At 42.1% G+C, this 285,720-nt stretch overlaps 18 protein-coding genes and 1 pseudogene across 32 annotated transcripts in view; 11 read left to right on the top strand and 8 right to left on the bottom strand.

Moving 5' to 3' along the window:
* Positions 1-9,758: 9,758 nt before the first annotated feature.
* On the top strand, positions 9,759-24,895 carry LOC124034476 (zinc finger protein 462-like). Of its 3 annotated transcripts, none has more exons than XM_046347728.1 (11): positions 9,759-10,068; positions 14,841-14,889; positions 15,122-20,934; positions 21,034-21,314; positions 21,732-21,850; positions 22,031-22,180; positions 22,463-22,712; positions 22,981-23,117; positions 23,282-23,505; positions 23,718-24,318; positions 24,425-24,895. In XM_046347728.1, the coding sequence occupies exons 2-11, from the start codon at positions 14,880-14,882 to the stop codon at positions 24,550-24,552; spliced, it is 7,713 nt and encodes a 2,570-aa protein (XP_046203684.1). In that variant the 5' UTR covers positions 9,759-10,068; positions 14,841-14,879; the 3' UTR covers positions 24,553-24,895. The 3 variants fall into 3 exon arrangements, with proteins under 3 accessions (XP_046203684.1, XP_046203686.1, XP_046203685.1); XM_046347730.1 differs by having other exon boundaries at positions 21,037-21,314; XM_046347729.1 differs by having other exon boundaries at positions 14,846-14,889.
* Positions 24,896-25,407: 512 nt separating this feature from the next.
* On the top strand, positions 25,408-35,037 carry mfsd10 (major facilitator superfamily domain containing 10). 2 transcript variants are annotated; one of them, XM_046347733.1, is made up of 13 exons: positions 25,408-25,536; positions 29,101-29,268; positions 29,785-29,881; positions 30,142-30,245; positions 30,450-30,608; positions 30,835-31,023; positions 31,246-31,360; positions 32,791-32,902; positions 33,037-33,145; positions 33,266-33,356; positions 33,450-33,497; positions 33,700-33,789; positions 33,926-35,037. In XM_046347733.1, exons 2-13 carry the CDS (start codon positions 29,122-29,124, stop codon positions 34,027-34,029), a joined length of 1,365 nt encoding a protein of 454 aa, XP_046203689.1. In that variant the 5' UTR covers positions 25,408-25,536; positions 29,101-29,121; the 3' UTR covers positions 34,030-35,037. The 2 variants fall into 2 exon arrangements, with proteins under 2 accessions (XP_046203689.1, XP_046203687.1); XM_046347731.1 differs by having other exon boundaries at positions 25,415-25,536; positions 29,097-29,268.
* A 3,904-nt stretch (positions 35,038-38,941) lies between these two features.
* LOC124034478 (selenocysteine insertion sequence-binding protein 2-like) lies at positions 38,942-49,123 on the top strand. Its single transcript, XM_046347734.1, is given in 20 exon segments — positions 38,942-39,323; positions 39,919-40,058; positions 40,287-40,479; positions 40,558-40,633; positions 42,610-42,833; positions 42,927-43,017; positions 43,112-43,236; positions 43,408-43,554; positions 44,771-44,878; positions 44,988-45,086; positions 45,265-45,397; positions 45,765-45,928; positions 46,219-46,372; positions 46,475-46,629; positions 46,631-46,690; positions 46,859-46,953; positions 47,060-47,280; positions 47,545-47,699; positions 47,894-48,068; positions 48,385-49,123. Coding segments are annotated over 20 exon segments (2,646 nt in total). The 5' UTR covers positions 38,942-39,314; the 3' UTR covers positions 48,507-49,123.
* A 1,900-nt stretch (positions 49,124-51,023) lies between these two features.
* prlrb (prolactin receptor b) lies at positions 51,024-80,102 on the bottom strand. Its single transcript, XM_046347735.1, has 9 exons — positions 79,681-80,102; positions 77,744-77,842; positions 69,300-69,432; positions 68,679-68,848; positions 67,450-67,622; positions 67,049-67,190; positions 52,508-52,604; positions 52,332-52,401; positions 51,024-52,155 (listed from the first exon to the last, which is right to left on the bottom strand). The coding sequence occupies exons 2-9, from the start codon at positions 77,805-77,807 to the stop codon at positions 51,331-51,333; spliced, it is 1,674 nt and encodes a 557-aa protein (XP_046203691.1). The 5' UTR covers positions 77,808-77,842; positions 79,681-80,102; the 3' UTR covers positions 51,024-51,330.
* A 1,893-nt stretch (positions 80,103-81,995) lies between these two features.
* Positions 81,996-90,947, top strand: malt1 (MALT paracaspase 1). Of its 3 annotated transcripts, none has more exons than XM_046347738.1 (17): positions 81,996-82,382; positions 82,785-82,951; positions 83,157-83,278; positions 83,775-83,922; positions 84,208-84,392; positions 84,606-84,702; positions 84,861-84,908; positions 85,466-85,489; positions 87,231-87,275; positions 87,431-87,634; positions 87,869-88,046; positions 88,206-88,277; positions 88,396-88,523; positions 88,809-88,958; positions 89,070-89,227; positions 89,627-89,752; positions 90,018-90,947. In XM_046347738.1, the coding sequence occupies exons 1-17, from the start codon at positions 82,366-82,368 to the stop codon at positions 90,462-90,464; spliced, it is 2,316 nt and encodes a 771-aa protein (XP_046203694.1). In that variant the 5' UTR covers positions 81,996-82,365; the 3' UTR covers positions 90,465-90,947. The 3 variants fall into 3 exon arrangements, with proteins under 3 accessions (XP_046203694.1, XP_046203692.1, XP_046203693.1); XM_046347736.1 differs by having other exon boundaries at positions 81,998-82,387; XM_046347737.1 differs by lacking the exon at positions 84,861-84,908 and having other exon boundaries at positions 81,998-82,387.
* LOC124034481 (complexin-4-like) lies at positions 90,812-99,237 on the bottom strand. Its single transcript, XM_046347739.1, has 3 exons — positions 98,977-99,237; positions 93,457-93,544; positions 90,812-91,723 (listed from the first exon to the last, which is right to left on the bottom strand). The coding sequence occupies exons 1-3, from the start codon at positions 99,039-99,041 to the stop codon at positions 91,496-91,498; spliced, it is 381 nt and encodes a 126-aa protein (XP_046203695.1). The 5' UTR covers positions 99,042-99,237; the 3' UTR covers positions 90,812-91,495.
* Positions 99,238-103,548: 4,311 nt separating this feature from the next.
* mrps30 (mitochondrial ribosomal protein S30) lies at positions 103,549-106,897 on the bottom strand. The gene is made up of 5 exons (XM_046347743.1): positions 106,263-106,897; positions 105,940-106,085; positions 105,036-105,141; positions 104,221-104,397; positions 103,549-104,042 (listed from the first exon to the last, which is right to left on the bottom strand). The coding sequence occupies exons 1-5, from the start codon at positions 106,858-106,860 to the stop codon at positions 103,780-103,782; spliced, it is 1,290 nt and encodes a 429-aa protein (XP_046203699.1). The 5' UTR covers positions 106,861-106,897; the 3' UTR covers positions 103,549-103,779.
* A 482-nt stretch (positions 106,898-107,379) lies between these two features.
* hint2 (histidine triad nucleotide binding protein 2) lies at positions 107,380-109,681 on the top strand. Its single transcript, XM_046347744.1, has 5 exons — positions 107,380-107,540; positions 107,845-107,991; positions 108,154-108,258; positions 108,434-108,506; positions 108,621-109,681. Exons 1-5 carry the CDS (start codon positions 107,454-107,456, stop codon positions 108,710-108,712), a joined length of 504 nt encoding a protein of 167 aa, XP_046203700.1. The 5' UTR covers positions 107,380-107,453; the 3' UTR covers positions 108,713-109,681.
* Positions 109,682-110,726: 1,045 nt separating this feature from the next.
* LOC124034482 (long-chain-fatty-acid--CoA ligase ACSBG2-like) lies at positions 110,727-123,539 on the top strand. Of its 2 annotated transcripts, none has more exons than XM_046347741.1 (15): positions 110,727-110,881; positions 112,896-112,970; positions 113,143-113,420; positions 114,010-114,314; positions 114,831-114,919; positions 115,116-115,236; positions 115,491-115,571; positions 115,943-116,092; positions 118,069-118,236; positions 118,419-118,600; positions 118,847-119,080; positions 119,286-119,503; positions 121,914-122,053; positions 122,266-122,509; positions 122,995-123,539. In XM_046347741.1, the coding sequence occupies exons 2-15, from the start codon at positions 112,906-112,908 to the stop codon at positions 123,078-123,080; spliced, it is 2,361 nt and encodes a 786-aa protein (XP_046203697.1). In that variant the 5' UTR covers positions 110,727-110,881; positions 112,896-112,905; the 3' UTR covers positions 123,081-123,539. The 2 variants fall into 2 exon arrangements, with proteins under 2 accessions (XP_046203697.1, XP_046203698.1); XM_046347742.1 differs by having other exon boundaries at positions 110,728-110,881; positions 114,043-114,314.
* Positions 123,540-128,762: 5,223 nt separating this feature from the next.
* Positions 128,763-137,083, bottom strand: LOC124034486 (flavin reductase (NADPH)-like). 2 transcript variants are annotated; one of them, XM_046347748.1, is made up of 6 exons: positions 136,941-137,083; positions 136,854-136,863; positions 133,726-133,881; positions 133,403-133,604; positions 132,974-133,138; positions 128,763-129,039 (listed from the first exon to the last, which is right to left on the bottom strand). In XM_046347748.1, the coding sequence occupies exons 3-6, from the start codon at positions 133,858-133,860 to the stop codon at positions 128,876-128,878; spliced, it is 666 nt and encodes a 221-aa protein (XP_046203704.1). In that variant the 5' UTR covers positions 133,861-133,881; positions 136,854-136,863; positions 136,941-137,083; the 3' UTR covers positions 128,763-128,875. The 2 variants fall into 2 exon arrangements, with proteins under 2 accessions (XP_046203704.1, XP_046203703.1); XM_046347747.1 differs by lacking the exons at positions 136,854-136,863; positions 136,941-137,083 and adding an exon at positions 135,704-135,839.
* On the top strand, positions 136,879-151,804 carry LOC124034485 (N-acylethanolamine-hydrolyzing acid amidase-like). Of its 2 annotated transcripts, none has more exons than XM_046347745.1 (11): positions 136,879-137,148; positions 137,559-137,723; positions 137,907-138,030; positions 138,216-138,306; positions 138,389-138,474; positions 138,596-138,768; positions 143,596-143,658; positions 143,746-143,812; positions 149,237-149,265; positions 149,637-149,706; positions 151,436-151,804. In XM_046347745.1, exons 1-11 carry the CDS (start codon positions 136,982-136,984, stop codon positions 151,454-151,456), a joined length of 1,056 nt encoding a protein of 351 aa, XP_046203701.1. In that variant the 5' UTR covers positions 136,879-136,981; the 3' UTR covers positions 151,457-151,804. The 2 variants fall into 2 exon arrangements, with proteins under 2 accessions (XP_046203701.1, XP_046203702.1); XM_046347746.1 differs by having other exon boundaries at positions 136,946-137,148; positions 149,637-149,694.
* Positions 151,805-153,154: 1,350 nt separating this feature from the next.
* LOC124033031 lies at positions 153,155-165,502 on the bottom strand (annotated as a pseudogene).
* A 4,803-nt stretch (positions 165,503-170,305) lies between these two features.
* ppef2a (protein phosphatase with EF-hand domain 2a) lies at positions 170,306-191,792 on the top strand. 2 transcript variants are annotated; one of them, XM_046345400.1, is made up of 18 exons: positions 170,306-170,557; positions 171,542-171,623; positions 173,849-173,857; positions 174,259-174,386; positions 174,992-175,046; positions 175,153-175,328; positions 175,437-175,551; positions 176,208-176,254; positions 176,400-176,566; positions 176,666-176,702; positions 185,858-186,007; positions 186,240-186,596; positions 187,378-187,563; positions 188,159-188,301; positions 188,404-188,510; positions 189,797-189,963; positions 190,208-190,295; positions 190,710-191,792. In XM_046345400.1, the coding sequence occupies exons 2-18, from the start codon at positions 171,569-171,571 to the stop codon at positions 190,961-190,963; spliced, it is 2,241 nt and encodes a 746-aa protein (XP_046201356.1). In that variant the 5' UTR covers positions 170,306-170,557; positions 171,542-171,568; the 3' UTR covers positions 190,964-191,792. The 2 variants fall into 2 exon arrangements, with proteins under 2 accessions (XP_046201356.1, XP_046201357.1); XM_046345401.1 differs by lacking the exon at positions 173,849-173,857.
* An 11,713-nt stretch (positions 191,793-203,505) lies between these two features.
* scarb2a (scavenger receptor class B, member 2a) lies at positions 203,506-224,660 on the bottom strand. Of its 2 annotated transcripts, none has more exons than XM_046347750.1 (14): positions 224,143-224,660; positions 216,429-216,586; positions 215,756-215,903; positions 215,024-215,218; positions 213,807-213,898; positions 213,354-213,473; positions 212,738-212,916; positions 211,513-211,631; positions 209,674-209,747; positions 209,516-209,567; positions 209,157-209,309; positions 207,982-208,029; positions 204,708-207,666; positions 203,506-204,549 (listed from the first exon to the last, which is right to left on the bottom strand). In XM_046347750.1, exons 1-13 carry the CDS (start codon positions 224,263-224,265, stop codon positions 207,529-207,531), a joined length of 1,599 nt encoding a protein of 532 aa, XP_046203706.1. In that variant the 5' UTR covers positions 224,266-224,660; the 3' UTR covers positions 203,506-204,549; positions 204,708-207,528. The 2 variants fall into 2 exon arrangements, with proteins under 2 accessions (XP_046203706.1, XP_046203707.1); XM_046347751.1 differs by lacking the exon at positions 203,506-204,549 and having other exon boundaries at positions 204,843-207,666; positions 224,143-224,204; positions 224,314-224,660.
* Positions 224,661-225,436: 776 nt separating this feature from the next.
* Positions 225,437-242,583, top strand: zgc:158260 (uncharacterized protein LOC571389 homolog). Of its 3 annotated transcripts, XR_006838573.1 has the most exons (9): positions 234,216-234,779; positions 238,536-238,911; positions 239,265-239,443; positions 239,557-239,719; positions 239,901-240,098; positions 240,257-240,400; positions 240,543-240,620; positions 241,717-241,882; positions 242,154-242,583. XR_006838573.1 is itself a non-coding variant. In XM_046347753.1 (8 exons), the coding sequence occupies exons 1-8, from the start codon at positions 225,575-225,577 to the stop codon at positions 242,250-242,252; spliced, it is 1,242 nt and encodes a 413-aa protein (XP_046203709.1). In that variant the 5' UTR covers positions 225,437-225,574; the 3' UTR covers positions 242,253-242,583. The 3 variants fall into 3 exon arrangements, 2 of the variants coding, with proteins under 2 accessions (XP_046203709.1, XP_046203708.1); XM_046347753.1 differs by lacking the exons at positions 234,216-234,779; positions 241,717-241,882 and adding an exon at positions 225,437-225,579; XM_046347752.1 differs by lacking the exon at positions 241,717-241,882 and having other exon boundaries at positions 234,229-234,779.
* A 13-nt stretch (positions 242,584-242,596) lies between these two features.
* LOC124034490 (coiled-coil domain-containing protein 158-like) lies at positions 242,597-256,160 on the bottom strand. 3 transcript variants are annotated; one of them, XM_046347755.1, is made up of 23 exons: positions 255,672-256,160; positions 253,998-254,052; positions 253,696-253,838; positions 253,347-253,513; positions 253,077-253,186; positions 252,540-252,846; positions 252,362-252,438; positions 252,045-252,155; positions 251,339-251,453; positions 251,075-251,194; positions 250,231-250,683; positions 248,183-248,351; positions 246,212-246,364; positions 245,693-245,805; positions 245,352-245,510; positions 245,160-245,252; positions 244,877-244,984; positions 244,392-244,546; positions 244,088-244,147; positions 243,849-243,919; positions 243,474-243,644; positions 243,173-243,277; positions 242,597-242,740 (listed from the first exon to the last, which is right to left on the bottom strand). In XM_046347755.1, the coding sequence occupies exons 1-23, from the start codon at positions 255,772-255,774 to the stop codon at positions 242,673-242,675; spliced, it is 3,186 nt and encodes a 1,061-aa protein (XP_046203711.1). In that variant the 5' UTR covers positions 255,775-256,160; the 3' UTR covers positions 242,597-242,672. The 3 variants fall into 3 exon arrangements, with proteins under 3 accessions (XP_046203711.1, XP_046203710.1, XP_046203712.1); XM_046347754.1 differs by having other exon boundaries at positions 243,837-243,919; XM_046347756.1 differs by lacking the exons at positions 242,597-242,740; positions 243,173-243,277; positions 243,849-243,919 and having other exon boundaries at positions 243,562-243,644.
* Positions 256,161-256,574: 414 nt separating this feature from the next.
* LOC124034491 (cyclin-G2-like) lies at positions 256,575-263,391 on the top strand. The gene is made up of 9 exons (XM_046347757.1): positions 256,575-256,774; positions 257,543-257,582; positions 258,332-258,421; positions 258,520-258,657; positions 261,018-261,268; positions 261,408-261,486; positions 261,569-261,667; positions 261,900-262,102; positions 262,342-263,391. Exons 2-9 carry the CDS (start codon positions 257,544-257,546, stop codon positions 262,454-262,456), a joined length of 1,014 nt encoding a protein of 337 aa, XP_046203713.1. The 5' UTR covers positions 256,575-256,774; position 257,543; the 3' UTR covers positions 262,457-263,391.
* A 1,105-nt stretch (positions 263,392-264,496) lies between these two features.
* LOC124033378 (sia-alpha-2,3-Gal-beta-1,4-GlcNAc-R:alpha 2,8-sialyltransferase-like) lies at positions 264,497-276,647 on the top strand. The gene is made up of 4 exons (XM_046345402.1): positions 264,497-265,030; positions 266,339-266,461; positions 266,655-267,212; positions 272,638-276,647. The coding sequence occupies exons 1-4, from the start codon at positions 264,867-264,869 to the stop codon at positions 272,918-272,920; spliced, it is 1,128 nt and encodes a 375-aa protein (XP_046201358.1). The 5' UTR covers positions 264,497-264,866; the 3' UTR covers positions 272,921-276,647.
* A 3,434-nt stretch (positions 276,648-280,081) lies between these two features.
* The window catches only part of LOC124034495 (ras-related protein Rab-27B-like), a 9,226-nt gene continuing 3,587 nt past the window's right edge, over positions 280,082-285,720 (bottom strand). The window contains exons 2-6 of the mRNA XM_046347762.1: positions 285,070-285,253; positions 282,552-282,637; positions 282,337-282,440; positions 281,492-281,615; positions 280,082-281,051 (exon numbers count right to left, since the gene is read on the bottom strand). Of these exons, the coding sequence (XP_046203718.1) occupies positions 280,865-281,051; positions 281,492-281,615; positions 282,337-282,440; positions 282,552-282,637; positions 285,070-285,228 (660 nt within the window). The 5' untranslated portion in view covers positions 285,229-285,253 and the 3' untranslated portion in view covers positions 280,082-280,864. The remainder of the gene's footprint in view (positions 281,052-281,491; positions 281,616-282,336; positions 282,441-282,551; positions 282,638-285,069; positions 285,254-285,720) is intronic.

A 285,720-nucleotide genomic window follows, 5' to 3' on the forward strand; every position in this document is an offset into this window, starting at 1 on the left:
GAGCATTGTATGGATTAAAGGTGTGTGGAGTAAAGGTGGTCTAGAACTGTTTTCCCTCTGGTTGCACATTTAACATGCTGATGTATAAAAATAATAAAAAATGGAAATATCACATTTACATAAGTATTCAGACCCTTTGCGCAGTACTTTGTTGAAGCACATTTGGCAGCGACTACAGCCTCGAGTCTTCTTACACACATATATGTATATGTGTGTGTATATATATATATATATATATATATATATATATATATATATATATATATATATATATAAATGTGTATATATGTATAATATTACATATGTATATATATATATATATATTAAATGTGTATATATGTATAATATTACATATGTATATATGTATAATATTACATATGTATATATATGTGTGTGTATATATATATATATATATATATATATGCATACATACCACACACACCCATACATACGTACACCATTTTCCTCATCCCGCTCGGTGCTTCTCTCACCCCATCCCCATCATTGCGTCTCTCAATACATACATTTTAAACAAACTTACAAACAGAAATTAAACAAAAAAGCTCAGTTTAAACCAAGAAGTTAGGTTCCACACATGGAACGTACAGTGTAGTTCTGAAATGCATAGATCCCCGCCATTCTAAGAGAATCCTTGCAGCATAATAGCTGATACCTCAGGTTCTAGGTCATTTAGATAAGGTTCCCATACTTTGTAGAACTGGTCTGTTTTAGAATGCAATGTACATGTCAGATATTCCAGAGGCACCCATTCAAATAGTATCTTATGTCAATCTTTAATAGAAGGAACCTTATCACTAATCCACTGTAAAAGGATGTTTTTCCTCGCTGCGAAGGTAAGGATGTTGTAAAGCCTCCTTTTACCCACAGAAGTAACATGCCTCCTTTTACCCACAGAAGTAACATGACTACTAGGGAGACCTAACAGTAAAGAAACTGGGTCTAATTCTAGATCAACCCCTAGGATCTATTCAATTTCTTGCAGAACACCAGACCAGTATCTTTGTATTTTGGTACATGACCATAAACAATGTGTTAGGGTGCCTTGATCGGTTTTGCATTTAAGACACTGAGGGGAAGAGGAAGTGGGGCTAAAAGCATGTCTGCGATTTGGGGATATATGCAATCTGTGTATTATCCTTAATTGGATTGCTCTAGTACGATTACATATAGATATTGTTTTTGCATATCTCCAAATGTCCTCCCACATATCTTCGTCAATAGTGAAAGACAATTCTTTCTCCCACACTTGTTTCACCCTCTGTGTGATGACGGCAGAAAAGGATCTTAAAGTATCATAAAACAGACTTACAGACCTTTTCCTTTGTGGGAAAAAAAGCATTCTTTCAATGACAGACACATCAGGGTTACCAATTAAGGTGGTGCTCTTCAGAATATAATGTCTTACTTGTAGGAAGCGAAAAAAGTCCTGCTTTGGGAGTCGATATTTCTCAACCATCTGCTCAAATTACAATAAAATCTTATCAGCAAATAAGTAATTTAGCCTGCGTATGCCCTTATTAAGCCAAAAGTTAAAGCCAGCATCCAGCAATCCTGGACTGAAATCTGGGTTGTTCAGAATTGGGGTAAGAGCAGAGGTTAGTTTGGACCTTCCCAGGAAGCGTTGAACTGATCTCCATACTTTGAGTGTGTTAAGTATAACGGGGATTATTGCAGTGATCTTCTACAGACTTGAAACTTCTGAAAAATAAAAGATCCTGTAAGGGGCATTTTGAAGGAGAAGTCTCAATGTCTAACCAAATACATTTACATTTACATTACATTTAAGTCATTTAGCAGACGCTCTTATCCAGAGTGACTTACAAATTGGTGCATTCACCTTATGACATCCAGTGGAACAGTCACTTTACGATAGTGCATCTAAATCTTAAAGGGGGGGGGGGGAGGGAATACTTATCCTATCCTAGGTATTCCTTAAAGAGGTGGGGTTTCAGGTGTCTCCGGAAGGTGGTGATTGACTCCGCTGTCCTGGCGTCGTGAGGGAGTTTGTTCCACCATTGGGGGGGCCAGAGCAGCGAACAGTTTTGACTGGGCTGAGCGGGAGCTGTACTTCCTCAGTGGTAGGGAGGCGAGCAGGCCAGAGGTGGATGAACGCAGTGCCCTTGTTTGGGTGTAGGGCCTGATCAGAGCCTGGAGGTACTGAGGTGCCGTTCCCCTCACAGCTCCGTAGGCAAGCACCATGGTCTTGTAGCGGATGCGAGCTTCAACTGGAAGCCAGTGGAGAGAACGGAGGAGTGGGGTGACGTGAGAGAACTTGGGAAGGTTGAACACCAGACGGGCTGCGGCGTTCTGGATGAGTTGAAGGGGTTTAATGGCACAGGCAGGGAGCCCAGCCAACAGCGAGTTGCAGTAATCCAGACGGGAGATGACAAGTGCCTGGAATAGGACCTGCGCCGCTTCCTGTGTGAGGCAGGGTCGTACTCTGCGGATGTTGTAGAGCATGAACCTACAGGAACGGGCCACCGCCTTGATGTTAGTTGAGAACGACAGGGTGTTGTCCAGGATCACGCCAAGGTTCTTAGCGCTCTGGGAGGAGGACACAATGGAGTTGTCAACCGTGATGGCGAGATCATGGAACGGGCAGTCCTTCCCCGGGAGGAAGAGCAGCTCCGTCTTGCCGAGGTTCAGCTTGTGGTGATCCGTCATCCACACTGATATGTCTGCCAGACATGCAGAGATGCGATTCGCCACCTGGTCATCAGAAGGGGGAAAGGAGAAGATTAGTTGTGTGTCGTCTGCATAGCAATGATAGGAGAGACCATGTGAGGTTATGACAGAGCCAAGTGACTTGGTGTATAGCGAGAATAGGAGAGGGCCTAGAACAGAGCCCTGGGGGACACCAGTGGTGAGGGCGCGTGGTGAGGAGACAGATTCTCGCCACGCCACCTGGTAGGAGCGACCTGTCAGGTAGGACGCAATCCAAGCGTGGGCCGCGCTGGAGATGCCCAACTCGGAGAGGGTGGAGAGGAGGATCTGATGGTTCACAGTATCGAAGGCAGCCGATAGATCTAGAAGGATGAGAGCAGAGGAGAGAGAGTTAGCTTTAGCAGTGCGGAGCGCCTCCGTGATACAGAGGAGAGCAGTCTCAGTTGAATGACTGGTCTTGAAACCTGACTGATTTGGATCAAGAAGGTCATTCAGAGAGATAGCGGGAGAGCTGGCCAAGGACGGCACGTTCAAGAGTTTTGGAGAGAAAAGAAAGAAGGGATACTGGTCTGTAATTGTTGACATTGGAGGGATCGAGTGTAGGTTTTTTCAGAAGGGGTGCAACTCTCGCTCTCTTGAAGACGGAAGGGACGTAGCCAGCGGTCAGTGATGAGTTGATGAGCGAGGTGAGGTAAGGGAGAAGGTCTCCGGAAATGGTCTGGAGAAGAGGGGAGGGGATAGGGTCAAGCGGGCAGGTTGTTGTCACAAGACGCGAGATTTCATCTGGAGAGAGAGGGGAGAAAGAGGTCAGAGCACAGGGTAGGGCAGTGTGAGCAGAACCAGGGGTGTCGTTTGACTTAGCAAACGAGGATCGGATGTCGTCGACCTTCTTTTCAAAATGGTTGACGAAGTCGTCTGCAGAGAGGGAGGAGGGGGGGGAGGAGGATTCAGGAGGGAGGAGAAGGTGGCAAAGAGCTTCCTAGGGTTAGAGGCAGATGCTTGGAATTTAGCGTGGTAGAAAGTGGCTTTAGCAGCAGAGACAGAGGAGGAAAATGTAGAGAGGGAGTGAAAGGATGCCAGGTCCGCAGGGAGGCGAGTTTTCCTCCATTTCCGCTCGGCTGCCCGGAGCCCTGTTCTGTGAGCTCGCAATGAGTCATCGAGCCACGGAGCGGGAGGGGAGGACCGAGCCGGCCTGGAGGATAGGGGACATAGAGAGTCAAAGGATGCAGAGAGGGAGGAGAGGAGGGTTGAGGAGGCAGAATCAGGAGATAGGTTGGAGAATGTTTGCGCGGAGGGAAGAGATGATAGGATGGAAGAGGAGAGAGTAGCGGGGGAGAGAGAGCGAAGGTTGGGACGGCGCGATACCATCTGAGTAGGGGCAGTGTGGGAGGTGTTGGATGAGAGCGAGAGGGAAAAGGATACAAGGTAGTGGTCGGAGACTTGGAGGGGAGTTGCAGTGAGGTTAGTGGAAGAACAGCATCTAGTAAAGATGAGGTCGAGCGTATTGCCTGCCTTGTGAGTAGGGGGGGAAGGTGAGAGGGTGAGGTCAAAAGAGGAGAGGAGTGGAAAGGAGGCAGAGAGGAATGAGTCAAAGGTAGACGTGGGGAGGTTAAAGTCGCCCAGAACTGTGAGAGGTGAGCCGTCCTCAGGAAAGGAGCTTATCAAGGCATCAAGCTCATTGATGAACTCTCCGAGGGAACCTGGAGGGCGATAAATGATAAGGATGTTAAGCTTGAAAGGGCTGGTAACTGTGACAGCATGGAATTCACAGGAGGCGATAGACAGATGGGTAAGGGGAGAAAGAGAGAATGACCACTTGGGAGAGATGAGGATCCCGGTGCCACCACCCCGCTGACCAGAAGCTCTCGGGGTGTGCGATAACACGTGGGCGGACGAAGAGAGAGCAGTAGGAGTAGCAGTGTTGTCTGTGGTGATCCATGTTTCCGTTAGTGCCAAGAAGTCGAGGGACTGGAGGGAGGCATAGGCTGAGATGAACTCTGCCTTGTTGACCGCAGATCGGCAATTCCAGAGGCTACCGGAGACCTGGAACTCCACGTGAGTCGTGCGCGCTGGGACCACCAGATTAGGGTGGCCGCGGCCACGCGGTGTGGAGCGTTTGTATGGTCTGTGCAGAGAGGAGAGAACAGGGATAAACAGACACATAGTTAACAGGCTACAGAAGAGGCTACGCTAATGCAAAGGAGATTGAATGACAAGTGGACTACACGTCTCGAATGTTCAGAAAGTTAAGCTACGTAGCAAGAATCTTATTGACTAAAATGATTAAAATGATACAGTACTGCTGAAGTAGGCTAGCTGGCAGTGGGTGCGTTGTTGACACTACACTAATCAAGTCGTTCCGTTGAGTGTAATAGTTTCTACAGTGCTGCTATTCGGGGGCTAGCTGGCTAGCTAGTAGTGTTGTTTACGTTACGTTGCGTTAAAAGAACGACAATAGCTGGCTAGCTAACCTAGAAAATCGCTCTAGACTACACAATTATCTTTGATACAAAGACGGCTATGTAGCTAGCTATGTAGCTAGCTACGATCAAACAAATCAAACCGTTGTACTGTAAAGAAATGAAAATGTGATACTACCTGTGAATGCAACCGGGTTGTTGAGTTCTATTCAGAAGACGTTGGCTAGCGTTGGCTAGCTAGCAGAGTCTCCTACGTTAAGGACGACAAATAGCTGGCTAGCTAACCTCGGTAAATTAAGATAATCACTCTAAGACTACACACTCTAAACCTAAACAACACAATTATCTTGGAACGAAGATACGAAGACAGCAAAGACAGCTATGTAGCTAGCTAACACTACACTGATCAAGTCGTTCAGTTGAGTGTAATAGTTTTCCCAGTGCAGCTAATCAGTGGACGTTAGCTAGCTGGCTAGTGAAGACTACATTAGGACGGCGAAATACGATAATTACGCAATTATCTTTGATACAAAGATGGCTATGTAGCTAGCTGAGAAGAAATTGCTAAGATTAGACAAATCAAACCGTTGTGCAATAATGAAATATAATGAAATGTAAAAAGTTATACTACCTGCGGGAGCGAAGTGCCGATGCGACCACTCGCACCAAAATAGAGGAGTCATAATTTGTGATCCAGTCAGAAATATAACAAAGGTTTGTCACACCATTGATAGAACCTGATATTGGGCAGGTCCAATAGGTCCATAGGTCCATAGAACTTGGCAGCTGCAATATTGCCATCTAAAGTCTCGGCTTAAGAGCGTCTGCTAAATGACTTAAATGTAATGTAATGTAATGTAAAGGAACTTAGCCATCCATTTACATCCTTTATTACCTTTACCTTATTGGAGAGTAATACTGGGATCATTTGGATTGGGTAAAGTAGTCTAGATAAAATGTTCATTTTCAAGAAGGATATTCTACCCAACCAAGAAATCGGGAGAGAGTTCCAGCACTCCAGATCCTGTCTTATTGTATCAAACAAGGGAACAAAATTGGCTCTGTACATTTGCTGGAATTTAGGAGTTACAAATATACCCAGATACATGAAACCTGAGGGACACCATTTAAAAGGGAAGGGGGGAGAAGTATTAGGTACAGAGTGTAGGCTACCAAGTGGCATAGCCTCTGACTTAGTTAGGTTAATCTTGTAGCCTGAGAATTCGCTGAATAATTCAATAATATTAATAAGAGATGTAATTGAAGTCTCGGGACTAGAGATGAATATTAGGACATCATCAGCATACAAGCTTATTTTATGGTGAACATCACCAATGAGCAGCCCCTGTATAGCAGGCGTTACCCTGATGGCCTCGGCCAGTGGTTCCATAACGAGTGCAAAGAGGAGAGGGGACAAAGGACAGCCCTGTCTGGTACCTCTGTGTATAGAGAAGCTATTTGACCTTAGCCCATTAGTAAGGACAGCACCCTGAGGATCATCATATAAAACTTTCACCCATTTTATAAAGTTGTCCACTAGACCAAATTTATGTAGAGCAAATAATAGGTAAGACCACTCCACACAATCAAATGCTTTCTCAGCATCTAGGGAGAGCACAAGACCATCCATAGCACTTTGTTACGCTTGAATTACATTAAGAAGCCGCCTGACATTGTTGCATGACTTACGGCCCTTGATGAAGCCAGTTTGATCTCCTTTCACAATTAGTGGCAGTGAGTCCTCTAATCTTGTGGCTAGAATTTTAGGAAGCAATTTTCTATCCACATTCAGAAGGGAAATTGGTCTGTACGAGGAACAAGACTCTGGACATTTTCCCTTTTTGAGAATAAGGGAAATGTTGGCTTCTCGACACTTTTGAGGGAGCTGGTAATTTGAAAATGAGTGGTTAAACATATCACGCAATGGCTCAAGGATCAGGCCATGGACCTCTTTATAGAACTCACTACAAAACCCGTCTGGTCCTGGGGCCTTACCATTTTGCAGATTCTTAATTGTGAACATTATTTCTTCCTCTGTAATAGGGGCATTAAGGAGAGACCTCTGAGCTCCCTACTATCTCCGAAGAACAATCTTACAAAAGAAGTTCTCCATTCATTTGGGTGCATCCTTTGGCAGTTCTGAGGCATAAAGGTTTGTATAAAATTTCTTAAATGAGTAATTTATCCATTTATTTTCATATAAATGATTGCCATCAGAATCAGTAATAGTAGCAATTGACTGAGAGTCAGCTCTCTTTTTAGCTAGGTATGCCAAGTACTTTCCTAGCTTATCGCCATGTTCATATAGCTTTTGCTTGACAAATCTAATTTTCTTTTCGGCGTCCTGTGTTAGGAGAGAGTCTAACGTTGATCTAATGACTGATATTTCCTTTTAATAGGGCAGGAGTGGGAGTTTTAATGTAGTCCTTCTCTTTAGTTCCTAATTCACCCTCTAACATTTTTTGCTTTTCACGCTTTTTCCGTCTCTTAGTGGCTGTGTATGACATAATCAGACCCCTGGCATATGCCTTACAGGTCTCCCAAAGAAGCGATTGATTGAGAGTTAATAGAGAGAAATGCTTTAAACTCTGTAATAAAATATGATGTGAATGTATGGTCTTTAAGAATGGTTGTATTCAACCTCTAATGTCTTGACCGATTGAATGCCCCGTTGAGTTTTATGTCCAGGATCACCTCAGCATGATCAGATATGACTGTTTCCTAACCTAGCGGATAAAACAGACTTCAAAGACGTCCTGGGCATAAAAAAGTACTCTATCCTAGTCTGACATCCATGAGGTGCAGAGAAAAAAGTGAATTCTCTGTTGGAGGGATGAAAAGCATCCGCATACCCCAGATCATCACAAATAGCTTTAAGTGACTTAGCTTGAGGAGAGAGTGAAGCTATACTGCTGGGGAACTTATCAATAAGGGGGTTCAACAAGCAGTTAAAATCTCCTCCAACCACTGCAGTGTCCCTCAAGACCTATGTTAAGGGGACATGTAGTAGTTTTACTGCACATCAATGTGTCTTACAGTAGTGGCGATAGGTCTACTGTAGTCTATTTTATAGCTATGTTATCCACGGAGAAGCTAACCTCACGACAGAGGTACTCTGTAAGCACTGAACCAGTCGTACACGGTGTGATCATGGTTCATGACTATTTAGGGGATTCTATTTATTAGAGGCATGTGTGTTAACCATCAGAAGAGTGTTTTGGATATTTGGAGATTCCCTTCCACGTGTTGCAATCTGAGTGACTACTAACTCCTCTGTTGCTGTCATCAGTAGCAATTTGACTTGTGAGGTCTCTTACCTTCTTACTGATTGTGCCTGGACTGACTGTGCTGGCATTGACACTAGTACTCAAGGGGACCAGTTATCCTACTTATTTATTCCGAAATATTATTCTACTGAACACATGATTAGAGCATTTTACTAGTTGCATTGTAGTTGAAACTACACATGGCAAGCAATGTTTATTGTTGTTTTGGAGGTGGAAAGTCCGCTGGACTTCCTTTACGACCAGTGTGGTACACCTCAGTGGTATCTTAGATGTGTTCTAAGGTTATCCCCATCGAGGGGCCTGTCTGCTCCTCTCTCTTCTCGTGGGGAATTTTACAACTAGATTTTTCCTGCTCTGACGGCCTCGTACAGTGTTGCACCTAGTTTCGATGAGGCTCATCCTGGGTCTGGGCTAGTATTTCCCCCCCCACCAGCGGTTGGTGTTGGCAGCAGAGACACAAACGAAAAGGTCAGACCCTTTGTACAAGTTGTCAGCAGCCGCATTGTTATTAGATTGGCTGTAACCTTTCAACCAAATCTCCTGGTGTTTGTGCTTCAAAACACTCAGTGGCTGTCGAGGCCTGTCAGTCACCACAGCATCCTTGTGTGGCAACCTCTCCAGTACCTGCGAACTGAGACAAGGTTATCTGCCTGCGATATCGCACAGCGTTTCACCAGTGGGAGTCATCGGGTCAGTTGCGGGACTGATACCGTTAGTGTCATTGTAAGGGGTTTCAGTCCCCCACAAAGCGGGAAATGTATCATCGGAAGCAGAGCACACTCTGTATGTCAATGCTTTTATTACTGAGACGGCCACAGTGCTTGCGGAAGTGTTCAAAGGACAAGAGAAGTTCATCTCAACAACAGCATTGCACGACTCCGAGAAGGAGGGAAGTTTCTCATTCACAAAGACTGCTGGCTTGAAATCAAGAAACTGCAGCTACGTGAAGGTGACTTCATCAAAAACTGCATGACCTTTGATCAAATGATTTCAGTAAAGTTCATGTGGTTGACATGTCGGAAATGTTTTATAATCATAATGCAACACACTTTGAAAGGCTGTAATGATGGTCAACAACTTGACAAAAGTGATCCACTCCAATGCACCCAATGAGAGAAGTTTCCTTAATTGTTAATTTTCTCAAAATCTAAAGACACAACCTAGATTTGAGCCAATGTTTTAAGTAGTTGAACATATTATTACTCCAAACAAGTGAAAGTGGCAAACTGACACGTTTTTATTTTCGTCAGAAAAACTTTCCTTCGAAGGTGTGTCTTTGATTTTGACGGCATGCACATGCGCAGTTCGGCGTGAGAGACCGTTTTAACGCATGCGCTTAGCTAGGCAACGTCGCCATGACATCGCCTACAAGCGTTATCGGGGATTTCTATTGGAGAAGCAGTTTCTGCCTATCTTCATGATTGTACTGTCTTTGGCTTTATCTTTATCGTTGATTGACAGATTTATTTGCACTGCACGCCACCCCCTGGCACTATCGTGACTGCTAAATTGTTTTATGTGTAGCCCCTCGACGCCGGCGTTGCTGGTTCTCAGACGGAAGAGGACACATGAGGTTGTTGTAGGAGCAGGAAAAAATGGCGACGAACATCGACTACAGAGCTAACACATTGAGGAATCGAAAACTAGTCTGAGTCTCACCGATTCTCTGTGGAAACGTGAGTAAGCTATTCAATCTATTCCATAAACGTCTTTGTAAATGTTCATTGCGGGACAGGTTTTGTAGTTTTTGCTTCGTAACATTTTTCATATTTCTGAACTGGATCAATAGAAAGGCAAAGGGGGTTCCGATTCCACTCCCCTTGCAATTTTAGTTCCTGTTCGACAAGTGACAGAGCTGGGACCGAAATGGTGTAAACTTTATTGTTCACAAGTTTGATTCTAGTAAATGCAGCAAGTGTTATTTGGTAAATATGTGCAGTTATCAGAGGTTGCATTTAAGAGACAATCTAGATATATTATGTCAATGCAGCCAGAGCTCAGCTCAAGCTTTGGCTACCTTGCTAATACTGTTGTGTTTAAGCGAATTACCCATTCTAGTATAAGGCTGCAAATGTCCAAATATTCTAGTTCACAATTTCAGAGGTGTTGTCTCGCATGTAACGGATTGTGTGCTGAAGTGTCTTATCCTTTGATCTATTGCTGGGTTGAGGATTTCAAAGGAAAGATCAACTGACATTTTGTGGTTAATCATTTTGTGGTCCTCTTCGATCTGAGGACGAGGCTTATAAACATGCAATGTCTGAAGACACACTGTGGCCACTTAGGTGTGATTGCAAAGCAATACACAACTCTAGATTTCTTACATACTCATATTATTATTCGATTTATTCTGCTCGCTCAAGCCCTTAATAACGGCTTTAGTTATTAACGCAAAACCAATTTCCAAATGTGCAGACTGACAAAAATATTTTTGATAGCATGAATACTTTTTTAACTACAACAAAATGTAAATGTGTTCCCAATATATTTCAATGGCAATAAATGTGCCATAGATTTACATCGGAACATTTAGGACATTTAGGTGTATCTCCTCCTACACTATTTAAACGATCAACTTTGAAATGTTCAGACTGACCCATTATAGATTGTTTGCATGCAAGAATGTTGATAACATTTGTACTTTCTGAACTACAAACATTACACATATTAATAAACACTCCATAGGCTTGAATGGGAAGTATTTGGATTTGACAAATACACCATTTCAGCTATCAATGCCAAACTAACATTGAGATGTTCAGACTGACCCAACTAAATCCTAAACTTTGATCAACTATAACTATACAAATGTGCATAAATTAGCATAAAATAACCCACCAACAGTAACTTTTCAACTATACAAATGTGGATAAACCAGCTTTCAAATGTAAATTTACATATTAGAACAAATACCAACTCTAACCCTATCAGCTAAAAGCACGAAACCAACTTTCAAATGTGCAGACAGCCCCAACTTAAATTGTTTAAGAAATTATTTTTGATAGCATTCATACTTTTTGTACTAGAACAATATTTAAATGCGCTCCCAATGCATTTCAATGGCAATAAAAGGGCCATAGACTTACATGGGGAACATTTTGGCACGCATCTCCACTTACACGTTTAAGCTATCAACACCAAACCAACATTGAGATGTTCAGACTGACCCAAATTAGATTGCTTGCATTCAGATTCTTTATACTTTTTAACTATAACGGTTTTAAATTTGCTAAAATTAACATCACGTGCGCTGCAAAATACATTTAGAAATGTATGTTATTCAATTATTGCGTCAACGAGCATCTGCATTGCCAGGGGCTAAAATAGAAGTCCTTTCTATATCTGACACGGATCGCGCTGCAAGTTCTGCCTCTCCCATCTCATTGGTTTATAGAAGCAGGTACCCATGTGTCATCTACTCATTAGTTATACCCACGTGGGTGATTGAAAGACGAACTTTGTTGCCGGTCGTCGTGGTAATACTATGAAAGTTTAGATTCCAATCACCATTTAATTTCAAAGATTAAATATGCCTGGAAGGAGGAGATATGACTTGCAACGATTCGGTTGACCATTTTATGTGTGGATTAATTGTCGGAGTAGAGGACCTTGTGCATTTCAGGTAAAATAACAACTCAATGTTTATATCCCAGGACAAATTAGCTAGCAACAGCAAGCTAGCTAAATTGGACAAATTAGCTAGCAAGTGCAAGCTAACTAGCTAAATTGCCATAAATGTTTAATGCTTCTCGACCTGTCCCCAAATTAATGTCTATATTTGGACCTGCGTTTCGTGATCGTGCTTGGTGTAGGGGGACAAAATTAATTTAAGCACGACAGCGCATGCGCGCAGCCGGTTTGGGTTCCGTGTTAGAATCACAGTAATACAGTGGTAGCTATTTAAAATGGTCCTGCTCCAATTAAGCTACAAGACCAACTTTAAAACATTCAGGCTATCCTAACTTCAAATTATTTAAGGTTTTTATTAACTATATACATTTAGCATAAAATAACTTACCAACAGTAACTCTTGAACTGTTCAAGCTAGAGACACCAAACCAACTTTATCATGTTCGTGCTATCCTATCAATCGACCCATCACAAACTAGCATGCACACCATATGGAAATTTTATTTATTTGTAATAATGACAATTACAACAATACTGAATTAACACTTATTTTAACTTAATATAAAACATCAATAAAATCAATTTAGCCTCAAATAAATAATGAAACATGTTCAATTTGGTTTAAATAATGCAAAAACAAAGTTTTGGAGAAGAAAGTAATATGTGCCATGTAAAAAAAAAACCTAACGTTTAAGTTCCTTGCTCAGAACATGAAAACATATGAAAGTTGGTGGTTCCTTTTAACATGAGACTTCAATATTCCAAGGTAAGAGGTTTTAGGTTGTAGTTAAAATAGTATTTATAGGACTATTTCTCTCTATACCATTTGTATTTCATATAACTTTAACTATTGGATGTTCTTATAGGCACTATGGTATTGCCAGTGTAACAGTATAGCTTCCGTCCCTCTCCTCGCCCCTACCTGGGCTCGAACCAGGAACACATCGACAACAGCCACACTCGAAGCATCGTTACCCATCGCTCCACAAAGCCGGGGCCGTTGCAGCGCAGGGGGAATAACTACCCCAAATCTAAAAGCGAGTGACGTTTGAAACAATATTGGCGCACACCCAGCTAACTAGCTAGCTATTTCACATTGGTTACACCAGCCATTAGGCTGATAGGCTTGAAGTCATAAACAGCGATGTGCTTTCGAAGAGCTGCTGGCAAAACGCACAAAAGTGCTGTTATAATGAATGATTACGGGCGTGCTGCTGCTCAGTCAGACTGCTCTATCAAATCATAGACTTAATTATAACACAGCAATACGAGCCTTTGGTCATTAATATGATTGAATCCGGAAACTATCATTTCGAGAAAAAAACAATGTTTATTTCAATTAAATACGGAAACATTCTGTATTTTATCTAACGGGTGGCATCCCTAAGTCTAAATATTCTTGTTACATTGCACAACCTTCAATGTATGTCATAATTACGTAAAATTCTGGCAAATTAGTTCGCAGTGAGCCAGGCAGCCCAAACTGTTGCATATACCCTGAACGCAAGAGAAATTACAATTTCACCTGGCTAATATTGCCTGCTAAACTGGATTAGTAGTTATTATGATTGATTGTTTTTTTATAAGATAAGTTTAATGATAGCTAGCAATTTACCTTGGCTTCTACTGCATTCGCTTAACAGGAAGGCTACTCGTGGAGTGCAAGTTTACTGTGCGGTTGCAAGATTGGAACCCCTGACCTGACATGGTGAAAATCTATTGTTCTGCCCCTAAACAAGGCAGTTAACCCACAGTTCCTAGGCCTTCATTGAAAATAAGAATGTGTTCTTAACTGACTTGCCTAGTTAAATTAAGGTATAACGTTTTTTATTTTTTATAATCAGAAATCGGCGCCCAAAAATACCGATTTCCGATTGTTATGAACTTTAAATTTGCCCTAATTAATCGGCCATTCTGATTAATGTGGTCGACCTCTAGTTTGGGGTTTTAGGCTGGGTTTCTGTACAGCACTTTGAGATATCAGCTGATGTACGAAGGGCTATATAATAAATTCATTTGATTTGATTACTGCTGTCACTCACAACTATTTCACAACCATAAATACTTCAAGACTAGCAAGCACACCACATTTACTTCAGTAATTTTCCTTTTCTAATTTTGTGTTTGTTTATGAATGCATGGAGTCAATTATAGCTGGTTGGATTAATGTATGCCTATGGTAAAATATGGCCTAGGCTATGTAGTGTGTTTTGCCTACATTACACTTGCCTTTCTGGAGTCACCTTATGTCTTGGTTGTTCAGGTCTTAAAGTTGGGCTATTAAAATAGTTATGTGCTTTTCCAAGAGGACATTCAGAGCTCATCTTAAGATGCAGTTGATTATGGTTATAATGACACCATTATTGTGTGTTGATAAGCTAAAAGTCACTACTTTTTCAGTAATGAGAATGTGATATTGTGCACAGAGACAGAACTATAAGAATATCACTAGCAAACCATACGTTTTAAGTCTCGACCTGTGACTGTACTTGTGTAGCAACACTTTTCAGTGTGACTAACTGTGCTTACAATTTATTAAATGTATACATGACAGTGAACTTGTGGTACTTCCTGCAAAAATGTTATATTCAGATCAGCTATAGGTCTAAATCCTATTCAGATAAATTACACCTATTGTCTTATTAAGTCATTTGGATCAGTTATGGAGTCGCCTAGTTGTGGAGAAGTTGGTAAATGTCTCTCCTTTTATCAGTTTTTTTTTTGCATTTTGCATGTTTAGTCTGGTTTTGCTTGTGTTATGTGAGACAATGTCATGAAATTATTATGCTCCCCAATATGTTTCTCTCCCATTTGTCAGTAAAGTTCTGGGATCAAGAAACTCGCAGAGCCAGGGGAGATGGAGGAAGGTATGACTTGTTGTTCTTATTTTTGACTTGTATACTCTGTAAAATAATTCTGCCAACAGCCTACCCCATAATACAAGTTGTTAACTGGAGAATGGTGAACTCTATCACCTGCCTTTTTAGGAGCTTGGTTGGTCTGATAATAGTTAGATACATAGCACATGTAATAATTCATATCTGATAAATGTATTATTCTGCAGTTGTATAGATTAAAAGCTCTTTTATACACCTACAGATTCCGGGCACCTCGACAAGTCTGATCAAATGACCCACGGTCAACCAGCCTCTCAACAATCCATGTCTCCAAGTCAGTCATTCCAGTGTAAACATTGTGTCCTCCTATTCAAATCAAAATATTTCCTCCTGGAACACATGAAGAAGGTGCATGGCGTTGATGTGGATCCTTCACAAAATGATGGGAGTTCTAATCCCTCAGACAGTTCCACACAACCTCACAGTAGCACTCTCTACAACAATTCAGAGGAGAGTTTCTCTTGCCGGCATTGTATGTTTACATCTTCCAGTTGGCCTGTTATTATCAAACATGAAAGAACAAATCACAAGGTTTCGGTAAAGGGTCCTGGTAAGGGCAGGACCCTGAAAACACAGAAACTGTATTTAAGGGGCAAGCTGCATAATGTCAAAGTGCCACTGCCAGGGAATAAGAACCAACACAATGTGTCAAGACTCCAATGCAAACAAGGGGAAGTGGGGAGACTGAATTTCCCCAAATCCAAGTCTACCTCAAAAACCATAAACATTCCTAGCTCTAGTCTATTGCTGGAGAACCTGAAAACTCAAGTGGGATCCTCTGAAAATATTTCCAAATTCAAAATTGCGCATGGGTCATCTTTAAATTCCTCACAACTGAAGTTGCCCAACCTCTCAAGGCCATCACGTGCGCATGATGTGACCCTCGTGTCACATGCGCCTTTCCTTAGCTATGACCACGACGGTGGTAAAGGTGTCTCTAAAGTAACTGAAGAGAGATCTCATACAGAAAGTGAACAGAAGGGCTCTCACTGCTGCTCACTCTGCAACTTTTCTGCAACTTGGCTAGAAGATCTTTACACTCACCAGCGAAGTGAGCACAGTTACCTTTTTTACAGCATGGGGCTAAGTCTGCTGGACGGAACAGCGACAGAACAGCGGGATCCAAAATCTGAAACGTATAATGAAATGCCACTAACAGAGCCATTGGCTAATGCCACCAAGAAGAGGATGCATGATGACACTGCTTTGAGTCCTGCTAAGAAAAAGATCAAAACGAGCCCTGAAAGTACAGTCATCCAAAGCAAGCTGTCAGGGGGCACTGCTTTTACCTTTGAGGTTAGCGAGGATGAAGAGGAGGGGGATGCCTGGAGAACTGAACTAGATGCCTCAGGAACTGAAAAAGATGAGCACGATCAATTGGAAAATAGAGAAAGCAGGGACAAACACAAAATACTTTATCGTTGCAAACATTGTGACTACAATCACAGGTCATCTCGCAGTTTGAGCACCCATTACCAGAGAATGCACCCATACATCAGGTATGACTTTCAGTACATCATTAATCCAGATGATTGGACTGCCACCTTCCGTTGCTTGGAGTGTCCTGTTGAGTTTGCCACCGCTGATGACCTCAAGAAGCACTATAGGGATCATCACCCAGAAGCTCCAGATGTGTTCATGATGCGATCAGATCAGCTTGATTTGGTGTACAAGTGCTTTGCCTGTCCATTCACCATTTCTAATGGCAAATACTTGAAACCCCATTACAAAAACAAACATCCAAAACTGAAAATGAGCAGTCCTTTAATGTACTGCAGTTTTACTGCCAAGCCTTCTAAAGACGAACCCTCTAAATCACATTTAGGGCAAACCTCCAGCCTAAAGAATGCAGAGGTTGTCTCTCCTGAGAGGTCTCTGACCCCATGTAAAGAAACTGTTCATATCAACTCTACACCCCCAAAAGAATGTTCTGCTTCCATGGGGGTGGATGAGGAACTGTACCACTGCAAACATTGTGCCTTCAGCAATAAGTCAGTGGTTGTTGTGCTTGCCCACTTCCAAAAAAGCCATCCGAAGGCAGGATTGACAATTGATGACATAAAACAAGAATCTCTTGCCACTTCCAGGGAAGCTAAGGACGAAACACAGTCGTCTCCTCAAAATATGGTTTTGGAACCATTCAAACTCCCAGAAGTAAAGTCCCCCAACACGTCCCCCTTTAAACCCGATGTTGCACAGGATGATGTAGAGAACGTGTTTTTCTGCCAGCATTGCAACTATGGCAACCTCACAGTGAGGGGGGTGTTGAATCACCAAAGGTCAAGACACAGTGATCTCAATGCTACTGTTGAACAGATCCATTTCCATACTGCGGAGGTTCATTGTCAAAGCAAAGTGTCACAGGGCATAGGAAAAGTCTCACATAGCACTCCCCTCCAAAAAGATTTAGCACAGGAACATGTTATAAAGCCATTCAAACTCCCAGAAGTTAAGTCTCCTAACACATCCCCTCCCATATCCAATGTTTCGCAGGCAGATGAGAGTTTGTATTTCTGCCAGTTTTGTGGCTATTGCAACCCCACAGTGAGAGGCGTTATGAATCATCAGAAGTTGAGACACAGTGCTCGTAAGTCAACTGCTGAACGGATCATTAAACATACTGCTGCGATTCGTAGCAACCACAAATTGAGAGGGGTTTTGAATCATCAGAAGTTAAGACAGAGTCATCTCAAGGTGACTGCTAATAAGGTCATCAAGCACACTGCTGAGGCTCATGTTCAAAGTGAAAAGCTTCAGTCTACTGGATTTGACTCATCAAACTCTTCTCTCAAATCCACTGTTGAGAACGAGATAGCTGACTTGTTTTTTTGCCAGTACTGCAACTATGGCAACCCCAGAGCTATAGGGGTTTTGAATCATCAGAAATTAAGACATCGTTGTCTTCAGACATCAACTAGTCAGATCCTTCAATATACATCTGAGCTTCGTAGTCAGAAAGATAAACCTCAGTCTGCTGGATTTGACTCCTCTCTCCTCACATCTGATATCGGAAATGAGGCAGGTAACTTGTTTTTCTGCCAATTTTGCAACTATGGGCATCCCTCAATGAGAGGAATGTTGAATCATCAAAAGAGAAGACACAGTGAACTCCAAACAACACCTGGCGACATCTTCAGGCATACTGCTGAGGTTGGAGGGCAAACCGAAGAATCCAAAAAGTCTAAGGGAGTCAACTTGACAAAGTCTTCTCACATCTTACCTCATCCTCTTGTGACAGAAGAGGCTGTGTTATTCTGTCAGCTTTGCAACTATAGCAATCGAACCATGAGGGTGGTTGTGGAACATCAAAGGAAAAGACACCCAGATCTTAAAGCAACTGCTAAACAAATCCTTGAATATACCGCTATGATTTTGTCCCAAACTAGCAAATCTCCTAACTCCTCTTTCTTAACATCTGATGTTGTCCAAGAAGAGTTAGATAAGTTCTTCTGCCAATATTGTGACTATAACAATCCCACAGTGAGGGGGATTTTTAATCATCAAAGTAAAATGCATTGTGATCTCGAAACAAACGCTGCGCAGATCTTAAGGCATACTGTTGTCGTCCGAGAGCAAACTAAAAAATCTCAGCCAAAAGCAGTGAACTCGCCTAACTCTCCTCACCTCTTGTCTCATCCTCTTTTGAAGGACGAGGTTGAACACGTGTTTTTCTGTCAGCTTTGCAACTATAGCAATTCAACGGTGATGGGGGTTTTGAATCATAAAAGGAAAAGACACCTTGATATGAAGCCAACTGCTAAGCAAATCCTTGAATATACTGCTACTGTTTTGGGGCAAATGAGCAAATCCCACCTAGTACGAAGAAACTCGCTAAACTCATCCCAAGAAGAAGAGAGAAAGTTGTTTTACTGCCAGCATTGTGACTATGACAATCCGACAGTTAGGGGGGTTTTGAATCATCAAAAATTAAGACATAGTGATCTGAAGGGAACTGCGGATCAGGTTGTCAGATGTACTGCGATTGTTCCCGGCCCAAATAAAAAATCAACAATGCAACAGCCTAACAAGTCCTCCATGAAAGCCTCACAATCTCGCAAGCTGAAAGCTGCACTGCTCAGGTCCTTGAAGTGCCGCAAATGCTCTTATACAACTCCCCATATATATCTTTTGAAAAGACATCTGAGGAATAACCACCAAGAGAAAGCCCCGATCACTACGATTATACATTGGGCTTACCAAGATGGCCATTTACAGGAAGGTTATCACTGTGAGTGGTGTGCTTGTTCACATACTGATGCGAAGGGACTCCTCCGGCACTACCGGCAATGTCATCCAGATAAAAAAACTGGACTTGAATCCATCATCCTGAGGTTGCATGCCGGCCCTAAGACTTCTCGATCTAAAAAGACGAAGCCTAACCCAGAACACAATGAAAAACATGATCAGATTATCCTCAGGTTTGGGGATGTTCCAAAGACCACTTCACCTTTTCAGACCGGAGGAGGTGACACACAAGTCTATCCATGCAGAGCGTGTCCCTTTAAGGCTACTTCCATGGGGGGTATAAGCAGCCACTACCATGCAGTTCATCCATGGTCTGTCAAGGAAGATGGGTCTGTGTTAGATGTCATTAGTAGTAGGCAGACCCAAGAACCGGAGGTCCATGAACAGCTTGATGTTCATGAAACCTTGAGTTCAAGCGAGACATATAGGTGCCCTGTCTGTTCCGGAGAGTTCAACAACCTCCATGGTATGTTAACTCATTGTGGTAAGAAACATCCGGAATATGATACATCAACTTATGAAAGTGAACCTGAAGCGCAACCTAGTACAAGTGAGGGGACATTGGTATTCAAGTGTTCAATCTGTCCGTATGTGAACTCTCACTCTCATGGTGTTCTAACTCACTGCCAGATGAGGCATCCAGCCGTCAAAGCCAGAACTGAGAGACTTGAACAAGAAATTGTGCACTTCACTGACCCAAATGAATGCCTGAAAGTCCGATCGGGTAAGCGGATGGGATTGGCAGGCTTCCGGTGCAATATGTGTCCAGTCATCCATGCAAAATTCAAGAAGTTGAAGGCTCACTATGAGATGGATCACAAACGATCTGCCGCAAATATATTCAAACCAGCTTTGAAACAATCCACTGCCATTAAAAAACAATTGCTCTCCAAATACAGAGGCTCCCAGACCTCAATTGCCCAGGCTGCCATTTTAAAAAATGGGAAATCCATCATAGTCAAGTGCCACCTTTGCAAGTACCTTTGCGCCACTAAAAAGGGCCTTGCCTGTCATCTTCGCATTAACCACAGTACAGTGGCTCCAATTGAGGACAAAGAGTTTTCCTACAAGTGTGCACTGTGCTCGTATACAACTTTGATTTGTAAATACCTTGCAGCCCACTATAGGAGGCAACATGGCAATGCTGCTTTCACCAACCACTTTGTTCCAGCATTCAGACCTCACCGCATTCTTCCAAACTCACCGGACCATAAGGCTTCTTTGAGTCAGGAAACCAAATCACCTGGTGAGAAGATAAGCTGTTCTCGCTGTTTTTTCCAATGTCTTAGTGAAAAAGGCCTGGTCTCCCATTATGCGATTTGCCACCCAGGAGTCTCTCCCAGCAAGCACAAATCTAGCAAACTTAGCCCGAATAACACAGTGCAGTCTCCCCCCAAGCCTAGAAGTCATCCCCAGCAACATAAACCTGTATGCAAATTATTTGATCCACAATGTGAGAAAGGCAAAGCATTGCGTCCAGTTAAATGCAAGAAATGCGTGAAGTTATCTTTCAACTCAAATCTGCTGCTAAGTATCCACTACACCAATTTCCACAATGAAGATTTCACACAAGACTTCACTATACTTTCAAAGAATTCAGAGGATGGCACAGAGTTCTACAGATGTGGATACTGTAACCTCCAAATCCAGGGCAGTGCGGATCTCTGCTCCCATCTCGACCATCATAGTGAGGAGTTTCAGAAGCTGACAAATGGACAGAAGAGGAAACGACGCCTCAGTGACCCACCGCCAAAGACCAAGCCTGTTAAGGTAAGTGGCACATAATGCAATAAAGTGTAACCCTATGCATTTTGCCCTTTATGTAGCCTATGTGATCCTCAACCTTAATCATTTATTTTTGTCTTTCAGCAGGAAAGACTAGAACTGCCCGAGGTTCTGACAGCAGAAGAATCGGACAGTCATTGGATTGTGACACAGGTGGAATCTGTTACAACAGGGATGGGTCCACTGGTGTCTCCTTCCCCTGTCCCATCGACAACAGAACCAGGGGGGGGGTCAGTAGGAGAGGAGTGCAACCACTGCGGGCAAACTTTCATGTCTTTGAAAGGTTTACGCTCACATGAGCGGAGCCATGCAGCTACATCAGCGCTCAAACGGCTGGACAATGTACCTCATCAACAGAAGCAGATGTGAGAGGAAGAGATTTCTATTGTATATTTAAGCAATAAGGTCCAAGGGGGGTGATTTGATATATGGCCAATATATCACAGCTAAGGGCTGTTCTTAAACACAACCCAACGCGGAGTGCATGGATACGGCCCTTAGCTGTGGTATATTGGCCATATACCACAAACCCCTGCGGTGCCTTATTGCTATTGTAAACTATTTACCAATGTAATTAGAGCAGTAAATATGTTTTGTTATTCTCGTGGTATACAGTCTGATATATCAGCATTCAGAGCTTGAACCACTCAGAGGGGAGTATTTATAGTATGTGATCAATCTTGTAATGTTACCTTAGGTTCCACCATACAACATTCTTTCTTGTTTGTATATAAATCAACTGGATAAATCAATTTGTGAAATGTCTGCTATTGTCTCTTCAGGTTTGACCGCCATATTCGACGTCGACCCGGGACCATCAGACCCTTCCACTGTGGGCTCTGTCGTTACAGGACTACCATATTGAGCCTCTTGAAGAATCATCTGCTCAAAGTACATGGCGGTGAGACAACCTTACTGCTACAGCACACTGTCATTGTTACAACTTTTCAAAGGCTTAAGAAAAAATGTATCTCTGTCAATTTGACAGAATCTGATACTGTATGAAATGTTAATCGAAATGACAAAAGCTGTGGAAAACATCTTAAACCTGTTTGCTTTTTAATCTGTCTTGCTGGAGTAGCTCAGGACCCATCCAAGAACCTCCCTTCCTCCGTGACCGGTAGCGAGAACAAGGAACACACCCTGAGGGCCGCTGAAGAGACCCAGAACCTGCTAGAACCTCAAGAAGGCAACCAAATGTCTGATTCTGAGGAATCAGACTTCACTGAAAGCAAGTGTTCCCTTTTACATTCATTGTTTAGGATTTGAATTATTAAACTTCATGATTCGAACACTTCCTCTAAAATATGAAAATTTGTTATGCAGCATACAGACAAGACAATCAGTATAGCTATACAAACTCAACTTTTTAAAAATGCATTATGTCTTGTATATATACTCCTCAAGAGTATTTTGCCATTAACACCTCCCCTACCTTTCTGTAAATCAGAGAAGTCATCTGCTGAGTGTCAATGTAATGTGGTACTAATATCCAGTGTATTTTCCGTTATAGAACCAGTATACTCGGAGCCCCCAGATGTCCAGAGGCAGCTCAACCACTACAGGCAGGTGGCTCAGGCCAAGGCCTCCAGCAGCCTTCCAAGCCCACAGACCACCAGGACCACTCAAGATGGCTTACTCGTCTGTGAGTTTTGTATCTACACCTCAACACACATCAAGAGTATGCGTCGACACTACATAAATCGCCACAATGGGAAAAGGCTTGTGAGGTGCAAGGACTGCTCATTTTTCACAGGCTTCAGGTAATATATTATTTCCAGAAGAATTTGCTCAAATGCCCATGCTTGCCTTTGCTGTGTCATATTTGTTGCTTAGTATACATATTATTGCTATGTCTAAAGAATAGTGATTGAACAAGAAGCACTTGTGACACCTAGTATTGCTACATTAACTGACTCTTTAAATGATGTACAAATGCTTCTTGGTCTCAATTGTTGCCATCTATTAAGCCTCCGTATGATATATTGCCAAATTTGTGGTACCATATTTTTCTCTGAATGCTTACATTAGGAAAAAGTTGGATATGCACATAGAGACGGCACATGCCGGTAGCCCAACAGAAGCTCCTAAGGAGCTACACTGCCCTCTCTGTCTTTACCACACCAAAAACAAAAACTCCATGATCGACCACATTGTCCTCCATCGTGGTAGGTGTTCTTGTGGTATTGTTAAAATAAATCCATGCTTTATTCATCATTACACTCATTAGACACCTTTTATGGCTGTCTACCATTTATTCTGTCTTCTACTTGTCAGTACCACACCCAGACTTTACACTGCTGATCCTGGTTTGTTAATTTTTTTTAAACAGAGCAGCCAGTGGCCCCTATAGAGGTGTGTCGTCCGAAGCTGTCACGATATCTCGAGGGCATCGTGTTCCGCTGCCACAAGTGCACCTTCACCAGTTCCAGTGACAAGAAACTGCTACTGCACATGCTCAAGCACGACGATATCAAGCCATACAAATGCAGACTGTGCTACTTCGACTGCACACAGCTGAGCGAGTTGGAGGCACACCTGTGCGATAAACACCAGGTTAGTGTTCTAGCTACACTCTCCTTACACCCCCTCAATCATGAATCTCATGCTAACTAGACTGTGGCTCTAAACAGAGAACAGCTCCTAAGGCACAGAGGACTGTGCCTTAGGATTTAAGACTTGATGTATCTAGTCTTCTCTGTTGAGTCATTTGTCCTTCTGTAGCTGATGTAAATATGTAATCTTCCTTGTGGTGTTCTCTCCGGGAGGTTGTGAGGAACCATGAGCTGGTGGGACAGGTCCATCTGGAGGAACTGGAAACAAGACTGAGCAGAGTCAACGGGGAGGGAGAACAATTCATGGACTGTGAGGAGACCCAAGGGCAACAAGATGAGGTGAACAAAGATGGCGATAAGGAGGTGGCAGAGAACACAGCCCAAAACAGTGAATTCCAGGATTTTAGTGATAACGAGAACCAAGAGGGACAATATAAGCAATCCCATGAGAAGGTAGAGGAACATTTAATGGACTGTGAGGAGGAGAACCAAGAACCTGGAGAGATGGACATAGAAGAACAAAACATCCAATATCATGAGATGTCAGTGCTTAAAGATGAAGCCTGCAACTATCACAAGATGCCAGTGTTTGAAAATGAAGAGGGCAAAGAGGAAATGCACAGTAATCATGGTGCAACACAGGAAAATGAGGAGGCAGTGAAGACTGACTGTCTAAAACCTGAGTGCGGTAATAAACCGGAGCAAGGGTCTGAACAGGATGAAAAATATGAAGAAAACCCCAAGAGTGGCGAGAAGCAAGATCACGAGGTGGAGGAAAACGACAAGGAAAATGGCAACATATCTTCACCAAAAGGTAAGTCAATTTTGACACGAAACTATTGACATCCAATTAATCAAACTGTTTCTGGTTCCCTGTCAGATGTTTAACTTTGCTTCTTATTCTGTTATCATTCCTGTAGATGCCTCCACTACCCTGAAGATAATTCCAGTGACCAGAAATGAGAAAGCACTTTCCTGCGAGCTCTGTGGTCGGACTCTCATGAACAGCACTGACCTGGAACGGCATGTGATGCGCCATGGCTTGTAACTCTGTGTTGGTGCAACTGATGAGGATGTATTGATACTGAGGGTGTTGCTGCTTAGAAATGGGAGACATGTCATAAGAGGGCTGCTTTTAACAGCAAGCTGATTATGTAAAGTTCAATTGAATAATGTTTTATTGTCACTTGTTGCATACTGTTTCCACCTGTAACTATTCTTGACTGGAGACACTGCAGCTATTGTTGTAAAGGACAGTCTTTTATTATTGTATATTATGTCATGCCAGAATGACTGTTCACATTTCCAACATATTGGCTGTTTTGATGCTTTGTAAATATGTTGATCTTGTTGTCTTTTAACATTTCTGTAATAAATGACTTTATCCTAGAGCTATTCTATTTCATAGCTATTTCATTTGTGAAAACGCTTTTCCTCATTTTAAGGATAAGAACTATTGCTGAACCAATCAAGACAAAACATTTTAAAGGAGGACAAAGCAATGATAAAATCATTGACTAGGGAAAGAAGTGCAATAGTTTTTGTAAATATGTACAATGAATGGTGGATGGTGGCAACCACTCCTGTGAATCTGCGTTGACTTCACAAATTCTTACGTATTATTTTTTTCTCATACAAGTAGCCACAGATTGTTCATAGCTGGGCCCAGTATCCCAAAAGCAGAGGCTAAGTGAATCGTAAGAACCATTGAGATCGATGGTGCTAACGAAATGTATGCCTTTGGGAAACTGGACGCAGGGCGTTTAAACATGCGCGGTTGTAAGCGGCTCATTGGGACGTCCCTATCCAATTAAAGTTTAAATGTAAAATGGTAAGGTATAACGTCGCAAAGATTCCGCATGGATCAGTGGAGGCCTTGCTTCTGTGCGCATACGTCACAATCTTGTCATCGTAAACGATAAATGAAACAAGACACCGCTTCCTGGTCCAGTCAGTTTGCGACTTCGAGAATCAGATGAGTTCACAACCCTAAAGCAAGCTGCTCGCAAATTGATATGCCACTGGATTTAGGGTAAGTAAAATGCATATGAAAAATGTATGGGGAATCTCCATGCATGGCTGATCACATTGTAACAACTCAACTCTATGCTGAAGGAAGTTTCTGATGAACCGTTGGAGTTCATCAGAAACTATTGCACTTTTCCCTAGTCAATGATTTTAGCATTGAGTTTATTCAGCTATAACAAACTTTGATTACAATAACTTAATTAATGTGCTCACTACTTTAGGATGCAATGTATACCCCTGTTTCCATTTGCGCTACATTAACATTTTGAGTACTTTATTAAAACGCATTTTATCCATAGGCTAAGCCTACAAAGTTGGTTAACACCCATCTGTCTAATGTCATGTGTCTGTCACACGTAATAATATCCATATAATTCCAATCTTCAAATGTAGTCCGGTTTTGAGTGTATTCGGTCATGAATGGAATTATATTATTTCCTACTTCCTCGAACATTGTCTTGCCTCACCACCTTGTTTTGTCGTTAACTCATTCTCTGTTAAGAGACTTGCACATCCACCGTCCAGCGAGGACGACTGAATAAGGATGTAAACAAGCATTTCCCTAACCGATTCAAATCAACCACGATTTACCGTGGAGCTGAGCGGCGACTAGTGTGGCCAGACTGGAGCTCCGACGTCATTATCAAAAACTACAATTTCAGCACCCAAAGAATAGCCCGCAATTACACACGACATTGTTGATAACTTCATCTCTGTTTATTTGATATGATAGTGTTTTGCTTTTGTTGTTTTGTTTGCTTTTCATGTATTGTGTATGTGTGTATATATATCTATAGCCCATATACTGAACAAAAAAATCAACGCAACGATTTTACGGAGTTGCAATTCATATAACGAAATCAGTCAATTGAAATAAATAATGCCCTAATCTATGGATTTCACATTCCTGGGCAGGGGTTCAGCCATGGGTGGGCCTTTGATGGCATAGGCTCCACCCACTGGGGAGCCAGGCCCAGCCAATCAGAATGAGTTTCCCCCCCAAAAGGGCTTTATTACAGACAGAAAGAAATACTCCTCAGCACCCCCCCCCCCCCCTCAGGTGTAGAAGCCGGATGTGGAGGTCCTTGGGCTGGTGTGGTTACACATGACTCCAATTGGACACACTGCCAAATTCTCTGCAGTCAGCATGCCAATTGCATGCTCCCTCAACTTGAGACATCAGTGACGTTCTGTTGTGACAAAACTGCACATTTTAGAGTGGCCTTTTATTGTGCCCAGCACAAGATGCACCTGTGTAATGACCATGCTGTTTATTTAGCTTCTTCATGTGCCACACCTCTGGTGGATGGATTATCTTGGCAAAGAAGAAATGCTCACTAACAAGGATGTAAACAAATTTGTGCGTATGGAAAATGTCTGGATTTTTTTTTCAGCTAATGAAACATGGGACCAACACTTTACATGTTGTGTTTACATTTTTGTTCAGTGTAATTGTTTATTGATGTGGTCATGCAGGGCTCATCAGTGAAAGAGACTGGGTCTTAGCATGACTCCCTGCTTAAATAAAAGTTAAATAAATCTAGCCTTAATCGTAGTATACCCTTCAGGGCAGGAGACTGGAAGATTTAGGATGGCATTGACATTGGAGAGCTGCAATTCTTATGACATGTGAAGGCCCACTAAGTTGCTGGCATTTCTTGTCAAGTTGTGTTGGTTTATTGTAGTGAACACCTACCTACCTGCCTTATGCGCTTGTCATCATGTGTGGTTGCATCCTCTCCATACACCATAATGTCAACATATACAGCAACTCCAGGGCAGACAGTCAGGATGGTGGACATGATTTTCTGGAAAAAAGCAATGTGCCAGCGTAACCTGAACAGCATAAGAGTGCACCATATCATCCTCCAAATCCAATTCTTCCTTTGGCCGCCTTTCCTTCCAGTTCTCTGCTGCCAATTACTGGAACGAACTGCAAAAATCACTGAAGCTGAAGACTCGTATCTCCCTCACTAGCTTTAAGCACCAGCTGTCAGAGCTGCTCACAGATCACTACACCTGTACATAGCTCATCTGTAAATAGCCCATCCAACTACCTCATCCCTATACTGTATTTATTTATTTATCTTGCTCCTTTGCACTCCAGCATCTCCAGTTGCACATTCATCTTCTGCACATCTACCATTCCAGTGTTTAATTGCTATATTGTAATAACCCTAACCCTTTGCCACCATGGCCTATTTATTGCCTTGCCTCCCTTATCCTACTTCATTTGCACATACTGAATATAGACCTTTTCAACTGTATTATTGACTGTATGTTTGTTTATCCCATGTGTAACACTGATGTTGTATGTGTTGAACTGCTTTGCTTTATCTTGGCCAGGTCGCAGTTGCAAATGAGAACTTGTTCTCAACTAGCCTGCCTGGTTAAATAAATAACAAATGTGCATCATGAATGCAGTGAGCCAGCAGAAGGTCATGTTAGATTCAGGCACCCATATCGGAATAGCCATGAATCAACGTTCACTTGTAAATGATAAGGAGGTGTTTTTAGAGCCCTATCCTGGAGGTATACCGTGGGGTGTAGAGCTAGGGAGAGGGTGTCAGAGTCGTGGGTTGGATTATCTTCCCTTTCATTGGAGCCCCCGAGTTGCTTTCTTGATCTTCAGAGGCTTGTGACTTGGTGTTGCCATGCCAAGCTGTCTGTTGTCTTTTCTATATCCAGACAAAGGAGATGTAATTATGGTAGGTATATTGGATTCCCAACGTAGTTGAATTGCACAAAAATAGTCTAGAGTACAGGTCATAACAGTACATAAATCTGAAAGCTGTCTCATTTAAAGCATATATACAGGTGTTTAAACAACCATTTAATGGTATTGAGGCAGCCACATTATATTTTGGACGCTATATTGGATTTGGAGTGAAATCTAGGGGGGGTCCCTAATGTAATTGCAAGAGTATGGGCTGAACAAAAAAACAAAAAAGACAGTTTTCAGTGTCTTAGAGCTGAGTTAGATTACAATAGCCACAACATCAAAAGATGTGTAACAATGTATTTTGTATATTAATCAGATGCCAAAAAGTAAAGCTTACATTGATTATAAATATTTATACTTGATATTTCCACCTATTGTATTTCTGTGTTTACAGGTCTATCTTTTCAAAATGAATTAAGATCTAATGCTGTTTGTTGATGTAGTGCAGACAACTGAACTGACTACTTAAATTTCAAATATTTGCAATATCAGAGCTTGTAATATTGGGTTACATGTGGCCCATCCTCCCTCCAGCCAGGCATTATTCTGCACTTTTTTAGTTTAAGGGGTGTCACGATCTATCAATTTAACCACTTTTGCAGTAAACTATTTTTGCACAACCATCCATTTCATAAATGGTAGACATAAGAGACATGGTTGTGTTTTGTTCTACTGCGGTTTGGGGATCTCAAACTATATCCCGTTTTGAGGACTAGCCGGGTAGTAGTTCAGTGCCATTTCGACTTCAAAAAACTTTGTATTAACTTCTCCATTAGGCGCTGACACACATGTATGCATCCCATATAATTATAATTTTTTTAAATCCTGTGTTTTTGTTTAAGGAAGGAGTTTAAGCAGAAAGGAGCAATGTCAAGTGAAACGAGATCTGAAGAGGCCGTTGGCTCCTCAAGAGTCATTAAGAGTGTTTTCTTTGCCCTCCTCTTGGACTTACTGGGATTCACCCTGATCCTACCTCTCCTCCCATCTATACTGGACCACTATGGCCAAACAGAGGTAAGTGCTCATGTTTGTCTGTGCTCAGTGAGCTGTCCTTTTTATTACAGTTTAACATTTCAGCCAACTTTAAAGTTACCCATGATGCATCACGGTCATCACGGTTTTTAATTATCTGGAACATGGCCAATGTCTGTTAATAGTAAATGTGAGCTCCCCTCTTAAAATCTAAATAGTTTTCCTCCCCATCATTATCATCATTAATTAAATACTTTAATTTCATTGTACTATATTGTGAAAGATGAGCATTGTATTTGCAATAATGTTGGGTTATCAATGCAATTTTCCATTTTGGTAATATGCCAACTCCAGAAACTGACATTTGATGTGTTTCTTTGTACACAGAATTTGGGGCCTCACTCTAGGGAGGACAAGGCATGCTTTGTGTGATTAAACCTTTCCATGAGACAGAGTAACAAAATGACACACTTGTCAGCTGATCGAGTGTGGGAAATTTATCAGATTCAGATCTTGCACTCATTTGTAAAAAATATTTTCACATTTTCCCCCTAACAGGACGGTGTCTATCAGTCACTTCAGAGCATTGTGGACTGGTTCAGGGAAGCTGTCGGAGTTCCGATGGAAACTAAATACAACAGTGTCCTCTTTGGAGGTACAGTAACACAACACACTTTATTTAACTACATGTGGTTGTTACAGTTGAGCAAAATATTTTGATGTCTATATTTAGACAAATGGCATTGTTCAAAATAGTAGCTTGTCTTGTGAATGCCAGAAATAGTGTGGTGTCTGTGTATTAAAATGTGTGACTTAAAATTGACCAGATGTTGTGTTACGTCTTAAAATTTGCCAGAACGCTCAACCAGAAAGGACCATAATCACAGATTATGCTCTCTACATTCTATTGTTCAGGTCTGATTGGATCACTCTTCTCTCTGCTGCAGTTCGTGTCGTCCCCTTTAACTGGGGCTGCATCGGATCATTTCGGCAGAAAACCGCTACTCATTCTTACCACAGTTTGTGCAATGTTATAGAAATGCAGTTGATTTAAATAAGTGACTTGCCATTTAAGAATACTTCTATTGCTTTTTCATGGCTATGAAACTGGTTAACATATCAGTACATATCTTGTGCAACTCTCTGTCCATTTCGGTGAGTTATTTGCCCACTTTGCCAGCCTGATTTGATATGGTTTTAATTGGTATTTTTTTGTGTTCCAGTTGGGATTGATGTCTTCCTATGCAGTCTGGGCAGTTTCCCGTAGTTTCAGCATGTTCCTTTTGTCTCGGGTGATTGGGGGTATTTGCAAGGGTAATGTGAGCCTCTGCACTGCCATGATTGCTGACCTTCCTTGCCCGAAGGCACGAAACAAGGGAATGGTAAGCACTGTGCATAAAGCTCATGCTATGATTTTTTTTAAAGACATACAGTAAAGTATATGCCATTCAGGATTGAAAGATCTTGATTGAAAGGAGATTGATAATTTAGGAGTATGATTAACCACGGACCATGCGCTCTGTATTGCACTAATACACTAGTTGGTCTTTCTTTAGGCCTCGTGTATGCATTCTTTTAATTTGGCAATGCATATTTTGTTGTTGTTAGATGATGGTTGGAATTGCCTTCTCGTTGGGATTCACGGTAGGCCCACTGATGGGGGCCTACTTTGCCATTAACTCCAGTAAGGAGGAGGTATTCTACCATGGCCCAGCTGTACTGGCCCTGGTCTTCAGTGCTGCTGACCTACTCTTCATCATTGTTATGCTACCAGAGACACTGCCAAAGCAGAACAAGGTGCGATTTCATTGGTATACCTCTTAGGAGAAACTGAAAATGGCACACTTGAAACTCATCACGGGTTGGGCAGTGTGCTTCATTGCACAGAAAGTAAAAGCCTTGGTCACTCACTTATCTTCTCCCAGTAATGTTTTAATGCAATGATACTATACACAGTGTTTAATCCATATTAGTAAGCGTTTCTGTTTATTATTTCTGACAAGACTGGTATCTGCTCAGACCCAGGTTTCCTCAGTGACCTCTGGGATCCAGGAATCAGGAGATCTTCTCAACCCAGTGGCTCTGTTCCATTTCTCTGCCCTCACAAGGACAGAGGACCCACCCTCTAAAGAGAGTGAGTACATATTGATTTATGTGATATTTGTACAGTATGAAATAATTGTCAAACTATACACGGAACAAAAATAAAAGCAACATACAACTATTTCATAGATTTTAGTGAGTTGCTGTTCATATAAGGAATCTGTCAATTGAAATACATTCATTAGGCCCTAATCTATGGATTTCACCTGATGAAATACAGATATCCATCTGTTGTTTACATACCCCCCAAAAAAGCTAGGGTCGTGGATCAGAAAACCAGTCAGTATCTAGTGTGACTACCATTTGCCTAATGCAACGCAACACATCTCCTTCGCATAGATCAGGCTATTGATTGTGGCCTGTGGAATGTTGTCCCACTCTTCAATGGCTGTGCGAAGCTGCTGGATATTGGCAGGAAATGGAACACACTATCGTACACGTCAATCCAGAGCATCCCAAACATGTTCAATGGGTGACATGTCTGGTGAGTATGCAGGCTGGAAGAACTAGAACATTTTCAGCTTTGAGTAATTGTGTACAGATTCTTGCGACATGGGGTCGTGGATTATCATGCTGAAACATGAGGTGGTAGTGGCGGATGAATGGCACGACAATGAGCCTCCAGGATCTCGTCATGGTATCTCTGTGTATTCAAATCACCATTAATAAAATGCAATTGTGTTTGTTGTCCGTAGCTTATGCCTGTCCCTACCATAACCCTACAGCCACCATGAGGCACTCAGTTCACAACGCTGACGTTGGGCAAACTGTTCAGTTACAACGCCAAACTGCAGTGGTTACAAGTGGTCTGCAGTTATTGAAGCCGGTTGGATGTACTGCCAAATTCTCTAAAACAATGTTGGAGGCGATTTATAGAAGAGAAATTAACATTCAAAACTCTGGCAACAGCTCTGGTGGTCATTCCTGCAGTCAGCATGCCAATTGCATGCTCCCTCAACTTGAGACATCTGTGGCATTGTGTTGTGTGACAACTGCACATTTTTAGAATGGCCTTTTATTGTCCCCAGCACAATGTGCACCTGTGTAATGATCATGCTGTTTAATCATCTGCTTGATATGCCACACCTGTCAGGTGGATGCATTATCTTGGCAAAGGAGCAACTCTCACTAACAGGGATGTAAACAAATTTGTGCTCAACATTTGAGAGAAATAAGATTTTTGTTCATATGTAACATTTCTGGAATCTTTTATTTCAGCTTATGAAACATGGGATCAACACTTTACATGTTGTGTTTATTTTTGTTCAGTATAAAATATCTATGAATATACAGTAATATATAAAGACCCGTTAGTCTGTATAATGTTTATCTTGTCAAGATCTATGCTTAGTAAGATGGACAATAATCTATTGAAAGTACTTCATAATAACCAAAATATTGTGTTGAAATATACAACAAAGCCTTTTTTTATTTGTCCCTGTTTTTTCTCTTGGACAACAGAAATGCAGAATCTGAAAGTGTTGGGCCTCATTTACTTCACATATCTCTTCCTCTTCTCTGGTCTTGAGTTTACATTGAGTTTCCTCACCCATCAACGGTTCCAGTTTACAAGGTATGGGTTTAGGGACAAAGGTCAATCCTCAGTCTATTTAGCTCCCTACACTCCAATTTATTTGAATCTGTTCAACCAAAAAGAGGCTACCTTAACTCCTTCAAATGTGCTACGATACTCTTACATTTTTGCAGCATGCAGCAGGGTAAGATGTTCTTCTTCATGGGTATCACCATGGCACTGATCCAAGGAGGATATGCCCGTAGGATCAAACCAGGGCATCACATCAGGACTGTTCGTCTGGTAAATATCGTACTCATTACTACATGGCTAAGAAATCAGCATCAAGAAATCGTTTAAATAGTCAAGATTAGCTCTGGTATAAAAAATGTTGCCAAAGTCGGTATTCTTAATGTATTTTAGGCAATCATATTACTGATTCCAGCATTTGCTCTCATTGGACTGGCATGGAATTTGAAGATGGTTTACATAGGTTTGATTTTATACTCATTTGGTAAGTTTTCATATCTTCAAAGTTCATTAAACAAATAAACTAAGTATATCCCTGAGGTGATTTTCCTTTACTCAAACATCTTCTTTGTCACAGCTGCTGCCATTGTTGTCCCTTGTTTGACAACGCTGGTTTCAGATCATGGTAAGATTTCTAACTATACTATCATAACCACTATGCACTCGCTCTCTCTTAGACACACACACACACACACACACACACACACACACACACACACACACACACACACACACACACACACACACACACACACACACACACACACACACACACACTCTCAAATCAAATCATTGTGTCATTGTGTAACATGAAACTCCTCTTCTAGGTTCAGCCAATCAGAAGGGCACAGTGATGGGAATCCTACGTAGTTTAGGAGCCCTGGCTCGAGCACTGGGCCCCATAGTGGCATCCTCAGGTGACTTGCTGCATTGAATGTCACATTTTGTAACTGGGCAGAAAAATATTATGTCAGTTGTCAAAGGCTGTGATTTGTGAATAATTTGAATTTCATAACATTTCTGCTGAATGTCTATTTTTTTTTTTTGTTGCAGTTTACTGGATTGCTGGAGCAGAGACCTGCTTCATTATCAGCTCAACTTCTTTCATCATACCTCTGGTTTTACTGAGAAGACTGGGAGGGCTCAAACAAGAGTGAAGAGGGTGCTAACAAGCCTTAACACAGGAGCGTTAAAGGGTTCTACCACGACAGACTGTTTCAGAGATACTCCAGACAGCTTTGATATGGTTTTGTTCATTGTTATTTCATTTGTTTACATTTGCTTGGAATGCAAGCTATGAGACAATAAGTACATATATCATTTACAAATTGTGGTAATATTTTTACATTTTTTTTATTATAAGTAGTTCATGTATTTTCTTCTCTCTAACCACAAAGCCTTGGCAAAAGATACCGTTACGCTTGTCTACACTGAGCTGCACTGAGGTAGAATTGCAATCACCCTTTTCCTTCTCATACTAGCCAGCAGTAGCCACCGCAGCAATTATCGTAAAACTAGCAGTATTTCAATCTTCTCGATGGAGCAGTGTTGATAAAGGTAGGATTTGGAGAACAGTCACATATCCCATCCCTGCATTGAGGTACGTTTTCCGACCACATCTCGCGCTGGCTCCACTGTGTCTTAATGTAACCATGATTGCGTTCCGACCTCAGTGCAGCTCAGTGTAAACAAGCCTTGCCATGTAAAATTGGCTTTGTATTTTGGTTTCTGATGTTATACCGTTGAAGTATGTCATATCCAGATTTTTAAAAAGAAAGAAAATATTCTCTCAACGTGACAGTATCTTGTAGAAATTAAATGACAGCATCCAAAATACATTCAATTACAACATTTAGGACTAGCTCATACATTAAAAGGTAGAGCCTGATTGTATCTGTTGACTTTTGCATATGCTAATGTTTCTGTCAGAGCTCTATAATAGAACTCTATAATCAGACATTATTTGTTATAATACTATGCTTGATATTGTTGAGTAACACTATGGGAGTATATTTGAGGTACTATTTGTTTATTACTTAAGAGTAAATCAATGAGCTGTTACAATTAAAACATAACATTATTTTTAAATCAATTTAATGTAGTATCAGTATTGAGATTATTCAAAATATCATTATCTATATTAAAAAAGCTCTGAGTTTGTGTGATATTGTGTTGCCTTGCCCTTTATGCTATATACTCTTATTTACCACACAATGATCATGCAACATCCTCATTTCCACTGTAAAAATTCATGAAAACAAAAATGTTTGCTCTTAATTGGTGGTTAGATTTAAAATCACATTTTAGAAAGACAAATTGTAGAAATAGGCAGGGTTTATGACTGGCAGTAGTAACTAATGATAAACGTACAGGTGAGGGCGCTGCTGTACCTGTTGGTCAGTCAAATAATGTAAACTTTACATATTGCTCTTAAATACAAGTAAAACTAAATGCATGCATCTTCAACCGATCGCTACCTGCACCTACCCGCCTGTCCAACATCACTACTCTGGACGGCTCTGACTTAGAATACGTGGACAACTACAAATACTTAGGTGTCTGGTTAGACTGTAAACTCTCCTTCCAGACCCATATCAAACATCTCCAATCCAAAGTTAAATCTAGAATTGGCTTCCTATTTCGCAACAAAGCATTCTTCACTCATGCTGCCAAACATACCCTTGTAAAACTGACCATCCTACCAATCCTCGACTTTGGCGATGTCATTTACAAAATAGCCTCCAATACCCTACTCAACAAATTCGATGCAGTCTATCACAGTGCAATCCGTTTTGTCACCAAAGACCCATATACTACCCACCATTGCAACCTGTACGCTCTCGTTGGCTGGCCCTCGCTTCATACTCGTCGCCAAACCCACTGGCTCCATGTCATCTACAAGACCCTGCTAGGTAAAGTCCCCCTTATCTCAGCTCGCTGGTCACCATAGCATCTCCCACCTGTAGCACACTCTCCAGCAGGTATATCTCTTTAGTCACCCCCAAAACAAATTCTTTCTTTGGCCGCCTCTCCTTCCAGTTCTCTGCTGCCAATGACTGGAACGAACTACAAAAATCTCTGAAACTGGAAACACTATCTCCCTCACTAGCTTTAAGCACCAACTGTCAGAGCATCTTACAGATTACTGCACCTGTACATAGCCCACCTATAATTTAGCTCAAACAACTACCTCTTTCCCAACTGTATTTAATTTATTTATTTATTTTGCTCCTTTGCACCCCATTATTTCTATTTTGCACATTCTTCCATTGCAAAACTACCATTCCAGTGTTTTACTTGCTATATTGTATTTACTTTGCCACCATGGCCTTTTTTGCCTTTACCTCCCTTCTCACCTAATTTGCTCACATTGTATATAAACTTGTTTATACTGTATTATTGACTGTATGTTTGTTTTACTCCATGTGTAACTCTGTGTCGTTGTATCTGTCGAACTGCTTTGCTTTATCTTGGCCAGGTCGCAATTGTAAATGAGAACTTGTTCTCAACTTGCCTACCTGGTTAAATAAAGGTGAAATAAATCAATAAAAAATATGAACTAGCTTCTGAGGCAGAGAGTACCACAGTATGAGGTTCAATACCCATAAAACCTAGCGGTCAAACAAGGAAATGCAGTAGTGACAATTGTTTTTCCACCATTTATTTTTTCCATAGGGGATTTTAGAAACACACCTGTAGGCTTACCATGGTGTGGCATTTTGAGAACTGTGTAAATCTCTCGAGGACAAGGTGACATGTCAATATATTTGCCTGTATTTACCCCACAAAAATTAAATGCTAATTAGCTGCGGATGTGACTTATCATAAAGAACTACAAATACCATGATGAACTGGACGAGGCTGCCGAATCGAGACGAAGGTATGAATCTCTGGATTAACTATCTAAAGTTAGCTAAATGTAGTAATTATTAAATAGGCTACATTTCTTTTAAATGGGAAATTCTGAGAACTGTCTTGTGCAGGTTTTAAATTGACACGATACCAGTTAACCAAGGTAGAGATAAAGTGCAGGAGCTTGCAGGGATTTGTAGTTTTGCATGAGTTATTTGGGTATGCGAGACTTGACAGAAGAGTTACAGGGTGTGTTAAGTGGTGGTGTCCCATCCTTTCAGGTTGTTGCCCTGAGGAAGGACTAAATACATTTAAATAGTGGAGTAGAGTGGTATTTTTTAATGATTTTATTTATTTATTTGTATTTTTGAGAGTGTTGTATTACATGGTAGGGTATTTGTTTCATTTTCTTCAAGTAAAGTATAAGGGAGTTGTACTAGTAGGTGGTGGTAATGCAACATTTGATGCCAACCACTGTTAAATCTCATTGAAGAATAATGTGTCTCAGTAAGTTTTTTTTTTAGCGTTCATAGCAATGGTTATGAACTGTACCACAGAAATGGAATGTAAATCACCGAAAATAGATGTTGTGGTGGCAGCTGCAGAGTATTTGGGTGTACGAGATTTTACTGACAAGTGTTACAAGGTGCGTTGAACAATAGTGTCCCGGTCTGGTGTATAGTAAGAGAGTAGTGGAATAGTGGTGAGGTTTTAATTCATGGGTGTAGGGTTGGTTGGTACAATTTTCCTTCCCATTTCTTGTCACAAAGTGTAATGAATCCACACCAGAACAGTAGGTGGAAACACAGGGCTAGATAAAATAAATAAGTAAATAGGGAGGCCGGGCTGACACCAGTACAGTAGGCGGCGGTGTATTCACCTTTCAGTTGGTTGCGATTCGCCAATACAGCGAAGAAGAAGTTTGGGAGAAGCGTGCAATTGCGGCCTGCAATTCGGGGCGTTCTAACTCTTCTTTATACTTCAAGCAAGGATAGGTGGGAGGAGAGGGCGCTCCAATACAGCAGGTGGAGTTAATGCACAATAACGTTGGTGGCCAGCAGCCGATAAACCTTACAGAAGAACAATGCGTGGGCGAATACGGTCGACAGGAGCTGTGTTCAAATAGTCATACTAACCGTACAATTTGTGACGTAATTGAGTATATAGGATCATATTATGTGTATAGTTAGTATGCCAAAAGTTCCCGGATATCGTACTAAATTCCCCAAAATACGAAGTATACAAGCAGTGGACACCAAGACATCAGTAGATTTATAATTGAACACATTAAGATTTTACACTATTGTGGAGAGATGTACTGCTTGGATTCTTTACCTACGATAGAAATAAGCTGAAAGCTCAATTTTATGTAATAATTTCATTATTCTTTTGGCCAAATTTCATATTCACAAATGTACATTTTCTTAACTTACAAACATTTATTGAACTATATTTTAAGACAATTAAATACTCTGCTAACAAAAAAAGCTGCTAGAATTATGTGTATGTATGTCCCTTAAGGTCCTTATGTAATGTGATATTGTACCCCCTAGCCCAATTGTCCTTTGTATATTATGTATATGTACTTGTGTTCCCACACGTACTTCCTGTATTGATTTGTTGTTAATAAAATAAAAATATATAAGCAGTGGACACTTTCCGTGCTTTTATGGACTATAATGCCGTTCACAAAATAGGCGTGGCTTTTCAGATTTTGAAGTAAATGACGGGAAATATGCAGCGGAAGTTCTACGAGGGCGGATACAAGTTCATTGCTTTAACTAATTATGACAAATGATAAAATGTTGAGCAATGTAATAAAGTCACCACTTTTCAAATAAGTTACACGTTATGTATGACAATTTCTTAGCTACGCTATGCTTTGAACCGCATAGAATTACAGCAGTATTTTATATTTTTGTATTATTATTAATTGTTTTTGTTTGCATTACAGCAGTATGTAAAGGTATGTTAGCTACTGTTACAATGTTAGTTGGCTACTAATACATCGAATTTACCAGGCAGTATATTAACTATATGCAATCTAACTACCCAATGTTTATTGATTTGATTATTCACGTCATTCTTATATTAGTATAGTCGCAGTGCGTTCTCAGTGGACATTGTTAATTATGTCTGTCTACTCCGATATCAGAGCACTATTGTCTGAGCGTACCAGAGCGCAGAATAACTGATTAATTTACGAACGTTCAATATGGCCGGTGTCAGTAAACGTCGGCAAAGAAACGTGATTAAATTGTTGTCAGCAGCAGAGTTCAGTCACCATCGCTCTAAATAACATGAAAACAGCCTACTAAGCTCTGCTAGGGCATGTAGAATGGTCAGAGTGAGGAACGCCCAGAATTGCGGGCTGCAGTTGCACACTATTGAAGCTTGGTGCTACATTATGTGCACTCTGGGTGCTCAAATTTTCCACAGCTGACTTGCCTGAGAGTTGTGTTCAACGATGTCATGCTATGTTTGTACAGTAACTGTGTAGTCAGCTAACTGTGTGTATATATACATATATATATATATACACGACAGAAACAAGACCATCTGACTTCAACTGGGAATCACGAAACAGGAGATGGACAAGGTAAGATTAAGGATGCAGTTTGTTATTGAGAAATGCCTATAGCTAGCCAAGCGAAGTAGCTAACTAGCTACATTCGTATGCTGAAACCAGGATGCTAGATAGCAACTGTTGTGTAATACTAAACTGCCATATGCCAGCCAGTTGTCGGTTTGTTTGTTTGATTGGACATGACTATCATGAAATTCGAATTCGACGATTTTTATTTCACGCCGAATGATTAACGTTATGTAGCTAGCTAGCTAAGATTGATAGTCGTTAGTACCGTTACATGTGCACGAGCTAGGCTAACCATAACAAACCAATTGAGCTTGAGTGGATGGGCTAGGTAGGCACTGACGCATTACTGTATCCCTGACTGGCGCCACTAGCAATTGGAAGCCGAGATAGTTTTAACTGACTTTAAACTAACGTGTGTATTCGTGACGTTGCAAACCCAATGTCCTTGGCCATTGCACTTGTGTTGGCTTTGAAATTACTTCCCTTACCTGCTAGTGTTCACGTACACTTGTCGCTAACTTAGACATATCTTTCCTTGTTAGTTACATTTCGATGTACTATTATTGGTTAATATCTTATTTGCTTTGGTATATTGCAGCAGAGCAAATTGTCACCTGCAGTCCAGCCCTTTGTTCCAAAAGTCCAGCAGGAAGGGAGATTGGAGGCCCCTAAACAACTGACAACTTCACTGCCCCTGACACTACCAAACCCTTATCTGTTAGATCAAGGTTCTAGAAGGTAGGACTAATTCATTTATTGTGCCTTTTATTGTTTCCATACATTTTTCTAAAGCAAGTACTTGCCGGAGTTGGTGTAGGGTAGTGTGTTTTTAAATGTTAAACTATTTGGTATATTCTGTCATAGAGCAGAAACATAGCTATTTTGCCATTTGTCTTCAGTTTATTGCAGATTGCGTAGCTAACATGATTGTGGGGTGAACTCGTTCATTTCTAAATCTCCATCCAGGCATCAGGCTGGTAAGTCTACTTCAGGTGACGACTCGAGAAAGAGCCCCAGGCAGAGGCCATCAACCACTGATGGTATGCGAGGAGACTCACAGAGCAAGCATGGCTACATCAGCAGCCGTCGTACCAAAGGGACAACTGAAACCAGTGCATACACAGCTGGAGAACGACTCATACGTGATCAGCAAACAAAGGTCTGTTTAATTATACTGACCACTTTGAAACCAAACTAGAATATAGCTTAATACAAACAAATTGACTTCCCCCCACAGGCATCAAAATCTAGTTCTGAGCTTGGTTCTCAGGACAATAACATGATCAGGACATCCTTGGATGCACCAAGAAGAGGTAATCACACATGTTGCATATAACGCACACATATTCATAATGTTTTGTTAATGGTAGGTATCAATATTCCCTCTAATTGTGCAACTTCCAGCGTGTGTTTACTGTGAACACTGAGGCTGTACCCGCTATAAGTTACAGTTTCAGACAGAGGTCAAGTAAGCTACTGTGCCTTTTGATCATAATTTAGGCCTTCCAGGGTGGCCTACCATCAAAAAGAATGGAGAAAATGTATCCCATAAAATTTTAACATGGAAATAGCTGTTCTATCATCCAGCCTACAGTAGCAACCAATGTGTGGTGTTCAATGTAGTCCTACATTCCATGAGACTTTTGAAAAACACATGTAGGGCTTGACAAGGAGGTGACTGAAAATGTTGTTTGATGCAATAAACCACTTTACAAAATAAAATGCATTATTATTCCTATACTACTATTACAGAGAATAAGACAAATTATGATACCCTCTGCCTATTGACTACTTAGTTTATTCAAGACCGTCTCAAAATACTGCCCCTTTAAGACAAAAAAAAGCTCTTTACCTGACTCTTTTCAAAGATGTCTAGAAATGTACTTGTGTTGTGCTCTTGTAGGACGTAATCACTCCCCCATTGCTGACTACAAATGATCTATAATTGGGCTATAATAACTCTCACTAACTAGCAAAGGATGTGAACAAATGTGCTCACGTGGCTACATGCAGCTCTCGCTTTGATCTCAAAACAACCGCATCTACAAATGAACTCTCAACACAGGCCAGATCAAAGTGAAAGTGTAGTTAAACAGTGTAATTATTCCCTCAAAGGCAATCAAACAAGTGAAATTCAACGGTCCAGACACGATGTATGTGGCAGGGTCTACAGGACTACAAAATAAAAGCTAGCATGTCATGGACGCCCACGTCACGCTTCCAGACAAACTAAACACCTTCTTTGCACGCTTTGAGGATAATACAGTGCCACAGTCGTTGCCCGCTAACAACGACTAACCATCTCTGCAGCACTCTACTAATCAAACCATTATGGTAGAGTGGCCAGACAGAAGCTACTCCTCAGTAAAAGGCACATGATAGTCTGCTTGGAGTTTGCCAAAGGGCAACTAAAGACTCAGTCTATGTGAGACAAGATTTTCTGGTCTGATGAAACCAAGATGTAACTTTTTGGCCTGAATGCCAAGCATCACGTCTGGAGAACCTGGCACCATCCCTACGGTGAAGTACGGTGGTGGCAGCATCATGCTGTGGGATTTAAAAAAAAAAAACATTTAGCGACAGGGACTGGAAGACTAGTCAGGATCGAGGGAAAGATGAGTGAAGCAAAGTACAGAGATCCTTGATGAAAACCTGCTCCAGAGCAGTCAGGATCTCAGACTAGGGTGAAGGTTCACCTTCCAACAGGACAACAACCCTAAGCACACAGCCAAGACAACACAGGAGTGGCTTCGGGGACAAGTCTCGGAATGTCCTTGAATGGCCCAGTCAGAGCCCGGACTTGAACCCGATCGAACATCTCTGGAGAGACCTGAAAATAGCTGTGTAGCGACACTCCCCATACAACCTGACAGAGATTGAGAGGATCTACAGAGAAGAAGGGGAGATACTCCCCAAATACAGGTGTGCCAAGCTTGTAGCGTCATACCCAAGAAGACTCTATGCTCTAATTACTGCCAAAGTTCATTCAACAAATTACTGAGTAGAGTCAGTACTTACATAAATGTTATATTTCCGTTTTTATTACATTTGCAAACATTTCTAAAAACCTGTTTTTGCTTTGTTATGGGGTATTGTGCATTATGGGGTGTATTGTCTGTAGATTGAGGGGGAAAAATATTTAAATCATTTTAGAATAAGGCTGTAACGTAAAAAATTGTGGAAGAAGTGAAAGGGTCTGAATGCTTTCCGAATGCACTTTATATACGCTTCCATTTGCAATAAACTTTTTTTTTTCTTTAGTGTGGTGTTTTATTTGCTTTGTCTGCAGGGGGTTTTAGAGGGACCAGATCTGCCCCAAAGTCATCAGAGAGATCTGAACCTGCCCAGTTGGATCTTGTCACATTTGAGGTGAAAATGGCTGAATTCCCAGAGCTGGGTGGTTTGGCACCCGGCAGTCCTGCACTTCCTGCCCCACAGAAACCTGGAACCTGCTGGGGATCAGCCTCACCATCCCTCACCCCCCATCATCAGAGCTCAGTATGCACTAGTAAGGTAGGTCTACTGAGCTATAGCATGCTGTCATAATTTCATAAATTAGAAATAACGTTTATCTTAAGAAATGCCATTTGATTTTTGGATGTGTAGACTACACCAGTAAGAAAAGGACAAAGACAGGACCCCAGTCGATGCACCGCTTCCAGTGAAAATAGTGATGCATCCTTGACTATCGCACAAGGTACTGGACCTTTTTTAATTTAGCATTCAAAAGTAATGTAATGGTTTTTGCTGTATGCCATTAAGAAAATAATCAATGTACTTGACCCATTCAGCTCAGACTGTGGAGGCAGTTTCACAGAGCAGTGGCCTAGCAGTGACCTCCTGGGCCAATGTGGCCTCCCAGCCTCCAAAGAAAGTAATCCCCAAGAAAACGGTCAATAATGGCACTCCCTCCCAGGTACTGTGTGTGCTTGATGCAAATCCTACTGTACATCTCGATCTAGCTAAAGTGTCCCCTTGCTCTCAAACTGATATGTTTAAGCTTTGACGATTTACTGAGGTAGAAATTAAGTTGACCAGCATTTTCACTTTTGAAGAGAATTTGACCTTTTGTCTTGTCCTTAATTAGAAGGAAACATCTGTGCAGCAAGAAGAACAAGCCTCTGAGAAGAAGAAGAAAGGGAAGAAGAAGAAGAGATCCAAAATGCCGGGTGAAGTTGGAGCGTTAGAGGAGTCTGAGGACCTGGTCATTTATCAGGAGCCACCCAAGTTTGAGGTGCAATAAGTAACAGTGCACATGTACAAATACTAAGTTTATTAGGTACACCCATCTAGTACAGTGTCGGTCCCTCCTTTGCCTCCAGAACGGCCTAAATTCTTCAGAGGCATGGATTCTACAAGGTGTGGCGTTCAAGCGTAGCTCAATTGGTATCAAGGGTCCCAACCTGTGCCAGGAAAAAAATCCCCACACCATTACACCACCGTCATCAGCCTGTACCATTGACACCAGGCAGGATGGGCCCATAAAATTCATGCTGCTTATGCCAAACCATGACTCTGCCATTAGCATGACGCACCGGGAACCAGGATTTGTCGGACCAGGCAATGTTTTTCCACTTCTCCAGTGTTGGTGATCGTGTGCCCACTGGAGCCGCTTCTTTATTTTAGCTGATAAGAGTGGAACCTGTGTGGTCGTCTGCTGCAATAGCCCATCCGTGACAAAGACCGACAAGTTGTGTGTTTCGAGATGCTGTTCTGCACACCGCTGTTGTACTGCACCGTTATTTGCCTGTGTTTGGCCTGCCTGTTAGCTTGCACAATTCTTGCCATTCTCTTCTTGCCATTCTCTTACCTCTCTCATCAACGAGATGTGCTGCTGACTGAATTTTTGTTGTTGTTTGTCACAACATTCTCGGTACACTCTAGAAATTGTTGTTCTGAGAACCGGTGCTCCTGGCACCAATGATCATACCACGCTCAAAGTCGCTTAGGTCAATTGTTTCGCCCATTCTAACATTCAATCGAACAGTAACTGAATGCCTCTGTCTGCTTGCTTTATATAGCTGGCCACGTGACTCACTGTTGGTGCGAACTATTTTTGTGAATGGGGTGGTGTACCTGTTAAACTGGCCACTGAGTTCTATAGTTATGTTTTGATAATATGCTCAAAAGTGCTTTCCATTGTAGAGGGATATTTTAAAACACTTCAGGAGACCTCCCATTTCTTTAACCTACCTAGGGAAGTCAATTGAGAACAAATTATTATTTACAATGATGGCTTACCCCTGCCAAACCCTCCCTTAACCCGGATGACGCTGTGCCAATTGTGCGCTGCCTATTTTTAAGAAATCAAATGTATTTATTAATAGAGCCCCTTTTACAACAGTAGTTGCTACAGTGTTTATACAGAAACTGAGCCTAAAACCCCACACTGATGATATTTAGTATCAAATCAATTGAATTTATTTGTTGACTGTTTATTTTCCTCCTAGGATGAAGAAGAGTTTCCAGACTTGTCTCTGGCCTTCGCTGGTTTAGCCAGAGTGCAAGGCCACAACTCAGTAGTGTTGAGCAACATTGCAAAACTAGTCAACAAGGAGGTAGGGAATTAACATTACTCTTGAAAATACAAACCAGAAGCATTATAAATGAAATTACAACTTAATTTAATCAATAATCAATACACATACATTTTTATTTCTGGTAAAGGAGGGTCACAGAGAAGGAACAGGACTCCAGCCAGGTGACCAAAACAAGGACAAAGCCACAGCAGGAAAAGCTCTCCCTTCAGAGACAAAGAAGGGACAGGTCAGCATTGAACTTTACTCATGATTTATAGGAAAATATTAATCTGATTCAGGCTGGCTTATTCTGTACAGACACTGTTCATGATGTTAGAAGAGCAGATAGCCTGAAAGTCAACGTCCGTTGTTATGTAACTTTGTCCAAATGGTTATTCTTGTAAATGATGAAACCTTCTCATCAGAAAGCTGAGAAGACCAGTGGGAAGAAGAGCAAAGTCCCTGTGCAGCTGGATATTGGGAATATGTTGGCGGTTCTGGAGAAGAAACAGCAAACTCAGAAAGACAAGCAGGACACCAAAGGAGTCATCCTCTCAGGTTATATTACAGCAGAAAAAAAACTTCAGTCATTTGTTTTGTTTTTTTTACTCATGGAACTTTTACATGAAAAGTGCTTGTAAAATAGCACTGATGCTACCCATGTTTTTCATCATGCTATTCTAACATATCTTCAACACTTTTTGGGGCGGCAGGGTAGCCTAGTGGTTAGAGCATTGGACAAGTAACAGGAAGGTTGCGAGTTCAAAACCCCTTAGCTGACAAGGTACAAATCTGTTGTTCTGCCCCTGAACAGGCAGTTAACCCACTGTTCCTAGGCCGTCATTGAAAATAAGAATTTGTTCTTAACTGACTTGCCTGGTTAAATAAAGGTAAAATAAATCAAATAAAACTTGTTACTATGTAGTTGGTGGGTCGCTACCTGTCGGCCATAAGAACGCACTAATCCAGAAGAAACCATGGACACAGGATAAGATAGCCCACAACCCCTTGGACTCGACCAGCCCTCTGGTAAAGAAGGGCAAGCAGAGAGAGGTTCCCAAAGCTAAGAAACCCACACCACTGAAAAGGGTGAGTCTCTCAAACCCCAGCTATCTGGAAATATGTATGGACTGTGTTATCATTCTCTAGCTTGGATTTACTTTGCCTTTCTTTACTCCCACAAACATTTTCTGTGATGATTAAATGTTTTTACCCTATTGAATGCTTTGCTGAATGGTGCACTGCTATTGGACGAGATCATGCTTGATAAGCCTTACTTTAGCATGCATTTTAGACCAATCTGTCTTTAAATACGTTTTTATAGTCCCGTACTCTACTGCCACCCTTTACCAGTATTGTTTTGTCTGTTCAATCTGCAGGTGATTCTCAAGGAGAGGGAAGACAGGAAACAGAACCGTTTGCTGGAGGAGCGGGCACTGCCCCCTTCAAGTGAAGAATCCAAGATGGCCGGCGACATAACAGAGGAGCTGTGTGAGGCCATCGGCATAGACCAGGACCAGTATGACTCTACAGGTCAGACAGAACTTCACTTCATCATTTTTAGAGTAGAAAATGTACTTGGTGTAAGTATTTCTGACTAAGTTTAAGAGGTAATGTGTCTGTGTGATACTTCAGATGTAAGCAGCAGCCCTACTAGCCCCTCTATGCTTGAGGAGCAGTCAGAAGTACATGGGGACACTGAGAAGGACACTGAGAAGGACACTGAGAAGGACACTGAGAAGGACACTGAGAAGGACACTGAGAAGGACACTGGAGGAGACTGGGAATGAGACTGGGAAGGAGACGGAGGAGACTGGGAAGGAGACGGAGGAGACTGGGAAGGAGACGGAGGAGACTGGGAAGGAGACGGAGGAGACTGGGAAGGAGACGGAGGAGACTGGGAAGGAGACGGAGGAGACTGGGAAGGAGACGGAGGAGACTGGGAAGGAGACTGGGGAGGAGACTGGGGAGGAGACTGGGGAGGAGACTGGGAAGGAGACTGGGAAGGAGACTGGGAAGGAGACTGGGAAGGAGACTGAAGACCCAACCAACCAGTCTCAGCTACAGCCCTGCCCTCCCTTTCGACCCAAAATCCACAGCAGGAAATTCAGAGAGTAAGCCATCACGGTTTCCATTTCTTACACTGACAAGATAAGATTTTAAACATATACTCTTAACCATACTGGATGACACACACACCATTTAAATATTGTCTCCCAGTTACTGCAGCCAGGTGCTGAGTAAAGATGTGGACGAGTGTGTGACCAACCTGCTGAAAGAGCTGGTGCGCTTCCAGGACCGGCTGTACCAGAAAGACCCTATGAAGGCCCGCATGAAGAGACGTCTGGTCATGGGCCTCCGGGAGGTCCTCAAACACCTCAAACTCAGGAAGGTCAAGTGTGTTGTCATCTCCCCCAACTGTGAACGGATCCAATCTAAAGGTACAGTATACTCATTAGACTTAACTTCAACAACCTGGGTTTCCTGTGTTGACTGAGATTCCAGGGGCATTATCTCACCATTGGTCTCTTTAGAATTGTTGCTTTTTATTGTTCATATTGTACACGCAAGAGAAAAATGACAATACCCAGTCCTTGTAATGTAAGTAGATTTTAAGTAGGTGAAATGAACTTTTCTCATGTTTTGCCCTTTTTTCAGTGTTTACAGTGCACAATGCTAAGGATCATGTATTCCCTCTTCCACAGGCGGTCTGGATGAAGCTCTCCACACCATCATTGACACCTGTCGGGAGCAGGGCGTTCCCTTTGTGTTTGCCCTCTCCAGGAAGGCCCTGGGCCGGTGTGTCAACAAAGCTGTGCCTGTCAGCCTTGTGGGCATCTTTAACTACGATGGAGCACAGGTATGGGCATTCAATCAAACTGGAGGCTTAGTAAGTGCTGCTGGACATTTTTGTTTAGTCTTAATGATACAATGTTGGAGACTTGAGTCACGTATTGCATGATACAAACCAGAGACTAAGAAGATCATTGTTCTCTTGAAACTGTTAAGTGGTGCGTGCATGGATGTGGTTACGGTTTGTCTTTGATTCTACAGGACCATTACCACAAAATGATTGAACTGTCGTCAGAGGCGAGGAGAGCTTATGAGGTGATGATAGAAAACTTGGAGTTGACATCACAAGGAGAACAAGAGAACCAAGCGGATCAGCTAAGCACTGGGCCACTGCCATCTCCACCAGCCTGCTCAGAAACCGAGGAGCCAGAGTACAGTAAGCGAACAAGTTCCATTCACTGACTGTCAAAACCAATTTACATTACACTAAATACTTGTGTGGAATCTGCCATGACTGGAATCTCCTTCAAACATTTCCCTAGGTTAGTTTCCATTTAGCTACATTCCTTGGCGATGCATGGGTGGCCTGATCTGGGCTTAGAACAGTTAGTGTAAATTGTGTCTTAGCTGATAAGAAAAACAGGTATTTACCAAGCCTGTTTCTCTGCTTAGTTTATGTAAGGTGGGGTACTAACTGAATGAAGGACTGCTCGATGATTTTGTTTATTTTCTCTATATCCCTCTTTCCTCAGTAAAACTGTGGAAGAAAATGCTGGAGAAGGAATGCAATCACAAGTTTTTAAACTTCGAGGAGCAGTTTAGCTCCGTTCCCAGGGCCAGTGACTGTAAAAAACAGATGGATGAGAAGAGTTGATGATGGAGACTGTGCCTAAAAACCCACTTGATGCCAGCGCTGACTGTCAGTCCTGAAGGAAATACTCGATGGCACGATTAACCCCCTGATGTTGCATCCCAAATGGCACATTATTCCTTATATAGTGCTATATTTTCTTTGACCGAGCCCTATGAGTGCTAGGTTAGGGAATATTGTGCCATTTCCGATGCTGACAGATCAAAATTGATCTATTTCCTGGGACCAAACCAATCACTAGAAGTGACCATTCAGCATGTGGCACAATAATGGCACAATACACTGCTCCATGATGACAGGTTTATTTACCTAATGTGCCTATATAAAATAGAATCAAAGTATACTTTATCTGTGAATGTTAGATGAGCGACATGACCTCAAGATGTCCAGTTTTTTTTTCTGAAACAATGGAAATGCCACAAACTGTTTTGTTTTCTTGTGTTCAAATTAGGCATATTATTTCCTTTGTCAATCATGTGTGTACTTACTGTATAAGGTTGAGAGTCAGTGATTGTTTCTTTGGCTACACCAGTCAACAAATGTCTGCTGTCATATACGCCGATATGAACTTTGGTCTTTGACATTATCCAAACAATAAAATTATAATTTTATTCTTAAGAGACAATGTTTTGTCTTTAAATAATTGTCAATACCTAATGAAGGTTATATCATTTTGCCAATTTACTTTGTTACATTCATGTGCAATACTTTAATAGCATTTTTAAAATTGTTAAATGTCTTTTATAACAGATATTAAAATAATTATGGTTCAGTGATCAATAATGATCTGAAGTGATGTACAGTGCCTTGCGAAAGTATTTGGCCCCCTTGAACTTTGCGACCTTTTGCAACATTTCAGGCTTCAAACATAGATATAAAACAATTTTTTTGTGAAGAATCAACAACAAGTGGGACTACATTTATTGGATATTTCAAACTTTTTTTAACAAATCAAAAACTGAAATTGGGCGTGCAAAATTATTCAGCTCCCTTAAGTTAATACTTTGTAGCGCCACCTTTTGCTGTGATTACAGCTGTAAGTCGCTTGGGGTATGTCTCTATCAGTTTTGCACATCGAGAGACTCATTTTTTCCCATTCTTCCTTGCAAAACAGCATGAGCTCAGTGAGGTTGGATGGAGAGCATTTGAACAGCAGTTTTCAGTGCTTTCCACAGATTCTCGATTGGATTCAGGTCTGGACTTTGACTTGGCCATTCTAACACCTGGATATGTTTATTTTTGAACCATTCCATTGTAGATTTTGCTTTATGTTTTGGATCATTGTCTTGTTGGAAGACAAATCCCAGTCTCAGGTCTTTTGCAGACTCCATCAGGTTTTCTTCCAGAATGGTCCTGTATTTGGCTCCATCCATCTTCCCATCAATTTTAACCATCTTCCCTGTCCCTGCTGAAGAAAAGCAGGCCCAAACCATGATGCTGCCACCACCATGTTTGACAGTGGGGATGTGTGTTCAGGGTGATGAGCTGTGTTGCTTTTACGCCAAACATAACGTTTTGCATTGTTGCCAAAAAGTTCAATTTTGGTTTCATCTGACCAGAGCACTTTCTACCACATGTTTGGTGTGTCTCCCAGGTGGCTTGTGGCAAACTTTAAACGACACTTTTTATGGATATCTTTAAGAAATGGCTTTCTTCTTGCCACTCTTCCATAAAGGCCAGATTTGTGCAATATACGACTGATTGTTGTCCTATGGACAGAGTCTCCCACCTCAGCTGTAGATCTCTGCAGTTCATCCAGAGTGATCATGGGCCTCTTGGCTGCATCTCTGATCAGTCTTCTCTTTGTATGAGCTGAAAGTTTAGAGGGACGGCCAGGTCTTGGTAGATTTGCAGTGGTCTGATACTCCTTCCATTTCAATATTAACGCTTGACAGTGCTCCTTGGGATGTTTAAAGCTTGGGAAATCTTTTTGTATCCAAATCCGGCTTTAACCTTCACAACAGTATCTCGGACCTGCCTGGTGTGTTCCTTGTTCTTCATGATGCTCTCTGCGCTTTTAACGGACCTCTGAGACTATCACAGTGCAGGTGCATTTATACGGAGACTTGATTACACACAGGTGGATTGTATTTATCATCATTAGTCATTTAGGTCAACATTGGATCATTCAGAGATCCTCACTGAACTTCTGGAGAGATTTTGCTGCACTGAAAGTAAAGGGGCTGAATAATTTTGCACGCCCAATTTTTCAGTTTTTGATTTGTTAAGAATGTTTGAAATATCCAATAAATGTCGTTCCACTTCATGATTGTGTCCCACTTGTTGATTCTTCACAAAAAAAATACAGTTTTATATCTTTATGTTTGAAGCCTGAAATGTGGCAAAAGGTCGCAAAGTTCAAGAGGGCCGAATACTTTCGCAAGGCACTGTATATTGTATTTTTGATGTATATTGTTTTTACATTCTATTCCTTCAGATGCATCATTTTGAATGTGACTGTAGTGTCAATGCAGTAAAACTGCCCCCAAATCAAAATGATCAAAGCTGTACAACGAATCAGTTATTCTTGTTTTAAGCAATTACAATGAAGAATGTTGAATAAGATTTATCTAATGTCTTAACTCTTGAATATGGATAGTTAAGTGAGTTTGCTTGTTATGCTTTGTGTGTAACCTGTGGTGAGTGTTTTAATCTCAAGAAATATATTAATCAGAAAATACCATATTTATTGGCTCACTATACAGTACATACAAAAACAATATCCTGAGCAACATGATATAGTCAATTCTCTTGTCAGTGAAAATGTCACAATCCTGAGTATTTAATTTTTTTGCTACATTGGAATGTCATTTCAGACAATTACATTTTATAAAGTGTGTGACATAGTGACAGGCTCCACATAACCATTAGATCCTATATGCACTCCCTCTTTTGCGGGCACTGTCATATTAGGTTTACATGGCTTCTGTTGGAGACATTTCTCTGATTGATTGCCTCCTACTTTACAGGAAATGCAATTGAGGGGGACCGTTTCTCTCTTGAGCAGCACTACATTATCATTCTCCACCACACTCACTTTGCTATAGTCCTCCTGCCTCTTATCCATCTTAGGTACAAGCACCTGTAGGCCTATGCTCTTTGTCCACCTCTGAACCTCCACACAACCAATGGCCTTCGAGGGAGTCACAATATTCTGTGATGACAAATGTTTGTCATCACAGTTTGATTGGCTCTTGACCACTGTTTCCCTGTAGTCTAGATGTCTGGCTAAGCTGTCCCAGAGATCTTTATGATGGCTTAAGGATCGATACTTGCTGGAAACAGGCGCTTGCTTTGGCGTTTCAGTAACATTGTTGAATGGCTTCTTCTGAGGATATGGGTGAGATGTAACGTCAGTGGACAGGCTCTTGGTCTTCCTAAAAGTAGATTCAAGCCCCTCAGAATAACCCTGTTCCACCGTCTCTCTGCCTCCAACTTTTACTTCTTTATTATTAGCCTCCATCAAAAGGCTGTGGTCATAGGAACCATGATCCATGGAGTTATTTGTCCATGTTTGTCCATTCTGAAGATCTGGTGTCACCTGTTCACTATCAAACACCAGCAGATAGTCCACCTGCTGGTCCTTAGTGGCTATGGTGGGAGGAAAGCCCTGGTTGATCAGAGAGCTTAAAATGTCCTCGGACCGCCCACTCTGGAAGAGAGTTGCATAAGATGAACAACACTGGAAGAGGGAAATATTAACATGTAGACCTGCATGTCTAAATTCTCTGAATAATTTTTTGTGTGTGTGTTTCTGTGATGTCTGGTGGTTGGGAGAAGAGCAAAAGAAGAATTTAGTATAAGATGGACAAGTATATTGCACTTTACCTTCAGGAGTTGTGAATCTAGTCCTGATATCTTTGGACCAGGAACAGGCGGCAGAAGACGATGTTTCACACTGGGACAAAAAAGAAGATAGTTTTTATTGTACTCACAATTTGAATATATTATGGATCGTTTGAAAATAAAACTTTGAAAATATTCTGTTTAAGGAAAATATATACTATTTTCTCTTCATGGCCAGGGTGAAGGTAACAAGCAGGATTATAAAAGCAGAAAAGACGGTGACCACAATCCAGATCGATCGCTCCTTCAGAAAGTCTACAAACACACACATGGGAGAGAACCGCTTCAGAATTAATTTCAAATGCATACTGTATATCTGGGTTGCGTTCAATTCAGATGTAATGGAGAATGCCTCATGAATTCCAATTCAATTATTGAGTTTTAATTTAAGTAGTAAACAGGATACAGAATGCAATTCAAATTTTAATTAAAGGAAATAGAATTTAATTCAGTGAAATTCAAATGCCTATTCTATTCTATATTAGGTGCAATCTACCCAAATATACATCTTGTACATAAAACATCAAACATGTCATTATATATACAATACCAGTCAAAAGTTTGGTCACACCTACTCATTCAAGGGTTTTTCTTTATTTTGACTAATTTCTACATTGTAGAATAATAGTGAAGACATCAAAACTATTAAATAATACATATGGAATCATGTAGTAACCAACAAAGTGTTAAACAAACATAGCCTGTTTACTTTGTTTAGATATTGAAATCACGTAGCCGACCTCTTGGCATTCTCTCAACCAGCTTCATGAGGTAGTCACCTGGAATGCATTTCAATTAACAGGTGTGCCTTGATAAAAGTTCATTTGTGGAATTTCTTTCCTTATTAATGCGCTGATAAAACTGGCTCTCATGAGGACCACCACAGGAAAGAAAGACTCAGAGTTACCTCTGCTGCAGAGGATAAGTTCATTACACTTACCAGCCTCAGAAATTGCAGCCATAATGAATGCTTCACAGAGTTCAAGTAATAGACATATCTCAACATCAACTGTTCAGAGGAGACTGCATGAATCAGGCCTTCATGGTCGAATTGCTGCAAAGAAACCACTACTAAAGGACACCAATAAGAAGAAGAGACTTGCTTGGGTCAAGAAACACGAACAATGGACATTAGGCTGCTGAAAATCTGTCCTTTGGTCTGATGAGTCCAAATGTGAGATTTTTGGTTCCAACCGCTGTGTCTTTGTGAGCCGCAAAATAGGTGAACAGATGATCTCTGCATGTATGGTTTCCACCGTGAAGCATGGAGGAGGTGTGATGGTGCTTTTCTGGTGACACTGTCAGTGATTTATTTAGAATTTAAGGCACACTTAACCAGCATGGCTACCACAGCATTCGGCAGCGATACGCCATCCCATCTGGTTTGTGCTTAATGGGACTATCATTTGTTTTTCAACAGGACAATGACCCAACATACCTCCAGGCTGTGTAAGGGCTATTTGACCAAGAAGGAGAGTGATGGAGTGCTGCATCAGATGACCTGGTCTCCGCAATCACCCGACCTCAACCCAATTGAGATGGTTTGGGATAAGTTGGACCGCAGAGTGAATGAAAACCAGCCAACAAGTGCTCAGCATCGTGGGAACTCCTTCAAGACTGTTGGAAAAGGATTCCAGGTGAAGCTGGTTGAGAGAATGCCAAGAGTGTGCAAAGCTGTCATCAAGGCAAAGGGTGGCTACTTTGAAGAATATAAAATATATTCTGATTTTTAAACACTTTCTTGATTACTACATGACTCCATATGTGTCATTTCATAGTTTTAATGTCTTCACTATTATTCCAAAATGTAGAGAATATTAAAAATAAAAACCCTTGAATGAGTAGGTGTGTCCAAACGTTTGACTGGTACTGTATATGCATATAAAATATTGTTGAAACATTTGATTTTCAGGACAAACCATTACATTTAATGATTAAGAATAACAAAACCTGTATACAAATATTATATTGAATTAATCACCTAAATCTTGCCAGAATGCATCGCTACAATACATATGCTTTAGCTGTCACCCTGGCCTGATCCTGGCTACACTATCCAGCTACTTCCCTCCTTACTGCGAAAGCGAAGGACGCTGTTGTGTTACCGGCTTGCAGTGCATACTCTGGCCATTGAGCAGTAAACTATATAACGGTGACATCCAGTCTGTTACTAGTACCCAATACCAATACTACAAGTTATTTCTTGTGAAGGCTGTTATCCTTCTCGAAATCAAATTGGCCACTTTAACTAACACCGCCGACATGTGATACAGCTTCCCAGTGGGAAGCTACTCACGTCGGCAAGTACTAGCCTCTTCGTTCACCCGAAGCAAACAGGCTAGCAACACCCTTGCACTGGTCATTCACAACGGCTTGTCCTTATGTTAACTAATTGCCATGTCAAGAGGACATCCAGATGGTGACCAATACTACAATTTATTTCTCCCTCACCCATCCAAATTAACGACTTTCTTTTACAGGTTTTAACTAGGGCAATGCTGCTGCCGTTGTTGCCAGCTAGCCAGATTAAACTATACTGAATAAAAATATGAATGCAACATGTAAAGTGTTGGTCCCATGTTTCATAAGCAGAAATAAAGGATCCCAGAAATGTACCAATATGCACAAAACGCTTATTTCTCTTGTACCATACCAAGAAGCTGATTATACAGCATGATCATTACACAGGTGCACCTTGTGCTGGGGACAATAAAAGGCCACTCTAAAATGTGCATTTTTGTCACAACACAATGCCACAGATGTCTCAAGTTTTGAGGGAGTGTGCAATTGGCATGCTGACTGCAGGAATATCCACCAGAGCAGTTGTTTCCCTAAGCCACCGCCAATGTCGTTTAGAGAATTTGGCAGTACGTCCAACCGGACAAAAAAAAACGCAGCCCACTTGTAAACAAGCCCGCCCAGGACCTCTGCATCTGGCTTCTTCACATGCGGGATCGTCTGAGACCAGCCACCGGGGCAGCTGATGAAACTGAAGAGTATTTCTGTCTGTAATAAAGCCCTTAAGTTGGGAAAAACAAATTCTGATTGGCTGCGCCTGCCTCCCCAGTGGGTGGACCTATGCCATCCAAGGCCCACCCATGTCCGCAACCCTGCCAAGTCATAAGAAATTCATAGAGCGTCATTTATTTATTTAAATTTACTGATTTCCTAATATGAACTGTAACTCAGTAAAATCTTGAAATTGTTGCATGTTGCGTTTATATTGCTGTTCAGTATATCTTGCTGGGAGGGGCTCATCAGGATGACTGTGTCGTGTCTTTGGCTTCATTATATTGAAGACTTATTTTATCAAATCAATTCTCTGTAATTATTATTACGTGATTAAACTAATCATGTAAATGTAATTAACTAGGAAGTCAGGGAACCAAGGAAAATCTTCAGATTAAAGTTATAATTTTCCTAATATAACTCTTCAGATATTTTAATATCTGATCAATTAGTCTTCTAATTAATGAATTATTCTTTACCTCACGTTAGTCTCATTCCAAACGTCATAAATTGTTGGTTATCTGCACGAACCCAGCCTTTACTATGAATCATCAATACACCAATTGTCTTAATCATTTATTTACTAACTAACTAAATAATCACAGAAATGCATAAGCAAACAAACAGTAGATATGGTTACAAGGAAATGATAGGGGAGGTTCCCTAGTGGGCTAAGCCGATATGGCGGCTTGGTGGACAACGGGAAGTGGGTGTGGACTGAGAAGGGCGGGAATTACAAGAGTCACTACACAGTTGATAATTATATTGATTGAAATGCTAATCCTTTGCACATGAACGCTCACTCAGTCGGGAATAATTGCAATCAATACATATTGACACTCAGGGTGTCGTCGTGATCTCTGTTGGAAAGTTCATCCGCCCGTCTCTCTCTGCTCCCATGAAGTCACTCGTGGTTAGAATGTATACTTCAGAGTCCCATTCAGAAATGTTCTTATAGAATAGATGTTTTGGCAGTTGTTGGTCTTCGCATTCCAGGTCGACATAATTCCTAGCTGCAGACTAGTAATTGGTATTAAAGATTTGCTCTTATTCTGTCGGTATCGATAGTCTCAGAGTTGAACCATTTCCACCCGTGTAGCCAATGCCCCACGTGGTTGGTTAGGAATTCAACAACCATTACACCCTTAGCTTATACTGAGGTTTTTGTGGTCTCTACTCAAACCTTCGCCCCCTCTGTGATCGAGGTACACATGGCCTAAAGAGGATTTCTCCAGGTGGGGTTTTTATTCGGAACAGTAGAAAAGGGCTGTCCTATGAGCCAGATCATGTCTGTGCTCACGGGGGCGGGCCAATGACTTTGTTAAACTTTGAAGGGAATACAACTCTCTCACATTAATGGTTCAAAATCACATTACATAATTTCACAAATAGTTTCATCTTTACTCATTAATTTTATACAACAATTAGATGCAAACCTCATAACGGAGGCTCCTGTATAAACAGAGTTATGATAATGTGGCTGTATTGTCTTTCAACGAGGTCACAACATGAAACAAAACTGACCGGTCGTAGCTGGCTTCTCCACCGACCGCTTACACATTCTCCAAAACATGGATATTGTTCAGTTCTCAAGTTCTGTGATGTAGAATAAGTTATTTGTTCTACTGTGAAACTCTCTCTCTATACTGCCTGGCCATGAGGAGAGAGTCTCTTCTAGGAATTTGCGACCTGAGATAACAGAACCTGGGTGTAGGGGGAAGAGAGAGGGGAGTGGTACTCGCTATACCCAAACAGGGCCACGTCATGACAACTGACTGAACCAAATCCATTCGTCTCCACTTGACTCTCAGCTGCGCAACATACAATTTGGGCACCAGGTGTGCAGGTCAGCTGTAACGGATTACATTTACGTTACTTTCTAAACGAGATCCACACCATAAACCTGGGGACCGTGTCAGCGTGCACTGCTCCCGGCCCGTCACAGGAGTCGCTAGTGCGCAATGGGAAAAGGACATCCCTGCCAGGCAAACCCTCCCCGAACCTGGACGACGCTGGGCCATTTGTGCGCCGCCCCATGGGTCTCCCGGTCGCAGCTGGCTGCGACTTGAACACAGAATCTCTAGTGGTACAGCTAGAACTGTAATGCAGTGCTTTAGACCACTGCACCACTCGGGAGGCCCACGCGTACTCAGGCTGACTGGATCTCATTCAGGCAAATTACAAATAAGTGCACTCAGGCTATCCGGAAGGCCAAAGTTTGTTACTTTAAGGAGCACTTCTCTCTGTGGGTCTAACCCCAAGAAATTCTGGAAAACAGTTAAAGACCTGGAGAATAAACCCTCCTCCTCACAGCTGCCCATGTCCCTTAATGTTGATGATGTGGTTGTTACTGACAAGGAGCACATGGCTGAGGTCTTTAAATCACCACTTCATTAAGTCAGGAGTCCTATTTGACTCAGCCATGCCTCATTGCCCGTCCAACATTTCCTCATCTCCCACCCCTTCTAATGCAACTGGCTCTGATGCTCCTCCCTCGCCTTCCCCACTACAAAGTTTCTCCCTGCAGGCAGTCACTGAGTCGAAGGTGATAAAGGACCTCCTTAAACTTGACCCCAAAAAACAATATCTGGGTCAGATGGTTTGGATAGTTTTTTCTTTAAGGTTGCAGGCCGTAACATCACCAAGACTGTATCTCACCTTTTTAACCTTTCTCTCCTCTCTGGGGATGTTCCCATTGCTTGGAAGGCAGCCATGGTGCGTCCTCTATTTAAAAAGGGAAAGATCATGCTGATCCTAACTGTTATAGGCCTATTTCTATTTTGCCCTGTTAATCAAAAGTGTTGGAAAAACTTGTCAATTATCAACTGACTGGCTTTTTTATGTCTATAGTATTCTCTCTGGTATGCAATCTAGTTTCTGCTCAGGTTATGGATGTGTCACTGCAACCTTAAAGGTCCTAAATGATGTCACCATTACCCTTGATTCTAAGCAATGTTGTGCTGATATTTTTATTGACTTGGCCAAAGTTTTTGCTACAGTAAACCTTTCCATTCTTTTGGGCCGGCTAAGGAGTATTGCTGTCTCTGAGGGGTCTTTGGTCTGGTCTGCTAACTACCTCTATCAAAGTCTCAAAGGGAGTACCCAAAGTCTCGGTCCTAGGCCCCCTACGCACTTCTCAATTTGCATCAACAACATAGTACAGGCAGTAGGAAGCACTCTCATCCATTTATATGCAGATGATAAAGTCTTACTCAGCTGGCCCTCCCTGAATTTTGTGTTAAACACTCTACAACAAAGCTTTCTTAGTGTCCAACAAGCTCTCTGCCCTTAACCGTGTTCTGAACACCTCCATAACAAAGGTCATGTGGTTTGGTAAGAAGAATGCCCCTCTCCCCACCAGTGTGATTACTGCCTCTGAGGGTTTAGAGCTTGAGGTAGTCACCTCACAAGTACTTGGGAGTATGGCTAGATGGTACACTGTCCTTCTCCCAGCACATAGCAAAGCTGCAGGCTATGGGCCTCCCATATAGTGCAGCGGTCTAGAGCACTGCATCGCAGTGCTGAAGCATCACTACAGACCCAGGTTCGATTCCAGGCAGCCGGCCACAAACATAAGAGACCCATGAGGCGGCGCACAATTGGCCCAGCGTCGTCCGGTTTAGGGGAGGGTTTGGCCGGCTGGGATGTCCTCGTGCTCTTGTGGTGGGCTGGGTGCATGCACGCCGACTTCGGTTGCCAGTTGTGTTTTCTTCCAACACATTGGTGCAGCTGGCTTCCGGGTTAAGGGAGCAGTGTGTCAAGAAGCAGTGCGGCTTTGCAGGGTCATGTTTCGGAGGACGCATGGCTCCTGATGTTCACCTCTCCAGAGTCCGTACGAGAGTTGCAGCGATGGGAAAAGACTAACTACCAATTGGAATTAACAAAATTGGGGAGAAAAAGGGGTAAAAGTACAACATAAAATATACATAAACATAAAAGCTGCAGGCTAAGGTTAAATCTAGACTTGGTTTCCTCTATCGTAATCTCTCCTCTTTCACCCCAGCTGCCGAACTAACCTTGATTCAGATGACCATCCTACCCATGCTAGATTATGGAGATGTAATTTATAGAATCGGCAGGTAAGGGTGCTCTTGAGCGGCTAGATGTTCTTTACTATTCGTCCATCAGATTTGCCACCAACACTCCTTATAGGACACATCTCTGCACTCTATACTCCTCTGTAAACTGGTCATCTCTGTATACCCGTCGCAAGACCTACTGGTTGATGCTTATTTATAAAACCATCTCAGGCCTCACTCCCCCCTATCTGAAATACCTACTTGAGCCCTCATCCTCCACATACAACACCCGTTCTGTTAAAGTTCCCCAAAGCACACACATCACTGGGTCACTCCTCATTTCAGTTCACTGCAGATAGCAACAAACAAGCTTTTTAAAAAACACACAAAAAACACTCAAACTGGACAGTTTTATCTCCGTCTCTTCAATCAAAGACTCAATCATGGACACTTACTGACAGATGTGGCTTCTTCACGTGATGTATTGTAGTGTCTACCTTCTTGCCTTTGTGCTGTTGTCTGTGCCCAATAATGTTTGTACCATGTTTTGTTCTGCTGCCATGTTGTGCTGCTGCCATGTTGTGTTTCTGCCATGTTGTGTTTCTGCCATATTGGTTGTCATGTGGTTTTACTACCATGCTGGGTTGTCATGTGGTGCTGCGATGTTATGTTATTGTCTTAGGTCTCTCTTTATGTAGTGTTGTGGTGTCTCTCGTCATGATGTGTGTTTTGTCCTATATTTTTAATCCCAGCCTCCGTCCCACAGGAGGCCTTTTTTGGTAGGCCGTCATTGTACTATTGTTTGTACAGATGAACGTGGTACCTTCAGGCATTTGGAAATTGCTCCCAAGGATGAACCAGAATTGTGGAGGTCTACAATTTGTTTTCTGAGGCCTTGGCTGATTTATTTTCATTTTCCCACAATGTCAAGCAAAGAGGCACTGAGTTTGCAGGTAGGCCTTGAATTACATCCACAGGTACACCTCCAATTGACTCAAATTATGTCATTTTACCTATCTAAAGCTTCTAAAGCCATGACATTATTTTCTGGAATTTTCCAAGCCGTTTAAAGGCAGTCAATTTAGTGTATGTAAACTTCTGACCCACTGGAACTGTGATACAGTGAATTATAAGTGAAATAATCTGTCTGTAAAGAATTGTTGGATAAATGACTTGTGTCATGCACAAAGTAGATGTCCTAACCGACTTGCCAAAACTATAGTTTGTTAACAATAAATTTGTGGAATGGTTGAAAACGAGTTTTAATGACTCCAACCGAACTGTATGTAAACTTCCGACATCAACTGTACATGTGCGGCAGCACCCCTTTCATCTCAAATGAGCACAGCCACAGCCACGTTGTATTGCGCTGTATGGTCCTGTATAGTATTAAGTCATCCTAGTTATGTTATAGCCATGTTTATAAGAGATGTGAATTGGAGATTGCATTCTGTCATTCACTATTGTATCTTATTTCTCACTTTACTTACAGGCCAAACAAACACATACACTTTGGTGGAAGCAAGTTGTCAGACCACTAAGTGCCATAGCCCATCTATACTACATACTGTAATGACCTGACTAGATCATAAATTAACAATTGTCCAGACAGAGGCTTGAGTTTGCGAATTGACGGTTTATTAAACCAACTTTACACAGGCTACTGTTTGGGCCGTAGCACACGCCAAATAGATGACAGATAACCCACAAGCCAATCGTGACCTTCTCTTGTGAAGCCCAGACGTAAGAGAGAGAGAGAACAAAGGCTGAACCTGGTCTTAACTTCCAATGCTCCACCCCCCTGCCCAACCCCCCCTCCACGCCACTCCGCCAACCACCAGGATGCCCGGCATCAGAACATTCCAGGCATTCCCGTGATTGGCAGATAGCAGGTTGATTGACATGTCGGACCCCGCGAACACCGGGTACTGGTCAGTACAACACAACCACCTCCTAGCCTAACACATAACACACAGCTGTCTGTGCGGGTCGCTACAATACATTGTGCGGTGCTGTTCCGTGCCTGTTCATCGTCAACGTTATTAAACAACCTCAACTGGAATCCTACCTGTCTGCCATCTGTGCCCTTACCAGCACATGGGAGCGAACACAAAGTAAAACCTTACCTAAAGAATATACAGTTCTCACTTACAGTTACCAGCCCAAAATTGTGAGCAGTAATGTAACTTTTGGATTACACGAACTCAGTAACGTAATCTGATTACTTTTAGATGGCTTTCCCTTTATGCAGCACTTGTCACGCGTGCTCCCTCTCCGGCCTCTAGGTCACCAGGCTGCTCGTTAGGGTGCACACCTGTCACCAGCGTTACATGCATAATGACACACCTGGACTCCATCACCTCCTTTATTACCTGCCATTTATATGTCACTCCCTTTGGTTTCTTCCCCAGTCGTCATTGTTCCTGTTTCATGTCGGATCCGCTGTTTTGTGTTTCTTGTTTTGTTCATTTATTTATTAAAATGTATTCACTCCCTGAACTTGTTCCCAACTTTCAGTGTACATCGTTACAGCACTGAACGAGTGTACTTGCATAATCCCTTAAAAGACCGGCAATAGTACAGTTTGTCCATTTTGAAACGCCGTAGCCAGTATACACCTCCTCAAAGTTGGCAGAATTAATCTAAGCTAATTAAAGAAATCTGTTATTAATTCTGATGTTTTTGCCAAGGAAAACATAGTTGAATAATTTTACATCTTAGTAAAATGTTTGGTGCAGTATTTCTCAATGAAATAATTTGCATGAAAACAAGTCGTCTAGCGTTGAACGACAACAAATACTTTATTGAAGAATCCCTACTGTTGACCAATCACCGACGAAGGGGCGTAGACTTCGGTTTCGAACTTTGGCTTGCCTCCAGAAAAAATGTAACGTGGCCAAAACGAAAAGAAAAAACCCGAAATATTGTCATAATATATGGAAGAACAGTTCCAAAATGTTTCAACTGGGAAGCATGTAAAAGGCACAGGTTATTATCTGGCACAGCCACAGTCATAAAATCTGATTTTAAACCTAACCACACTGCTTACCTTAATGCCTAACCATAACTTTACATTTTTAACAATATAGTCAATATTTTGACTTTGCAGCTGGCCCATCTAGTGGAAATCGCTCAGTTCTGCCTCAAAGACAAGACTCATCCCAATAACATCAACCTACCTGCTAAAGAGGCCTTAGAAGAAGACAAAAAATGTATATTAGCAATTGAACGACATCTATTGTAGGATAAATTCATGTTGAAGTTTACATAGATGGCCATAAATTGATGTTGTATTTTTCTTTATGGGTTGGTTATGTAGGCTTCTTCTCACCCATTGCTTTCTACTACAGATAATGATATGATTTTAACAAGGCTAATCTGAAAACAAGACTACCTAAATTTTACCAGCATATCGATTGCGCAACCAGGGCTGGAAAAACCTTGGATCATTGCTATTCCAACTTCCGCGACGCATATAAGGCCCTGCCCCGCCCTCCTTTCAGAAAAGCTGACCACGACTCCATTTTGTTGATCCCTGCCTACAGACAGAAACTAAAACAAGAAGCTCCCGCGCTGAGGTCTGTTCAATGCGTGGACTGGGATATGTTCTGTATTGCGTCAGACGACAACATTGAGGAATATGCTGAACGCTGATTCGGTGTGCGTTGAAGATGTTGTTCCCATAGCAACGATTAAAACATTCCCAAACCAGAAACCGTGGATTGATGGCAGCATTCGTGTGAAACTGAAAGCGCGAACCACTGCTTTTAATCAGGGCAAGTGTAACGGATGTGAAACGGCTAGCTTAGTTAGCGGTGTGCCTTAAATAGCGTTTCAATTGGTTACGTCACTTGCTCTGAGACCTTGAAGTAGTAGTTCCCCTTGCTCTGCAAGGGCCGTGGCTTTTGTGGAGCGATGGGTAACAATGCTTCGAGGGTGACTGTTGTTGATGTGTGCAAAAGGTCCCTGGTTCGCGCCGCGCCCGGTTATGGGCGAGGGGACGGTTTAAAATTATACTGTTACATTGATGCTGTTGACCCGGATTACTGGTTGCTGCGGAAAAAGGAGGAAGGTCAAAAGGGGGGGTGAGTGTAACGGATGTGAAACGGCTAGCTTAGTTAGCGGTGTGCGCTAAATAGTGTTTAAATTGGTTACGTCACTTGCTCTGAGACCTTGAAGTAGTAGTTCCCCTTGCTCAGCAAGGGCCGCGGCTTTTGTGGAGCGATGGGTAACGATGCTTCGAGGGTGACTGTTGTTGATGTGTGCAGAAGGTCCCTGGTTCGCGCCCGGGTATGGGCGAGGGGACGGTTTAAAATTATACTGTTACACAAGGTGACTGGAAACATGACCGAATACAAACAGTGTAACAATTCCCTCCGCAAGGCAATCAAACAAGCTAAGCGTCAGTATAGAGACAAAGTAGAATCTCAATTCAACGGCTCAGACACAAGAGGTATGTGGCAGGGTCTACAGTCAATCACGGATTACAAAAAGAAAACCAGCCCAGTCACGGACCAGGATGTCTTGCTCCCAGGCAGACTAAATAACTTTTTTGCCCGCTTTGAGGACAATACAGTGCCACTGACACTGCCCGCAACTAAAACATGCGGGCGGACTCTCCTTCACTGCAGCCCAAGGCTGCAGGCCCAGACGGCATCCCCAGCCGCGCCCTCAGAGCATGCGCAGACCAGCTGGCTGGTGAGTTTACGGACATATTTACGGACATATTCAGACCCTGGGTCTCGACCCCGTCCTGTGCAACTGGGTACTGGAATTCCTGATGGGCCGCGCCCAGGTGGTGAGGGTAGGCAACAACATCTCCACCCCGCTGATCCTCAACACTGGGGCCCCACAAGGGTGCGTTCTGAGCCCTCTCCTGTACTCCCTGTTCACCCACGACTGCGTGGCGAAGCACGCCTCCAACTCAATCATCAAGTTTGCGGACGACACAACAGTGGTAGGCTTGATTACCAACAACGACGAGACGGCCTACAGGGAGGAGGTGAGGGCCCACGGAGTGTGGTGTCAGGAAAATAACCTCACACTCAACGTCAACAAAACTAAGGAGATGATTGTGGACTTCAGGAAACAGCAGAGGGAACACCCCCCTATCCACATCGATGGAACAGTAGTGGAGAGGGTAGTAAGTTTTAAGTTCCTCTGCGTACACATCACAGACAAACTGAATTGGTCCACCCACACAGACAGCATCGTGAAGAAGGCGCAGCAGCGCCTCTTCAACCTCAGGAGGCTGAAGAAATCGGCTTGTCACCAAAAGCACTCACAAACTTCTACAGATGCACAATCGAGAGCATCCTGTCGGGCTGTATCACCGCCTGGTACGGCAACTGCTCCGCCCACAACCGTAAGGCTCTCCAGAGGGCAGTGAGGTCTGCACAACGCATCACCGGGGGCAAACTACCTGCCCTCCAGGACACCTACACCACCCGATGTCACAGGAAGGCCATAAAGATCATCAAGGACAGCAACCACCCGAGCCACTGCCTGTTCACCCCGCTATCATCCAGAAGGCGAGATCAGTACAGGTGCATCAAAGCTGAGACCGAGAGATTGAACAGCTTCTATCTCAAGGCCATCAGACTGTTAAACAGCCACCACTAACATTGAGTGGCTGCTGCCAACACACTGACTCAACTCCAGCCACTTTAATAATGGGAATTGATGGGAAATTATGTAAAATATATCACTAGCCACTTTAAACAATGCTACCTAATATAATGTTTACATACCCTACATTATTCATCTCATATGTATATGTATATACTGTACTCTATATCATCTACTGCATCCTTATGTAATACATGTATCACTAGCCACTTTAACTATGCTACTTTGTTTACATACTCATCTCATATGTATATACTGCACTCAATACCATCTACTGTATCTTGCCTATGCCGCTCTGTACCATCACTCATTCATATATCTTTATGTACATATTCTTTATCCCCTTACACTTGTGTCTATAATGTAGTAGTTTTGGAATTGTTAGCTGGATTACTTGTTGGTTATTACTGCATTGTTGGAACTAGAAGCACAAGCATTTCGCTACACTCGCACTAAAATCTGCTAACCATGTGTATGTGACAAATAAAATTAGATTAGATTTGATTTGATTTAAATTATATCTTTATGTCAGATTTCCAGTCATTCCAATTAATGTAATAACCCTTTATCTTCAAGAACAGGACATGGAAATATGGAAGTACAGATAAACCAAATTGTATTACCTGAGCGTAACCCCAAAACTAAGGACTAATTAGCCTACTCTGTTGTTTATGATTTTGTTGTCATCGAGGACTGATTTGGCTCATTGATTAGAGTTGAAAAAGGAATGCTGCTCTAAAAATGGCATGCTTTGAACACTACCGAAAAGTGCCATTTGCATGTGAAAAATGTATGCCATATGCTGCATTTGCTATAGGCCTGTTGTTTACCTTTTTGTTGGTGACACTTTGATATCTCGATAATTTGCAGCTGTTTAAGTCTATCAAAAGTGTACCAGGTTGAGCATGTGTCTGTTAGGCCTATGGACATTTTATTTTTGAATCAGCACAAATTAGATTGAGCAATAAAAGCCCCACTTGTGGTGTTCTTAAATTAAACTTGTTTATGACAGTATGGAGCACAATACCACGGGGCAGTTTAAAAGGGAGGAACTCAAACTTTTATTTGATAGGCTGGGTGGGATCCGCACTATCACTGCAGCTGTTGCAAACAAACATAACAAAACGGAGAGGGACCTACCTGAATTTGTCCAATAGAAAGTCTTGTTTTGCTTAAACGGTAAACGGTTTCCGTAATGAATAAACCCCTAGTCACAAAAACAATGATTGATAGACAGTTTAAACTTCTTCAATTCAACCATTATTGGTTTAAAATACACATATACGTACATTTGGGAACAGCCATCCGTAAAGAACAAATTGACAAATGAGAGCAGCAGTGTGATTCACACCAATGCCCTATGTAGCCTAGATATTAATAAAAGCTATCCATGTCTCTATATGCTACACGACTGCTACACCATTGGAAGACATAGCTTGGACGTTAGCCTATTCCTGCTCTTTTCTGCTCTTTTCTCGCAATCCATCAAACAAATTTGGTGTGTCATCATAGTAGTCTCTGACTTGTGGTCAGACTCGTTCAGACAGAACAAACTTAAACTTGCACCTTTTTTCAATGATGATTTGAATGTCATTGGGAAAATAGAAAGGGGTCCCATATTGTTTTTGCAAACATCCTTTCTGAAATGTAAAGTAATCCTAGAAGTAATCATGTCGTTTTTCAAAAGTATCTGCAATCTAAATACAATATTTTTGCTGGTAACGTAACGGGTTACAGTTCAAATGTGACCCGTAACTCCCCTACCCTGCAGACGTGTCCGTATAGCCTCTCCCAAGAGTCAGTTCCAAAATTCTGAATTGAGCACAACCCTGCTGTATATCAACAGTAAGTATTGTATGTCCAAGTATGTTCACTATGCACTTTCTGCTTATCTGAAATGACCTTACTGGTGGACACTTAACCTTGATCCCATCTGTACATCAACCACCTTGGATGCCACAAAGTGGTACAGTAAAGACCAAGATAGCATAGAACCATTTAGCTCTGCAACTTATTGAGGGAAATAATCATAAAAGATCTTACAATCAGGGACCTCTGTGTGTGTAGTGGTGCTCCACTCGCTCCAGAGGCTATGGTCTAGTTTACAGCGAAGCTGGACCATGTAGACCTCTCCTGGATGCAGACTGTAGATGATCAACTGGGTCTGCTTCCCTGAGGCATACTCCTATAAAGACAAATACAAGGAAACTAAGAAGAGCCTGGACCTGACCAACTGTTTATATATAACATCAACTAAATGGAAACTAAACAGTTAATAAATAAGGCAACGTTTACATTTCTTAAACTCTAACTTCATACACATTCCTACATATTGACCCTCACTGAGTAAACTGCAATGAGAGTCAAATAAATAACAGGGAATTTATCAAATCTCTTTTTGCCTTGACTGTCTACTCTATAGAGTAACCCATCCACACACACACCTCCCACTCGCCCTCGTTCTTATTCTGTCGTTTCACCCGTAGTTGGTAGGTGAGAGTGATCCAGCCAGAGCGTGTGTCGGCCTCGTGAGGGGGCTCCCATTTCACCAGGAGGTGTGGACTCTCCTCAGTCTCCACCACAGACACTGTCACATTCTCTGGGGCATTGGGCTGGACTGCATGAAGCACAGATAGAACACAATTAATTTCTGTAGGGCTCCAATAGGCTTGATCCATATTCATTAAGTTCTATGTTAGGGATGGGCAACTGAAGGCCCACCCTGCCTTTTGTAGACTCGCGGATTGTGGCGACCTCAGTCGAGGTCTCAACTTACTGTTGACAATTGGAAGAGTAGAATACACAAGGTGCAATTTCAAAATGTGGTTGTGCATCAGCAGCTTTTCTCTTGTTATGTCAGTCACTGACAGACACTCAATTAACCCATGTCAGCTAAAATGTTTTAGATTGGTAAATTAGTCTAGTTAGGTATCTAAAATGTAGTAACGATGGCCGAAAATGTTTTGCTCGCAAGGTGAGGGCAATTTCCAAAAGGCTAGGGCCGGCTCTGACTGCATACAGTATGTGGGTATGGATGTGGGTACACAAACCCGCAAGTCCCTGCAGCCCCTCATGATGAGTTCAGATGTTTTGCCCATCCCTGCTCTATATAGACATAAGAATGGATGTCCGCTCAAACATATGCAAATCACATCAGGTTTTATAAATGTAAAATCTAAACATAGTAATATTTTGTTTTCCTGTTTTTCAATGATTTGTTTGTTTTTTGGTCATAATGAAGTAGATCCAGCCACATGTCAATAAAGTATCACATCAATAACCCAATTTGTTTTCTTTACATTTATCCAATGCCAAAACAAACAACAAGTAAGCCAGAGCCTACACAGTCGGGTCGAGAGCATGTAATCACATACTACAAGATATGAAACATGATCCAAGTTATGCACAGGATCCAAACCAGTTCATCCTCATTCTAGTCCAGTAAGTTCAGGTGGTTCCTGTGTCCAAACCAGTCAGTGAGTATTTTTCTATTCCCCCGAGTTGATCTCAGGGATACTGCTTTACAGTAAATTGACATACGGTGACTGATGAATATTCTACTGTAGGTTTGTGCTCTGCAAGCTCTGCTACCTAAAGTGTAAACTATTTAAAAAACAAATGTTAATGCATGAATGATGGGTTGATTATTTCTAACATCAGCAGAGCATCTTACCAATATACATAACATCGACCTGCAGCGGGTCAGAGACAGTGCTGCCCAGAGAGTTGATGGCCACCACTGTGATGTTGTAGTTGACCCATATAGAGGTGTGGCTCTTGTTGAAGAAGCACGAGTTGCTCCCTGCAGCTTGGTAATCTGGACACTCGTACATTCCATAGGAGCTGCACAAAGACAAACAAGATCTTTTCTGACATTCATAGGGGTGAATGCTGGTGATGTGTGCTGGTGCGGGCATCACAGTAAACTTGCATTACATCAATGTAGATAAATACAACACGTGAACACTCAAGGCTGTTTTGCAATGCAGGGCTGATTGGCTGCTCTGGTGATATTGATAAGTCAGAGGTAACTCACCAACAAAGTTGTGTACTCAGTTGATTGATCATGCACATGATAAATATGGAGACTGAGCTAGTACTTTTCTACAGTCAGTGGATTTCAACGGTGTTCAGTGCTGACACAGGACAACTTCAGTACACATATCAATAATGTTGACGCTGGGTAACTAGAACTACCACCATATAATCATAATAAGAGTGGTCTTGACTCTAGACCTACAAATCAACAGTGGACAAAACAAAAATATAAATTATTAAAATGAGTGCTACGAACTCTTCTTTCTGGTAATAGAGGTGATGGGTTGTGGGTAGTCCTCCATCAAAACCAGGGTCCCACCGGCATGTAAAGGTCTCCTTCTCAGGGGATCTACAGTTGATGAGCACAGGTTTCCCTGGGGGAGAGATACCTGGGTGTACACACATGCCACAGCTGGACATTAGCTCATGACAATCTACCTGCACATAACATGTTGTGGAACATCTATATTTATATTCCCGAAAAATGTACAAAGACTCCAGCCACCCGAGACATGGACTGTTCTCCGTGCTCCTGTCCAGCAGGCGGTAGATCAAGGATCAGACCAACAGACTTCTAAACAGCTTCTATCCCCCTGGCCATAAGACTGTTAAATGGTTAACAACTACCACTAAAATGATTTTTGATTAGATGTATTACTACCACTACAATACTGTTAATTGATTATTGATTGTGATTGCCATTAGTTTCAATCTATTTATCCTGCTACTAGTGACTATTACTCCTGTTCACATTTAATATTGCCATTAGTATCTTACCATAAGTATTTATATATTCCTGCTATGAGTCACTTTTTAGCCCTGTTAAAATGTACACTGAGTGTACAAAACATTAAGAACACCGGCTCTTTCCATGAAATAGACTGACCAGTTGAAGGCAATGAGTCCTTATTGATGTCACTGGTTAAATCCACTTCAATCAGTGTAGACGAAGGGGAGGAGATGGCTTAAAAATCCTTCTTTAACCTTTGAGACAATTGAGACATGGATTGTGTATGTGTGCCATTCAGAGGGTGACTGGGCAAAACAAAAGATTTGTGCCTTTGAACGGGGTATGGTAGTAGGTGCAAGAACTGCAACACTGCTGGGGTTTTCACGCTCAACAGTTTCCCATGTGTATCAAGAATGGTCCACCACCCAAAAGACATCAAGACAACTGTGGGAAGCATTGGAAACATGGACCAGCATCCCTGTGGAATGCTTTCGACACCTTGTAGAGTCCATGCCCTGACAAACTGATGCTGTTCTGAGGGCAAAAAGGGTGAAACTCAATATTAGGAAGGTGTTCCTAATGTTTGGTATACTCAGAGTATATTTGCCTATCATGCCTACACTGACACTCTTGGACACACACACACACACACACACACACACACACACACACACACACACACACACACACACACACACACACACACACACACACACACACACACACACACACACACACACACACACACACACACACACACACACACACTACTTATGCTTTTTAATGTTTTCTTAAATGTAACCTTTATTTAACTAGGCAAGTCAGCTAATTAAGAACAAATTCTTATTTACAATGACAGCCTACCCAGGCCAAACCCAGACAATGCTGGACCAATTGTGCACCGCCCTATGGGACTCCCAACCACGGCCGGGTGTGATGGAACCTGTATTCGAACCAGGGACTGCAGTGACGCACTGAGATGCAGTGCTCTTAGCCCACTGCACCACTCGGGCACAATAATGTTTACAATTATTACTTGGAGTGAAAACCTACAGGAGGGTAGCTCTCCAGGAATAGGGTTGGAGAGCCCTGCTCTAAAGATGGTGAATCATCTTTAGAGCAGTGGGAAGAAAGCCTCAATCTGCCAGGTAAAAATGTATTTGAACACGCATTTCACGATCTGACATAATGGCAGCCTTTTGGGCTTTACACATTTTGAACAAAGAGCGATTTGGGAGCCAAATGAGCCGGCTCAAAGACTCGGAATGCCCATCACTACAGAGTAGGCCCAACTGTCGAGAGGAGGGGTAACAGGGAAATCATTCAAAAAATGACATGCCCTCCTAAATCTGGTTCTGTTTGTGATATTAAGATTCTACCAATGACAGTGTGTTTATATAGACTTATTTACTGTATTCATGTTTCAAAATGACAGAGTAATTAAACATTTACATTTGTATTGAGTCATTAGGATGCCCCCTGTCTTTCTAGTGTCAATATACACAATCACAAAGAAGGACAATCATTTTAATTTAGGAAGGTAATAAAAAACATGATAGGCCTACAAGACAATTTATTTCAAAATAACAGCATAGCATGTTTTGAGTTTTATTTACCTGTGCTTAGTAACCAAGGCCATATCAATAATGAAATCAACTTGTTAGTTTAGCAGACATCACAGGCCCTGCCCTACCACAGTCAACACACATATTCCATTGTACACTTACTGTAAAAGATAACAGAAGAATATTAAAGGATATTTTTCCAAAATGACTATTGCTGATTGTCGACAGTAGCCTACATACATGAGGAACATGCATAGAGACAGTAATTCTAGGAAAAAGTAATATATTGAAACAGAGACCATGTGCGCAATTTGTAGAGTTGTTTGGCAAAAATAGGTTCATTAGAAACCTTGGAATCTGCTCTTTCTGATAGGGTATAGCAATTAAAACATCTGGCCTGCATGGACCTCTGTAGTAGGATGATATGGAACAAGTGCTATTTGGTATGCTCTATTCCCTTCTTTGTCAATGCATGCTGGGCATCAGTCTCTTCATTCTCCATTTGACAATTAATAATGTCACCCATCAGACTATTGTCAATTTAATCTTGTCTTTAGGCCACATCTATTATTATTATTATATATGTGTGAAATAAGTTTCAATATAGTTTAGGTGTACTTTGGATGGGCCAACTGGGCAGGCAACTGTCTTACAGTCAGAAAATACACTCAACTTATTTTAGTATTTCCAGTCTTTTTTCTGTCTGATTCCGAGTTACATTTGGTGTCTTGAGGTTTCTTATGAGCATTTTTAACATAATGCATGCATTATTTATGATGGAATATTTACACAATTGAAATATCAAACGTCAGAATGACTCATGGCCATTCAAGTAGTTATGGAATTCCAATGCTCTGAGCTCTAGCTAGCTAGCTGGCTAATTGGTTTGTTAGAATGATGCACCTGGACACCAAACATACAGTAAATTGAAGAGTCGCCTGAAGCTTGAGAGGAATGGGAGATGCAGTAGAGCAAGGATGGGCAAACACCAGTCTCAACGTCAACAGTGAAGAGGCGACTCCGGGATGCTGGCCTTCTAGGCAGAGTTGCAAAGAAAAAGCCATATCTCAGACTGGCCAATAAAAATAAAAGATTGAGATGGGCAAAAGAACACAGACACTGGACAGAGGAACGCTGCCTAGAAGCCCAGCATCATGGAGTCGCCTCTTCAATGTTGACGTTGAGATTGGTGTTTTGCGGGTACCATTTAATGAAGTTGCCAGTTGAGGACTTGTGAGGTGTCTGTTTCTCAAATTAAACACTAGTGTACTTGTCCTCTTGCTCAGTTGTGCACCCGGGACCTCCCACTCTCTATTCTGGTTAGAGACAGTTTGCAATGTTCTGTGAAGGGAGTAGTACACAGCATTGTATGAGATCTTCAGTTTCTTGGCAATTTCTTGCATGGAACAGCCTTCATTATTCAGAACAAGAATAGACTGACGAGTTTCAGAAGAAAGACTCTTTGTTTCTGGCCATTTTGAGCCTGTAATCGACCCCACAAATGCTGATGCTCCAGATACAATACTAGTCTAAAAAAGGCCAGTTTTATTGCTTCTTTAAATCAGGACAACCGTTTTCAGCTGTGCTAACATAATTGCAAAAGGGATTTCTTATGATCAATTAGCCTTTTAAAATTATAAACTTAGATTAGCTAACACAACTTGCCATTGAAACACAGGAGTGATGGTTGCTGATAATGGGCCTCTGTAGATATTCCATTAAAAAAACAGCTGTTTCCAGCTACAAAAGTAATTTACAACATTAACAATGTCTACACTGTATTTCTGATCAATTTGATGTTATTTTATTGGACAAAATAAATTGCTTTTCTTTCAAAAACAAGGACATTTCTAAGTGACCACAAACATTTGAATGGTAGTATATAGACACACCATATACACTGAGTGTACAAAACTTTCCATGATAGAGACTGACCAGGTAAATCCAGGTGAAGCTATGATCCCTTATTGATGTAAAAAAAATCTGCTTCAAATCAGTGTTGATGAAGGGGAGGAGACAGGTTAAATGATGATTTTTAAGACAATGTTTTGACAATTGAGACATGGATTTTGTATATGTGCCATTCAGAAGGTGAATGGGCAAGACAAAATATTTAAGTGCCTTTGAATAGGTTTTGGTATTAGGAACCAGGCGCACCGGTTTGAGTGTGTCAAGAACTGCAATGCTGCTGGGTTTTTCATGCTCAACGGTTTCCCTAGTGTATCAAAAAATGGTCCACCACCCAAAGAACATCTAGCTAAAGGCAGGCCAGCAGGCAGCCCAAAACGGGTCATTGATGAAAGAGGACAAAGGAGACTGACACAAATTGTGAAGAGCAGACAGGCTACAGTTAGTCAATTGACAGTCCAGTATAACATTGGTGCCGAAAGACCCATAAAATAATTTACAAATCATCGTAGCTTGACACAAATGGGGTACGGCTGCCAATAACCTTACAGAGTACCACATCTTTCAGCAAAAAACAAGAAACTGTGGTTGCAGTAGGCAAAGGAATGAAAACATGGGGCACTGGAGAATTGGAAACACATTGCCTGATTTCTGCAATTTCACTCTGATGGGAGGACTAGGGGATGGAGAAAACCACATGAGTACATGCATCCTCATGGCAGCAGTGTATCCATCTGTAAATTCATTTCAGCACGATAATGGTCCATGCCACAAGTGTCTGGTCAAAGTATTTTGTGTTTATCTTCATGTATTGGTTTCAGGCCACGGTGTGGCATGGGTTTTTGTATGTGGTGTGTATATATTGGGATTGTAGCTAGTGGGATGATCTAGCAAAGTCTATGGCTGTCTGGAGTGGTTCTCAATCAGAGGCAGGTGTTTATCGTTGTCTCTGATTGGGAACCATATTGAGGCAGCCATATTCTTTGAGTTTGTCGTGGGTGATTGTCCTTAGTGTCCTTGTTCCTGTCTATGTGTTAGTGTACACAAGTATAGGCTGTTTCGTTTTTCGTTACGTTTATTGTTTTTTGTAGTGTTTGTATTTAGATTTGTGTTACGTTTGTTTATTAAAACATGGATCCCAATCTACACGCTGCATTTTGGTCCAACTCTCACACCAAGAGAACCGTTTCAGAATCACCCACCACAAACGGACCAAGCAGTGTGTCAACAGGCAGGAGCCACAGGAGAGGCAACAGAGGCAGCAGCAGCAGAAGCAGCAGCAGCTGCAGTGGGAGAGGCTGCACTACCTGGAGAAATGGACATGGGAGGATGAACTGAATGGTAAAGGACCCTGGGCTCAGCCTGGAGAATATCGCCGCCCCAAGGAAGAACTGGAGGCGACGAAAGCTGAGAGGCGCAGGTATGAGGAGGCAGCACGGCGTAGCGGATGGAAGCCCGAGAGTCAGCCCCAAAAATTTATTGGGGGGGGGCTCACAGGGTGTAGGGCTACGCTAGGTAGGAGACCTACACTCACTTCCTGTGGTTACCGGGGGGCTAGAGAGACCGGGAAGGCACCGTGTTATGCAGTGGTGCGCACGGTGTCCCCAGTGCGGGTGCATAGCCCGGTGCGGTATATTCCAGCTCCACGTATCGGCCGGGCTAGATTGAGCGTCGAGCCAAATGCCATGAAGCCGGCTCTACGCATCTGGTCCCCAGTGCGTCTCCTTGGGCTGGCTTACATGGCACCAGCCTTGCGCTCGGTGTCTCCGGTTCGCCTGCATAGCCCAGTGCGGGCTATTCCACCTCGCCGCACTGGCAGGGCGACCGAGAGTATTCAACCAGGTAAGGTTGGGCAGGCTCGGTGCTCAAGAGCTCCAGTGCGCCTGCACGGTCCGGTCTATCCAATACCACCTCCACAACCCAGCCCTCCGGTAGCAGCTCCCCGCACCAGGCTTCCTGTGCGTGTCCTCGGTTCAGTACCACCAGTGCCAGCACCACGCATCAGACCTACAGTGCGCCTCTCCTCTCCTGCGCTGTCGGAGTCTCCCGCCTCTCCAGCGCTGTGGGAGCCTTTCTCCTCTCCTGCGCTGCCGGAGTCTCCCATCTGTTCAGCGCAGCCAGAGCTGCCAGCCTGCATGGAGCAGCCAGAGCTGACAGCCTGCATGGAGCAGCCAGAGCTGCCAGTCTGCATGGAGCAGCCAGCGCTGTCAGTCTGCATGGCCAGAGATGTCAGTCTGCATGGAGCAGCCAGAGCTGCCAGTCTGCATGGAGCAGCCAGCGCTGTCAGTCTGCATGGCCAGAGATGTCAGTCTGCATGGCCAGAGATGTCAGTCTGCATGGAGCAGCCAGAGATGTCAGTCTGCATGGAGCAGCCAGAGCTGTCAGTCTGCATGGAGCAGCCAGAGATGTCAGTCTGCATGGAGCAGCCAGAGCTGTCAGTCTGCATGGAGCAGCCAGAGCTGTCAGTCTGCATAAAGCAGCCAGAGATGTCAGTCTGCATGAAGCAGCCAGAGCTGCCAGTCTGCAAGGAGCTGCAGACATGGTCCTTCTGTAGCTCAGTTGGTAGAGCATGGCTGCCAGTCTGCCACCCATACGTAGAATGCTGTCTGTAAGTCGTCTGCAAATGGCAGCTGCTGCCAGTCTGCAAGGAGCTGCCAGTCTGCAAGTCTGTCCGTCTGCAAGGAGCTGGCAGTCTGAAAGGAGGTCAGTCTGCCAGAAGAACTGCTAGTCTGTAAGCCAGAGCTGTCAGCCAGGAGCAGCCAGAGCCGCCAGTCAGCGTGGGGCAGCCAGAGCCGACAGTCAGCGTGGAGCAGCCAGATCTTTCAGTCTGCCAGGATCCGCCAGTCAACCAGACTCTTCCAGATCTGCCAGTCAACCAGACTCTTCCAGATCTGCCAGTCAACCAGACTCTTCCAGATCTGCCAGTCAACCAGACTCTTCCAGATCTGCCAGTCAACCAGACTCTTCCAGATCTGCCAGTCAACCAGACTCTTCCAGATCCGCCAGTCAACCAGACTCTTCCAGATCCGCCAGTCAACCAGACTCTTCCAGATCCGCCAGTCAGCCAGACTCTTCCAGATCCGCCAGTCAGCCAGACTCTTCCAGATCCGCCAGTCAGCCAGACTCTTCCAGATCCGCCAGTCAGCCAGACTCTTCCAGATCCGTCAGTCAACCAGACTCTTCCAGATCCGCCAGTCAACCAGACTCTTCCAGATCCGCCAGTCAGCCGGGATCTGCCAGAACTGCCAGTAGGCCGGGATCTGCCAGTCGGCCAGGATCCGCCAGATCCGCCAGTCGGCCAGGATCCGCCAGATCCGCCAGTCGGCCAGGATCTGCCAGCCAGCCAGGATCTGGTAGATCTCTCACTCCCGAGCTTCCTCTCACTCCCGAGCTTCCTCTCACTCCCGAGCTTCCTCTCACTCCCGAGCTTTCTCTCACTCCCGAGCTTTCCCTCAGTCCCGATCTGCTCCTCAGTCCAGTGGGATTCTGGGTGAGGACTACTAGGCCATGGTCGGCGGCGAGGGTGGACTATCCAGGGACTCGAGGAGAGGGGACTAAGACATTGACTGAGTGGGATCCGCGTCCCGCGCCGGAGCCGCCACCATGGACAGACGCCCACCCGGACCCTCCCTATTGTTTTGAGGTGCGTTTGGGAGTCCGCACCTTAGGGGGGGGTTCTGTCACGCCCTGGTCTAAGTATTTTGTGTTTATCTTCATGTATTGGGTCAGGCCAGGGTGTGGCATGGGTTTTTGTATGTGGTGTGTATATATTGGGATTGTAGCTAGTGGGGTGATCTAGCAAAGTCTATGGCTGTCTGGAGTGGTTCTCAAACAGAGGCAGGTGTTTATCGTTGTCGCTGATTGGGAACCATATTTAGGCAGCCATATTCTTTGGGTTTGTCGTGGGTGATTGTCCTTAGTGTCCTTGTTCCTGTCTATGTGTTAGTGTACAAAAGTATAGGCTGTTTCGGTTTTCGTTACGTTTATTGGTTTTTGTAGTGTTTGTATTTAGATTCGTGTTACGTTTGTTTATTAAAACATGGATCGCAATCTACACGCTGCATTTTGGTCCGACTCTCCTTCACACTAAGAGAACCGTTACAACAAGGCTATGATTGTCCAGTAATGGTTCCACGAACATGACAGTGAATTCAGCTTCCTGCAGTGACCTGCCCAGTCACCAGATCTCAATCCAATTGAGCATCTGTGGGATGAGATGGAGCAAGCAATTCGGAGTAGAGATCCACTACCAGCCAATTTGACACAACCGTGGGGAAGCATTGGAGTCAACATGGGCAAGCATCCCTGTGGAATGCGGAGTTCAAAAGGGGGTTCAAAAGGGGGGAAGATGTTCCTAATGTTTTGTACACTCAGTGTACAATGCCAACTTAGATTAATACAATATGATCCCCCCCCCCCTCCCAACTGAATTCCCAAGACTAATATGTTGTTTGTTTGCGATGCAGCAACAGTTACATCCATGGCTTTATAACTTACCAATGCAGTCCAAGACTTCCGAAAGCAGCAACAACACCAACGCTCCTCCAACTTCTCCCCACATCTTGCCCCTAACCTCACAGACAGTGATGGTGGGCCCTGGAAAGGGATGTGACATTACATGGCTTAAGTTAAAGCTACAAAGGTCTTGTTTTTACTTGATAAAAAAAAACATAAAAGGGTAAACAATGGCAAATGTGCATAAAGATGGCAGAATTCAGATGGGACGTCATTGTTTTAGCACTATCCACTGAGTTTTTAAACTATGCCCCACGATATGGTTTAATGTACGTTTGCCAATAAATCAGCACAGTCTACTTTTTCGGTTTTTCATATTACCAGCATCTTGAAGCTAAAATTGGGATCATGTATCATGCTAATGACCATGTACAATACGGTGAATTTAGCAAATCCATAAATAAATCATAAATATCTCCTTTTAAATACACCATTGGCCCCCAAATTAAATGTAACAGAGGAGAAAATACATGATTAGACATCAAAGGAATTAGACATCTAACTCATTCACAGCAACATCAATGAAATGCCATTAACCACAAAGTTAAGAAATCCCCCAGTCTTGACATTTTACAAGTAAACACAAGAGAGTGGATCAAAGATGGAACATCTGGTAATGGACTTTGAGACGGTTTTCAGTTTAAAGCACTGTGAGCGGTAGGGTCCTGTCACTAGGGCCCTTGTCTAAGTGATTATTTTCAGAAGGAAGATAACAGACACACCGTACTGACCCAGAAGGGGGTGTTGAAAGTAGCATAGCTGGTATAGCTTTCTAAATCCTACACATTTATTTAGTAAACTCTCTCACAATACATACACACACACTATGTTTCTCTGCATGAAATATTAGAGATGCACTTGAGTAAAATTTGTGGTAGTATGTGAAAAGTTGGACACAAACTTTGCAACCATATTCTTCAGGGCTATATTTGTCCTTTATGTGATCTAAGGAATTTCGCTACTAGAGCAAGAGTGTGCAAAGTCAAATGAAAGAGGAGTTTAAAGAGATCACTAATCACAATCAAGGAGGGATAAGATGAGCATTAAGAATGAGGGAGGCTATTCTTGCACAATTTGGGATCATTTGGCCTAATTTCAAAACACACTTCTGGCAGTTATGATTAATAACAGCTTAATTTACTTACTGAAACATATTTAGTGTTTAGTACTTTTACCCTGTGTTACCCTGTTGGTAAGTCCATTTTCCTGAGTCTCTGCCCTGATATAAACAACTGAAAGACGAAAGACTAACAACCCAAAACAGTCGATAGAAAAGAGATGTGCCTAAGAATGTTATTGCTGCACCCGTGACCCGTCACCACAAACAGTGGCTATGACATTGTGGGCCATTCGAAATCAAAATAAATACAGGTAATACGGGTCAATACAGGTCTGACTAACCCAGATCATTTACAAGGTTATGTGATGGTAGTTTCTCAGGGCAACACTTAGGTGGGTTGTGGAGAGCTGGTGTATGACCTCATAGAAAGTTACTGAATTTGCTTTTGGTGTTGTTCAATATAAAATATGGTTGTGAGAAAACATTTGATATTAATAATAAACATTTACATTTAGACATTGTTTTTTCATTTATGTTATCTTAACAAAAATAAAATGACGTATCCAAGTGTAAATGTTTATTAGTAATATCGTGAGTTTGGCATACTAGTTATTTTTATGGCTATTTCAGGCCAAGTTCCCATTGTTCACCAGCCCAAAGACTAACTACTGTAGCCAACATAACCCAAATCGTCATATCACATTACTTTAGTCTATAAAGGTAAGTCAATAAAATGTCATTTACATGAAGTTGTAATACACGCAATATTTTTTAACTTACATAATGTTGTATTTGAAAAAACATGTACATTTGAGTAAAAAAGTCAAATGAGTTACATTGAAAAAAGTACAGTACTCACCTAGGTAAAGCACGAATCCACTGGACTCGTGGTTAAAGTGCTGACACAAGAGGTGGGTTCTTGAATTGCATTAATTTTTCTTATCTCAACAAATATCACATCTTATTTTGTAGCCTACAGTTGTCAAAGCCTCTGCTGCGTTGGAACATTCACATCGTTACCTGTATAGTCAGTCTAGTCAGAGAGGAAGAGGTTTTGCTCCACCCCAAATCTGCCCACAAAAATCAACCCACAAAATAAATATGGAGGTCAATGAGAGTGTAGAATTTGGTCAACATAAAATGTTATTGCAAATTTGCTACATGGAGCTTAAACTTGATTGAATAGAAGTTTCGTAATGGTGAGGTTGTTATGAATGCACGGATATAAGTGGACGCACGTGGCATTTTGCCAACTGAAAAAAAACGACTTTATATCTGGATATCTACTTACATATTTTAGCATGGACATTGCCATTGAGGGCTTACACCATTTTGAAGTAGTCAACTAGTTTGGGATTCCTATTAGTTGGGAGCAATCAGCCAATGACTACTTTAAAATGGAGATAGCCTCAATGGCGCTACCCATGCTCTAGCAGACGCTATAATGGCAGATCCAAATATGAATCCTCTATCTATCTCTATGGCCCGTTTATCACACGCGTATCTGCCCTCATTAGCTAGAATGGTCGCACCTGATCTCGCCTCTTCCCGCCTGCCTTGCATCTTTGAGGACATGTATTTCTATTGTTAGAGCGGTCACTCTATTATCTTGTCAATATAATAGAGAATCTTTAATGGAGGTCAAATAAAATCAAATGTTACTTGTCAAATGCGCCGAATACAACAGATGTAGACCTTGCAGTGAAACGCTTACTTACAACGCTTAACCAACAATGCAGTTCAAGACAAATAATTAGGAAAATATTTACTAAATAAATGTCAAATGGAATAAAATAAAAAGTAAGACAATTAAATAACAATAACGATGCTATATACAGGGGGTACCAAGTCAACGTGTTGGGGTACAGGTTCGTCGAGGTAATTTGTACATGTAGGTAGGGGTAAAGTGACTATGCATAGATAATAAACAGTGAGTAGCAGCAGTGTAAAAACAAAGGGGGGGTCAATGTAAGTAGTCCAGGTGGCCATTTGATTAATTGTTCAGCAGTCTTATGGCTTAGGGGTAGAAGCTGTTAAGCAGCCTTCCGGACCTAGATTCGTTGCTCCGGTACCGCTTGACGTGTTGTGGTAGCAGAGAGAACAGTCTATGACTTGGGTGAATGGAGTCTTTGACAATTTTTGGGGGCCTGGATGGCAGGAAGCTTGGCCCCAGTAATGTACTGGGCTGTACGCACTACCATCTGTAGCACCTTGCGGTCGATGCCGAGCAGTTGCCATATCAGGTGGTGATGCAACCGGTCAGGATGCTCTCGATGGTGCTTTTGAGGAACCATACCAAATCGTTTCAAGGGGAAAAATGTGTTGTCATGCCCTCTTCATGACTGTCTTGGTGTGTTTGGACCATGATATTTTGTTGATGATGTGGACACCAAGGAACCTGAAACTCTTGGCCGCTCCACTACAGCCCGTAGATGTTATTCGACAATGAGCATGTTTAATTTGGTCAACAAAAAATGTAATTGCTAATTTGCTACCTGAGGCTTATTAGATGGAATAGACGTTTTGTAATGGTTTGGTTTGTATTCATACAAAATGGTTCGGTTTTTATGAATGCACTGATATAAGTGGACCACGTGGCTTTTTGGCAACTCTGAAAAATATGACTTTTTATCGGAGTTGTGCCTGTTGTTCACAGGCGTATCTGCCCTCTCATTGGCTAGAATGATCCCACCTGATCTCGCCCCCACCCTCCTGCTCTCCATCTTTGAGGACATGTATTTTCATTGTTAGAGTGGTCACTCGACTATCTTGTCAGTATAATTGAACATATTTGGTATTACTAACCATTGAAAAATGATGATCTATGACTAGAAATAATTAAAGTGGAACCAAACAGATTAATACAAATAATTTATTTCAGATGTGGGAACTCTTTAGGCAGTTTATAAGTCATACTAATACAGTTTTAATTCGGAATTAGTCAACCCAATTAGGGTTTAAATGCGGAAGACACATTTCAATTGAATCCATGCAGTTGTACAACTGACTAGGGTATTTCCTTTTCCATTTCTCTTAATAATGCACCCTTCCTCTGTCATTCGTCCTTACGTTCAGAGAATATCGTGATCAAGGAGGTAAGGAAGGATGCAAGTTTAGAGTATTGGGGCAAAAACGGAAGACCCATAACTAAAACCGAAAGTCCCACCCAGTGGTAGGAGTGTAATATCACTATTTGTAAGCTGTTTCAGGAAGTAACACCAACTCGTCTGAATATTTGTGTCTTTTTGGCCCTCCCAGAATGATCTTCGGAATTCCCCCAAACTTCTGCAGCGACCATGCCCATGTATCTACCTCTTCTGTGTCGAACACCTGATTTCAAACTACGACATATTTTTCATTTCACAAATGTTCTGATTTTTTCAAATTGACTGAACTGAACTACAGTAACTCGCTGAGATGTCGGATTCATCTGACCGGTCTTTAAACTTAAATTTTCTGAAAGAACCTGTCTTGAGGAAACTGTGTGAGGCTCTGGATAAAACCAACAGTAAAGGATGGCGTAAACTCGGGGAGATGGTCGGCAATGACCGGCGTTTTAGGGTGAGGTAAGCCTAATTAAGCAGTCGAACAGCCCGTCTGATGGACGCGCGAAGATCCTTAGAGGGCGTAGTTCTACCTGATGCGGTATTACCTAACGACCTAAAAGGAATAATAGCGCCATCTTGTGGTCGGTTTAGCAAGTCTGAAGGGTTATTCTTTAAACATGTTAGTTTACTTGTTTGATTTTACAGTATAAATGTTATCCCTATCGTCAACATACTGTTATAACACAATAATACATGTTATCAGTATTCCTGTGCATTTTACATTTCCTACGAGTGAACTAACTTGTGAGCTATGTGCCTCCCCTGCTGTTCATATATTTTTTTCTTATTAAATAGTGTCATAGACAGTGTGTGTATTACTGTTTGCATAAATTCTGCCTTTTCCTCCACTGTGCAGTTCAGATGAGATGGAGATGTGCTCTCTGAAGGTGTTGGAGCTGGAGGGCAGCCCCAGCCGCGTGCTGCTCAGGCTCATGGGAGACAGAGGGTGCACACTGGGCCATCTGGTAGACTTACTACAAACCATGGGCCATACAGAGGCCCTACAGTGTGTCAAACCACCAGGTATACAGAGCATCTTTATAAGATGTGTTCGCTGACTATTGACAATTTTTGGTACTTGGAGGGAAGGCTCAGGATTATAAATGGTTTTGGCGCCAAGTTAATCTTGACTCTTGATTTTGGTCCCTGTATGTAAATGTATTGATTATTTATTGTACATATATTTGAATCATTATTGAGAATTTCTTTCCATAATGGTTGTGTTTAGGTATCCAGATCCTCATTCAGCCCCAATCTGTGGCTATAATAGTGGGACACAACCTGCGACTCAGCTGTTATGCTGTGGGGAAGGCTGGTGTTCAATTCCAGTGGTTCAAAACCAAGGAGGAGGTGGGTAGCCTTCTAGGGTGTGTTTTGAAGGTAGACCGTACTGTTTATGCATTGGTTGTAAACATGTCATTAAACATGTTTTCAGATAATGATATTGCTGAAATCTTGACCAGATAACATTGTGACAGCTGTGGCTTCATAATGATATATATATATTTGACCTTTATTTAACCAGGTAGGCTCGTTGAGAACACGTTCTCATTTACAACTGCGACCTGGCCAAGATAAAGCAAAGCAGTGTAACACAAACAACAACACAGAGTTACAGATGGAATAAACAAACATACAGTCAAAAATACAATAGAAAAAGTCTATATACAATGTGTGCAAATGAGATAGGATAAGGGAGGTAAGGCAATAAATGGGCCATAGTGGTGAAATAATTACAATTTAGCAATTAAACACCGGAATGATAGATGTGCAGAAGATGAGTGTGCAAGTAGAGATGTATATTTCATGTATTATGAATTGATTTGACACATTGTGACTTCTCCAGGTACACAATAGTTCTTCTCCAGACCTGGTGATTAGCCCAGTCCAACTGACAGACGCAGGCTTCTACATCTGCAGGGTTAATTGTGGAGACTCCTTTGAGTTCAGCCAGTGGGCTCAGGTGGATGTCCTGAATGTTGCAACATCTTATGGTGAGACACTATCTTTTACCTCTCAATCAGTTCATGGACAACATTGTTATTATGTCTTTCTTTTGCCTGGGATTTTTGGAATTTGATTTCTGTCCGGTTCCATTTGAATAAGGCAAACATTTTCTACACGTTGTCAGTTCCTCCTTTCTGTGAAAGACAGACAAAACAGGGGTGAGTTTCCTGAACGCTTTGTAGCACTAACGTTATCTTTTATCCCTCCAGAGCTTTCGCTAAACTCGCCCCCAGAGCGACTGCACATTGAATAAACGTATGTTTTCCATGCAGGGTTGGGGTCACACTCGTTGGAGGGCAGGCTGAAGGTGGTGATCCAGCCCCAGGGCCAGAGACTGCTGGTGGGGGACTCTCTGCAGCTGGAGTGTGGGGCGGTAGGGAGACCTATCCCCCGCTACCAGTGGCACAGGAACGGGGTGCCCCTTCACTTTCCAGAGGCCTCCAAGAGGAGACTCACGGTAAGGAGGTCAGAGGAGGATGCTAACATCCTTGAGCGCCTATGTAGAAAGTTCCACATTTATACTCTTAAAGTGGCACTCTTACATATTTTTTATTAGTTACAGTACAGGAACTCTACAATACTGTTGAATGTTATACAAGTCAGATGAAAACCGTGAGAGTTAGTTTGAATTTTTTTCAAATAGCTTGATATTGTTTGTTAATTCAAACAGATTCCGTATCTGCTGCTGGAACATCATGGAAAGTATCGCTGTGAGATTTGTATTAACAACGAAAGGACGTGGACGAATGAAGTAGACATTCTAGTGGGTATGTCACTATCCTTTATTTTACAGTACTATAATGATGATATTGATCCTAGCCTCAACAAAAGGTCTGTTTATCAGTATACAATATGAGCAAAAACAACTCGCATTGAATTTGGTGACAGTTCTTGATGATTACTTACTCTTGTTCTTGAATGAAAGGACCAAGGATATCTGTCCAGTTTTCAGGGGCAATGGAGTGTTCTGAAGGTATAGTTGAAGTGCCTGGTTTCTATTAGTTTGGCCATCTGAGATGTACAGTATGTGCATGAATAAAATGGGCCATGTTGGAAACAGTGGGATGGCAAAGTGAATCTGTTTTTATAGAGAAGGAGGGTTTGGTTCCAGGTGTTGCATGCATTCTTTTCATCCTTTGAATTTTTGCCCGTTCATTTGATTGATTTATATTTTTGAGAGCACAACATAATCATAACAATCCCACAGAAAGTATGAAATTGTCTGTAATTTGAAAAATCGTCTTTACCGATGCTCAAAATCGCTACATTTCAATTATATAATCATTCACAGCTTTCAGTGATTCAGCTTAGATGTCCCGTATCAATTTCCAATTAATATTTGCAAATGTTCAAGACAGGACATATTTTCAGTGGGTACTCATTTACTAATGGTTAACATTAGGCATGTTGATCCGTTTGGCTTCTGACTGACCCCCACCTAATCGGTGACACTTTTTACGTTAATTCAGTTGAAATGAAAGCACAGGAAATATACATTCTAGTAATTGTTCTAAAATTGTTTTCCAACAGATGATGTTTTTGCCTTTGGAGCTGGTAAGTGACACGCCTTGACGTATATCTGAGATGATCTATCACTGTTTATTGGACATTGTTTCCGGCAATTCTAAATGTTTCTGCACATTACATGAAGGAGTTTATCTCCTGAGAATGTTTATCAATCCACCATGTGTAATATCTGTATAATACACTGCTCAAAAACATAAAGGGAACACTTAAACAACACAATGTAACTCCAAGTCAATCACACTTCTGTGAAATCAAACTGTCCACTTAGGAAGCAACACTGATTGACAATACATTTCACATGCTGTTGTGCAAATGGAATAGACAACAGGTGGAAATTATAGGCAATTAGCAAGACACCCCAAATAAAGGAGTGGTTCTGCAGGTGGTGACCACATACCACTTCTCAGTTCCTATGCTTCCTGGCTGATGTTTTGGTCACTTTTGAATGCTGGCGGTGCTTTCACTCTAGTGGTAGCATGAGACTGAGTCTACAACCCACACAAGTGGCTCAGGTAGTGCAGCTCATCCAGGATGGCCAATGCGAGCTGTGGCAAGAAGGTTTGCTGTGTCTGTCAGCGTAGTGTCCAGAGCATGGAGGCGCTACCAGGAGATAGGCCAGTACATCAGGAAAGGAGGCCGTAGGAGGGCAACAACCCAGCAGCAGGACCGCTACCTCCGCCTTTGTGGAAGGAGGAGCAGGAGGAGCACTGCCAGAGCCCTGCAAAATGACCTCCAGCAGGCCACAAATGTGGATGTGTCTGCTCAAACGGTCAGAAACAGACTCCATGAGGGTGGTATGAGGGCCCGACGTCCACAGGTGGGGTTGTGCTTACAGCCCAACACCGTGCAGGACGTTTGGCATTTGCCAGAGAACACCAAGATTGGCAAATTCGCCACTGGCGCCCTGTGCTCTTCACAGATGAAAGCAGGATCACACTGAGCACATGTGACAGACGTGACAGTCTGGAGACGCCGTGGAGAACGTTCTGCTGCCTGCAACATCCTCCAGCATGACCGGTTTGGCGGTGGGTCAGTCATGGTGTGGGGTGGCATTTCTTTGGGGGGCCGCACAGCCCTCCATGTGCTCGCCAGAGGTAGCCTGACTGCCGTTAGGTACCGAGATGAGATCCTCAGACCCCTTGTGAGACCCTATGCGGGTGTGGTTGGCCCTGGGTTCCTCCTACTGCAAGACAATGCTAGACCTCATGTGGCTGGAGTGTGTCAGCAGTTCCTGCAAGAGGAAGGCATTGATGCTATGGACTGGCCCGCCTGTTCCCCAGACCTGAATCCAATTGAGCACATCTGGGACATCATGTCTCACTCCATCCACCAACGCCACGTTGCACCACAGACTGTCCAGGAGTTGGCGGATGCTTTAGTTCAGGTCTGGGAGGAGATCCCTCAGGAGACCATCCGCCACCTCATCAGGAGCATGCCTAGGCATTGTAGGGAGGTCATACAGGCACGTGGAGGCCACACACACTACTGAGCCTCATTTTGCCTGGTTTTAATGACATTAAATCAAAGTTGGATCAGCCTGTAGTGTGATTTTCCACTTTAATTTTGAGTGACTCCAAATCCAGACCTCCATGGGTTGATACATTTGATTTCCATTGACAATTTGTGTGATTTTGTTGTCAGCACATTCAACTATGTAAAGAAAAAAGTATTTAATAAGAATATTTCATTCATTCAGATCTAGGATGTGTTATTTTAGTGTTCCCTTTATTTTTTTGAGTAGTGTATAATGATAGCGTTGTGATTGTAGGTGCCAGTGAACTAATCCTGAACAGCAATCAAGAACCACCTTATGGTAAGCAGAACACAAAATGAATCCACCCAGTACTTGGTTACCTTTTATTACTGCTAGAATATCAAATGCCTTTTCTCCATGTTGGTCAATATGTTACATTTTTCCACAACTGATTTAAACTCATAGTCATTGATGGTATTTGTCTCTCATCACAGCGACAGATAAAGTGGCCCTGCTAATCGGGAACCTCTCATACCGGAACCACCCCCAGCTCAAGGCGCCAATGGTTGATGTGTATGATCTCACCAACCTCCTGCGCCAGCTCAACTTCAAGGTAGTATCGCTGCTGGATCTCACAGAGTCAGAGATGCGCAACGCCGTGGACGAGTTTCTGCTCTTACTTCACAAGGGTGTCTATGGTACGCCATTCATTATTATGGCCTATTAGAGTATGAGAGACCGACCTAGAAGAATTCGATCAGTCAAATATGAGTTTATTTGATCTGGTTTTCCCAAAATATAGTGAATCATAAAAAATAAAATACTAGTTTTAAAAAGTGAAGCCTATTTTCAGTTTTATTTCATTCACTGCTCTATTTACTGTCTCGTTTAGTTCACTCCCATAAACTTTAGCTGTACCTTTTTTTTTTTAGGTTTGCTGTACTATGCTGGACATGGTTATGAGAACTATGGCAACAGCTTCATGGTACCGGTGGATGCTCCAAACCCGTATCACTCAGCCAACTGCCTGTGTGTGCAGAGCATCCTCAAACTGATGCAGGAGAAGGAGACAGGCCTCAATGTGTTCCTGTTGGATATGTGCAGGAAGCGGTGGGTAAAGACTAGTATACTGTGCTAACCATGTTTGTTTTATGTTTATTTGTTTTTCACTACTATTCAATGTCGCTTCCCTGTTAGTAACATGGGATATAGACCACTCACCATTTCTTGTTTGTTGTAATACTGTAACTATTACATTTGTATTTTTAGAAATATTCATGATGATACAACCCCAAACATACTATTGAGGGTCACAGCTAACATTGTCTTTGGATATGCAACGTAAGTAATCAGACGATTACTCAAATATATGTCTAAACTTCTATTCGTAACATGTAACTTTGTATGAACAAATGAAGTGATATATTCCCCAATTCTGTTCCATTCTTCTATTGTGCAGCTGCCAAGATGCAGAAGCGTTTGAGCTGAGCTCTAGTGGATTCACTAACGGTGTCTTCGTCAAGTTTCTGAAGAAACGTCTTCTGGAGGATGAGAAGATCACTGTGTTGCTGGACAGAGTGGCTGAGGGTTAGGAGCAATGGACCAATTATGTATTGGTGAACTAATCATTTAGTAAATGTCACCCCATCTATAGTATTTGTGGTCATGGAGCACAAGTCAATGTAGGCATGAAATATACAGTATTGATCTAATGCAGTGCCGTGCAAAATAAGTAACAGGAGTACAGAAACACATCTATCCTACCCTGTATATTTCCATGCATCGATTATCATGGCCATAATACTTTGCCTAACACATTTCTTCTGTGAGAGCCTGAGGTAATGTTGTTATGGTGTTGCTTGTGTTATCCAGACATGGGCCAGTTCGATGCCACTAAGGGGAAGCAGGCTCTGGAGATCCGCAGCAGCCTATCAGAGAGGAGGGCTCTGACTGACCCTGTATTGCCTGGTGACAGCTCTGACATGGCCCTGGCTCACAACCGTCAGTGGGCCAAGGCTCACGGTAAGGACACGATCAACCAATGAAAGTAAATGCAGTACATTTCAATTTGAATTGTTTAGCTGAAGCAACCAATATAATTATTGTGGACATAATGTTGTGTTTTCATTCTAGAACTGCCTGAGAGTATGTCTCTGGACTTTGACTGTGGGGCTCAGATCAAGCTGGGCTTCGCTGCAGAGTTCTCCAACGTGCTGGTCATTTACACCCACATCGTGAAGAAACCAGAGGACATGTTCTTCTGCCAGGCTCACGTCACCAACTTCTCCCCGGTGAGACGCTACAGTCTTTCATCTTGTTCAATTATGCCAACTTGATCCTTCCTAAAAGCTCCTGTCACCAGTTTCTCACAATTTGTTCCCTGTCCCCTAACCCTTGTGTCCACAGATCTGAACAGGTGTAGCTAATCCATCCAAGCTTTTCCGATCAATGAACACCAAAGGGATAGGGAAAGAAATTTTAAATCAATATGTCACTGATGTCATAAGGGTTTTCCTCAGCTCTGTTCAATACCAATGAGAGCGATCTGTCTTTCTTGGGGTTTATTGAAACAACATTAGGAGCATAGTAAAGAGTCTGTCTGCTGAAGATGCTGAGGCTCCAGCACCTGCCTGAAAACTTTGCATATGCAGGTCGTCTTGTCCTAAAATGATTTCCTTTGTTCTGTCCAGGACCTTGACATTGATCCCAAAGAGATGAACAGGGAGACACCAGAGGAGACTGGCATCTACCTGCTCTCCAGCAGTCTTCCCCAGCACTGCCTGTACACACGCCTCAGCTCTCTACAGAAGCTCAGGGTAAGTGTACAAAGGATAATCACCACTTTCCACATTCTCACATTACTACGACATTATTATATTGTCTTTGCCCTTTTAGTTTGATATCTTCAAAAACGTTTTAATCAACCTTCCTGTTCATATGTGTCCCCTCTGTAGGAGTAGCTGGTGTCATGTTAGAGCAGAGCTTACCTTGGACAAAACAGTTTTGATCTCCGTTGGAGCTCTAGTATAAACATATTAGGTTAATAAAATGTTCTTCTACTCCTTGTCTTCTCCTCTGTAGGATCAGCTGGGGTTTACAGTTTGTCTACAGGGCTCTTTCAAGGCCATGGATGAGCTGGTGGACTGGACCACTGACGTCAACATCGGCAAGCCCCTGATTGCCAAACTAGACCTGTACCGCACCATGAGGAGGAACAGCTGCCTGCAGACCTGCCCCATGCCCCACAGCCCCTGCCATAGCCCCAGAGCCGAGCACCTCCACCACCACCCCCAAGGCCTTCTCTCCCCACACTGCTCCAGCCCTTACCTGGATGTGTGCGAGCCTTTACAGGGAGCTGTGGGAGGCTCAGGTTGTGTGAGCTCCACTCTGTATGACAACTGCTTCTCTCGCTATGGCTGTACTAGTAGTGACCCTCCTGGCAGAGCCAGCATTCCCATAGAGACCACGGATGACATAAACGAGCTGCAGACAGTCTTCATTAATAGCCTGCAGTTTCACCACCAGTGATGAGGCCCTCTCTAGGGCATTGGTTGCCTGGTGCCAGATCTGTTTCTGCTGTTTTGCTTTCTCCTATGGCCATCAGATCTGGGATCAGGCTATGGTGGATTTTTATAGGTCTACTCTGTAAATCCTAGTTTATTCCATGGCAAACTCTTTGATACAGTTGCCTGGCTTTAGTGGAGATTACATGTATTTAGTACTTTAGACTAGATTTTTAAATTGAAATAACTGTCAGAGTTGTATAGCTGTACTTAAAAGGTTACATATCCAGCCTGCTGTGAAAAGGTTGTTTATTGCGATTCTTTTTCCGTTTGTTAGATAATGATGATATAATGTGACCTATTAAGCTTTGCTGAAACGATCTTAACCAGCCTCTTTCATATTCTGTAGATGATCTTTAAGAGCAGTTACTAAATGTAATAAAGATGTCATAACTTTATCCACAGGGAGGCATTGTCTCACTATATAAACAAGAGTTCTGGACATGGATTGTTTTTCATGGGCTTCTTATGATTCGTCTCTATTTATTACAAACAAAAATGCCAAATCCAGTTATATACACTGTTTTACAAAGGCCCAAAATTCAGAGGGATGTCTTTAACACGAAGCAATTCAGAGCATTTTTAACCATGATACCATTGTTTTTTCTCTCCTCCCAATTGTACTTTCTTGCAAAGAAAACATGAGGTTTGCTGTATATAAAAAGAACAGAACTCCTTTTTTAATTACAACTAAAATACTCTTACTCCCTCTCAGCCCTGTGATGTTTTTCCCGATCTCTTCCCCACAGCTTTCTGAGAAAGACAGATTAAGAGTCATCTCTTCAACCCTCTATTGACAGATTAGCCAACCTAAGACTGGTTCAATTTAGACTGTGTAGAAGGTCTACTATACATGTTTCGGATCAATCCAAATCCACAGTCTAGATTAGAATACTGGAAAGCTGGAATATTTCAGGGAAGTCCAACCTTGGAAGTTATATCCTTGGTCAAACTTGGTGCTTAGGAACTAATCAACTGAACCAATGTTTTCTCTCATCACATGACACAGCACTTCTCCTCTGCCTTAGATTTCATCTCAACCATAGTTGCCGACGCTTTCTCCTTGATCTGGTCCATGTCCATGTTCTGTAGGTTCTGTATCTGGCCCAGGATAGAATCCTTCTCTTCCTCCTCTGTGGCGTCCTCGTCCACCATTTTGAGTAGTTCTTCTGGCACGTCGATGTCGTCTCCTGCCGACTCCATCAGGTTTGCATCCTGTTCACTCTAAACACAGCAAGAAAGACAGGTCAGACTGGCTGAGTAGGAGTGTATTATACCCACATACTGTCTCAATATCATCCTGTCTAAATTCTATTGTTTTTCTTCCTGGACTATGTTTTAGCATACAGCAGTTCCTGTCTTTACTGAGAGGATTTATGTCCAACAGCGAACACTTCAAACAACAGCTTCATTTAGCATCACATGTGACCCTCTAGGACCCTGCAAGAGAGGGAGAAACCCTGCATAGCCTGTGAGACAGATGGCATACAGACACACGCACAAACACAGGGCATGTTGGGTCTTGGGCTCAAAAGTGAGATATCTGCGATCAGTCTTTTTTTTATGCCTTAATCTTGTAACTGTATTTAGGCATATCTGACTAGCAGGCCTTAGACTCCTGTACATGTACTGAGTCACTCTGACACTGATCGACACAGCCTCCGCATCATGTTACTAATTTATGATAGTGTTCTCATTTACAGAGAAAATATGTAAGATTATCACCTTATGTTATTCATAGAAAAGGGAAAATTATATACAAAAAAATATATATAAAGGCAAGTGTTTGTCCCATGTTTCATGAGCTGAAATAAAAGATCCCAGAAATGTTCTATACACACAAAAAGCTTATTTCTGCCAAATTTTGTGCACACATTTGTTTACATCCCACAACACAAGGCCACAAATGTCTCAAGTTTTGAGGGAGCGTGCAATTGGCATGCAGACTGCAGGAACTTCCACCTGAGCTATTGTCAGAGAATTGAATGTTAATTTATTTACCATAAGCCACCTCCAACGTCATTTTAGAGATTGGCAGTACATCCAACTTGCCTCACAACCGAAGAAATTCTGCACAAACTGTCAGAAAGCATGTCAGGGACGCTCATCTGCATGCTCGGTGTTCTCAACAGGGTATTGACCTGACTGCAGTTCGGAGTGCGGTAACTGACTTCAGTGGGCAAACTCACATTCGATGGCCACTGGCACGCTGTAGAAGTGTGCTCTTCATGGTTGAATCCCGGTTTCAACTGGAGAGTACCCCATGGTGGGGTTATGGTATGGGCAGGCATAAACTACAGACAACGAACACAATTGCATTTTATTGATGGCAATTTGAATGCACAGAGATACTGTGACGAGATCCTGGGGCCCATTGTTGTGCCATTCATCCACCGCTATCATCTCATGTTTCAGCATGATAATCCACGACCCCATGTCGCAAGGATCTGTACAAAATTCTTGGAGGCTGAGAATGTCCCAGTTCTTCCACGGTCTGCATACTCACCAGACATGTCACCCATTGAGCATGTGTGGGATGCTCTGGATTGACGTGTGCGACAGCTTGTTCCAGTTCCCACCAATATCTAGCAACTTCGCACAGCCATTGAAGAGGTGTGGGACAACATTCCACAGGCCACAATCAACAGCCTGATCAACTCTATGCAAAGGAGATGTGTCGCACAAGGTAAATGGTTGTCACACCAGATACAGACTGGTTTTCTGATCCTTTTAAAGGTATCTGGGACCAACATATGCATATCTGTATTTCCAGTCATGTGAAATCCATAAATTAGGGCCTAATGAATTTATTTTTATATAAACTGTAACTCAGTAATATCTTTGAAATTGTTGCATGTTAAGTTTTATAATTTCGTTCAGTATAGTTTTTTATTATTGAGGGCATTTGTAGCTAAATAATTTCTCATCTTGTTCCATATGACATGAGACTGTCTTACCTTTGGTAGTCTGTATTTGTCTCTTAAGCACGTTCTCAATGTAGCCCTCTCAGCCTTCTTTACCAAGAACTCTGAATCTCTCTCCATCCTGTTTTCAGACAAGATCAGAAACCATGTTATCAAAACTTTTAATATATTGTTGAATAGAATATCCAAAGTGGTTAAAATGTATTGTATTTTCACTGTGTGATACTGGTTGTGTAAAGGTTAGCATTATATTTTCAGAGATAAAAATGTGTTTTTCGCCATTTGTGTAATCATAATTCCTAATGGCGTTGCCATCTTCATATTAGTCAATCACACATTACATTTACATTTAAGTCATTTAGTAGACGCTCTTATCCAGAGCGACTTACAAATTGGTGCATTCACCTTATGACATCCAGTGGGACAGTCACTTAACAATAGTGCATCTAAAACTTAGGGGGTGGGGTGAGAGGGATTACTTAACCTATCCTAGGTATTCCTTAAAGAGGTGGGGTTTCAGGTGTCTCCGGAAGGTGGTGATTGACTCCGCTGTCCTGGCGTCGTGAGGGAGTTTGTTCCACCATTGGGGGCCAGGGCAGCGAACAGTTTTGACTGGGCTGAGCGGGAGCTGTACTTCCTCAGTGGTAGGGAGGCGAGCAGGCCAGAGGTGGATGAACGCAGTGCCCTTGTTTGGGTGTAGGGCCTGATCAGAGCCTGGAGGTACTGAGGTGCCGTCCCTCACAGCTCCGTAGGCAAGCACCATGGTCTTGTAGCGGATGCCTTCAACTGGAAGCCAGTGGAGAGAACGGAGGAGCGGGGTGACGTGAGAGAACTTGGGAAGGTTGAACACCAGACGGGCTGCGGCGTTCTGGATGAGTTGAAGGGGTTTAATGGCACAGGCAGGGAGCCCAGCCAACAGCGAGTTGCAGTAATCCAGACGGGAGATGACAAGTGCCTGGATTAGGACCTGCGCCGCTTCCTGTGTGAGGCAGGGTCGTACTCTGCGGATGTTGTAGAGCATGAACCTACAGGAACGGGCCACCGCCTTGATGTTAGTTGAGAACGACAGGGTGTTGTCCAGGATCACGCCAAGGTTCTTGGCGCTCTGGGAGGAGGACACAATGGAGTTGTCAACCGTGATGGCGAGATCATGGAACGGGCAGTCCTTCCCGGGAGGAAGAGCAGCTCCGTCTTGCCGAGGTTCAGCTTGAGGTGGTGATCCGTCATCCACACTGATATGTCTGCCAGACATGCAGAGATGCGATTCGCCACCTGGTCATCAGAAGGGGGAAAGGAGAAGATTAATTGTGTGTCGTCTGCATAGCAATGATAAGAGAGACCATGTGAGGTTATGACAGAGCCAAGTGACTTGGTGTATAGCGAGAATAGGAGAGGGCCAAGAACAGAGCCCTGGGGGACACCAGTGGTGAGAGCGCGTGGTGAGGAGACAAATTCTCGCCACGCCACCTGGTAGGAGCGACCTGTCAGGTAGGACGCAATCCAAGCGTGGGCCGCGCCGGAGATGCCCAACTCGGAGAGGGTGGAGAGGAGGATCTGATGGTTCACAGTATCGAAGGCAGCCGATAGATCTAGAAGGATGAGAGCAGAGGAGAGAGAGTTAGCTTTAGCAGTGCGGAGCGCCTCCGTGATACAGAGGAGAGCAGTCTCAGTTGAATGACTAGTCTTGAAACCTGACTGATTTGGATCAAGAAGGTCATTCAGAGAGAGATAGCGGGAGAGCTGGCCAAGGACGGCACGTTCAAGAGTTTTGGAGAGAAAAGAAAGAAGGGATACTGGTCTGTAATTGTTGACATCGGAGGGATCGAGTGTAGGTTTTTTCAGAAGGGGTGCAACTCTCGCTCTCTTGAAGACGGAAGGGACGTAGCCAACGGTCAGGGATGAGTTGATGAGCGAGGTGAGGTAAGGGAGAAGGTCTCCGGAAATGGTCTGGAGAAGAGAGGAGGGGATAGGGTCAAGCGGGCAGGTTGTTGGGCGGCCGGCCGTCACAAGACGCGAGATTTCATCTGGAGAGAGAGGGGAGAAAGAGGTCAGAGCACAGGGTAGGGCAGTGTGAGCAGAACCAGCGGTGTCGTTTGACTTAGCAAACGAGGATCGGATGTCGTCGACCTTCTTTTCAAAATGGTTGATTTCTCATCTGCAGAGAGGGAGGAGGGGGGGGCGGAGGATTCAGGAGGGAGGAGAAGGTGGCAAAGAGCTTCCTAGGGTTAGAGGCAGAAGCTTGGAATTTAGCGTGGTAGAAAGTGGCTTTAGCAGCAGAGACAGAGGAGGAAAATGTAGAGAGGAGGGAGTGAAAGGATGCCAGGTCCGCAGGGAGGCGAGTTTTCCTCCATTTCCGCTCGGCTGCCCGGAGCCCTGTTCTGTGAGCTCGCAATGAGTCATCGAGCCACGGAGCGGGAGGGGAGGACCGAGCCGGCCTGGAGGATAGGGGACATAGAGAGTCAAGGGATGCAGAGAGGGAGGAGAGGAGGGTTGAGGAGGCAGAATCAGGAGATAGGTGGGAGAAGGTTTGAGCGGAGGGAAGAGATGATAGGATGGAAGAGGAGAGAGTAGCGGGGGAGAGAGAGCGAAGGTTGGGACGGCGCGATACCATCCGAGTAGGGGCAGTGTGGGAGGTGTTGGATGAGAGCGAGAGGGAAAAGGATACAAGGCAGTGGTCGGAGACTTGGAGGGGAGTTGCAATGAGGTTAGTGGAAGAACAGCATCTAGTAAAGATGAGGTCGAGCGTATTGCCTGCCTTGTGAGTAGGGGGAAGGTGAGAGGGTGAGGTCAAAAGAGGAGAGGAGTGGAAAGAAGGAGGCAGAGAGGAAAGAGTCAAAGGTAGACGTGGGGAGGTTAAAGTCGCCCAGAACTGTGAGAGGTGAGCCGTCCTCAGGAAAGGAGCTTATCAAGGCATCAAGCTCATTGATGAACTCTCCGAGGGAACCTGGAGGGCGATAAATGATAAGGATGTTAAGCTTGAAAGGGCTAGTAACTGTGACAGCATGGAATTCAAAGGAGGCGATAGACAGATGGGTAAGGGGAGAAAGAGAGAATGACCACTTGGGAGAGATGAGGATCCCGGTGCCACCACCCCGCTGACCAGACGCTCTCGGGGTGTGCGAGAACACGTGGGCGGACGAAGAGAGAGCAGTAGGAGTAGCAGTGTTGTCTGTGGTGATCCATGTTTCCGTCAGGGCCAAGAAGTCGAGGGACTGGAGGGAGGCATGGGCTGAGATGAACTCTGCCTTGTTGACCGCAGATTGGCAGTTCCAGAGGCTACCGGAGACCTGGAACTCCACGTGGGTCGTGCGCGCTGGGACCACCAGAGTAGGGTGGCCGCGGCCACGCGGTGAGGAGCGTTTGTATGGTCTGTGCAGAGAGGAGAGAACAGGGATAAACCGACACATAGTTGACAGGCTACAGAAGAGGCTACGCTAATGCAAAGGAGATTGGAATGACAAGTGGACTACACGTCTCGAATGTTCAGAAAGTTAAGCTACGTAGCAAGAATCTTATTGACTAAAATGATTAAAATGATACAGTACTGCTGAAGTAGGCCAGCTGGCAGTGGGTGCGTTGTTGACACTACACTAATCAAGTCGTTCCGTTGAGTGTAATAGTTTCTGCAGTGTTGCTATTCGGGGGCTAGCAGGCTAGCTAGCAGTGTTGTTTACGTTACGTTGCGTTAAAAGAACGACAATAGATGGCTAGCGAACCTAGAAAATCGCTCTAGACTACACAATTATCTTTGATACAAAGACGGCTATGTAGCTAGCTAAGTAGCTAGCTACGATCAAACAAATCAAACCGTTGTACTGTAATGAAAATGAAGTGAAAATGTGATACAACCTGTGAATGCGACCGGGTAGTTGAGTTCTATACAGAAGACACGTTACTGGTGTCAGTTCTAAATCAAATACAATATGAAGAATCAGTTTCTAGGGCCGCAGAGTAATAGTTATGTTTGTGTTGATCTCCAGTTTATGACAGCATTTGTCAATCCCACCAATTTTAGCAATTGGAGACAGAAAGTAATCCAGAAATAATCTGGATGTGATGTAATCTAGGACTGCATGGTGTGTCTGCTTTTCAGTTTGACTCTCGTGATATATAATATGTGGTAAAACATTCTTCACAAAAATGTTAAAATATTTTTATTTTACCTTTTTCAGTGTAATACTCTTGAAGGTACATGTACAGGTGTTTTTCTAATTTCCATTGTATCTCCCTTGGCTTTTATACTTTTATTCCTCACATATGGTCTAATTCAAACATTCGCTATTTAAACAAAAGTATGTGAACACCCCTTCAAATTTGTGGATTCGGCTATTTCAGCCACACCGGTTGCTGACAGGTGTATAAAATCGAGCACATAGCCATGCAATCTCCATAGACAAATGTTGGCAGTAGAATGGCCTTTCTGAAGAGCTCAGTGACTTTCAATGTGGCACCGTCATAGGATGCTACCTTTCCAACTAGTCAGTTGGTCAATTTTCTGCCCTGCCAGAGCTGCTTTGGTCAACTGTAAGTGCTGTTATTGTGAAGTGGAAATGTGTAGGAGCACACGGGACTGCCGAGTGCTGAAGCATGTAGCATAAAAATCGTCTGTCCTCTGTAGCAACACTCACTACCGAGTTCCAAACTGCCTCTGGAAGCAACGTCAGCACAAGAACTGTGTCGGGAGCTTCATGAAAAGGGTTTCCATGGCAGAGCAGACTCACACAAGCCCAGGAGAACGCTACCTGCCTGAATGCATAGTGCCAACTGTAAAGTTTGGTGGAGGAGGAATAATGGTCTGGGGCTGTTTTTCATGGCTTGGGCTAGGCCCCTTAGTTCCAGTGAAGGGAAATCTTAATGCTACATCATGCAACGATCATGCTGTGCTTCCAACTTTGTGGCAACAGTTTGGGGAAGGCCCTTTTCTGTTTCAGAATGACAATGTCCCTGTGCACAAAGCGAGGTCAATACAGAAATGGTTTGTAATCAGTGTGGAAGAACTTGACTGGCCTGCACAGAGCCCTGACCTTTGGGATGAATTGGAACGCCGACTGCGAGCCAGGCCTATTCGCCCAACATCAGTGCCCGACCTCACTAATGCTCTTGTGGCTGAATGTAAGCAAGTCCCCTCAGCATTGTTCCAACATCTAGTGGTAAGCCTTCCCAGAAGAGTGGAGGCTGTTATAACAGCAAAGTAGGGACCAACTCAATATTAATGCCATGATTTTCCCACATACTTTTGATCATGCAGTGTAGTTCTAATTTCACAAAAGGCAAAGTTTAAAACTAAAAGCTCTGCTCTTGCTTGCTTTTGAATAAAAACTGGCCATTTTAATCATTCCAAGGAGGTTGGGGTCAGATTTAGGATAATCATTTGTCAACGTATTTTCCATTTAATTTCAATTGTATTTGGCTGAATTGAAATGGAATGGACCCCAACCCTAAGGCATTCCTTTCTAGGGTGGCAAAGCTACCGGTAATTTACCCAAGTTACCAGAATATTCAGTAATTTAGGTAATTAACAGAAAATTGATGGCAACTCTAGTATTGACTTACTTTTCCTCCACCAGCTGTTTCTGGTACTCCTCTGCCTCTTCTCTAGACATCCCCTCGGTGGCCATGGAGACAATGTTTCCTCTGGTAGTCCACTGTAGGAGAGAGCTGGACTGGACAGTGCTCTACTACTGTAGCTCTTCACCAAACTGCTCCACTACTTACCATCAGATTCAACTGTGTGAATATCCTACAAGGGGATTTGCAGGCAACACTTTTGTTTTTTCTGTCCTCAAGTTTTGGTCACTGAGTCCCAGCCTTCGACTGAGGGATGGCGTTGTGAAGGGCACGACTGATCCCTGATGGGCCGGCTTGACTACATAAACCCTTATAATCAGAGTCATTTCTGCCAACGCCATGATCTGGATTAATCCTTTTGGGGACAGATTATTTAAATTAAAACATTTAATAAAAGTAAAGTTCACAGGGACTGCTTTTGAGATGGGTAACATTGTGGTGTAGACTGGTATAGTGGTATATTCCACTACAGACAGGGCAGAGCACTACTCACTAGGCCTAATCCATGTCATGTTGCTTGTGTGAGTTTGACCTTAATCCCCTTATATCACCAACCATATCCTGAGTCCCAATAGATGTCCCAGACTGAGAGTGCAATCTGCATACTATACCACAGAGTAAATCACTAAGTCTGCACTCATTTAATGAAACTATACTGTCTTGCCCAAAGTAAACAACTTGAAACATATACATTTCATTAGGACATCAAAATTGTGAATACATAAGTAATTTCAAACATTGCCAATATTAACACAGGCAATGTTCACGGTATAAATGTGATCTTGCACGTATCATTTTGGGAAGTAATGGACAGACTTTGAACAATGATCTCCAAGATGACAGGCATACCATGTGACCTATAGCTGTCCTACATCACATCTGACATGACTTTTGTATCTATTTACCTCCCCTCCCACCCCAAGTCATTTTTCAACCAAATGTTTGTAGTATAGCGTTTGTCATATGATACTCACTGTACTGTACTTTGTTTGCAACTTCCATTACAGGGTTGCTGTTGCACAATGGTACAGGGCTGTCTGTTCCCTGGGTCTGTGTCTGTATGAATAATAAAGGAACACCAGTAGGCAGAGGAGGCAGTACGATGATGCTGAGGGGAAGAACAAGGAGGGGAGGGAAAGGGGGCCCATAGACAGAGAGTAGCAGGAAACTGATGAGAGAGGGAGAGTAGCAGGAAACTGATGAGAGAGAGAGAGTAGCAGGAAGCTGATGAGAGAGAGAAGCAGGAAGCTGATGAGAGAGAGAGTAGCAGGAAACTGATGAGAGAGAGTAGCAGGAAACTGATAAGAGAGAGAGTAGCAGGAAGCTGATGAGAGAGAGAGAGAGAAGAGCTCTATGCAGCACATTGTAAGGGACTAGGTGACTGACTAAAACAACCACGTTTTCTCACTCGGTCCCTTCCCTTCAACTCATCCTAATCCTGCTTCCTTTCTTCTGGAGAGTTATCTATACAAATAAATAATAATCTGGATTTTATATGTATCAGTTTTTTAGGTCTTTCTGCTTGGACGGTTGTGATGTGACCTTAGCCAGTGGAAACAATGTGGCTGTGTGTGTCTTGGCTGTATCAGTACATCTGCAAAGGTGCATTTGATTTGCACAGTAACTGCATTGATGTGGTGTATTCAAGATGCCTTTAATCCTACACTATTATGTATTACGTTGGACCCAATGACTGAGTCTGTTGTTTGCTTTGATACTGCATCACAGGAGGTAATTTTCCATTACTGAGCCACTTTTTCCCACATGGTAAAATTATGGAAATTGGTTAGCAAAACTTTTTTTTCCTTCTCTGTACTGAATGTAATTGCAACTGTGGTACACCTGTATAGTTACTAATCCAGTAATAAACTTCATGAGAATTTGTGCTGCTGGCAATGGCTTTGAAGTGGGTACTGCAAGCACCATGTGCTTTACATGACTATTACTGTACATGGCCTACCATTTGTAGCAGTTAACTGCTTCAATGTCAGGTGTGGTGGTTAGACTACTGAGCTTTGAAAAACTATGAACATGTGCGGATTGATTCGAATGTGGATTCAGTTAAAATGCTGTTGTCTCCATTATATCAATATAATTTCAACAGCTAGATACTTAATGCTCTGAATATGGACTGCATGTGATCTTTTTTATTTAACTAGGCAAGTCAGTTAAGAACAAATTTATATTTTCAATCACTGCCTAGGAACAGTGGGTGAACTGCCTGTTCAGGGGCAGAACGACACCTTGTACCTTGTCAGCTCGGGGGTTTGAACTTGCAACCTTCCGGTTACTAGTCCAGTTTATTTCTTTCATCACATTCCCAGTGGGTCAGAAGTTTACATACACTCAATTAGTATTTGGTAGCATTGCCTTTAAATTGTTTTACCTGGGTCAAACATTTTGGGTAGCCTTCCATCAGCTTCCCACAATAAGATGGGTGAATGTTGGCCCATTCCTCCTGACAGAGCTGGTGTCACTGAGTCAGGTTTGTAGGCTCCCTTGCTTGCACACACTTTTTCAGTTCTGCCCACACATTTTCTAAGCCCTTTCTTGAGCTCAGGGCTTTGTGATGGCCACTCCAATACCGTGACTTTGTTGTCCTTAATTAAACCATTTTGCCACAACTTTGGAAGTAAGCTTGGGGTCATTGTCCATTTGGAAGACCCATTTGCGACCAAGCTTTAACTTCCTGACTGATGTTGCTCAATATATCCACATCATTTTCCTCCTCCATGATGCCATCTATTTTGTAAAGTCCCTCCTGCAGCATAGCTTTTTTTATGGCGGTTTTGGAGTGGCTTCTTCCTTGCTGAGCGGCCTTTCAGGTTATGTCAATATACTTGTTTTACTGTGGATATAGATACTTTTGTACCCGTTTCCTCCAGCATCTTCACAAGGTCCTTTGCTGTTGTTCTGGGATTGATTTGCACTTTTCACACCAAAGTACATTCATCTCTAGGAGACAGAACGTGTCTCCTTCCTAAACGGTATGACGTCTGTGTGGTCCCATGGTATTTATACTTGCGTACTATTGTTTGTACAGATGAACGTGGTACCTTCAGGTATTTGGAAATTATTTTTCTGAGGTCTTAGCTGATTTCTTTTGATTTTCCCACGATGTCAAGCAAAGAGGCACTGAGTTTGAAGGTAGGCCTTGAAATACATCCACAGGTACACCTCCAATTGACTCAAATTATGTCAATTAACCTATCAGAAGCTTCTAAAGCAATAACATATTCTGGAATTTTCCAAGCTGTTTAAAGGCACAACTTAGTGTATGTAAACTTCTGACCCACTGGAATTGTGATAGTGAATTAGAAGTGAAATAATCTGTCTGTAAAGAATTGTTGGAAAAATGGTTGTTCCATCAGGTTTAGAGACTGTAAACCAGAAATGTCACTGTCAACTTTTTATGCAAATGTATGTACATCTACCATGGTCTATTATAATTGATATTCAGAGTTTGGGAGAAATGTCCAAATTAGGCTTTATGTATTACCGTATGCAAATATGCTTTGGTAATATTTCACTACTGCAGGAATTAAAATGATGCACTTTGCCTGTGCTGTATTGTATCCCAGAATGGTGGGTAACATGACTATCAGCAATCACCTGTTTGTCAGACTGTAACCAATTCTATCCCATTGCCAGAGGCCAGAACCCATACTTTTCCAATATCTAATGATGTGGCTAATTGAAATGTGACAGTGAATGTTTCTTAGACTGACAAAACATCCTTATATTTTAGACATATTTTCCTTAGACATGATTATATTAGCAATGATTATTTATTATTTTACAGGTTCAGCATTAATGGAGATACCATTGGGAATTACTCATGCGTCTTTAGTGGTGCGAAGAGGCAAAAATAGATTTCAATTTGGCAGGTAGTGTGTTGTATGTCATAAGTTGTTGGATATACTGAGCCAGCTTAGTAAAATATGTTCCTTTTTGGATCAACAATTATGTACAAGGACAATACTTTTTCTGCATTTTGACAGAAATTATCCCTATGTTTGTATTTGTCCATGTTTCATTCACCATCATAATACTGGTATCTATGAGGTTTCAAAAATAGCAGTGATATCGGAGCAGTGTTTTTGTTCGGTTGGTGACAGCTTGAGGCCTTCTGTTGCCTAACAGGATGTGTGTGTCCGTGGTTTAACAGAAATACATACGTCTTCCTGTTTGACAAGACTTCTTACTCTTGCACTTTTCTAGCCTAGCCATCTTCAACCTAATTTATCACTTACACAAATTAGTTTGTGTGCAACTCCTTATACTTTTATAAACAGGTCAATTCTCTGCTTTGCTGACAATGAATCCCTTGAAGTCCCCATATGATGCCTGATTATTTTACAATATCTGTAAACGTTAAAGCAGTGTCCCTATAACTCATGTTTTTGTTCCAACTCAGATGTAACTTTCCTGTTGTATGTGGATGGTAAATACAAACCTAATGATAGATCAGCCTCGTCAGTGTGCCTAAAGAATTGTGCCGTTTTCCCACTGACTAAGCACCACGTAGTGACAAACAATCAGTTTGAAAACATTGTGGACTGTGCATTCATTTAATTTCATACACACAGCTGAAAAACAACCCACTGACCTGTATGCAACAGTGTCCATTTAGAAACAATGTTTTTATTCCATTCTACAATACATTCTGCCAGACTATGCCAGCAATGTACTGCATGCATGCGCAGTTGTGTCCTTTAGTTGATATTGGCCAATGTTGAATACAGATGGAAACACTTCCTTCCTCCCACAAACACTAAACTCTCCATGTCAACCTGACCTGTTCAGTAGGAACTGGACAAGGAGCTTGAGGACCCTGTTGTCCAGCCCCACCACAGCTCCATCCTTCACCCCCTCATATAGACGCATGCTGTCTGTCCCCCAGCACACGTTCTTCCTGGGGTTCCCAGCGTCCGTCTCCATGGACAGGCCCAGGGTGTTGAGCTGGTAGCAGAAGAAGGAGAAGTACTGGCCGTCTGTGATCACAGCCTGAGACACAAAAGGCCTGGTCACGTCCTCATGGCTCCAGAAACCTGGTGATGTTTTGTTCAAGATGACAAATGTGGATTAACAAATGGTGTTATTCACAACTATTAAGAATATATTCATTCAAGAGCAGTCAGAGAGAAAACAGTTTAATGGTAAAAAAAAAAATTTAAACTACTGATTATTCTCAGAATAACATCTGATATTCAAGTTATGGCTAGACACCTTGATACATGGCCTGTGCTCCTGTCCATGCAAATAGACTGGCAATGCCATTGGCTCTCAGGTAGACCTCGATCTGGTCAGTCAGATTCCGTTTGGCCATTTTGTCCCTGCGGTACCTGTCAGGGACCAGGTGGAACTGGGTGTGGCCGTAACAGCCTGGATCATGAAGCTTGGCTCCTGGGAAAGTAAAGACGAGAAAATAATTATGTTGAAATATACACCCACACAGAATACTTTGACACTACCACCACTAGTGGATGAATTGCAGTTGGTTGATGCACCACCTATGACTATGACAAAGTAAATGGCTGAGGCTGAAACAGACCGGCAGCCAGGCAGGCGCAAATACTTTGATCAATATTATTAAATTAACAACCAACACCTTGTAACAATTTTACATCCAAAGCCTCCTCCAGGGATCATCAACTACATTCATCTGGGGGCTGATTTTTTTCTTGAGTGGAAGGTCAGGGTGCCAGAACATAATTAAAAATACATTTGTAGACTGCAAATTGACCACAAGAAGCCCAAACAGATATAATATTGGACTAAAACTATTTCAAACCTTGCTTACATTTGTATATGATCATATCTCTCCCCATTATGCGTTTGAATACTTTTGGAATAGATTTCCAAAAGTAAAATCACTGAGTTGATTCGCTGGTGTTTTTACTGTCTTATGTCCAACAATAAAAAAGTAAAAAGCACAAAAACAAATTGCACTGAAAATTTAGTTGGCCAAATAAAAATAACTTGCGGGCCAAATTTATCCCCCGGGCCACCAGTTGGGGAACACTGGTCTACTCCATTATTACCTGTGAAGATATTGTTCTCATACTGTCTCCTGAACATGGGAAGCAGGTCTGGAGCAAACTTTATCTCTGGGACTTCAGCAGACATCACCACCTCAAGGGGGACAAACTGGAAGAGGGTCAGTGGAGATTTATTTGGAAACTACTTGCACTCAAATGTAGGTCTAATTTTTTTTTGTTAATGTTTTTGGCCAAATCCCAACTTCACATCAATATTTCATGTATGATAATAGCCACGTGACCACTGAGTTTTGGATCAGTGTTGCTGTGTATGTCTCTAGCAGCTTTTAACAGGCTAATGTGATGATGCTCCATTAGCCGTGACAGGGTAGGTATTGTTTGGCGTAGCACAAAATTCCCCACCAACCTTAACTTGCAGATACTACCTTTAGTTCTCGATTCAGCCAAACATGCATATATCCTTATGTACATATTCCTTATCCCCTTACACTGTGTATAAGACAGTAGTTTTGGAATTGTTAGTTAGATTACTTGTTGGTTATCACTGCATTGTCGGAACTAGAAGCACAAGCATTTCGCTACACTCGCATTTAACATCTGCTAACCATGTGTATGTGACAAATAAAATTTGATTTGATTTTGATTTCTAAAACGTCAATGTCCAGTTGCAGGTGGTTCGATTGAAATTTAAAAAAATACTCAGTTATTAAATAAATAAAATGTTTTGCGCCATGAAGTAATCCAACAATATGTACTAAATTTAAACGAACCACCTGCAACTGGACAAAGACATTTTAGAAGATACATGTTTGGCCAAATCAATAACAAAGATAGTATTTTCAAATTAAAGTTGTTACTGTTGTGCTTCTCCAAACAGTAACTATCTTAACAGCTAATGGAGCATCATATTAGCCCTTTCCAATCTGCTAGTGACTGTATGTAGTACCTGTGGAAGTTGTTGAGGTATCCTTATCTGACTGTGTGGCTTATCGTCAATCTGGAATCTGATTGGCTCGACGCGGCCACCCCGATGTCCCCTTGGAATGGTCCTCTGCCCTCTCATCCAGTAGAAGTTAACCTGAGGGTCAAGATCTAAACAGAAAGTGATGTAAGAGACAGTCTTTTGCAAAGCAGAGACTGACAAAATCACAACTTCCTCTTACATAGGAGTTAGTGCCACTGATTACTTTTTAATGCTTACATATCATGCCTTGGACTGAGGGTGGAATCAGGAGTGATTATGAATAAATGAACAAATTAATGGTTTACCTAAACTTGACAGCTGGAGTACAGGGTTGTGTTTGGCCATGGTGTGTGTGAGTCCAGATACCAGGTTTCTCAGAAAAGGTGCCACATAATGTTCTTGTTCCCTTTGCAAGAACGGTTGACGTTTCCTCATGTACCAATTCTCTTGTAAAATTGAATGGCAGACATGGGAACGGATGTCAGCAAATGCAGTTTCGTCAATGGTGGATGACGCATTCTGAAAGTCAGGTACCGATTCCTCCTTGGTCTCTTCAACAATGAACTTCTCAGGTAAGCCAGGTAGATATGCAGTCTTTGTGAAGTGCTGATACCATTTATCAGCATTAAGAGCAAAGGTTTGCGGACACAACACATATTTCTTTCGCTGAACTCGTGTGAGGAATGTCAATTTTTCCTGCACATCGGCGGCACGTACTTTGTCAAGATGTTCTGCAATCTGACGTCCTTTTGCAGACTTACTTTTAGCGGTCAGCGAAGGTACAATGGGAGGGTATACAGGCTCCTGAATTGCTGTCTTTGTATGAACGATCCGGTCGCTTCTAAACACATGTCCTTTTTTATGAAGTAATGACTGCAAGGGCAAGCGAGTACGCACCGCCATGTTTGTCGCTGATGACGAGAGTGAGTGCGTCTCGTGCAAACTGGTTAAATTAAGAATATCGCCACCACGTGGAGGACAAAAATAAATACTGCTCGAGCGAAAAATATTTCTGGGCTACTCATTCTCTAGTGTTGTTTTCGGAATGTGTATGCTATTAATGGAATGGTTATTTGAATCGAAAATATTACGTTTACAGCATCTTACACCAACCACAGGAGCCAAACGTTTGAAATTGTAATCGTTTTGAAACACAAGAGAACGTTTCGATTCATGAATACAACTTTTTCATCGGGAGAGTTCACACTAGATAACATAGCCATAAGGTCAAAATTGGTTATATCGTAAAAATGTATGAAAACAAACATTAGCTTTTTAATTTAAGATTATGCATATGGTTAGCAGTATGGTTCATTTTATAGTTAAGGTTAGGCTTATATTTAACATCTAATTTAAAAAAAAGAGAAATTGTAGAAATAGGCGAGGTTTATGACTTTGTGGATGTGTTAACTAATTATGACCCGGGGGCAGCGCAGACATCATATCCGGTAAGATTGCAACTCTCCAAACGGAATTTGCACAGTGCACTCATAGCTATGAATTTTCGCCAACTTTTGCCGACACAATGCTTCAGGAAAAGTGTTTACCATTCACGCATTTTGCGCCCTGCATGCCGACCAGAGGTAGCTATTCTGAAAATAAACTTAATTGTTTTAATCTTAGTAGTTAACAATTTCGTGTTGTTAACTTTCGGGGAGCGTCATGGTCATGGGCAGGTGTGTCCTCCAGCTGGCACAGGAGCAGTGCCCACTCACCAGGGGATTCGGGCTGTTAGAATGGTTCATGGACGTTTAGCAAATGACGGTGTCGCAGTATATGCACTGCAGTGTTTGCAATAACATGCATTATTCTAAAGATCAATACAGAAGTTAATGTTTGACAAATTAGCAGGTTTTTAAATCTCTGTTATTGTTTGTCATGTCACAGAGACACTTATGCATATCAAACACAAAAAATGACGAGGTGCGTCTTGCTGAAGAAGCAAGCAAGAAATATGGATCTCCAGCTCCAACTATCTTTTCCAGAGTGATTGACAAAACTATTCCTGCAGATATAATTTATGAAGATGATAAGGTATACACCGCACACAGACGTATTCACATGCGTCTGTTTATTTTACTGTACTCCACGTAGACAATATATGATCAATATTCAGCCACAGGGTATATTGAACATTATATTGATGTTCAATATTTTGGAATGTTATCATGTTTTTTTTGTTTTCCTTTTCTTCAGTGTTTAGCTTTCAGAGATATCAGTCCACAAGCCCCTGTGCACTTCCTGGTTATTCCAAGGGACCCTATCCCCAAAATCAGTGAAGTTAAAGATGATGATGCTGAGGTAGCCTACTGATTTGTCTCTACTTTCTCTATGTCATTTTCTGATTTTGATCACACAAAAGAATCCTATTACGTTGAATTGCGTTGGTTTCCCCCCCCCCCCTCTGGGTCCTGCTCAAATTTGTCTCAATCCAGATTGTCCTTCCACTTTAAAAACACTTTGCTATTTTATGTAGCTGTTAGGTCACCTCCTAGTGGTTGCAAAAAATGTGGCGAAGAAAGAGGCATTGCACGAAGGTTACAGAATGGGTAAGTATTAAGATGACCATAATAAGTAGTGTCAAACTACATATGAGCTTAACACATTTCACAGAGACATATTTAGTTGTTATAAATATGTAACTGCATTTCTATTTTCCACAGTGATCAACGATGGGAAGCATGGTGCCCAGTCTGTATACCACCTTCACATCCACGTCCTGGGAGGCAGACAGCTGAACTGGCCTCCAGGTTAACAGATGGACTTCCTGTCTTAGAGGGGTTAGTTTCATGTTAACCTTAAAGTACAACGCCCCGAAAAAACAACTTCTCATTTAGAAAACTCAATATTAGTCGGCAACATTATTCTACTGTCAAAATTGACCAAAATGTGTAAATAAGCTCATTGTGTTCATAAAGTCTGTTTCGTCCAAAAATAGTTTTGTGACACTTGTGGTCAGGACTGCATCACAATGTATATTAAGGTAGGGTTTGTTTCAACCCTGCCCAAATTCCCACATCTGGCAGCACCCATGAAGTAATCATCAATTAGGAGCTTAATGCCTATGGTCAATTTGGGTTGACTATGGATATCCTTTGGGGCTAGTTACGGACCATCAGTAAATTACACAATGTACATGGGACAATATGTTACAATTCCAATAGCTCCAAATGTCAATGACTTAACCTCAATCCAACTATAAATTGTAGAAATGCATATATAAATATTGAAAGCATTTAATAAGAACTTAAAGGTGTTCAACATGAAAATATTGTAATTTACATTGTGTAATTTATTGATGGTCGCTAACTATCCCCGGAGATATGTTATCCAAAGTCGAGCTAACTTTGCCACAGTTGCACACCAGCTAGCTTAAGATAATTGGCAAAATAATTTGGCTACCTCTTCCCACCTGCGAACACAAACAAGAGACACCCACATCAAACCACACCCGAAACCATCTCATGTTTGAATTCAGTCATGGCAACTAGCATTTCTTAATGAACCAAATTTAAATTGAGGCCAAATCAGGAAGTGCAGTGGCCCTTTAACCTCATTCACATACAAATATAATGAAGCTCTTGAGTCGATTTGATTTTTTCCAAAGTTAAATATTTTCATCCTATTTAACTATTGTGTAATGTGATATGTTGATTGATGTAATTGTACAGTTTGCCTGTATATACAAATATGGAATAAAACAAAGTTGTGTGAATGATTTCAACAATATTTCTACATTTGTCAAAATGAAAGTAACTTTTGGAGATGTCACAAGCTGGCCCATTTCCATAGGAAGTTTCACACACGTTAGATGTTGTTGTTACTATGTGCTATTTTGATATTGTAGCCCCCTTAATATTTCTGGCAGATCTCTAGAAACATTTTGTAGCAATATAACTGAGGGCAGGTGTGGTGTGACTGTTGGTATGACTAAATGACCTTGGTGCCCAGGATATATTGTAGGTTACTCTGTATCATCTGGAGTGCATGGTTGAACTTTCACCTGCATTTACTAAAACCCCATGTCCATGTTCAGACTATTGTCATTCTCAAATCACACAAACCCCCCTCAATACATGAAATAAGAACGATACTTTGACCTAAGATACAGAATTGAACCCCAAGAGATACATGTAATAACAGGTCAATAGCAATATCTATTAATCTTAGAACATAACTTAGATCACATTCATTTGTAAAAAAATGTTCAATGCAGATGTTTTTCACAGCACAAAAGTTATTGTTGCGCATTGTTTGTTCCACAGATGAAAGATCTGTGTATTGTGGGTCAAAGTATCCTCTTTCCTCATAAACTTTCAGAAGTTATCTTGCTTTATCAATTCATGTTATATCCTGATGATATAAATCAGATAAGGACTGAATCGATAACTTGCTTTGGTCCAGTCTAAATGACCAGTGTCTTAACCGAAAGTGGTTGTTCTACTTCATATTCTTAGAATATACTTTGAATCAGAGATATTTGTCCTCCATGCACAAAAAAGTGAATGAAATTGGTCTTAACTGTGTTTTACATTGACTTAAACAGGCGCAGCAATGTCAACACTAGCTTAACTCTGATCCCTATGCTGTAATGTAGTCTGCTACCCCCAAACAGCCTCCTTGTCAGTTTCCAGCACATATGCCTGCGGAAGGGGACCTTATTTCAAGTCTTGGTGGAACGTTAACTAGCAATTTGACCCATAGTAGGTGTGGGGGAAATTACGTAAGAGTGCAGACGGACCTGAGTGGGACGGTACTGTCACCCGTACAAGAGCTCCACAGGCTTATCAGCTGCTGTCCTGGGTCCCATGTTGTGCACATCACATCGAGGCCCATCCAAGTTTTCCCTGCACTCTCCTGCCAAGTTGATATCATATAGCACCTGACTCTGTCTATCCCTGTCTGAACAAGGTCTCAGAACAAGGTAGGATATCATATCTGTCTTTTCAATAGAATGGTATTCTGCTGAATATTACTACTCTGGAATTAGTTCATCTCTTTTATTGTGTCCTTGGACTCTTTCACAATATGCTTATTTTTTGATGTGGCAGAGCACCACCTCAATCTACAACTCACAGACAGCTCTTGCAACATGTTCCTACAGTCCTTGCTCACATGTCAGAGTGGTGAACAGGGGTCATTTGTCTGTCTGTCTTGGTTTGTGAAATCAATTTGAAACAGTTCTTGCATTATAAACCGTTGTGAATATTTAGTATTAAGACAAATGTGGTAGTCATTATCTACACCAAAGCATTGACTGATGCTGGGATGTGTTCAGTTGCGTATAATTGGATGTATTTGTCTAACCATTAAAACCAAGTGTATCTGTGATTTTGACCTTTAGATTGCCCTCTGGTAACAATACAGTAGCCTTCCCCATTGAATCCCAGTAGCGAAGGCATGTTCAGAGTGAGGAAATTGGACCAGTAGCCTATAATAGCCTCAAGCGTTGGTTGCCTGAGATATACAGTATATACAGAAATGTGTTCAAAGCAAACAAACAAACATGACCTAGCCTACATCTCAGGACATAAATGAAAACCATGTTCGAACTAAACTGAACCAAGCTGGTTCCTCGTGTTTTATTGTTTGGCCAACAGGCTCAAGCTTCTTCTTTATTGTCTCCTGCTACAAGGTCTCTTGTGAAAGCCAAAACAAAACCATGTTAAACTGGGTCACTTTGAGGCTGTTTCTGTTGGAGAGATAAACACAGACTGTGAGCATCTATAAAACTATTTCTAAAATATATTTAAATATTTTAAATGGACATGTAGGAGCATAGCTACCACTGTATATTTTTGTGTCAAGTTGCCACCTTTAATATATCATCTTTTAAGATGTAAGCAAAGAGATTATATCCAACTGATGTAGTACAGTCAATTGTCAGTGAGCAGAAATGTTTGCATAATTGTGTGCAACAGTTTAGCGGCTACTATATTGCCACATAACACAGGCAATCGTTTTGCAATTATGATGAACTTTGCCCTAGAGAAATTTTGGCCCGTAGTTATACGATCTATCTGGTCAGATTCTATTTTAAGTGTTGATAGTGATAGTTATAGGAATGTCCTCATGAACCAGATTCAAATTTCCTATCACTGTTATAAGCTCTATGTCTCAACATTTTAACTGCTTGTTTGGAATTTGAACTGCAACTTTCTCTCCATACATGTTTAAAATCTTATTGGCAATATTGTGTACTCAAGACATGGTTTCATTATGATCTGAATGTCATCGCTAAACTATAGTGGCTCTGCTTGAAAATTGTCTTCACAATTTCATGATAAAAACACTAGATGGCACAATTTCACTGAAATTGTCCATCATAGCCTGAATGACTTCATGCCAGAGATAATGATGAGGTATCGGTATCATGGTTAACTAACCCAACGTTGCAAGCAACCCAGCATGTTACTTCATATGCACTTCAATATATGCTCTGGGCCTATGCTGTATTTGAAGACATGTAATAACCAAAACATGCACTATGTGTGTGTATGAAGGTAACTACTGTACAGAATCCTGACAGATCTATCCAAGATGAGACAAAAACGTTTTTTTCACCATAAATATATGTTCACCCCTTAGCTGTCTCAGACCCTTTTTCAATGTCCCTTTCTTGGTCAACTGTCATGATGTAACCTACTGTATTTATGTTAAAGGTTGGAAAAAGCTCTGCAAATTGTTATGCGTTTTTGGCACAAACCCCTTAATTTCGCCATTCTTTATCAATCTAACCAAGCAGTCATTGGCACACTGCCTCTGACACTGTCATGTTGCAATTCCCACTCATATAAGGATCCAGGAGGAAACACTTGTTTTCCTGAGATTAGTAGAATATCAGGAGCCTTTGCACGACCTAGATAGAGATTTTATTCATTTGATGATCTAGCGGTTTTTGCATATCTAACGTTGATATTTGACCTCTTTTATTTAAGCAATTACAAGATGTCTGACCAACAGGATTCTGTTCTCACCAATGGGGTTCCTGACATAGAAAAGAGTTCTGAGAGGTATGTGGACCTATCGTAACCTTCTATGCTGGAGACTAATTCTGTCGGGATTGTTGAAATTCAATTTTATTATTACTGAATATTTACCTAATAATGGTACCGTATTTAATGACTGAGTGTTTATTAATTGTGTTGTAATGACTGAGTGTTTATTAAATGTGTTTTATTCTAGTTCTAGTGTGATTGGCATTCCTCTTGGAGAAACCAAACCGTTAGTACCAGTTGCCAAACTTCAACAGAAGGAACTCTACCGCAGTCCCCTTGTCAACGGAGGGGTAGTAGACCATCCACAACCAGAGTCAGAGTCAGAGTCTGATGGAGAAGACACAGACAGTCAGGAGTCAGTTTCTGTAGAACCTGCAGTGATAACCCCATCAAGAATATCTGAAGCACCAGCCAAATTACCCAGATCCCCTGGACAAGAGGGACCTCAAGGGGATCCTCTCTCAGGTAATAGCAGCGTATCATGGTAGGGCTACACATTTTTTTATATATAGGATATTGACTCAACCTAACTGAAGCAGATCAGATGTTTTATCACCTGTCAGAGGCACATGATATATGTTTTGTAATTCATAATACAGCAGCTATAAAGACATTTGTTTAAGAGGTTGACAGAACTGTGCCCGAAAGCATAATCATTTAAGGGTTACAGACACTCATAAATAGTCAATTATTATTTGATCTATGACTGATTTTTTGCCTGTAATTCTTTTTGTTTTCGATAAATCAACTCTAACCTTTTTATTTAATCAGAGCCATGTTCAACACTAACATATGATTGGTGGGTAGGCAGGGACATTCCACAACTTTCTCTATTCTCTATAGTAATCTGATACAGGCAGCTTCAAATTCAAATATTTATGCTTCACACTGTGACAGCGAAGGAGGGTGGAGTAGAGCTGGACCAGTCTGATTCTCAGACGTAGCCATACCTCCCTGATTTCTGGTCCTACCTGCGTTCCACTACATTCTTGTGGGAACAGGGAAGGGGAATACTAATCTCTGAGATTACTCCATAAAAAAACAATGATGGCAGGCAACTGCTGCCCCTGCTGTCCCCATACTACAGGTGCCTCGGTGCCCCTGAAGCTGTCGGATGTGTCCCTGGCCACAGCAGATCAGCTCTGGTGCACCTCCAGGGACCAGGCGGTTAAGCTGAGGATGGCTGAGACGGGGCCGGGATCCGAGGCCCCCATGACTATCCACCAGATGTTCTTAAAGACGGTGAAGATCTATGGAGACCTGCCTGCGGTGGCGTCCAAGAAAGAGGGGCAGTGGGTAACCCTGACCTGGAGGGAGTACTACCAGCAGTGCAGAGCGGCGGCCAAGAGCTTCCTCAAGGTCTGTATACTGATGTAGTTGTTGTGTGAGTGTCTGTGCTCTTTAGTTGCTCTATGGTCTATGCTTGCGTGAGATTTAATAGAAAAGGTTTTCTATGCTTAATGTTATGATGTACTTGTACCTGGATTGTTCTCTGCATTTTCAGTGGCTCGAGGCCTAGGGGTGTTTTTGAACTGCGCCAGTGAATTATAATAGAATACGAACTATAATACAGATCGGTTAACATCACTGAATCTTCAAATAGGCTACCGGCTATTTAGAATTTGAACTCCAGAGACAGGATTTGGAACGTTTACACAGCAGAAAGAATGTTCTCCCATTGTCATTTCTGTCTCCTTGTAAGAATGGTGCTGGTGAAAACCAACACTTGGGTGTGTTAGATCCAAAGCTAAAGTTACTTGTCACGGAGTAGTTTACAAAGCATCATATAGGTCAACAGTAAATGAGGCAGTGTGCCACATTCTCATTGATTTTTTTCTATTTTTTTTGGATTCTGTCTCTTCCCCTCTACTGTAGTTGGGTCTGGAGCGTTACCATGGCGTCGGTATTCTGGGCTTTAACTCTCCTGAGTGGTTCATCTCAGACGTCGGCTGTATCCTGGCTGGGTAATAATAAAAACAATTTTTCATATAGCATGCACTGTCTTACCATGCACTACCCTGCACTATTGTTCATACTGCATTCTGTGAGACTTAGACAACTTACTACAGCTAATCCATCCCACACACTCCAAGGGCAGCAATCACAGTCTAAACCACCTCAATAAGAAAGTTGTCTGATCTGACGTGTGTGGTCTGCCAGGGGTTTTTCTGCAGGCATATACACCACCAACTCCCCCGAGGCGTGTCAGTATGTGGCAGACAACTGTGAGGCCAACGTCCTCGTGGTGGAGAACCACAAACAGCTCCTCAAAATCCTCCAGGTGAGACCCCATAACTGAACTATAATGTGGTCCTGGTTCTGTCTGACAAAAGCCATATAACCTATGCACAGAATTATGCAAACATACATCCATAATTCTGAAGAAAAATATATATTGTTAAATTACAATTATCCAATACTGCGCTCTAAATTGTATTTGTAAGTAGATTGAGTGATCATTACCTATTTATATATTTATTGTTTTTGTGCCAAAATTATAAATGATAAATTCCCTACTTTGTTCATACCTTTCAGATTAAGGAACAGCTTCCACACTTGAAAGCTATTGTTCAGTACAAGGATGAACTTCAACAGAAGCTGCCAAACCTGTACACTGTAAGTTTCTATTGAAATGAAGAAGATCTATAAGCAGCATCTTGTTTAACCAGCTGGGGTGAAAAACATTCCTGATTTGCATTACAGATATAGCAATGTTAGTAGCACATAGTATTTCCTTAAATATTGTAGAACACAATATTTCCTGTCACACACTGTAACTGTGAGACTCTTAATCCCTTCACATTACTAAGCAAACTGAGCCAAATCGAGCTGTACCGGGCTGGCTTGGCTACACATCCACAATAGTTGATGAAACCTTTCTGGAAAGGACAATGTGAAAAGAAAATATCCAAGCCAACACAATACGGTTGGGATTGGCCCTATATTGTGAATCAGGTGTTACCGACTCAACCTCTGTCCTCCTACAGTGGGCTGAGTTTATGAAGCTGGGTGAGGAGGTGTCTGATGAACGGCTAGATGCTGTGGTGGACAGTCAGAGGGCTAACCAGTGTTGTACGCTCATCTACACCTCTGGAACCACAGGCAACCCCAAAGGGGTCATGCTAAGCCATGACAATGTGAGTATTGACAATGACATGATGATGTACAGTGCATTCGGTAAATATTCAGACCCCTTCACATTTTCCACATTTTGTTATGTTACAGCCTTATTCTAAAATTGATAAAATTATTTTGTCCCTCATCAACCTATACATAATACCTCATAATGACAAAGCGAAAACAGGTTTTTAGACATTTTTGCAAATGTATTAAAAATACAAAACTGATATTACATTTACATAAGTATTCAGGACTTTACTATGAGACTCAAATTTGAGCTCCGGTGCATCCTGCTTCCATTGATCATCCTTGAGATGTTTCTACAACTTCATTGGAGTCCACCTGTGGGAAATTCAATTGATTGGACATGATTTGTAAAGGCACACAGCTGTCTATATATGGTCCCACAGTTGACAGTGCATGTCAGAGCAGAAACCAAGCCATGAGGTCGAAGGAATTGTCTATAGAGCTCCAAGTCAGGAGTGTGTCAAGGCACAGATCTTAGAAGGGTACAAAAACATTTCTGCAGCATTGAAGGTCCCCAAGAACACAGTGGCCTCCATCATTCTTAAATGGAAGAAGTTTGGAACCACCAAGACTCTTCCTAGAGCTGGCCGCCCAGCCAAACAGAGCCATAGGGGGAGAAGGGCCTTGGTCAGGGAGGTGAGCAAGAACCCGATGGTTGCGCTGACAGTGCTCCAAAGTTCCACTGTGGAGATGGGAGAACCTTCCATAAGGACAACCATCTCTGCAGCACTCCACCAATCAGGCCTTTATGGCAGAGTGGCCAGATGGAAGCATGGTGGTGGCAGCATCGTGCTGTGGGGATGTTTTTCAGCGGCAGGGACATGGAGACTATTCAGGATCGAGGGAAAGATGAACAAAGCAAAGGACAGAGAGATCCTTGATGAAAACCTGCTCCAGAGCGCTCAGGACCTCAGACTGGGATGAAGGTTCATCTTCCAACAGGACAAAAACCCTAAGCACACAGCCAAGACAACGCAGGAGTGGCTTCGGGACAAGTATGGCTCCCGAGTGGCGCAGCAGTCTAAGGCACTGCATCTCAGTGCTAGAGGTGTCACTACAGACCCTGGTTCGATTCCAGGCTGTATCACAGCCGAACGTGATTGGGATTCTCATAGGGCGGCGTCGTCGTCTGGGTTAAGGTTTGGCCGGGGTAGGCCATCATTGTAAATAAGAATATGTTCTTAAGTGACTTGCCGAATTAAATAAATGTTAAATAAAAAGTCTCTGGATGTCCTTGGGTGGCCCAGCCAGAGCCTGGACTTGAACCCGATCGAACATCTCTGGAGAGACCTGAAAATAGCTGTGCAGCAACGCTCCACAGCCACCTAACAGAACTTGAAAGGATCTACAGAGAGGGAGAAAAACCCAAATACAGGTTTGCCAAGCTTGTAGCATCATATCCAGGAAGACTTGAGGCTGTAATCGCTGACGGTGGTTCCACAAAGTACAAAGGGTCTGAATACTTATGTAAATGTGATATTACAGTTTTTTATTTTTAAAACATTTGCAAACATTTAAAAAAAAAAATGTTTTTGCTTTGTCATTATGGGGTATTGTGTATAGAATGATGAGGGGGGAAAAAAACTGTTCAATCATTTTTCGAAGAAGGCTGTAACAAAATCTGAAAAAGTAAAGGGTTCTGAATACTTTCCGAATGCACTGTAAATAGTCTAGTGAGGGTAAAGTTCTATATTTACATGTACATTTACTGTACCGGCAGTATCCAGGTTGCTCCTCCTTCATCCTCACAGAATGTGGTGACGCCCTCAGAAACATTACATGTACTATATAATGGAGCTCTGGGTCCACTGGGCACTCGATTCAGTATGTGAAAGTGTCACAATTTTGTCCATGTATTGTTCACGGCAAGTAAAGGACAAACAAAACTTCTGGCTTATAGTTTTCCTCTGTGGTAAAGGAGGTTGGATTAATATTAGTTGAAAGTCTCATCTGACTCTCTCCTCAGATCACCTGGACTTCAAATGCGGTCGGAGTCATGACAAGTCTGCAACATGGTGTGGAGTGCGTGGTGAGCTACCTGCCCCTGAGCCATGTAGCTGCCCAGATCAACGACATGTGGATCAGCATGAGATTTGCAGGGGCAACGTATTTCGCAGACCCAGACGCCCTGAAGGTCAGAATCCCTGAGTGTTGTACTACAGATAATGATGCTGTGCATTGCTTTCCTTTCGAAATGCTGTTTTACGAAGGCAATAATTGATTGAGGCTTGGTGGTTTGGTTTTGACTGGGTTGTGGAGGGTAGGCCTGGGGTAACTTTATATGACCTGATAACTGCTAACTTTCTGATTTCCTAGGGCTCTTTGGGGACTACTCTGAAAGAGGTGCGCCCCACAAGTTTCCTGGGAGTTCCCCGTGTGTGGGAGAAGATGCAGGAGAAGATGAAAGCCATCGGAGCCAAGTCCTCTGGTATGAAGAAAAGAGTGGCTAACTGGGCCAAATCCATCGGATTGCAAGCCAGCTACAGTGCCATGAATGGGTAAGGATTTATGTCAGGTTTTTGTTGTTCATTAAACCCACACTTCAGAAAGAATGTGTATTTTCAGTGCATCAAATTATTTTTGATTTGTTTCACCCATCGATATGATCTTATCAATAACATTAGAAAAAACATGCATCCTCACTCACGCCCAAATAGTATTTTTACATCTTAAACTAGATTAAATTCCAGCCATAATATTTTTCACAATATGTGATATTCCTCCGTGTTTTCTGTGTATTACAGTGAGAACCTGGTGCCCTGGGGCTTCATGCTGGCAAACAACCTGGTGTTTAAGAAAGTTCGCTGGGCCTTGGGTCTGGACCGCTGCAAGAACTGCTTAACGGGGGCCGCACCCATCACTAAGGAGACTCTGGAGTACTTCATGAGCCTTAGCCTCCCGCTGTATGAGCTGTATGGGATGAGTGAAAGCACCGGCCCTCACACCATCTCCTGGGAGAATAACTTCAAGATCATGAGGTCAGAAAATGGAAAACTAGGGATGTGAACTGCCATTTGTATTGACAGTTACATTAATTAATTTGTAGTTGACAAAGCTATCATTGCATAATAGTAAATAGTTCATTGATACTGATAAGCCATCAGATATGAAGTGACATCTAATAATCCTTCTTGATTTTCGGTCTCACCATATGAATAATTGATATCATAATGTTGTCCTCAGCTGTGGAAGGGTGGTGGTTGGCTGCCAGACCAAGTTGGACAAGCCAGACGAGGATGGGAATGGTGAGATCTGTTTCTGGGGGCGTCATGTGTTCATGGGCTACCTGAATGAGCCAGAGAAGACTGAGGAGGCCCTGGACCAGGAGGGCTGGCTGCACTCTGGAGACCTGGGCAAGCATGACAAGGACAACTTCCTATTCATCACAGGGAGGATAAAGGGTATAGTACTTATTTATAGTTTATTTTGTAGATGTATATACAGTAGCCATTATACAACATGGCTATCAGTGCTGGGTGTCAATGGGAGTAGGATGCAGTTGCTCCTAGACACTGATCAAAGTAAAGTTTTGTGTACCTTCTCTTGATACTAAGTCTGTGCCTTAGGTTAACTTCCCCATAAGAAAAAATACTATAGTATACTATGCTCTACATACTGTAGTATTACTATATTCTTTACTATAGTATTCACTTGAGTGTTTTTGTGGAAGCCCTTTGGGTGGTGGACCATTCTTGATAGTATAACACCTATATTCACTATACTATACTATAGTATTAACTGTAGTGTTTTTGTATACTGTTGTATAATGTAGTAAAGTTTACTATAGTATGAATACTGTATTGTATATGATATCTATAGTAATTACAGTAGTGGTTTTTGCAGATAATACTGTAGTATTTACTATAGTGTTGTTGTTGTTTCATTATCTTTGACATAGAAGTGCGGACAAGACTGTAGTATACGATAGTATTCACTGTAGTGTTTTTGCGGAAGTACACTATAGTATACTGTAGTAAAGTTTACTATAGAATTTACTATAGAATACTATAGTAAAAACTATTGTATATACTATAGCAATTACTGTAGTGTTTTTGCAGATATTACTGTAGTATTTACTAGTCTTTAATGTTTTTTGTTTAATTGTCTTTGACAAAGAAGTGGATGGCTTTCTCCTTGAACAAATTTTCCATAACCTGTTGGTAGGTAGGTAAATAGTACTGGAGTCTGAACGGATAATTTAGAGCCTCTGCTCTTTTCTATAACCTTTAGGGAACACAATATATGGTCTATTCTTTGCATGTAGGTGTTTCATTCATGGGTGGCACAAATAGGGATATGGGGAATGGGTTGAGTATATGCAAATTAAATACTGTAGTATTACTATAGTTAAAACATCTTCAGTGTTTTTTTGTGGAGAATACCATAGTATTTAATATATCTATCCTATATTTATCCTACCCTGTCTTTCTAAGGTCTTCGAATGCCAAGTTAACAAACAGATTACCGTCCATTTCGAATCCCACCATACCTTCTCCGCACCTGCTCGCCCGTCCAGCATCACTACCCTGGACAGCTCTGACTTAGAATACGTGGACTACTACAAATACCTGGGTGTCTGGTCAGACTGTAAACTCTCCTTCAAGACTCACATTAAGCATCTCCAATCCAAAATTAAATCTAGAATTGGCTTCCTATATCGCAACAAAGCATCCTTCACTCATGCTGCCAAACATACCCTCGTAAAACTGACCATCCTACCGATCCTCGACTTCGTTGATGTCATCTATAAAATCGCCTCCAACACTCTACTTAACAAACTGGATGCAGTCAATCACAGTGCCATCCGTTTTGTCACCAAAGCCCCATACACTACCCACCATTGTGATCATGGCCCTCGCTTCATACTCGTCGCCAAACCCACTGGCTACAGGTTATCTACAAGTCTCAACTAGGTAAAGCCCCGCCTTATCTCAGCTAACTGGTCACCATAGCAGCACCCACTCGTAGCACACGCTCCAGCAGGTATATCTCACTGGTCACCCCCAAAGCCAATTCCTCCTTTGGTTGTCTTTCCTTCCAGTTCTCTGCTGCCCATGACTGGAACGAATTGCAAAAATCTCTGAAGCTGGAGACTCACATCTCCCTCACTAGCTTTAAGCACCAGCTTCCAGAGCAGCTTACAGATCACTGCACCTGTACATAGCCCATCTGTAAACAGCCTATCTATCTACCTACCTCATCCCCATACTGGTATTTATTTATTTTGTTCTTTTGCACCCCAGTATCTCTACCTGCACATTCATCTTCTGCCGATCTACCATTCCAGTTTTTAATTGCTATATTGTAATTACTTTGCCACCATGGCCTATTTATTTCCTTAACTTACCTCATTTGCACTCACTGTATATAGACTTTTTGTTTTCTTTTGTTCTACTGTATTATTGACTGTATGTTTTGTTTATTCCATGTGAAACTCTGTGTTGTTGTATGTGTCGAATTGCTACGCTTTATCTTGGCCAGGTCGCAGTTGCAAATGAGAACTTGTTCTCAACTAGCCTACCTGGTTAAATAAAGGTGAAATAAAAATAAACACTGAGTGTACAAAACATTAGGAACACCTTCCCAAAATTGAGCACCACCTTTTGCCCTCAAAACAGCCTGAATTCGTCTGGGGCGTGGACTCTACAAGGTGTCGTTCCATAGGAAGGCTGGCACATGTTGACTCCAATGCTTCTCACAGTTGTGCCAAGTTGGCTGGAAGTCCTTTGGGTGGTGGACCATTCTTGATAGTAGAACACCGTGTAGACCTATGATCTAAATATCCTCAGAAAGAAATCTCTTGTCCTGCAGAGCTGATCATAACAGCAGGAGGAGAGAACATCCCACCTGTACCCATTGAGGATGCAGTGAAAGCAGAGATCGCCATCATCAGCAACGCCATGTTGCTCGGAGACAAGATGAAATTCCTCTCCATGATGCTCACGCTCAAAGTAAGGCCTCCAACATTAGATGTGTCCTGTATGGCCAACTCTTATGGTCATTGGCTTGCTTTAGAATTCTCGCTTTTGAATTAGTAAGCAATTAGAATATAATTATACAGCACGAACAGATCTGGAACCAGGCTATTTGATGTTTGCTCTGTTCAGCAAATACTACAACTCCTGGATCATTGCTAACCTTTGAACCCACTCTCCCTCCGTAGTGTATAGTTGACGACAATGGCGAACCGACGGACGAGCTGACCCCAGAGGCTGTGGCGTTCTGCCATCAGCGTGGCATAACGGCAACCAAGGCCTCTGAGATCATAGCCAGTAAGGAACCAGCTATTTATAAGGCCATCCAGGAGGGCATAGAGCATGTCAATGCTAAGGCCACCTCCAATGCCCAGAGGGTCCAGAAGTGGGTCATTTTGGACAGAGATTTCTCTATATCTGGGGGAGAACTGGGTGAGTCAGTCAGTGTGAGAAATCAGTTGCTGGTTTTTATTGTCTGGTTCTGTCTGTTTGAGCATGTGACAGAAGAGAGCAGTGAATAGTCTTGGATTGCATTTTCTTCCTCATCTTAGAGAGTTGATTTTTTGTGCTTCTTGTTCATTGTGGGATTAAAATGAATATAGTTCCAAACTAAAGCTAGATAACTAAACCAAAGCTAGTCTGTGAGGTTGTAAATAATGAGCTTTTTCATAATTTGATACAAATAACTCTTAGAGAGAAGGAAGTGTTTTTGCCATTAATGTTTATCATGTATAATATCTGACCAGGCAGTCTTGTGACTAGTTTATGCCAAACAACATTCCTGTAGATACCATTGCATAATCTGTCTTCCAAGCTGTTAAGTAGGTCACATGTTGTGATTGAAGAAGCATGGGAAAGAGAGTACAGTCTTTTTGAGAGCACAGTAAGTCTGATTGTTTTGTCTATCTTCTCTCCAGGACCTACCATGAAGCTAAAGAGGGGGGTTGTTGTCAAAAAGTTCCAGGAGAAAATCAACAAGATTTATGGAATGGCACAAGAATAATAGAGGAACTGAACATGGACTAGAGAACACTTGAGGACTGTAGTTATTGGACTATTAAATGCATCTGTAGACATTTGAGTGTGTCTTGTTTTCCAGTAACTAGAGAATTATCCCATTGGTATCTGCTCCATATCAATATTTAAGCTGTTTTAATGTACATAAGATTTCACAGCATTGATATTTGCACTTTTTTTGTAAATAAACCTTATATTCATCATCAATGCTATACTGTACCCATTTCAAGTAAAGGAAAATGCCTCAAAACAAAATCATTAATGAAATGTTTGTTAAGTGATTCTATCATTTTTTTGGATGGTATACTGTAATATTTTCATTTTATTTTAGCCAATTATTTTCCGTGTACATTATAATAAATATTAAAATGTTTATTTTTACGGGTTAAATGAACATGATCAATAAAAGCAAACAAACTGTTCTGGACCCCCCAAAAAAACATCACGTTGGTAGTATCTCACATGCACCTTACTTGTTGTCCAAGGTAGTGTCTTTGTTGGTTTATTTGAACAGCAATTATGAATTTCCTCATCAGAGGACGGTGCCTGTGATGTGACAGCTATTGTATGACGTCATGTATGACGTCATAGAAACCATTTGACAAGAGGTTCTGCTGAGATAGCATTTGGTCCTTCTGTAGCTCAGTTGGTAGAGCATGGCGCTTGTAACGCCAGGGTAGTGGGTTCGATCCCCGGGACCACCCATACGTAGAATGTATGCACACATGACTGTAAGTCGCTTTGGATAAAAGCGTCTGCTAAATGGCATATATTATATATATATATATATTATAGCTCAGTGCCTTGCGAAAGTATTCGGCCCCCTTGAACTTTGCGAACTTTTGCCACATTTCAGGCTTCAAACATAAAGATATAAAACTGTATTTTTTTGTGAAGAATCAACAACAAGTGGGACACAATCATGAAGTGGAAAGACATTTATTGGATATTTCAAACTTTTTTAACAAATCCAAAACTGAAAAATTGGGCGTGCAAAATTATTCAGCCCCTTTACTTTCAGTGCAGTAAACTCTCTCCAGAAGTTCAGTGAGGATCTCTGAATGATCCAATGTTGACCTAAATGACTAATGATGATAAATACAATCCACCTGTGTGTAATCAAGTCTCCGTATAAATGCACCTGCACTGTGATAGTCTCAGAGGTCCGTTAAAAGCGCAGAGAGCATCATGAAGAACAAGGAACACACCAGGCAGGTCCGAGATACTGTTGTGAAGAAGTTTAAAGCTGGATTTGGATACAAAAAGATTTCCCAAGCTTTAAACATACCAAGGAGCACTGTGCAAGCGATAATATTGAAATGGAAGGAGTATCAGACCACTGCAAATCTACCAAGACCTGGCCGTCCCTCTAAACTTTCAGCTCATACAAGGAGAAGACTGATCAGAGATGCAGCCAAGAGGCCCATGATCACTCTGGATGATCTGCAGAGATCTACAGCTGAGGTGGGAGACTCTGTCCATAGGACAACAATCAGTCGTATATTGCCTTTATATGGCCTATATGGCCTTTATGGAAGAGTGGCAAGAAGAAAGCCATTTCTTAAAGATATCCATAAAAAGTGTTGTTTAAAGTTTGCCACAAGCCACCTGGGAGACACACCAAACATGTGGAAGAAGGTGCTCTGGTCAGATGAAACCAAAATTGAACTTTTTGGCAACAATGCAAAACGTTATGTTTGGCGTAAAAGCAACACAGCTCATCACCCTGAACACACCATCCCCACTGTCAAACATGGTGGTGGCAGCATCATGGTTTGGGCCTGCTTTTCTTCAGCAGGGACAGGGAAGATGGTTAAAATTGATGGGAAGATGGATGGAGCCAAATACAGGACCATTCTGGAAGAAAACCTGATGGAGTCTGCAAAAGACCTGAGACTGGGACAGAGATTTGTCTTCCAACAAGACAATGATCCAAAACATACAGCAAAAACTACAATGGAATGGTTCAAAAATAAACATATCCAGGTGTTAGAAAGGCCAAGTCAAAGTCCAGACCTGAATCCAATCGAGAATCTGTGGAAAGAGCTGAAAACTGCTGTTCACAAATGCTCTCCATCCAACCTCACTGAGCTCGAGCAGTTTTGCAGGAGGAATGGGAAAAAATTTCAGTCTCTCGATGTGCAAAACTGATAGAGACATACCCCAAGCGACTTACAGCTGTAATCGCAGCAAAAGGTGGCACTATAAAGTATTAACTTAAGGGGGCTGAATAATTTTGCACGCCCAATTTTTCAGTTTTTGATTTGTTAAAAAAGTTTGAAATATCTAATAAATGTCGTTCCACTTCATGATTGTGTCCCACTTGTTGTTGATTCTTCACAAAAAAATACAGGTTTATATATTTATGTTTGAAGCCTGAAATGTGGCAAAAGGTCGCAAAGTTCAAGGGGGCCGAATACTTTCGCAAGGCACTGTACGTATTGTATGTTCTTAGATTTCCTACGGATGTCTGCTACTTGTCTTTTACAGGTGACCCCTTAATTATTGAAACCTCCATCCTGAGGAAATTAGGCAAGAGCCTATTAGGTTGATGGGGAACTCCCTGGACAGTGGTCTTATAATGCTATGTATTACAAACTGGGATACATACCCCACCATGAGAGGTGTTGTGGAAAAGTGATATATTACGGTGACACTGAGTACCAGTGTGGTTGGTCCTCCTGAAGTACTGTATCAAAACCTACTGATGTCACCAAACTACAGGAACCCACTGTAAAGTTTGTAATATGGTAACTGAAGCCATAAGCGTGGAGATTCCACACAAATAGGTGTCCTTTAAATTGTTATAATACTAGAATTTCCATTGAATTATCCCTAGTTTTGCTACCATGCTGTGTTGTTGTCTTAGGTCTCTCTTTATGTAGTGTTGTGGTGTCTCTTGTTGTGATGTGTGTTTCATCCTACAATTAATTTTTTCAACCCAGCCCCCTTTCCAAGCAGGAGGCCTTTCGCCTTTTGGTAGGCCGTCATTGTAAATAAGAATTTGTTATTAACTGACTTGCCTAGTTAAATAAAGGTTCAATAAAATACAATTTCAAATGACCTCATGCCCCTTTATAATTTCCCCTCAAAGATTTAACAGGATTGACGAGGTGAGTCGAATACAGTAGGTACAGTCTAGCTCCATCTGGTTTCTGGCATACTGTTTACACATATCCGGTCCTTTCAGATCTTCACAGAAGTATCAAGGACTGTCAGTAGTGTGGATGACAGACAGTAGTGGTCAGTTGTGATTGGGAAGAATCTCATCTCAAAGTCTTCCAGGCCATTAGCTTGGTCAACCAGACAGACTGCTGCTCTCACGTTTGGTTTCAGCGCAGTGTCCTTCTAGTTTACAAGGCTTCAAGGCTACTGCAGGACAAAGAGAATTTGGCCAATTGTCAAACAGAATTTCAACAGACAAATTGGTCCATCAACGACAGGTCAAAGTAATTTCACAATTTATTAGTGGGGAAAGGTTGCTGATGGCTGCATACTGATTGCACAAAGTTAAATCCCATAGGGGCTTACAGCAAGATAGGCAACTGACTTTTCTCTGAGGTTGAATATAAGCAAAGTCTCCCCAAAAATGTATGATTTTATATAATGGGTCAATCAAATGATCCTTTGACAGAACAGTGAGCTCCTTACTGACCGACATTCACACCTGCACCAGGAACCTTTGGTTAATTACACACCTACATGCAAAATGCTGACCTACCTGGGAAAACATTTGTTAATTATTTTCAGAATGTGTTAACGTATTACAGTATTCAATTAATCAATAATATCTGACTAGCATTAATGATGAACAACTACAAAATGGAAAATATGCTATTTTACACCATATCAAGTGAGTCCAAAAAGTTGTATACTCACAGTAATGATGACAGTTTATGATACGGTAATGCCCCCATGTGGTAACAATAATAGGGTTAGGGTTAGGTAACAATAATAGTCATAGTGCATATTTACCATGAACATACAGCTCATTCGGGAAAGTATTCCGACCTCAGACAGCTTTATTCTAAAATTGATAAAATACATTTTTCCCCTCATCAATCTACACAGAATCCCCTTGACAAAGCAAAAACTTTTTTTAGAAATGTTAACTAAATTATTAAATATAAAAAACATACGTTTATATAAGTATTTAGACCCTTTGCTATGAGACTCGAACTTGAGCTCAGGTGCATCCTGTTTCCATTGATCATCCTTGAGATGTTTCTAAAGTTGGAGTCCACTTGTTGGAAATTCAATTGATTGGACATGATTTGTAAAGGCATACACCTGTCTATATAAGGAACCCACAGTTGAAAGTGCATGTCAGAGCAAAAACCAAGCCATGAGGTTGAAGGAATTGCCTGTAGAACGCCGGGACATGATTGTGTCGAGGCACAGATCTGGGCAAGGGTACCAAAAAATGTCTGCAGCATTGAAGGTCCCCAAGAACAGTGGCCTCAATTATTCTTAAATGGAAGAAGTCTGCAACTACCAAGACTCTTCCTAGAGCTGGCTGCCTGGCCAAACTGAGCAATCGGGGGAGAAGGGCCTTGGTCAGGGAGGTGAGCAAGAACCCTTAGGTCACTCTGACAGAGCTCCAGAGATCCCCTATGGAGATGGGAGAACTTTCCAGAAGGACAACCATCTCTGCAGCACTACACCAATCAGCACTTTATGGTAGAGTGGATAGACGGAAGCCACTCCTCAGTAAAAGGCACATGACAGCCTGCTTGGAGTTTGCCTAAAGACTCTCAGACCATGAGAAACGAGATTCTCTGGTCTGATGAAACCAAGATTGAACTATTTTGCCTGAATGCCTAGTGTCACGTCTGGAGGAAACCTGGTACGGTGGTGGCAGCATCATGCTGTGGGGATGTTTTTCAGTGGCGGGGACTGGGAGGCTAGTCAGGATCAAGGGTAAGATGAACAGAGCAAAGTACAGACAGGTTCTTGATGAAGACCCGCTCCAGAGTGCTCAGGACCTCAGACTGGGCGAAAATTATCCTTCCAACAGGACAACGACCCAAAGCACACAGCCAAAACAACACAAGATTGGCTTCGGGACAAGTCTCGGAATGTCCTTGAGTGGCCCAGCCAGAGCCCGGACTTGAACCCGATCGAATATCTCTGGAGAGACCTGAAAATAGCTGTGCAGTGACACTCCCCATCCAACCTGACAGAGCTTAAGAGGATCTGCACAGAAGAATGGGAGAAACAGGTGTGTCAAGATTGTAGAGTCACACCCCGGAAGACTCGAGGCTGTAGTTGCTGCCAAAGGTGCCTTAACAAAGTACTTAGTAAAGGGTCTGGATACCTATGTAAATGTGATATTTAAGTACATTTTTTTTATACATTTGCAAAAATGTCTAAAAACCTGTTATTGATTTGTCATTATGGGATATTGTGTGTAGATTGCAGAGGGGATAAACTATATAATCCACTTTAGAATAAGGCTGTAAAGTAACAAAATGTGGAAAAAGTCAAGGGGTCTGAATACTTAAATTATGTAAAATTATGTAATTTCTTTTTTAAAGAGGCTCTAGACCTTCAATTACTTTTTCTACCATTTTAAATGTTTGCTTCATGCCAAGTCACAAAAATATAGCTTATGTCTTTATAGGGTAACAAACTCCACATCATAAATAGAATAAAAAACATTGACACATTTTGCTCAAACCAGCAGAAATACATTTAATAAAATGTTCACAATGAAAATAGCACAAGATGGTAAACAATATTACAATTAAAGGCTGACGCAAACAGAACATTGATAGCATTTCATTCATTTTTGGTTGTGATGGCAACCGCTTTGTTGAACCAGACATTGGTGTTGAGGAGGAAGAGCATGAAACGAGCCACATCACCCCTTCCTACAGCACTTCCTACAGGCACGCCATTGGAGTCAGGAACAAAGTAGCCCTCGTGGGTAAGGAACTCTTTACCTGGTGAAAAGAACAAAGTAAATAGAGATCCATTTGTTCCCATCATCATTTTGATTGGTCCATTTCACTAAGTCTTTTGAGAAAAGTGCAGGGACTTGTGGTAGTAGCAGAACTATGACCCTAAATGAAACCCTTACACTCGTAGGAATTGGCCTATATGGATAGATCAAAATTTCAATGTTTCTTACAGAAGAAATATGGAAAGCTTATACATAACCATGGTAGAAATCAAATGGAAAAGTTTGGAGATTATGGGAAAATCATTAACCTAAAATGAGGACAAAACAGCTAATCTGACACAAGACAGATTAGCTGTCTGACATCGAGTCCAAACATTACGCTTCTGATTTTATGTGCACTTTACATTTACTGTACTTGGTGCCGCATTTGTTGATCAACCAAATCTGAAAATACTCTGGATACATTCAGTAACATAAGAATATTCATGGTAATTTGGGGAAGGTGCAACATAAGACTAAACAATGACAAGGGTTTGAGTGAGAGGTCTAACTGGTGTTTCCAAATGGCCAAACACCTCTTTAAAGTATGCAGAGTTCCTATGTAATTTCAATGTACTTTTATGACTCAAAGAGTCTTCAACTATAAGGTCATATTTTGAACTCCCCTCGCTGTGCTGTTGAGGAACTAGAGCAAGCACACTTGTAATTGTTTTGTTTGGAACAGAGCTCTGCATCCCCGCCATCACACAATTACTCTTGTTGTTTACGCATTCCAGAAACAGTCCATTATAAATCGCAATCTGAGTCAGGTGGGCATCATTTGGCGCTTATAATAATAATAATCATTTATTTTGTAAAGTGCTTTTCATTATATCATTATATGGAATAGTCTCAAAGTGCAAAAAAAATACAAGATAAAAAACAAATAGTAAAAAAATGTAATAATAATGGACATACAGTGCCTTGCGAAAGTATTCGGCCCCCTTGAACTTTGCGACCTTTTGCCACATTTCAGGCTTCAAACATAAAGATATAAAACTGTATTTTTTTGTGAAGAATCAACAACAAGTGGGACACAATCATGAAGTGGAACGACATTTATTGGATATTTCAAACTTTTTTAACAAATCAAAAACTGAAAAATTGTGTGTGCAAAATTATTCAGCCCCCTTAAGTTAATACTTTGTAGCGCCACCTTTTGCTGCGATTACAGCTGTAAATCGCTTGGGGTATGTCTCTATTAGTTTTGCACATCGAGAGACTGACATTTTTTCCTATTCCTCCTTGCAAAACAGCTCGATCTCAGTGAGGTTGGATGGAGAGCCATTGGACTGCCACACGGTGAAGCATGATTCATCACTCCAGAGAAGCTTTACATCACTCCTGCCAATGCTTGGCATTGCACATGGTGATCTTAGGCTTGTGTGTAGCTGCTTGGCTATGGATACCCATTTCATGAAGCTCCCGTCGAACAGTTCTTGTGCTGACGTCGCTTCCAAAGGCAATTTGGAACTCAGTAGTGAGTGTTGCAACCGTATATTATATATATATATATATATATATATAGTTAAAAAAATAAAGGGAACACTAAAAATAACACATCCTAGAACTGAATGAATGAATGAAATACTTTTAAATACTTTTTTCTTTACATAGTTGAATGTGCTGACAACAAAATCACACAAAAATTATCAAAGGAAATCAAATTTATCAACCCATGGAGGTCTGGATTTGGAGTCACACTCAAAATGAAAGTGGAAAACCACTCTACAGGCTGATACAAATTTGATGTAATGTCCTTAAAACAAGTCAAAATGAGACTCAGTAGTGTGTGGCCTCCACGTGCCTGTATGACCTCCCTACAACGCCTGGGCATGCTCCTGATGAGGTGGCGGATGGTCTCTCTCTCACTAGGGCTCCCATTGTCCAATGCCACAGTTTTAGCTCAAATGTGTTCCTCTTGTCTTCTCTTCACCTCATTTTCCTTTCTTTGTTTCTCTTATTTTTTTCTTTCTTTCTCTTATTTTTTTATTTCTTTCTTTCTTCTTTCATTCCTTCCTTCCTGCTTGTTTGTCCATTTCACCCCATTAATTGTTTCCTGATGTCAGCCATTGAGGAGCCTGCTACACAGATACTCCAAAATACCCGTCTGGTGTTCAACCTTCCCAAGTTCTCTCACGCCACCCCGCTCCTCCGCTCTCTCCACTGGCTTCCAGTTGAAGCTCGCATCCGCTACAAGACCATGGTGCTTGCCTACGGAGCTGTGAGGGGAACGGCACCTCAGTACCTCCAGGCTCTGATCAGGCCCTACACCCAAACAAGGGCACTGCGTTCATCCACCTCTGGCCTGCTCGCCTCCCTACCACTGAGGAAGTACAGTTCCCGCTCAGCCCAGTCAAAACTGTTCGCTGCTCTGGCCCCCCAATGGTGGAACAAACTCCCTCACGACGCCAGGACAGCGGAGTCAATCACCACCTTCCGGAGACACCTGAAACCCCACCTCTTTAAGGAATACCTAGGATAGGATAAAGTAATCCTTCTCACCACCCCTCCCCCCTTAAAAGATTTAGATGCACTATTGTAAAGTGGCTGTTCCACTGGATGTCATAAGGTGAATGCACCAATTTGTAAGTCGCTCTGGATAAGAGCGTCTGCTAAATGACTTAAATGTAAATGTCTCCTAAGGGATCTCCTCCCAGACCTGGACTAAAGCATCTGCCAACTCCTGGACAGTCTGTGGTGCAACGTGGCGTTGGTGGATGGAGCGAGACATGATGTCCCAGATGTGCTCAATTGGATTCAGGTCTGGGGAACGGGCGGGCCAGTCCATAGCATCAATGCCTTCCTCTTGCAGGAACTGCTGACACACTCCAGCCACATGAGGTCTAGCATTGTCTTACATTAGGAGGAACCCAGGGCCAGCATATGGTCTCACAAGGGGTCTGAGGATCTCATCTCGGTACCTAATGGCAGTCAGGCTACCTCTAGCGAGCACATGGAGGGCTGTGCGGCCCCCCAAAGAAATGCCACCCCACACCATGACTGACCCACCGCCAAACCGGTCATGCTGGAGGATGTTGCAGGCAGCAGAACGTTCTCCACGGCGTCTCCAGACTCTGTCACGTCTGTCACATGTGCTCAGTGTGAACCTGCTGTCATCTGTGAAGAGCACAGGGCGCCAGTGGTGAATTTGCCAATCTTGGTGTTCTCTGGCAAATGCCAAACGTCCTGCACGGTGTTGGGCTGTAAGCACAACCCCCACCTGTGGACGTCGGGCCCTCATACTACCCTCATGGAGTCTGTTTCTGACCGTTTGAGCAGACATGCACATTTGTGGCCTGCTGGAGGTAATTTTGCAGGGCTCTGGCAGTGCTCCTCCTGCTCCTCCTTGCACAAAGGCGGAGGTAGCGGTCCTGCTTCTGGGTTGTTGCCCTCCTACGGCCTCCTCCACGTCTCCTGATGTACTGGCCTGTCTCCTGGTAGCGCCTCCATGCTCTGGACACTACGCTGACAGACGCAGCAAACCTTCTTGCCACAGCTCGCATTGATGTGCCATCCTGGATGAGTTGCACTACCTGAGCCACTTGTGTGGGTTGTAGACTCTGTCTCATGCTACCACTAGAGTGAAAGCACCGCCAGCATTCAAAAGCGACCAAAACATCAGCAAGGAAGCATAGGAACTGAGAAGTGGTCTGTGGTCACCACCTGCAGAACCACTCCTTTATTGGGGGTGTCTTGCTAATTGCCTATAATTTCCACCTGTTGTCTATTCCATTTGCACAACAGCATGTGAAATTGATTGTCAATCAGTGTTGCTTCCTAAGTGGACAGTTTGATTTCACAGAAGTGTGATTGACTTGGAGTTACATTGTGTTGTTTAAGTGTTCCCTTTATTTTTTTGAGCAGTATATATATATATATATATATATATATATATTAGTGCATCTAAACTAGACCCTATTCATCTGTCTTACCTGTGGCAGGTAAATTCTTGAGACCCGGCGGCCTGACAATTGTCCAGTTAACATCCTGTGTCTTCTTCAGAAAGTGCTCCATCTCAAACATATTGCTAAGGACACTTCGGATCATTGGCAGCAGTAGGAAGCGGATGAGGTAAGATGATTGTGTGCCAGAGTTAGCTATGGGGATGAAAATGAGAAGATAAGGGAATGCTGTTTCACAATGATAAAAACACGCAACTGACTTTGTACATTAAAAAGGCAACATGATCACTAACGAAATACAGTCATGGCATTGTTTATTTAACCCTTATTTTACCAGGTTAGAGAGGCTCTATTCATCCCTTGGTGGATTGAGGCCTAAGTAAGTTACCAGGTAAGTTGACTGAGAACACATTCTCAAGTTGTTCTCAAATGTTCTCAGTCATATTTTACTTTACTTACGGTCAGTGTACCATGAAGTCATGGTGATAATGCGGTTCACTTTGGCCTCTCTCATGGCATTTACTGCGGCCCTCATAGACAAGGTGTATCCAGTGACTCCGGAGAGAAAGGATGCAGGAAACCCCAGGCAGGATATAACTGCATCTTGTCCTTGGAAGTGAGGTTTTAGGCTGGCTTCTGAGAAGATATTGCCCTCAACCACCTGACAGAACAGAGAAAATAGCAGTTTTATGGTATAGGCTCTCTCAGGCCTGGGGTAAGGTTCACACTTCATAAAGCCTCTCTAAAAAAACCATTTCTGCTGCGTACATTACATTATTTACCTTTAATTTCTCATGTTGCACTGTCAATTTCCCTGGGTTCCTGACAATGGCAGTGACAGAGTGTCCCTGCTGAAGAGCTTGGTTCACCAGATATTGTCCCGTCTGTCCAGTGGCTCCAAGCACGGCTATCTTCATCTTGACACTCGGAAATACACTCTAAAATAAAATAAATATAATTTATGAAATATAATAATTCACAGTCAGAGAGTCAATCAAACCATAGCTCTACGATGATAAGTTACAAAAGCATGAACTCACATTTACAACAGTGCAGGTTTAACAAGCAAGGGTGTGCAGTGGGCGTAGCACGACTTATCACGTGAATAGACTGTGTAGCAACACCCACATTTTTCATAACTGCTTGAAACATAACCAACTTAAAATGTATTAGTTCTTATTCTATTACAACAAATGACCATTTGCATTTAAGTAATTTAGCAGACGCTCTTATCCAGAGCGACTTATCAGTAATGAGTGCAGACATTTTCATAGTTTGGTACGTTTAACCCGTAGTAGCCTTTAGGATTTTGATTCATAAAGTGTTAATTGGATGGTTCACTTATAAATGTTTCAGGCACATACTAGAAAGGCCAAAAAAGGACATGACCTGTGTGCATTGAATGGACATTTACAAGAGGTCTATTTACACAGTAGATGGCAGTGTGTACCCCTTCATTATCCCACTAGCAAACCAACCCACCCCAATGTCACCACCTCTTTTCATAATGGGCATAACAAACAGCTTTATAGAGACCCATAACAAAGATGATCATAATGAAATATGATACATTTTCAGTGAGGAAAACCCCAGATTTGTTATCTGAAAAGTGAACTTGGATTTTGATTATGAACTGTTGAAATTCAAAAGGCAATAGTGAGAAAACACGAATTGATTGTTCATTACTTTTATAGACTGCCTCCTGCGTTTGCCTGTAAAGCCCTTCAGTAGACAGAATTAAACCATGATTCATCTAGGGGGAAATTTGACTGTGTGGCACGAGGTCTGATCACAATGTCTGTGTTGTATCCATCTGAAAATGATTATTTCTGCAACTGTGAAATGTTAACGGACAGTAAGCTAACGCAAGGAATATAAAAGGCAGTATTATGAAAATCAAACTAAGAAATTAGAAAATGTCAGAAGATGTATTTTATTTTATCTGATAGGCACCACATGCACTGAAAAGAACCTACAGACTCTGGCTACACTGCATAGGAATAATCCTAAATACAGATGTCATGTTTCATTTCATAACTCATGTTTTGCAGCAATCTTGATTGAATTCCCCATGTCCTATCACTTGGTGATGACCAAATTACACAAGGTTTGTAAACTGTTAGGCTATACCTGCACAATCTACAATACTCCGAATGGTTCATGCATAGCAACATGCGATCAAGCAATCCGTTTGCTCCAACAGTAATGTAAAAGCTTATGCATTAAAGGGCATCATACAACCAAGTTGTGTTGTGTAATTATTTTCCCCAACTCAGTTAAGCCAAAACCACGCCCCGTTATTAAGAGGAGCGTTTTACTTCGCTGAGCGCTCCAAGTCCGGAAGTGAATATCACGTAGCGCGAAATTTCAGTCACTCATTAATAACGTTTGCCCCTGTATTTCAAGATTGAAAAATAAAATAACATAATGTCGTGGACAGAGCTAGCCATTAACGTGCCTTGACGCTCAAAGACAGAGCTAATAAATATTTGAGAGATGTTGAATAATAAGCATATGCTTTTACCTGATAATAGACTACTAATGATAATATACCAAATTAAAACACCGCCTAGTAACGTTAAGTAGCCTAGCTAAACTTATCTGACCTTCAATTGAAGGAATTCAGCAGAGTTCTGAGACATTTTTACAACTCATTGAAACTCTTAAAATAAATACATGTGGAAATGTTACCAAACATGATAATAATAGGCCTGCATTACAGTTGTCAACTAATTGTTAAATTACACTTTCCGTCTTTACCTTGGAAGGCCAATGTCTCTGCGCTGATCGCCTGTGAGTGAGACAACGCTAGCTAGCCAATGGGAGCGTAGTGGTTTTGGCTCAACTGCGTTGGGAAAAAGAAAGACGCTTGCTTGTGACTTAGATGCATTCAAGATCTGCAATGTTTCACATTGATTCGTTTTTGGATTGAGCACATCACGATATAAATAGTGAATGTGACTTTTTCTAATCACACAGATTTATTTCTTATGAAGCATTATTTTGCTTCTAGGCTTAACGAAAAATGCATTTTTTTATGAGAAAATTATAATGAAATTATAATTATAATGAAACTGTTTTGCTCTGAGACCGGATGTGCGTTCAGTTCGCTTGAACGTTTGCTACGTTGAAGAACGGTTTGTACTGAACGACACGTTACCCGCGAACGTTATTGTATGTTCTTTAACAGACTTCGAACTACGGTTTCTCCGGTTTGGTGGGTGTGGCTTTAAGCAATGAGTGACGTTTTTAAAGGGCGTGGTTATTCTAACAGCGTTCCCCAACTGGTTGTGCATTATAGCACCGTTTCCGTTGAATTGAACGTAAAAATGCAGACCAGGCTTGGGATCCGCATATCTGCTGCAGTTGTCAGATGATACTCTACATTGAAGCGGCAATCTGCAGTTTAAACAACAAAGGTTAACCCGCCACAGATTTGGCAGTTTTTTATTTTACTAGGCATTTACATTTAAGAACAAATTCTTATTTTCAATGACGCCTGTGCCTGTTCAGGGGCAGAATGACAGATTTTGTACCTTGTCAGCTCGGGGATTTGAACTTGCAACCTTTCGGTTACTCGTCCAATGCTCTAACCACTAGGCCTGAGGCTGGAGAATTGTAACCACAGAATTCAAAGACAGAGCTATTGATTAAAGAACTGACCATCCATGAGATCATTAAAAGTTTTGAAGCTATACAGAGTTTGTTTACAAAGGAGTAAAACAAGTGTATATTTTGGATTATGATGGGGTTACACAGTTGAACTAAGTCCATGAACAATGTGTAAGATATACTCTACAATAATGAATTGCTATATATCATTAAATTTAAATGTCCGAAAATGTTACAATCGCAGATTGCCCCTTTAACATGCTCACAGGCGCTACCCCAAAGAGTTAACCATGCTCACAGGCGCTACCCCAAAAGAGAAACAGGAAGTTATGGAGAAGTTGCAACGATGTTGCCTGTAAAGTTGCGGCCATTTGAATTGGAACGCACAAGTTCCTAGGCTACTGCCATATCCGCGAAAAGGGCACGATGTTGTCAACATTGCTCCTGCTTGGTCTGGTCGTTTCATGTGAGTCAGACTTCGTTCCAGCTGTGGTCAACGTCAGCTTGGATGATCCCCCAGAAGTGCGATGGGCGCCTCTATTTAAAGTTTTTGATGTCGACTACCTGGTGAAAGCAGGTGCTGAAGTGATTGAGTAAGTGCTTAATACGGCGGAATGCCTATTTATAGAAGTTCTAGTTGCCTCCAAAAGTTGGTTTAATAATATTTGTCTCAAACTGTAAAATATAGATTTTTGCTTTAATGTCACATGATGGACAGGACTTTTGATTATGTAGCCTAAACCTGAATTGCAGAAGTTTTACGTCAACTTCAGTATATGGACATTGATCAGACTTAACCATGTATTTTCACTTACCATTTAATATGTCAAATATGACAAAATATGCCATGATTTGTTATTTGCATAATATCTGTGCTTGCAGTTTAAATATGTATGAATATCTGCAGGCATACAGTATGTTGACGGACACAATGTGAGTAGCCTAAGCTTGCCCATGGTGTTGATTAATATTAACACCTAAAACGTAATATTTTTTGTTGCAGTGCCACTGTTCCAAAATGGGTGCATCATGCGGTAACTCCGGTTGTGGAGGCCTTGGAGAAGTATGTACCTCCTCCATACGCAGGGGAGATCAGAGGAATGGCCTCATATTTTCGAGGGAGCCTTTCCGATGTCATCCTTCTCAACTTTGCCTATGAAATATCAGCGTATGTATGAACTGATCTGCTTTACATGTAGGCCTACTGATACAAATGCCATTCAACCAGTTGAAACAAGAATGTAGTCACAGCTTCTTGTTGTCAGAAGCACAAAGAAGAAGAATGAAAGTATGTGTTGTAAGAACCCCCCCCCCCCCTTCATGACTTAACACGCTCCTATTGCATCTGTAGGTTTTGCACTAGTATTGTAGCTCAGGACACAAGTGGACATTTGTATCATGGCAGGAACCTTGACTACCCACATGATATACTCCGGAATCTCACCATCAATGTTCTCTTTCTCAAAAATGGAACGGTATGTTACACATGGTTACACAGCTCAACCTTTACATCTGCAGTTTCACTTCTGCAAGGCCAAGGTGTCAATCAGCCGATAATGCCAGAGAACTTAGTTTGGGCACTGTGAAGTAAATCTGGAGTGTGATGTTAGGCTGAAAAAGGGTCAAGTAAAATCCCCTCCTAATTACTCAACTTTTCCAGGTGGCTTATCGTGGTACGTCTTTTGCTGGCTATGTCGGGCTGTGGACCGGACAGAGTCCAAATAAATTCACAGTCTCTGGTGACCAGCGTGGTAAGGATTCAATTTATCTAATTGTCCAGGACACATCCATAAAGGTGTGAGTCAGTCATTTAAGGCAGTGTGTTATCGTCAGGTGAAGACCACTGGTGGAATTGGTGGAAGAACTGGGTCTCTGCTTTCCTGCTGAAAAGATCTCCAGTCAGCTGGCTGGTGAGAGAGGTAAGTCAGGAAGTTTAACCATCAACATCCACAAAAATCAACACTTTGCTAACCACAAATTACTATTATGGCTTGTCTATTAACCTACTATTGTGGCTTGTCCTTTCTTGTTTTTCTTCAGACGTTGGCGGAAGCAGCAGACTTTCAGGATGCTGTGATGCGGCTGTCCAAAATCCCAATCATCACAAGTGTGTACTACATCGTTGCCGGAGTAAAGCCTGGGGAAGGAGTGGTGGTTACCAGGGACAGGAAGGGCCCAGCTGATATCTGGCCTCTGGAACCCTTAAATGGAGGGTAGGAAATGAGGGGTCTCTTCCATAACACAAATTGTATTAGTTTGTTTTAAGAGCTGCTGAGATTTATAAAGCTGAGTTATGCTAACTGTTATCATTGAGTCTGACCCATATTTCCAACCTCCCATTTTATCTTAAGTCAATCAATCAATCAAATGTATTTATAAAGCCCTTTTTTACATCAGCCGAAGTCACAAAGTGCTATACAGAAATCCAGCATAAAACCCCAAACAGCAAGCAATGCAGATGTAGAAGCGCGGTAGCTAGGAAAAACTACCAAGAATGGCAGGGGTGGCCAGTCCTCTTCTGGCTGTGCCGGGTGGAGATTATAACATTACATGGCCAAGATGTTGAAACGTTCATAGATAACCAGCAGGGTCTAATAATAATAATAATAATAATCACAGTGGTTGTAGAGGGTGCAACAGGTCAGCACCTCCGGAGTAAATGTCAGTTGGCTTTTCATACCCGATCATTCAGAGTTAGAGACAGCAGGTCCAGGACAAGGTAGCACGTCCGGTGAACAGGTCAGGGTTCCATAGCCGCAGGCAGACCATTTGAAACTGGAGCAGCAACATGACCGGGTGGACTGGGAACAGCAAGGAGTCATCAGGACAGGTAGTCCTGAGGCATGGTCCTAGGGCTCAGGTCCTCTGAGAGCAAGAGAATTAGACGGAGCATACTTAAATTCACACAGGACACCGGATAAGACAGGATAAATACTCCAGATATACAGACTGACCCTAGCCCCCTGACACAAAATATTGCAGCATAAAATACTGGAGACTGAGACAGGAGGGGTCGGGAGACACTGTGGCCCCACCCGACAATACCCCCGGACAGGGCCAACCAGGCAGGATATAACCCCACCCACTTTGCCAAAGCACAGCCCCCACACCACTAGAGGGATATCTTCAAACCACCAACTTACTACCCTGAGACAAGGCCGAGTATAGCCCACAAAGATCTCCCCACGGCGCCAACCTGGACAGGAAGATCACGTCAGTGACTCATCCCACTCAAGTGACGCACCCCTCCTGGGGACAGCATGGAAGCGCACCAGTAAGCCAGTGGCTCAGCCCATATAATAGGGTTAGAGGCAGAGAATCCCAGTGGAGAGAGGGGAGCGGGCCAGGCAGACAGCAAGAGTGATTTGTCGCTCCAGTGTCTTTCTGTTCACCTTCACACCCCTGGGCCAGACTACACTCAATCATAGGACCTACTGAAGAGATGAGTCTTCAATAAAGACTTAAAGGTCGAGACCGAGTCTGCATCTCTCACATGGATAGGCAGACCATTCCATAAAAATGGAGTTCTATAGGCGAAAGCCCTGCCTCCAGCTGTTTGCTTAGAAATTCTAGGGACAAGGAGGCCTGCATCTTGTGACCGCAGTGTACGTATAGGTATGTACGGCAGGACCAAATCGGAAAGATGGGTAGGAGCAAGCCCATGTAATGCTTTGAAGGTTCAGAGTAAAACCTTGAAATCAGCCCAAGCCTTAACAGGAAGCTAGTGTAGAGAGGCTAGCACTGGAGTAATATGATCAAATTTTGGGGTTCTAGTCAAGATTCTAGTAGCCGTGTTTAGCACTAACTGAACTTGATTTAGTGCTTTATCCAGGTAGCCGGAAAGTAGAGCTTTGCAGTAGTCTAATCTAGAGGTGACAAAAGCGTGGATACATTTTTCTGCATCATTTTTGGACAGAAATGTTCTGATTTTTGTAATGTTATGTAGATGGAAAAAAGCTGCCCTTGAAATAGTCTTGATTTGTTCGTCAAAAGAGAGATTAGGGTCCAGAGTAACGCCTAGGTCCTTCACAGTTTAATTTGAGACGACTATACAATCATCAATATTAATTCTCAGATCCAACAGAAGATATATTTGTTTCTTGGGACTTAGAAGTAGCAACTGTTTTGTCTGAGTTTTAAAAAGTCCTGGAGAAGATGTTGGCAACTCAACTTCACTCACACCTCAGCACTAACAAGCTTTATGAGGCACTCCAGACCAGCTTCAGACCAATGCACAGTACTGAATGCTGTTAATGACCTGCTCGTGGCAGCAGATACAGTATCCCCCACCATCTTGATTCTTCTGGACCTCAGTGCTGCTTTTGAAACAGTAGGTCACATCATTCCACTGCAGTGCCTCACAGGAAACACTGCCATCTGTGGGACTGCCCTAAACTGGTTCACCTCTAACCACAAGCAGTGCGTAATCCTCAATGTCCACCATAACCTGCGGTGTCCCACAAGGGTTGATGCTAGGACCCATTTTCTTCCTGCTCTACATGCGCCCACTTGGCCAGATCTTCAGACAGCACAGTGTCCAATTCCACTGCTATGCAGATGACACACAGGTGTACATTAAAACCAAGCCTGACACATCTGCTTTGTCAACCTTGGATGAAGAACAACTTCCTCCAACTCAACAGCACCAAGACCGATGCAATGCTGATAAGCAACCCCCAACAGATCACCAAATCCTGCAGCATCCACTCTGCCATAGAAGGCCACATCATTCCCCCCCTCTCCTCAGTCATAACCAACCTGGATTTGATATTTGACCCTGTTCTCTTCTTTAATGCCCACATTAGACTGTAAAACGCAATTCTTTCACCTGAAGAACATCTCCCTAAGACCCTCTCTCACCACTTCTGACACAGAAAAGCTTATCCATGCATTAGTTTTCTCCAGAATTGATTATGGGAATGCGGTACTTGGGGGGCCTGCCTGCAAACTCGATTAATAAATTACAGCTCATTCAGTGCTGCAAGGTTTCTGACACAAACAAAATAGTCTGGTCACATCACCCCCATCCTTGCTGACCTCCATTGACTACCTGTCTTCTCTTGGTCTACAAAGCCCTTAATGGCATCGGCCCAAAACCCAGAGCATAACCATGGGGGACTGTGCCTTTTCCTCCCACCCACCATGTCTTTGGAACTCCATCCTGACAATCTCAGGGCTGTTCAGACTGTTGGGGCTTTTCAAGCAGGCCTTAAGACTCCTCTTTATCGGCTGGTCTACCCTTCCTCCTAGACTTTGTTGCTTTTATGATATGGTTATATATACAGTGGGGCAAAAAGTATTTAGTCAGCCACCAATTGTGCAAGTTCTCCCACTTAAAAATATGAGAGGCCTGTCATTTTCATCATAGGAACAATTCAACAATGACAGACAAAATGAGAAAAAAAATCCAGCAAATCACATCGTAGGATTTTTAATGAATTTATTTGCAAATTATGGTGGAAAATAAGTATTTGGTCAATAACAAAAGTTTCTCAATACTTTGTTATATACCCTTTGTTGGCAATGACAGAGGTCAAACATTTTCTGTAAGTCTTCACAAGGTTTTCACACAATGTTACTGGTATTTTGGCCCATTCCTCCATGCAGATCTCCTCTAGAGCTGTGATGTTTTGGGGCTGTTGCTGGGCAACACAGACTTTCAACTCCCTCCAAAGATTTTCTATGGGGTTGAGATCTGGAGACTGGCTAGGCCACTCCAGGACCTTGAAATGCTTCTTACGAAGCCACTCCTTCGCTGCCCGGGCTTTTGGGATCATTGTGTTTGGGATCATTGTCATGCTGAAAGACCCAGCCACATTTCATCTTCAATGCCCTTGCTGATGGAAGGAGGTTTTCACTCAAAATCTCACGATCAGTCGTCCTGGTCCCTTTGCAGAAAAACAGCCCCAAAGCATGATGTTTTCACCCCCATGCTTCACAGTAGGTATGGTGTTCTTTGGATGCAACTCAGCATTTTTTGTCCTCCAAACACAACGAGTTGAGTTTTTCCCAAAAAGTTATATTTTGGTTTCATCTGACCATATGACATTCTCCCAATCTTCTTCTGGATCATCAAAATGCTCTCTAGCAAACTTCAGACGGGCCTGGACATGTACTGGCTTAAGCAGGGGGACACGTCTGGCATGGCAGGATTTGAGTCCCTGGAGGCGTAGTGTGTTACTGATGGTAGGCTTTGTTACTTTGGTCCCAGCTCTCTGCAGGTCTTTCACTAGGTCCCACCATGTGGTTCTGGGATTTTTGCTCACCATTCTTGTGATAATTTAGACCCCACGGATTGAGATCTTGCGTGGAGCCCCAGATCGAAGGAGATTATCAGTGGTCTTGTATGTCTTCCATTTCCTAATAATTGCTCCCACAGTTGATTTCTTCAAACCAAGCTGCTTACCTATTGCAGATTCAGTCTTCCCAGCCTGGTGCAGGTCTACAATTTTGTTTCTGGTGTCCTTTTGACAGCTCTTTGGTCTTGGCCATAGTGGAGTTTGGAGTGTGACTGTTTGAGGTTGTGGACCGGTGTCTTTTATACTGATAACAAGTTCAAACAGGTGCCATTAATACAGGTAACGAGTGGAGGACAGAGGAGCCTCTTTAAAGAAGAAGTTACAGGTCTGTGAGAGCCAGAAATCTTGCTTGTTTGTAGGTGACCAAATACTTATTTTCCACCATAATTTGCAAATAAATTCATTAAAAATCCTACAATGTGTTTTTCTGGATTTTTTTCTTCTCATTTTGTCTGTCATAGTTGAAGTGTACCTATGATGAAAATTACAGGCCTCTCATCTTTTTAAGTGGGTGAACTTGCACAATTGGTGGCTGACTAAATACTTCTTTGCCCCACTGTATATATACTTTAACTTTTATTTTATGCACTTTTAGATAATTTGCATTTCATTATACAAGAATAAACAAATGTATTATAATGCTATCAGCAGATATTGGGCTTTTAAAATAAGATGCCAAAACTTATCGGGGTGTTTACTCTTGAATGTGTAAATGAAGTGTAGTGTCCTTTCCTACTATAGGTGGTTCAGAGTAGAGACCAACTTCGATCACTGGCTGCCGCCTCCTGCAAAAGATCATCGCAGGTAAGCATACTGCTCACTTTACATGACTCCATGATTATATTTTCATTGATTTCATGTGAATGGATGGCTTATGTATCTTTCTTCCAGAGATGCAGCCAACAAAGCATTAAATGCAACTGGTCAAGATAATATCAATATGGATACAATGTATAAGGCAAGTAGATGGCTGTATGTTATTGCTGAATATTTGTTTAGATAGTATTACATTTGACAATGTTATACTGTATCATTGACTACTTTTTGACTACAAGTTATCCTAATAGCAAATTCAGAAATACAGTGCATTCGGAAAGTATTCAGACAACTTGACTTCCACATGTTGTGGAATAATAATGGAAAGCCAAAACTGTTTTACATTTTTTTTATGTTTGCAAATGTATTATATATATTTAAAAAATGAAATCACGTTTACATAAGTATTCAGACCCTACTCAGTACTTTGTTGAAGCACCTTTGGCAGCAAATTACAGCCTCGAGTCTTCTTGGGTATGACACTACAAGCTTGGCACACCTGTATTTGGGGAGTTTCTCCCATTCTCTGCAGATCCTCTCAAGCCTTGTCAGGTTGTATGGGGAGCGTCACTGCACAGCTATTTTCAGGTCTCTCCAGAGATGTTAGATTGGGTTCAAGTCCGGGCTCTGGCTGGGCCACTCAGGGACATTCAGAGACTGGTTGGCTGTGTGCTTAGGGTCATTGTCCTGTTGGAAGGTGAACCTTGGCCCCAATCAAGGATCTCTGATTGGTGGAGTGCTGCAGAGATGTTTGTCCTTCTGGAAGGTTCTCCCATCTCCGCAGAGGAACTCTGGAGCTCTGTCAGAGTGACATTCAGGTTCTTGGTTACTTCCCTGACCAAGGCCCTTCTCCCCTGATTGCTCAGGTTGGCTGGGCGGCCAGCTCTAGGAAGTCTTGGTGGTTCCAAACTTCTTCCATTTAAGAATGATGGAGGCCACTGTGTTCTTGGGGACCTTTAATGCTGCAGACATTTTTTGGTACTCTTCCCTAGATCTCTGCCCCGACACAATTCTGTCTCAGAGCTCTACTGACAATTCCTTCGACCTCATAGCTTGTTGTTTTTCCTCTGACGTACTGTCAACTGTGAGACTGTTACGGGAAATGAGTGAAGAGGTGTGGAGTCAGGCGCAGAGAGCAAAAGATGTGGGAAAAACAACACGCTTTAATGTCCCGGAAACATAACATGTACAAAAGTGGAAACACAAATGAACAGAAATATAAACGGACAGCGTGAAACCCAAATGCCAACAAAAATACACTCAAACAACAAAACAACAAAACAGACGAACAAGCCCGCACGAAACAGAAGTGAGCTAAACAGACTATATATAACCCTATCCTAACAACCAAACTAGAAACAGGTGCTACCAATTAGACAAAACTAAACGAACACAGAACAATGGATCGGCGATAGCTAGTAGACCGGCGACGACGACCGCCGAGCGCCACCCGAACAAGAAGGGGAGTCACCCTCGGTAATATTCGTGACAGTACCCCCCTCCTGACGCGCAGCTCCCGCAGCGCGCCGACGCCGGCCTCGGGGACGACCCGGAGGCCGAGGCGCTGGGCGATCCGGATGGAGGCGATGGAATTCACTCAACATGGATGGGTCCAGAATATCCCTCACCGGAACCCAGCACCTCTCCTCCGGACCGTACCCCTCCCAGTCGACGAGTTACTGCAAGCCTCTCACCCGGCGTCTCGAGTCCAGAATAGCTCGTATCTTGTACGCCGGGGACCCCTCGATGTCCAGAGGGGGGAGGTCAGTAAGAAAATCCACCGAAAGATGGGTCCACGGCCGTTGTGGAACGGGAAGAGGTTGTAATTTACCTCTTGGCAGGTGTCTAGGAGCCTTACTCTGGGCGCACACCGAACAGGAGGAGACATAGAATTGCACATCCCTCCTCAAAGTGGGCCACCAGTACTTCCTCTCAAGACCTCTCACTGTCCTATAAATACCTGGGTGACCCGACGAGGGTAGACAATGAGCCCATCGAATCAATTGATCACGAACAGCCAGCGGCACGTACCTACGACCCTCCGGACACTGTGGAGGCGTAGGTTCCCCCCTTAGCGCCCGCTCGATGTCCGCGTCCACATCCCATACTACCGGTGCCACCAGCTTAGCTGCCGGAATGATGGGAGAAGGATCGATGGACCTGTCCTCAGTGTCATAGAGTCTTGACAGCGCGTCAACCTTAGTGTTGAGGGAACCTGGTCTATATGAGATATTGAAACGAAATCTGGTGAAAAACATGGCCCACCTTGCCTGACGAGGATTCAGTCTCCTAGCTGATCGGATATACTCCAGGTTACGATGGTCAGTCCAGATAAGGAAAGGGTGCTTAGCCCCCTCAAGCCAGTGTCTCCACACCTTCAGGGCCTTAACCATAGCCAACAACTCCCTATCCCCCACATCATAATTCCGCTCTGCTGGCCCGAGTTTCTTAGAAAAAAAGGCACAGGGGCGGAGCTTCGGTGGCACACCCGAACGCTGTGAGAGCACCGCTCCAACCCCAGCCTCGGATGCGTCTACCTCTACTATAAAAGCCAAAGAAGGGTACGGATGTGCCAACACCGGCGCCTTAGTAAACATCGCCTTCAACTTATGAAAAGCTCCGTTCGCCTCTGCTGGCCACTGTAAACGCACCGGCCCCCCCTTCAGCAGTGAGGTAATAGGGGCAGCTACCTGACCAAAACCCCGGATAAACCTCCGGTAATAATTGGCAAATCCCAAGAACCGCTGCACCTCCTTTACCGTGTTCGGAGTCGGCCAATTACGCACGGCCTTAACGCGGTCACCCTCCATTACCAAACCAGAGCTGGAAATGCGATAACCCAGGAAGGAAACTGATTGTTTGGAAAACTCACATTTCTCCGCCTTCACATACAGGTCATGCTCCAGCAGTCGTCTAAGAACCTTGCGCACAAGAGATACATGCGCAGAGCGTGTAGCGGAGTAGATCAAAATATCGTCAATATAAACCACTACACCCTGTCCGTGCAGGTCTCTGAGTATTTCATCCACGAAGGATTGAAATATAGCTGGAGCATTCTTTAAACCGTATGGCATGACGAGCTACTCATAATGGCCCGACGTAGTGCTAAATGCAGTTTTCCACTCATCTCCCTCCCGAATACGCACCAAATTATAAGCACTCCTGAGATCCAGTTTAGTGAAGAACTGCGCTCCGTGAAATGATTCCACTACCGTAGCAATGAGATGTAGTGGGTAACTAAAACCCACTGTGATGGAATTTAGACCTCTATAATCAATACACGGACGCAAACCACCATCTTTTTTCTTCACAAAAAAGAAACTCGAAGAGACAGGTGACATGGAGGGCTGAATGTACCCCTGTCCCAGAGCCTCGGTGATATAATTTTCCATAGCCACCTTCTCCTCCTGGGACAAAGGATACACATGACTCCTGGGGAGTGCAGCGTTAACCTGGAGATTTATCACGCAATCCCCCTGCCTATGGGGTGGTAATTGGGTCGCTTTCTTTTTACTGAAAACGATAGCCAAATCATCATACTCAGCTGGAATGCGCACGGTTGGAACCTGGTCTGGACTCTCCACCGTTGTAGCACCGATGGAAACCCCTACACACCTGCCTGAACACTCATCAGACCACCCCTGTAGATTTCCCTGTTTCCACGAAATCGTAGATTTATGAATAGCTAGCCAGGGAATCCCCAGAACAACTGGAAACGCAGGTGAATCGATAAGGAACAAACTAATTCGCTCCTTGTGATTCCCCTGCGTAATCATCTCCAACGAAATAGTGGCTCTCTTCACCAGCCCTGACCCTAATGGTCGACTATTTAAAGAGTGCATGGGAAAAGGGGGGTTTACTTTTACTAACGGAATCCTCAACCTCTGAGCGAGTCCGCGATCTATAAAGTTTCCAGCTGCGCCTGAATCTACCAGTGCCTTATGCTGGAGAGAAGGAGAATAATTTAGGAAACAAATTAATAGGAACATGTGACCAACAGGAAACTTTGGGAGAGTGTGGTGCTTACTCACCTGGGGTGACCGATGAGTGTTCTCATGATTCCCAGATTAATTCCTCCAGCACCGACCAGACGTGTGCCCTCTCCGGCCACAACTGGTACAGGAGGAGCTTCCTCCTCCGATCTCCCTTGACGCGGTACCTCCTAGCTCCATCGGGATAGGGGCAGGAGGATCAGGAGGTAGAACTGACAGGACCCTTTCAGAACGTCCACGAGCAGCTAGCAGATGGTCCAACCGGATTGACAGGTCTATCAGTCCATCCAGGCCAAGTGTAGTATCCCGACAGGCCAGCTCCATACGGACGTCCTCTCTCAGGCTACACCTGTAATGGTCTATCAGGGCCCTGTCGTTCCACCCTGCTCCCGCAGCCAAGGTCCGGAACTCCAGCGCGAAGTCCTGCGCGCTCCTCGTCCCCTGTCTCAGATGGAACAATCTCTCATCCGCCGCACGACCCTCTGGAGGGTGATCAAACACGGCCCTGAAACGGCGGATGAACCCCGGGTAGTTGTCTTTCGCCGAGTCGGGCCCGTTCCAGACCGCATTAGCCCACTCCAGGGCTCTACCGGTCAGGCAGGTGATGAGGACCCCTACTCTCTCCTCCTCCGAGGGGGCCGGTCGAACGGTGGCCAGGTAGAGGTCTAATTGCAGCAGGAATCCCTGGCACCCTGTCGCTGCTCCATCGTAATTCCTCGGAGGCGTCATGTGCAGAGCGCTGGAACCGGATCCAGATGGGGAGATGGTAGAGTTGCTGGTGGGAGGGTCGGTGGGGTAGTAGGAAACCATTCCTCTCCCAACGATCCATCCTCTCCATCATCTGATCCATCGCTGATCCTAGGCGATGGAGGATGGATGTGTGATGATGGACTCTCTCCTCCATAGTGGGAAGAGGAATGGTCGCTGCTCCTGCTGACTCCATATCGTGGTGCGGGCTTCTGTTACGGGAAATGAGTGAAGAGGTGTGGAGTCAGGCGCAGAGAGCAAAAGATGTGGGAAAAAGAACACGCTTTAATGTCCCGGAAACATAACGTGTACAAAAGTGGAAACACAAATGAACAGAAATATAAACGGACAGCGTGAAACCCAAATGCCAACAAAAATACACTCAAACAACAAAACAACAAAACAGACGAACAAGCCCGCACAAAACAGAAGTGGCTAAACAGACTATATATAACCCTATCCTAACAACCAAACTAGAAACAGGTGCTACCAATTAGACAAAACTAAACGAACACAGAACAACGGATCGGCGATAGCTAGTAGACCGGCGACAACGACCGCCGAGCGCCACCCGAACAAGAAGGGGAGTCACCTTCGGTAATATATAGACAGGTGTGTGCCTTTCCAAATCATGTCCATTCAATTTAATTTACCACAGGTGGACTCTTGAGTCTCATAGCAAAGGGTCTGAATAATTATGTAAATAAGGTATTTCTGTTTTTTTTTTTTTTTTTTTTTAAGAAAAGGCGCCTGAATGCACTGTATAACTGTATTTATTTTTTAAATAAATGGTTTAAGCATCTTAAATCAGTAATTTTGTCTCCCAGGTCCTGTCAATGAACCCAGTATGTAACAGGTAAGGAAGAAGAAGTTTGTTTATTATGTCCTCATTTCTCTCTGTGCCATTCCCCAGTGTGAATCACTGTGTGATCAGCAGGAGGCAGGGTTTTTGTGCAACGAACATTGCTTTCACTTCCCCTTGCCTTACTACAGCAATAAAGTTAATAGGCCTCTGTTATGAAACTGTCTGAAAAAATAGCTGTAGTGTATTGTCACTGAAGATCTGAGTAGAATTGTCCCTGTTTTGAAGCTTTTCATGTCACACTGGTATTTAAGTAGGTTTCCATCTTACCCATACATGCACTAACTGTGATTTGTATGTTTCATATAACTTTCTGTGGGTAGATGGGTGTGTCTTATATTTAAAAAATGTTCCTTGTTTCTCAGGATTACTGTTTTCACAACAACAATGAGTGCAGCCAGCCCTGAGAAATACAACACAGAGGTCAGACCAGAGGTAGTGAAACTACTTACATGTCTAATCATTGGCTCTCAGTTGTGTCCCAATTAGGGCTGTCATAGTTCATCAGTTAACTTTTTGTAATGTCAGTGTATCGTGATTAATGGCATTGTCGGAAAGCATTGAAAATCCTCTGAAAACAACCAAAAGACATAATCTATACAGCTAAAACAATGCGATGTTAAAACAAGTTGACGTTGAGTATGGTTACATGCACACAATAATGTGATTAATGTGGATAGTCAGATTAATATAATAATTCAATTAAAACGTTTACATGCTTTGCAAGAAGAAAGATTTCCCTAATTATCCTGTTTGCATGGACACATCTGAAATCAGGCTACCTGATGGCACACTCTTAAAAGCAGAAAATCGGCAATCAAAATAAACATTCTACCACAGCGACCATGTTATTTCTGAGAAGCATATTTGATTCTGAGTACGGACATATAAAGTTTGTATGTGAAAACTACTTTTAAGACTCATACATTCAGTTGTTCCCAACTCACTTCACTGAGCTAAAGAGGGGGGCTCGCTTGGCTGGTGCTAGCACATGTGCAGATCAGATACACCGCTGGAATGCAGATTAAGGTGTTTAGATGTCCTAATAATTAGAAAGTTTTAAAAAAATAATCAGCTTATGCCCACTTCGATTCTGACCTTACACCGATTAAGATGAGCAGAGTAAGGTGTTTACATGACTATTGCATAATCAGTTGTATTAGTGTGCATGTAAACATACTCATCAAGGTTAAAGAAAGTGTGCTTTATAAATTAACCTGATTTTGCTAACCGTTACACTGGACAAAATCAAGATGTCAATATTCTTGTAATGCTATCTGTATAAAAAACTAATCTTAATTTACAGCTCCAATTTGAGCAAATTCTTAATTTGCGGGCTCCTGGGTGGCGCAGTGGTTAAGGGCGCTGTATTGCAGCGCCAGCTGTGCCACCAGAGACCCTAGGCTCGCGCCCAGGCTCTGTCGTAACCTGCCGCGACCGGGAGGTCCGTGGGGCAACGCACAATTGGCCTAGCGTCGTCCGGGTTAGGGAGGGCTTGGCCGGTAGGGATATCCTTGTCTCATCGCACACCAGCGACTCCTGTGGCGGGTCGGGCGCAGTGCACGCTAACCAAGGTTTCCAGGTGCACTGTGTTTCCTCCGACACATTGGTGCGGCTGGCTTCCGGGTTGGATGCGCGCTGTGTTAAGAAGCAGTGCGGCTTGGTTGGGTTGTGTATCGGAGGACGCATGACTTCAACCTTCGTCTCTCCCAAGCCCGTACGGGAGTTGTAGCGATGAGACAAGATAGTAGCTACTAAAAACAATTGGATACCACGAAATTGGGGAGAAAAAGGGGTACAAATAAAAATTCTTAATTTGCGATGAATTGTGATTTATCACAGCAAATTCTGCAATTTACCTCAATTGTTTTAAATTGTTTGACAGCTCTAGTCCCAATACAATACACAATGTTTACTTACAATATAGTTGGTTACTTAGTAATAGTTGATTACTTACAGTATGCTTTATATAATGTAATTATATTAACCCCATTGCCCTACTAACTAAGCATATGTCCATTCTCAATGTTCTATACTATGGTGTAAAGTTCTGTAAATTAGACCTACTGCATTATGTATGGTCATGCGCAGATCAAAACATTTGTTTGACATGCAAAGCATCATTGTGGTTGTTGATTTAACCTTCTGTTTCCTGTGTTTCCAGGGCTGTCATAGCAATGAATAAAGCTGAGTCGTGGACCAAAACCATGATTATGTTGTTGTCCAGAAAGGGCAGAGCAGGGATTTTCTGCATTAAAAGTGCCTTTTTTAAATGTTTTATTCCATTAGTTATTTGTCATGTATTTTTTTAGGTGATAAAATTAATATATTTTTTACCCAAAATGTTATTTGGAAATATGAATTATGATTATGTCCACACACTGAGTCTAGTATTTTAGAGTGGTGAACATGATTATATTTAAATAAAGCTAATTTAATTTTGATGAATTCATGCAACATAAAATGCCTTATGTGAATTTATACAGATCATCCACTGTCAAAATGAATAATAAAACTAGTAATACAAATCCAATGTTTCTACATTGTTGACCTATCAGAAAGCTACTGTTACTGCCACAGAATTAATACATCAGTAATACAAACCTTTTTGAATTTGAGAAATAATACAGAAACAATGTCTCTGGTGCCTGCATGTGAAATATTCATTATTTAGAGAAGAATGTTAAAACAAGTGTTACGTTCCCCAGTGTCTGTGTTGTGGGCTCGTGTATATGTATGTGTGTATTTCAGGAAAATGGCTTCCTGGATTCCCCCAAGCAGCTGATTGGTCGGCCCCATTGCGGATTGGAGCTCTGGTCCCGCCCTCTTGTCAGGAGACACGGCTGTCCGCAATTACCCACTGCTTCTGCAGCTGAATAAAAGCCAGTGTTCCTTTGGTAGGAGAGAGCTTCTTTGTATGTCCTGTTTCGTTATTGGGCTGTATAAGTTTTTGTGAAGGATTTTGTAGCCGGTCTTGCTGAGGTATGTGTAGGCCAAAATGACTGTGTTTGTGATTATTGAAATTGTTCACTTTAAAGTTAGTAGTTATTTAATTTGTTCCCAGTGGGGAAGGGGATGGCACATTGGGAGTGCTTAGGCAAGAGGCCAGCGGGCATACATATACCCGTAGTATGTATTCTGTCTATTCACACTAGGTAAGACCTGGGTGGACCACCCCAGTACTTTGGTTAGCGCACCAAGTGGCGTTAAAGTTAGGTGGGGAGGCAGGTAAGGTAGGAGAGAGGACTCTAACTTTCTTTGCTTTGGTTCCGTCCAGCCCCTTTCCCCCACATTACCGTGTTAAGGAAATAAATTCCCAGTAAATGGTAATTTACCTGCAATCCCATACCTCTTTCACTCCACGGGGAGTTGGTTGTAGCAGGGTGTTGCGTTTCCTCCTTCAAGAGGCGTATGTAACAACATGTCAAAGCCATAAAATATTTTTGTAAGGTACAAAGTATAATATATATTTTTAAATACACCATTTACATCTTTCAGAGCTGATAAGGTACATGAATGATCAAACCTTACACAGGATGAAACAGTTTTTACCAAACGTAATGAAGCTGTTTTGACAACCACAATGATGTGTTGCATGTCAGCCCTAACTATACAATAGGTCTATTCCATGAACAATAATGTGATTATAGTTTGAAAGAAATCCCCAAACTAGATGAGCAACAAGATACATTCAAAGTAACACCTGAAAACCCAATGTTTTGATCTGCAACATCAGTGATGTGAGCATGACCATACATGATGTAAAACATTGATAATGGACATATGTTTAGTTAGTAGGGTGATGGGGTTCATGGGAACATGACCCTGTACAGAATATAAAATGTAGAATCTAAAGTATAAAACAGTTTGAGAATGGACAAGTCTAGTAAGACTGTGATGGGGGTTGATGGTTGGTGTGCAGCTGCAGTCCCGGGTCAGATACACAGAGGAGATGATCAGTGTGTTGAATTCATCCAGGTAGAGCACTGGCACCATGTGTTGGGATGCAGGTTTGCAGCAGGAAACCTAAAAAAGGGAAGGACACTGCACTTAATTTACACATCCAAGAGTGAACACCCTGGTATCTTATTTTAAAAGCCCAATATCTGATGATAATATTCTAATAATAATAAATTACATTTGTAAAGCCATTTTCAACATACAAGAATAACCAAAAAGTGCATAAAATAAAAGTTAAAATAGAAAAATTGGTTTTAAAAAACAATGCAAATGTATATAACCATACCATAAAAGCAACAATCAAAGTCTAGGAAGAAGGGTAGGCCAGCCGATAAAGAGGATTCTTAAAAATAAAAAAAAACAGTCTAAACAGCCCTTAGATGTCTTGGAGTTCCAAAGGTGTGGTGCATGGCAGGAAAAGGCACTGCCCCCGTTTGTTTGGAGCCGGGTCCTGGGTGCATGAACCAGTTTGGCGTGACTTGACCGTAGGGTACGTGGAGTATTGTAAGTGGGGAGTAGATCTGACAGGTAGGCAGGCCCAATGTCATTTAGGGCTTTGTAGACAAGGAAGAGAATTTTAAAGTCAATTATTTGAGGGACAGGTAGCCAATGGAGGTCAGCAAGGATGGGGGTTAAGTGGACAGACTGGTGGAACCCACAGGCCAACGGTGTGGAGCGCACCTTCCCTCACAGGACTCCAATGCATGTGCATGTGCTCCTTGCACCGTGACCACAACTTAAAATAACGTTTAAGCTACCCTATAAAACATTGAAACTACACAAAGATAGATTGCAGGTGCCACACTGCAAACATATTACTAAGCAGTAACATACAGGAACTTAAATCCTTCTGTTCACCTGATTTAGAATTCCTCACAATCAAATGTCGACCGCATTATCTACCAAGAGAATTCTCTTCGATTATAATCACAGCCGTATATATTCCCCCCCAAGCAGACACATCGATGGCTCTGAACGAACTTTATTTGTCTCTTTGCAAACTGGAATCCATACATCCTGAGGCTGCATTCATTGTAGCTGGGGATTTTAACCAGGCTAATCTGAAAACAAGACTCCCTAAATTGTATCAGCATATCGATTGCGCAACCAGGGCTGGAAAAACCTTGGATCATTGTTACTCTAACATCTGCGACGCATATAAGGCCCTGCCCCGCCCTCCTTTTGGAAAAGCTGACCACGACTCCATTTTGTTGATCCCTGCCTACAGACAGAAACTAAAACAAGAAGCTCCCACGCTGAGGTCTGTCCAACGCTGGTCCAACCAAGCTGATTCCACACTCCAAGACTGCTTCCATCACGTGGACTGGGATATGTTTCGTATTGCATCAGATAACAACATTGACGAATACGCTGATTCGGTGTGAGAGTTCATTAGAACGTGCGTTGAAGATGTCGTTCCCATAGCAACGATTAAAACATTCCCTAACCAGAAACCGTGGATTGATGGCAGCATTTGTCTTAGATAATCGTTACAGAAATATAATACTGTCTATAGAAATATAATACTCTCAGAAGAAACTGTTGAATTCAATGTAGACTTTAATGCAAGTTATTAAAGCCGTGCTGGTCCGCGGAAAAGCCGTCGCTTCTTAACACTGGCTTTGCTTTTATACATACATAGTATTGGTGTACATTACATATGTAAATAAAGTCACTCCCCCTTAGTATCTGCTTTTGGTCACAACGATGGCAGAACTCTTTCCATTTTCCAAAAATAATGTATATACTGCATGCCCATGTTTTACGTGTTAGTCATCAGTTATCCTGCCTACATCTTTCTTCCTGTACCCCGCTGACCACAGCATGTTCAGCTGTCATGAATGCACGTATGGGCTTGGTTAATGTATTCCTACAAAAATAGAGTATGGTCTGGGTGTCATATGGCCTGGATATCATCTTCTCTTAATGTGCATGTGCTTGCTACTTCAGCCTCTCAATGGTTCGCTCCAACACATTCGCGTGAAACTGAAAGCGCGAACCACTGCTTTTAATCAGGGCAAGGTGACTGGTAACATGACCGAATACAAACAGTGCAGCTATTCCCTCCGCAAGGCTATCAAACAAGCTAAGCGTCAGTATAGAGACAAAGTAGAATCTCAATTCAACGGCTCAGACACGAGGTATGTGGCAGGGTCTACAGTCAATCACGGATTACAAAAAGAAAACCCCGTCACGGACCAGGATTTCTTGCTCCCAGGCAGACTAAATAACTTTTTTGCCCGCTTTGAGGACAATACAGTGCCACTGACACGGCCTGCAACGAAAACATGCAGACTCTCCTTCAATGCAGCTGAGGTGAGTAAAACATTTAAACGTGTTAACCCTCGCAAGGCTGCAGGCCCAGACGGCATCCCCAGCCTAGCTACTGGTCAAGATAATATCAATATGGATACAATGTATAAAGCAAGTAGATGCCTGTATGTGTTTGGTGAATATTTGTTTAGATAGTATTACAGTTGACAATGTTATACTGTATCATTGACTATATTTGACTACAAGTTATTCTCATAGAAAATCCAGAAATATTACTGTATTTTTATATATCTGTAATTTTGTCTCCCAGGTCCTGTCTCTATGTACACTCACTGTACCCTACTCACTCACTGGGCCCTACACACTCACTGGGCCCTACACACTCACTGTGCCCTACAGACTCACTGGGCCCTACATACTCACTGTGCCCTACACACTCACTGTGCCCTACACACTCACTGGCCCTACATACTCACTGGGCCCTACATACTCACTGGGCCCTACACACTCACTGGGCCCTACACACTCACTGGGCCCAACACACTCACTGGGCCCTACACACTCACTGGGCCCTACACACTCACTGGGCCCTACACACTCACTGGGCCCTACATACTCACTGGGCCCTACATACTCACTGTGCCCTACACACTCACTGTGCCCTACACACTCACTGTGCCCTACACACTCACTGTGCCCTACACACTCACTGTGCCCTACACACTCACTGTGCCCTACATACTCACTGGGCCCTACACACTCACTCACACACATACTCCATCATCTGCTCACACACACATAATATGCACATACATTTATACTGACTCCACAGACACACACGCACACCCACTCACATACAAGCTGCTGCTACTCTGTTTATCTTATATCCTGTTTGTAACGATCTGAGTGTAATGGGTGAGGAGTCAAACGCAGGAAGCAGAGAGTTCAGGTGAGTGCTATTTTAATGCACCGACAAACGGCGAACATAAGCCAACCCTCCCGAACACACAGGGCGTAATGAACACACGAATGCCCCCAAACAGGGGGACTTAAACGGTCTAGGGAAAACCCACAAAATGGGAAAAACACAAAACCCATAGACGTGCACACAAGTACACTAAAACAGATGGTCACAATAATTAATCCCGCACAAGGAACTCTGCGGGCCGGCTGACTAATAAAGCCTACTACCTAATTCAAAACAGGTGCACTCAATCAACACAAGGAGGGGGAGGAAATAATCAGTAGCAGCTAGTAGGCCGGCGACGACGACCGCCGAGCGCCACCCGAACGGGAAGGGGAGTGTCCTTCGGTCGGAGTCGTGACACTGTTGCCTAGTCACCTTACCTCTACACATATCTACCTCCATCAATCCAGTATCGAAATTGTAAATATGGTATTGGAACTGACCCTGTAATAGTATACTTACTTACGTATTGTGTTCTTCATATTTCTTCTTATTTGTCGTGTTTTTTTTTGTATTACATTGTTATTGATTATTGCATTGTTGGGTTTTGAGTTTGCAAGGCATTTCACTGTACTTGTGTATGTGACATTGAATCTTGAAGGTATGTAACAGGTAAGGAAGAAGAAGTTTGTTTATTATGTCCTCATTTCTCTCTGTGCCATTCCCCAGTGTGAATCACTGTGTGATCAGCAGGAGGGAGGGTTTTTGTGCAACGAACATTGCTTTCACTTCCCCTTGCCTTACCACAGCAATAAAGTTAATAGGCCTCTGTTATGAAACTGTCTGAAAAAATAGCTGTAGTGTATTGTCACTGAAGATCTGAGTAGAATTGTCCCTGTTTTGAAGCTTTTCATGTTTTCATGTCACACTGGTATTTAAGTAGGTTTCCATCTTACCCATACATGCACTAACTGTGATTTGTATGTTTCATATAACTTTCTGTGGGTAGATGGGTGTGTCTTATATTAAAACATTGTCCATTGTTTCCCAGAAGTACTGTTTACACAACAACAATGAGTGCAGCCAGCCCTGAGAAATACAACACAGAGGTCAGACCAGATGTAATGGAACTACTAACATGTCTAATCACTGACTCTCAGGTGTGTCTCAGTTGTGTCCCAAAACCCAATGTTTTGATCTGCAACATCAGGAATGTGAGCGTGACCATACAAATAGGTCTTATTTACAGAACTCTACACCATGGTATACCATAGTATAGAACCATTAGAGTAGATATACAGTTGAAGATGGAAGTCTACATACATCTTAGCCAAATAGATTTAAACTCAGTTTTTCACAATTCCTGACATTTAATCCTAGTAAAAATCCCCTGTCGTAGGTCAGTTAGGATCACCACTTTATTTTAAAAACGTGAAATGTCAGAATAATAGTAGAGAGAATTATTTCGTAAATGTTTTATTTCTTTCATCACATTCCCATTGGGTCAGAAGATTACATACACTCAATTAGTATTTGGTAGCATTGCCTTTAAATTCTTTAACTTGGGTCAAATGTTTCGGGTAGCCTTCCACAAGCTTCCCACAATAAATTTGGCGAATCTTGGCCCATTCTTCCTGACAGAGCTGGTTTAACAGAGTCAGGTTTGTAGGCCTCCTTGCTCGCAGACGCTTTTTCAGTTCTGCCCTCAAATTTTCTATGGGATTGAGGTCAGGGCTTTGTGATGGCCACTCCAATACCTTGACTTCATTTTGCCACAACTTTGGAAGTATGCTTGGCGTCATTGTCCATTTGGAAGGCCCATTTTGCAACCACGCTTTAACTTCCTAACTGATGTCTTGACATGTTGCTTCAATATGTCCACATCATTTCCCTTCCTCATGATGCCATCTATTTTGTGAAGGGCACCAGTCCCTCCTGCAGCATAGCACCCCCACAACATGATGCTGCCACCCCCGTGCTTCACGGTTGGGATGTTGTTCTTTGGTTTGCAAGCCTCCCCCTTTTACCTCCAAACATAACGATGGTCATTATGACCAAACAGTTCTATTTTTGTTTCATCAGACCAGAGGACATTTCTCCAAAAAGTACGATCTTTGTCCCCATGTGCAGTTGCAAAGCGTAGTCTGGCTTTTTTTATGGCGGTTTTGGAGCAGTGTCTTCTTCCTTGCCGAGCGGCCTTTCAGGTTATGTCGATATAGGACTCGTTTTACTGTGGATATAGATACTATTGTACCTGTTTCCTCCAGCATCTTCACAGGGTCATTTGCTGTTGTTTCTGGGATTGATTTTCACTTTTCGCACTAAAGTACATTCATCTCTAGGAGACAGAATGCGTCTCCTTCCTGAGCGGTATGACGGCTGTGTGGTCCTATGGTGTTTATACCTGCGTACTATTGTATGTACAGATGAACGTGGTACCTATTTCGCAACAAAGCATCCTTCACTCATGCTGCCAAACATACCCTGGTAAAACTGATTATCATACCAATCCTTGACTTCAGCGATGTCATTTACACAATAGCCTCCAACACTCTACTCAGCAAGTGGGATGCAGACTATCACAGTGCCATACGTTTTGTCACTAAAGCCCCATATACTACCCACCACTGCGACCTGTATGCTCTTGTTGGCTGGCCCTCGCTTCATATTCGGCGCCAGACCCACTGGCTCCAGATCATCTATAAGTCTTTGCTAGGTAAAGCCCCCCTTATCTCAGCTCACTGGTCACCACAGCAGCACCCACCCGTAGCACGCACTCCAGCAGGTATATTTCACTGGTCATCCCCAAAGCCAATTCCTCTTTGGCCACCTTCCAGTTTTCTGCTGCCAATGACTGGAATTAATTGCAAAAATCACTGAAGCTGGAGACACATATCTCCCTCACTAACTTTAAGCATCAGCTGTCAGAGCAGCTTACAGATCATTGCACCTGTACAATGCCCATCTGTAAATAGCCTATCCAACTACCTCATCCCCATATAGTTTTTTTTCTTCTCCTTTGCACCCCAGTATCTCTACTTGCACATTCACCTTCTGCACATCTATCTCTCCAGTGTTTATTACTATATTGTAATTACTTTGCCACTACGGCCTATTTATTGCCTTACCTCCCTAATCTTACCTCATTTGCACACACTGTATATAGATTTCTCTTTTGGGTTATTGATTGTACGTTTGTTTATTCCATGTGTAACTCTGTGTTGTTGTTTGTGTTGCACTGCTTTGCTTTATCTTGACCAGGTTGCAGTTGTAAATGAGAACTTGTTCTCAACTGGCCTACCTGGTTAAATAAAGGTGAAATAATTTTATTTTAATTTTAAATCATGCTTTTGGAAGCATCTTCAGGCATTTGGAAATTGTTCCCAAGGATGAACCAGACTTGTGGAGGTCTACAATAATTTCTCTGAAGTCTTGGCTGTTTCCTTTTGATTTTCCCATGATATAAAGCAAAGAGGCACTGAGTTTGAAGGGAGGCCTTGAAATACATCGACAGGTACAACTCCATTTGACTCAAGTTATGAAAATTTCAGAAGCTTCTAAATCCATGACGTCATTTTCTGGAATTTTCCAAGCTATTTAAAGACACAGTCAACTTAGTGTATGTAAACTTCTAACCCATTGGAATTGTGATACAGTGAATTATAAGTGAAATAATCTATCTGTAAACAATTGTTGGAAAAATGACTTGTGTCATGTACAAAGTAGATGTCCTAATCGACTTGCCAAAACTATAGATTATTAACAAGAAATTTGTACTTCAACTGTATGTTTAGATGGGGTTTATGTGAGTATGGGAACATGGGAACATGACCATGCACAGTATATAAAATGTAGAGTATGGATCTTATTTAGAGAGCTCTACACTATAATATAAAACAGTTGGAGAATGGACAGGTCTATTAAGTATGGCGATGGGGGTTGATGGCTGGTTTGCAGCTGCAGTCCCAGGTCAGATACACAGAGGAGATGATCAGTGTGTTGAATTCATCCAGGTAGAGCACTGGCACCAGGTGTTGGGATGCAGGTTTGCAGCAGGAAACCTAAAAAAGGAAAGGTCACTGTACTGTAAGTAGCCATCAGATAACAGTTTAAAAAGCTACAGTATTTTAATGGTTCTTCTGTAGCTCAGTTGGTAGAGCATGGCGCTTGTAACGCCAGGGTAGTGGGTTCGATCCCCGGGACCACCCATACGTAGAATGTATGCACACATGACTGTAAGTCGCTTTGGATAAAAGCGTCTGCTAAATGGCATATATTATTATATTATTATATTTTAATATAGTTATGTTTCTTAGCAAGGTTGCTTCCTAGAGAGATTGATCATCTGAACTGAAAGACTTCAGAAATACAATTAAGTAATCAGGTATGATCTGTCCAGTGGCAGATTTGTTCAGGGGTCAGAAAGAGGTAAGGGCACATAGTGTCTGAATTTGACCCTTAAATCATTTTTGGCTGTTAAGATGTCTACTCTGTCAGTTTGAGTCTACCATTTCCTGGTTGAACTAGTTTGAGAACCAATCACATCATCCAGGAACTAACCTTTAAACCTGTGACCTTGTACTGAGATCCACAAGACATTCTATTTGATCCCTTGTACAGACAAACCACCAATAGACGCTTCAATGAAAGTGAGATGGAATAACAGCACATGTGCATTGTGTTTGCAAAATGTGTGTTTGACTAAAAACTTGAAAATCACATGCCAATTTTTCTCATTACTTCTTAGTGATGCATTTGCAGTGTGACACCTGTAATATATCTTTGTGTAGTTTCCATGTTTTATAGTGTAGCTTTAATGTTGTTTTAAGTTGTGGTGCACATGCATTACCTCTGGAGGGGAATCCTGTGAGGGAAGGTGCGCTACACACTGTTGGCCAGCAGGGTTAAACTGTGTGGTGCAGGCTGCACACTGGATGAAGGTAAACCTCTCTGGGTAGATGATCCAGTTCTGCCAGCCCAGGTCTAGCAGTGACAGACAGACAACATACCACATGTCACTTCACATATTGGAAACCATACTGGCAAGGTTTTTCAGTGTTTGTCAAACCTTAGAGTCCAGTTGACAGCAGTGTGGCCCTGTTGTATTTCCAGAGAACTCTTGCTGGGAGTTTCCTGCTGAAATAGAGAATAACTGTCAGTGTTGGGAAAGTTACTCTGAAAATATAGTTTACCAAGCTACCAATTACTTCACACTGGAAGAAGTTAAGCTAACCTAAAGCTACTGCTAAGAAACATATATTTTACTTAACTAAAGTTACTTTGAAAAAGTAGTTCACTACATCCAAACTACTTTGTGAAAAATTTGTCTAAATGTTCATAGTCTACAAATTGCAAGAACAGTTTACTCAGAGTCAGACGTTAACATAATGTGTAATTTAGCCTATTAAACACAAAAACAATGTTTCAAGTGAAAATTGGGAAGGTCTGATGCCGAAAAAGAAAGGAAATCTTGCCTACTTTACCCATATTTTTTTTGTTATTTTTGCAAAAGAAAATAGTGTGTAGTTCCAGTAGTCTCTTTCTATTGGCACAAGCACTGTCCACACCCCTCTTATTGGCTGAGGGAACATAGCAGGTTTAAAGTTTATTTCCTGCAATTCTTTACATTCTTCCATGGGTGGGGGGGGGGGGGGGTTCAGAGAAAATGTTGCCGTTTTAAAGCAAATTTTCTTGCAATTCTATATATTTTGCCATGTCTAATGTGTGTTCATGGTATATTTCAGTGACTCAACCATTACAACAAAATCGATGGGCAAAATAAAACCTAGCTAAAAAACGCTAGCTGAAATGGCCTAGTTGATCTGTACATTTCTCACAAGTTATGAATAGCTCTCTAAGGTATACAATGACTGACTCTACTATTACAACGTTCAAGAGTAAGTTGAAAGCCGGACTGAGTTCCTTAAAAAATAAACTGAGCTACACCACTACATGGCAAACAAGTAATGAACTAGTGAAAACACTACCAAGATTTGAATTTAGTTCAACTACCACCAAGCTACTGCAAAATGTAATTAAATTACTAATTGAACAAACAAGAATGTCAGACTTCAACAAATCTGTGTAATAAGTGACTCAAACAAATGGTGGGAATCTCAGACTATTATCTAATGTAATAAACGTGTTCACTATCAGTGATGCTCACCGCGTGGCCGCGGCCACCCTAATCTGGTGGTCCCAGCGCGCACGACCCACGTGGAGTTCCAGGTCTCCGGTAGCCTCTGGAATTGCCGATCTGCGGCCAACAAGGCAGAGTTCATCTCAGCCTATGCCTCCCTCCAGTCCCTCGACTTCATGGCACTGACGGAAACATGGATCACCACAGATAACACTGCCACTCCTACTGCTCTCTCTTCGTCCGCCCACGTGTTCTCGCACACCCCGAGAGCTTCTGGTCAGCGGGGTGGTGGCACCGGGATCCTCATCTCTCCCAAGTGGTCATTCTCTCTTTCTCCCCTTCTTTCCACTCCTCTCCTCTTTTGACCTCACCCTCTCACCTTCCCCCCCTACTCACAAGGCAGGCAATACGCTCGACCTCATCTTTACTAGATGCTGTTCTTCCACTAACCTCATTGCAACTCCCCTCCAAGTCTCCGACCAGTACCTTGTATCCTTTTCCCTCTCGCTCTCATCCAACACTTCCCACACTGCCCCTACTCGGATGGTATCGCGCCGTCCCAACCTTCGCTCTCTCTCCCCCGCTACTCTCTCCTCTTCCATCCTATCATCTCTTCCCTCTGCTCAAACCTTCTCCAACCTATCTCCTGATTCTGCCTCCTCAACCCTCCTCTCCTCCCTTTCTGCATCCTTTGACTCTCTATGCCCCCTATCCTCCAGGCCGGCTCAGTCTTCCCCTCCCGCTCCGTGGCTCGACGACTCATTGCGAGCTCACAGAACAGGGCTCCGGGCAGCCGAGCGGAAATGGAGGAAAACTCGCCTCCCTGCGGACCTGGCATCCTTTCACTCCCTCCTCTCTACATTTTCCTCTTCTGTCTCTGCTGCTAAAGCCACTTTCTACCACTCTAAATTCCAAGCTTCTGCCTCTAACCCTAGGAAGCTCTTTGCCACCTTCTCCTCCCTCCTGAATCCCCCCCCCCTCCTCCCTCTCTGCAGATGACTTCGTCAACCATTTTGAAAAGAAGGTCGACGACATCCGATCCTCGTTTGCTAAGTCAAACGACACCGCTGGTTCTGCTCACACTGCCCTACCCTGTGCTCTGACCTCTTTCTCCCCTCTCTCTACAGATGAAATCTCGCGTCTTGTGACGGCCAGCCGCCCAACATCCTGCCCGCTTGACCCTATCCCCTCCTCTCTTCTCCAGACCATTTCCGGAGACCTTCTCCCTTACCTCACCTCGCTCATCCCTGACCGCTGGCTACGTCCCTTCCGTCTTCAAGAGAGCGAGAGTTGCACCCCTTCTGAAAAAACCTACACTCGATCCCGCCGATGTCAACAACTACAGACCAGTATCCCTTCTTTCTTTTCTCTCCAAAACTCTTGAACGTGCCGTCCTTGGCCAGCTCTCCCGCTATCTCTCCAGAATGACCTTCTTGATCCAAATCAGTCAGGTTTCAAGACTAGTCATTCAACTGAGACTGCTCTTCTCTGTATCACGGAGGCGCTCCGCACCGCTAAAGCTAACTCTCTCATCCTTCTAGACCTATCGGCTGCCTTCGATACTGTGAACCATCAGATCCTCCTCTCCACCCTCTCCGAGTTGGGCATCTCTGGCGCGGCCCACGCTTGGATTGCGTCCTACCTGACAGGTCGCTCCTACCAGGTGGCGTGGCGAGAATCTGTCTCCTCACCACGCGCTCTCACCACTGGTGTCCCCCAGGGCTCTGTTCTAGGCCCTCTCCTATTCTCGCTATACACCAAGTCACTTGGCTCTGTCATAACCTCACATGGTCTCTCCTATCATTGCTATGCAGACGACACACAATTAATCTTCTCCTTTCCCCTTCTGATGACCAGGTGGCGAATCGCATCTCTGCATGTCTGGCAGACATATCAGTGTGGATGACGGATCACCACCTCAAGCTGAACCTCGGCAAGACGGAGCTGCTCTTCCTCCCGGGAAGGACTGCCCGTTCCATGATCTCGCCATCACGGTTGACAACTCCATTGTGTCCTCCTCCCAGAGCGCTAAGAACCTTGGCGTGATCCTGGACAACACCCTGTCGTTCTCAACTAACATCAAGGCGGTGACCCGTTCCTGTAGGTTCATGCTCTACAACATCCGCAGAGTACGACCCTGCCTCACACAGGAAGCGGCGCAGGTCCTAATCCAGGCACTTGTCATCTCCCGTCTGGATTACTGCAACTCGCTGTTGGCTGGGCTCCCTGCCTGTGCCATTAAACCCCTACAACTCATCCAGAACGCCGCAGCCCGTCTGGTGTTCAACCTTCCCAAGTTCTCTCACGTCACCCCGCTCCTCCGCTCTCTCCACTGGCTTCCAGTTGAAGCTCGCATCCGCTACAAGACCATGGTGCTTGCCTACGGAGCTGTGAGGGGAACGGCACCTCAGTACCTCCAGGCTCTGATCAGGCCCTACACCCAAACAAGGGCACTGCGTTCATCCACCTCTGGCCTGCTCGCCTCCCTACCACTGAGGAAGTACAGTTCCCGCTCAGCCCAGTCAAAACTGTTCGCTGCTCTGGCCCCCAATGGTGGAACAAACTCCTCCTCACGACGCCAGGACAGCGGAGTCAATCACCACCTTCCGGAGACACCTGAAACCCCACCTCTTTAAGGAATACCTAGGATAGGATAAAGTAATCCTTCTCACCCCCCTTTAAGATTTAGATGCACTATTGTAAAGTGACTGTTCCACTGGATGTCATAAGGTGAATGCACCAATTTGTAAGTCGCTCTGGATAAGAGCGTCTGCTAAATGACTTAAATGTAATGTAAATGAGTTACATTACACAGCTTTACCGTTGCTGTCCAGTGCTGTCTGAGAGTCACTGCGTTGGGTTGTGAACGCAGCCATACACTGCTCCCTGAGTGAGGCCAGTCCAGTCCCCTCCGTCTGAGGCTCTATCTGCAGGTTCAGACCCCTCAGAAGGAAATGTTAGATCTGACAGGGGTTCCCCTTGGCAACTGCAACAAGTCAATAAGGGGACCATTACTCCCCAGATTTCTTCATACAGTAGCCTACTTGACGATCAACATCTCAATAAAATGCATTTCCTTCAGCCAAGAAAAAAGGCAACAATCTTCCCTCATGCCTTCCACAATTTTGATGCAATATGCATATATTTATCTAAGACATAGTTTGACATTGAAACCATAATAAAGACATGATTATACACCAGGGTTTTTGACATCACAGTGTGTTCAGAGAACAGGATGACATTGATATGTCTTTAGAATGGGTAAATGTATGGTGTCTAAAGTTGAAATAACACTGTTATTTTCTCTGATCAAAACACCCCCTTTTACTGATTACATTAGAATGTCAGTTTTAAAGTACTTCTTTGCAATGGAAACACACATTTATTTAAATTAACTTATGTCTAACTATAACATAATCAGAATAGGTTATGAATTAGGTTATAATTTAACCTATTATCTCACAAAACTGATGTCATCAACGATGTAGATCATTTCATCAATGAAAAGCATAACATGCATTCACTGTGAATTTAAAGGTCACATTGACTGATAATGTACAGTGATGTTCCATAATGTATTGCCTGCATAATTGTTATTATCATACTCTCAATAACAAATGACCCCCCAAAAATGGAATGCAACATTTGCCCAACAGCCTGCTAAGAAAGAACGTCTATCATAATTTTCTTCAATCATATCTTTGATTATGACTCCTTGAGAGTATCTACTCCAGGTGTATCTCACCTGTTCAGGGTGATGACTGGAGCAAAGTCTGTTGGAGTGGCTTTGGGTTTCTGCCCTGAGGATTTCAGAATAAAAGTTTCTCCCAAGGGCCAGCTAGAGAGCATAACCATCAGATATCGCAAGGTAATAATCTTTCTCTGCAGACAGATTGACATCCAAGTCAGAATCCAATCAAATCATTGGTGTGGTTCTTGTAGTCCTATTCAGAGAGGAAAGGGGTCTGCTGACTGCTTTGAGATGTGTTTGAGTGAAGTGATGCTCCATGGTCTGATGATCATTAATTGTGTAGATGAGGAGTGACCTTTTGCTCGTCGTTAGAAACATGGGAACATGAGTATTGTGTTCCCAGATTGACCTTGGGAGATTTCACTGTCCTTCTAGTGTGAGATGCCATGAGGGGAGAGAGAGAGATTTGCACACATGCACACACACACACACACACACACACACACACACACACACACACACACACACACACACACACACACACACACACACACACACACACACACACACACACACACACACACACACACACACACACACACACACACACACACACACACACACACACACACTCACAGACACACATACAGAGTGAGAGAAAGGACACTTTGTTTTTCTTTGACTTGTCTTTATTTGCCATGGGGTGTACTACCGCGTCTATGTAGCAGTTTCCTCCAAGATGACAAGCAAGCAGGTGTTTTTTGGGAGTAAACATTGAACTGTTCATAACACTCTTGATGTAGGAAATTAGGTGCATTCAAGATAACAAAACCACAGGAAACAAGTATGATATGGAATGGAATAAATTCTAACACAATACTATACACTTGAGCCATGCTCATTGTCATCTGTCATGTCTCTCCACACAACTTCATTTCTACACCCTGGCTCAACCCTAACAATAACCCTAACCCTTGCTCCATGTCCACATCCTGGCTCAACCCTAACAATAGCCCTAACACTAACCCTGGCTCCATGTCCACATCCTGGCTCAAACCTAACAATAACCCTAACACTAACCCTAGCTCCATGTCCACATCCTGGCTCAACCCTAACAATAACCCTAACCCTAGCTCCATGTCCACATCCTGGCTCAACCCTAACAATACCCCTAACACTAACCCTAGCTCCATGTCCACATCCTGGCTCAACCCTAACAATAACCCTAACCCTAGCTCCATGTCCACATCCTGGCTCAACCCTAACAATACCCCTAACACTAACCCTAGCTCCATGTCTACATCCTGGCTCAACCCTAACAATACCCCTAACACTAACCCTAGCTCCATGTCCACATCCTGGCTCAACCCTAACAATAACCCTAACCCTAGCTCCATGTCCACATCCTGGCTCAACCCTAACAATACCCCTAACACTAACCCTAGCTCCATGTCCACATCCTGGCTCAACGAAATGTCCATCAAATCCGCAAGAGGCACAGGCGGTTGGCGCATCCTGGCGAGAAATACCTTGGACTCAGCCTAACAATAACCCTAACCCTAGCTCCATGTCCACATCCTGGCTCAACCCTAACAATACCCCTAACACTAACCCTAGCTCCATGTCTACATCCTGGCTCAACCCTAACAATACCCCTAACACTAACCCTAGCTCCATGTCCACATCCTGGCTCAACCCTAACAATAACCCTAACCCTAGCTCCATGTCCACATCCTGGCTCAACCCTAACAATACCCCTAACACTAACCCTAGCTCCATGTCCACATCCTGGCTCAACCCTAACAATACCCCTAACCCTAACCCTAGCTCCATGTCCACAATTTGGCTCAACCCTAACACTAACCCTAACACTAACCCTAGCTCCATGTCCACATCCTGGCTCAACCCTAACAATACCCCTAACACTAACCCTAGCTCCATGTCCACAATTTGGCTCAACCCTAACACTAACCCTAACACTAACCCTAGCTCCATGTCCACATCCTGGCTCAACCCTAACAATACCCCTAACACTAACCCTACCCATGTCCACACTTTGGCTCAACCCTGACAATAGCTCCATGTCCACACTTTGGCTCAACCCTAACAATACCCCTAACCCTAAACCTAGCTCCATGTCCACATCCTGGCTCAACCCTAACAATACCCCTAACCCTAACCCTAGCTCCATGTCCACACTTTGGCTCAACCTGGCTCAAACCATCATGCTGCCCAAAGTTAAATAAGGTTGGAGTAATGGAGAGGACAGTGTTTCACTATCACATGTTCGTGATCTTTTAAATCAACAAAAATATCTCTACAAACAATCATAACAGCAACAGAAAAATTGCTTCAACAGCTTTCTCCAAATACTGGTGGTCTCAACTCACAAAATAATGGATGATCTGACTAGAGGTCCAATACCTGAACAACAGTTTTCAGTTCTACCAGGGAGAGGTGGATGTCCTGAAAATGACTTGCAGTAAGATGACAACAAACTCTAAGTCCACGCGAGATGATGTCAGCACTGTCTGTGAATCAGTAGTGGTCGTAAACCAGATGGAATGGCATATTGCTGCAGAATGCTGGTGTAGCCATGCTGGTTAAGTGTGCCTTGAATTCTAAATAAATCACCAAATGGGTTTGATGGATCGCGGAAAAAGAGCAGAAATAGGCTTTTGTAGGCTACAGTCCAAGCTATGTGTTCCAATGGTGTGACTGCTGTCGGCATCCAAAAAGTTTATCCGACTTGAATAAACTCTTGGAGGTAAGGATGACAGCAGTGGTGTGGTCTACGGTGATACGGACATCACTTATTATTGATATCTACATAGTGCATTGATGTGAATCACACTGCTGATCTCTCAATTAGCTATTTGTGCCTTGTGGATTGTGGTTGCTGTGGATGGCTGTTCACAAATCTAAATGTGTATTTGAACCCAATAATTGTTGAATTCAAGAAGTTTAAGCTGCCTATCAATAATTGTTTTTGAAACCAGTGGACAGCCAGTGAAAAGTGCGCTCTTGCAACAGCTGCACAGTGTGGATCCCAGCCTATGGAATAATAGTGGGTATTTTATTGCTCAATCTAATTATTGCTGATAGTTTTCTTTTATCCATAGGCCTACTGTTCAAACTCGCACACTTTTGATAGACTTAAAGGGGCAATCTGTAGTTGCTAAATCAATTTTTGGACTTATTATATATATATATATATATATATATATATATATATATATATATATATACATTGATTCTTGAATAATATAACTTGTAAATTCCTTATGAGCTAAGTTCAACTGTCACACTCCATGAGAACCCAAAAAAGCTTGTTTTTCTCCAGTGTTTGTAAACATTGTAAATGTAGGCAAACACTGTATAGCCTCATAATATTGTTAAAACAATAATTTTGATATCATGGATGGTCAGTCCTTGCATCCATAGCTCTGTCTAATAATCTGAGAGTGGTTACATTTATCCAGGCACATCCCTCAGCTTTTTACCAAAACAATTTGGCTCTTTTTTCATTTGTGGATTTGTCCTTTAAACAGCTGCATATTATCAAGATATCAAAGTGTCACCAACAAAAATGTAAACAATAGGCCTATAGCAAATACAGCTAATGGCATTCACTTTTCACATGTAAATATAACTTTTCAGTAGTGCTCAAAGCATGCCATTCCATGAGCGCAGTATTTTTTTTTACACGAATCAATGAGCCTAATCAATCCTCCATGACAACAAAATCATAAACAATAGGGCTGGCTAATGAATCCATATTAATTTTCCATTAAGTCTTTGTCACTCTGTATTTAGAAACCAAGTGAGATCCCCTCAAACAAACACACAAACCTCATACCTAGCAATCACTTCGATACAGACAGCTGTAATCAACGAGGAAGTCATGGTACGACCCCAAACAACACACGTTGCCCTTTAACAGGTACAGTATGCCATCCTTCTATATAAAGAACAGTCTACTCTAGCCGCATCAAGTCATTAGCCAGCCTAATCCACTCTAGGCTTGTTTCCTTGATTAAGCCATAATGCCAAACAAGCCACACCAGAGAACAAGAGAGCAAAAAGAGAGCTGCCATATGGAATAGCAGCACATGATGTCAGTAGTGAAGTATAAGAATTAAGTGGAAAATATTATTGTCCACCTCACTAGTATGTATGATCTCAAACCTTGACTTGATGTGTGTGGATTGAAGAGAAATGCAAAGGTGCAAATGCTCCAAGAATAAATACTGAGACCAACTATTCATGGCCAAAATACTTGGGAACTTGTTGACAGAGTAGCGCCGGTGACGAGGTAAGTTGTTTTTCTTTGAAAAAAGCATTTACATTTTCATATGGCTATGTTAAAGGGGCAATCTGCGATACTACATACTCATTGATTCTTCAAGAGTATAACTTATAAATGCTTAATGAGCTTAGTTCAACTGTCATACCCCATCAGAACCCAATATATATGCTTGTTTTATCGAAACAGTGGTGGCGTGACCGCTTCGTTATTGTTCAAATCGCAGATTGGCCCTTTAAGATGGTCTCTTACCATTTGAGTGTTTCCTGAATGAAAAACGTGGAAGAGAAGAAATAGAAGAAGCAAAAGCAGAATAAAATGAATAGCTCAAATTATTATGGGAAGTAAGATGTTTGATAACAGATGTGATTAATTCAACATTAATTCCATAACGTTGCTCTTGTCAGCTCAATCAGGGAGACTGTGATTGTCAGATGTTATGTGATATACTTTTCATTTGTCTGTTTTTCCTTGATCTTATGTATATTAAACCCCCTAGTCCTTTAAAAACAACACTGACTTTCCATTTCAGAGACACAATCAGCTTATGAAACACAGAAATCAATACTCACAATGTCATAGAAACAACAGTATTTCCCATAATGGTTTGTTACATGATAGCCACAGGTATATAATTACATTTCAGAAACTAAAAGTCACAATACATATTATAGGCCTTACCAAACTTGCCAAAGGGTAATGTAAAACTGTTTCAACATCTAATTTCATAGAAGTCATGGAATAAGTATGCCTTTATAGAATTACATACATAGTCTCTACTGTAGGATTGAGGTCAATCAATGAGGCCCGAGGTGAGCCAGAAGATAACAAGATTAAAATGTTGTCTCAGGGAACATTATCACCATGCTCTCATTGGTTTCTGTGTAGTGGACATGTTTGTCTGGGTCGGATCTATTTTGGTCTTTCAGTGTTTGGCAGTGTGACATGGCCCAGTTTCTATAAATTGTGATTCTTTATATGTTTGCCTGACAGGAATAACCATTCCTGACAGGAATAACCATGGGATGTGGCGTCGCAAAGTCGAACAAGTTCCATACAAAAAAGGGGGGAAAAGGTAGGCTTAACCTGACAGTTGGGAGTCTTGTTCACTGGTCTTTATGTTCTACAACAGTGGTATTCAAAGTTGGGGTCGCGGGGATACTGCAGTGGGGTCGCAAAAAGATTTTAAAAAATAAAATACAAGAAATAAGGAGTACAGATTATTGTATGGGACCATATATAAACGTTTTTGAGAATGGTCATTTGAAAAAATAAATGAGATTGAGTTCATGTAATTATTTGTTTCGTTTTGTTTAATTAGAATTGAGTGAGATGGGGTCATGGGAAATTCTTGTGGAAAAAATGGGGTCCCTAGAAATTATTTTCAGTGGGGTCTCCACTGAAAAGGTTTGAATACCACTGTTCTACAAGCATGAATCGTGTTTACATCTTACTTGTGTCATAGGCTAGCAGGTAGCTTAGCTGTTAAGAGTGTTTGGCCACTAACTGAAAGGTTGCTAGTTCAAATCCCTGAGCTGACTAGGTGAAAAATGTGTTGATATGCCCTTGGGCAAGACTTAACCCTAACTGTTCCTGTAAGTCAGACTGAATAAAATCAGCTGCTAAAATGACATTGGTGTTGACATATGAAATGTATCATAACCACAATACATCAGGAAGGATAGAAAAAAGCATCCACTGATAATGATTTCCTGTAAATTATTTTAAAATGTTGTATTCTGTTTATCAACTTCAGTAAGATAGATATTCTAACCATACACCCCTCTATTTCTCTTCCATAAAATAATGGAAGTTGCAATCGTCGCAGGTAAACTCAGAGTCCAGTGCCATATCTATCAGTCTTTCTCAAACTATTTTTGTCCCAGGAACCATATGGTTCCTCCTAATCTGAGGACGGTTTACATCAAATCTATTAAGATACAGTCTGTGATCGCCCGAGTTAAAGGGGCAGTTGCTACATAATTAGTTATTTTTTAAACTTATAAATGAGTTATACAGTATGTATCCATTGATTCTTGAAGAGTATAACATATTAATGCCTCGTGAGCTTAGTTCAACTGTAGTACCCCATCAGAAAATATAAGCTTGTTTTACTCCAATGTTTGTAATCAAGTAAATGTAAACAAACACTATGTAACCGCAAAACATGGTTAAAACTATCATTTTGATATGATGGATTGTTAGTCCTTGCATCCATAGCCCTGTCTATGTATTTGAGAGTGGTTACATTTCTCCATCCCTCAGCTTTTACCAAAATAGGGACTTCACTTTGTTATTGTTTCAACTGCTGATTGCCGCATTAAGCAGCGTAAATGGAAAGCAATTCCCTTTTATACACTTTTCTGTCTATGCGTATTCTGACATTGAATTTAAGCATGAGAATATTATGCTATTCACCTGCTATTTGTTTTGGGTGGAGATTGAATAAATGAAGGTGAGGCGGATGTGTGTTTACAGATACCCCGTATTCTGACCTTGACTTCATTCCCTAATAATTCCACTACCTTTACATGTGAGGATTCAATGAATAATGTCTAACAAACCGGTTACAAATTGATAAGAGCTATTGATGTGAGCTAGGTAAATGAGTAATCTGTTTGGATAAGGGGATTGTAAATAAAAATGACATTTGTTTTAGACATATTTTTATCTTATAGACGCTGGAGACAAATGTGAAACCACTCATATACTGTGGCAGAAAACTGAAGCAACATATCAACTTTACCACATTAAAGTTAATATGCTGTACCATTATGCAGAATTAAAGTTGTACAGTCTTTTAACTTGCAGACCCGTGAGCATTACTTTCAAAGCTACTGGCTGATATTATACAAATGCTTTGGAGCATCACTTTAATGAGAGCTGTCTAAATTTCTGTCTGGTAACCATTTCAGGGAACAATGCCGATCCACCTACTGGAGATTGAGAAACATTGATAATGTATCCATTTCTCCATGCTTCATAAAGACTCCAACACAATTATCCAATTACAGCCAACTAAATATTGATGATGATCTATGGCCGGTTGGGTTGGCTGTAGTTGGATAGATGTGTAGGAGCCTTTAGAGGATGTGTGTGCTCCTTTTTTATTTTAGCGATGTTCAAGCAATTTCTACAAATATAAAGTATTGCCCTCTAGAAAATGTAGACCAATTTGCAGTATACACAGAATAATGGTGACTTTATCGCTTTTACCTCAAATCTTAACCTATTTGTATGTGTGTGAAATAATGTAATGTATTTTCTCTTATTTTTCTGTATCTGCAATGCTACATGAAGCCATCACATGTAAGCCCAAATGCTTCCCTTCTATGTTGATGTTGTTTACTTGTAAGGTAGCAGGTAACAGGAAACAGATGGAATGTTTATTGCAGGGTCAGTCTGGGTCAAAGGTCAAGGCTGTAGTGGTCTGGCTTTTGTTGGACAGTATGTTGTTGTGTCCCATTAGCAAGGGTGGACTGGGACCAGAATCTGTCCAGGTATTTGTTACACAATGTCCAGACCTGGCATTGATAAATCGAGGCAATCAATGATCTGTCCTTGTTATAATACTGTTGTGATTATATATCTAATACTCTACTGTTGTGACCCACCTAGAGATATACAACCACATAATGCATGAACATACACAGGCATGTTCGTGGGTCTAGGTCTAGCACTGAATGGTCTCTCTCTATTCTGTCCAACAGCGATGAAGGCAGCTGTGTTGATCCAGCGCTGGTACCGTCAGTATGTGGCTCGTATGGAGATGAGACGCAGATACACCTGGAACATCTTCCAGTCTATAGAATACTCTGGGGAGCAGGCCCAGATCAAAGTGAGACACTGTAGTCACCCTGTATATTAGAGTACAACTGGCAGAGATTTTATGGCACAGTTGGTAGTGCACTTGCCCTGCAACTACATAGTAGCTGGTTCATGCCCCTCCCCCCAGATGTTCCCCATGAATTGGTACACTACCTTCGAAGCAGTGGAGGCTGCTGAGGGGAGGATGGCTCATAATAATGGCTGGAACTGAACAAATGGAATGGCATCAAACCATGTGTTTGATGTATATGATACCATTCTGCTCCAGCCATTACTACGAGCCCGTTCTCCACTATAATGGTGTAACCTCCAATTAGTATCCTCCTGTGCTTCGAAGGACATGGCATATGAAAGTAGAAAAAATAAGAAAGTTAAAGATTGATTAACATTAGATGTGTTTTAAGAGAAAATGCAATATTGCAGGCTAATACACTTTTATTTACATAGCAAATAAATCATCCAAAAAGTGCAATATTAGTATTTACTTTGTGTGAGGAAAGGTTTAATACATAGTAATTCAACACAATCATACAGTTCCCCTGGTGAATAGCTACTTATAGAATACTTTGTGAAACTTTGCTAAAGAAAATGTCTATCTCTCTCTTCTCTATGCAGCTTTACAATTTCCTTGGCTACCTCATGGACAACTTCAACCCAACTAGCACTGAACGTAAGACTTTCCCTGCCCTTCTGTTGTGGCTTTTGTATACAATTGGGACCCTTATTTCTGTTTTCACGAAAGTTGTCATATTATACCTGTGGTTTCTCCACTACAGGCAACTTAATCTCCCACATATTCAGAGAGAATGAAGTGTGCCGCGATACAGAGTGGGAGAGGCACTTCTGCTATAAGAATATTGAGGTGCCAGAGATATACTCAGGTCCCCGTCTTATCTTCCCTCTGACTGTGGAACAAGTGGCTGCCATGGTAGAGGCTTTCAGGAATAAAAGAGTAGGTGCATTTATGTACAGTCAGAATGAAATTGATTCTCTGTTCCTAACTATAGCGCTTTAGCTTTACCACAAATCCCCTTCACTACACAACTGTTTCTCCCAGTAGCAGCTCCACTCTCGGTACGTTCTCCAACTTCTCCTGGAAACATGGAAGTTACTCCGAAAGCTGCCAAACATCAGTCGAATCTCCACCTGTCACAGCAAAGAAATCACCGTTTGTGGTGAGTAATACATCACCACCGTTTTTTGTTGTTGTCTCGATTCACCTCATTGAGGAGAGCAACCCTTTTCAAATGTTTTTTGTTGTTGTCTCGATTCACCTCATTGAGGAGAGCAACCCTTTTCAAATGTTTTTTGTTGTTGTCTCGATTCACCTCATTGAGGAGAGCAACCCTTTTCAAATGTTTTTTTGTTGTTGTCTCGATTCACCTCATTGAGGAGAGCAACCCTTTTCAAATGTTTTTTGTTGTTGTCTCGATTCACCTCATTGAGGAGAGCAACCCTTTTCAAATGTTTTTTGTTGTTGTCTCGATTCACCTCATTGAGGAGAGCAACCCTTTTCAAATGTTTTTTGTTGTTGTCTCGATTCACCTCATTGAGGAGAGCAACCCTTTTCAAATGTTTTTTGTTGTTGTCTCGATTCACCTCATTGAGGAGAGCAACCCTTTTCAAATGTTTTTTGTTGTTGTCTCGATTCACCTCATTGAGGAGAGCAACCCTTTTCAAATGTTTTTTGTTGTTGTCTCGATTCACCTCTTTGAGGAGAGCAACCCTTTTCAAATGTTTTTTTTCATATACCTTCAATTATACAAATATTGGTAAATGATCAACTGTAATAGTTATATCAGTGTATTGATACAGCATTGTTTCATCCAAGGTGATTTACATGGGCAGCTTGAAGACCTGCTGTTGATATTTTACAAGGTACTGTGCGTCACCTGCTACAATTTATAAGCTAAATACATATGAAATGAAATCATTATTTTTGTTGAAACTTTCCCCCATAACAGATAGGAAGATATACATTTAAGATATTCATAGTCTGTTGTGTTTATTGTTTCCCCTGTAGAATGGCATGCCATCATTGGATCGGCCATATGTTTTCAATGGAGACTTTGTTGATCGAGGCAAAGATTCCATTGAGATTCTCCTCATCCTTTTTGCCTTCCTGCTCTTGTATCCAAACGATGTTCACCTCAACAGGGGAAATCATGAAGACCATATTGTCAACTTGAGGTATACAGTCAAAACACTGATCATGTACCAATTCAATCTATTTAATCAATTAAACAATCATATATTTTCAACTCTGGTATCTCTTTGTTGTTTGTTTAGGTATGGCTTCACCAAGGAGGTGTTGGGGAAATACAAGGTAGGTTTCATTTTAGGAAAGTTAAATAAATAAAGAACACATCCTGGTGAAGTGTTGACTAACACAAGATGAACTTGTCGTGGGCAGAAATATTTGACATGTGCATATAATATATAGAATATATTTTATAATAATATATCATATAATACAGTGCATATGATATTATAAATGCCTCACATGCGACTCGTAATAAGACCTAGCAATTAGCCTATTAAAATGTTTATCTGACTCCATAAATTCAATTAGCAATATGCAAGAGACTACAGTTGAACCATGCACAATAAAGTATTATGGATTTAATAATATAATAATACTTTTAGAAAAAAATGTTACCTTTAATTTGCAATCAGTAGCAACTACGAGATTAGAAAGGTTCAGAACTTTTGTGAAACATAACACAGTTTAAAAATATATGCCTAATAAAAAAGTAAAATAAATGAATGGTGTTAAGAGATAGATGGGAGAGGTTGAGTGGAGCTGAAAGGGTGGGATTAAAAACAAGATAACTAATGTGAAATATACTGTGTCTGTAAATTGTATATAGGTTCAGAATTTTGTGACTCAGCACAGTTAAAAATATATGGCAAAATTGAACTAAATTGGCTTCAGAAATAAATGTTGATGGTTGATGATATTTGAAGGATGGGATTAAAAACAAACAAAATATAACTATTGTAAAATACACTATGTCTATAAAATGTATATAGTATGTCTAAACTGGAAGTAATTAGGGGAGGGGTGGTAGGGTTAGGAGAAAATAATAAAGGAACAAATATTTAAAAGAGATATGTATGTATACATGTGTACAGATATGTGTAACCACAGAGATCATACATACTGTACCAGACAAACGTTTGGACACACCTACTCATTCAAGGGTTTTTCTTTCATTTGACTCTTTTCTACATTGTAGAATAATAGTGAAGACATCAAAACTATGTAATAACACATATGGAATCACACAGTAACCAAAAAAGTGTTAATCAAATCTAAATCTATATTATATTTGAGATTATATATATTTACCAAAAAATATATGGGGGATTGGAAATTATGCAGACAATTACATTGACGAAAGCTACAATCTATCTGCACTATTAAAGCTGATCCACCCCTGGAAGAAAATAAAAAACTATTATGGGTTTAGCTGACTAAGATCAATGAATGGTCATGAGAAGTGAATATCAAAGCAAGTATTCTTTAATAACTGCCTACAGACAGAAGCTAAAACAAGAAGCTCCCGCGTGAGGTCTGTTCAACGCTGGTCCAACCAATCTGATTCCATGCTCCAAGACTGCTTCCATCACATGGACTGGGATATGTTTCGTACTGCGTCAAACAACAACATTGACGAATACGCTGATTCGGTGAGCGAGTTCATTAGAACGTGAGTTGAAGATGTCGTTCCCATAGCAACGATTAAAACATTCCCTAACCAGAAACCGTGGATTGATGGCAGCATTCGCGTGAAACTGAAAGCACGAACCACTGCTTTTAATCAGGGCAAGGTGACTGGAAACATGACCGAATACAAACAGTGTAGCTATTCCCTCCGCAAGGCAATCAAACAAGCTAAGCATCAGTATAGAGACAAAGTAGAATCGCAATTCAACGGCTCAGACACAAGAGGTATGTGGCAGGGTCTACAGTCAATCACGGATTACAAAAATAAAACCAGCCCAGTCACGGACCAGGATGTCTTGCTCCCAGGCAGACTAAATAACTTTTGCCCGCTTTGAGGACAATACAGTGCCACTGACACGGCTTGCAACCAAACATGCAGACTCTCCTTCACTGCAGCTGAGGTGAGTAAAACATTTAAACGTGTTAACCCTCGCAAGGCTGCAGGCCCAGACGGCATCCTCAGCCGCGCCCTCAGAGCATGCACAGACCAGCTGGCTGGTGTGTTTACGGACATATTCAATCAATCCTTATCCCAGTCTGCTGTTCCCACATGCTTCAAGAGGTCCACCATTGTTCCTGTTCCCAAGAAAGCTAATGTAACGGATGTGAAACGGCTAGCTTAGTTAGTGGTGCGCGCTAAATAGCGTTTCAATCAGTGACGTCACTTGCTCTGAGACCTTGAAGTAGTAGTTCCCCTTGCTCTGCAAGGGCCGCGGCTTTTGTGGAGCGATGGGTAACGATGCTTCGAGGGGTGACTGTTGTTGATGTGTGTAGAGGGTCCCTGGTTCGCGCCCGGGTATGGGCGAGGGGACGGTCTAAAGTTATACTGTTACACTAAGGTAACTGAGCTAAACGACTACCGCCCCGTAGCACTCACTTCCGTCATCATGAAGTGCTTTGAGAGACTAGTCAAGGACCATATCACCTCCACCCTACCTGACACCCTAGACCCACTCCAATTTGGTTACCGCCCAAATAGGTCCACGGACGATGCAATCTCAACCACACTGCACACTGCCCTAACCCATCTGGACAAGAGGAATACCTATGTGAGAATGCTGTTCATCGACTACAGCTCGGCATTCAACACCATAGTACCCTCCAAGCTCCAAACCCTGGGTCTCGACCCCGCCCTGTGCGGTGTCAGGAAAATAACCTCACACTCAACGTCAACGTCAACAAAACTAAGGAGATGATTGCGGACTTCAGGAAACAGCAGAGGGAACACCCCCCCTATCCACATCGATAGGACAGTAGTGGAGAGGGTAGTAAGTTTTAAGTTCCTCGGCGTACACATCACAGACAAACTGAATTGGTCCACTAAAACAAAAAAAGATACCCAACATGAAAATCAGTTGTAGATGATAAAGGGATAGTTCACTCAAAAACAATGATTTTGGAACGAACTGTCCCTTTAATGAGGGTCTATTAGGGAATTCCCCTCAACCCCATTCCCTCGTGCAGCGCCTCTTCAACCTCAGGAGGCTGAATAATTTTGGCTTGTCACCAAAAGCACTCACAAACTTCTACAGATGCACAATCGAGAGCATCCTGTCGGGCTGTATCACCGCCTGGTACGGCAACTGCTCCGCCCACAACCGTAAGGCTCTCCAGAGGGTAGTGAGGTCTGCACAACGCATCACCGGGGGCAAACTACCTGCCCTCCAGGATACCTACACCACCCGATGTCACAGGAAGGCCATAAAGATCATCAAGGACAACAACCACCCGAGCCACTGCCTGTTCACCCCGCTATCATCCAGAAGGCGAGGTCAGTACAGGTGCATCAAAGCTGGGACCAAGAGACTGAAAAACAGCTTCTATCTCAAGGCCATCAGACTGTTAAACAGCCACCACTAACATTGAGTGGCTGCTGCCAACACACTGACTCAACTCCAGCCACTTTAATAATGGGAATTGATGGGAATTGATGGAAAATACATCACTAGCCACTTTAAACAATGCTACTTAATATAATGTTTACATACCCTACATTATTCATCTCATATGTATACGTATATACTGTACTCTATATCATCTACTGCATCTTTATGTAATACATGTATCACTAGCCTCTTTAAACTATGCCAATTTGTTTACATACCCTACATTACTCATCTCATATGTATATACTGTACTCGATACCATCTACTGCATCTTGCCTATGCTGCTCTGTACCATCACTCATTCATATATCTTTATGTACATATTATTTATCCCTTTACACTTGTGTGTATAAGGTAATAGTTTTGGATTTGTTAGTTAGATTACTCGTTGGTTATTACTGCATTGTCGGAACTAGAAGCACAAGCATTTCGCTACACTCGCATTAACATCTGCTAACCATGTGTATGTAACAAATAAATTAGATTTGATTTCAATTAACAGGTGTGCCTTGTTAAATGTTAATTTGTAGAATTTGGGATCCTGAGTGGGGTAGTAGTCTAAGGCACTACATCGCAGTGTTAGAGGCAGTGCTAGAGGGTTCGATCCCGGGCTGTATCACAACCGGCCATGCTAGAGGGTTCGATCCTGGGGAGGGTTTGGCTGGGGTAGGCCGTCATTGTAAATAAGAATTTGTTCTTAACTGACTTGTCTAGTAAAATAAAGGTTAAATATATAAAAATATGAGTTTCAGCCAATCAATTGTGTTGTGACACGGTAGGGGTGGTATACAGAGGACAGCCCTATTTGGTAAAAGACATAGTCCAGAACAGCTCAAATAAGCAAAGAGAAACAACATCATTACTTGAAGACAGGAATTTGTCCATCATTACTTGAAGACAGGAATTTCAGTCAATATGGAACATTTCAAGAACTTTGAACCTTTCTTCAAGTGCAGTCGCAACACCATCAAGAGCTATGATGAAACTGGCTCTCATGAGGTCCGCCACAGGAGAGGAAGACCCAGAGTTACCTCTGCTGCAGAGGTTAAGTTCATTAGAGTTAACTGCACCTCAGATTGCAGGCCAAATAAATGCTTCACAGAGTTCAAGTAACAGACACATCTCAACCTCAACTGTTCAGAGGAGACTGCGTGAATCAGGCATTCATGGTCGAATTTCTGCAACAACAAAAAAACACTACTAGAGGACACCAATAAGAAGAAGAGACTTGAGCCAAAAAACACTAGCAATGGACTTTAGACCAGTGGACATCTGTCCTTTGGTTCCAACCGCCATGTCTCTATAGACTCAGAGTAAGTGTACAGATGATCTCCGCATGTGTGGTTCCCACCGAGAATAGGGGAGGAGGAGTTGTGATGGTGTGGGGGTGCTTTACTGGTGACACTGTCAGTGATTTATTTAGAATTAAAGGCACACTTAACCAGCATGGTTACCACAGCATTCTACAGCGATATGCAATCCTATCTGGTTTGCACTTAGTGGGACAATCATTTGTTTTCAACAGGACAATGACCCAAAACACACTTCCAGGTTGTGTAAGGTCTATTTGACCAAGAAGGAGAGTGATGGAGTGCTGCATCAGATGGTTTTGGATAAGTTGGATCAAAGAGTGAAGGAAAATCAGCCAAGTGCTCAGCATATGTGGGAACTCCTTCAAGACTGTTGGAAAAGCATTCCTCATGAAGCTGGTTGAGAGAATGCCAAGAGTTTGCAAAGCTGTCATCAAGGCAAAAGGTGGCTACATTGAAGAATCTAAAATCTAAAATATATTTTGATTTGTTTAACACTTTTTTGGTTACTACATGATTGCATATGTGTAATTTCATAGTTTTGATGTCTTCACTATTATTCTATAATGTAAAAAATAGTTAAACAAAAACAAAAACCCTTGAATGAGTAGTTGTGTCCAACTTTTGACTGGTACTGTATATAGATAGCATCATAGGTATCCTCAGTGAACAAGTTTCAGATAGAAACTATACATGGATACTATAGTAATATTCTATCACATTCAATATTCAATGTTCTGGATACTGTACCAGATAGACACAGTTGAAGTCAGAAGTTTACTTACACCTTAGCCAAATACATTTAAACTCAGTTTTTCACAATTCCGGACATTTAATCCTAGTACAAATGATTCCCTGTCTTAGCTCAGTTAGGATCACTACTTTATTTTAAAAATATGAAATGTCAGAATAATAGTAGAGAGAATGATTTATTTCAGCTTTTATTTCTTTCATCCCATTCTCAGTGGGTCAATAGTTTACATACACTCAATTAGTATTTGGTAGCATTGCCTTTAAATTGTTTAATTTGGGTCAAACTTTTCGGGTAGCCTTCCACAAGCTTCCCACAATAAGTTGGGTGGATTTTGGCCCATTCCTCCTGACAGAGCTGGTGTAACTGAGTAAGGTTTGTAGGCCTCCTTGCTCGCAGATGCTTTTTCAGTCCTGCCCACACATTTTCAATAGGATTGAGGTCAAGGCTTTGTGATGGCTACTCCAATACCTTGACTTTTTTGTCCTTAAGCCATTTTGCCATTTTGGAAGTATGCTTGGGGTCATTGTCCATTTGGAAGACCCATTTGCGACCAAGCTTTAACTTCCTTACTGATGTCTTGAGATGTTGTTTCAATATATCCACTTAACTGTACTTCCTCATGATGCCATCAATTTTGTGAAGTGCACCAGCCCCTCTTGCAGCATAGCACCCCCACAACATGATGCTGCCACCCCTGTGCTTCACGGCTGGGATGTTGTTCTTCGGCTTGCAAGCCTCCCCCATTTTCCTCCAAACATAACGATGGTCATTATGGTCTATTATGGTCTATTTTTGTTTCATCAGACCAGAGGACATTTCTCGAAAAAGTACGATCTTCGTCCTCATGTGCAGTTGCAAAGCGTAGTCTGGCTTTTTTATGGCAGTTTCGGAGCAGTGTCTTCTTCCTTGCTGAGCGGCATTTCAGGTTATGTCGATATAGGACTCGTTTTACTGTAGATATAGATAATTCTGTACCTGTTTCCTCCAGCATCTTCACAAGGTCCTTTGCTGTTGTTTCTGGGATTGACTTGCACTTTTCACACCAAAGTACATTAATCTCTAGGAGACAGAACGTGTCTGTTATGCAGGTGAATGAGGACCCAAAAGCGACTTGGCGCTCTGAGCCAGAGGAGGGAGATGGTTGCGATGCGGAGCGGGGAAACACCGTTAACGCGAGCTCTCTTCCACGAGCTTGGTGACGAAGATCTACCCGTCGTTCTATGCGGATGGCGAGAGCAATCAAAGAGTCCACACTGGAAGGAACCTCCCGGGAGAGAATCTCATCTTTAACCTCTGCGTGGAGTCCCTCCAGAAAACGAGCGAGCAGCGCCGGCTCGTTCCAGTCACTAGAGGCAGCAAGAGTGCGAAACTCTATAGAGTAATCCGTTATGGATCGATCACCTTGACATAGGGAAGCCAGGGCCCTAGAAGCCTCCCTACCAAAAACTGAACGATCAAAAACCCGAATCATCTCCTCTTTAAAGTTCTGGTAATTGTTAGAACAATCAGCCCTTGCCTCCCAGATAGCTGTGCCCCACTCTCGAGCCCGGCCAGTAAGGAGTGATATGACGTAAGCAACCCGAGCTCTCTCTCTAGAGTATGTGTTGGGTTGGAGAGAGAACACAATATCACACTGGGTGAGAAAGGAGCGGCACTCCGTGGGCTGCCCGGAGTAACAAGGTGGGTTATTAACCCTAGGTTCCGGAGGCTCGGCAGACCAGGAAGTAACAGGTGGCACGAGACGAAGACTCTGGAACTGTCCAGAGAGGTCGGAAACCTGAGCGGCCAGGTTCTCCACGGCATGACGAGCAGCAGACAATTCCTGCTCGTGTCTGCCGAGCATGGCTCCTTGGATCTCGACGGCAGTGTTACGAGCATCTGTAGTCGCTGGGTCCATTCTCTGGTCGGATCCTTCTGTTATGCAGGTGAATGAGGACCCAAAAGCGACTTGGCGAAAACAGAGTCTTTATTCCAGTAAAGGAAAATAGGCAATACTCCTAGACAAATCAGAGCAGAAAACAAAACATAAAAAACTAATTCCACTCGTAGTGACGAGGACAGACTGGAGACTCGACCATAAACTGTAGGTTGCCTCGGGAAGGCACCGACCGTAGCAGACTCAGACACCTGCTCACACGCAGCATCTGAGGGAGACAAGACACGACAGGGCGAGACAAAGACACAGCACGGCGAACAATATACAAGGATCCGACAGGACAGAAACGGAAAACAAGGGGAGAAATAGGGACTCTAATCAGAGGACAAGATAGGGAACAGGTGTGGAAAGACTAAATGAGTGAGTAGGAGAATGAGGAACAGCTGGGAGCAGGAACGGAACGATAGAGAGAGGAGAGAGAGGGAGGGAGAGAGAGAGGGATAGAAAAAGGGAACGAACCTAATAAGACCAGCAGGGGGAAACGAACAGAAGGGAAAGCATAATGACAAGACAATATAAGACAAAACATGACAGTGTCTCCTTCCTGAGCGGTATGATGGCTGCGTGGTCCCATGGTGTTTATACTTGCGTACTATTGTTTGTACAGATGAACGTGGTACCTTCAGGCATTTGGAAATTTCTCCCAAGGATGAACCAGACTTGTGGAGGTCTACAATTTTCTTTCTGAGGTCTTGGCTGATTTCTTTTGATTTTCCCACGATGTCAAGTAAAGAGGCACTGAGTTCGAAGGTAGGCCTTGAAATACATCCACAGGTACACCTACAATTCACTCAAATTATGTTAATTAGCCTATCAGAAGCTTCAATATCCATGACATCATTTTCTGGAATTTTCCAAGCTGTTTAAAGGCACAGTCAACTTAGTGTATGTAAACTTCTGACACACTGGAATTGTGATATATTGAATTATAAGTGAAATTATATGTCTGTAAACAATTGTTGGAAAAAAGTACTTGTGTCATGCACAAAGTAGATGTCTTAACCGACTTGCCAAAAGTATAGTTTGTTAACAAGAAATTTGTGGAGTGGTCAAAAAACCACAAACAACAAAATGACTCCAACCTAAGAGTATGTAAACTTCCAACTTCAACTGTTCATTTTGGCCCCCCAGCGGAGGAAGGGCTGACCAGTCTTTGGGCATTGTCCTATCCTTGTGTTCCTGAACCATTTGCCATGCAGCTCCAGGTGACAGAGAACTCACAAATTAGGGCCTTGCCCACAAGCTCACTGAAGTCTGATGTCAGTCTCATGTAGGACTGTAAATATGTGCAGGATGTTCAGAATAGTTTGTTGACCATATGGCATTAAATCCTCTTTATCCTACTTATAAAACATCAGGAAAATATCTTTGCTATCTAAATAGTATCTTAATTTAATACTTCGATAACTTGGAATCACAACTATAAACTGCAATTGGCTCGCAGATTGCTCAGAGTTTAAAAGGGGTGTATTTCTACATTCAATGTGGGTCTCTCACTGACTCGCAACGTCCAGTTAAAGGATTACGAGGTTGCTAAACAAGATGACTTAAGGTCATCAGTGTTCTCTCAATGTGCCGGTTACAGGTTACAGCGAGTCAGGATGATCAGTGGCTTTTACTGTACTTACGCCCACGCAGCAATGCACTCTTGGATCTTTACCCAGATTCTAAACATGCATCAAAACAGTACAGCTAAAGTGATTATTTGTTTACACTGGTTTAAAAGCCAGATCAGCTTGACATACATTTTTTAAACACAATTCCCAAATTTGCTGGCACATATAGGGACAAAATGTCACACTCGTCTCATCTATTCAACAATGCAGTGATGAATTATAATTGTAGTTCATTTCCCTTGTCCTCAGATGCACGGCAAGAGGATCCTAAAGCTGCTTCAGAAGATCTTCAGCTGGTTGCCCCTGGCAACAGTCATCGATCAGAAAGTGTTGATCCTGCATGGGGGTATCTCCAACACCACGGACCTCTGCCTCATAGCCAGAGTGGACAGACACAAAGTAAGTGAGACTTTCTCTAGACAAATGTAGTTTCTATCAATCAATCAATCAAAACTATGGTGGAACATACACTATACAAACACATGAAGAAAAGAGAAAATGGTCAATTTCCACGGACTGACAAAGAGGACAGATGTAAATGTTAATAAATGATTTCATATAATTGAAATAATGCCTTTGTGTTCTCTCTCCCTCCCCGTTTCTCTATCTCTATTTCTCTGTCGTCTCCCAGTACGTGTCAGCCCTGAGGCCTCCTAAGAAGAGGACACAATACCCAGTGAGTCAGTCCTCTGTGGACTTGGACATGGAAGACGACCTGTCAGGCACCAAGAACAACCAGCGCCGGGTCTCCCTGATCAAGGCCAACTCTTTCGGACCCCGGGATGGCTTCCAGCGCCGCTCACTCCAGGACTTTTCCGGCAGGGTCCCGCGGACCGTTGACGAGGAGATAGAGGTGCGGCGGAGGCAGTCCGGCTTCATCAAGGGCGGCTTCAGCCACAGTCAGGGGGAACTCAATAACCTGGCCGTCTCCTCAGCGTCGCAGGAATCCACCGACACAGCAGACACTACCGTAGAGGAGTGGAAACAGGTGAGGAATTCCGGCTGGGGATGTGTTGTAGACTAGAGAGGTGGTTTGGTGAGCTGTGCTGTGTGATGAGTAACAGTAAACCTTGTCTGAGACCTGACGACTTTAGCCTTTAGCTCTATACAGGTTCGATACTCAGTCAGTTACTCATGATTGGTTGTTAAACACCACCTCAGCACTAGGAGTGCTCTATGCTCTGTTTGTGTATGTCGCAGATTGACAATTATTTTCATGATTCTTTCCCTTGAGCTGGAACTGAGAGGTTTCCACTAGATCAAAGGTAGACAACCCTGGTCCTTGGAGTGCCGCAGGCGCTAGATGGACCAGCTGCAAAATTGTCTATATCATACAAATTAATGAAAACAAAAATCTTAGTTTAAGGCATTAGGGTTTACACTGTGGTTAAGGTTAGAGTTAAGGTTAGGGTTAGGTTTAAAATCAGATTTTATGACTTTTTGGCTGTGCCAGTTAGTCACCACTCTGCAGAGCTGCCTCCAGGGCAATCTGTCTCCTAAATGGTGAATGATTGTCAGCAGTATGTAGTATATAATCTGATATAATATATGCACTAGCTAAAAGTAGTATACTGTTAAGGGAATAGAGTGTCATTTGAGATACAACCATGGTCTTCTCACCTCTATATCTACTTATAGCCCTATACCAGTCATCTAATAATAATAATCTGTTTACTGTCATTTTTGTTTTCCTTATGATAGCCTATTGTAAAGTCCTTGGGTCTGACAAAAATGCTAATAATTTGACAATGTATTATTTATATGACTAGATTCTGGACCTACTGTGGAGTGACCCCATGTCTCAGAGCGGCTGCATACCCAACGAGGTGCGAGGAGGAGGCTGCTACTGGGGGCCAGACGTCACCCAGGACTTCCTGGACAGACACAACATGCAGCTCATCATCCGCTCCCACGAGTGCAAGCAGGATGGCTACGAGTTTTGCCACAACCGCAGGGTGAGAACAGTCAGGCTAAAGGTGTCTAAGGGATTACATAAGATGGGTAAGACTAGGGAGTCTATCCAAACATCTCTCATAGTCTCATACTAGGAGTGTGGATATATTACACTTCCACCTGTCCATTTAACCATATTCATCATGATCTAAACGGCAAATCTGATGTCAGATCTGCAATACTCTGAGACGTGACCGGATCATAAAACACTCTAGACCCTCCTTATACGCTATAACTAGGGCCACAAGTTTGTCCTAGTCAGGTCATGTGGCCAGGAACAACTCCTGGCCTTGGTAATGGCATATTTTGAATGCTAAGTCCCATTTATGCCCACTGCCCTATCGTGACATAGGCCTACACTAAAGTCTTATCTCACTTGGCAGAGGGGAGCAGTTACTCCACCATACTTTTGAGCTAATATTCTATAAGAGTAGCAGGTGCCAGTAATCAGTTCCGGTGAGCCTACATTTGCTGCTCACTTGCTTTAGTCAGCCTACATTTGTGTGCTTTGAAAGTGCAGTACCAGAGGTTTCTGGAAACTAAAATACTGCTTTTCACTGTTTGGTAATTCTGTATTGTTTACAATTTGTACAACAGGTCCTCACACTGTTCTCTGCCTCCAACTACTATGAAGTGGGTAGCAACAGAGGGGCCTACGTGAAATTGGGACCAGACCTAGTGCCTTATTTGATTCAGTACCAGGCTAGCAGTATGACTCGAGAACTCACCCTCAGGAAAAAGTAAGCTACAACAGACAATGGAAAATTATTTAGATTAATAAAATTAAGATGATTAAATTGATGTGGACAGAGTTTGATCTGTTCTCCCTGTCTGGACTACAGTGTGGGGAAGGTGGAACATTCAGCCCTCAAGGTCCTGCGGGAACAGCTGTTTGCACACAAGTCTGACCTCGTCAGTGCCTTCCAAGAGTTTGACAAAGACAAAACAGGTGTCGTATCAATTGACATAGCCATGATCAAATATTCCCCCCAAAGAATTCAGATGTATGTGATTTAATACAATTTACACCCTTTAATTGTTTATACTCATATTTCATGAGATATAATATCTCTTATTTTGGGGTTATTTTTTTTTGGGGGGGGGGGATTAGATCAGCTATGAAATTAGCAGATAAAATTTAAGTCTATCAAATTACATTACTTGAATCCTTTTGGATTCTTTTTTTTCTACCACCCCCTGCCCTGGTTGGAGAACTCGTTCTCATTCTCTCAAAACCACATACAAAAAACAGACTACGGTTTGCAACTGCACATGAGGACAAAGATTGTACTTTTTAGAGAAATGTCCTGGGGTCTGATGAAACAAAAATATAACTGTTTGGCCATAATGACCGTTCTGTTTGGAGGAAAATGGGGGGAGGCTTGCAAGCCGAAGAACAACATCCCAACCGTAAAGCACAGGGGTGGCAGCATCATGTTGTGGGGTTGCTATGCTGCAGGAGGGACTGGTGCACTTCACAAAATTGATGGCATCATGAGAAGGACAGTTAAGTGGATATATTGAAGCAACATTTCAAGACATCAGTTAAAGCTTGGTCGCAAATGGGTCTTCCAAATGGACAATGACCCCAAGCATACTTCCAAAGTTGTGTCAAAATGGCTTAAGGACAACAAAGTCAAGGTATTGGAGTGGCCATCACAAAGCCCTGACCTCAATCCCATAGAAATTTTGAGGGCAGAACTGAAAAAGCGTCTGCGAGCAAGGAGGCCTATAAACCTGATTCTGTTACACCAGCTCTGTCAGGAGAAATGGGCCATAATTCACCCAATTTATTGTGGGAAGCTTGTGGAAGGCTACCCAAAGTGTTTGACCCATACTAATTGAGTGTATGTAAACTTCTGACTCACTGGGAATGTGATGAAAGAAATAAAAGCTGAAATAAATCATTCTCTCTACTATTATTCTGACATTTCACATTCTGAAAATAAAGTGGTGACCCTAACTGACCTAAAACAATTTTTACTAGGATTAAATGTCAGAAATTTGGCTATAGTGTAAGTAAACTTCCGGTGTGTGTGTGTGTGTGTGTGTGTGTGTGTGTGTGTGTGTGTGTGTGTGTGTGTGTGTGTGTGTGTGTGTGTGTGTGTGTGTGTGTGTGTGTGTGTGTGTGTGTGTGTGTGTGTGTGTGTGCGTGTGCGCGTGTGTGTGTGTGTGTATATATATATGTGTATATGTATATGTTAAGCAGTCCCCTCCTCACTGTCTCCAACACAGGGCAGGTGTCTCTGAATGACTGGGCTACGGCGGTAGAGAGTGTGCTGCGCCTAGGCCTACCCTGGAGGATGCTGCGCTTTCAGCTGGCCACCTGCAAGACCCCGGGGGGCATGTTGGACTACCAGGAGTGGTTCCAGGAACTTTCCATAAAAGAGCCACAAATGGAGGTAATGGCATGTTACGTCTGTCATTTAACATCCATATTGACGATACTGATCAAATCCTTGTGGATGTACATACTTCTGTCCCAACAGGCTAATTGTGTTTGTTTGTCTTGTCCAAGCATACATGGTTATATAGAATTCTGTGTGAACACAGCTGTATGTCATGACACACCTCTTATTTCAAAATCTGATGCCATAGAAAACAATTGGTGTTCACAGACAACTCTCCCCTTGATTGCCTATGCAGCACATCGATCAGGGTTTGCTGGAGACCCTGTACCGCCATCGCGCCACCTTGGAGACCATCTTCAGAATAGTGGATTTAGACAACTCAGGTAACAATACTCCTTTACTCTGCCTTCATTCCATGTGTTGTTTCTTCAGGTGAATGTTTTGATCGCACAAGACGTGACGTCAACTACCAGTTACTTGTGTTATTTGTTTGGGGCGCATAGTTTACAAACGTACATATGTAAGTACACTCAGACACGTCGTACTTATTGAGGCCAACCTCCCTGTAGTCTGTCTGTGGGGTGTTAAAGATAACGTCAGCAGTAGGTTGATTTAGGATTAACCCACTGGTCTTTGAGTATCACACCCAGCCAACTGACGCCAGCCCTGCTACTTATCTCTCCCCTCATCCCACTGGCTCTCCATCTCTCCTCCCTTCCCCTCTCCTCCATCTTTCCTTCCCCTTTCTCCTCCCTCTCCTCTCAACCATTCTATCATGTCTCTCCCCCTCCCTCCAGGGTTCATCACAATGGAGGACTTCCGTCAGACGTGGAAGCTGCTGAGTGCCTTCTTAAAGATGGAGATCACTGACGAGGCTATCTCGGACCTGTCCGTCACCATAGACACCAACCAGGACGGCAACATTGACATCGATGAGTTCATGGAGGCCTTCCGGCTGACAGACAAGAAAAGCCGGCTGGAGAGGGGAAAGAGCATGTTTATGGGGACCACCACTGACCTGACCAAACTAGAGGGGGACCCCAATATATGAGGGATTAGTTGGACTGGAGGGGGAGCCCAATATATGAGGGATTAGTGGGACTGGAGGGGAAGCCCAACAAGTATGTAGTAGTTTGAGTTTAAAAAAAATTAAAAAACAGACACTATCCACTCAAGACCAACAAACTACTACTAGTGGGAGAAGTTCCGTATGGAGAGAGAGAATGTAAGAGACTGCTTGTTTATTACCTCAGGGGCTATGGAGGTAGCGCACAAACAAACAAGCCAACAAGCTGCTTTGATCACTGAGACTATGGAGTGTTACAGCAGTGTCGATTAGGCTAGAAGGTGGATAGCAGACAATCTCCTTGTGGTGATTAGAGCGTATGGCTGGATTTTATTTTCATCATAGGTTGAAGTCCAAGAAAACACCACAGAGTGATGTAGTTTTGGATTAATTCAGTATGTATGCAGATGCAGAGGCCAACAATAAATATACACAACGTTGTCATAGTTGATGTCCTTCCAAGCGGAGTGACTTGCACATAATTTGAAATGTTCAAATATGAAAAACATAATATTTTTGCCAGATTCATGTAAATAGATCCGGACTGTTATTGGTGCCTTAGTGATAGAATAGGGAAAGCATTCCATCATTTTAGTGAAACTCTTATTAATGTACTGATTGAATCGTGTCATTGCCAACCTGTCCACTGGATGTGGTAGTAAGGTTATATATCTCCAAGGGGACATTGGTTCTTTCCAGTGGCGACCCGTCATTCAGGGCAGGTGGGGCAGAGACCCACCTGTTTTGAGCCCCAACTGTTAAATATATATATACAGTACCAGTCAAAGGTTTGGACACACCTACTCATTCCAAGGTTTTTCTTTATTTTTTGACTATTTTCTACATTGTAGAATAATAGAGAAGACATCAAAACTATGAAATAACACATACGGAATCATGTAGTAACCAAAAAAGGGTTAAACAAATCAAAATACATAATATATTTTAGATTCTTCAAAAAGTAGCCACCCTTTGCCTTGATGACAGCTTTGCACACGCTTGGTATTCTCTCATCCAGATTCACCTGGAATGCAGTCTTGAAGGTGTTCCCACATATGCTGAGCACTTGTTGGCTGATTTTCCTTCACTCTGTGGTCCAACTCACCCCAAACCATCTCAGTTGGGTTGAGGTCGGGTGATTGTGGAGGCCAGGTCATCTGATGCAGTACTCCCATCACTCTCCTTCTTGGTCAGATATCCCTTACACAGCTTGGAGGTCTGTTGGGTCATTGTCCTGTTGAAAACAAATGATAGTCCCACTAAGCGCCAACCAGATGGGATGGCGTATTGCTGCCGAATTCTGTCGTAGCCATGCTGGTTAAGTGTGCCTTAAATTCTAAATAAATCACTGACAGTGTCATCAGCAAAGCACCTCTACACCATCACACCTCCTCCTCCATGCTTCACGGTGGGAACCAGACATGCGGAGATCGTCCATTTCCCTACTCATCGGACCAAATGACACCTTTTCACCAGTCTAATGTCCATTGCTCGTGTTTCTTGGCCCAAGCAAGTCTCTTCTTCTTCTTGGTGTCCTTTAGTAGTGGTTGCTTTGCAGCAATTTGACCATGAAGGCCTGATTCATGCAGTGAACAGTTGATGTTGAAATGTGCATGTTACTTGGACTCTGTGAAGCATTTATTTCAACTGCAATTTGAGGTGCAGTTAACACTAATGAACTTATCCTCTGCAGCATTGGTAACTTTGGGTCTTCCTTTCCAGTGCCGGTCCTCATGAGAGCCAGCTCAACATAGCACTTGATGGTTTTTGCTACTGCAATTGAAGAAACATTCAAAGTTCTTGAAATTTTCCTCATTGACTGACTTTCATGTCTTCAAGTAATGATGGACTGTAATTTTATTTTCTTATTTGAGCTGTTCCTGCCATAATATGGACTTGGCAAAGGCAAAGGGTGGCTACTTTGAAGAATCTCAAATATAACATTTATTTTGGTTACTACATGATTCCATCTGTGTTATTTCATAGTTTTGATGTCTTCACTAATATTATACAATGTAGAAAATAGTCTAAATAAAAACCCTTGAAGGTGTGTCCAAACCATTGACCTGTACTGTCTATATTTTGCTGTTGCCTGTTTTGCATGTTATTTTGGAATTAATATGTGTCACAGTTCGCAAACAATGTAACAAAAATATATACTTGAGTTAATAAAGCCGCATACAAACATGGTCTCTTTTTTGCTTTATTGAGTATTGGACATAAACATTGGACATAAACATTACACAACAAGTTGGAAATCGCTAATTCAACAATGAGTGGTGTGGAAGGAATCAGTGGCTAACTGCAAGAGTAGCAGAGCAATCCCTAGCCTGCTATTCAGTGGAGTGGGTGTGTGGTTCAAGTCTGGGTTTAAGGGTCTCTTTTCCAAGTTTAAAATGAAAGACATTCATATTCCATGGTCCAGAAAAGTTTGAATACATTGGCCATTCTGTCCATCCAGCAAGACTTCTGCCGCATTCAAAACAACTGGAAACTCAGAACGTCAGATGTCCGTGAGTTCAAGACAACTGGGAGCTCTGGGAAAATACGTTTTGAACGGTCATCCAACTCGGAATTCCAAGTCGGGAACTCGGGCCTCTTTCTAGAGCTCTGACCTGAAGATTGCTGACATCATAATTCAACCTTGTTCCCAGTTGTCTTTAAAGCACCATACATCCAGAGAATGCTAGACTTTGATGACAAAAAAATGGACAGCCGCGCCACCTTCCTGTTCAAGTGAGCACAGCACAACAAGGTGAGTTCAAAAATGTATTGTATGCTGCTGCATAAATGATGTAATATGCCAGGGATATACAGTGCCTTGCGAAAGTATTCGGCCCCCTTGAACTTTGCGACCTTTTGCCACATTTCAGGCTTCAAACATAAAGATATAAAACTGTCTTTTTTTGTGACGAATCAACAACAAGTGGGACACAATCATGAAGTGGAACAACATTTATTGGATATTTCAAACTTTTTTAACAAATCAAAAACTGAAATATTGGGCGTGCAGAATTTTTTTATTGATATATAGTATTCATTTTGTATTCTGTGTCTATATTGTACTTAAATTGCTAGTAGATAGACCATATGGTTTTAGAAAAAATCACAAATACAATCTTGATCACATGATAGCGAACTTGGTAATGTAATAATGGAAGTCATTACAAAAGTTAGTTTGAAGCAACCAGGTTTCTTTTTTGAGCTACAACAGAAAACAGTTACTGGAGTGCATTAGTGGCAGATATCAGATAACATCATATACCAATACAGGAAAATAAAACATGTATGAAACATCTGAAGGAAAACATTGGTATTAGCCTTGGATTTGTCATAAAATACATTGTGCAAGCAGCTCAATACCGTTTTAAAAAATGTTTAGGACGTGAACACTGATCTCTTTACTACGAACCACCAGATGGCGCACAAACACCACTTGTTGTTCATTTGCATATATCCAATCTGATATAAGGCTGTCTCAGTATTCTATTGCTGTCTCTTTCCTTGATGGTTTTTACCGATAGTTGAAAAATGATTAATTTCAGCCACATCTCTTTCACATGTCAAGACTATGATACAGCCATGGGTAGAAGTGTTCCATTTACCCTAAACTCTTCCTTGCATGAGCTTTTGTTGATGAATCAATATTGTTTTATGGAGAGGAAGACCATCCATTCGTGATGTTATTTCTGAAGGTTAAAAAACATTTTGGGGGGATTTTCAGAATTGACTGAGAACATAATTGCTCTGTTGCCGATCCACGAAAAAAACGAAGCCCAATAAATATAAAAGTGTGAACCACAAGGAAGAACCACACCTTTTATCACATGGAAATATTAGTTGAACAAAGCAGTGGCTTGAAGCAGTACTTTCTTGGCTTACCCTTCTGTGACCTAGACTCCACAAAGAATTATCATAAGCATCAGCGAACCCATTTTCTAAAGGATTTTGAAATGAATGACCATTAAGTCATGTCTCAACAGAAAGAATAAAAGGACCAGAGAGAGAACACGATCTGGTTACACCCACACTGCAGACAGTGCCCAAACATGCCTCAAACATGCACTGTTGGAGCTAGCAACACAAGCATTTCGCTACACGTGCAATAACATCTGCTCAAGATGTGTATGTGACCAATACATTTGATTTAATTTTCATTTCAAAATAGCTATGGTAGAAGATATAGAGAACCATGCCACAAGTGTCCATTTCAAATGTATATAGGACAAATAGAATGGCTTATAGGAATTCTGAGCCTGAGGTCATGTTAGAAGAAGGACAAACACTGCTATTATCTGCAAGGTAAGGTTTTCAATGTTTTCAAACTACTGTGTTCCTTAGTTTCCCAGGAGCCATATACAGTGACTTGCGAAAGTATTCGGCCCCCTTGAACTTTGCGACCTTTTGGCACATTTCAGGCTTCAAACATAAAGATATAAAACTGTATTTTTTTGTGAAGAATCAACAACAAGTGGGACACGATCATGAAGTGGAACGACATTTATTGGATATTTCAAACTTTTTTAACAAATCAAAAACTGAAAAATTGGGCGTGCAAAATTATTCAGCCCCTTTACATTCAGTGCAGCAAACTCTCTCCAGAAGTTCAGTGAGGATCTCTGAATGATCCAATGTTGACCTAAATGACTAATGATGATAAATACAATCCACCTGTGTGTAATCAAGTCTCCGTATAAATGCACCTGCACTGTGATAGTCTCAGAGGTCCGTTAAAAGCGCAGAGAGCATCATGGAGAACAAGGAACACACCAGGCAGGTCCGAGATACTGTTGTGAAGAAGTTTAAAGCTGGATTTGGATACAAAAAGATTTCCCAAGCTTTAAACATCCCAAGGAGCACTGTGCAAGCGATAATATTGAAATGGAAGGAGTATCAGACCACTGCAAATCTACCAAGACCTGGCCGTCCCTCTAAACTTTCAGCTCATACAAGGAGAAGACTGATCAGAGATGCAGCCAAGAGGCCCATGATCACTCTGGATGAACTGCAGAGATCTACAGCTGAGGTGGGAGACTCTGTCCATAGGACAACAATCAGTCGTATATTGCACAAATCTGGCCTTTATGGAAGAGTGGCAAGAAGAAAGCCATTTCTTAAAGATATCCATAAAAAGTGTTGTTTAAAGTTTGCCACAAGCCACCTGGGAGACACACCAAACATGTGGTAGAAGGTGCTCTGGTCAGATGAAACCAAAATTGAACTTTTTGGCAACAATGTAAAACGTTATGTTTGGCGTAAAAGCAACACAGCTCATCACCCTGAACATACAATCCCCACTGTCAAACATGGTGGTGGCAGCATCATGGTTTGGGCCTGCTTTTCTTCAGCAGGGACAGGGAAGATGGTTAAAATTGATGGGAAGATGGATGGAGCCAAATACAGGACCATTCTGGAAGAAAACCTGATGGAGTCTGAAAAAGACCTGAGACTGGGACGGAGATTTGTCTTCCAACAAGACAATGATCCAAAACATAAAGCAAAATCTACAATGGAATGGTTCAAAAATAAACATATCCAGGTGTTAGAATGGCCAAGTCAAAGTCCAGACCTGAATCCAATCGAGAATCTGTGGAAAGAACTGAAAACTGCTGTTCACAAATGCTCTCCATCCAACCTCACTGAGCTCGAGCTGTTTTGCAAGGAGGAATGGGAAAAATGTCAGTCTCTCGATGTGCAAAACTGATAGAGACATGCCCCAAGCGACTTACAGCTGTAATCGCAGCAAAAGGTGGCGCTACAAAGTATTAACTTAAGGGGGCTGAATAATTTTGCACGCCCAATTTTTCAGTTTTTGATTTGTTAAAAAAGTTAGAAATATCCAATAAATGTCGTTCCACTTCATGATTGTGTCCCACTTGTTGTTGATTCTTCACAAAAAAATACAGTTTTATATCTTTATGTTTGAAGCCTGAAATGTGGCAAAAGGTCGCAAAGTTCAAGGGGGCAGAATACTTTCGCAAGGCACTGTAGAGCCTGTGGGGTGGTTGCTAGCTGGCCAATAAGGTGAATGACCCCCGGCCCTCCTCTCAGTCACAACCCCCACATCACACATTGGTGACTAATGACTGCAAAGACAGGCTGAGAGCGCATCAGGGGACATGCATTGTTACTGGTCAACCTAGGATATCTGGGATACTATTTACTTTGGCCTCTTCTAAACCAAGTTAAAAACCTGCTGTTGGAACAGAACCTAGGGCTGGAACTCTGAGGCTAGCCCAAAAGTTATAAGTAGGCCTAAGCTTGATGGTCAAGATGAGATCATCACTAGGGGTATTGCTAAGAAGGAAAATATGAGTATTTTGTTCAGTTAAAGTTGTCGTTTCTGACCATTTATTGTATAGTTAAGCTGCACAAAGCTCTCATCCTGAATGGTACGTTACAGCATTTCACATGCGATCTGGAGGAACATGCCATCTATTCGATGACAAGAGGAACCACAGACTATGAAACCTGATCAGTGAATCTGGCCAACACAAACCTCTTTTGTATAGTAGTCTAAATGATCTGTATAGTAGTCTAAATGATCATAGGGCAGTCATGACTATTCAGATCTGCTGTGTCATGGTTCTGTTGCCTTTTCTGACCAAGCTTGTTAAAATGCGAGTCATGTTTTTTTCACGAAACTCATAAACCTCAAAACCAAACTCCCATAGTGATTTCCCTCAGTTCTCAAAACTAAATGCATATATTCTAACATTCTACACTTTACAGTGCACTTGGAAAGTATTCAGATCCCTTTCAAAGCGAAAACAGGTTTTTAAGAAATGTTTTCAAATGTGTAAAAAAACAACAACAGATACCCTATTTACCTAAGTATTCAGACCCTTTGCTATGAGACTCGAAATTGAGCTGAGGTGCATCCTGTTTCCATTGATCATCCTTGAGATATTTCTACAACTTGATTAGAGTCCACCTGTGGTGAATTCAATTGATTGGACATGATTTGGAAAGGCACACACCTGTCTATATAAAGGTCCCACAGTTGACAGTGCATGTCAGACCAAAAACCCAGCCAATTCGAAGGAATTGTCTATAGAGCTCCGAGAGAAGATTGTGTTGAGGCACAAATCTGGGGAATGGTACCAAAACATTTCTGCGGCATTGAAGGTCCCCAAGAACAGAGTGGTTTCCATCATTGGAAGAAGAAGTTTGGAACCACGAAGACTCTTCCTAGAGCTGGCCACCTGGCCAAACTGAGCAATCTGTGGAGAAGGGTCTTGGTCAGGGAGGTGACCAAGAACCCGATGGTCACTCTGACAGAGTTCCAGAGTTCCTCTGTGGAGATGGGAGAACCTTCCAGAAGGACAACCATATCTGCAGCACTCTACCAATCAGGCCTTTATGGTAGAGTGGCCAGAAAGAAACCACTTCTCAGTAAAAAGGCACATGACGGCTCGCTTGGAGTTGGCCAAAAGGCACCTAAAGACTCTCAGACCGTGAGAAACAAGATTCTCTGGTCTGATGAAACCAAGATTGAACTCCTCGCACCTGAATGCCAAGCGTCACCTCTAGTGGAAACCTGGCACCATCTCTACGGTGAAGCATGGTGGTGGCAGCATCATGCCGTGGGGATGTTTTTCAGCGGGGACTGGGAGACTAGTTAGGATTGAGGCAAAGATAAACAGAGCAAAGCGCTCAGGACTTCAGTCTGTGGCAAAGGTTCACCTTCCAACTGGACAATGACCCTAAAGCACACAGCCAAGACAACGCAGAAGTGGCTTCGGGACAAGTCTCTGAATGTCTTTGAGTGGCCCAGCCAGAGCCCAAACTTGAACCCTCGAGAGACCCGAAAATAGCTGTACAGCAACGCTCCCCATCCAACCTGACAGAGCTTGGGAGGATCTGCAGAGAAGAATGGGAGAAGCCCCCCAAATACAGGTGTGCCAAGCTTGTAGCGTCATACCCAAGAAGACTTAAGGCTGCAATAGCTGCAAAAGGTGCTTCAACATAGTATTGAGTAAAGGGTCTGGATATGTATGTACATTTTATATCTGTTTTTCATGTTTAATAAATTAGCTAAATGTTTTTTTTTTAACTGTTTTTGCTTTGTCATTATGGAGTATTTTGTGTAGATTGAGGGGGGGGGGGGGAAACAATACATTTTAGAATAAGGCTGTAAAAAATTTGGAAAAAGTCAAGGGGTCTGAATACTTTGCGGAGGCGCTGTATATATACAGAAATATGTGGACACCCCTACAACAGTGGGTTTGGTTATTTCAGCCACACCCGTTGCTGAAAGGTATATAAAATCAAGCACACAGCCGTGCAATCTCCAGAAACAAAGTGTCAGTAGAATGGCCTTACTGAAGAGCTGTGACTGTCAACCTGACACCGTCATACTGTAGGATGCCACTGTCACGCCCTGACCTGACCTATTCTTTGATGTACAGTGGGGCAAAAAAGTATTTAGTCAGCCACCAATTGTGCAAGTTCTCCCACTTAAAAATATGTGAGAGGCCTGTAATTTTCATCATTAGGTACACTTCAACTGTGACAGACAAAATGAGAAAAATAATCCAGAAAATCACATTGTAGGATTTTTAATGAATTTATTTGCAAATTATGGTGGGAAATAAGTATTTGGTCACCTACAAACAAGCAAGACTTCTGGCTCTCACAGACCTGTAACTTCTTCTTTAAGAGGCTCCTCTGTCCTCCACTCATTACCTGTATTAATGGCACCTGTTTGAACTTGTTATCAGTATAAAAGACACCTGTCCACAACCTCAAACAGTCACACTCCAAACTCCACTATCGCCAAGACCAAAGAGCTGTCAAAGGACACCAGAAACAAAATTGAGGACCTGTACCAGGCTGGGAAGACTGAATCTGCAATGGCTAAGTAGCTTGGTTTAAAGAAATCAACTGTGGGAGAAATTGTTAGGAAATGGAAGACATACAAGACCACTGATAATCTCCCTCGATCTGGGGCTCCACGCAAGATCTCACCCCCATAGGGTCAAAATGATCACAAGAACGGTGAGCAAAAATCCCAGAACCACACGGGGGGACCTGGTGAATGACCTGCAGAGAGCTGGGACCAAAGTAACAAAGCCTACCATCAGCAACACACTACGCCGCCAGGGACTCAAATCCTGCCATGCCAGACGTGTCCCCCTGCTTAAGCCAGTACATGTCCAGGCCCGTCTGAAGTTTGCTCGAGAGCATTTGGATGAACCAGAAGAAGATTGGGAGAATATCATATGGTCAGATGAAACCAAAATATAACTTTTTGGTAAAAACTCAACTTGTCGTGTTTGGAGGACAAAAAAATGCTGAGTTGCATCCAAAGAACACCATACCTACTGTGAAGCATGGGGGTGGAAACATCATGCTTTGGGGCTGTTTTTCTGCAAAGGGACCAGGACGACTGATCTGTGTAAAGGAAAGAATGAATGGGGCCATGTATCGTGAGATTTTGAGTGAAAACCTTCTTCCATCAGCAAGGGCATTGAAGATGAAACGTGGCTGGGTCTTTCAGCATGACAATGATCCCAAACACACCGCCCGGGCAACAAAGGAGTGGCTTCGTAAGAAGCATTTTAAGGTCCTGGAGTGGCCTAGCCAGTCTCCAGATCTCAACCCCATAGAAAATCTTTGGAGGGAGTTGAAAGTCCGTGTTGCCCAGCAACAACCCCAAAACATCACTGCTCTAGAGGAGATCTGCATGGAGGAATGGGCCAAAATACCAGCAACAGTGTGTGAAAACCTTGTGAAGAGTTACAGAAAACATTAGACCTCTGTCATTGCCAACAAAGGGTATATAACAAGTTATTGAGATAAACTTTTGTTATTGACCAAATACTTATTTTCCACCATAATTTGCTAAGAAATTCATTAAAAATCCTACAATGTGATTTTCTGGATTTTTTTTCCTAGTTTTTCCTGCCCAGCGCTGCCAGAGTCTCCCATCTGTCCTGAGCCGCCAGTCTCCCGTCTGTCCTGAGCCGCCAGAGTCTCCCGTCTGTCCTGAGTCTTCAGTCAGCCAGGAGCCGCCAGAGCCGCCAGGAGCCGCCAGAGCCGCCAGCCAGGAGCCGCCAGAGCCGTCAGCCAGCCAGGAGCCGCCAGAGCCGTCAGCCAGCCAGGAGCCGCCAGAGCCGTCAGTCAGCCAGGACCTGCCAGAGCCGTCAGCTAGCCAGGAGCCGCCAGAGCCTTCTGCCAGCCAGGACCTGCCAGAGCAGTCAGCCAGCCAGGAGCTGCCAGAGCAGTCTGCCAGCCAGGACCTGCCAGAGCCGTCAGCCAGCCAGGAGCTGCCAGAACTGTCAGCCAGCCAGGACTTGCCAGAGCCGTCAGCCAGCCAGGAGCTGCCAGAGCCATCAGTCAGCCAGGAGCTGCCAGAGTCGTCAGCCAGCCAGGAGCTGCCAAAGCCGCCTGTTACGCCGGCGATGCTGGAGTCGCCCTCCTGTCCGGAGCCGCCAGAGTCTCCCTCCTGTCCGGAGCTGACAGAGTCGCTCCTCAGTCCAGAGGCGCCATTCCGTCCAGTGGCGCTCTCTACGATGATCTTCAGTCCGCGGCCCGCTGCGAGGGTCCATGTCCCGCACCGCCGCCGTGAAAGAGGCCTACCCGGACCCTCCCCCTTTAGATTAGGTTTTTGCGGCCGGAGTCCTCACCTTTGTGGTGGGGGGGGGGGTACTGTCACGCCCTGACCGGAGTATTCTTTGTTTTCTTTATATATTTTGGTTAGGTCAAGGTGTGACATGGGTGATGTATGTGTTTTTGTACTGTCTAGGGGTTTTGTAGGTTTATGGGGTTGTTTACCATCTAGGTGTTTATGTATGTCTATGGTTGCCTAGATTGTTTTTCAATTAGAGGCAGTTGTTTATTGTTGTCTCTGATTGGGAACCATATTTAGGCAGCCATCTTCTTTGGGTATTTCGTGGGTTATTGTCTATGTGATGTTGCATGTTTGCACTCAGTATTTATAGCGGTCACGTTCGTTTTGATATTTTGTTTGTTTAGTGTACTTCGTGTTTGTTTTCATCTATCATTAAAAGGATGTATTTACATCACGCTGCGCTTTGGTCTCCTCAATACGACGATCGTGACTGCCACCTTTCCAACAAATCAGTTTGTCAAATGTCTGCCCTGATAGAGCTGCTCCTGTCATCTGTAAGTGCTATTATTATGAAGTGGAAACGTCTAGGAGCAACAACTGCTCAGTCGCAAAGTGGTAGACCACACAAGCTCACAGAACAGGACCACAGAGTGCTGAAGAGCATAAAAATCATCTGTCCTCAGTTGCATCACTTACTACAGAGTTCCAAGCTGCCTCTGGAAGCAGCGTCAGCACAATAAGTTTGTTTGGAGCTTCATGAAATGAGTTTCCATGGCCGAGCAGCCACACACAAGCCTAAGGTCACCATGTGCAATGCCAAGCGTCAGCTGGAATGGTGTAAAGCCATTGGACTCTGGAGCAGTGGAAACTGGAGTGATGAATCACACTTCACCATCTGGCAGTCAGACAGAGGAATCTAGGTTTGGCGGATGCCAGGAGAACGCTACCTTCCCCAATGCATAGTGTCAACAGTAAAGGTTTCTTTATCTTTCTTATGGGGTAAATCAGATATAATATTGCAAATAGATTATAGCTTCCATCAATGTAATTGTCTGCATCATTTCCAATCCCCCATATATTTTTTGCAAACGTGTGTATATATAAATATATACACACACACATTTTTCACTAACCCTACCACCCCTCTCCTAATTGGTGTAAACTAATGAACACTTAGGCTTCTACTTCCAGATTTTACATACTTGTACATTTTACAGGCACAATCTATTTTACAATAATAATCTGTAAAGTTTGGTGGAGGAGGAATAATAGTCTAGGGCTGTTTTTCATGGTTTGGCTTAGGAACCTTAGTTCCAGTTAAAGGGACAGCATACAATGACATTCTAGACTATTCTGTGTTTCCTACTTTGTGGCAACAGTTTGGGGAAGGCCCTTTCCTGTTTCAGAATGACAAATACCCCATGCACAAAACAAAGTCCATACAGAAATGGCTTGTCGAGATCGGCATGGAAGAACTTGACCTGCCTGCACAGAGCCCTGACCTCAACCCCATTGAACACCTTTTTGGATGAATTGGAACGCAGAATGCAAACCATGCGAACCAGGCCTAATTGTCCAACATCAGTGCTCAACCTCACTGGAAGTAGAAGCCTAAGTGTTGTTCATTAGTTTACTCCAATTAGGGGGAGGTCGTGGCTGAATGGAAGGAAGCAAGTCACTGATCCAACATCTAGTGGAACTCCTTCCCAGAAGAGTGGAGGCTGTTATAGCAGCAAAGGGGAGGGACAAACTCCATATTAATGCCCATGATTTTGGAATGAGAGGTTCGACATGCAGGTGCCCACATACTTTTGGTCATGTGTGTGAAGGCACCAACAAATACCACAAGCAGAGAAAACTACTACGGTCTCAATGTATTAAAAAGTCAAACTTTAGTATTTATCAGTAGTGTATTAAAAGCAAGCAAGACTGAAAAAATTAAGTCATCAACTGTATTCTTTGCATTCATTGCAAATGTATTTATTTTTGCAAATACACTAAAAATGTTTACAAAAGCATCGTATAAACATTTGTGCAGTGTAAATTAACTAAAAGTTATGGATTACTTTTGAAATAGTTTTGCACCAAACATGACGATTGTCACTTTCAGCAGCAAAAAAATATAGATCTCAGAAGTAACATGAAATGTCTGTTAGTCGGTGACTGAGAAACTTACACGCAATGACATGTGAACAGTATACAGTTGCTACACTGCTTAAAACAAAAATCAGTAACGTGAAGGTAAATTTCTGAAATAAAAGGATGTATGGCACCAGCATTCTTCTTCCCTGAAGGAGGGCTTCATTCATCTATGGGTTAGATTGAGAGTACACTTCCCTTGTTCCTGTTCTGGCACCAAGGCAATCTCCCTACACATGTACACAGATAGTCAGCCTTCCAATTAATCACTCCAGTTTGACAAAATGGTGCATTAGCTGCACAAAAATAGGTCTACATTAGCTTATTATCCTACACACACATTCACAACCATCAAGGAATTCTCTCAGAACATTTAGGGACTTTGCTACCCTCAATGATGGATCAATATCTCACATTATGAACCAGTTTTACAAGATGTATTTTTCTGTGAGACAAACATTTCATGATACAAACTGAACATGTGTGCGATAACCCCCGTTGAATATTAAAAAATAAACTGTACTTCGACTTCGAAATGAAACACGACCACAAAAAACACTCGGGACAAATAACAATGAACATATGGATACATAAATATTGTGTCAGATTAAAAAAACATTTATATAAAATTTTACATAACCTTGTATTGCTGCGTCAATACATAACTCAGTTTGTCCCCTTCACATTAGAAATGTATTTTAACCCTTTGAAGTTCGCTTAATATTAATAATCCTTATCAAATTGTAAAAACTACACATTTTGGCCTTGATGGGAGAAGCACGACTCAAACACTTGTAAATACACTGCATTTGGAATGCATCCGAAAAAGCAACTTATTCCCTATACAGTGCACTACCTTTGACCAGGGGGCACTACCTTTGACCAGGGGGCACTACCTTTGACCAGGGGGCACTACCTTTGACCAGGGGGCACTACCTTTGACCAGGGGCACTACCTTTGACCAGGGGCACTACCTTTGACCAGGGGGCACTACCTTTGACCAGGGGGCACTACCTTTGACCAGGGGGCACTACCTTTGACCAGGGGGCACGACCTTTGACCAGGGGGCACTACCTTTGACCAGGGGGCACTACCTTTGACCAGGGGGCACGACCTTTGACCAGGGGGCACGACCTTTGACCAGGGGGCACGACCTTTGACCAGGGGGCACGACCTTTGACCAGAGCCTGTGGGCCCTGGTCAAAAGTAATGCACTGTAAACGATATAGGGTGCAATTCCAGACGCAGCCATAGTGTAGAAGGTAGGCAGACGGTGGTGGCGGCACAACCGTTCTCTCTAACTAGAGTAAACACAAGCTGGATCCGATCTATGTAGGTTATCTTTGGTCAAGCACAGGGGAGCGAATGGACTTGAATGATTGGGTACAAAAAGGTGAATGGGACTAGTCAGTCAGACAGTGGTAAGTATTGGCTCAGGTGTATGCACACGCACACAACACAGTTCAGGTTTAAGGTCTTATAGATTCAAGTCAATAAGGATGGTAAGATATACTGTGATGATTAAACAAGTAAGCAATACATGCACAAGGACATGATTGCTTGTATATAGATTGAGCTGAAAAGGCCTACTGTTTATTAGTCCTTGACATATAATATAACCAGGACCAAAGTTTGAGTAGATGCCCAAAGCCATGTCTGACAAACGTCCTTAATTGCACAACCAAACTCATGCTTGAAAAAAAAAAAAAAAACATTTACTAGGGCATCCCATCTAGAACTCCAGAGTTTCCAGTTGAACAAACTCTATAAAATCACCCACAGAAACAAGTATTACAAATATCAAAATGATCCCAATATGGACAATTCCTCATGTTACAATGTGTTGCTATCTATAGTTATGTGCTAATCACAGTAAATGACAGCAAGCTTTGGGCATTGTATCCTGCTCAAATATTCTTCAATATCTAAATAGTTGCTTCACAGAGACCAGACAGCCATTTAGAAGTTGATAGTGGTTTCTGTTGGAACAACCTTAAACAGAATATGAGCATGGATGGCTCATCCATATAAAAAATACAAGTCCATAGGTTATGGCAATTAATAGCAGCAATAATAGATACAAATAAAAAAAATCATATTCAATGTACTGAAAAGCAAGTAACAAGGCAAAGTGTGCATCTAGGATAACACCTCAGGAACCACATTTAAAAACAACCCTGGGGCAAACTACTGAAATACACAGAAGGACCCTTGCATTTTATATAACAACCAAAGAAATACAGGGCACCTTTTTTGGGGGAAAGTGCAGGAATTTTCAAGTTGACAGTATTATGGCCTTAGTTCATTTTTTCCAGAAGCAACTGCCAAAAGGCTTGACATGACAGAGAGACTAGTGACCAAAATGGCCAAAAAAACCATCAAAACATCAGACAAAGAGTGATTCAAGTGCCATGTTCGTCTGAATATCGACAGCTCCTTAGCAAGCCAGTTGACTCTGACATAACATGTACAGCAGAAGCGGTGTGCATGGCCCGATTGTTTATTCTACAATTCACCTGGGTTTTTTTTTACGGCGCACCAGTCGATGTTTCTAACAGTGTTTCGTCTTTATGTGAAAACCTGGTCACCTTGTTATGAGGACTGTACTATCAATCCAAATTGTGTTTTCTCCAAGTATTGATGCAGACAAAGTCGGTCCACACTGATGTTTAAAAAATGGTGTCTTCGGCACACCTGTGACTACTTGCTGGATTAGGTCAGAGGTAGCCAGACATTTCCCCCTTGCATATGTACAACTATTAAGATATCCAGCTTTTTACCATATCAACAAAGAAACACTGAAAATTGTAAGGCAGAAAGTAGGTTCAAGTCTCCCTTATAAGTTTTGTGGGTATGTTTTTTTTCTTACAATTTCAATATGAGATGAAAGTTTAGGCCTTTCCTTAATGGGAAAGCAGCTATTTACTAATGCCTTATCTGAGGAAATGTCTAAGGTTTAGAAAATATGTCTCAAACTAGTGTTGGGGAAAAAGGTGAAGGGAAAGGGAAAGAGCTAAATGTCTAGTTTCTCAGTTGTCATACTACACTGAGCCTGCGTCAAGAAAAATAGTCCCCCATAGTCCAATCAAAACAGGACACTGCATGGTAAGACATGCACACAAACTGTCACAAATTCCATTTGATAACAACTTGGGTGTGTGCACTGACTGATTCATCCCTGGAGAAAAATATTATATTATAAGTAGTCCATTTATTTCTTCTTCAAAAAGGATATGCTAAGTACAGTTTTACTAGCAAAACCACTTATATGCCGAGTCAGTGAATACTCAGTTACAGGGAGAGAAGAATACCAGATGTTTTAATCTGGTGGCTGTTTGAGGTGACCTCACAAACACTGATACAAAGAAATGTTTCTGGGCCCTCTAGTCTTCATTAAATCAGGTGAAGACTACCCATCAGTCAGTAGAACGCTGATAGTGACTGCTCAGTGGTTGTTATTAATTAGTGAGAATACTGCCTAATTTGACACTTATTCCCTCGCAGAAAATACTCAAAAAAGCTTTGTCCTGGCTGTCCAAGTGTTCCTTCATGAACCCAGCACTGAGCCCAACAGAACAGAGACAGAAGTGACAGTAGTAGTAGTAGTAGTAGTAGTAGACAGGAGTTGTTGTTTTGCACTATGGCAGACAGAAAGACCATGCTCAGCAGGATAGTCAAGAGCATCATTGAGATGAGCAGCATCATGATTGACATGGACATTTATTGGAGTTGTTGCCCAAAAGTGAAAACCCCTGTCCGCACTGCAAAACCCTGCCTTGGTTATAATACCACGCCCAGGATGCTCCGCCTGCCCCTCCACACACTGCAGCCTGCATCAACACTTCTGAGCCTCCACGGGAGACATGGCGATGTAGGAGCCGTTCCTCATTGGCTGGTTGGTATAGTTGTTTTCTGATGGTTCAACCTCTGGTTTGTCGCTGACTTGAGTGTAGGCTGTTTCATCTTTTGCCGTCTGAAGAGGGGAGGACATTTTGTAAACAACAAAGCAGAATTCAACCATGAAAACAAACAAATGTTATATGTTTACAACTAAATCGAAAATGTATTGCAATGGTATATAATAAACTAATTGTGGATAAATCATTCATTAATGTCATTGTACAAAACCAACAAACTCAAAATACTTTCAACTTAATGAAGAAATACCACTATGAAGCAGGAATGTAAAATAAATGTATAGATTATGCCTAAAGATATTAGATATTAAAATAAGCAAGAATTGCTAATAACTGAACGAAAATGACAAATGAGGCAAATTAAGACTTACAGTAAAAGAATGAAAAGCTTCAGTAAAATCAATACGTTTTACTTCATTCTAAAACAGAAAGGAAACAGGGGGGGGGGTTACAGAACAAGTTAATCATAGCACGGTAACTGTACAGTTCTTCAAAGCTGGAATCCTTAGTTGATACATTCATCTTATAAATGAATGATATAAACCCATTGATTTTGGAAAATATAACTTATGACTCACAAGCTTATTTCAACTGTCATACCCCATCAGAACCCAAAATACAAGCTTGCTTTACTCCAATGTTTGTAAGCGGTGTAAATGTAAAACACTGAAGCCTCAAAACATGGTTAAAACTCTATTTTATATTGTCAATGGTCAGTCCATGCATCCATGTCTGGTGGTTCTGTCAGTGGTTACATTTCTCCAGACTCATTCCTCAGCTTTTTAACAAAGCTGTGTTTTGGTATCATTTGAATTAAGGATTATAGCTTTATTTGATATTCCAAGCAATGACATGTGAACTTCTATTAAAATAACCCCCATCTATCCGAGTCACAACTGGTGGGTGGGGAATGGGGTCGTGCAAATGGGGTCGTGCAAATGGGGTCAGATGGACTAACCTAGACAAACACAGATAAGTGTTGAAAGTACCCTGGCTATCCTACATGACTATTGTTACTGGAGTTCAGAGCACTCTTTGGCCTGTACGGTAGTGTAGCCTATACACGGTCATCATTGTGACGGTCTATCTGCCAACAGGGACTGCTAAATTAAGATCTATACTTCCTGTTTTGACCTCAGTTATTTAACATGGTTAGAAAGGCCAGCAGCACTATAATTTCATACAGAGATTACAGAAGGCAGCACATGTTGACTATGTGAGGTTCCTCATGCACGGTGTTAACTTAACATGCAAGGAGATGGAGAACTCGGACACCAGACCACTGATGTTAATATAGAAGAATAAATTGTATATAAAACAGATCAAACATGCAAGAGCACCGTCAAAGCTAACATAAAACCTGTTGTATCAATGCACCATTCAATTCTAATCACTTAGAAAATTCCTGGACAACAACTGACATATTGTGAGTGACGTGCACAATTTACACTATATTTTAGAGAAGCTTATGAATATTATTGCTACAAAAAAAAAAAAACGTTTTGGATCTCCTGGTAATAAGCGCAGGGTAGAGGACAGGTCTTACCTTCTTCTGGCGAGACCTGCAGACCAGGACGACTAGGACAATGAGCAGGATGGCTCCCATGCCCACGATGAGCAGAGGGAAGTTGGACACCAAGGTCACGATGAGCAGCAGGGTTCTCATCTGGGCAGCAGAGTCATCGTCAATAGTGGCCGTCTGGGGGAAGGGTCACTAAGGTTATTAACCTGTCTTTACTATGTTGTTATTAACTGATCTTAATAATAGACTAGAAGGTTCACTCTAGCTAAATATCTGGATTTCTGTCTAATAAAACTTCATTTGATTGGTCTTGGCTACATGTGAGGATGACTGAATTTCACAACATAAATTGGAGAGAGAGAAAGGGAGGAGATAAGTCTTACCTCATTGACAAACATGATGGGAAAAATGATATCGTTTAGATGTTTGGTTTCGCTGTGGAAGAGAAAATTAAGTGAGGACTTGAGATTCAACAAAAGGTCTTTTCACTCAATTTGTATGAGGGATGAGTGTGGCAAACTGTTCAGATTGCTATACTTACGGGAAGCCTGGAACTCTGTTCAAAATTATATTGAGCTGGGCTCTCTTGCAAGCACGGATGGGAACCCCAGTGGTCTAAAAAACAAAATAAGGCTTTAAAATTAAGCAATAGAAACTTATTCAGTTAGAACATGCCCTTTCCAAAATGGAGGAAGCAAAATGTTTATATTCCACTGGTACTGCATTAATTGACACATACAACATGTAATAGAGCTATTAAATACAGTATACACACAATGAGAGTATGTAAGTGTATAGGCCCCATAACTGATCCTGCATATTGGCCTCATCACTATACAGTGGGGCAAAAAAGTATTTAGTCAGCCACCAATTGTGCAAGTTCTCCCACTTAAAAAGATGAGGCCTGTAATTTTAATCATAGGTACACTTCAACGATGACAGACAAAATTAGAAAAGAAAATCACATTGTACGATTTTTAATGAATTTATTTGCAAATGATGGTGGAAAATAAGTATTTGGTCAATAACAAAAATTTCTCAATACTTTGTCATTGCCAACAAAGGATATATAACAGAGGTCAAACGTTTTCTGTAACTCTTCACAAGGTTTTCACACACCGTTGCTGGTATTTTGGCCCATTCCTCCATGCAGATCTCCTCTAGAGCAGTGATGTTTTGGGGCTGTTGCTGGGCAACACAGACTTTCAACTCTAAAGACTTTCTATGGGGTTGAGATCTGGAGACTGGCTAGGCCACTCCAGGACCTTGAAATGCTTCTTACGAAGCCACTCCTTCGTTGCCTGGGCGGTGTGTTTGGGATCATTGTCATGCTGAAAGACCCAGCCACGTTTCATCTTCAATGCCCTTGCTGATGGAAGGAGGTTTTCATTCAAAATCTCACGATACATGGCCCCATTCATTCTTTCCTTTACACGGATCAGTCGTCCTGGTCCCTTTGCAGAAAAACAGCCCCATGATTCACAGTAGGTATGGTGTTCTTTGGATGCAACTCAGCATTCTTTGTCCTCCAAACACGACGAGTTGAGTTTTTACCAAAAAGTTATAGTTTGGTTTCATCAGACCATATGACATTCTCCCAATCTCATATGACATATGACATTCTCCCAAAAATGTACTGGCTTAAGCAGGGGGACACGTCTGGCACTGCAGGATTTGAGTCCCTGGCGGCGTAGTGTGTTACTGATGATAGGCTTTGTTACTTTGGTCCCAGCTCTCTGCAGGTCATTCACTAGCCCCCCCGTGTGGTTCTGGGAGTTTTGCTCACCGTTCTTGTGATCATTCTGACCCCGCGAGGTGAGATCTTGCGTGGAGCCCCAGATCGAGTGAGATTGTCAATGGTCTTGTATGTCTTCCATTTCCTAATAATTGCTCCCACAGTGGATTTCTTCAAACCAAGCTGCTTACCTATTGCAGATTCAGTCTTCCCAGCCTGGTACAGGTCCTCAATTTTGTTTCTGGTGTCCTTTGACAGCTCTTTGGTCTTGGCCATAGTAGAGTTTGGAGTGTGACTGTTTGAGGTTGTGGACAGGTGTCTTTTACACTGATAACAAGTTCAAACAGGTGCCATTAATACAGGTAACGAGTGGAGGACAGAGGAGTCTCTTAAAGTAGAAGTTACAGGTCTGAGAGAGCCAGAAATCTTGCTTGTTTCCACCATAATTTGCAAATAAATTCATTAAAAATCCTACAATGTGATTTTTTGGATTGATTTTCTCATTTTGTCTGTCATAGTTGAAGTGTACCCATGATGAAAATTACAGGCCTCTCATCTTTTTAAGTGGGAGAACTTGCACAATTGGTTGCCGACTAAATACTTTTTCGCCCCACTGTATATGGTAGATAAAATGTGTGTTCATACCGGGTTAAGGTCAAGGTAAGTTTCATGCTCCTCCTTGTTGGGGTGCAGTCCATCAACAGCATTAATGTACTTGTCATCTGCCTGATAAAAGTGGGGGAACGACACCACGATAGGTGCACCTATGGACAAGATGAGGGAGATGGGAAAGAAACGCAATTTAAGAGAAAACACCACAAGCAACCTATATTACATCAAATAGCCCATGTCCTTATCTTGGACTGCAATAAGAGAGGATTAGGCTAAACAAATTCCAATGTTTTAATATTGGGGCTCTAAAAGGAAAACATCAGATTGATAACGTGTGCTATCTGGTATTATTACCCAGGCATGGAGATAACGGAACAAATAGCAAAAATATGTGTCAAGTTCCTTCCTTGCCATTGGAAAGGCGGCCTGTACCGGACATGTTCTGATACAGTGAAATTATTTGTTTTTTTCAACCCATGACAAAGCGTTTCCTTTGAGGTCAGAATGACCATTATGAAGTTCCACAAGGTACTACTCATAGAGACACCATGTAATGTGTTCCAGTGTGGGAGCAAATAACCCTCACTAAGGAATATGAAAACTATTCAAACTTTTATATCTGACAAATGGAATTCAAACCACCACAAGGAATTAATAAAGGTTCCTATTCACCTATATTAATAAAGGGTCCTATTCACCTATATTAATAAAGGGTCCTATTCACCTATATTAATAAAGGGTCCTATTCACCTATACTGCAGCCCCAAGAGGATGCGGTTAGAACAGCCTCAAATCAATAGAACCATGATTTCAGCATTACGAACACTGAGGAATAACTTTGCCCCGATTGTTGAACTAGCTCTGCACCACACTACGAAAGCGGATGTCTCTTAACAATATATCTACTTCCCTCACGAGACTTAAGGGTTAACGTAGTGCATTTATATGCCATGTGATTGTTTTATGAGGGGAAAGCCTTGAGATTATCTTTATCCTCAAATTCAAGTGTTTTATAGCCCTCATCCAGAGTTAATCATTCACCATCTACACTACTATGAAATCTGGATACTCAAACATGGACATTTCTGATATCTATTGGAGCTTGGATTGCAGCTAGAACTAGATTGATTAGGTGATTATTATTATTTTTTAATCTGTCAAAAAACTAGGTTATGGGGTTAGTCAAAACAAACAGTGGGTATGTGGGGCACATATGTTATGCCAACCAGGGTTGTGACAATAATTAACCATCTCTTACCTTCTCTGCAAACACTGACTTTAAGCACCCCGGTGCCGAGGCAGTCGCCAGCTGGCACACAGAAGCCGGCGTTAGTGGGGTTCTCCTCAGGACTCTGCAGGACGTCGTGGGGCGGGGCAAAGCGGTAGGCTGGGATGCCCTTCACGTCCACGTCCTCAACATAACCCAGATGGATAGATCTAAACCCCAGAGGCAGGTAAGAACAAGGAGAAGGACACATAAGCTGTGTAGGAGTTTCTCGCAGGAATTTGGAATTCAGTTCTACACATGTCATTTTGCAGAGGAGATTGGTCTGTGTTAACAAATGTGTCACCTACTGTGTGGAACATTGGGTGAATATGAGAAGACAAAGTACAACGGTCTCGATTGAGTCAAAGCTCCATTTTATACTATGTGCCTCTTCTCCAGATTCTCCTCACGCATTATGGTGTTTACCATGGCCAGGGTGTGGCGTCTTCTACAGTGGTTTACCAGTCCGATATGAATACGAGTCAGTCGTTTCTCGATAATTCTTGGCTGTCACCTAAACCACCGTCCCTCTCTGTACTGACTGCTTTGACTGTAAACAAATAATACAACTACAGACAATACAGATTTGGAGATATGACTGACGTACCTGCAGAGGTCAGCCGCGAAGATGTACAGCAGCTCTTTCCTAGACAACAGAGGGTGGAACACACTGCCGTCCGTCCCGTTGATCATGTTGCTCTGGTTAGAGGACCACCATGACATTTCACTGTTGATAGGGGAAAGGTACGGGATATGTTAGACATCAAGAAGCTTTCATTTACACAAGGTTGTTATAAAACAACCTGGCGGGGCCAAATACTGATTTCATTTAAAATGCCTGGAAGCGGTTTTCTATTTCTGATCTGTCATGACAGGGAGCAAATGAGTTTATCCTCGGACTTTGAATACTTGATTTGGACAGATCCCAATTCATTCCCGTTCAATGAGTAAACCCAACGTCGCAGGGCAAGGACCAAAAAGAAAACTGCTGACAAATGTTTTTTGACAACCATTAACTACAACATGAAGGTGGAAAACAGAGGGAAATAAAGGACCTTACGTCAACCCGTTCCATGTGTCTATTCTGCCATATTCCATGTAGTCACGTTCGCCAGTCAGGAACACAAACTCTCCTTCATGAGTTCCATTTTTCTAGGAGGAGAGAAAGACAATAGTTCAGTCAGACTGTCATATCAAAAGGAACACATCCAACATTCAGGAGAACAGTGGACAGGTACAGAATTAGAAACAGCCACAGACTCTTGATAAGCAGAGGAAAAATAAGAACACCTTCCTCCAATGCGGTTAAAACGGCCATTTGGGAAGGAATTTCAGTGTTTAAAGTGTCTGGTTGTCATTGTTCAAACTGTACTGACGGGGGATATTGTGCTATAGTGCCACTGCACTACTGTAGCCTGCCTATCCCAGTCTGTTTTTCCTTCTCATATTACAATTTTATAGGCAGCGGTAAGAGACTGTAGTTGACCAAAACCATTGACACAAATGCTTTGACAGTTGAGATTTTACAATTTAGGTAAAATTCTACCCAACGTCTAGTTCTTTCAGAGGACTTCCATTTAATGCAGCATTATCTGGTTTGTGGAACCTGAGAAAACTATTCACATTGTTATTGCGGTAGGTGGAATAGCAGATGTGAGTCTCCAAAGTAGACACGAGTCTCCCAGAAAAAGGGTAAGTAAAGCAGCTTCATCAGCATTTTGGCATTTTCACTCATCACGTGATGACTCCACGAGACATCCTCCCGGGCCCCACCAACAGAGACATCCTCCCGGGCCCCACCAACAGAAACATCCTCCCGGGCCCCACCAACAGAAACATCCTCCCGGGCCCCACCAACAGAAACATCCTCCCGGGCCCCACCAACAGAAACATCCTCCCGGGCCCCACCAACAGAAACATCCTCCCGGGCCCCACCAACAGAAACATCCTCCCGGGCCCCACCAACAGAAACATCCTCCTGGGCCCCACCAACAGAAACATCCTCCCGGGCCCCACCAACAGAAACATCCTCCCGGGCCCTACCAACAGAAACATCCTCCCGGGCCCTACCAACAGAAACATCCTCCCGGGCCCTACCAACCACCTACTGGTTCAATGACTAAAGGATTTCTAGTGCAATTTCACAACTTTCGGTTAAATCACAAATTTCAAGACTGGCCATTAGCTAAGGTTATAACTTTAGTGAATGACTGTATTCAGAAGTGTAATCTGATTAAACATATTTCAAGGTTTTACTAAACACAAAACAGTGCCTACCTTCCACATCAGCCCAAACATCTCATCCACCTCTGGCCTAACGCTGTGGATTTTGGTGAGCAAAGGGTCCTTGAAGCCCCACAGCACCTCGTGGACGGTGCGAGTCATGAAGATCTCCACGCCGATGGACTTCATATATATGGAGACGAAGGTACGCAGCAGGAAGGAGTAGGAGTTCAGCTCACTCATCACCGCCTGTAGTGGGAGAGGAAACAGAGAGAGAGAAGGGGATAGAGCTCACATTCTATCATACCACTAGTAACAAAATTATAAACAATGTTTCTAAGTCTATAGCTTTGGTTGCTGTCTAGACTCTGGTCTGGTTCTCATTAATGGAAATTGGATTACGTCCATGAAAGTGTCTGCTATAAAGTAAAAGGTTGGTAGGAACAAGACCCCAAGATGTCATAATACAGCATTTAGCATAATGCTTGGAAAGTCTACTGGAATGATGCAGTAAAGGAATGTCAATATAGGGTTACAGCGGTTATACTGGGAATCTTGAGAGGTTAAACTTAACCAAAACAGAAGAGGACACACTTGTGGAATAATTCACACCCTCATGTTTCTAAGTACTCAAACTGTGTTGCACCACAGTTTATAACACACTATATTGCAGATACAACATGTCCATGGCAGCTAAGATACACTGCATAAGCGAAGACTGCACAAGTATACCAAATGTAGAGGTAACAAGCAAGCAGAGGCCGAGAGGGACACATACTAACTCACCACAGCTGGGATGTTGACTGTCCTCAGAATGTCGACCTCTGGATTACCTCTGGACTTCTCTGGGACGAAGACAAAGCTTTTGGGATTCAGGGCATAAACCTTGGTTCCATTTTCAAGGAAAGTCACATTTTCCCTAGGTCTGTATTCCCTGTTATGGAAAGATGTGGATATGAGGATTAAGTCGGTCCACACAGATGTTCACATGGGGGTGAAAGACAAGTTCAAACATGTCCACCAGCAGGTTCAGCAGCATGGAACCGCCTTCATTCAATAGGACTTTCCCAGGACCTGAATCACCAGCTTCCCATGATCAAATGAACAGATAAAAAACAAATACATTGTAAGCCGAATCTTAACTTGAGATGAGCACATGCAAAAACCTTCCATTGGCATCGATACATGATTTCCAATTAAGTCAAAGTTCTGACTCTGGATCTCAAAATAAGATTAATTCCTGTGTGAACTGAGCCCTGTGTGAACTGAGCCCTGTGTGAACTGAGCCCTGTGTGAACTGAGCCCTGTGTGAACTGAGCCCTGTGTGAACTGAGCCCTGTGTGAACTGAGCCCTGTGTGAACTGAGCCCTGTGTGAACTGAGCCCTGTGTGAACTGAGCCCTGTGTGAACTGAGCCCTCCTAATTTCAAAGGACCACAGTGAGTGTGTTGTCAACCCACCTGTAAGTGTAAGGTCCAATCTGGGTGACCACTGCCTTTCCCCCTGCTAAGAATACTTCTGGATTGGTCACGTTGAAGAAGTAATACTCCATGTAGACTGGAGGCGGTGGGTTCTTCCATGACTCAAATACTCGGCTTGCCTCTGTCAAAGTCAATTCCTAAAAAAAAAAAAATATTGTTATAGAGAAATAGTTATTTAAGGACGGTCGTAGTAGCACTGTCCTATTGGTCATCATATGAATAGGGGGAAGTGGTTAAATGTGTTCAGATAAGTCCCTCAGACGACAGTAATCCATGTGGGACTAAATTTGGCCTGTTTTTGAAATGCGGCAATGATCAGATAAGTGTACAGGTAAATTCTAGAGCTGTGAGGATACCAGTATCGCAATACTCATTAGTATCGTGGCAAGGAAACAAAATGGGTTTAACTTCCTTAGGTAAACAACCCTAATATTGCAAATGTAACAGTTTAACTTTAGTCCGTCACCTCGCCCCTATCCGGGTTCGAACCGGGGACCCTCTGCAAACAGATAAGTCACCCTTGAATCAGTTACCTATCGCTCCATAAAATATTGCAATACTGGTATCATCCCAGCCCCAGTAAATTCCACCACAATTACACAGCATTTTAAACACCATTAGTGTAAACTTTATTTAAATAGGCAAGTCAGTTAAGAACAAATTCTTATTTACAATGACCGCCTACCCAATCATGCATTCAATCAGGTTTAACATTAGCCCACATTAAATACTTGACTGGAAAGACAGTTTCAACCCGGTCTGGTCTCAGACTAAACGCAACATACACACACATATATATCCATTTGATACCTTAGACATGCTCCGAAACCTTCGTGACTTAAGTTTTTTTATTTACATATATACACACACACACACAATATATCACAAAAGTGAGTACACCCCTCACATTTTCACCTAGGGGTGTACTCACTTTTGTTGCCAGCGGTTTAGACATTAATGGCTGTGTGTGGAGTTATTTTGAGGGGACAGCAAATTTACATTGATATACAAGCTGTACACTCATACTTTACATTGTAGCAAAGTGTAATTTCTTCAGTGTCGTCACATGAAAAGATATACTCAAATATTTACAAAAATGTGTGGGGTGTACTCACTTTTGTGATATACTGTTTATATAAAAATGTTTGGTAAGGTTATTTAATAAGACAAAAATGAAAGGAGGATGGGTGGGCGTATAACGGAAATGTCGAATCTCATCACGGACAACTTTAGCATTTTAGCTAATTAACAACTTCTCAACTACGTTTTTTAAATCTACTTTGCAACTACTTAGCATGTTAGCTAACCCTTCCCTCAAACCCTAAGCCCTAGCCTAGCTAACATTAGCCACCTAGCTAACAGCCACAGCTAAATTGGAATTTGTAACATCTCTTATAATATGTTATGAATTTGCAAAATGTAAGTATTGAAATTCAGAAGATATCATACAAATTGTTATTTAACATAAGAAATGGATGTTGGACATCCACAAGTTAATACATACCATATGAAACCTAACATTTCATACTAAATGGAGCGTCTCGGATTTAGGTACAAAATAACACGAAATGCTCTGGGACCGGAGTAATTCAACTGCAATTAAAACAGATGCAGTGACATTCAACACTTTGATAAAATGAAGCGTGCTGGAAGATGGTTGTCCAATCTAAAATGAGAATGTTGGTTGATCCATAAGATACTGGTAAGTAATGTATGCCTACTGTATAGAGAAATCTGTAACAACAAACTTCACCATTCAAGGAGGGTATTTCTAACTTCAAGTGCGAAATGCCCCCCCCGTCCGTCCTTTACATAAGGGTTTACTGATTGCTTTCTGTCCCTTGAGTAAAGTGAGGTATACATGAGAAAGGCCTTTACCATTCAAACCGCTCACTCTCATCTTGAGGTCTCAGAGAAGCTCAGTTGTCGCTTTTAAGGTGTGGCTCAACACGGCTGCACAAACTCGTTTCACGTTCAGACTTGATCTTTCATTGTTTTCCAGTCATTGGGCTAACGGACTATCCATTTAAAAGTGTGTCCCGGAAGAACTATATATTTTATATCATATTTGGTGGCAAGAATTAAGCAGCGGTGGGCCACCGCTACTAAATGAATATAGGGGAAACTGGGTACATAGTGCATTGCGAAAGTATTCGGCCCCCTTAAACTTTGCGACCTTTTGCCACATTTCAGGCTTCAAACATAAAGATATAAAACTGTATTTTTTTAATGAAGAATCAACAACAAGTGGGACACAATCATGAAGTGGAATGACATTTATTGGATATTTCAAACCTTAACAAATCCAAAACTGAAAAATTGGGCATGCAAAATTATTCAGCCCCCTTAAGTTAATACTTTGTAGCGCCACCTTTTGCTGCAATTACAGCTGTAAGTCGCTTGGGGTATGTCTATCAGTTTTGCACGTCGAGAGACTGACATTTTTCCCCTTCCTCCTTGCAAAACAGCTCGAGCTCAGTGAGGTTGGATGGAGAGCATTTGTGAACAGCAGTTTTCAGTTCTTTCCACAGATTCTCGATTGGATTCAGGTCTGGACTTTGACTTGGCCATTCTAACACCTGGATATGTTTATTTTTGAACCATTCCATTGTAGATTTTGCTTTGTTTTGGATCATTGTCTTGTTGGAAGACAAATCTCCGTCCCAGTCTCAGGTCTTTTGCAGACTCCATCAGGTTTTCTTCCAGAATGGTCCTGTATTTGGCTCCATCCATCTTCCCATCAATTTTAACCATCTTCCCTGTCCCTGCTGAAGAAAAGCAGGCCCAAACCATGATGATGCCACCACCATGTTTGACAGTGGGGATGGTGTGTTCAGGGTGATGAGCTGTGTTGCTTTTACGACAAACATAACGTTTTGCATTGTTGCCAAAAGTTCAATTTTGGTTTCATCTGACCAGAGCACCTTCTTCCACATGTTTGGTGTGTCTCCCAGGTAGCTTGCGGTAAACTTAAACAACACTTTTTATGGATATCTTTAAGAAATGGCTTTCTTCTTGCCACTCTTCCATAAAGGCCAGATTTGTGCAATATACGACTGATTGTTGTCCTATGGACAGAGTCTCCCACCTCAGCTGTAGATCTCTGCAGTTCATCCAGAGTGATCATGGGCCTCTTGGCTGCATCTCTGATCAGTCTTCTCCTTGTATGAGCTGAAAGTTTAGAGGGACGGTCAGGTCTTGGTAGATTTGCAGTGGTCTGATACTCCTTCCATTTCAATATTATCGCTTGCACAGTGCTCCTTGGGATGTTTAAAGCTTGGGAAATCTTTTGTATCCAAATCCGGCTTTAAACTTCTTCACAACAGTATCTCGGACCTGCCTGGTGTGTTCCTTGTTCTTCATGATGCTCTCTGCGCTTTTAACGGACCTCTGAGACTATCACAGTGCAGGTGCATTTATACGGAGACTTGATTACACACAGGTGGATTGTATTTATCATCATTAGTCATTTAGGTCAACATTGGATCATTCAGAGATCCTCACTGAACTTCTGGAGAGAGTTTGCTGCACTGAAAGTAAAGGGGCTGAATAATTTTACACTCCCAATTTCAGTTTTTGATTTGTTAAAAAAGTTAGAAATATCCAATAAATGTCGTTTCACTTCCTGATTGTGTCCCACTTGTTGATTCTTCACAAAAAATACAGTTTTATATCTTTATGTTTGAAGCCTGAAATGTGGCAAAAGGTCAAAGTTCAAGGGGGCAGAATACTTTCGCAAGGCACTGTACATCTTACGGAGTCCTACATGATCTGATCATTTTGCCTCATACACACATTCTGACAAACACACTACACAACACAACTGTGCAGAAGGTCACCACTCACTAGCTAGAGCATTGAACTGGGGGCATGCTCCTCGGGGAAAACAGAAGCCTGTTGCTTCACTTAGACTAGTCAGTTTTAAACATATCTGAAATAGGCTGTTTCCAGCACAAGACATGAATCAACTCATTCAATAGCCCATTTCATGATGTACAGCAAAGTATGAAGGCTGTGGAGTCAAATATCGCTTCGCATGGAATAAAGATATCCCTGAGAACTCCTGAAATATATAACAAAATAGCATATTTGATGCCGAGAAGCCATTTCCCTTTAAATTTTATTAGATCATTTGAGTCACCTGAAAGTTGTGAAAAGTCAAGCCATACTAAGCCAGCTATTTAAAATCATGCGTGTTGTATTGGCTGCATTTAAAGTTAGAATCCGCAGTTGAAACAATTAAAGCAGTCACGCCTGTTTTTGTAAAAAGCTGAGGGGTGGGCCTGTAGAAATGTAACCATTCTCAAAATCATGGACAGAGCTATGGATGCAAGGTCTGACCATCCATGGCCTTACAATTATACTTTTACCCATGTGTTTTTAGTTTCCTGGGGGGAATAGGCTTTGTCGTGCCCTCTTCACGACTGTCTTGGTGTGTTTGGACCATTCCAGTTTGTTGTTGATGTGGACACCAAGGAATTTGAAGCTCTCAACCTGCTCCACTACAGCCCAGTCGATGAAAACGGGGATGTGCTCGGTGCTCCTTTTCCTGTGTTTGTTTACAGACAACGGATTAAAATAAGCTTATATTTTAGGTTGATGGGGTATGACAGTTGAACTAAAATCATGAGGCATTTATAAGTTACAGTACATTCGGAAAGTATTCAGATCCCTTTACTTCATCCACATTTTGTTACCTCGCAGCCTTATTCTAAAACTGATTAAATCCCCCCCCCACTCAATCTGCACACAATACCCCATAATGACAACGCAAAAACAGGTTGAGAATTTTATGCAAACATATTAGAATTGAGAAACTGAAAGTCACATTTACATAAGCATTCAGACCCTTTACTCAGTACTTTGTTGAAGAACCGTTGGCAGCAATTACCCAAGAACTCGCTGCAGGCTTGGCACACCTGTATTTGGGGGGTTTCTCCCATTCCTCTCTGTAGATCCTCTCAAGCTCTGTCGTGTTAGATTGGGAGCGTCGCTGCACAGCTACTTTCAGGTCTCTCCAGAGATGTTTGATCAGGTTCAAGTCCGGGTTCTGGCTGGGCCTCAAGGACATTCAGAGACTTGTCCCGAAGCCACTCCTGTGTTGTATTGGCTGTGAGCCTAGGGTCATTGTCCTGTTGGAATGTGAAACTTCACCCCAGTCTGAGGTGATGAGCGCTCTGGAGCAGGTTTTCATCAAGGATCTCACTGCACTTTGCTCAGTTCATATTCCCTCAATCCTGACTAATCTCCCAGTCCCTGCCGCTGAAAAACATCCCCCACAACATGATGCTGCCACCACCATGCTTCACCGTAGGGATGGGGCCAGGTTTCCTCCAGATGTGACACTTGGCATTCAGGCCAAATAGTAAAATCTTTGTTTCATCAGACCAGAGAATTTTGTTTCTCACGGTCAGAGTCTTTAAGGTGCCTTTTGTGACCTTCTCCCCCAGCCAGCTCTAGGAAGAGTCTTGGTGGTTCCAAACTGTTGGAGGCCACTGCTTTTGGGCACCTTCAATGCTGCAGACATTTTTTGGCAGCCTTCACCAGATCTGTGCCTCGACACATGTGTAGATTGATGAGGAAAGTTTATTTAATCCATTTTAGAATAAGGCTGTAACGCAACAAAATGTGGAAAACGTGATAGTCTGAATACTTTCCAAATGCACTGTATATTCTTCAGGAATCAATCAGTAGGCTATATATTAGTCCAAATGGATGTAGCAACTATGGATTCTAGTTTTAAAGCCAAACACTGACTACATACACGAAAGGTGAGTGTGAGAAAACCACCACCAACATGTGATTCACTCATCTTCAGCAGTATGGTACCAAGTTTCACAATCAGTAATGTCTTTTGTTTTTATAAATCAAATTGAGTCCCTCTCAAACGGATACAATTCCCAAGAGAGACCGTTTCTGTGCAACACTAACTTTTGGTAAAGTCAAGGCCTAGATTAGAAGAATTCCTGTGTTTAACACCCTTGAAAAAAGTCTCAAAGGCTTCCATAGCTTTCATGTTTACATAAATTCGCTCGTAGAAATGCTTCAAACCTTGATCTCACAGGCACAGGCAAGCAGGGACAAAGGTTTGAGGGCTTATCAATCTTATCTAAAATATATTTTTTTAAACTCACTATTTATGTAGCTGGTAGTTGGGGATGGGTCACATGAAGAGTGGTATGGATATTAAAACATAACCATCAGGTTCACTCAAAAATAAATGAAAACCTGACCTGTAACATCTGTGGGAGTTGTGGTTTGATAACCTTTCTCAAGACAATAATACATGTTATTCAGTGTCATGTTTTGGGGCGGTTTTCCTGTCTATAGGATGACAAACTGTTTGCATGAAAGTTAACATATGTCACAAGTTTAAATTATTGTCAACTTTTTTGGCAGGGGACAGCGGGTTGTTTTCCAGGCAGAGCAGTTCTCTAGACCTAGATCAGGCCAGGGCTGAAGCAATGAAACAGATGAATGCTCACTGTTGTTTTATGATCCAGGAAAGTCGTTCTAAGAGCCGTTTTAGATACAGAAGTGGTACAGTTGTGGATGGACATTCATTCTTAATGTATCTATCATATTTTCAGTCACCGGGAATATGTCCACATAAGACTCCTGCGCTTTATTGAACTTAAAATACAGGTAGGTCGATTGACAACATCAGCAATATTTGTTTCATTTCATGATGTTATGTATTCTAGGTCTAGGGTGACACCATATCCCAAATAAACCCAGACCCAAAGTAATTTAACAGCGGCCACGAAACAAATGTTTGTGTCTATCCTATGACTGAGTCTGACATTTTTGCTGAGGTGGGCATGGCACTTGAAGAAAGAGAGCTGTTCAGATGCGAGAGACGTTCAACCAGGTAAGCAAGAAGGATGAAAAGTGAAATGAGGGAGCGGGACTTGGCCTTCAAGGTCTCTCTCCCTTCCCCCATCCTTGCGCACGCACCTCCCCAGACCCTTCTCTGACGAGATTCCAGCCCCTTACTGATAAACCACGAGGAAAGCTCTTATAATTTTAAATCCCATTCCCAAATAAATTATATTGTGACATAACCATCAGGTTGACTCAAATTAGATAAATACCCCACAAATAAAGATGCAGCAGTACACTTGTATTTCAACTCATCTGTCAACCATTATGTATAATAAAGCAAATGAAGTGAGTGGGCTTTATTTTATTATTGGAATAAAACAGGCTGCTTGCCTACAGTGCACCAATCCATGGTGATGATGTTACCGCAACGCGCTGTGACAGGAACATACCTGGCATTGTAAATCCGCCGGTGAGATTCAATCAGGCTATACATTGAGTTTAAATGCTGAACGCCTTGCAGAGCTGTTCAAGAGGGTTGAATCAATATTGCGGATTTATGAATGATACAATGTTGCTTTCCTACCACAAAAAAAACATAATTGGTTGGTGGTAATGCATGCAGCACTTGTAAATGGTCGACCTTGGAACGCATGCTGCACTGACCCATGTCGGGTGGGCGAATGACCGGAGATGCGGGTTGAGCAAACAAATGCTGTAACGTTTTCTATCGAACATCATCACCTAATAACAAGGACTGGGAATGTGACTCGCCGTCTGCTGTTTAGTGCAAATACAACTAACAAATTAAAGCAACCAGCATATAAAACTATCAAATGTATGTTTGTAGTGGGAAAAAGTTGCAACTCACCTTTTTTAGCCGGTTGTGAATCATTGTTTGAAAGACTTGAGCCACCACCAAGGCGATCCCCACTATCAGTAGGTGGGCGCAGACAATTCCAGTAGCGTAAATTACACAGGATCTCCGAGTCATGATTCCAGCCAACTGTCAAACTAATTTGTCAAATGTGAAATTACTTACCAAATGACACTAACGATAATACTGTAGGTTCTGATCTTTTAGGGGTTATTTTACTCAAAAGGTGACCGCTACTTCTCACTTTGCCTCTTACACTACAGCGAACCTCACTATACGAATTTCAAAATTGTTCGTTGATATGCATCTACTTGCAAACTGTCTTCGAAAATAATAAATTCTGGTAGTTTCCTTAGTGCTTTCATAGAACAATGTTCTCTCCATTCAGCCGTTTTCATAAGGAGAATCGACTGTGTTGTTCGAAGGCAGCGGGAGAAATAACAGTGCTGAGGACTGGCGCCAGACCTCCACTCCCTCCCTCACCAGATTCAAATGAACTCGGTCATGCGAAGAGGTTCGTTTTGGTGTCTGCTGGGCGGTGGGTGTGTTAAAATGTAGCGTGCTTTCTGTGGCTGAGGTCACTGTTTTACTTTATAGCACCATAAACATAAGACGGCACAAACTACGATTTGCCCTTGATTTGATCTACCTTCATAGCGCTATTTTATATTAGGATACATTCAACCAAGCAAAGATTTGAAAGTAAACTTGAGGTTCTGACGTAATTTGAGACCAATTCACTTTCATGTGTAACTATGCAAGTAATATTATTTCAAGAGATAGCAGTGTATTTATTTGTTTTTATTTATATATAGATCAACAATTTACATTGTTACATCACAGAACGCAGGTTTTAACAGTAAAAAAACTCAAGCATACTAAAAATATCAATGATATCGTTACAAAAAAATACAATTCTAGTGCAATTGTAATCACCCTGAAAATATATTATTATAATGATTCAGGAAAATGTTATTCTTGTTGTTTGTTATTCACTAGGGTTAATGGTTTTAATAAGCTAGTTCAATTCAATCAAAAAATATGTGTAATTTTGGTATAGAATTTTGGAGTTGTTGTTTGTGAAGAGATAGCAGTGTAGTAAAGTGAACCTAACAACGTTTGACAAAGTGGGTTCGATCCCCGGGACCACCCATACGTAGAATGTATGCACACATGACTGTAAGTCGCTTTGGATAAGAGCGTCTGCTAAATGGCATATATATACAAAGAGCTTGTGAATGAATTAGCAACGCATGCTCGTTCACATGTGATGTCACACTAGGATTGCTACTAGTTAGTTAGTAATTTTCTAGACAGACAGTGGGGCGTGTAGCCTAGCCCTGCTTATACTACTGCCACTTATTCTTAGCAGGATACCGTATACTATTGGATAACTATAAAACATTAAAAAAGCACAGTGCATCTGATGTGGTGAGTTAACTAAATGAATGTACACATTATTCTGCCTTCATACATGTTTGGGAGTCATTGACCGTTACTTCTCAACATGAAATACCGCTATCTCGCCGCCCGCCGCCGCCGCCGCCTCCCTCATCCTCATCATCATCATCCTCATCATCATCATCATCATCGTCATCGTCGTCGTCGTCACCATCAGGTCTCCCTTAAATAACCTGCATGACCATGAATAATGTGTTATTCAGAGAACCAACGATAGTTGACGTGAAGCTTTTGTTCACTGAGCAGTAAACTTGATTGGCTAACAGCTTCCCGGACCACCATCCTAAGACCACCCCTGGTGGGTTATGATTGGACGGACGAGGTTGAGCGTGATGCAGAATTTGATCGACTGATTTTGGGGCGGGGCTCGTTTAAAGGGGGACTGTCAGATTCGCTTGCACTGCATCAGATGTACTCACAGAGCTAACTGGAAATCTCCCCTACTACCCAGTCCAGCCAAAGTCGAGGGAAATAGAGAAAATAACAAATAAGTACAGACATACTACTTGAAATAAATTATAATTTCAACAAATAGTTCTCTGTTTTTCCCTTCTTTTTAAATGTTGTTACATTTCCTCCATTTGCACAATAATAGGCTAATATTGCAATGCTGAGTAAAAACACCAATGACAAAATGCCAAAACTTTATACATTTTTTATTTAACCTTTTATTTTATTAGGGAGTCATACTGAGACCAAGGGTCTATTTTACAGATGAGCTCTGAATTACATAAATTACAGAAAATACACACATCAATATAAATGCAAAATGCAAGCAGAAAGAAAAACATGGTCATAAAAAACAAACACATTCATCAGTAATAAGGTCCTCATGCAGCTTTATGAATTGCCCAAGATACATATACAGTATGTCTATATTGTATAGTGTCTATTATTTAAATGAATGCAGTAAATTAAATAAGGCATGTCAAAAATGTTTTTTATAAGAACACAGAGGATCTAAAACAGGGATGGGCAACTGGTGTCCCACGGCCACAGGTCAATTTCCAAGGACAAAAAAATATATTTTTGGGGGGCTTAGAAACCCCAAAATACCTCATGTGTGGGTATGGATGTGGGTACACAGATCCATTACTGCCCCACCCCCCTCAAAGTTGCCCAACCCTGATGTAAAATATGTGTGGGTATATAAAGGGTATGGCACCAGGAAGATACAGAGTTCCATCAATGTGCACACTGGACCGTTTCAGTATAGGCCATTCTAGACCAGAGGCTATTTACAGTAAGCTATAGAGTTCTGCACACAAAACAGAAGATGTTTGTTAGAATAGGAAAATTCATGAATAGATTTTATAGCCTAATTGTGATATCAGTGGCAGGTAAATATAGGATTAGACTACAGAAGCAATGCTTGCTGCATGGGGCCTTGACATAGCTGAGAACCAGTCTTTTGTAAACTGACAATTGCCAGGGGACAGTTATAAAGTTTTTAGTTTAATTTGTTTCACAGTCACACAAGTTAACCTTCAGAGACAGATCACGCCATGTTTCAACTAGATGTCCGGATGAGACGTCTTCCTGTTTCATGCTCAAGCTCATTGCTACCATTAAGGGGGTTTCAGGACCTTTTCAGGACCTATTTTCAAAGGACATTTTTGCCTTTTGGATGCTGTGGCATTCACAACTTGACATGAACAGTTGGGTGTAATGGGATACTTCAAAGCTGCATTTAGAGCAAATTGAGAGCAACCATCCTTATTTACAGACAACACCTTCTGCTTGACTCAAGGACATGTATTTACACATAACTTCTGTGGGGTGAATTAGTGGTCAGATAAAATGCATAGGCAAATGTCTGTTGTGTTCTGGCTTTGAAAATTAGGCAAATATTTATAAGGAACAGAAGACTGCCAATGCTGTGCATATCTGCTATAGATCTGCCCTGAAATAGCTTGTTTACAAAACAGTTAGCCTCTACTTTAACTTGAGGTTTAATCCAGCACCAAATTAATATACGTTTCACAAGTAGACATAGGATCATGACTGCTGAATCAAATCCAAGGGGATGCTTTACCGGCATCTAAAATGTCATCTGTTTCCCACTGACTATCTCCATCTCTTAATTGTAGTTTAGTTGGCCAATGGATTCATTTTCTATTATTTCTGTATTTCTTTCTCTCTGCATTGTTGGGAAGGGCCTGTCAGTAAGCATTTCACTATTTGTCTACATCTGTTGTTTATGAAGCATGTGACAAATAAAATTTGATTTAATATCCTGCAAAAAATGCTGTTTGGACAGTAATGGAGGCTACAGAGTGAGCTGTTGAGTGGGTTCATGCAACAACACGTTTACCTCAGACAACCTTTTGCATGCCATTCACTGGAATAAAACAAAAGAGGCCCATGGTTTATAAACCATAGGAAATGTTATACATCAAATCGTTTGATGTCGCTATCTGGAAAGGGAACTTACTTGGGTGTGCTCTAACATTAATATAATTGCGCGTTACTTCATTGTACTAAGTACTATAACAATCCCGGGGGGGGGGGCGGTTCATGCTGGAGGGTGGCGGCATCTGTTCAAACAAGAGAAGTGAAAAATGCTGAAGCAAATCATCAGGGGGGAAGGTTAACAGTCAAGTAATGCAGCAACATTGTTTCTGGCCAAAAAGAAAAAGACAAAAAGAGAGAAAAAAAAACAGGTCAACCTTTGTAATACTCTTTTTTAGTTTGGTCAGTAAAGCGAAGACTGGTTTGTTTGGTAGTTGCACCTAAGATGGTTTACTTTGAAGACCTACACATTGATATTTGATCATATTGTGAACAAAAACTTTTGGGTGCAAGGGACATATCCTTGGTGCACTCTAAAAGGGTCCAGTGTGCGAATAAGGCAACCATTCATGCATCCCAGAACAGGGAGACTTTTATTTAGAGGGTAAATACTTTTTCTTCTAACCCATCTGAGTATCTGATGTCCCAACAGATCATTCATTGTTTTCTCACACGTTCCTGTCCTATAAGCAAGAAACTGTAACCATAGCGCTTGGTTTGCACTTTGTAGGCAGGACCTGTAGCACAACAGTGAGGCATTTTTGTCGGACAAAACATGAATTGTCAAATGCAATTAAATGACCTTTTTTTTGTTGCATTCCCTGAAATAGTGCTAAATGGATTCAGTCAAAGAGCCAATGTGTATTTGCCTTTCACATGTAAGCACACTTAAAGGACAAGCAGATTTGTGTATTGTTCAGTCAACAAGCACTCTGAATTCAATGCTTGGTTGCCCATTCCCTCACAGTGGTGAGTGGTGGACATGTAAGTCTAGTTGCTGCTTGTCTGACCTAAGATAGTAGAACTTTCATTTTAAGTAACTTTACAGAGAGGATTCAACCCATCTCTAAATAACTTCCTAGATTATGTTCCTAGAATCGCTCATCTATTACAGTTCTTTACAGTAGATGTAAACTGATCCAAATGGTCGGCGATAACATCCTTTACTAGATCATTCACTGACCTAAAGCCTTTAAAGAGCAACTACTTAATAAAACCCCATGTATTTGAATAGTAAATTAACTGTCAATGTAAAGCAGAAGAAAACAACAACAACATTAACATTATTATGGTCACATTGCATCCCTCTCTGGCTTGCAGCACATTCTGAATCATGCAAAAATCTATGTGCACTTCAGGCCCAGTCAAGCCCAACTTACAAAACATTTAACATGTCTCGTCATCTAACTCTTAGATATTTCTCATCATCTAACTCTTAGACAAGAGGAGAGAATTCCTTGTTGGACATCCAATTCACCAAACAATTTATGAATTCCCTCCAAAATGCCCTCCTTAAATCAACACAATTGGAATAATATTAATACTTTCAGCAAACAGAGCTTAACATAAGGGAAAAATTAATGGAGGCTAATCGCAGTGCACCCTGGTACTGCCTGTTTGTCACGCCACTTTCAGGCACCAGACAGTCTTTGTAGAACAGAGACTGATATACAGGCATGGCTGTGGGAGTGGAGACTTGTGAGGAGTGCTAGACCTTTTCAGGAGACGTGATTGATGCAGCCAGAGCTATTAAGTACCATGGGAGGGTACACTATACTGAATTTATATTTGTGTTATTCCATTCCAAGCTCTCCTTGGAGATATCGTGCTGTTAAGAGAGAACGTGCAGTGCCAGGGTGAAAAGAAAGGACAATAAGTGTTAAGTAGTAGAAATAGTTGAGTGCCATAAGTAGAAATCTATTGTAAAAAAGTTGTAACTAAATCTATTATGTTAAAACAATTAAAGACAATGTCTTTGATGCATTGTATAATTCATTCATTAGTCAAGGTAAAAGAGCCTATCACACATTCTTCATGGTATTGAAGTTATATATTTAACTATTAAGCTTTGCACTGGCCATTCAAATGCCAATGGCCACCTGGGTGTGGTCCAGTTCCCACCATTGAGTGGGAAGTTTTGTACCTAGTTGTTTCAGGATGGAGCAGTGATTAGTGTAAGGAAGAAGGGCAAAGCCATCTCATGACAGAAAACAGAGCAATGTCTCTGTTATAGCAGATCCTAAAATATTTCTTATAATACAAACATTCTAAGCTTAGTTTTGCACTGGTCATTCAAATTCCAGTGGTAACCTAGATGTGGTCCTCCTGTTCTCAATATTGAGAGGAAAACTTTGCTACAAGACTAAGAGGATGCAATGCTAATTTTTGAAGTGGAAGCAGAAGTGGAAATCCAATAATTGCAGATGATTTCAATTTAAACAAGACATACATTACCAGTCAAAAGTTTGGACACACCTACTCATTCAAGGGTTTTTCTTTATTTTGACTATTTTCAACATTGTAGAATAATAGTGAAGAAATCAAAACTATAAAACATCACATATGGAATTATGTAGTAACCAAAAAAAGTGTTAAACAAATCAAAATATATTTGAGATTTTAGATTATTCAAAGTAGCCATCCTTAGTCTTGATGACAGCTTTGCACACTCTTGGCATTCTATCAACCAGCTTCATGAGGTAGTCACCTCAAAGTAGAAAATAGTAAAATAAAGAAAACCATGGAATGAGTAGGTGTGTCCAAACTTTTGACTGGTATTGTCAACGTTTTACAAATTTATCTTATGGCACACAATTTTAGGAAAAGCTTGACAGTTTCCCACCTTTAAAAAAAAACTTCTGTGCATAATTCTAAAAGTGAACAGAAACAGAAATTCACAAATTGCAGAGGTTTGAAAAACAATACATGAAAGACACATATTTCACACCTTTACCCATTTATTTTATGGAACACAATCTGAGGAAAAGCTTGACAGTTCCCCACTATTTTTACTTTCTATGCAGATTCCTCACCCCGTGAGAACATCGTCTATGGTTGATTGTTTTCTACAGATAAAACCTCAACATATGTTTGGCTGTAAAAGGTTGCTAAAACTTGGCAGAAACACCCTGGCTACTGAAAACTACAGTGCAGCAAAACCAGCCTCTGATTATTGTAAACAAAAACATTTCCTGTATATTAAGCTGGTTTCCCCCAATTGTATGTGTGCTGTCAATGACAGGTAAACACCCCCCTGAGAAAAATATGGTGTCCTGTTGCTTTGGTTCCATAGCTGTTTGTACATTTTTGGAAATGTGCACATTATTGTCAACACAACATCATGTGGAACAAAATATACAATGGAATATATTTATGATTACAAAATATGATTAGCAATAGAATAATAATAGTTCCACACACATCCACCTAAATTAGTTAGAAAGTTTCCATCACGCAAGGAATACTAATGGTAAATTACACTAACAACATCCGCCTTGACAATCAGAATTTGAAGTCCAAGTATGTGATGCGTCACAATGTCTTAAAGTTTGTACATATCAATAGTGTTTGTGTTCTGGGAGTATGCCGGACAAATAATCCAGAGATCCTTTTCGAATCCTAATATTTACTCCCCTATGAATATGCCAAAGGGTACAGCTCCAGGGAGAGTTGGACCAGGGCAAACACAACCATTTGAGAGCATTGGCCAAGTGATCACAACTGTCAAGGGTGTCATATTTCAGTCAATTAAAATCCATGGCACAAGTGATGGAATTGTTTCCCAACCTGAAATGGTTGATATTAGAACAGAGGCAGAACTTCTTTTGCACCTCTTCAAATCATTCAAACCTTACAGTGGCGGTTTACAAACCTTTTAGTAAATGTTTCCAAATTCTTTCAGATACTTTACATAGTAATGTCTTGGTATGATCTGTTTCTTATCAAGTGTTCTGAACCATAAACCAGAAGACAGTAACAAGTATGATGGAAAATGGTACAGTAACCTAAACATGTCAAAACTAGACAAGGAAAGTAGGCTTAACCTGTCAAAGGGACAACAATTCCCTGTGAGATGGTCCTGGAGACAAGAGGATATATTTGCCAAAGAAGTTCCAAAATGTTCTGGTGGTCTGGCTAAAACAATGTAATGTCTTGGGTTGCAAAGGGAGGGTATGTTACTCAAAACATTCTAAGTTTACCAGTAAACTACCAGAATGTTGGTATCTTTCAAGAATTGTATGTAATCTATCACAAGACATCTAGTGGCCATTTTGGGTAGTTCAGATTATCATAGGTGTCTGTAATTATCTTTGGCCTTATCATGTAAAATATACACTGAGTGTACAAAACATTAAAAATACCTTCCTAATATTCAGGTGCTCCCCCCCTTTGTCCTCAGAACAGCCTCAATTCGTCGGGCATGGACTCCACATGGATGCAGGCCCATGTTGACTCCAATGCTTCCCACAGTTGTGTCAAGTTGGGTCAATATACTTTGGGAGGTGGACCATTCTTGATACACACAAAAAACTGTTGAGTGTGAAAAACACAGCAGCACTGCAGTTCTTGGCACAAACCGGTGTGCCTTGCAAATACTACCATACCCCCTTCAAAGGCACTTAAATATTTTGTTTTGCCCACTCAATGGCACACATTCCCAATCCATGTCTCAATTTTCTCAAGGATTAAAATCCTTCTTTAACATGTCTTCTCCCCTTCATCCACACTGATTGAAGTGGATTTAACAAGTGACATCAATAAGGGATCATAGCTTTCACCTGGTCAGTCTGTCATGGAAAGAGCAGTTGCTCATGTTTTGTACACTCAATGTAATTCAAAAAAATAATTTTTTTTTAAAATGTAATTTAATATGACTTGTAAAACATTATGCTAAACATAAACCATCAACTTAGTGAATACCATTGGTGTTTAATATGAGGGGTTTAAGCATAAATTATTCTTTATATTCTTTACACATTGATTTTACTATACCAATATGTATTTGTTGTCAATGTTTATGCATCAAACTAGTGACAGTTGTGAAAAACTTCAATAGTTGGAGTTGCAGAGATAATCAATAAATAATACATTGTTGATTAGATGCTTTTGTCATTAATTAGGATATTCTCTGTTGAACCATATGGTCTATCTACTAGAAACTCAGACAATATGGATACTGATATAAAAAAATATATATAAACTACCAAACTTACCATAGATATTCTGTTAATTACCTAAATTACTGAAGATTCCAGTAAATTTGGTATATTATCGGTACATTTTCAACCCTAGTCATGGCCTTTCTGTGTCCAGCTCCAACAGGCCCAGGCTGTTTCACAGTGTGCCGAAGAGGTCAAAGCAGCAGTCAGCTGGTCACCCAGCCAAGCAGGTCACAATATGGTGCCTAGTCAAGTTGAGGCATGTGGGTGAAAGCTGTCAGAGGCACTAGCTCAAAGCTGTGACTTCTACAGTCCACAAATCCGCGAAGTGGAATTTCCCTGGCCTAACAAATGGTGCAATGTTGATGGAATTGGATGATGATGATGACGAGGATAATGATTAGTCATTTAAGAGGCTGTGCTGTTGTTCAACAGCGTTGACTCACCTCAGTCCTGTGACGGCACAAGTAATACATAGGGCAAGAAGGAATGCAAGCTCCGAATCAAATCAAATCAAATGGATTTATATAGCCCTTTGTACATTAGCTGATATCTCAAAGTGTTGTACAGACCTGAAGACCTCAAAGGAGCCGTACATTACTATTATTTCTGTCAGCACTCTTTTCTCTGTCTACACATCCACAGGCTGGAAATCAGTTTTACTTAACTTACTGTGGGATAATGTATGACTATGACGTGATCATCTGTTGTCACAATAACCACTTCTACAACTTGAAGAGGTATTTATTTCTGATTTATCCTTATTAGTAGTGGTAGTAATAAAAAGTAGCAGGTTTTAATTAATTTGTTGCTATAAATTGAGTTTGACAAGGCATAAACAGGGGAACACTAGCAACTCTGTCATTTTCACTCTGTTTTTTTCACTTGTTTGTTTAAACAAGACATGAGGGCATATGGCCTATGGACATATTATCTAATTCATGAGCCCTGAGCAGAAGCGCATGTAGAGGGGCACATGGTCAACATACACATGCATTCTACATTCAAATGATGTAAACAGCATCATACAATAATCCCAATACATGGTGAATTAGAGAAATATTGATTTAAATGACACAATAACTAGTTTACTAATGTATGACGGCCAGAAAAATCAGAGCAACCAACCCGACACCCAAAGGGCTCTGCTCTGTACTTTCAGCTATAGTTTTCAGATTTGTCAAAGTATTTCTTTTTAAAATCTAGCAGTAACGTTAACCATTTTTAGGATCAACCAAAAGAAGAGGAACTCATCAGTTCCCTCTGATCACATACCACCATCTAGTGGTCAAAATCATAGCAAGGCTATATTGTCTTCAGTGAAAACTGCATTAAGATGATTTTGCTCTTATTCTTTTTTTTACGTGTTGATTTGTGACTGTCAAGTAAATTCATAATCGTAATTACAGCAAAGGCCCTCTGGAACGCAAACTACATTTATATTTTGTGACATCCCATAAGAACTACAATTTATCGCAAAACACTGTTACCATAGTAACCCTCGAAAAACTTTGTATTATGAGCAGGGAGTTAGCCAGATCGCTTTAAGTAATACCGGAATTACGAAAGGGTCGATAGCTTTTTGACGTGCCCCGGGTGCAACACTCGTTTGCCTTTTATTACGTGGAAATTGATGAGAAAACAAGGACACATAATGACTGATAAAATGTTTCAAATTGGACCACCGGAGACTAGAACGACGCTTCCTGCCTACCATTGGTAACGTGCTTCAACACCTACATTGCTTGCTGTTTGGGGTTTTAGGCTGGGTTTCTGTACAGCACTTTGAGATATCAGCTGATGTACGAAGGGCTATATAAATACATTTGATTTGATTTGATGTCACATCACACTAAAGACAACATTGGGTAGCCTCTTTTGTAACAATATAGTCATAACTGTATGTGGTTGACAACATAATTATATGTACACTGAACAAAAATATAAAACGCAACATGCAACAATTTCATGATTGTACTGAGTTGCAGTTCATATAAGGAAATCAATCGATTGAATTCATTATGCCCTAATCTATGGATTTCACATGAATGGGAATACATATATGCATCTGTTGGTCACAGATACATTATATACAGTGACTTCGGAAAGTATTCAGACCCATTGACCTTTTCCACATGTTGGTACATTACAGCCTTATTCTAAAATGGATTACATCTACACATAATACCCCATAGTGACAAAGCAAAAAACAGAAATACCTTATTTGCATAACTATTCAGACCCTTTGCTATGAGCCTCGAAATTGAGCTCAGGTGCATCCTGTTTCCATTGATCATCCTTGAGATGTTTCTACAACTTGATTGGAGTCCACCTGTGGTAAACTCAATTGATTGGACATGATTTGGAAAGGCACACACCTGTCTTTATAAGGTCCCACAGTTGACAGTGCATGTCAGCAAAAACCAAGCCATGAGGTAAAAGGAATTGTCCGTAGAGTTTCCCAAGATAGGATTGTGTTGAGGTCAGTGGTGGAAAAAGTACCCATTTGTCATACTTGAGTAAAAGTAAAGATACCTTAATAGAAAACACCTCAAGCAAAAGTGAAAGTCATCCAGTAAAATACTACTTGAGTAAAAATGTAAAAGTATTTGGTTTTTAAATATAATTAAGTATCAAAAGTAAAAGTATTAATACTTTCAAATTCCTTACATTATGCAAACCAGATGGCACAATTATTTACATTTACATTTATTTACAGATAGCCAAGGGAACACTACAACACCCAGGCATTAATTTACAAACAAAGCATTTGTGTTTAATGAGTACACCAGATCAGAGGCAGTAGGGATGACCAGGGATGTTCCCTTGATAAGTGTGTGAATTGGATAATTTTCTTGTCAAAATGTAACGAGAACTTTTGGGTGTCAGGGAAAATGTATAGAGTAAAAAGTACATTACTTTCTTTAGGAATGTTATTAAGTAAAAGTTGGCAAAAATATAAATAGTAAAGTAACGTAAAGATACAGTACCCCCAAAGAACACTTAAGTAGTATTTTAAAGTATTTTTACTGAAGTACTTTACACAACTTGTCGAGGCACAGATCTGGGGAAGGGTACCAAAAAAATTCTGCAGCATTGAAGGTCCCCAAGAACACAGTGTCCTCCATCATTCTTAAACGGAAAAAGTTTGGAACCACCAAGACTTCCAACAGCTGGCTGCCCAGCCAAACTAAGCAATTGGGGGAGAAGGGCCCTGACCAAGAATCTAATGGTCACTCTGACAGAGCTCCAGAGCTCCTCTGTGGAGATGGGAGAACCTTCCAGAATGACAACCATCTCTGCAGCACTCAACCAATCAGGCCTTTATGGTAGAGTGGCCAGACGGATGCCACTTCTCAGTAAAAGGCACATGACAGCCCGCTTGGAGTTTTCCAAAAGGCACCTAAAGACTCTCAGACCATGAGAAACAAGATTCTCTGGTCTGATGAAACCAACATTGAACTCTTTGGCCTGAATGCCAAGTGTCACGTCTGGAGGAAACCTGGCACCATCCCTACTGTGAAGCATGGTGGTGGAAGCATCATGCTGTGGGGATGTTATTCGGGGGCAGGGACTGGGAAACTAGTCAGGATTGAGGCAAAGATGAACTGAGCAAAGTACAGAAAGATCTTTGATGAAAACCTGCTCCAGAGCGTTCACCTTCCAACAGGACAACGACCCCAAGCACACAATGCAGGAGTGGCTTCGGGACAAGTCTCTGAATGTCCTTGAGAGGCCGGACTTGAACTTGATCGAACATCTCTGGATAGACCTGAAAATTGCTGTGCGACGACACTCCCCATCCAACCTGACAGAGCTTGCGAGGATCTGTAGAGAAGCATGGGAGAAACTCCCCAAATACAGGTGTGCCAAGCTTGTAGCGTCATACCCAAAAAGACTCGAGGCTGTAATCGTTGCCAAAGTTTCTTCAACAAAGTATGGGGTGAAGGGTCTGAATACTTATGTAAATGTGATATTTCAGTTAAAAAAAATTAAAATAAAGTAGCAAAAATGTCTAAAAAACTGTTTTTGCTTTGTCATTATGGGGTATTGTGTGTAGATTGATGAGGAAAATAAACAATTTAATACATTTTAAAATAAGGCTCTAAACTAACAAAATGTAGAAAAAGTCAAGGGTTCTGAATACTTTCCGAAGGCACTATATACTAAGTATGTGGATACCCCTTGAAATTCGTGGATTTGACTATTTCAGCCACACTCGTTGCTGACAGGTGTATAAAATCAAGCACACAGCCATGAAATCTCCATATTCAAACATAGGCAGTAGAAAGGTCTTACTGAAGAGCTAAGTGACTTTCAATAAGGCATTGTCATAGGATGCCACCTTTCAAACAAATCAGTTGGTCAAATTTCTGCCCTGCTTTAGCAGCCCAGGTCAACTGTAAGTGCTGTTATTGTGAAGTAGAAATGTCTCAGAGCAATAATGGCTCAGCTGCGAAGTGGTAGGCCACACAAGCTCACAGAATGAGACTGCCGAGTGCTGAAGTGCGTAGTGGGTAAAAATCGTCTGTCCTTGGTTGCAACACTCAGTAGAGTTCCGAACTACCTCTGGAGGCAACGTCAGCACAATAATTGTTCATCTGGAACTTCATGAAATGGGTTTCCATGGCAGAGCAGCCCCACACAAGCCTAAGATCATGCGCAATGCTAAGGGTTGGCTGGAGTGGTGGAAAGCTTGCCATCATTGGAATCGCGTTCTGTGGAGTGATGAATCACTCTGCATCTGGCAGTCCGATGGATGAATCTGGGTTTGGCGGTTGCCAGGAGAACGCTACCTGCCCCAATGCATAGCATAGTAAAGTTTGGTGGAGTTAAGCTTAACACTACAGCATAGAATGACATTCTAGACGATTCTGTGCTTCCAACTTTGCGGCAACAGTTTGGGGAAGGCCCTTTCCTGTTTTAGCATGACAATGCCCCCATGCACAAATGAGGTCGATACAGAAATGGTTTGTCGAAATCGGTTTGGAAGAACTTGACTGGCCTGCACAGGAACGAAGCCGGATGTGGAAGTACTGTGCTGGCAATGGTACACGTGGCCTGCGGATGTGAGGACGGTTGGACGTACTGCATATTTTAGAGTGACCTTTGTTTTGTTCCCAGCACAAGGTGCACCTGTGTAATGAGCATACTGTTTAAATCAGCTTCTATATATGCCACAATTGTCAGGTGGATGGATTCTTTTGACAAAGGAGAAATGCTCATTAACAGGGATGTAAACAAATTTGTGCATAAAACCTGGGAGAAATAAGCTTTTATATGGAACATTTCTGGGATCCTTTATTTCAGCTCATGAAACCTGGGATGAACACTCTACATGTTGCGTTTATATTTTTGTTCAGTATACATAACATTGACACATAACCTTCCATCCAGTCTCTCTGGACTGGAGCTTCCAAATGTTAATGAGGGCAATGTGAAAGTAGAAGGATTTAATTTAGCTTTGACCCACAGGTACAAGGAAAAGTTGATGACCAAATGCCTGAAAGATACAAAGAACAAACATCATCTCTCAGGTGCTTTGGATGGCCGTCGTTGGCGTTTTCTAAATGTGGGACTTGATGACTTCAGAGATGGGTATCCTAGTGCTGGGACGGCAGCTCTCTCTCAGGCCCAGAGGGGCATGTCCCCTTCCATTTTTGGGATGCCAAGTCCTACATCTCTCTCTGATAAAACACAATGGAAGCGCTTCTCGAAAGAGCAGGCTTGCTTCTCTAAGAAGAACCCTCAGCAGCAGGTACACCGGGAGCATGTGGCTACAGTGGAGCACAAACTCAAACAGCATCCTCTGGCTCTGTACCCACATTTAGAGCATGGCATGCCCCCAGAGGTGAGTGGCAGGTAGATAAGACTAATCAGCGATGTAATCACATTGCAGATAAAAGTTACCTCTCAATCCTTTTTGCAATAAGGCATAAAGGGCTGGTTTCCCAGACACCAAATAAGCCTAGTCCTGGACTAAAATTCGATAAGGATGTTGAATGGAGATCCTCCATTGTAAAGGCTTCAGTCCGGGGTAAGGTTTAATCTGTGTGTGGTAAACCAGTCCCTAAAGTATACATCAGATGGCCCATGCACATACAATTCTGAATTACAGTAATCAACTCTTACGCTGTTCTTACAGGACTTTGTTTTGCTTACTTGTAACACAATATGTCCTACTGATTGTCTTTCATCCCGTAGTTGTTTGATCAGGTGATATGTGTCCTGGACCCAGATATGTGTGTGAACAGAGCTTCTGCAGTGACTTCACCAGAAAAAGAGGAGCAGGCAGACGACTGCACTGAGCCGTGGGAAACGATCATGCGGGAATCGGAGTCAGAGGAGGAAGTGCGAGAGGGACCACCTGTCAGTGCAATAATGTAAGTAGATTTCTGGAGAAGTCTGTTTTGGGGCAAACTCTTCATTACTAGGGTATAAACTGTTCATCTAGTGGTATAACTATTGTTGTTAACCCTTTATTATTTGGCTGAAGGACGGACGATTTATGTGCAAAGAACCCTTACAAAGGGCTGCAAAGAAAGCAGAGCAGTGCCAAGGAAGACCAGATAGTAAACGTCAAACGACTGCGCTCCCCATCTCAAGACGAGGACATCAAGAAAGTCACTAAGCTTTTCTGTGACTGGGTCGCCTCATTGGTAAGCACAGCTAACAGAAACCGGCCATGGTGAGGAATACACACCCCAATTAAAGGTCAAGTAAAGATCAGAATGATGAATCATCATCATATTCTAAATGACCTTGTAGAAGCAGGAACAGATCATTTAGAATGATCTTAACATTTAACCTCCCTGGTAAATGAATGGTTGACTCTCGCAGGGAGGAGAGAAGAACAACCTGACTGAATCCACCCTACTGGGCCTGTTTGTCAGTGGGTATGAGAAGAAGCCGTCCCTGACCTTCCCTATCCAGGTGGTTGAGCCTAAGAACGTGCCAGAGGACCTACGTAACTCTGTGGAGGATCTGTGCAGAGCCCACACCTGGGAAGACCCCTTAAAGGACTCAGAACCATACAAGGTATTGAGTGTCTCAGCTTGAGGCCCACAGACCTCACAACACAGATGGATGAAAATGTATCAATTGCTTGTACAGTTCTTCACTTTCTAAACAGCATTACCCACAACTATGTCCACATCCTGCCTATGGAAAAAATATAAAATGCACATGTTCAACAGAGCAAACCAGGAACTAAAAGGCCCAAATATGGAGCATGGTACCTGGATACTAAAACATGGAAGAAAAGAGATGCTGATGAACCATTAAGAGACCCCAATGTCATCCCTGAGGACTTTGAGTTTCCTGCACAACCAAGTGAAATGGTGGGTCTTTGGTATAACTATTACGCTTGCCCTTGTTCTTTGTGGGTAAAAATGAGATAACTGTCTTTGACTATTAATCAGAATATCAATCCCCATTGACGGTTCAGGTAAAATTGTCTGATATAATTTGTCTTCTCAATAGGATGATGAACTGAAACAGATGCATGGGACTCAAGCGTTCAAGCAGTTCATCATCAGCAAAGGGCTGAGGGTGCCTAGGGTAAGACAACATTGCTTCACATTTTTACACAGGTCATGCTTCACAGCACAGGTGTTTGAATTTCAATTTCAGTTAATATATACAGTACCAGTCAAAGGTTTGGACACACCTATTCATTGCAGGGTTTTTCTTTATTTTTATTATTTTCTACATTGTAGAATAATAGTGAAGACATCAACATTTGAGATTATTCAAAGTAGTCACCCTTTGCCTTGATGACAGCTTTACACTCTTGGAATTCTCTCAACCAGCTTCATGAGGTAGTCGCCTGGAATGCATTCAATTAACAGGTGTTCCTTGTTAAAAAGTTAATTTGTGGAATTTATTTCCTTAATGCATTTGAGCCAATCAGTGTTGTGACAAGGTAGGGGTGGTATACAGAAGATACTCCTATTTGGTAAAAGACCCAAGTCCATATTATGGCAAGAACAGCTCAAATAAGCAAAGAGAAATGACAGTCCATCATTACTTTAAGACATGAAGGTCATTCAATCCGGAACATTTCAAGAACTTTGATAGTTTCAGTGGTAAATACATTAAAGCACTATAATGAAACTGGCTCTCATGAGGACCGCCACAGGAAAGGAAGACCCAGAGATACCTCTCCTGGAGAGGATACGTTCATTAGAGTTAACTGCATTTTAGATTGCAGCTCAAATAAATGCTTCAGAGTTCAAGTAACATACACATCTCAACATCAACTGTTCAAAGGAGACTGCATGAATCAGGCCTTCATGGTTGAATTGCTGCAAAGAAACCACTACTAAAAGGACACCAATAAGAAGAGACTTGCTTGGGCCAAGAAACACGAGCAATGGACATTAGACCTGTGGAAATCTGTCCTTTGGTCTGATGAGTCCAAATTTGAGATTTTTGGTACCAACTACCATGTCTTTGTGAGACAGAGTAGGTGAATGTATTGTCTGCATGTGTGGTTCCCACCGTGAAGCATGGAGAAGGTGTGATGGTGCTTTGCTGGTGACACTGATTTAGAATTCAAGGCACACTTAACCAGCATGGCTACCACAGCATTCTGCGGCGATACGCCATCCCATCTGGTTTGCGCTTAGTGGGACTATCATTTGTTTTTCAACAGGACAATGACCCAACAACTCCAGGCTGTGTAAGGGCTATTTGACCAAGGAGGAGAGTGATGGAGTGCTGCAACAGATGACCCGATGACCGCCGAGTGAAGGAAAAGCAGCCAACAAGTTCTCAGAATATGTGGGAACTCCTTCAAGACGGTTGGAAACGCATTACAGGTGTAGCTGGTTGAGAAAATGCCAAGTGTGCAAAGCTGTCATCAAGCCAAAGGGTGGCTACTTTGAAGAATCTAAAATATATTTTGATTTGTTCAACAGTGTTTTGGTTACTACAGGATTCCATGTGTTATTTTATAGTTTTGATGTCTTCACAATGACTTTTCAATATAGAAAATAGTAAAAAATAAAGAACAACTAGTAGGTGTAGGTGTCCAAACCTTTGACTGGTACTGTGAAATTGGTTGGCTTTTAAACTTGGGTTTCTTTTCAGTTTCTGAGTACTCTCTTTGAAGAAGAGGAGGGAGACAACCGATCAAAGCCAGATGGAGCAGGCTCTGCTTCAACACGGAAGGGGACAGTGGTACTTTAGGCAGGTTTCAATAGGCAATATGTTGGGCAGTTACACAGTAGTATACTCAATTTGTCAACACAAACTGACATAAAACATTTGATGCTACGCTGCTACAAAGGTTCTCCTAATTTTTCATGAGTTTCCAAATCACTGACTGGCTGCATGTACATCAAAGATCATCCCCAGTTCCCTTGACTAATGACATCTTTCATGAATAACAAGAATATCCTGCTAGCCTGTTGTTTATCCTCCTGTCATCATATTTGGTGACAATCCTCTATATTTGGTGTCATCTTTGCCATGTTGATAGTAACATGCCATGGACAAATTGTATTCATAATAAAAGACAATTCACCATAATGATCATAGTGCCTTTACTTTTAAATACAAGTTTATTTTTGTTACACAAGTACACATTCACTCAGAGCCTTGATTGTTCTAAAGCTTCCTTTTGTCTTTGACATTTCTCATCCTCTTCTCCTGACCCTTTATCATAGAGGACATTTCTGAAGAAAAAAAATGGAAAAAAAATAACTTAAAATGCATTTTATAGTTTCTTCACAGAAACTGTGTTTTCAAGATAATCTGTATTGTCCCAAAGGTGGCAGTTATTTTATCGGACATAAACAGCAATGGAATTTTTCTGGATTAATCAGGAATTTCTGTTTTCATGAACGTGACCTATCCCCAAACCAATATAATCATTGTCCTGATTCTGTGTCCTGATGACATTCCTATCAAACAATTGGGTCTGGTACGTGAGGCAGGGAGGGGCAGACATAACTAGGATGTCTGGATTCTCACAACTGTTACATTTGGACAACATTGGGCAAATTCAAAACTCCTAATACAGATTCAGATCTTCAGCACTGATGTCAGTCACTAACCACTGTGCTGCACAGCAGTCAGATGAACCAAATAAACTCTGTTCAACAAACCTTGGTTCTTCATCTGCAAGTCCTCCACTATGTTTTGGAGGCTGTCCAGTTTTCCTTGCAAGTGCTTGCATGTGTGTCCTGTAAACTCAGCCTGCGGATTGGCCACTGGACAAACATTTCAAGTGAAACCACAAGTTACTCACTCAGAAGTCATCAAATTTAGAGTTCTGAAATTCAAACATTATTATGATGCCATACTGTAAAGTAACCAAGGTTCTCCAAGGCCATTTCCTTGGGGACATTGTCTCCCGCATTGGTTACACACCTGAGTTGTAATAATGCTGAAGGCATTGGGACTTACAGGTGTGTGCGTCCGTGAGAGGGCTTTCTGCCTGAGGCCTGCTCTGTGGTGGAGGTGTGGGGTTGTGGTCAGAGGTCAGAAGTGAGTGTACAGGGGACCTGCGGCCCAGTGCCATGGCTCGAGGGGACGATGTGCAGGAAGGCAGAGATGCAGAAAAAGAGAAGTCATGGCCTGTAGAAATAGCAAACAATGTCTCAAGTGGTGGAATGGTTAAGTGCTTAAAAACTGTATACCTTGATCATAACATGTTTGAAGGGGGACCACAGGGATGATAATGGGTCTAGTAGAGTAATATGGAAGGTGAAATTAGGAAAATAAAGCACATGATCGGTTGAGTGTGTTAAAATGGTTGATTGTACTAACAGAGAAACTCACTGGCGCTTGAGAAGGTGCGGTTTAAATTCCGCTCATCCAGATCAGTTGTCCTAAGGAGGTGAGCCACACCACTGCACATATTGCATACACAAACATGCATTAGAACGAAGCCACAGGCAGACACTGCACATTCATGTGGCCTGAGGATTAGTGAAGCCAATATACAGAGGTAGGGAACGGTTGCCAACAGCCATGCTCAGGCAGTCAGAAACAAGAGGTTCAAGGATACATGCTCTTACCTGCTGTTGGTCTCTTTTATCGTTTTGGCATTGCTTGTAACATTTTTGGTCACTTCGTTGCTGTAAGAGACATTTTTATTGCATGAAATTTGAATTAAAGAAGCTCCACATGATTGTAGTTGATGGGTTGATTGAGAACCAAAGCGAACACAACATTGAGAAACATGTCACATGGCTGTGAAATATTTGTGAAATAAACCACTGTGGTTTCAGAAACCTAGTGAATGACGCACAACAACAACAAAAATGTGGGAGGAAAAAACTAGAGCATCGTGATCTTTAACGTCACACTCAAGAGACTTACAGTGTGGTCCTGTGATCTCTCTCTGGAACAGAGCTCCTTCTGAGGGTGCTTTTGTTGGTGTGTGGTCCAGGATTTTCAGAAATCACACCTCGTAGCTCTTTGACTAGGGACCGCAGCTCCGTGGTGGGGCTTTCCACCAGCTGCTGGGGTATCAACTGTAAGAGGGGTGAAGAGATGCTGAGTAAAATACCATTATGGGTTACACTATATTCAACACAGAAATCTATTGTTGACCATCTGGGATACTTCCATGCTTTCAGTAAATTGGCTTAGATCCGACTGTCCTGGAGTCAAGTCAAACGGTTGATGAACGAGTTGTCATGCTGCCACAGGAATGCAATCAGGGTGTGTTTTTAATTTTGGGGGAGTCAGATGTGCTGAGCTTGTATCTTTCTTTTCCACCACTGAAAAAACAGCAACAAAGCCAGGCCCTGGAAGGATTGGGGCCACAAGGCATTTTGTAGGAAGTTTCTGTATTGATCTACCTCTAGCAGGCACTTTGAGCCGTACTGGCTGGAGGGCAGAGCAGTCAGGGCTGTTGGGCTGGAGAGGGAAGCACGCTGAGCATTCCCTGTGGCTCGCAGGTTTTGGCCCTGCAGCTCATGCAGAAAAGAGACAGCACTTGAAAAAGCATATATACAGCATAGAAGGCTATAGACAGTTTAGAGGAGAAAGGATATTCAGAGTACAATGCAAATCAAACAACAAAACAGCATATGCATTAGACCTCTATAGAGGCAGATGGACACCCATCCTAGTGTGCTGTACCGTCACATCCAGAGCATGCTGCAGCTTCAGCCGTACAAACTCCTGCTCTTGCAACTGGATGAAGTCTTGACAGTGGACAAAGCTCTCGGACATCTGAAGAACATCGTAGGTGTAAATGGGGGTCAGTCAGAGCGAGACGTATATTTCATACTGTGTGATAAAGTGAGTAAATACAAGGTAGTGCCACACCACCTTGTGTAGGGCCGTCTCCAGTTTGGCCACTTTCTCCCTGAGCCGTCTCTCCAGGGAGCGGACGGTCTCCACCTCCGCTGCCACCTGCCTCTTCTCCTCAGTGACTGAAGCCAGCAGCTGGATCTGACGCTTACTCTCTTGACTCTGGTAACGCTTCTCCTGGGAAGGGAAAGACCATATTGAAGGCAGATTATTATACATTTAAGTGAACACCAGAATATCTTGCGGTTTTAAATCCCTACTTAAGGACACAGGGCTTTTATCTATGTGGAAGCAAGGGCATGTGTAATTACGATAGACACGATGTGGAGCACTAAAAGTAGACATTGAGGTGTTGCTACCTCGGTCAGTTTGTCCATGGTCTCCTCCAGGACCTGGATTCGGCCATGGAGAGTGTCAATCTGTTCCCGCTTGGCTGTTATCTGCTTCTGCATCCCCATGGCAACCTTCAGGCCTGGACAGAGAAAGGGGAGACAGACCTTGATTGACTCGATCCTGCCCTATCTACTCTCATCTCTTTCTGTCGATTCAATGGAGGAAGAAATGAATCAACTAAATCCAAGGTGGAGTGTCACAATGAGTGACACAGAGCATGAAAGATAACAGAAAGGCCCGCACACTGAATAAGCTCCCAATTACCACATTTATCGACCACGTTTCGATCCAACACGGATCTTCATCATGTCAAAAGAGGATCAATTATTTTTGTATACTTCCAGAATAATTTACTCATCAGTGTCCAGATTCAGTCCTCTCTCATCTAAAAAGTCATGCACAAACAAATACTGTAGACTTCCCATAACCATATAAACACAGATCTCCGCTATAATATAATGTTCTCAGTGATGTGCAGTGCTGACCGTGTCCGTCCGCTCCCTCCAGGGTCCTCAGGGTGCTCCTGGCCTGGTCCAGCTCAGCCCGGGTGGTCTTCAGCTGGGCCTTCAGACCCACCACCACGCCCTCCTGCTCTTCACTCTTACTGCTGTGGAGCCTCTTCAACTCCTCATGCTCCTCTGGGGGACAGACAGACGGTCAACAAGAAAAACAGACGCTACATGCTGTACTGGTTTTCCAACACAGTCTAGCAACATGATCATTGTGCTTGCCGTCTGCCACTGAAGACCTGTATTTTCCCCTAAACACTGGAGAAATGGAGGCCGTTAAATCAAATCACTGAAAGGTCTTTGTTATTGAAGAATGAATAAAGATCGGAATTCATACAAAAACGTTAGCAGATAAGTGTTTGAATGAACAGAGTCGATGCATCATTTTATCTGCGAGGGGAATACTCTCATATGAAAGCCATCTAAATTCAGCAAAAAAAGAAACATCCTCTCACTGTCAACCTCATTTACTTTCAGCAAACTTAAAATGTGTAAATGTGTATGAACATAACAAGATTCAACAACTGAGACAAACTGAACAAGTTCCACAGACATGTGACTAACAGAAATGGAATAATGTGTCCCTGAACAAAGGAGGGGATCAAAATCAAAAGTAACAGTCAGTATCTGGTGTGGCCTCCAGTTGCTTTAAGTATTGCAGTGCATCTCCTCCTCATGGATTGCACCAGATTTGCCAGTTCTTGCTGTGAGACGTTACCCCACTCTTCCACCAAAGGCACCTGCAAGTTCCTGGACATTTCTGGAGGGAATGGCCCTAGTCCTCACTCTCTCATCCAACAGGTCCCAGACGTGCTCAATGGGATTGAGATCCGGGCTCGTCGCTGGCCATGGCAGAACACTGACATTCCTGTCTTGCAGGAAATCACGCACAGAATGAGCAGTGTGGCTGGTGGCATTGTCATGCTGGAGGGTCATGTCAGGATGAGCCTGCAGGAAGGGTACCACCTGAGGGAGGATAATGTCTTCCCTATAACTCACAGCGTTGAGATTGCCTGCAATGACAACAAGCTCAGTCCGATGATGCTGTGACACACTGCCCCAGACCATGATGGACTCTCCACCTCCAAATCGATCCCGCTCCAGAATACAGGCCTCGGTATAACGCTCATTCCTTTAACGATAAACGCGAATCCGACCATGACCCCTGGTGAGACAAAACCTTGACTCATTAGTGAAGAGCACTTTTTGCCAGTCCTGTCTTGTCCAGCGACGGTGGGTTCGTACCCATAGGCGACGTTGTTGCCGGTGATGTCTGGTGAGGACCTGCCTTACAACAGGCCTATAAGCCCTCAGTCCAGCCTCTCACAGCCTATTGTGGACAGTCTGAGCACTGATGGAGGGATTATGCGTTCCTGGTGTAACTCAGGCACTTAATGTTGCCATCCTGTACCTGTCCTGCAGGTGTGATGTTCGGATGTACCAATCCTGTGCAGGTGTTGTTACACGTGGTCTGACACTGCGAGGACGATCAGCTGTCCGTCCTGTAGCGCTGTCTTCGGCGTCGCACTATACGGACATTGCAATTTATTGCCCTGGCCACATCTGCAGTCCTCATGCCTCCTTGCAGCATGCCTAAGGCACATTCACGCAGATGAGCAGGGACCCTGGGCATCTTTCTTTTGGTGTTTTTCAGAGTCAGTAAAAAGGCCTCATTAGTGTCCTAAGTTTTCATAACTGTGACCTGAATTGCCTACCGTCTGTAAGCTGTTTGTGTCTTAACGACCGTTCCACAGGTGCATGCTAATTAATTGTTTATGGTTCATTGAACAAGCATGGGAAACGGTGTTTAAACCCTTCACAATGAAGATCTGTGAAGTTTTGTTTTGAATTTTTACTAATTATCTTTGAAAGACAGGGTCCTGAAAAAGGGACATTTATTTTTTTAACTGAGTTTATGACGGATGTACCGATGTACAGCCAGTGTACCTGTGAGGCAGACCAGTTGCATGCGTTGCACCTCTAGCTCAGCGGTAAGCTGCTGTTTCTCCAGCGTCAGCTCCTTGACACAGCAGCTCTGTTTGGACAGACCAGCCTGCTGTACTCGCCTCTCCTGCTCCAGCACCGCCAAACACTCCTCACGCTGCTCTAAGCATGTCTGTAAAGGGAGGGACTCAGCAGGGTTGGAACGGTATATAGTAGAATACCTTTGAAAACACACCCAAGAAGAGAAATATGGAGTATTATACAATCCAAGACAATGAACAAGCCTGAGTACTCCCCTTAGCAGCCTGAATGACCTCAAAATCTGGTCTTGATTTAGAAGCATGCCAAGTTTCCCCACCCGAGGGGTAGGAGACAACCAACCATGAAACTAAAGTACAGTGCCTTGCGAAAGTATTCGGCCCCCTTGAACTTTGCGACCTTTTGCCACATTTCAGGCTTCAAACATAAAGATATAAAACTGTATTTTTTTGTGAAGAATCAACAACAAGTGGGACACAATCATGAAGTGGAACGACATTTATTGGATATTTCAAACTTTTTTAACAAATCAAAAACTAAAAAATTGGGCATGCAAAATTATTCAGCCCCCTTAAGTTAATACTTTGTAGCGCCACCTTTTGCTGCGATTACAGCTGTAAGTCGCTTGGGGTATGTCTCTATCAGTTTTGCACATTGAGAGACTGACATTTTTTCCCATTCCTCCTTGCAAAACAGCTCGAGCTCAGTGAGGTTGGATGGAGAGCATTTGTGAACAGCAGTTTTCAGTTCTTTCCACAGATTCTCGATCGGATTCAGGTCTGGACTTTGACTTGGCCATTCTAACACCTGGATATGTTTATTTTTGAACCATTCCATTGTAGATTTTGCTTTGTGTTTTGGATCATTGTCTTGTTGGAAGACAAATCTCCGTCCCAGTCTCAGGTCTTTTGCAGACTCCATCAGGTTTTCTTCCAGAATGGTCCTGTATTTGGCTCCATCCATCTTCCCATCAATTTTAACCATCTTCCCTGTCCCTGCTGAAGAAAAGCAGGCCCAAACCATGATGCTGCCACCACCATGTTTGACAGTGGGGATAGTAGGTTCAGGGTGATGAGCTGTGTTGCTTTTACGCCAAACATAACGTTTTGCATTGTTGCCAAAAAGTTCAATTTTAGTTTCATCTGACCAGAGCACCTTCTTCCACATGTTTGGTGTGTCTCCCAGGTGGTTTGTGGCAAACTTTAAATGACACTTTTTATGGATATCTTTAAGAAATGGCTTTCTTCTTGCCACTCTTCCATAAAGGCCAGATTTGTGCAATATACGACTGATTGTTGTCCTATGGACAGAGTCTCCCACCTCAGCTGTAGATCTCTGCAGTTCATCCAGAGTGATCATGGGCCTCTTGGCTGCATCTCTGATCAGTCTTCTCCTTGTATGAGCTGAAAGTTTAGAGGTCTTGGTAGATTTGCAGTGGTCTGATACCCCTTCCATTTCAATATTATCGCTTGCACAGTGCTCCTTGGGATGTTTAAAGTTTGGGAAATATTTTGTATCCAAATCCGGCTTTAAACTTCTTCACAACAGTATCTCGGACCTGCCTGGTGTGTTCCTTGTTCTTCATGATGCTCTCTGCGCTTTTAACGGACCTCTGAGACTATCACAGTGCAGGTGCATTTATACGGAGACTTGATTACACACAGGTGGATTGTATTTATCATCATTAGTCATTTAGGTCAACATTGGATCATTCAGAGATCCTCACTGAACTTCTGGAGAGTTTGCTGCACTGAAAGTAAAGGGGCTGAATAATTTTGCACGCCCAATTTTTTAGTTTTTGATTTGTTAAAAAAGTTTGAAATATCCAATAAATGTCGTTCCACTTCATGATTGTGTCCCACTTGTTGTTGATTCTTCACAAAAAAATACAGTTTTATATCTTTATGTTTGAAGCCTGAAATGTGGCAAAAGGTCGCAAAGTTAAAGGGGGCCGAATACTTTCGCAAGGCACTGTATATGATCAAAACTAAGTAACTGGCCAACTAACTAACCCTTAACTGTTGGATCTCCAGCTTGTGCTCATTGAGCTGGTTGCTGAGGCGGCTCTTCTCATTGTGCAGGGAGTCAATGCTACGTCCATGCTGCACCGTCATCTGAGTGGTGCTCTCCATCTGCAGCCGCAGCAGGTCCACCATCTTCTCCCGGTCCTCCAGCTTGAGTCTCAGCACCTCAGTCTCTGCCCTGAGGGCCTGGGAGATGCCCTGGGCTTCCTCCAGCCTGGCCCGACCCTGCTGCGCCTCCTGCTGCCTCAGCTGCAGCTCCCTGTCCCTCTCCTCCAGCAGCGCCTGGACCTTCTTCAGCTCCTCGTCCCGGTCACCCTTCAGGGCTTGCAGCCGCAGCTCCTCGTCCCTGGCCTTGTACAGCTGGTCTGCGGTCAGTTCCAGCTCCCGTCGCACCACAGCCAGCTCCTTCTGCTGCTCCCGCTGATGCTTCTCGCCCAACAACTGGCAGAGGAGACAAAAAATAATGAATGTTTGGCAACTAATGCCTTGGTGTCATCTTCCATTAAAAAAAAAATGATGCTTGGTCTGCTCCTTCTCCAGGGCCAGCTACTCACGGGCCTGCCGCAGCTCTGACTGACCCCACACACATAATACACTACTGTCTCTTATTCAAACATCTCTGTTTGATTTCATGGGTTTGAATAAAAAATAAAAAAAATGTTTAAAACATATCAAAGCCAGATTCATATTTATATATCAAACACAATGATAGACTGAGTTTCTGGAATCAAAGAATGTGCAATGTTAAGTTAGTGTGTCTCTTTCTACAGCAGCAGGGAGCTAAGAATGTACAGTATCCTTGTTGTTTGTGTCTGAGGCTGGGCTGTATTACCGTGAGCTGGCAGAGCCGAGAGTCCAGCTCCTCTGTCTGTTGGAGGGATCTGTCTCTCCCTCTCTGGGCCTCCCCCGCCTGAGACTGGGCCTCGGCCAACAGCATCTCCAGAGCACCCACCTGGTACACAACATCATGACAACCCAAAGCATCAGAACCTTCACATAGAATATTACAATGTCTCCCTCCTAAACTTTTTTTGGAAAAGACTAAGGCCACTCTACTATTCTACATCACAACCGGCATGTGTGTGTTAGCTGTAACCTTGTCTTCATGGCCCTGCTGGGTGTCCAGTAGTTCGGAGCGCAGGACGGAGAGAGCTGACTCCAAGTCATTGACCTGACACTGGTGCACGGAAGCCTGGCTTTCACCTTGTTTTCTGGTGAAAGGAAATAATGCATTAATTTGGAGACTTTCTGAAAGATTTGACAGGTGTCTTACAACTCATTGAAAAGATGGGTGACTTTATACATTTATATACATTTTTTGTATTTCACCCAGTTTTTGTCCCCAATTTCGATCTTGTCTCACCGCTGCAGAAGTGAAGGTTGGGTCATGCATCCTCTGAAACATGACCCGCCAAACCACGCTTCTTAACACTCGATTAACCCGGAAGCCAGCTGCACCAATACGTCGGAGGAAACACTGTTCAAATGACGACTGCTGTCAGCCTGCAGGCACCCAGCCCACCACAGGGAGTCGCAAGACTGTGATAAAGCACCCAGGCCAAACCCTCCCCTAACCCGGACGACGCTGGGCCAATTGGGTGCCTCCCTATGGGACTCACGGTCACAGCCGGTTGTGACAGAGACTGGGATCGAACCCGGGTCTGTAGTGATGCCTCAAGCACTGCGATGCAGTGCCTTCGACCGCTGCGCCACTCGAGAGGCCCGAAAATAGAGCTCTTTGAATTTAATTAAACTCAGGAAATATGTAGATATAGTATTACTAGTTAATTCATGTCTCTCACTGTAACAACTCCACCTGGACATGTAAGCTGGAGGCTCTGCCTCTGGAGCTGCTCAATTTCTCAGTCAATATCGCCACCTCCTGGTCATGGCTGGTAGTGAGCTGCTTCATTCTGGAAAAGAGTAAAGCAACTCAAGCAAGGCAACTTTACATGTCACCTCTAGGAACCTGCCTCGAACATACATGCAGTTTTAGGGTTACAACAAATTCTATACCAGACAGTCGTACATGCAGGTAATGTGTGGGCTATCAGATTAGTGAATGACTGTAATCCCAAGTCACTGAGACAATAATTGTGGAAAGTTAATGAAAATGTACCTTTCCCTTTGCTCATTCAACATGATCTCTGCTTTCTCTTGGTATTTCTGTTCTTGAGTCTCCATCTGCTCCTTCAGCTGGCACAATGAGTTAGGAATGGAAAATACAATGTCAAGAACAACATTTCAAACCCTTGATAAAAGTGTTGTGTGAAATAAAAGAAAACACACTGTCTTACCAGCAGAAGGCTTTCTCTCAGACTGTGATTTGCATGCTCCAAGTCGTGTAATACTTTCTCCACTGCAACACCCAGTGCGTCCTGGCTAGTGTACAAATTGTTTCCACAACGTTTTTCGTAAGCCAACAGCGTGGAGTACACCTCCTGTAGTGTCCGCTCCCTTGACTCTGTTCTCCTGCTCTGTGACTTTGCTTCATCCTCAGCCTCCAGTAGCTTCTGGTCCCCGGTCTGTTTAGCGGCTTGCAGCTCCCTGATCATTGTTTGCATTTTCCCCATTACATCTGCCTGTTTTCTGCTCTCTTTCGTTCTGAGGGACAAAACAATTAACACTTACTGGTTGAATTAACGTTGTTTCCATGTAATTTCAATTAAATTAGGTGGAACCAACGTGAAATAGATGTTGAATTGAAGTCTGTGCCCAGTGGGCATTGAAGGAACTGTAAAACATGTCCTATACTCCCGTTGCAAAAAACCTGTATGTGTTCAAAGGTATACAGTACAAATGGCATACAGTGCAACAGTTTCAGCTTCAATTACCTTAGATCAGTCAGGGCATCTTTCTCAATCTGGAACTCCTGCAATTTTGTCTGCAGCTTGATGATGGACTGACGGAAGTAGAACTTCTGCTGTTCATGAAGCTCATGTGTCTGAAAAAGTATTAGCAAAGGTTGCAATCAATGGGACCTCACGTGGCAAAGAACTGCATGGATTTTGATATTAGAATCATTGAGTTCAAGAGGCCTTTCACAATAATATATAACTCTCACCAGGAAAGAAGAAAGAAATAGGACTGATTCTCACACTAACCTCACGCAGCTGCTTTTGGAGCTCCAACACCTGTTGAGAGTAGTCCCCTATTGCATTTTCCAAAACATCTTTCCCAGGGAAAGTTAGGCCACTTCTGACCAGCTCCAGGCCATATGTAAGAGGCTGGATCACAGACAGCATTTCTGAGTTCTCCTCCGATGAACCATCTGTAAAATAAAAATATAAAGCAGCAATAAGGAACACTTATCACAGCAAACTACTACAGGTAGTTTCATAATTCAAAATAGACTAGTGACATATTTGGTTGTGACAATAGCTCCGATGTGTAACTGTATAGCTAGGTACTGGCTATATTTTTCTTCATGACACAAGAAAACCACATACTCACCCATAAAGATGGGAAAGTAATTCATTTGTGAAGGTGAGCTGCTGGGACATGTGCGTCCCATTTTCTCTATGGTCATTTTAGTTGCATGTTCCACTTCTTCTTGCAGCATTTGAGTCTCCTTGGTTCGTCTGTCAAGCTCCTCACTGTAAAGAAAGAATGTAACAAACTTGCTTCCAAAATGGATGATGGTTCATGGTGCAAAAGACAGACAATCTGTTTTCAAATACAGGTAGCTAGTGTTATGAAAAAGGATGTGGGGGAGTTAGCTAACTAGAGTAATTTAAAGAAAAGGGCAAAATTACCTCAACTCATCCAGATTGTTGTACCTTCTAGGGACAGTGCTGGTGTCATTTGTACCTGTAAGGTAGAGGTAGCTTGCTAAATTAGAAAGCCAAAGAGGGATTGCTCAGTGCTGCCACTGATGCCAGGAATCAGCACAGCGATATGATAAGACCGGGAACTTTGCTAGAAGGTTAGTAGTTAGCAATGTTATACACTATATATACACACAAAAGTATGTAGACACCCTTCAAATTAGTGGATTTAGCAATTTCAGCCGCACCCGTTGCTAACACGTGCATAAAATTGAGCACTCAGCCATGGAATCTCCATAGTAAACATTGGCAGTAGAATGGCCTAATTGAAGAGCTCAATGACTTTCAACGTGGTGCCGTCTTAGGATGCCACCTTTCCAACAAGTCAGTTCGTCAAATTTCTGCCCTGGTCAACTGTAAGTTCTATTATTGGGAAGTGGAAATGTCTAACGGCTCACCCGCGAAATGGTAGGCCACACAAGCTCACAGAATGGGCACGCCGAGTGCTGAAGAGAGTATAAATCGTCTGTCCTCGGTTGCAACACTCAGTAAAGAGTTCCAAACTGCCTCTGGAAGCCACGTCAGCACAATAACTGTTCGTCTGGAGCTTCATGAAATGGGTTTACATGGCCGAGCAGCCGCACACAAGCCTAAGATCACCATGTACAAATTCCAAGCATTGGCTGGAGTGGTGTAAAGCTCACCACCATTGGACTCTGGAGCAGTGGAAACACATTCTCTGGAGTGATGAATCACGCTTCTGTTAAGGGAATTTTTATCAATGATGACTAATTGTGTATACATTTCAATCAGGACTGACTAATCCGAATACTATTATGTTACTGCACATGTAAGAATTTTCTCTCTTGCTCCCAGGATTGAATATAATGTAGTCAAGAGTTTAGAAGGTCTGTTCCTTGGTACAAATGAATGAACTATCTCCAGACTGTCTAGAATGCTTATCTACACTGACTGACCTTGGCTCTAGGTGAGGAGGGAAGGCTTGAGATCTATAGAGCCTTTCTACCAGTATCAAGAAGAGACGGAACATTTAGAAAACGCTGACGTCATTTTCAGTTTATAACCTGTGGTAAAATGTGTATGAACTCAGTACTCTCTTGATTAAAGGCTGTTACTTGACTTTAAGACCGGGACTCTGTCCATTCCTATAAAATAAGGGTCATACAAATCCTTATGCATTGACAGAGTGTTTCATTTTGATTGGGAATTAAAACAGAGGAATTAAATTCCTTCAACAGCTTCACCATCTGGCAGTCTGACAGACTAATCTGGTTTTGGCAGATGCAAGAACACTACCTGCCACAATGCAATAGTGCCAACTGTAAAGTTTGGTGGAAGAGGGCTGTTTTTCATGGTTCGGCTTAGTTCCAGTGAAGGGACATTTTAATGTTACAGCATACAATGACATTCTAGACGATTCTGTGCTTCCAACTTTGTGGCAGCAACAGTTTGGGGAAGCCCCTTCCTGTTTCAGCATGACATTGCCCCCATGCACAAAGCAAGGTCCATACAGAAATGGTTTGTTGAGATCGGGGAGCGACCAACTCCATATTAATGCCCATGATTTTGGAATGAGATGTTCGACAAGCAGGTGTCGACATACTTATACTTAGCTAACGTTAGTCAGGTTAATGTACTTACTTGTTGTTGGAATCTCGTGCAATAAACCATCAAACAATTCAGAGGATTTGTAAATAGATAAATTACTATCTTTGGATATGGAATTTTGAAATCCAGATGACATTATCAGTTGGTTAGCTAGCTAGCCGTATGGGATAACATGTGGAAATCAACCAGCGCCTACAAACAACAAGTAGCAGCGAAGCTTCGTCGCCATGGAAACTGTCGATTTCGCGCTTTTTTTCACTCAGATTCGGTGTATTTTAGAAACAGGAACTCCCCAAAGTTGTTGCTAAATCTGGAATTTTGTAGATACCATCTCAAGAACAAACAGAAATATGGTTACTTTTCCGTTAAAACAAAATATTGAAGGGTAGTAAAACAAAAGTCCGTCGGTTGTCACTAGTTACCACAGCCATTAAGCCATTACGCCGCGTTCAACACAACTGGGAACTCGGTAAAATACAAAGTCAAATCATAACGTCAGTGATGTTCAGGCCGGACACTCGGCGCTCTAGAAAGAGTCCCGAGTTCCCGAGTTGGATGACCGTTCAAATCGATATTTTCTTCCAATCGGATCATTCCGAGTTCCCATTGTTTTGAACGTTCTGAAGTCGGAGATTCCCAAGAACCTAGTTGTTTTGAACACGTCATGGTAATTCGGAAATTTTCAACGTCCAACTTCAGTGCGTTCAAAATATCTGGGAACTCGGAAAAAAATGAGCTCAGACTGGGAACAATCGATTTGAACGGACTTCCAACTCGGACCTCTTTCTCGACCTGAAGACTCCTGACGTCCATTACGTATTTTCCCGAGTACCCAGTTGTTTTGAATGCAGCATATGACGCAAACCCTATCCCATCTTTAGCCTACAACGTGTCGTCATCCACTGGTGCAAGATGGATGTTGTAGTCTCGCAGTTTTTTCAGACAACGACCGTTCGATCCTTCCGCATTTCAGATGGAAATTCTCAACACCAACATCAGATGACAATTTAGGAACTATCTTGTTAATTTACGTTATAGCTAACTAATCGATTACACTTTGTTGTAAACGAAATGGAAATTTGAATACTGAGTTGCTATATTTTCATAAAATCGTCTTGTTTCAAGCGTTTGGCAAAGTAAGACATGTCTCTGTCTTGTTAACTAACGTTAATTACCTGGTACTAGCTTGTTGACCCAGTGTTTTGCAGATGGTAACTACTGTAGCTATATAACGTTACTCTTTGCATGTCATTTTTAGATGCATGGGATAGTTTATATGATTAATGTGAATTGCGTCAGAAATCATTTTCCACATATGGCTACAAATATGAGCTTGATAGCTAACTAACCTACGTGACCCATATCGATTTCTCACGTAGATAACCTAAAACATCTCCCATCAAGTAAAGCATTAGAATAGACTGGTTGCTTTTCAACAAGGTTCCGTCCATCCATACTACTATCGAATATTTTCCTGGACACTTTATATTTTTTAGTTTACCTTTATTTTACTAGGCAAGTCAGTTAAGAACAAATTCTTATTTCCAATGACAGCCTAGGAACAGTGGGTTAACTGCCTGTTCAAGGGCAGAACGACAAATTTTGTACCTTGTCAGCTCGGGGATTTGAACTTGCAACCTTTCGGTTACTAGTCCAATGCTCTAACCACTAGACTAAATGATTGAAAATGCTAGCCTTTTTGTGTTTAAGATGACTGTATTGGGCATATATTGTTATGTCATAGCTAGCTATCTAGCGGGGTGATGTGCATATTATTGGTGGCTGACCGTTGATACTTGACACCCTGTGGGTGGGGTAAAGACAGTCTACATATATTGGCTCTTTCTCGGAGGGAAACATTTTAGTTATTTCTTTCGGATCTAGCTAATCACGTGTTTTTTCAGGATGCGGGATCTTCAATACATTGACAATGAAACATGTTGGCTTGTGTAGATAATACTTTGATAACCATACCTATGCTTTATATCTAATGCTTCAGCACTTAGCAACGAAGGGCATAACCAAACGGAGACTACTAATATGTTTGCTATAATGTTGCTGTAACTGTTTTGGGTGCGCCTCTGCAAATGTTTCCACACATAGTCACGAAAACAGGAAGAGGGCCAAACCACAAGACTGGAACTCGTGAGGACATAACTGCTGATGACAGGAACACACACACACACACCCAGCATTAAGCCTCAAGGGATCTTTTAGAACCACACACCCAGCATTAAGCCTCAAGGGATCTTTTAGAACCACACACCCAGCATTAAGCCTCAAGGGATCTTTTGGAACCACACACCCAGCATTAAGCCTCAAGGGATCATGGGCGTATCTGCTTTTTGACACATGCAAACTATTGAGCAACACAAAACAGACATTAAGCGGGAACATTTTGAAACAATGTCAACAACAACCTTGGACCAATAAGGAGAGACAAGGCCCGGGTTTGGACCAATCCGAGGACCAGACCTTCCAGAATCAACCTACTTTCTGTACTGTATAAAACATGTATGCTGTCTAAATTAGGGGCTCTCTTTTTCTGACTCCCTCTGAGTTCGAGGAACAGAGCCCGTCGCTGTACACAATACTTTTACTCTGAATAAACTGCAGGTTGTTAAACTTTAGCTCCTCGTCTGAACTGATCCTTGACCGACTCGCTCACCTAAGTATCTCACCTTTTATCAACACTTGTCAAAGAGCTGAAGTCAAACATTTCTCAAGAATCATACTTTTTACCTAGGGAAACTGGCCTGAATATAATGGAGTCTGCAGCAGAGGTAGGTATTGCTGACCCAGTTACATATACTCACTGTACTTACCTTTCAGTTTCTTGATGTGCTATTTTGAAGTTTTGTTATTTACCATTCATTTTCAGAATCACAATGGAGTCTCTGCAAAATGCAGAAATGCCAAAGTTGAAGACTTGTGGAGCCTGACCAGTTTCTTTGGTTTCAGCACCCAGACATTTGTTCTGGCTGTCAATCTACTGGATAGGTTCTTAGCCATTATTAAGGTGTGTATTTTAACCTATTACAGGCTAAGCCCTGTCTAAGCTTGGGGGGGGGGGGGGGGTTCTACTAAGCTATATGGAATTGTTTTAGAATTGTAAGACCCCTTGAAGTAATATAATAATAATAATATATGCCATTTAGCAGACGCTTTTATCCAAAGCGACTTACAGTCATGTGTGCTTGTTATTACCTTACTGCTATTCACCCATACAAATGCATTGAATAACAGATTCAACATGGAACAACAAAAAGTCAAAAGGAGATATAAGAAAGATCATGATTTTTAATTACATTTATACATGTATTTAACCCCTTATTTTTGGCTCTAAACAGTCTCCATATATATATACTTCCATTCATTTTTTTTCAACTAGTACCGGGGGACCTTCAGACGAGTCTTGTGAGGCCTTTGGGTGTCATAGAGCAAAACATGTATGAGAGTCTCACCTTTCCACAGAGGGGTCATATTAGTGTGTAGCCCAAACTGTTTGGACGCTACAGACAGAAGTTGGCAGATCGGCTGTACCGACTTCAGACGTCCCAAGACGGTGGTGGGAGTCGCCAAACCGCTTGGACGCTACCGCTTGGAGCTAGCTCTTCCACTTTTCACCGCAGAGGCGGAAGTGCGACATCGGTGGATGCAGTGGATTGAGACGCATCCAATGCAAAAAAAACATATCTATATCTCTATCTTAAACTGACAGATGTGGGGAATTTTGTATTATGCTAATTAATATTTCAGTGGGGGCGCGGACATCGACTTAAAGATATGCTTGTTGTGTTGAGATATGGTAATTCTGGATATTCTACAGAATTAGCGTTTTGTATGCATTTTGTTTGTTTAATACCTGTGTTTGTTGTTTAACTCATGTCAATTTGCGTGCACTTTACTTTGTTTAATTTTACTGAACAAAAATATAAACGCAATATGCAACAATTTCAAAGATTTTACTGAGTTACAGAAAGCAGTCAATTAAAATAAATAAATTAGGCAACTATTTTCTATAGATTTCACATGACTGGGAATACAGATATGTTGGTCACAGATAACTTTAAAAAATATATTTTAAAAAAAGTAGGGGTGTGGATCAGAAAATCAGTCAGTATCTGGTGTGACCACCATTTGCCTCATGCAGCTCGACACATCTCCTTCGCATAGAGTTGATCAGGCTGTTAATTGTGGCCTGTGGAATGTTGTCCCATTCCTCTTCAATGGCTGTGTGAAGTTGCTGGATATTGGCGGGAACTGGAACATACTGTTGTACACGTCAATCCAGAGCATCCCAAACATGCTCAATGTGTGACATCTCTGGTGAGTATGCAGGCCATGGAAGAACTGGGACATTTTCAGATTCCAGGAATTGTGTACAGATCCTTGCGACATGGGGACATGCATGGGGACATGCTGAAACAGGAGGTGATTGCGGCGAATGAAAGGCACAACAATGGGTTCAAGATCTCGTCGTGGTATCTCTGTGAATTCAAATTGCCATCCATAAAATGCAATTGTGTTCGTTGTCCGTAGCTTATACCTACCCATACCATACCCCGCCGCCACCATGGGGCACTCTGTTCACAACGCTGACATCAGCAAACCTGGTCGCTCACACAACGCCATACATGTGGTCTGCGGTTGTGAGGCTATTTGGACGTACTGCCAAATTCTCCAAAATGACGTTGGAGACGGCATCTTAGAAAAATAACATTAAATTATCTGGCAACAGTTCTGGTGGACATTCCTGCAATCAGCATGCTCAGTCTGGGGGGGTCCCAGGTGGCGCAGTGGTCTAAGGCACTGCATCTCAGTGCTAGAGGCATCACTACAGATCCTGGTTTGTTCCTGGGCTTTATCACAACCGGCCATGATCAAGAGTCCCATAGGGCAGCACACAATTGGCCCAGCGTCATCTTGGTTAGGTGAGGTTTGGCCGGGGAAGGCCGTTCATTGTAAAATAATAATTTGTTCTTAACTGACTTGCCTAGTTAAATAAAGGTTAAATAATTGCACACTCCCTTTGTGTTGAGTAACAAAACTAAACATTTTAGAGTGGCCTTTTATTGTCCCCACACACTGTACACCTGTGTAATTATCATGGTGTTTGATCAGCTTCTTGATATGCCATAACTGTCAGATGGATAGATTATCTTGGCAAAAGATAAATGCTGACTAACAGGGATGCAAACAAATTTGTGCACCAAATCTGAGTGAAATAAGCTTTTTGTGAGTATGGAAAACTATTTCAGCTCTTGAAACATGGGACTTTATATGTTTTGTTTATATTTTTGTTCAGTATATAATAGAATTTAGCAGAAGTAGCCCATTTATGCTGATTTATGTATCACTATAATGGTATGTTCACAGGTCCAACCTAAGCATCTGCCTTGCATTGGTGTCTCTTGCCTCCATATTGCTGCCAAAATGGTTGAGGATGAGTGTAACATCTCACCCACCCATGAACTCATCCGCATCAGCCAAAGCAAGTTCACTGTTTCTGACCTCAGCCGAATGGAGAAGATAATCTCTGGAAAACTCAACTTGGAGCTCAAAGCTGTCACAGCTTTAACCTTTTTACACTTATACCATGCTGTCATCGTATCACTTACATCAGAAAGGTGAGTGCTTTGTTTCTTAATTTATAACTTTTTGCATTATGTCATCAGTGAGTATTTTTCCAATTGCTAGAAGCTGTAAAGTTGATCTTCTGATGATCAATTGACATGAGGCTCACATGAGGGTTGCCTTTATTTTAAGGGAGGAGATCCCAAGCATTGGGAGACTGGAAGCCCAGCTAAAGGCCTGCTTATGTCAGCTTGTTTTCTCTAAAGCAAAAGTAAGAATTATTCTCAGGCCAACACAATTGTTAAATTAGAATGACTGTGAGTTGCAGGACCGATATGTTTTTGTTTTTTCAGCCATCGGTGCTGGCACTGTCTGTTGTTTGTCAGGAGTTTGAAGCCCTCCAGTCTCTTGCCATGTTGGAAATTGTCCAAGATGTCCAAAGGCACCTAAAGGTATTATACAGTTTAATTAGACCTCAGTATATATGACATGATGGTGTCATGACCAATGACAGTTATTATATTTTCATAATACGAAGACCCACTGAGACTGACATTATACAGTAGCTTGACCCTGCCACTAAACAAGTGACATCAAATGAAAACATGCTACATGAAAACTAGAACCTTCTGACTTGACTTGACTTCTGTCAGCGTCCTCAGATGTTTCTTATTTCTTTCACAGATTGTTGACAGTGAGTTACTCTACTGGAGGGGTCTTGTGGCCAAATGCATGACTGAGTACCGCTCAAGTGAATGTAACAAACCAGACAACAAAAAACTGGTGTGGATCGTGTCCAGACGAACTGCCCAAAATTTGCACGCTAATAACTTCAGTGTCCCTGAACTGCCGACCATTCCAGAGGGGAGCTGGGGTGAAAGTGAAAGGTAAACAAACAGCCCCTTTAATGCACTTTACTGTATAGTAATATTTCATATCACTAGAGCTACTGTGTGTGTATATAAAGGCTCGTTTATTGACCTGTAACATAATGCACCACATTACTTCTACATTGTACAGCAATGCTGTGATGTTTCAGGGAAGAAGAAAAACATAACATTAGATCAGTGGAACAGTGGCTTGAAGACAGTAATGATGACATGTGTTCTCCCCTGTGTATATTTAGTGAGTATTCCTTTGAGGACATGAGCTGTGAAGAGGACAGCCCGTGCAGCTCTCCTGGCAGCGACGAAAAGGGAGCCTTCTTCCCCGTAGAGTTTCACAACCAGGGCAGAAAATGATACTCCCTCTTTTTGATGAGCTCAAACTTGTGATTGAGATTATGTGTAACCGGGGTGCTAAATGTAACTTTCCCTACATGTAATGTTTCCCCTTCCTTGTAGTCATGATTCAGGACAAAATGGTTTCTTTCACTTGGCATACTGTGTGACAGACTGGTATCAAACTCGGGTTGCCTGCGAGCCTGGTTAGCCCTCTCCACTAAAGCCTTGGTGTGGACATAAGTCTTCCTGTCTAAAGCTAGGTTACTGATCACGGGAGCGTAGTCCAACAAACCACCTCTGCTACATACATATGTATTCTGGAAATACTGAACAACAGGCCCTATCAAGTGCCTGTGTTAGTCCATGTGCTGTTTTTAAACTTTTGTTATGATTTTAGATCTGAGTGAGATTTAAATTGCAATATTTCGGCAGCTGACTGGCAATAAGATCTTTGAAAGCCTTTTTAAAGATGTTGCTGGTGTCAATCTATGTCCAAATTTGACACATTCCAGGTGACATTAGGTACAATGGTGTAATGATTTTCTTCCTAGGATGTCAAACCTGTGCACTGACTGTTTAAATCAATGGGAAATACCCAACATATTGGTACATTTGCGTAAAACTTTACCTGTTTTATATAATAATATTCATGTAAAAGTTTCCTATACACCATGTTATTGTAATGTGTTTGTAAGATTATATGCAGAATGATACTGTATTCTGTGAATGGTGACTTGTATGTAAATGTGATTGTGTTAGAAAATGATGGTAATTGTTGTCTATTGAGATTCAGTACATGTGCAAAATATTTATATTTAAACAAATAACAATGTACATAAAATTAAGAAAGTTGTATCATGCTTTGTGAATAGGCCATCTTATGTTACTGTATATCAACATATTGTTAGAAATGAACCAAGAACCCTAAAAATAAAAGAGTATTTTTAAACCTGTTGTGTATTCCCTATTATTGTTAATTTTGTTTAATGAATTAATCATACACAATATATACAAAAGTATGTGGACACCCCTTCAAATTAGTGTTTTTGGCTATTTCAGCCACACCTGTTGCTGACAGGTGTATAAAATTGTGCACACAGCCATGCAATCTCCATAATCTCCAGAGCTGCCCCAGCCAACTGTAAGTGCTGCTATTGCGAAGTGGAAATGTCTAGGAGCATCAACGGCTCAGCCACAATGTGGTTGGTCCTACTAGCTCACAGAACAGGACCGCCAAATGCTGAAAAGATTGTAAAGATCGTCTGTCCTCGGTTGCAACACTCACACCAGAGTTCCAAACTGCCTCTGGAAGCAACATAAGCACAAGAACTGTTCCCCTGGAGCTTCATGAAAGGAAGCCTTAGATCACCATGAGTAATGCCAAGTGTCAGCTGAAGTGGTGTAAAGCTCGACGCCATTGGACTCTGGAACAGTGGATACGCATTCTCTGGAGTGATGCCTCATCATCTGGCAGTCTGACAGACTAATCTGATTTTGGCAGATGCCAGGAGTACGCTACCTGCTCAAATGCATAGTGCCAACTGTGAAGTTTGGTGGTGGAAGGGCTTTTTTCATGGTTTGAGCAAGGGCCCTTAGTTCCAGTGAAGGGAAATCTTAACACTACAGCATGCAATGACATTCTATATGATTCTGTGCTTCCAACTGTGTGGAAACAGTTTGGGGAAGGCCCTTTCCTCTTTCAGCATGACAATGCCCCCGTACACAAAGCTTGGTCAATACAGAAATGTTTTGTCAAGATCGGTGTGGAAGAACTTGACTGGCCTGCACAGAGCCATGACCTCAACCTCATCGAACACCTTTGGGATTAATTGGAACTCTGACTGCAAGCCAGGACTACTTGCGATGCTGATCAGGCTTCCACATTTGCTTAATATTTTGTGCTGCAGTATTTTATACAGTCAGCAAGTAATCTTGGATGGTATGCATACCACTAAGTTAATTGCTCCCATCTGTAAACCCCAGAGAGTTATAATACAGCCATGACACTTTTAGGGTCTTCTTTTCATCTGGGCTCAACAAACACATCGAAATATGTTAAATTATTTCATGAGGAAAGGGTGCGTAACAGAGCAGTGAGATGTTTGCTGGTTTGAGGCGTTGACGTGAATTTCAGATGCATCGCCCTAATGGAATAAATCTGGCTGGAGAGAAATTGCATTTCAGCGCTAAACCAAGGCAGGGATGATGAGAATGCACGAAGACGGATCGCCAAGGCAGCCTAATGCCATTCAATGACTATCCTGCACTCTCAACCGCAGTGCACATTTGCCGTCCGTTTTACATGAGAAAACATGTTTATTTTTTATCAAAATACCAATACGTATAGCCAAAATCAGCATCTCGAATCGAGGTGATGTAGGCTCGCACATTTTAATCGATTTTCTTCAAGGAATGAAAACGCTCCAAGATGGTCCGCATCTCAAACGCCCTGGGTTTGGTCATATTGATGGTCGCTCTTCTCATTTTATCCTTAATAAGTTATGTGTCCATTAGAAAGGACAGCATCTTATCTTCCACAAAATATGACAACATGGGAGGACCACCACGGATAATGTTCCACGCAGGATTTCGGTGAGTAGGCTAAATCAAGACCTTGAAACTCATCATTTTTTTATTTTGACATGACTCAAACCACCTGAAATTGTCAAATAAGATGTGATTTATGTCACCGACAAGGCGCATGCGTGACAATTTTGTTCCTAACAATCTTTATGATTGTTTATGTCCACATTGTTCTGTAGGCTATGGCATAATATGGCTAACTGCATCAGGGCCTTAAATAATATTCTGCTGCACGCTACAGTAGCCTAATCTAATGCAAATCCCTGCATCAATTACATTTCATTTTTTAAATGAAAATTAAACTGTAGAATCATTGAATGTTAAAAAATGCCATATATGACAACAAATCGTTGCTTGACAAGGAGCCGGATTTCAAACAAGAGAACTGTCCAAGGTGCTGAGTGAACGAATCTTGCCTATTGTGACAACCCCACGCCTGAATGCATGCTGTAAATGGGCTTTGGTCAGTGCTATCTGGAATCCTTGGGACGTCCATACCTTAAACCCTTAACCCCTACCCTAACCTTAACCCTTAACTTGTATGCAAAAAAGCACTAAAGTTATACTGCAAGAAAACACAGCAAAGGAATAACATTTTTGGCCTAAATGGAAATCGTTATGTTTGGGGCAAATCTACCTCCTTACCTTCATAAAAAGAAACGGGATTGCGCAAAGCACATGCAAAATCCTACTGCAAAACCTGCTTCAGTCTGCTTTACACCAGACACTAGGAGAGGAATTAACCTTTCAGCAGGACATTGACCAGGCCAAATCTACACTGGAGTTGCTTACTAAGAAGACAGTGACTGTTCCTGAGTGGCCAAGTTACAGTTTTGACTGAAATCTGCTTGAAAATCTATGGCAAGACTTGAAAATTGCTGTCTAGTCATGACCCCCAACACCTTGAAAGAGCTTGAAGAATGTAAAAAGAATAAGGGGCAAATATTGCACAATCCAGGTGTGCAAAGCTCTTAGAGACCTACCCAAGAAGCCTCACAGCTGTAATCACTGCCAAAGGTGTTTCTAACATATATTGGTTCGGTGGGGGGTGAATACTTTTCTAATCAAGGTTTCATTTTTCATAACATTTTCAAATTGAAGACATTTTTATTTTTTTGTCATTTTGATATTACAGTGTATTTTGTGTAGATCGTTCACAAAAAAATCTAATGAAATCCATTTGAATCCCACTTTGTAACACAATAAAATGTGAATAAATCCAAGGGGGTGAATACTTATGATACTCAATGTAATGCTTACAGTACATGCTGACAATAGCAACAGTGTATTTACTAAGGGAAACTCTCTTCCTCTCAGGTCCCAGTTTGCCCTGAATTTCCTGGACCCATCCTTCATCCCATTAACCCATGCTCTGAATGAGGAGCTGCAAGGGAAACCATCCAAATGGACATTTAATAGGACCGCCTTTTATCAGCAAAGGTATTATGATTATGTGGGATTTCTGTAATAATCTGTAGAAACTTTTATATTGTTTGTAAAGCAGTTTAACAGAATACTGTTTGTGTTTAGTAAAACATTGCAGTTTATTTGCCATTTGCAGTTGGCTACATAACTACATTTGGTAGAAACAGCAGCTATGAGCTGATATTTTTATCTGTTAACTACCTTATAGGAAAGAGATCTTCCATTACATTGATGTGGCCAACAACTTCTCCCTCACCAAGAACGGTGTACGCGTCGGCCAGCTGATGCACTTTGACTACTCCAGTCACAAGTATGTCTTCTCCATAAACAACAACCTGAAGTCACTGCTTCCTGATGCTTCGCCAATCCAGAACAAACACTACAACGTGTGTGCCGTGGTGGGTAACAGTGGGATCCTGACAGGCAGTCACTGTGGGCCAGAGATCGACAGCGCCGACTTTATCTTCCGCTGCAACTTCGCCCCTACCGACTCCTACTACAAGGATGTGGGCCGGAAGACCAACCTCACCACTTTTAACCCCAGCATCCTGGAGAGATACTACAACAATCTGCTGACCATCCAGGACCGCAACAACTTCTTTCTCAACCTGAAGAAACTGGAGGGGGCCATTTTGTGGATCCCTGCGTTTTTCCTCCACACCTCGGCCACCGTCACACGGACCCTGGTGGACTTCTTTGTTGAGCACAAGGGGCAGCTGAAGATCAAGCTGGCCTGGCCAGGAAACATCATGCAGGATGTCAACAGGTATGGAGAAGGAAGGGACTGAGTTTTGTGCCAGAGTTCTAGGCAACAGAGCAGTCATGGGTGGTTTTGTTCTCACTTTCAGACACCATTGTTACTACAAACTGTACATTTTTTTAATGCTGGATTGCAGGCATTGGGTCACTTAGTTGTGTTCTTTAAAAATAGCAAGGTTGGGTTGTTGATGCTGGGTTATTGAGATATAACCCAACAGAGGTATGGATTAATAGGGGCGTGGCTTTTAGGTAGGTTTTTTTGGCCACCGGTGATAGTAAATGTCATTCCTGTTCATTTGTTCTATACTGGATGTTACGGTTAAACACTTTTCAAGCTTTTATGAGGCTTACAGAAGGCTTACAGGAAAACTCCACCCCAAAAACCCCAACTGCCACTCTACCATAAAGGCCTGATCGGTGGAGTGCTGCAGAGATGGTTGTCCTTCTGGAAGGTTGTCCCATCTCCACAGAGGAACTCTGGATCTCTATCAGAGTGACCTCGGGTTCTTGGTCACCTCCCGACCAAAGCCCTGCTCTCCGATAGCTCAGTTTGCCCAGGCAGCCAGCTCTAGGAAGAGTCTTGGTGGTTCCAAACTTTTTCCATTTTAGAATGATGGAGGCCACTGTGTTCTTAGCACCCTTTCCCAGATCTCTGTATCGACACAATCCTGTCTCAGAGTTCTACTGACAATTCCTTCAACCTCATGGGTTGGTATTTACTGTGCCATGCACTGTCAACAGTGGGACCTTATATAAACAGGTGTGTGCTTTTCCAAATAATGTCCAATCAATTGAATTTAACACAGGTGGACTCCAATTAAGTTGTAGAAACATCTCAAGGATGATCAATGGAAACAGGATGCAATTGAGCTCAATTTCGAGTCTCATAACAAAGGGTCTGAATACTTATGTAAATAAGATATTTCTGTTTCTTATTTTCTATACATTTGCAAACATTTCTAAAGACCTGTTTTTGCTTTGTCATTAAGGGGGATTGTGTGTAGATTGATGAGGGAAAACATTTATTTAATCCATTTTAGAATAAGGCTATAATGTAACAAAATGTGGATTAGGGGTCAAAGGGTCTGAATACTTTCCAAATGCACTGTACTGTATGTACTTAAAAACTATATACAGTACCAGTCAAGATTTTGGACACACCTACTCATTCAAGGGTTTCCTTATTTTTTACTATTTTCTACATTGTAGAAAAATAGTGAAGACATCAAAACTATGAAATAACACACAAGGAATCATGTAATAACCTAAGAGTTAAACAAAAACAAATCAAAATAGATTCTTCAAAAAGTAGACACCCTTTACCTTGATGACATGTTTGCAAACTCTTGGCATTCTCTCAAACAGCTTCACCCGGAATGCTTTTCCAACAGTCTTGAAGGAGTTCCCTCATATGCTGAGCACATGCTGGCTGCTTTTCCTTCACACTGCGGTCCAACTCATCCCAAACTATCTCAATTGGTTTGATGTCGGGTGATTGTGGAGGCCAGGTTATCTGATGCAGTACTCCATCACTCTCCTTCTTGGTCAAATAGCCCTTACACAGCCTGGAGATGTGTTGGGATCATGGTCCTGTTGAAAAACAAATGATAGTTCCACTAAGCGCAAACCAGATGGGATGGCGTGTCACTGCAAAATGCTGTGGTACTGTAGCCATGCTGGTTAAGTGTGCCTTGAATTCGAAATAAATCACATACAGTATCACAGAATCTCAAATATAAAATACATTTTGATTTGTTTAACACTTATTTTGGTTACTACATGATTCCATGTGTGTTAACACAGTTCTGGTGTTGTCACTATTTTTCTACAATGTAGAAAATAGGAAAAATAAAGTAAAAACTTTGAATGAGTAGATTGCAGAGTGTGAAATTCAAAATACAAAAATCGTAATATTAAACATTCATGCAAATACAAGTGTCTTACATCGTTAAAAAGCTTAACTACTTGTTTATCCAACCGCGTTGTCAGATTTCAAAAAGGCTTTTAATAGCGAAAGTATACCATTCGATTATCTGAGGACAGCGCCCCACACCAAAATACTTTTCCAAACCAGCACAGGCGTCACAAAATTACAAATATCAATAAAATAAATCACTTACCTTTGAAGATCTTCCTCTGTTTGCAATCCCAAGGGTCCCAGCTACACACCACTGGTTGATTTGTTCGATAAAGTCCTTCTTTATATCGCAAAAATGTCAGTTTAGTTGGCGCGCTTGATTCAGTAATCCACTCATTCAACTTGCATACAAACTAATCCAAAAAGTTACCAGTAAAGTTCGTACAAACAAGTCAAACAATGTTTCTAATTAATCCTCAGTTACTCTAATATCTAAATAAACGATAACATTTAAGACGAATAATACTATGTCCAATAGGGAAAACTACAACTACTCGTTCGTTTTTCAAAAAACAAGGCTGAAACCCTTTCTAAAGACTGTTGATATCTAGTGGAAGCCATAGGAACTGCAATCTGAGAGGAATTCTTTTGAATATCCCATAGGTTTGCATTGAAATGGCCTGTGACCTCAAACATCATTTGGGATGGGTTCTCCTCTGGGTTTCGCCTGCTATATCAGTTCTGTTATACTCACAGACATTATTTTAACAGTTTTAGACAGAGAATTTTCTATCCAATGCTATCAATTATATGCATATCCTAGCTTCTGGGCCTGAGTAACAGGCAGTTTACTTTTGGCACGTCAGTCATCCTGAATTCAGGATACTGCCCCCTAGCCTTAAAAAGTTAATGGACTGGAGTGCTCACACAACAAGAAACAGATTTTTCTCTCTTTCTCATTCTCACAGGAGTAATTACAAACTGTCGGATACAAAAAGAAAGTTTTCTGCTGATTTTATCTTTGGGCACTGTAGAAAAGGACTGAAACCTTTCGGTAGGAGGTGACTTCTCTGGATTGCTTTTTGCATAGGGATAACAATTGGGTGTTTTATTTGTGAAAGTAGTTTTATGTGTCAACACAAACTCATCTGTCAGAACTGCAGCTTTCTTAAGAGTGAGATACTTGTGCTCATAAATGTATTGTAGGTAGCAACCCTTTCGTGAAGCCAATTCTTGAATTGCTCGAGAAGTATGAGTTTCTTTAAATCCTCAAGGTCCCTGACAACTTGAGAACCACAACACTGATCAAAAAGACATGCTTGTTCCCTTGCAAACTCAACATGGCTTTGTGATTCTGTCTTTCGTAATTTACGGAACTGTTGTCTATATGCCTCTGGGACCAACTCGTAAGCCTGAAGGATAGCAGCTTTAAAAGTTTCATAATCTGAACTCTGCCCAAGAGATAAAGCGGAATACACTTTCTGACTTTACCCACAAGAACACTTCGGAGGAGCAGTGACTAAATGTCTCGCGACAATTTTAGGGATGTTGCAATCCGCTCAAACAGAGTAAAATATACATCCACCTCCTTTTCATTGAAGGGCGATACAAGTCGGCTGTTCCGACAAAGATCAAACTCTGTTGAGTGTGCAGGATAGCCTGATTGGATTTGGAGCACTTCCAGATCCATCTCTCTTAATCACTTAATTGAATGGCATTCTTGTTTTAGTCTGGTGTCGTGACTTTACTTTCATTAATCTGATGACTTATTTATCTAATCAACTAACTATGTTTAATTGTTATCATGTAACAATAAACTAATTAGGAATTTGGGGCACCACGAGAGCAGTTGTTTAAAGAGCTACCATCTCCAGAATTAAACTCTAAAAGGTCTTTACCCGATCACATCCATAAAACAGTCAACCTATTAATCATAACCTCGTATCAAATCGTCATTCTGAACAGTCATAACCTCCTGCATCTGCAAAAACCCCAGCCTTACTTATGATTCATTACTACACAAAGTGGTTTAATTATTTATTTACTAGCTAACTAAATGATAACACAGGATAAACATGCACACTTTAACATATTACAAACAGGTCCCGAGCGTACTGACACAACATATGGTGGCTTGTTACAAAGGAGATGGAAAGGAAGGGAGAGAGTCACTTCTCTCACAGTAATCATATACTTTGCACATGAACCGCCGCCCATTTGGAGAAAGAAATCATGAAAGTATTTACGTGTGAATGCCTTCGTTTGCCATTTATCTCGGTCAGAACCAGGCCTTCTTATGAAGGGTGTTAGGCTTTCTGCGGCACGCTTGTAAGGCTCTGATTGTCCAAAAGATGTCGTTCACTCGTCTCTTCTACTGTTGCTCTCCTCTGCCGTCGCCCGGAATCCGGCGACGTGTCGGGTAGTCCTGAACAGAGCTACAGAGCTCACTCTGCTTCCACTTGCTCTGGAAGATAGGCTAGCCAGCCGTGTAGATGGTTCTCATTGGGGTTCAGAGTAGCGTACTACAGTGATTTGAGAAGAGTAGTGGAATGGTCCCACTTAAATTCGCTTTTCTAGATACTTTACTTAGGACAGCAAATCAGCTGTACCAGTGATTGTCCGGGAGGTGAGCTTCTCCCCTCTACTTTGTGCTGATATTCAGAGTTTGAACCACTTTGGACGTGAGCTGCAGCTACACACCTCTCTGGTCTGAATGTTAACTTCTTTCCCAATCCTTTTATGCACTCTGGTCGAAAGGGCCTACAATACTCAAGGGAAAGAAGATCCTGGACAAGCCCCCATTTTGTTATGTTCCCCAGCAAGAAAACCAAATAATGTCACCCAAACAGAAGGGGGAACTATCAAATAGTCACTGACCACAACGAAACAGGTGGGGTTTTAGGAGGGGTTCTGAAAGACACTCATGGGGGTGTCCACTGAAAGTTGACTAGCAACAACAACTGGGACCTAAAAGACACCCACCATGAGCGTCCACTAAATTTGATTAAGAACAGGTGAACCAAATAAAAACCCACACCAAACTTAAAGGTAGGAAGTGGACCAAGAAGAAAACAGGGAGAGCCTACAAAAAGTGTTAATCCTTCACATCTCTCAAGACAACTGGAGCACTGGGCTAGCCACTCTAAAATATCACCTGGACAAGCACAGGTGAATCACCTTCTCACTAACAAGATGACAAACCAGCACAGGTGTAATGCATACTATACTGACTAACAAAATATGAATGGGAAAACTAAAGCCTGTAACATCCACACCTCCTGAAAATAACCTGGATCAACCCAGCATGAAAGTGAATAAAACACAACTGATGGTTACATTAACCTATGTTTTAGTTAATCCCAACATGTTGGGTTATTCATGCAACCCAACTGTCTGGATCAAAATAACCCAGAGTGTGTTCTGTCCATTATTTACCTAGCACTGGGTTACAAAAAACCCCAAATTGGGTTGTTTTTAACCCCGCATCTTTTAGAGTGTAGATGTTCTGTCGAACAATTCATTTTCCATAGCTTACACATAATTGTTTTTATTGTGTTTACTTTTTTTCCCACAGGTATTGGAAGACCAAGAACCTGTCTCTCAAGCGACTGAGCACTGGTATCCTCATGTACACTCTGGCCTCGGCCATGTGTGAGGAGATCCATCTGTATGGCTTCTGGCCCTTCGGCTGGGATCCCAACACAGGCAAGGAGCTGTCCTACCACTACTACGACAAGAAAGGAACCAAGTTCACCACCAAGTGGCAGGAGACCCACCAGCTGCCCAGTGAGTTTAAGCTGCTCTACAAGATGCATGGAGAAGGTGTGACCAAGCTGAGCCTTTCACACTGTTCCTAGACATTCCATCCTGGGTGACCGGGCTTAAGAGATTCATTTGGTGACTCTCCAATACAGCAGCTGACCTTGCGCTCACGTAATATATTTTGCGACTCAAAGCAGACAATGCATGATTTAGAATTAATACTTTTATATTACGCTTTCACTCTAGAAACACACTATCATATCACCATTGCATCTTGCCTCAGCTTTGTCCAATGTATGTAATTCACACTAACACGTTGGGTTGCGAGGAACATGGCAGAATATTCCAGATGTGGATTACCGGTTGATGATGACGTAACAATGTATGTTATGCTGAATATGTCACACTATCATCATACAATATTTCACATCACTTTATTTGCATTGCTACCATAATTGTGTGGATAAATTGATCAATAAAACACATATAACCTATTTCAACAAGAAAACACAAGGGAATACATTTAATGCAAAATAATCACTATTTCCAAACAGTATTTCTCATAGTGTAGGGGTCGGGTGGGGGGCATACTGTTATTGTTATTTGGCTGTAGCCTTACTTCAAAGGGATTTGATTGTTCTTCTGCTTAGTCTCAGGGATGGAGTTGAGATCAGTGTTTTTTTCTAATCGGATTCAAATGCCTCCACTGAGGTGCAAACAGACACACTGTCTATTTTCCAGCCCGTTTGAGCATACAGTGAACCGCCACAGGTGCCAGTAGATAGACAATGGGCCCAGCCAGCACACTGCACTGTTTTCAGATTTGTTTACAAGGCCTCTTTATGTATGTAAATTGCTGCCCTATATAAAGATACTGCAGTGATAGCCCTAGTCCCACTATTTTATTGGGATTCTGGTGATAGCTCTGGTAATATTTCAGTTTGAGGATGAATAATCTGCATTCCAACACCAAGCCATAGACTGCATTTAATTACAGTAAACTTTAAAGTACATGTATATTGTTGTTATCATCATCATTAAAATTAAGAATTAAAGATGCACTATGCAGAAATGGCTGTCATTTCCTGGTTCAAACTTTTTTGAATAGTTTGCCTAATTTCAGTTTATGTGATAACAAGCAAGTATAGTGTAGATAATTATAGTACCATCCAAACCTCTGTGAAATATATTTTCCATAACCAAACATGTTGTATTTTCAGCTGTTTGAAGCTGGTGTAAAAAAATGAAAGTAATAGAGGCAAAAACAAAACTTAAGAACGGGAAGCATAGAAATAACGCACCTAGAATAGATCTACAGCTTCTTAGACTTGCTTGTCAATGTGAATTTGGTCGGGTCCCCAAAAAGTTACATATTGCAGCTTTTATTTTTAAAGTGCCTGTGTTCTGTTTAAATTTCAAATGACTTCAAATCTTATATTGTCAAAATATGATAGAACATCATAGTGATAAAAGTTAAAGGGATTTAACACTGGGATGCATACAGTAATATATATATATATATTTTATGTATTGAACCACCTCAAATGAACACTACTTCCTATCTTTAGTCAATAACACATCACTATTGTTATGATGTAGCAACACAGGGAAACGTTTTGCATTCTACCACATAGACATTACTTTGACTTTTTAACCAGATATTAATGTTTTGATTAATGATTATAGCATCTTGTACAAAGAGCATGATACACTATTGAATGACATTGCATGTAAGAGACTAGCAAATGTTCAAGGCTAGTTTTATACAACATTTTTGAAGGAGATTATGTTTCGAGGGGATACGGGTGTTTTTTGTTATTATTTGTATTTGCGCTGATATTTTAATTGAAATATCATCAGAAACTTTATATGAAAGTTGTTTTAAAGCATAAATTCCTATCAAACCACTGGGACCAAAATGATTCGTTTTCCGTTTCTGACAATGAAAGAACTAATGTAACTTTATTTTTTATATCTCTAGATTATCTTTACTTTTCTCAGCAAAATGTTATATGAAAAATATCAAGTCAAGCTCCACTATGTTAGAGGATTGGGTATGGATTGGACATTTTTAGTACTTAACCATTGATGTCAGTACAACGACTTTGCTCAAATGGTGCAACATGATATCCACATGACTCACAGCACATGCACTCATTGGGAAGGTGGTGACCCTGCTTATGAGTTCAGATTTACTATGCTCATAAACCAGATCATTGGTTCTTTTCAAGTTCTTCAGTCTTAAATGGATGGTGTATGCCTACAGAAGTATTTTAGAACATAATTTGTAAGTCGCTCTGGATAAGAGCGTCTGCTAAATGACTTAAATGTAAATGTAAAATACCAATTTGTTTTCCCATCATAGGACTGTCTGTCATCATTATCATAATACAAATATATGATACTAATGTGCCATTAGTTTGCTAGGTAGTACTTTACTCTTAGTCCATACCCTGATTATGTAGATTAGATCGGAAATGTAATTAGATCTTTCCCACTTAGAATGTTTCATATAAGTAAATATACCAACGAATGCCCATTAAAACTAGACATGTTAATTTATCTGAATGTAACATGATTTGAAATGTTGGCTTAAGTATGGCAATGATGTACAACAATATCTTTCATTCGATGGAGGTTTTTTATTTGATGATGTGTCGACAAATGATTTCCTGAGATAGAAAACACTTGGATAGTTGTGTGGTATATTTGTCTTTTCAGTCTCATCTAATAGGTTCGGTTGGTGATTTATACTATTTGTGCCGCCATGAATGTCTTCCTTTGACTGCTTCCATGTACTGATCATCACCAAAGAAGACTATTGTACTGCTCACATGAAGGAAGGAAATTTATTCTCCCCACATTTCCTTAGAGAAAAATGCCCAATGTGTGTGTTAGTGTGTGCCAACACTTTTGTTTTCAAAAGGATTGGTACCAACAGAACCCAGTGGCATAGCGCAGTTTTGCAGTCCCCCCACAAGGTCTAAGTTGTATAGCTAATTTCATGCTATTTTACACATTTTCCCTTGAGGCTGTGTGAAAATGTTGCTATTTTAGAGCTCAGGGATTCTTGAAAGATGGGACAATCTCAACTTTTTCCCACAATTATTTGTCTTAATATTAATAACATTTGAAACATACATTTTGATAGACCAAAGTAGCAGCTAGCGTACCATATAAAGGAAATAGTTTTTTTCTCCATAAAATACAACGAGCTGGATTTAACTCCATCTGACACCATAAAAGGCCTTTAATTTGTACAATCACTGCCCAACAAGTGTTTAACCCTAAAGTTATTTTTTTTTGCAAGGGCTGTGTCTCAATCCACCACATCGGAGTTGTCGCCGTGTTTGAGCTGTGTTTGTCAGTCCATGAGATATCCTGATAATTGATATTCTCAGAAAAACCTCTGTAACGTTCGAAAGGATTGGCTATTATTATGACCCCTCTATGGAAAGATGAGTCACAAACACAATGGTGTTCTCTGTTTTGTTCTAACCCCGACAAGTATCACAGGACTCGTCTGAAATCGGTACAGCCGATCTGTCAACTTCTGTCTGTAGCGTCCAAACAGTTTGGGCTACACACTAATATGACCCCTCTGTGGAAAGGTGAATATCCCACAAACACATACATGTTGGTTGGTTTGCTCTAGGCTGCCCACAAGCCTCACAAGACTAGTCTGAAAGTAGCAGGTACCAGTTCTTTTTTTATGGAAGAACTGAATATATGGAGATAGTTTAGTGCCTAAAATAAGGGGTTAAATAAAATTAGTTTCCTGATCTTTCTTATATCTATCTCTCAGATATAGGAGAGACACTTCAGAACAATCTTCCTTTTATTTTTTTGACTGTTTATCCATGTTTCATCATATATATATATATATATATATATATATATATATATATATATATATATATATACACACATTTACATTAAATTACATTTAAGTCATTTAGCAGACGCTCTTATCCAGAGCGACTTACAAATTGGTGCATTCACCTTATGACATCCAGTGGAACAGTCACTTTACAATAGTGCATCTAAATCTTAAAGGGGGGGGGTGAGAGGGATTACTTATCCTATCCTAGGTATTCCTTAAAGAGGTGGGGTTTCAGGTGTCTCCGGAAGGTGGTGATTAACTCCGCTATCCTGGCGTCGTGAGGGAGTTTGTTCCACCATTGGGGGGCCAGAGCAGCGAACAGTTTTGACTGGGCTGAGCGGGAGCTGTACTTCCTCAGTGGTAGGGAGGCGAGCAGGCCAGAGGTGGATGAACGCAGTGCCCTTGTTTGGGTGTAGGGCCTGATCAGAGCCTGGAGGTACTGAGGTGCCGTTCCCCTCACAGCTCCGTAGGCAAGCACCATGGTCTTGTAGCGGATGCGAGCTTCAACTGGAAGCCTGTGGAGAGAACGGAGGAGCGGAGTGACGTGAGAGAACTTGGGAAGGTTGAACACCAGACGGGCTGCGGCGTTCTGGATGAGTTGAAGGGGTTTAATGGCACAGGCAGGGAGCCCAGCCAACAGCGAGTTGCAGTAATCCAGACGGGAGATGACAAGTGCCTGGATTAGGACCTGCGCCGCTTCCTGTGTGAGGCAGGGTCGTACACTGCGGATGTTGTAGAGCATGAACCTACAGGAACGGGCCACCGCCTTGATGTTGGTTGAGAACGACAGGGTGTTGTCCAGGATCACGCCAAGGTTCTTAGCGCTCTGGGAGGAGGACACAATGGAGTTGTCAACCGTGATGGCGAGATCATGGAACGGGCAGTCCTTCCCCGGGAGGAAGAGCAGCTCCGTCTTGCCGAGGTTCAGCTTGAGGTGGTGATCCGTCATCCACACTGATATGTCTGCCAGACATGCAGAGATGCGATTCGCCACCTGGTCATCAGAAGGGGGAAAGGAGAAGATTAGTTGTGTGTCGTCTGCATAGCAATGATAGGAGAGACCATGTGAGGTTATGACAGAGCCAAGTGACTTGGTGTATAGCGAGAATAGGAGAGGGCCTAGAACAGAGCCCTGGGGGACACCAGTTGTGAGAGCGCGTGGTGAGGAGACAGATTCTCGCCACGCCACCTGGTAGGAGCGACCTGTCAGGTAGGACGCAATCCAAGCGTGGGCCGCGCCGGAGATGCCCAACTTGGAGAGGGTGGAGAGGAGGATCTGATGGTTCACAGTATCGAAGGCAGCCGATAGATCTAAAGGATGAGAGCAGAGGAGAGAGAGTTAGCTTTAGCAGTGCGGAGCGCCTCCGTGATACAGAGGAGAGCAGTCTCAGTTGAATGACTAGTCTTGAAACCTGACTGATTTTGATCAAGAAGGATCATTCAGAGAGAGATAGTGGGAGAGCTGGCCAAGGACGGCACGTTCAAGAGTTTTGGAGAGAAAAGAAAGAAGGGATACTGGTCTGTAATTGTTGACATCGGAGGGATCGAGTGTAGGTTTTTTCAGAAGGGGTGCAACTCTCGCTCTCTTGAAGACGGAAGGGACGTAGCCAGCGGTCAGGGATGAGTTGATGAGCGAGGTGAGGTAAGGGAGAAGGTCTCCGGAAATGGTCTGGAGAAGAGAGGAGGGGATAGGGTCAAGCGGGCAGGTTGTTGGGCGGCCGGCCGTCACAAGACGCGAGATTTCATCTGGAGAGAGAGGGGAGAAAGAGGTCAGAGCACAGGGTAGGGCAGTGTGAGCAGAACCAGCTGTGTCGTTTGACTTAGCAAACGAGGATCGGATGTCGTCAACCTTCTTTTCAAAATGGTTGACGAAGTCATCTGCAGAGAGGGAGGAGGGGGGGAGGAGGATTCAGGAGGGAGGAGAAGGTGGCAAAGAGCTTCCTAGGGTTAGAGGCAGATGCTTGAAATTTAGCGTGGTAGAAAGTGGCTTTAGCAGCAGAGACAGAGGAGGAAAATGTAGAGAGGAGGGAGTGAAAGGATGCCAGGTCCGCAGGGAGGCGAGTTTTCCTCCATTTCCGCTCGGCTGCCCGGAGCCCTGTTCTGTGAGCTCGCAATGAGTCATCGAGCCACGGAGCGGGAGGGGAGGACCGAGCCGGCCTGGAGGATAGGGGACATAGAGAGTCAAAGGATGCAGAGAGGGAGGAGAGGAGGGTTGAGGAGGCAGAATCAGGAGATAGGTTGGAGAAGGTTTGAGCGGAGGGAAGAGATGATAGGATGGAAGAGGAGAGAGTAGCGGGGGAGAGAGAGCGAAGGTTGGGACGGCGCGATACCATCCGAGTAGGTACCGGTCAAGAGTTTTAGAACACCTACTCATTCAATGGTTTTTATTTTTACTGTTTTCTACATTGTAGAATAATAGTGAAGACATCAAAACTATGAAATAACACATATGGAATCACGTAATAACCATAAGTGTTAAATCAATCAAAATGTGTTATATTTGTAGTATGTACTGTTGTACGCTACTTATATACTTCAAATAGCCACCCTTTGCCTTGATGACAGCTTAGCACACTCGTGCCTTAAGGGGTCCTAAAATTCCAAATCAAATAGTTAAATTATCCTTGGTATGACCATCTTAAAACAAGGGGTCTTTATGGTATAGCTGACCCTACTCATTCCTAATTAATTCTGGATTTTAGACAAATCTGACAAAGTTGACCAAATCTCCATACACAAGTGTTGAGATAAATGTTAAAGTCAGAGGGCTATTGAAAGAAACATGATATGTTTTCAATTATTATCCATTATTTTTTAAGCACTTTTTGGGAGAGTTTGAAAATGGGATCCTTTGCTCCGGGACAAAGGCATTTTCAGGCATAGAAACAAATAATATTGAAAGTATATTGAATATTAACCCACAAAAAGGTTTTCCTTACATAATTTAGCTAAATATACATTTTAGATCAAAGAATGCAACAAAATCACTTTTTCAACCATTAAAAAAACTTTTCCTACTGGACAGGGAGTGCCCCGACTTCCACGAATCCATGACCCAATTTCCTGCTATTTGACACATTCTGCCATGAGGCTGAGCTAAAATTTAGCAGTACTAATTTAATGTAACAAAAAAATTATGAATGGCTTATGTTTTCAGTACCATCTGCGTGGCTCGACCAACCTCCGGGAGTTTAGGGCCCCCCAAAGCTCAGGGGTGTGTGTGCCATTTTTTGTGTTGCTATGCCAGTGATAGAACCCCGGAATTCCTATAGGATTGCAAATCACCCAAAGTTTGCGCTTGTATGTATTTCTTTGATAAAGACAAAGCAACCAGACATTTTCCTGTCAAAAGGAAATCATTAGTAAAACGGACATTAACTTTATTTAAAGTGACTACATTTACTCAGAAGACTTTGTATTAAAACATATTCAACTAGTTTGTCTGGGTTGACAGTATTTATGGGCTCTAAACATGTTCTATACTTTATTCAATGTGCATGACAATTTTGTTCCACTAATAATCAAGCTAAACACCAAATGTGCTCCATGTCATATAGAACTCATGGATCCTGTAATGTACTTTGCTATCTCAGTTTGTGAAACAGAATAATACATTTTCTCATTCACATTTAAGGAAATAACCATGATTGTTAATGAGTTGTTGCATAATCTGTTAGGATTATATATTGTCAATGATAAATGTATGTACCTGTATTTTCCTTCCATCAATGCTTCAATCTGTCAAATAAAATAAATACAAAAATCTCTGATATACAACTTTTCTTCAAACACTTCCCATTAGTATTTACCTATTTAGAATCACACAAAGCTTAGTCAAATTGCAAATATCAGTTTGAGATGTACATACACATAGTGCTTTCATTTACTTTGAATCATTTTACAGTATTAGATTGTGTGTTATTTTGCTCGTTTCATATCATTAACATACAGTACATGTACAGACTCAGCAGGTAATGATGACCAGGTTGGGAATACATAGCTTGAGTGTGACAGTTATCAATCCAGACAAACACACATTAATGCATAAGAGGATAATACACTTATAAATACTGGATGGGATAATTGAACTTTCTAATGTAATAATACTCCCCAGATGCAATAGTTACACATTTGAATGGATGGACATCCCTACATCCTAACAGGCACACCTCCTGCTGGTGGACGTTTCAGCTGTGTCGTTAGTGGCAGCACTCCCATTGGCTGCCTCTGACGCAGGCCCCTCTGTGCTCTGCTCCATGCGTCTCATCACCAAGTCCAGCAGAGTGGTCACTGCCTGGTCCACCTCAGCCCCTGTGGCACTACTCGTCTCAAAGTAGGGGATACTAAGCAGGAAGGGAGGAACTTATTTTACTGAACACTATACTGAAATGAATGGATAAAGAACAGTTCACTTTCGGTTTATGTATTATTAAGGTCAGTTAACTTGTGGTTTATTTCTAATAGGGTAATTTCTAGTTTAAAGATGCTTAAGAATATCCATAGACCTTGGCTTGTAGTAGATCACAGATTCCTTCTTTGTAAATTAGAGGTATTAAAATAGTGAGCCTGTTTCCAGCATTGGATCTGGATCGGTATAAATGCTTTACAGTGGTGCTGAAGGTATGAACTCAAACAACCTCAGTTCATGTTAAGGCACTGGAGAAGTTAGCCATGCCAATGGTAAGTGGACTAGCCAGCCATTTTATTGCATTGTACGGTCAGATCAGATTTCATAGAGGCAGCAGAGTTTTGTCCTGAGCAAGCAAGTATTGATCTCACTTACCCATATCTGTCCGCCAGGTCTCTGGCTTGTTTTCCTTGTACATCTCTCAGGTTTTTAAGGTCTGCTTTGGTGCCAACTAAGACTATGTCTGGACTGTCACAATAGGCATTTGCCTGCAGCTGACCTGAACAATCATAACAAGACATAATACAATTTCAGTTATTTATGGATATGTCAATTCATATTTGAATCACAGGAAGCTACCATGCTACCAAGATAATTTACTATAATGCCCAGTGGTGAAAAAGTACCCAATCGTCATACTTGAGTAGCAGTAAAGATCTCAATAGAAAATGATTCAAGCAAAAGTGAAAGTTACCCAATAAAAAACCTACTTGAGCAAAAAGTCTAAAAGTATTTGGTTTTAAATATACTTAAGTACCAAAAGTAAAAGTATAAATAATTTAATATTCCTTATATTAAGCAAACCAGAAGGCACCATTAAATAAAAATGTATATAATTACGGATAGCCAGGGGCACGCGCCAACACAGATATCATTTACAAGCGAAGCATTTGTTTAGTGAGTCTGCCAGATCAGAGGCAGTAGAGATGACCAAGGATGTCATTTTGATAAGTGTGTGAATTGGATAATTTTCCTATCATTTTGGGTGTCAGGGAAAATGTATGGAGTAAGAAAAGTCAAATCATTTTCTTTAGGAATGTTGTGAAGTAAAAGTTGTCAAAAATATGAATAGTAAAGTAAAGTACAGATACCCCCAAAAAACTATTTTTACTTAAGTACTTTACACCACTGATAATGCCAAATACAAAACTGAAATACCCAATCAATGTGGTCAGTCTGGTTCTTAAAGGATGTACTAAATGGATGATTCACAGACATACTCATCCAGTTCCTGACATTCAGAAAACTCTGCTGATTGGTTAGATCAAACATGAGCAGGAAGCCCATGGCATCTCTGAAGAAGGCTGTGGTGAGACTTCTGAACCTGGAATTTATACAATTACAATGTTCAAATGCTGGTAAAGCGATGGATATGGACTATCATTGAAAATCCCTATCTTACAAAATGTACTGTCTGCTTGTTTACGTGGCCTACCTCTCCTGCCCTGCTGTGTCCCAGAGCTGTAGGTGCACTTTAAAAGTCTTCTCTGTCGTTCCATCAGAGCCAGTCCCCAAATATGTCTGAAGACATAAGATGTCAAATAAGTGTCATATCAAGAGCTAGGACCAAAGACACTCTTTGGTTCTAGAATTTGTTTTACCAATCCAATATACTGTTATAATTAGCGGTCCAAGTCCCGGAGTGGCTTGAAATTACAATTGTTAGGATTATTATTATCCTATTGTTGGAGCACTATAGAGCTTAAAATGGTAAGACCTCATAGAGACCAAACTGGTGGGATGGTGTACGTTGGTGGACAAATACATCTGGTTAATATGGGTGCAATTCAGCCCAAAAGGTGCCACTCAGGCTCCTGAGTAGCACAGAGGTCTAAAGCACTGCATCTCAGTACAAGAGGTATCATTACAGTACCTGGTTCAAATCCAGGCTGCAGCACATCCAGCCATTATTGGGAGTTGCATAGGGCAGCGCATAATTTCCCAGCTTTGGCCGGGGTAGGACATCATTGTAAACAAACATTTGTTCTAAACTGACTTGACTAGTTCACTATGAACAACTTTTGACTTCAAAAGGTCAGCCCCGCCTCTTCATTTGACCTAGTCACAGAATTAGGTACAAAGGTTTCTCTTTACCCAATAAACACATTTTCCTCTAAGACCAATGACATCACCATGACGGATCATCTGACATTTTGAAAATGTAAATATTTCCAAAATGTTCAACTCTTCCTCAGACACCGCAAAACCGATTTCTCAGAAACTTGGTATACAGCATCTATAGACCAATATCGTTATATGCTCCATAAATGAAGTTGAGCCCCGGCCTGACAATTCAAGTCAATCTTGGAGGAAACGGAGCCCCCTCCTGGCCATTAATCTCAATACTCTACAATGTTACCTGAAGTGTGCACTTGTCCATTACCAACATGTAGTACGTTTACACGCACACTAATACATCGATATTAAAGTGATTATGGCAGCATGCAGATTATGAAATCGTAATGTAAACACCTTACTCTGTTTATCTTAAATCGGCATGAGGTCAAAATCGAAGGTAGCATCAGCCGATTAAAACACCTGATTTTCTGAGCATTCTCTCTTATTATTAGGACATGTAAACGCCTTAAATCGGCATTCCAGCGGTGTATCTGATATGCGCAGATCGGCGAGTTAGGAAACAACTGAATGTATTCGTCTTAGACGTAGTTTCACATACAAACTTTACATGATCGAACTCAGAATCAAATATGCTTCCCAAAAATAACATGGTCGCTGTAGCAGCATTATTAGGGAAATAGTCATTCTTGCAAAGCTTGTTTACGTTTTAATCAAACTATTATATTATTCTGACTATCCACAATAATCACATTATTGTTTACATGTAACCATACGTATGGATTCAAGAGTATAAAATTGGTGCGAGTACCAGAGATGAAGTCAGGACCGGAGCCCTTTAGATCCAAACTAAACTTTCTAACACCCAGACCGAGGACCAGTGGATCGAGACCATGACCAAAACAAGACCAGTTTAAATGGGTAAAAATAAGATCCATGAGTAGTTTATAGTTATGTTAAGTTCAGTACATTTTTGTCATTTAGCAGACACTCTATTCCAGAGCAATTTAAAGTAGTGAGCGCATACATTTTCATACTTTTTCGTATTGGCACCCCGTGGGAATCTAACCCACAACCCTGGCATTGCAGGAGCTTTGCTCTACCAACTGAGCCCCACAGTGCACCATAGTTTAACACAGTACAGTAGGTTTTATTTGAACCTTTATTTAACTAGGCAAGTCAGTTAAGAGCAAATTCTTATTTACAATGACAGCCTAGGAACATTGTGTTAACTGCCTTGTTCAGGGGCAGAACGACAGATGTTTATATTGTCATGGTGGTCCTCTGTAGCTCAGTTGGTAAAGCATGGCGCTTGCAATGCCAGGATAGTGGGTTTGATTCTCACGATCACTCAAATGTAAATAATGAATGCACGCATTACCGCAAGTTGCTTTGGATAAGAGCGACCTGCTAAATGGCAAACATTACAGTGTTACAAGATTGAGTCAAGACTGGAACCTGCAATTCATGCATGCTCTTGCAGTGTTCAACCCATTTTTTTCTGTGACCTTAGGCCTTCGTCTTGTAATACATGACAGCCCAGGTTCAAATCCCACCACTGCCAGGTTTCAGATAGACATCCCTAGACAGTGAGGGATTGTTGGTGTTGTACCTGAACTGAAATCTATGACTTGTAAAATAAGGCAGAATATTTGAGAAGGTGAGAAAGGCTTGGACCCCAGGTCATCGCTGCTTGCAGCTATATTTCAGTTGATATTACGATTCCTTGTAAAAAACAATCAACTGTTCAACCTTTTGGATTTGCAGAACTACATTATCATAAATTGGAAGCTGTGGAGCAAGGATGACTGAAAATTAATTTGATCTTTTAAATGAATGTCATGGGCTACACACTGGAGTAAAGCATCACGACTCACCACTCTCTTTTCCCTGAAGTCTATTCCCACTGTGGTGGTGAACTTGTGGTTGAACTTGTTGTCTGTGTACCTGTAGAGGAATGTGGTCTTCCCTACTCCAGAATCCCCTACCGACAGGAGCTTGATCAGAAAGTCATAATCCCAGTCAGTCATTGTCATTGTGCAGCCTCGTACTGAACCTGCCCTAAAATATTAAACAAAAGTACCATATTATGGTCATATTCTTACTTGCATGTAACATGCTTTTGCATAGAGAACACAACTACATTACATACATTACTGTAAATAGTGGTACATTCACCATTATTATAGTAACAATAAATACAGTTGTGTCACTATTACATTGCAAGGACTTCAGAAGATTCTATACAGGTCTTCCAGAGGACATTACAGGCTTGATGTGCCCTTAACTACTTGGAAACAGTCATAATATACAATGTAATTACAGTACTGTTAATATAGCCAATATACTGCAAATTGCCTTAACATTTAGAAACAGGCAAACAGGTCTAACAGAACACATAGCTGAAATTCCCAATGAGTGGCTTCATGATCACAGGGGCACAAGGTTCCGCCCCTTTTGTCTCCCAATTTTCACCGAAAAGGACATACCCAAATCTAACTGCCTGTAGCTCTGGCCTGAAGCAAGGA

This window comes from Oncorhynchus gorbuscha, linkage group LG04 (assembly GCF_021184085.1).
Source record: "Oncorhynchus gorbuscha isolate QuinsamMale2020 ecotype Even-year linkage group LG04, OgorEven_v1.0, whole genome shotgun sequence".
Taxonomy (NCBI): Eukaryota; Metazoa; Chordata; class Actinopteri; order Salmoniformes; family Salmonidae; genus Oncorhynchus; species Oncorhynchus gorbuscha.

What these genes read in the sequence shown, in the direction of transcription:
- LOC124034485 (XM_046347745.1), top strand. Translation starts at nt 136,982, where the DNA reads ATGTTGTCAACATTGCTCCTGCTTGGTCTGGTCGTTTCATGTGAGTCA. An exon ending in CTGGAACCCTTAAATGGAGG is followed by an intron (nt 138,769 to 143,595) that starts GTAGGAAATGAG and finishes TTCCTACTATAG; the next exon opens with GTGGTTCAGAGTAGAGACCA. An exon ending in CCTGCAAAAGATCATCGCAG is followed by an intron (nt 143,659 to 143,745) that starts GTAAGCATACTG and finishes TCTTTCTTCCAG; the next exon opens with AGATGCAGCCAACAAAGCAT.
- prlrb (XM_046347735.1), bottom strand. Translation starts at nt 77,807, where the DNA reads ATGTGGGGAGAAGTTGGAGGAGCGTTGGTGTTGTTGCTGCTTTCGGAA. An exon ending in CTCTATTACCAGAAAGAAGA is followed by an intron (nt 68,849 to 69,299) that starts GTTCGTAGCACT and finishes GTCTTTGTGCAG; the next exon opens with CTCCTATGGAATGTACGAGT. An exon ending in GGTCGATGTTATGTATATTG is followed by an intron (nt 67,623 to 68,678) that starts GTAAGATGCTCT and finishes TGCTTCATGCAG; the next exon opens with TCCAGCCCAATGCCCCAGAG.
- scarb2a (XM_046347750.1), bottom strand. Translation starts at nt 224,265, where the DNA reads ATGACTCGGAGATCCTGTGTAATTTACGCTACTGGAATTGTCTGCGCC. An exon ending in GACACATGGAACGGGTTGAC is followed by an intron (nt 213,474 to 213,806) that starts GTAAGGTCCTTT and finishes CCCTATCAACAG; the next exon opens with TGAAATGTCATGGTGGTCCT. An exon ending in GCAGGTCTCGCCAGAAGAAG is followed by an intron (nt 208,030 to 209,156) that starts GTAAGACCTGTC and finishes TTTCTGTTTTAG; the next exon opens with AATGAAGTAAAACGTATTGA.
- LOC124034490 (XM_046347754.1), bottom strand. Translation starts at nt 255,774, where the DNA reads ATGTCATCTGGATTTCAAAATTCCATATCCAAAGATAGTAATTTATCT. An exon ending in TCCAAAAGCAGCTGCGTGAG is followed by an intron (nt 253,187 to 253,346) that starts GTTAGTGTGAGA and finishes ATACTTTTTCAG; the next exon opens with ACACATGAGCTTCATGAACA. An exon ending in AGCAGGGCCATGAAGACAAG is followed by an intron (nt 251,195 to 251,338) that starts GTTACAGCTAAC and finishes GTTGTGTACCAG; the next exon opens with GTGGGTGCTCTGGAGATGCT.
- hint2 (XM_046347744.1), top strand. Translation starts at nt 107,454, where the DNA reads ATGAATTTTCGCCAACTTTTGCCGACACAATGCTTCAGGAAAAGTGTT. An exon ending in GCCCTGCATGCCGACCAGAG is followed by an intron (nt 107,541 to 107,844) that starts GTAGCTATTCTG and finishes GTCATGTCACAG; the next exon opens with AGACACTTATGCATATCAAA. An exon ending in TAATTTATGAAGATGATAAG is followed by an intron (nt 107,992 to 108,153) that starts GTATACACCGCA and finishes CCTTTTCTTCAG; the next exon opens with TGTTTAGCTTTCAGAGATAT.
- LOC124034476 (XM_046347728.1), top strand. An exon ending in CCTCATCAACAGAAGCAGAT is followed by an intron (nt 21,315 to 21,731) that starts GTGAGAGGAAGA and finishes TTGTCTCTTCAG; the next exon opens with GTTTGACCGCCATATTCGAC. An exon ending in CCACATTGTCCTCCATCGTG is followed by an intron (nt 23,118 to 23,281) that starts GTAGGTGTTCTT and finishes TTTTTTAAACAG; the next exon opens with AGCAGCCAGTGGCCCCTATA.
- LOC124034486 (XM_046347748.1), bottom strand. Translation starts at nt 133,860, where the DNA reads ATGAAGATAGCCGTGCTTGGAGCCACTGGACAGACGGGACAATATCTG. An exon ending in TGCAACATGAGAAATTAAAG is followed by an intron (nt 133,605 to 133,725) that starts GTAAATAATGTA and finishes CTGTTCTGTCAG; the next exon opens with GTGGTTGAGGGCAATATCTT. An exon ending in CAAGAATTTACCTGCCACAG is followed by an intron (nt 129,040 to 132,973) that starts GTAAGACAGATG and finishes TCTTTTCACCAG; the next exon opens with GTAAAGAGTTCCTTACCCAC.
- zgc:158260 (XM_046347752.1), top strand. Translation starts at nt 234,694, where the DNA reads ATGAGAAAACAAGGACACATAATGACTGATAAAATGTTTCAAATTGGA. An exon ending in GTGACTGGGTCGCCTCATTG is followed by an intron (nt 239,720 to 239,900) that starts GTAAGCACAGCT and finishes TGACTCTCGCAG; the next exon opens with GGAGGAGAGAAGAACAACCT. An exon ending in AGGACTCAGAACCATACAAG is followed by an intron (nt 240,099 to 240,256) that starts GTATTGAGTGTC and finishes CATGTTCAACAG; the next exon opens with AGCAAACCAGGAACTAAAAG.
- LOC124034491 (XM_046347757.1), top strand. Translation starts at nt 257,544, where the DNA reads ATGCGGGATCTTCAATACATTGACAATGAAACATGTTGG. An exon ending in ATGTCCAAAGGCACCTAAAG is followed by an intron (nt 261,668 to 261,899) that starts GTATTATACAGT and finishes TTTCTTTCACAG; the next exon opens with ATTGTTGACAGTGAGTTACT. An exon ending in AGCTGGGGTGAAAGTGAAAG is followed by an intron (nt 262,103 to 262,341) that starts GTAAACAAACAG and finishes GTGTATATTTAG; the next exon opens with TGAGTATTCCTTTGAGGACA.
- mrps30 (XM_046347743.1), bottom strand. Translation starts at nt 106,860, where the DNA reads ATGGCGGTGCGTACTCGCTTGCCCTTGCAGTCATTACTTCATAAAAAA. An exon ending in TGAGAACAATATCTTCACAG is followed by an intron (nt 104,398 to 105,035) that starts GTAATAATGGAG and finishes TTACTTTCCCAG; the next exon opens with GAGCCAAGCTTCATGATCCA. An exon ending in AGCACAGGCCATGTATCAAG is followed by an intron (nt 104,043 to 104,220) that starts GTGTCTAGCCAT and finishes AAACATCACCAG; the next exon opens with GTTTCTGGAGCCATGAGGAC.
- mfsd10 (XM_046347731.1), top strand. An exon ending in ACCACTATGGCCAAACAGAG is followed by an intron (nt 29,269 to 29,784) that starts GTAAGTGCTCAT and finishes TCCCCCTAACAG; the next exon opens with GACGGTGTCTATCAGTCACT. An exon ending in CGCTACTCATTCTTACCACA is followed by an intron (nt 30,246 to 30,449) that starts GTTTGTGCAATG and finishes TTTGTGTTCCAG; the next exon opens with TTGGGATTGATGTCTTCCTA.
- ppef2a (XM_046345400.1), top strand. Translation starts at nt 171,569, where the DNA reads ATGGGATGTGGCGTCGCAAAGTCGAACAAGTTCCATACAAAAAAGGGG. An exon ending in CAAAGAAATCACCGTTTGTG is followed by an intron (nt 175,552 to 176,207) that starts GTGAGTAATACA and finishes GTTTCATCCAAG; the next exon opens with GTGATTTACATGGGCAGCTT. An exon ending in AGTTTTGCCACAACCGCAGG is followed by an intron (nt 187,564 to 188,158) that starts GTGAGAACAGTC and finishes TTTGTACAACAG; the next exon opens with GTCCTCACACTGTTCTCTGC.
- LOC124034482 (XM_046347741.1), top strand. Translation starts at nt 112,906, where the DNA reads ATGTCTGACCAACAGGATTCTGTTCTCACCAATGGGGTTCCTGACATA. An exon ending in TCAAGGGGATCCTCTCTCAG is followed by an intron (nt 113,421 to 114,009) that starts GTAATAGCAGCG and finishes CAATGATGGCAG; the next exon opens with GCAACTGCTGCCCCTGCTGT. An exon ending in TATATCTGGGGGAGAACTGG is followed by an intron (nt 122,510 to 122,994) that starts GTGAGTCAGTCA and finishes TCTTCTCTCCAG; the next exon opens with GACCTACCATGAAGCTAAAG.
- LOC124034481 (XM_046347739.1), bottom strand. Translation starts at nt 99,041, where the DNA reads ATGGCCACCGAGGGGATGTCTAGAGAAGAGGCAGAGGAGTACCAGAAA. An exon ending in AAACAGCTGGTGGAGGAAAA is followed by an intron (nt 93,545 to 98,976) that starts GTAAGTCAATAC and finishes GTCTGAAAACAG; the next exon opens with GATGGAGAGAGATTCAGAGT. An exon ending in ACAAATACAGACTACCAAAG is followed by an intron (nt 91,724 to 93,456) that starts GTAAGACAGTCT and finishes TGCTGTGTTTAG; the next exon opens with AGTGAACAGGATGCAAACCT.
- malt1 (XM_046347736.1), top strand. Translation starts at nt 82,239, where the DNA reads ATGTCGGATTCATCTGACCGGTCTTTAAACTTAAATTTTCTGAAAGAA. An exon ending in GCTGGACAGAGTGGCTGAGG is followed by an intron (nt 88,524 to 88,808) that starts GTTAGGAGCAAT and finishes TGTGTTATCCAG; the next exon opens with ACATGGGCCAGTTCGATGCC. An exon ending in GCTCTCTACAGAAGCTCAGG is followed by an intron (nt 89,753 to 90,017) that starts GTAAGTGTACAA and finishes TCTCCTCTGTAG; the next exon opens with GATCAGCTGGGGTTTACAGT.
- LOC124033378 (XM_046345402.1), top strand. Translation starts at nt 264,867, where the DNA reads ATGGTCCGCATCTCAAACGCCCTGGGTTTGGTCATATTGATGGTCGCT. An exon ending in ACCGCCTTTTATCAGCAAAG is followed by an intron (nt 266,462 to 266,654) that starts GTATTATGATTA and finishes ACTACCTTATAG; the next exon opens with GAAAGAGATCTTCCATTACA. An exon ending in ATCATGCAGGATGTCAACAG is followed by an intron (nt 267,213 to 272,637) that starts GTATGGAGAAGG and finishes TTTTTCCCACAG; the next exon opens with GTATTGGAAGACCAAGAACC.